This window comes from Pongo pygmaeus, chromosome 23 (genome assembly GCF_028885625.2).
Source record: "Pongo pygmaeus isolate AG05252 chromosome 23, NHGRI_mPonPyg2-v2.0_pri, whole genome shotgun sequence".
Lineage (NCBI taxonomy): Eukaryota > Metazoa > Chordata > Mammalia > Primates > Hominidae > Pongo > Pongo pygmaeus.
The window spans coordinates 42,032,867-42,270,146 of NC_085931.1; the positions used below are offsets into that span (position 1 = coordinate 42,032,867).

The following is a 237,280-nucleotide window of genomic DNA, read 5'->3' on the forward strand; positions in this document are numbered from 1 at the left end:
CAACCCCTACCCCAGCAAGGGCCTCAGAGTAACTGAAGCCAGAGGCCCCACGGAGTCGTTGTTCTTTCTGCTGACAGAGCCAAACCCCAGTACCCCATGGGCCCTGGTTGTTTGCTGGACAGATGCCACCAAACCACTCTCATTGCATTAGCCTGGATGCTGTGGCCCCTAAAGGACACAGCTTGGGCTGCTGAGGGTTGACCAACCAGCCAGTGGAACCAGTAGTGGAGACTGTGACCATAATAGTACCAGGAAGGAACACTGTGGCATCAGCAGCATGAGAAGCCCAAGATCTCCCAAGACAGATCTCTGCCCGTAATCCATGCCTCTTATGTGGCAGCATGTAATTTAGGCCAGCAGTCTTCCTCAGGTGGGGCTGAGGTTGGGGATTAGTCTGTGACGGGGTCAGGCTCAGACAGGGTCTAGGTCAGCCCTTAGTTGAGTAGTCTGTAGCCTAGGGCTAGATTCAGGGCTCAGTCCGTGATTGGGCTTAGTCTTTAGTCTGTGACCAGGAGCCAGGCTCAGTCTGTGACCAGGGTCATGTCTCTGTCGATGACTAAGTTCAGGGCTCAGTCTGTGACCAGATTCAGGACACAGTCTTCCATTTAGGGCTCAGTGTGTGACCAGAATTGCTTGATCCAGGGTCAGAATTCAGTCTGTGGTCAGAGTTCAGTCAATGATTAGGCTCAGGACTCAGTCTTTGACCAAGATTAGGGCTCAGTCTTCTGCCAGAGTCAGGGTTAAAAGGTTAGTCTGACTCTTCTGCCAGAGTCAGTCTAAAAGGTTAGTCTGGGCTGGGGCTAGAATTCAGTCTGTGACTAAGGCTCAGTCTTAGAGAAGGATCTTGAGTCTTAGAGAAGGGCTTGATCTGGGCCCAGAACTAAGGTCTCAAGTTGGGATCAGCCTAATTCAGGCTTAGATCAGTATGTGACTAGAGTCAGGGTTCATTCTAAGGTGATGTCAGATCTCAGTCAAGCTGGAGTAGAGGCTTAGTCAACACCAAGAGTAGGGTTCAAGTTGGAGGATCAGGACCATGACCAGGGCTTAATCTGGCTCTATGCTCTGTTCTGAGCTCCAATAAAGAAGCTTCCGGAGGCATGGGAGCCCAGAGCAGGTCAATCTGCAAGAAATGAGAGCCCCCAGGCAAGCTTAGCAGGGTCTGGTGGCTGCAGGAAGTTTCCCCTGGACTGCTGAGGCCGGGTGTCCTAGAGCCTCTAACCTACATGGCTCTGCTGCTTGAGATCCCCTCGCACCAGAATAAAAATAGCCACTCACTTCAGAGCAGCTGACAGCGGGTGCTGGGCTGCCTGGGAGGAGGGGGAGCCGAAGAGAAGGAGGAGGGAGGCCTGAGCTCAGCCCCAGCTGTGTGACCTTGGGAAAGTCACTCCTCCTCCCCCAGCCCATTTCCTGAGTGGCAGAATGGGGAGTGAAGATGACATCTGCCTCAGAGGGTGAGAATGAAGTGCTGGAGACATAACATGTGAAGCTTGTTACCAACAAGAAACCCTGGAGTGAAGCCTTGGGAGAAGAAATGCTCTTTTGTGCCCTGTATACTTCCTTCTCAGGGAAGCCCTCCCGGATAACCCCCTCTTTCACATTCCCACAATATCCTGTATCACCCTCTACACCTTCGTAGATGGTAGCCACAGCATGACCTCCCTCATGGTGGGCCTGGGTCAGGGTGACCAGGGAGAGAAAGGAAGGAGGACAGACCCTCGGTACCGTTGCCATCCTCAGGTGCCCCTGGAAAGTGAACTGAGGAAGAGGAGGAGGAAAAAGACAGGAAAGACTTCTCTCCCTTCCCTGCTCATGGTGTGTTTACTCCGAACCAAACGGCCGGAGGGCATATGTTCAAATTTCTCATCCTTTCACAGCCAGAACCTTCCTTCCCCATCCATGCTTTGTACCTGCTGTTCTCTCTGCTTTCCAGCCAGGGCGTTTCTCTTCTTCGATTTGGCAACACGGACTCTCCTTCAAAGAAGGGGTTCAACAGGCAGCTCCTCTGTCGGGGAGAATTATCCACTGCCTCTCCAGGAGCTCCATGCTCTGTCCTCTCTCTACTGGCTGTGTAATCCGTGGGCCTCGGTTTCTTCCTCTGTCCAATGGGGGCCTCATTACGAACCTCACAGGGTTACTATGGAGAGTAACTGGGATACCCCGTCTATCGCTAGCATCCTGCCTTCCTATCCCTGACCCACACAGCCTGAAGGACAGCAATGAGTTTCCAGGAGTGGGCTGGATGAGCCCTCGACCCTGCCTCAGTACGCCCACCCCCCTCCCCCACCAAGAGTGAGGGCAAGGAGGGAGCCAGAAAGGGCCTCCGGAGACAGCCGTCTCCAGGGGGGCGGTTCTCCCTGACAGCTGCCCCCAGCCTGCCGCCCTGAGCCCCAGAGCCTGTTATCAACCTCCTTAGTCATCACACCAGGGGCTCAAATATAGCTCCAACTCACTCCCTTTTCAACTGGGGTCCGCCCCCTACCCCCTTCTCCTGACAAGACCAGGCTTGGGTCTCAGAGTCCCTTCCTTGTCCTCCCAGGAGAGTAACCACTCTCAGCCTCAGTTTCAGCATCCACCACATGGGCAGGCTGAAGTCGATGGTGGTGATGATGATGATGATAAATACAGAGCAGCCACCTTTATGGAGAGCTTGCTGTGCCAGGCTCTATGCTAAACATTTCATATATATTATCCTGTTGAATCTTCACCAGCAAACTTAGGAGATGTCTGCTGTTTTAATCTCCCTTACACAAATTGGGAATCAGAGTGACCTCCTCAAGTAAGTCAGCGGCAGGGCCAGAAACAAAGTCCCCTGCAGGGTCTGAGCTCAGGGAGCGGGTGGTGGGAAATCCTGGGTTGCCCTCCTGAGGCAGAGGAGCCCTCTGCAGACACATTTGCATGACATTTGCCTGGCTTCCAAAGGGCACTGATGCCCCTGTCCCAGCCCTAGATGGCTGAGCCTTAGGACTGGTCCCAGAGGCATGGATCTGCCCATCTTTCCCTCCAGGATTGCATCAAAAGCTGGGTAGTCTTGGGGGCTCCCATTTTCTTTGTCTTTTCTTTGAGACAGGGCCTCACTCTGTCACCCAGGCTGGAGTGCAGTGGTGCGATCTTGGCTCATTGCAACCTCCACCTCCACCTCCCAGGTTTAAACAATTCTCCTGTCTCAGCCTCCCAAGTCGCTGGGACTACAGGCATGTACCACCACACACACCTGGCTCATTTTTATATTTTTAGTGGAGATGGGGTTTCGCCATGTTGACCAGGCTGGTCTCGAACTCCTGACCTCAGGTGATCTGCCCACCTCAGCCTCCCAAAGTGCTGGGATTACCGGCACTTTGCCGGTACTCCCCCAGCCCGGGGGCTCCCATTTTCTTATTTGTAAAACAGGAGACAGAGGATAAGACAGGATGAGTTCGAATCTTCCTTTTTCTGGTAACCTGAGCATCACCACCAGGTCTACTCTCACATCCTCCCTGACTGCCACCTCCAACTCCAACACTACCTCTTTCATTAACACAACACCATCATCAGTATTGGTACCATCATCACCTCTACCTTTGCCATCACCATCACCTCCACCACCTTCACCACAACCACTGCTAGCCCCTACTTCCATCATCACAATTACATACATCATCACATCCATCACTACAATCGCCTTCCCCGTCACCACTGTCACCATCTCCACTATCACTGTCCAAAGACCTTTCTACCCCAACACCCTAATATGGCCTGAGTCTCTGCCCCTGCAAATTCCAGCAGAGATGCTGGCCTGAAAATACAGACTAGACCTACAGACAGTCAAGCAAAGGTAGGAAGTGCCTTCAGGAGAGAAAAGTGAGGCATCTGCCTTCATGTAGGAAACTGCACAGGCCCATGCAGATGCTCCATGTTGGTTAACAGGGAGCTCTGCCCACAGAACTCTGAACATTTTCTGCCTCTCTAAGCCATGAGAAACAGAGATCCCACAGCCATCCCAGCCCAATCTGACCCTCATCACCCATTCACTCTTCTAATTCATTTATTCATTCAACTAAACACTCCCATAGGCCTGTTGGGGACCATGCCCTGGGCTGGGTCCTGGCTGTAGCAGTTCTCAGGCCTGTTTTTAACTCTCTTGTCAGTCTGTTACCCCACTGCTGGGCCCTTCTCCACCCAAGTTCCCTTCCCCCAGATAGCCCGAAGGGCTTGTGCTAGTCTTGGGTCACTAAGTTTTCTCACTGAAACACAGGAGATCTTCTCAGTTCACCAGGTGACCCTGAGCAAGTTCCCCTCCCAAACCACACCCAGTGAATACTGGAGAGAGGAAAGCTGACAGACAGAAGCCGGGCTGGGTTAGGCCTGGCTGTGGGAACATCTGAGGGCAGCTGGGTGTCTGCAGAAGAGGAGGGGCTGGTGCTGAGGCCTGAGATGGGAAAAGACTGCAGTGGCTGGAGCCTGAGTGTCTGGTTCTGGGTTGGGAAGGATAGAGCCTGGGACTGGCAGTAGGAGTGGGGAGGGTGGCACCAAGACCTGAAAATGGGGCAAGGGTGGGGGCCCGGGCAAGCTCTGAGCTGGCAGGGAGTCAGGAAGTTCACAGGGTCAGGGCAAGAACTCAGTTGTCTCTGAGGCCCTGGAGAGGGTGCAGACCTCTGAACCACCTGTCCTACCTTAAGGCAGGTGTGTTAATGCCCCTCCCTGGAGCAAAGGGCTGACCAGGCCTACGGCAGAAAGGTGAAGGTAGACAGACAGCCTCCTTCCTGCTGCCAGTTGGGACCTGGGCCAGGCAGATGGGTACACTCTCCCCTCCCCACTCCATGGCTGTTCCAGCCTCAGCAGCCAGTTTGAAGGATTCCCAGGGGGTAGCCACCTTGCTCCGGCCTCTTCCAGGCTGGGAAGTGGGAGCCTGTGCCTTTAAATTCTCAGCAGGTTGAAATGGCTGATGACATCACTGGTTCCCGGGAGCGGTAGAGCTGGAGCCGGAGCCGAGGGAGTCCAGGCTGCCGGGGGCTGCAGATATGGAGGGCCGGAGCAGCAGGGGCAGCAGGAGGCCAGGGACCCGGGCTGGCCTGGGTTCCCTGCCTATGCCCCAGGGTGTTGCCCAAACTGGGGCACCCTCCAAGGTAAGACCCCTGAGACCCAGTGCCCCCCCCTTTCCTGATCCCTGGTTCCACACCCCCCCCCCCCACATACACTGCAGGCACCCTGGTGCTCCTGACTGAGGGGCTGGTACTTTCCTCTGCTCAGCGAGCAGGGGCTAGGTGAAGAGAGCACCCTGGGGGCTCAGGGACAATGACAGGATGCCCGGAGACAGATGAAGTTAGCCATCTCCAGGAGCCCTTGGGAGAGTCCTGGACGGGGTATCAGAGGACCCAGCTGTGCTCCACCTTTGCTGTGTGACCTTGGGCAAGTTGCTTTTCCTCTCTGAGCCAACGCAAAATGAGGGGGCTTGTCGCTGAAGACTAAAACTGTGACATCTGGGATGGCTAAGTTGTTAGTACTGGAGGCGGTGTGATAGTTGGGGGGAAGCCGGCACACAGTGTGACACTTGGAGCCAAGGAGGGTGCCTAAAATGCCACCTCAAAGAACTGAGTTTGAGAAGGGAGGTGGAGATGGAGTTTTAGGTACTCTGAACCGAGAAGGATACGGGACAGAGACAGAACAGTGTCTCCGGAGGCAGGGCCTCCCTGGGCCCTGTTACCCTACCTACGGCCATCCTGGGGCAAGTATAGACCTTCTTCTGCCCTCCTTGGCAAAGGACACTTTATCCTGTCTTCTGGAGACAGGGGACATCAGAGAGAATAGATGGGGAAGGATAAGTCCCTACAGGACTCCGTGACTCCCCGCCCCTCCCACCTGCCGGACATAAAAGGGATACCTGCTTGCCTGTCCTTTCAGGTTGGGGAGAAAGTGGAGGATGTAAGAGGGCACAACCTGGGCACAGAGAGATGTGACACCAGGATCAACTTAGAATCTTGGACTTGCTCTGAATACTAGATTCACACTTGGTGAGGATGGACTATTCCACAGGGCTAGATGGAATTCTAGCAAATGTTGGGCTCATAAATGCAGACAACGTGAGACGAAGATTCCCCGGAATGTAATGTGGCCAGGGACCCTAGACCCCACCCCTTCATTTTACAGACAGAGAAACTGAGGCCCTGGGCAGAGAGGTACTTGCCTAAGGTCACACAGAGCTGGGCTTTGAATCTACACAGCCAGTCTCAGCTCCCAGCTCTTGCTCCTGAGTGGAGCTCTGGGAATGGGTAAGAGAACAGAGACGGCTGTAACCAAGGGATTTGGATGTTTACGGGGTGGTGGAGAACTGAGGGTTTCTGGGCATTATGAAGGAAGGGAGAGGTATTTAACAGGCTGCACCCATAGGTCTGTATCTTGACAACAGAAAAAGAAAAGAAACAGGCTGCCCCCAGTGTGCCCAGACCTGGGATATCAGGTCAGTAGCCGTGGCTGGGGGAGCTTCAGGGACTGCAGTGGGAGGGTTGCCCAGGGAACCTGCCCAGAATGGGCAGGGTGTGGGTGCCAGCCAGGACAGCAAGGCAAGTCCTCAGGTTCAGGTTCACACTCTGCCTCATTTGAGTCAGGGTCTTAGTTTCCCCATCTGTGAAAGAGGTTTCAGACTTAAAGGAGGGGTTAGGGTTTTGTGTCCTATCTCCTCCAAGACAGAAGTTGACCTGCAGCAGAATAGGTTGAAGTGAGGTAGTAGGAAGAACTTCCTTGGACAGATGTGCCTTTCTTAGCTAGATGAACTCTGCTAGGGTCTATATGGAAGTTGCGGCCCAACGCCCTGGTTAGGATCACTCTGAATCTTTGACTTGTCCTCCACAAGGTGGACTCAAGTTTTCAGCTCCCAGCAAAGAAGAACGCGGCCCTAGGACCCTCGGAACCAAGGTTGGCTCTGGCACCTGTAGGGCCACGGGCAGCTATGTCAGCTTCCTCGGAAGGACCGAGGCTGGCTCTGGCATCTCCCCGACCAATCCTGGCTCCACTGTGTACCCCTGAAGGGCAGAAAACAGCTTCTGCCCACCGCAGCTCCAGCCTGGCCCCAACATCTGTGGGCCAGCTGGTAATGTCTGCCTCAGCTGGACCAAAGCCTCCCCCAGCGACCACAGGCTCAGTTCTGGCTCCGACGTCCCTGGGGCAGCTGGCGATGCCTGCCTCAGCAGGGCCAAGATCTCCCCCAGCCACCCTGGGGCCCAATCTGGCCCTAACTTCCAGAGACCAGAAGCAGGAGCCACCTGCCTCCGTGGGACCCAAGCCAACACTGGCAGCCTCTGGCCTGAGCCTGGCCCTGGCTTCTGAGGAGCAGCCCCCAGAACTCCCCTCCACCCCTTCCCCAGTGCCCAGTCCAGTTCTGTCTCCATCTCAGGAACAGGCCCTGGCTCCAGCATCCACGGCATCAGGCCCAGCCTCTGTGGGACAGACACCAGCTAGAAAGAGGGATGCCCCAGCCCCTAGACTTCTCCCTGCTTCTGAGGGGCATCTCCAGCCTCCAGCTCAGACATCTGGTCCTACAGGCTCCCCACCCTCCATCCAAACCTCCCCAGACCCTCGGCTCTCCCCCTCCTTCCGAGCCCGGCCTGAGGCCCTCCACAGCAGCCCTGAGGATCCTGTTTTGCCACGGCCACCCCAGACCTTGCCCTTGGATGTGGGCCAGGGTCCTTCAGAGCCTGGCACCCACTCCCCTGGACTTCTGTCCCCCACCTTCCGGCCTGGGGCCCCCTCAGGCCAGACTGTGCCCCCACCTCTGCCCAAGCCACCGCGATCACCCAGCCGTTCCCCAAGCCGCTCCCCCAATCGCTCTCCCTGTGTTCCCCCAGCCCCTGACATGGGCCTCCCAAGGCTTGGCACCCAGAGTACAGGGCCTGGCAGGTGCCTGAGCCCCACCCTTCAGGCCCAAGAAGCCCCAGCCCCAGTCACCACCTCCTCTTCTACATCCACCCTGTCATCCTCCCCTTGGTCAGCTCAGCCTACCTGCAAGAGCGACCCCGGCTTCCGGTGAGGGGGCCCTCTCCCAAGAAAGGTGGCTGGGGCTTAGCTCTGAGGTTAGCCATTCTTCCAGGGTGGATGGCATGCTCTACCTCAGCTTCTCTCTCTGAGGAAGAGTCTTTGGGGAGGGGGTTGCTGGGCCCACTCTGTGACGCTCAAAAGATAGCATCCCCTCCTAAGGAACTTGCCGCCTCTCAGTTGATCTCCCCAGGGAGGGTGTGGCAGGGGGACAAGATGCGGGGCCTCCTGTGGGTCCTTCTTAGGGCTGTGGCCCACACCTGCCTCCATTTAGTTCCCCAGGGAGTCCTGTGAAAGGAAGCTTGAGGGTGAGGGAGTGGTGCCAGGACTACACCCTCATATGCCCCTGCCCGCAGGATCACTGTGGTCACATGGAACGTGGGCACTGCCATGCCCCCAGACGATGTCACATCCCTCCTCCACCTGGGCGGTGGCGACGACAACGACGGCGCAGACATGATCGCCATAGGGTGAGGTGGCAGGGCATGTGGACCCCCTCCTGAGCCCCTCGGGCCTTCCAGGCCCTCCACCCATGGCAGGGTCTTCCAGGGCGCCTCTCCAATCCCATGGCCACCCCGCCCCCACCCCTCCAGGTTGCAGGAAGTGAACTCCATGCTCAACAAGCGACTCAAGGACGCCCTCTTCACGGACCAGTGGAGTGAGCTGTTCATGGATGCGCTGGGGCCCTTCAACTTCGTGCTGGTAACGCACCCCTCACGCCCTGGAGGGCCAGAGACCCTGCTGAATTCCTGGCTCCAGCTGTACCCTGGCTCACTGTGGGGCCCGCTGGGCCTCTGTGGCTGGGTCCGTGACATGGGTGGGTGGAGGAGCAGACCTGAAGGTGGGCGCGAGGGCGGGGGAGTTGTGTTCTGTCCCCCAGCCGCGTGGCCTCCGCCGCAGGTGAGTTCGGTGAGGATGCAGGGTGTCATCCTGCTGCTGTTCGCCAAGTACTACCACCTGCCCTTCCTGCGAGACGTGCAGACCGACTGCACGCGCACTGGCCTGGGCGGCTACTGGGTGAGCCTGTGAGCGGGCCCAGAAGGGGATGGGACATGAAGGGGGCCTTAGATAGTCCCTCCGCCCCATGCACAGCAAGGTCCCCTTCCCATCCTCCACCCTTTGCCCTGCGGCCCACCCCTCCCCATGCACCGCCCAATACCCCATCCTATTCCTCTATACCCCCGCCCTTTTCTCTCCCCACTGCGTCCCAGCGTTGTTCCTCATTCCGTAGGACCCATCCACCTTCCACCCACGTCTCCTCTCTAACCCCCGCTCCCAGTGCCTTACCTCCTGGCCTAAGCCCCGCCCATGAGCCAGCCGACCCTGCCTCCCTAGGGTAACAAGGGTGGCGTGAGCGTGCGCCTGGCGGCCTTTGGGCACATGCTCTGCTTCCTGAACTGCCACTTGCCTGCGCATATGGACAAGGCGGAGCAGCGCAAGGACAACTTCCAGACCATCCTCAGCCTCCAGCAGTTCCAAGGGCCGGGCGCACAGGGCATCTTGGATCATGAGTATGGGCTGGGGTGGGGCCAAATAGAGCTTGGGTGGGGCTAGTGATGGGGGTTTTTGTACCAGCTTGGGTGGGGCTTATGGAGAGAGGCAGGGCCTATGGGGGTTAGTGCCCACCCAAACTAGTTGTAGGAACACGAAAGCAGAGAACAGTTGGATGGGGAGGGGCAGAGCCTGTAGGGTGGAGCTTTGCTGAGGGGCCCGGCCTCGCTGAAGGTCAGAACCTAATTTCCTGTAGACCAGTCCCCCTGCTCTTCCTCTGCCCTTTGGTGGGCTGGAGGCTCTGGCACCACTCACCCACTCACTACATCCCCTCGGGTTGGATGGGGCCTGGGAGGATCTGGGCTGAGCCCTTATCCCCCATGGACCTGTTGACACCCCCCACTGCCCCCCACATCTCTCCCATCCCCCACCCCAAACAGCCTCGTGTTCTGGTTCGGGGACCTGAACTTCCGCATTGAGAGCTATGACCTGCACTTTGTCAAGTTTGCCATCGACAGTGACCAGCTCCATCAGCTCTGGGAGAAGGACCAGGTGGGGTCCTTGTCCCCAGAAGCACACAGAGCATGTCCCAGGACACGCCTGTACCTTAGGCTATGGTCCCTGTCCTCACCTGCCCCACCCCTTCCCTGGGCACAGCAGAGCCCAAGCTGTTGTCCAATCTGCTCTCCTGGACCCCCCACAGCTCAACATGGCCAAGAACACCTGGCCCATTCTGAAGGGCTTTCAGGAGGGGCCCCTCAACTTCGCTCCCACCTTCAAGTTTGATGTGGGTACCAACAAATACGATACCAGGTGAGCTCAGTCCGAGGAGGGATGGGGAAGTGGGCTGAGGTCTTCTTGAACAGGGAGACTCTGGGAAGAGGGGCAGGAGGCAAGGTGGAGGGTTGCACCTTGATCCCCAGCCCCTGAAACTTGGGGTACCCCTGCTCACTGCAGTGCCAAGAAACGGAAGCCAGCTTGGACAGACCGTATCCTATGGAAGGTGAAGGCTCCTAGTGGGGGTCCCAGCCCCTCAGGACGGAAGAGCCACCGACTCCAGGTGACGCAGCACAGCTACCGCAGCCACATGGAATACACAGTCAGCGACCACAAGCCTGTGGCTGCCCAGTTCCTCCTGCAGGTGAGTTCTGGCCTCATCCTCCCCATGCAAAATCCCCAGGCCCAACTTGGCATACTGCTGCCCCTCACCATTACCCTTTGTATAACCCCTTGTACCTGCCCTCAGCAGCATCCATTTGTTGTAACAGTGGAAATGGGATTGCGATCTACATTTTCAGATGAGGAAGCTGAGGCTCAGACACATGGCATCACCTGCCCAGGGTCACACAGCTAGTAAGAGGAACAGTTAGGATTTGAACCCAAGTCAGTCTGGTTTCAGAGCCCATGCCTTTTCTTTTCTTTTTTTTTTTTTGAGACAGAGTCTCGCTCTGTCGCCCAGGCTAGAGTGCAGTGGCGCGATCTTAGCTCACTGCAAACTCTACCTCCCGGGTTCAAGTGATTCTCCTGCCTCAGCCTCCTGAGTAGCTGGGATTACATCACCCGCCACCATGCCAGGCTAATTTTTGTATTTTTAGTGGAGACAGGGTTTCACCATGTTGGCCAGGCTGGTCTTGAACTCCTGACCTCCTGATCCACCCACCTCGGCCTCCCAAAGTGCTGGGATTACAGGCGTGAGCTACCGTGCCCGGCCAACCTTTTTTTTCTTTTTTCTTTTTTTTTTCTTTGAGATGGAGTCTTGCTCAGCCGCCCCAGGCTGGAGTGCAGTGGCACGATCTCGGCTCACTGCAACCACCATCTCCTGGGTCCAAGCGATTCTCCCGTCTCATCCTCCCAAGTAGCTGGGATTACAGGCACCCGCCGTCATGCCCAGCTAATTTTTGTATTTTAGTAGAGACAGGGTTTCACCATGTTGGCCAGGCTGGTCTTGAACTCCTGACCTCAGGTGATCCACCCACCTCAGCCTCCCAAAGTGCTAAGATTACAGGCATGAGCCACTGCCCCCGGCACCCAATTTTTTTTTTTTTTTTTTAACGTAGTCTCACTCTGTCGCCCAGGCTGGAGTGCAGTGGCGTGGTCTCGGCTCACTGCAACTTCTACCTCCTGAGTTCAAGTGATTCTCCTGCCTCAGCCTCCCGAGTAACTGGGATTACAGGTGCCTGCCACCACGCCTGGCTAATTTTTGTATTTAGTAGAGATGGGGCTTTGCCATGTTGGCCAGGCTGGTCTCGAACTCCTGACCTCAGGTGATCCGCCCACCTCGGCCTCCCAAAGTGCTGGGATTACAAGGTGTGAGCCACCACACCCAGCCTTAGAGCCCGTGCCTTTTCTGCTAATCTCTAACTCCAGTCTTCTGAGAAAGGTTTAGAGCAATTTATCTTAAAATTCACTTATAGGCTGGTGCAGTGGCTCACACCTGTAATCTCAACACTTGGAGAGGCTGAGGTGGAAGGATCGCTTGAGCTCAGGAGTTTAAGACCAGCCTGGGCAACACAGTGAGATATCATCTCTAAAAAAAATCAAAAAAAAGGCCGGGCACGGTGGCTCATGCCTGTAATCCCGCACTTTGGGAGGCTGATGTGGGTGGATCACATGAGGCCAGGAGTTTGAGACCAGCCTGGCCAACATGGCGAAACCCATCTCTACTAAAAATACAAAAATTAGTCTGGCGCAGTGGTGCATGCCTGTAATCCCAGTTGCTTGGGAGGCTGAGGCACAAGAATCACTTGAACCTGGGAGGCAGAGGTTGCAGTGGGCCAGTATCGTGCCACTGCACTCCAGCCTGGGTGACATGAGCAAGACTGTGTCTCAGGGAAAAAATAAAAATAAAAATAAAATTTAGCTAGGTGGTACACACCTGTATTCCCAGCTATTTATGAGGCTGAGGTGGGAAGATCACTGGAGCTTGGAAGATCTAGGCTGCTGTGAGCTGTGATCGTACCACTGCACTCCAGCCTAGGCAACAGAGCAAGACCTTGTCTCAAAAAAAAAAAAAATTCACATATACAGCATTGTTTTCACTACTAGTGTCTTAAAAATAACAAAGAAAAGATATAAAAATTCACATATATAATAAGACCAGCAAAATCAAACTCCATGTGACATTCATTCATATTCATTCATTCATTATTTACTGAGTACTTACTGCCTTACCATATGCCAAGCATTATGAGAGTGTGTAGTGATGGGGAGGGAGAGCAAAGATATAAAAAATACAAAGCTGAACTCTTAAGTAGTTACTATAATTTAGTATCGTATTTAGGATTGAGGTTCCTGGTTGCTGACATCAAAACGGGAAATCCTAGAATCTCAGAACCAGACCTGTGAGACCATGTAGTCCAACTTCCTTTTTTTCTCTGGCGGGATCTGAGGCTCCTTATGGGGTAGGCACATGCCCCAAACCATACACAGGCTCTGCAGTGGCAGAGCAGGGTAGATCCCATCTTTTCAGCCCTGAAACCCAACTCTGGGCTCTTCAAGTCTCTTGATCTGATAAGAGGGAGGCCAGCAGGCCAGAAAATGTTCTTCCTGGTAACTTTGTCACGTGGCCAGTCAGTGGGACATTGGCCGATATCTTTAGCTGGGAATGGAAATATCCCCACGCTTGGCCTGCCATGACCTCTAGCAAAAGTGTTGGGCATGAAGATTTAACCCACAATCAGGGACCTCACCTGAAAAATCACTTCTTTTGATACCCCATCCTGTCCTTTGCGCCTCCTCCAGGACTCTGTCCCTTTAAAAACATTTCCCAGCTGGGTGCAGTGGCTCACGCCTGTAATCCCAGCACTTTGGGAGGCTGAGGCAGACGGATCACTAGATCAGGAGTTCGAGACCAGCCTGGCCAACATAGTGAAACCCTGTCTCTACTAAAAGTACAAAAATTACCTGGGTGTGGTGGCGCGCACCTGTAGTCCTAGCTACTCGGGAGGCTGAGGTAGGGGAGTTGCTTGAACCCGGGAGGCGGAGGTTGCAGTGAGCCGAGATGGCACCACTGCACTCCAGCCTGGGCTACAGAGCAAGACTCTGTCTCAAAAAAAAAAAAAAAATCCCATTGAGTACCTACTACATGCCAGGCCCGTGTAGTGCACTTTACATATGTCATCCTTTTGAATGCCTCAGTAGGCCCTGAGATGTCCCAGTTTTCCTCCCTGTTTTACTGGTGAGGGAAACTGAGGCTCAGAGAACTTAAGTCTCTTACCCAAGGCAATGCAGTCAGAATAGGGCTCAGTAGGGGTTTTGACGCTGCAAGGCCTTGGAGGGCATTTTCAAAGGTCTACCCTTGCCTGCCCCTGCTGTTAGGAACACAGGAACAGGGAAAGAATGTGCCAGTTACTTCTGGAACAGATTGGCTTGGAAGCTGAGGGAGGGAAACCTGAAACTAGGTAAACAGGGGATCAGACAAAGATCTGGTATTGGCAACAACTCAGCCCTTCCCTGAGGGACAGAGGTGGTGTCAATATCCTGGCAGCCTGCCACCTCAGCAGCTCCACCCATTCAGGTGGCGCCCCTGGTGGGTCTGGGTTGACCTTGGGGAAAGGATACTCGTGATTATAACTTTCCTTCATGGACTGATGACAAGGTAATAGTTAGTAACCACTTAGTACTTACACTCAGTTGGAGAAACTGAACCTTGGGATGGTTAGAGCCTGCCCTGAGGTAACATAGCGAGTTAGTGGTAGAGCCTGGAAGTGGACTGAGGTCTCCATCCTCCCACCCAGAGCTGTTCTTGCCTACTCAGGAATATTCAGCTTACCCCAAATACCCAGTGCATCATAGGATTTTATTGGTCTTCCTTGCTAGCATAGAGACAAATCATTTATTGAGCACTTACTGGTATACTGGGAAATTTATGGGATGCTTTGCAAATGGTGTCTCACTGAATCTGCTGAACAACTCCAAGAGTAAAATAAGAGTCTCTGAGTTTGGCCGGGCGCGGTGGCTCATGCCTATAATCCTAGCACTTTGGGAGGCTGAGGTGGGTGGATCATTTGAGGTCAGGGGTTCAAGAACAGCCTGGCCAACATGGTGAAACCCTGTCTGTACTAAAAATACAAAAATTAGCCAGGCGTGGTGGCGGTACCTGTGGTCTCAGCTACTAGGGAGGCTGAGACAGGAGAATCACTTGAACGCGAGAGGCGGAGGTTGCAGTGAGCCGAGATTGCACCACTACACTCCAGCCGGGGTGACAGAGCAAGACTCCATCTCAGAAAAAGAAAGAAAAAAAAAGAGTCTCTGAGTTTACAGATGAGGGCCCTGGCATTCAGAGAGGCTGAGGAACTCACCCAGCCTGTCAACAGCAGAACCAGAGCCAAATTCAGGATCTGCTAGCTTCAAAGCTATGTTCTCACTCACTCCCTAAGGAGGCTGTGGGCAGAAGGAGCCCTGGGCTGCGAGGCAGCACAGGGCTTGGTATTTATACTAGACCTGTTCTGCCTCAGTTTCCCAGTCTGTAAAGTGGCCCTTTGTCTCAGGCAATTTGTGCTAAGACCCAAGAGCCTTAAGTGTGTGGGATACTAGAGGGTCTCCCCTGATGTGGCCCCCTGCCCCTGCCTTGCCTGGACAGTTTGCCTTCAGGGACGACATGCCACTGGTGCGGCTGGAGGTGGCAGATGAGTGGGTGCGGCCCGAGCAGGCGGTGGTGAGGTACCGCATGGAAACAGTGTTCGCCCGCAGCTCCTGGGACTGGATCGGCTTGTACCGGGTGAGGGGGCAGTGGCGGTCAGCGACTCAGGGAAGAAAGGGGCCTGGAGGAGCAGCTGAACAGCATGGTGGGGTCACTGGCTTGTCCAGATCTTGATGCCACACTGGGAGACTGCTGGGATCAGACATTATAGGGTCACAACACTGATTCCACAACACTGATCCCCCAGGTGGGTTTCCGCCATTGCAAGGACTATGTGGCTTATGTCTGGGCCAAACATGAAGATGTGGACGGGAATACCTACCAGGTACTTAAAAGGAGTGGGAGAGTCAGGGCAAGTCCCTGTTGCCTTTGGGACCTCAGAACTCACCTTGGGGGCTCTCAGGTGGCCTCCCTGACCCCCAACTTAGGCTTATATCCCTGGGCCCACCAGGTAACATTCAGTGAGGAATCACTGCCCAAGGGCCATGGAGACTTCATCCTGGGCTACTACAGCCACAACCACAGCATCCTCATCGGCGTCACTGAACCCTTCCAGGTAAGTAGGCCAGACTGCTGGGCTGGGGGTGCCTAAAGACTTTTGTTGAATGCCACAGCCCCTACATTCTGCTCCTTGAGCTCAGACAAATAACCTGACCTCCCAAGATCTGCCAACCAGAGAGGAAGACCTCAGGAGGTCAGGCCTCAGTGGCTGGGTTGGGGAGCAGGGCACCCCAGTGACCAGCATTTCCCCTAGATCTCGCTGCCTTCCTCGGAGTTGGCCAGCAGCAGCACAGACAGCTCAGGCACCAGCTCAGAGGGAGAGGATGACAGCACGCTGGAGCTCCTGGCACCCAAGTCCCGCAGCCCCAGTCCTGGCAAGTCCAAGCGACACCGCAGCCGCAGCCCGGGACTGGCCAGGTTCCCTGGTCTTGCCCTACGGCCCTCATCCCGTGAACGCCGTGGTGCCAGCCGTAGCCCCTCACCCCAGAGCCGCCGCCTGTCCCGGGTGGCTCCTGACAGGAGCAGTAATGGCAGCAGCCGGGGCAGTAGTGAAGAGGGGCCCTCTGGGTTGCCTGGCCCCTGGGCCTTCCCACCAGCTGTGCCTCGAAGCCTGGGCCTGTTGCCCGCCTTGCGCCTAGAGACTGTAGACCCTGGTGGTGGTGGCTCCTGGGGACCTGATCGGGAGGCCCTGGCCCCCAACAGCCTGTCTCCCAGTCCCCAGGTCCATCGGGGGCTGGAGGAAGGGGGCCTGGGGCCCTGAGGGTGGGGTAGGCAGATGGGCCAAGGTGACCACCATTCTGCCTCAATCTTTTGCAAGCCCACCTGCCTCTCTCCTGCTGCTCCTCCAGCTGTATCTGCACCTGCCTCTCTGTCCTGGCCAGGGATGGACAACTGGGGTCCCCCAAAACTCAGTCCTGGCACCTCAACTGTGACAATCAGCAAAGCCCCGCCCAGGCCCCCATCTGGGATGATGGGGGAGCTCTGGCAGATGTCCCAATCCTGGAGATCATCCGTTAGGAATTAAATTCTCCAGCCTCACTCTCGGCTCCTTCCTACTTGTTAGTAGTCTTGGGATGGGGGTAGTCAGAGGCAGGGACTAAAGAGGTGAGGGAATGACAGAAACGACATTTACCAGGCACCAGCTGTATACATTACACATGCCATCTCCTTTAGTCTGCACCGCAACCCTGTGAGATCAGTGCTATTCTTAGACCCATTTCACAGGTGAGCAAACTGAGGCCTTTAAAAGGTTATATCAACCTCTCAAGATCAGACACCAAACCATAGTTCAGCTAGGTGTCGCGGGGGGGAATACTTATTAAGTGCTAAGCACTGTATATGTATTGGTTCACTTAATCCTCAACAACCCTATGAGGTAGCTCCTGTTTAGAGACCCCCTTTTTTCAGAGGAGGAAACTAAGGCTTAGAGTGCAAGAGGGAGGTCCTTTGCACAAGGGCATGGAGGAGATTTGAATTTAGGGTTAGGGCTGGGCCAGGAAGGGCACAGCAGCTGTTAAAAGAAGGGGCCCCCCTGGGAGGAGGGGAGCTGAAAGCCCTCTCCAACACCCACCCCAATCCTGGATTCAGACACAGACATTTCTGTGACATCCCTAACTTCCCACCTGCTACCCCAGGCCACAGCACCCAGGCACTGGGGCTCCCCTAGGCAGGTTTTTGAGGCATGTATTATTTTTGCAACACGGACATAACATGTACCTCCTCTGGTACTGCCTGGGGCTGCTGCAATGAGTTACCCTTTCCCCATTCCCATCTGTATGTGAAGTTCCCTGGCAAGGCCAAAGCCCAGGGCATCAGAATGAGCTTCCTGAACACCACATCCAGGCATAGAAGAGTTGTGTCATACATAGCTCAAGGTCACCCAGAACAGCAGGAGACGTGGTCCAGCATTTGGGCCTTGAGATCCCCCCATTCAGCCTCTTGATTGTCCACAAAAGCCTCTGTCATGCTTCAGTGTAACTTATGGAGGGGAGGCTGAGATTCCCAAGGCCTGGCAAAGCCACGGGCAAGGTCCAGGCTGGTGCCCAGGAAAGCTGAAACTGAGGTCACTGGCTCCAGGACTTCTGCTGCCCATCGGGTCTCCTGGCTGCCTGGGTTAGCTGCAGGCACTGGTTGTAGAATGACACGGGGCCTCTCAGGGGCTCTGAAGGCCATGGCTGCCTCTCGTCTGTGCCTTTATCCTGGAGCTGGCGTCGCCTCTGCTGAAGCTTCCGCAAGTGCCGGGCTGACACCTTGATGGCCCTAGGGTCTCTGGAACAGCTGTAAGGAGAGAAGAGTGGGGCAGATGATCAGGGCTGACAAGGATCCCACCCTACTCTGCAGACAGTGGGCTGAGGCCCAGAGAGAGAGGGGGATGGGGCCAGAGTCACCAGCAAGGCAGAGAGGGGTGGGTTTCACGGAGAAAGGGTGTAATAAACCGGGCTGGTACCTGGAGGCCTGGGTTCTGCCACTAGCTGGCTGTGGAAACCCGAGCCAGAAGCCTCAGCCTCATCTATGAAATGGGAAAGTTAAGAAGGAGCTGGCTTTGAGAATCAGAATCCAAATGAAAGCAGAGCACAGTGGCTCATGCCTGTAATCCCAGCACTTCAGGAGGCCGAGGTGGGAGGATCACTTGAGTCCAGAAGTTCAAGACCAAATGAGATTGTGGATTAGGAGTGAGTTAAGTACACATTTTGCTGTGTGCCAGGCAGGGCATGACCTATGTGCATCCTGCCATTTCCTTGGTTCCTACGACCATTTTACAGACAAAGACATGGAAACTTGGAAAGGTGAACCAGTTACCAAAGTCATGTGGGAATCAAATGACAAAGCAAAGATGCGACCCATAGAGGCCAACTGCAGAGCTGGACCTGGGGCAGCCGGGGGTAGAGGGATGAGGCTATGGATGGGAGCTCAGAGGTCTCCCGATCCCTTCCCCTACCCCCTTGTCCCAAGCATCCAAAGTGGGTATAAGCAACCCACCCCTTGAGAAAACCCCCAGTCCCTCCTGGCTCTGACATCACTTACTCTTTGCCTTCCACACAGTCCAGTGGAGGGGCCAGCTTGAAGCAGGTTGTGCCCAGCAGCTCCCAAAGCATGTTGGTAACCTCGGGTGGGCTGTGGAGCCTCAGGAAGCGTGCCAGACTGAGAACAGAGGCAGGCTCAGGCCGGGGCAGGGCCTTGCCAGCCAGGGGCCCCTTCCCATGCCTGGCAGCAGGCAGCCCACCCCGCAAGGGTTCAAAGGGGCCTCACCGGCACGTGCAGTTGCAGTGGAAGAGGGGCTCTTGGGCGCTGTTGAGCAGCTGGAACTTGATTTCCTGGGGCCCAATCTGGTGCTCACACTGGTCCAGGTGGCGGCGGAAGCTGCGGCAGACCCGGCGGGCACCTGAGGGGTGGATGTGGTGTTGATGGGAGCCCAGTCCACCAGGGAGGCCCCACCAATGCCTGCGCCATCCAGGAGAAACACTAGCACATGTGCTCAGTCACACACACAGATTCCCTCCATTTCATGCCTTCTGAGAGTCTTTGTGCCCTCAGTGTGCCGCCCTTGTGGGAGTGCCTCCCTACCCCCAAGCCGCCAAACACAGTAGTACTGCCATGGGGGACACCCAGAGTACTGATGGTAGTCAAGAAAGGCTTCCAGGAGGCAGAGGCTGCTAAACTGAGGGTGGGAGAGAAGAGGAGGAGAGGAGGAACAGCATGTGCAAAGGCCTCGTGGTAGGAGAGAGCCTGATGCTTTTGAGGAACCAAATGAAGTTTGTGAAACTAGAGTTTTGACTGGGGTTAGGGTCTGCAGGGCCAAGGCTTGAGGGCCTCTGGGTGTTGGGACATCATTGGCTGAGATAAAGAGGAGTGGTGGTGGGTGCACAGTGGGGCCTGATGTGGTCAAATTCGTGGATTATGAAAATCCTGTGCTGCAGTGTGATTTGATGGGAGAGGTTGGGAGATCCCAGGAGGAAACTGGGGCAGGAAAAGAGGCAACACATGACCACCCCTAAACAGAGGCAGGGACACCCCCTCATGTCAGGAACCCCCAAGGTTAGGTTCTGAGCTCACCCTGAGGTTTTAGGCCACGCTGTGGGCCCTGGAGGCCTGTGGGGGCCACATCAAGCCTGGGAGAGACCATAGGGTCCTGGAGGGCTGTGGTGTTGGTTTTGCTGGGGCGCTTGGACCCTTTCTGCTGTGGTGGCCACTTCCGAAGGTGCTGCTTCTGTCGAGGCTTGGGAGGGGCTGGGCTCTGGGAGCTGGGAGTTGGGGAGGTGGCCCGGGAGCTCCAGGAGGCATTGTAGAAGGTCCTGGGCTGAAGGCGAGCGAGGGGCACTGTGCCATACGTCCTACACCTGGGTGGTGGCAGTTGGTGGAAATTGGTGACTAGGAATCCCCCTTCCAGAAGCCCCCAGGGTCGTCTCCACGGAGATCAATGCTCTGCCAGTCCCATCCCCCATCCCACTGGGTTGTGAGGGACACCCAAGGAGGGTCTGCATCCCGGGCCCTCAGGAGAGGACATGTAGGATGGGACATCATTCCCTGGAAGACAGACAGACAGATAGCTCTCCCTCACCAGGCTTGGAGCCTGGGCTCCCTCTCTGTCTGGAAAGGGACACAAGGGGGTGGCCACGTACCCGCCCCACCAGTACCACGCCACACACGCCTCCTGCTCCTCCAGCACAAAGCAGGGGATCTCCAGCACGTTGAAGAAGGCCACGCCCACGATGTCCGAGATGGAGTCGTGCTGATTCTGCAGGCATTGCTGAAACCTGCCCCAGAGCAGATACTCAGGACCCTGGGGCATGGAGGGCTGTCTGGCTCCTCCTACAGCCCACTGTGCCACTACCAGCTGGATGGTTTGGGGTCCAAGTGTCCCTTCTTTCTGGCCTCAGCTTTCCTACCTGCACCGTGGGGTCCAAGCTGGCTGAGCTTTAAGATCCTCTGCAATCCCAATGTCTAGTTACCCAGGAGCTGGGTAACTCCGCCCTGTCCCTGAGCTCTGGGCCCTCGCTGCCTGCCACCAACCTGATGTCACAGTCACAGTGGGAGATGGTGTGGAATCGGTAGTTTCGGATGCCATAGTTGTACTGCAAGGGTGAGATGTTCTGTGGGCAGCGGTCATGTTCCCGGCAACAGAGATCAGGTCCCTGGAAGACCCCTGCAGGGAGGGGAGGGGGCACTAACTCAACAGGGTCCTAGGCATCACGCACCAGCTATGCCCCCCGGTAGCAGGAGGGCAGAGACCTGGTTCTCACCCCAGCCCTGACACAAATGCCATGAGGGTCCTCAGACCAGTCACTCTCCCTTCTGTGGGACTCTCAGAGTTTCAAAGCTGGAAAAGAGAAGCCAAGCTGCAGCCCCTGTTGGGCAACTCTAAATGCCAGGCAGCCCACCCATAAATACATGGAAAGGTCTTCCTCGGGGGAATTGGAGTCTGCCTCCAGAGTTCCCAAGCCCACGCCCCAAATAAAACTCCAAAATTATGAATGTGTGTATGACGGAATGGCAAACAGGCAGGGTGCAACATTTCTCACTGGCACAAGGAGGTGTTGCCAGGATGCCAACCTGCTCTGACTCAGGTGCCAAGTCCTCCCCCAACCCTGCACACAAACGCACAGACATCTGTACTGATAGTGCAAGAAATTCATCTATGTTTATTACCATCTAAAAAATAGCACTCTTTACTAAGCATTTCCCACATGCCTGGCACTTCCCACATCCAGGCTCACAGCCAGCCCTGAAAGGGAGGTATCACCTTCATTTTACAGGTGAGGAAATAGGTCCAGAGAGGGGAAGTGACTTGCTCAGCTTGTATGTGCTGAGTTGGGATTTGAACCCAGGCCTTTCATCTCAGCATCCATTCCACTGGGCACCCCGTGCCCACAAAACCTCCTCCTGGGTAATGGCTTTTTGGCTCAGTTGACCCTGGATCCTCCCCCAGCCTGCCCAGTCCCTCGGATGGCATTTAATGAGGACTCCCCGGTTTGAATAAGACCTTCCCCAACCATGACCTCATTTAAGCACCCCATGATGAGATTCATGATTACCCCCACTTTACAGATAAGGACATTGAGGTTCACCATGGTCAAGTCACTCCTTCAGGGACACACAGCCTAGGAGAGTAAGGGCTAGGGCTGAAGAAACCTTGCTTCCCTGATCGGACCCCCCAGCCCACACACCGCTTATGGCTCACCCAGCTCTGAGGAGTTCCTAGCAGAATCTCCAACTCCACACCACAGCGTGCCAGGCATGGTCCATCCTCTCTTCTCTCGCTGGGGCCCTCCATCAGGGACTCCACTCTGCCCTGCTGCTCGCTTCTTCCTGGCCCCTGCTGGACTCTCCTCAGGCGCTTGGCATGCCTCCCACTGACTCTGAAGAGTGGCCAGTGCTCTCTGCAGCTCGGGTCCGGGGGTGTGGATGAAAGAGCCCCGGGCAGTCTCATGAGCACAGAGGGCACCGTAGGCTGCGGTGAGCTCCGGCTCATCCTCCCAGCTACATGCCTGCAGCCTCCTATGCGCATCCCAGCGGGCATGGATCAGGGCCAGTCCCTGAGCATCCTTGGCCAGGAAGCTCAGGTATCCCAGTGGGTTGCCAGGGACGGGCTTGGTCAAGTGGCAGGAAGTCCTGTACCAGCAGAGGGCAGGGGAGCCCCCCAGGAAGCCCAGCATCCCAAACAGCCCTGCCAGAACCCCCATTCTGCACTGACCCAGTCCAGTCAGACAAAGCCCCTGGGATGCCTGCCCTTGGTGGCCCCACGAGGCGGCAGCTGAGCAGTGGAACGGAAGCGGGTCCCAGCAGGCCCGGTGTGGCGGGACCAATGAACGGAGCTGCGGGAGGAGGAGGAAAGAGGCTGGAGTATGGGGTGATCTTGGGCTTGTAACCGAATCCACCGGCCAGGCAGGACGCTGATTGGCTGAGGAGTGCACTTGCCGGGGCCCACGCCCCCATTCTGCCTGCCCTTCTCAGCGCCATCCAGTCACCTGCTGCCAGCCCTGCCTGGAGTGAGACTATGGGAGCCAAAGCCCTAGGCTGTGGGATGGGGACCAGGCTGGGGCTTTCACATCTCCTTGAAGGGAAGGAAAAGGGTTCAGGAGCTTGGGGGAGTCCCCTAGAACCCACCCTTGTCACCCTTACCACAGTGGTGGCTGCCACACCCACCTCCATCAGGCTGGCAGGGGGCCATGGGCCTCTGCCAGGGCTGGGTGAAGGAGGTGAGGGCAGGGCTGGGGCTCTGAAGCTACCACCCTGGGAGCTCCCAAGGCTTCTGGGAAAGGGAGTGCCACCTGGGGTGCTCCCCTTCCAAGTCCTGGTTCTTAGAAAGGCTCTCGGCATACTCAGGGGACAGGGCCCCAGGGATCCCCACTTCCTAGGACTCCAAGCATGGGCCTGGCCTTGCAGCAACCCTCCTGGTCTGATGACTGGGGGAGACGCAGCGGGAACAGGCCTTGAGAGCCACATAGGGCAGGGCTGATGCTCTGGATTTGAAGGAACTATGGTCCCCAGAGTGGCAGAGAGTGGCCCAGGGTGTATGTCTGTGGCCACCTCCATCCCTGGCCACCTGGGGGGACACAGCAAGCATCATGTGTGCCTTATGAGACAGGAATCTCTCCATCAGGAAGGGGCTATACCCAGGTATTGCTCCTGGGTCCCAAAGCCCAGCTTCCAACCATCTTGTGAGGCCAGGGTGCTTACACCCATAGTGCAGATGAAGAAACTGAGGCTCAGTGAGGATGGGAAAACCTCAGGTGACAGGCTTCAGCTGGGGAGGGCTTAGAGGATGGGAGTGCAGCTCTTGGGGGTCTGGCTGGGAGTCAGGGCTGGCCAAGACAGTGACTTGTCTGTCTTCCATCTGCCCATTAGCCTGCTGCTTCTCCAGCCTCCCTCTGCCCCAGGCTCCATCTGAGTCTCTTCCAGGGGATGAGTCCCAGTGAGGTAAAGCCAGGGGCAGAGCTGGGGAAGGGGAGCTCACTGTGGGGCAGAGCTAGGGAAGGGGGCTGCAGGGTGGGCAGGTCCATCTCTGTAGCTTCAGAACCAGCCTGGGCCTGTGGCTCAAAGGGTCATAGCTGGGAACAATGAAGAGAAGGGAAAGAGGGTGGGGTAGTCCAGGGACCAAGCGCCTTCTCCCCAGAGGTTGAGAAAGGGGGTGTGGAATACAGCGAGTGGTGGCAGAGGAGGTAGACCTGGGGTTCCCAAGGGCAAGGATGTAGCTGAACAAAGGTGAGTCCCTCTGTGAAGAGTTCTGATGTTTGAGAAATCATCGTGCTGAGACTTCCTCCCATCATAGGAACTGCCACCCACCTCTGCCCCCTTTTCCACATTGCTGAGCCCTTCCCTGCCCATCACCTGGGGAGGCTGGGAGGTACGATACGAGGAGCCAAGCTTTCAAGGTCAGACAGCTCCAGCTTGGGTTTCCACACAGATCCTAGGCTTAGAAATCTTAACTTCTCTGAGTCTTAGTTTCCTCATCTGTATCATGGGCATAATCACAGTAGTCACTCCACAGGATGTTGGGTAAGATTCCCAGCACAGTTCTTGGCACCCAAAACACCATCACTAAAGCCTCAGGATATCCCTGGCCAGGAAGCAGTTTACTCAGGAGAAAGCAAGTCCCAAGATTTTGGGGCCACAGCATCTGTGATATCTGAGAGCTCGGGCTAGATGGCGACTGTGGGAACAGTGGCCAGGACACTACCTGCCTGGGTCACTCCAGGCTTGTCCCTGTCCCTTTCTGGGACTCTGTTTCCCCCTCTGTACAGTGAGAAGTACAGTGGAGTTGACCTTTGAGGTCTTTTCCAGTCTGGGTCCCAAACAGCAGCAGGCTGGGGCTTGCCCAGGCCTCGAGGGAGGGTGTCACTGAGCTTTCTGTCCAGACTCCACCCAAAGACAAGTCAGTCAGCCACAGGATAGGCTCAGAGTCCTGCCTCCCACCAGGGTGTCCCTCAGAGGCCCCGGAGCAGAGGGGCCAAACCAGCAAGACAGGAAGGCCTGGGTCCTGCAGACGGAAGAGGGTCTGAGGCTTTTCTCTGGCCCTCCACCTGTCTGGGTGACGCAGGGTGCATAGTGGGTGCCAGTGGGGAGTAGGGGTGGGGGTTCATGAGAGAAGGAGGGGCAGGGCCCCTCCTTCCTCCCTGTGTGATCGTCTATTCCTGTCTCTCACCATCCTTCCCCAGCACACATTGTCTCCTTTTTGGCTTTTCTCCCCCATCCCTCTGTCTCTTGGTCTCTTTCTCTCTCTGGGTTTGATTCTCATAATTTCTTTCTGCCTCCTCCAGCCTGTTCTCTCCATCTTTCTGTCTCCCTCTCTAACTCTCCGTCTGATTTTCTCTCTCCATTTTTTTCTGTCTCTCTTTCCTCTGTCTCTCTTTACAGTTTTTCATTGTCCCATTCTGCTTCATTCTCCGCCCTCTCTCTCTCTGTACCTTCTTACCTCCCTATTTCTCTTTCTCATATTTCTGCCCTTCCATCTCTATGAGTATCTCTCTGTGCTTCTCTCTCTCCCTCTTTTTCCCATTGCTTTTTTAAAATTTTTCTTCTGAGACAGAGTCATGCTCTGTCACCCAGGCTGGGGTGCAAGGGCACAATCTTGGCTCACTGCAACCTCCACCTCCCGGATTCAAGTGATTCTCCTGCCTCAGCCTCCCAAGTAGCTGGGATTACAGGCACTTGCCACCACGCCTGGATAATTTTTGTATTTTTAGTAGAGACGTGGTTTCACCATGTTGACCAGGCTGGTCTTGAACTCCTGACCTTGTGATCTGCCCGCCTCAGCCTCCCAAAGTGCTGGGATTACAGGCGTGAGTCTGTAACCGCGCCCGGCCTTTCACATTGCTTTCTTAATTTCTTTCTTTCCCTCCCTCATTTCCTCCCCTGTCTCTCAGTTTCCCTCTTTCTGTTTCACTGTGTCTTTTGGTTTTTCTCCTTTTTTCCCCTCACCACCTCCTCTAGCTCTCATTTCCTTCCTCTCTGTCTCTCATTTTTTCCTCTGTCCTTTGTTTTCCTCTCTGTGTGTCCGTGCGTCTGTGTCTGGGTCTCTCTCCCTCTCTCTGTGTTTCCACCTCTCCCTCTCTCCTAATTCTTCTCTCTTCTTCCTTTCTCTGCTCTGTCCCCTCCACACCGTGACTCCAGGCCCAGGAACACAGAGGGCAAACCCCCTAACCCCGTGTGCCCTGCCCTTTCCCATTCATGTTTTCACGGACATGACTTCCCCTGAAGCTCACTACCCCTGCCCCTCCCTGGGGAGACAAGCAGGGTGGGGCTTCTCATCCCATATCCCATAGAGGTATGGAGTAAGGCCCAAGAAGAGGAGTGACTTGCTCACCCAGCAGATCCAGAGAGAAGCCAGCTTTGACTTCCCCTGGCATGTGAGGAAGGCCACCCTGTGACCTGGGAGTCTCTTGGCTCTTCCACAGCCTCCTAGCCTCAGGCCTTCCTTCCCCAGTGGCCTGAAGGGTGCCTTCCTTCTGGCCCATGGAGCTGGCACTCCCAGCCTTACCCAGGGGCCTCTCTGTGGCTCTCTATGCCAGGAGAATGGGGCGGGCAGTGCCTAGCTCCAGAGTATTCTGTGTCCATTCAAAAACAAGTAGTTACTGAATCTATTATGTGCCAGGCACAGGTTGAGACTCTGGACACAGCCTGCGAAAGAGAGGAAGGGAGAGGGAATAGAGCAGTCAGGAGGGGTGGAGAGGGAACTCATGCCCCAGGGAAATGGGATCTGGCAGCCACAGAGAGGGGCCAGGGCAGGGGTGTCAGCTGGGTCCTCTAGGAAACTGCTGCCAAGCTAGAGTTAGAAGTCCAAGAGATTTATCAGAGGAAATGCCTATGAAAGATAAAGGGGGAAGAAGCAGGACTGGGCAGGGAAAGCCTTCCGACTGTGTTTCAGATCTGACATCTATGGGAAGAGAGGGGAAGGAGGGTTGGTTGAGAAGAGCCTCATGTTGAAGTGCCACTCTGAAAAAGTCTCAGCCAGCCAACAGGGAGCTCTGGTGCAAAGACTGCCTGTAGAAGAGTCCCAGTTGGGCAGAAATGGCCAAGCCCTAGTGTCCCAGCTGTGCCCAGACATTGGCTGGGGGGCTTCCCAGGAAGACAGTGGCCTCTGCTCTGCAGATCCTGATGGTGCTGTGGCTGGAGGTTGTTAGAAGACTGCTGCCACATCTGGAAACGTACCCACCCATTTGGCTGGGGCAGCCCCCACTGCAGACCAGGAGAGGAAACCCAGTGAGACAGACAGAGTCTGGCATGTGGGGAGGAAGCCCAGAAGGCAGTCTTCTTCCAGGAGATCCTAGGGTTATGGAGTACAAATCTATGGCTATAGAACCATGCCTGTAAGATTTCCAGGTAGTTCAGCCCCTAGCATACCTGCCATCAATGAAACCAAGCCCTAAGTATGAGGGAAGAAAGAATGAGATACAACTTGTGTCTAAAACTAAACATCTCAGTAGATGGGAAGAAACATATTATTCAATTCAATAGCTTATTAAACTAGAATAAAAGAGAGAGACAGAGAGAGATGGGGAGTCAGGGACCCTACAGAAATCATTCTAGGTCACAGAACAACATTAGAAGCTGTGGTGGTTTAAAAAGATGTGGAGAAATTCTTTGATACTCCTCCTTTCAAATGGTGGAGCCTAATTCCCCTACCTTGAGTATGAGCTACACTTAGTTACTTGCTTCTAACAAATCAAATGCGATGGAAGTGAGGTAACCTCTGAGACTAAGTCATAAAAGGCGTTGTGCCTGACTTCTTGCTCTTCTTCCTGGATGACTCACTCTGTGGAAGCCAGCTCACATGTCACAAAGACATTCAAGCAGGACCAGGTGTGGTAGCTCACCCATGTAATCCCAACACTTTGGGAGGCTGAGGCAGGAGGATTGCTTGAGGCCAGGAGTTTGAAACCAGGCTGACCAACACGGCAAGACCCTGTCTCAAAAAAAAAAAAAAAAACAATTAACTGGGTACAGTGGCACACACCTGTGGTCTAGCTATTTGGGAGGCTCAGGTGAGAGGATCGCTTGTGCTCTGGAGGTGAAAGCTGCAGTGAACCATGATTGTACCACTGCACTCCAACTGCAACAGAGTTGCAGGATCTCACTGCCTCAAAAACAAGACAAAAGAAAAACAAAACAAAACAAAAAACAAAAAGGACATTCAAGCAGCCCTATGAAGATGCCCATGTGGTGAGGGAGGAACTGAGGCTTTCTGTTAACATCCTTGTGAGTGAGCCACTTGGAAGCAGACCCTTAAGCCCCAGTCAAGCCTTCAGATAAGTACAGCCCCATCTGACTTTTTTTTGGTAACAGAACTTTTAAGATACAATTCACATACCATACAATGCATCCATTTAAAGTATACAGTTCAATGTTTTTTAGTATATCCATAGTTGTGCAACCATCACCACTATCTAATTCCAGAACATTTTCATCATCCCAAAAAGAAATTCTGTAAGTCATTAAGCCTTCCTCTCTCCCCTATCCCCTATAAACCACTAATCTACTTTATGTCTCCATAGAGTTGCATATTCTTTTGCTTGGTTTTTTTTTTTTTTTTTTTGAGATGAAGTCTTGCTCTGTTGCCCAGGCTGGAGTGCAGTGGCACAGTCTTGGCTCACTGCAAGCTCCACCTCCCGGGTTCACGCCATTCTCCTGCCTCAGCCTCCTGCGTAGCTGGGACTACAGGCGCCTGCCACCACGCCCGGCTACAGAGTTGCATATTCTATACATTTCATATCTAGAGAATTGTACAATGTGTGGTCTTTTGTGATTGGCACTTTTCATTTAACATAATGTTTCCAAGGTTGATCTGTGTTGTAGCATCTATTTGTACTTCATTTCTTTTTATGACTGGATAAGATTCCATTGTATGGATACACCACATTTTGTTTATCCATTCATCAGCTGGTGGACGTTTGGGTTGTTTCCACTTTTTGGCTATTATGAATTATGCTACTATGAACATTCATGTACAAGTTTTTGGACATACTATTTTAATTTTTTTTTTCGAGATGCAGTCTTGCTCTGTCACCCAGGCTGGAGTGCAGTGGCATGATCTCGGCTCACTGCAACCTCCACCTCCCAAGTTCAAGCAATTCTCCTGCTTCATCCTCCTGAGTAGCTGGGATTACAGGCGTGCACCACCACACCTGACTAATTTTTGTATTTTTAGTAGAGATGGGGTTTCATCACATTGGCCAGGCTGGTCTTGAATTCCTGACCTCATGATTCGCCTGCCTCAGCCTCCCAAAGTGCTGGGATTACAGGCGTGAGCTGCCACACCTGGCCATGGATGTATGATTTTATTTCTCTTGGGTATATACCTAGGAGTGAAATTGCTGGGTCATATGCTAACACTATATTTAACATTTTGAGGAACTGCCAGGCTGATTTTCAAAGTGACTGCACTATTTTACATTCTCAACTGCAGTGTATGAAAGTTCTGATTTCACCACATCCTTGCCAACATTAGTTATTGTCTGTCTTTATAGCTGTCCTATTGTGAAGTGGTATCTCATTGTGATTTTGATTTGCATTTCCCTGATGACTAATGATATTGAGCACCTTTTCATGTGCTTATTGGCCATTTATATACATGTCGAGTATCCCTTATCTGAAATGTTTGGGACCAGAAGTGTTCAGATTTGGGGTTTTTTTCAGATTTTGGAATATTTGCATTATACTTAACCAGCTGTACACCTCTAATCAGAAAACTCCAAATCTGAAATGCTCCAACAAGCATTTCTTTTGAGCATCATGTTAGCACTCAAAAACTTTTGGATTTTGGAGCATTTTGTATTTTGTATTTTTGGACTAGGGATGCTCAACTTGTATTTTCTTTGGAGAAATATGGCTGATGTCATTACTGTAACCTCATGCATTCTGAGCCAGAACTATTCAACTGAGCTACTCTTGAATTCCTAACCTTCAGAAACTGTGTGAGTTAATAAATGTTTGTTTGAGATGCTAAATTTTTTTTTTAACACAGCAATAGGTAACTAACATAGAAACATTCTATTAAAATCAGGAACACATCATGGGTACCTACTATTAATGCTACTAAAAGTCCCAGCCAATGCAATAAGACAAGAAAAAAATACAAATTGTCAAGTTTGGAAAGGAAGAAACAAAACTGTTATTGTTTACAGATTAATCTTCCACCTAAAAACTCCAGGTGTGTCTAACACCTTTGGTGTAGGTAAGGCAGTATGGTAGGATGGAATAAGCCCAGGTCAGACCCAAATTTGAGACCTAGATTTTTTCTCACTTTCTGTGTGATCTCAGCCAAGTCCTTTTGCCTCTTTGGGCCTCATTGGTGAAGTGGAGATAATAACACTTATGCCATGAGGATTAATATGAGTGTAAGTAAAGTGCCTCAGTGACCGACACACAGTAGCCTTTGACAAATGAGATCTTCATTTAAGGAGGGCACTTGAGGGCAGAAGCCAGGCAAGATGGCAGTGTGACTGACCTGATATTCAGTTCACCAGGCTGTAGAATGTGGGCTCCTTCCATGTCCTCAGATGACTCCAGCCTGCTAGTGGGGTTCTAAGAAGCCCAGGAGATCCTTCCCTATACCCTGGGTTCAACCCCTAGCTCCACTTCCCCTCCTGGGCAGCCTTGGGCAAGTCAGTTACTTTGGCTGAATCCCCGTTATACACTCTACTGATTGGGATGCTTATGCCTACTTTTCTTTCTTCCCTGGAGTGCAGTGAAGATCAGAGTTGGGGAAGGAGCTCACTGACGGGAATGCCTCACAGTAAGCCAGAAACTATAGGGAAATCCAGTAGAAACAAGGGGCAGAATGGTCTGTGAGAGCTCTACCTAACTGGACAATGAAGCCCCAAAGGACCTTGGGGTATGGGATAGAATGATGCTGAGTGCAAGATTCACTCCCCTTCTGTTCCAACACCACTTGACATCCTACCATGTCCCAGTAGTAGAGTTGTCAGATAAAAAAAAAAAATGCCTAGTTAAATTTGAATTTCAGAAAACAAGAAATAATTTTTATGTAAGTATATGCCCAAACATTGCAATTATTATTATTTATTTTTATTTTTATTTTTTAGATGGAGTTTGCTCTGTCACCCAGGCTGGAGTGCCGTGGCAGAATCTCGGCTCACTGCAATCTCCACCTCCTGGGCTTAAGTGATTCTCTTGCCTCAGCCTCCTGAGTAGCTTGGATTACAGGCTCCCGCCACCACACCCAGCTAATTTTTGTATTTTTCGTAGAGATAGGGTTTCACCGTGTTGGCCAGGCTGGTCTTGAACTCCTGACCTCAAGTGATCTGCCTGCCTTGGCCTCCCAAAGTGCTGGGATTACAGGCATGAGCCACCGTGCCTGGCTGCAATTATTTTTTTAGTTATCTGAAATTCTAATTTAACTGCATATGCTGTGTTTTTGTTTACTATATCTGGTAACCCTGCCCAGCAGGAGTGAAGTGAAGACACCCAGGGACTCTTCACCTCACTTCACAATGGAGGCCCTAGGAGGAGATCAGATTTGCCCAAAGCTCTGTGACATATCCATTATTTTGTTCTACACAAGGCCCCTTGGCTGAGGTTTAAACCTGGGCTGTTTGTGTTGGCTCTAACTCAGAGAACTTAGCTCACATCCCTTCCTTCCCTCTTGGGGCTGGCCTGGGCCTTGGGGCCATTCACAGTCTCTGGGAGTCTAACTCACAAGATAGAATGAAGAGGGTGGGTGGACAGGGAGCATTAAAGGAGGATCAAGAGGCTCAGCAGGAGATCTAACTACAGAATGTGGCTCCTGGTAGACTAATAATGCCACTTCTATTTCTACAGCCAAAGACTCAAGTTCTCAAGCAGTTTTTAATCTGTGAATTTGCCCTATGTGAATGGCAGAGGAGAAATGGAGCTAGGGCTAGTCTCCGAGCCTCCTGACACTCAGGCCTCTCCTTGCTGCTCTGGGGTCTGGAGAAGAGGGTTAGGAGAGAGGCCCTCTGATGCCCAGACCAGGGAATTGGAAAGAGGAAGTCTTGTGGAAAAGCAGGGTGGGTCCTGCCTGAAGCCCCTGGAGTTTGGTCCAGCCTCTGCTGTCACCTAGTGGACACCCCATGCCAGTGCCTCCTTGAGACTCCTGAACAAGGCTGTCTGCTCCTTTCCTGGTCGGTCGTGCCTGCTAGCCTAGTCCTTCTTGGCTCTGATTCGCTATATGACCCTGAACAAGCCCTTTTCTTCTCTGATTCTCAATTTTATCTCTTGGAACAGTGGTTCTCTAAACGGTAGCAGGCCCAATCTTTCTAAAACACAAACATAGCCAGGTCTCTCCACTGTCTATATCTGTCTTCTGACCTCTCTGGCCCTCATGCTGAAGCCTGGTGGGCGCTGCAGGATCTGAGCCCAGCTGACTTCACCTACTCCCCACATCTCTGTTCTAACCACATGGAACTACATTCATATTCTCAATTAACACGCTTTCTAAGAGCCTTTGCACATGCTGTTCCCTTTGCCTAAAACACTTTTCCCCCTTCTTTACCTGGCTTGTTCTTACTCATCCTTCAGATGTTGGCTTAGCCATCCTGCAACCACCTTTGCAAAAATTATAACTGAGGAAATCATGACACTGAAAGAAATCAGACCTCACCGATTCCATCTTGCTTCTAACCTTTAAGCTGTCCTTGTTCATTCCTGGGCGTAGGCCAAACTAACTTTGGGAAGGAATTCAGTTAATCATTTGACTCTGAAACAAAATTGGTAATAGCCCTTTTCCAAAAAGACCCCTTTCTTGCCTGGTGGGGACCAGTCTGTTTTTGCAAGACTAACAGATTAGCTACAAGATTAGAAATTACAGTTTAGGGTCATGCAGCCTCCAGCTCCAAGAGTCTGAACCTCCCCAAATTGCTTCTGGGGATAACATCAGTATTATAAAATCTAAGATCAGTGCTTGAGGTATTTTGCAGACCCTGCACTGGATGGATCAGCTGACACTACCCAGACCGGTAATGTGGCTCAACCAGCTCTGCCATCCCACCCAGGAACAGAAGACAGCAAGAAAAACTCCCTTCGACCCCCTATAATTCCATCTCCAACCTGACCAATCAGCACTCCCCACTTCCCAAGCCCCTACAAATTATCTTTAAAAACTCTGATCTCCAAATGCTCTGGAAGACTGATTCGAGTAACAATAAAACTCGGGTCTCCCCCACAGCCGGCTCTACGTGAATTACTCTTTCCCCATTCCAATTCCCCTGTCTTGATAAATCAGCTCTGTCTAGGCAGCAGGCAAGGTGAATTTGTTGGGGGGGTTACAATCCTATCCAGGAAGCCCCCGCCACCACCCTCACCCCCATGTCCCCACACCAGGATGGGCGAGCATACCTTAGGTCTCCACTGAGAACTGGTTGTGGTTTCAAGAGGGCATATGATTCTGGAAGAGGTCAAATGTCAGCCCAGGGGGCTGACGGGTAGCCATGGGCTCAGGGTTCAAAATAACCTGATTTCCCATCCCACTATGCCAAGGTTGGACGCTGCATATGATTACCAGCCAATGACTCCACCTCTCCAAACCTATTTAACAGATGAACAAATCAGACCATGTCTGCACCCACACTGGTCAACAGAATTCCAATGCTAGCCACAAATGTAATCTGAAATTTTCTAGCCATCGAGAACATAAAAGAAAGAGGTGAAAGTAATTTTAATAAGACATTTTGTGAGCTGGACCTGGTGGCGCACCCCTGGTGGCTGAGGCGGGAGGATCACTTTGAGCCCAGGACTTCAGGCTGCAGTGAACTTTGATCAATCCTGCCACTGCACTCCAGTCTGGATGATAGAGTGAGACCCGGTCTCAAAAAAAAAGATTAATAATACACTTTATGTGATCCGATGTGTAAAATATTATTTCAATGTGTAATCACTATTTTTAAATTATTAACAAGCCATTTTACACCCTTTTTTGGTACCAAGTTTTTGATATCCTGTGTGTATTTTATTTACACTTATTGTGCATTTCAATTTGGATTCCATCTCAAGCACTCAGCCACATGAGGCTAAAGACCACTGTTTTGGATAGCACAGCTCTACATGTAGCATTGGGGAAACAAGAATGATTCCCAGGTTTTTGGTCTGAACATGGATGGACAAAGGATAGGGTAATTTCTTGGTATGGAGGAGGGTGAACAAATGTGGTACAGGGTTGGGGAGAGTCTGAGGGCCATTGTCCTTTTAAGTGTTCATTGCCCTACATCTTCGGAAAGTTTCTAGATACCTGTCTGGGAGCTGTGTAGACCCTGGTTTGTGTAGATCCTGGTAGCTTGGTGCTAGTGCCTGGGCCTCCTCCTCGAGGCCTGAGAAGGGGTCATGAAGTCACTCTCACTTCTCTCCCAGACCCCACAGTCCTAGGCTCTGCCCTTTTATGCTGTCAAGGTGTAGGCATTCCCTCTACCAAAGATTTAGCAAAAAAGAAAACTCAAGTTAATTTTGAATTTCAGATAAACAACATGTAATTTTTTTTTTTTTTTTTTTTTTTTGAGACAAGATCTTGCTTTGTTGCCCAGACTGGAGTGCAGTGGCACAATGATGGCTCACTGCAGCCTTGAATTCCTGGGCTCAAGTGATCCTCCCACTTCTGCCTCTTGAGTAACTGGGACTACAGGCGTGCACCACCACGCCTGGCTAATTTTTAAAACTTTTAGTAGAGATGGGGTCTATGTGGCCCAAGCTGGTCTCAAACTCCTGGCTTCAAGCGATCCTCCTGCCTTGGCTTCCCAAACTGTTGGGATTACAGGCATGAGCCACCGCACCCAGCATAATAATTTTTAAATGTAAGTATGTCCCAGGTGATATTTGGGACATATTTATATTTTAACAATTTGATGTTTATGTGAACTTCAAATTTAATTGGGCATATCCTGCATTTTATCTGGCAACCCTACTTCTAGTTCATCCTTCTGGACTTGGAAGCACTGAATCTGGCTCTATTTCCTTGTTGTGTGACTTGGTCACATTTCCTCACCTCTCTGAACTTCAGCTTCCTCCTCTGTAAAGTGGCCACAAATACTTCTTTCCTCAATGAACTGTTAAAAGGACTCACTGAGAAAAGTATGAGAAAATGACCTCCAGGAGTTTGAGACCAGCCTGACCAACATGGTGAAACCCCGTTTCCACTAAAAATACAAAATAATTAGCTGGGCGTGGTGGTGCGCACCTGTAATCCCAGCTACTCAGGAGGCTGAGACAGGAGAATCGCTTGAACTCGGGAGGCAGAGGTTGTAGTGAGCAGAGATTGCACCACTGCACTCCAGCCTGGGTGACAGAGTGAGATTCCATCTCAAAAAAAAAAGAAAAAAAGAAAAGGACCTCCCGGCCAGGCACAGTGGCTCACATCTATAACCTCAGCAATCTGGGAGGCCAAGGCAGGCAGGTTGCTTGAGCCCAGAAGTTCCAGACCAGCCTGGACAACATGGCAAAATCCTGTCTTTACAAAAAATACAAAAATTAGCTGGGCATCGTGGCACATGCCTGTAGTTCCAGCTACTCAGGAGGCTGAGGTTGGAGGAGCACCTGAGCCTGAGGAGGTTGAGACTGCAGTGAGCCAAAATCGCACCACTGCCCTCCTCCAGCCTGGGTGACAGAGTGAGACCCTGTCTCAAAAAAAAAAAAAGAAAAAAAAAAAAAAAAGGAAGGACCTCCCCATGATGCCTGGCACATAGTAGGCCCAGAGCAAACATCTGCCCTTCCTTCAGTCTCCCAGATGTGCAAGGCAGCTCCACTGTCCAATGAGTGCCCCACCTCCCTCCCTCTCCACACTACCCAGGATCCCATAATTCCATAATTTCTCAGTGCCTTTTTGTATTGTCCTTCTCTTCACTAGTATTTCTTTCCCTGGTTTCCAGACTTTTTTTTTTTTTTTTTTTTTTTTTTTTTTTTAGAGAAAAGGTCTCACTCTGTCACCCAGGCTGAAGTGAAATGCAGTGGCGTGATCATAGCTCACTGCATCCTGAAGCTCCTGGGCTCAAGCCATCTTCCCACCTCAGCCTTCTCAGTAGCTGGGACTACAGATGAATGCCACCATGCCCAGCTAAATTTTTTTTTGTAGAGACAGGGTCTTGCTACATTGCCCAGGCTGGTTTTGAACTCTTAGCCTTAAGTAATCCTCCCTTGTCGGCCTCCCAAAATGTTGATATTACAGACGTGAACCGCTGTGCCTGGCCAGCTTCCTGAACTTTTGGCCATGACTCATCTTTGCTAGGAATATCCTAGAATCCTCTGGAAAGGGCCTAATTCCCAAGAATAGAGTCCTGCTGACCTAGCTCTCAGAAGATTCCAGAATATGGCTCAGATACTACCTGGTGGCTATGTATCTAAACAAAAAATACTATCACTACCAGACATGAATCTGAAAGGTCAGGCTGGTTCACTCTGCCCCTGACCAGCAGGGCCACCGTGAGGGCAGAGCCCTGGGCCAGGCCCCAGTAGGAGACTGAATAAATGGACCCTGAGCTGTCCTGGGGCAGGGAACTTGATGGCAGGGGAGCAGCGGGCTTCAACGTGACCCTAGTACCCATACACAGAGAATGAGAGGAGCCTGAGGCCCAGGGATGGGTGGCCTGTCTGAGGGCACACAGCAAAGATTTGCCTATTTGCCCCAGATCAGGGGACTAATAAGGCCGTGCTCCTAACCCGCCCACTCCTCTGTGGAAGAACTGGGATTTAGGAGAATCAGGCAGTACTTTCTCTGGCTTATTCTCACTTCTGTCTGCAGACACGGTCTTCCTCTCTCAGCCTCCTGTACCCATGAGGAGAGACTAATGTGGGGTAGGGGTAGGGAAATGGCTAGGTCCAGGGAACCTTCTCCCCCATGTCAGGTGAGGAGACTGGAGGAGAAAGTGATGCTACCTCCTTACCACCTACCAGAGATGGTGCTCCCTGGGATGCTGGAATGCTCTCTCTCTGCTTGCATTGAACAGATCATAAAATTGAGTCCCAGAGAAGAGCAGGGACCTGTGAGTCCTAGAAGATCAAATAGGGCTGGCTGATGCCTATAATTCTAGCACTTTGGGAGGCCAAGGCAGGCGGATTGCCTAAGCTCAGGAGTTTGAGACCACCTGGGCAACATGGTGAAAACCCATCTCTACAAAAAATACAAAAAATTAGCCGGGTGTAGTGGTGAGTGCCTGCCTACTTCCAGCTACTCGGGAGGCCGAGGCATGAAAATCGCTTGAACCCAGGAGGCAGAGGTTGCAATGAGCCAAGATCGTGCCACCGCACTCCAGCCTGGGTGACAGAGGGAGACTCTGTTAAAAAAAAAAAAAAAAATCAAGTGGGCCAGAAGGTCCCCCAGACTTCTTGCCTCTCCTCACTTGGCAGGTAAACACCTGTGGCCGAAGTCCTTAATCATGCCCTCTCCCACCTTATAATTTACCCACTCTTTGGTTGTTGGTTTTTGTTTTTGTTTTGGTTTTGGTTTGGTTTTTTTGAGACAGAATTTCACTCTTGTCGCCCAGGCTGGAGTGCAATGGTGTGATCTCGGCTCACTGCAACCTCCGCCTCCCCAGTTCAAATGATTCTCCTACCTCAGACTCCCAAGTAGCTGGGATTGCAGGCACCCACCACCATGCCCAGCTAATTTTTGTATTTTTAGTAGAGACGGGGTTTCACCATGTTAGCCAGGCTGGTCTTGAACTCCTGACCTCAGGTGATCCGCCCGCCTCAGCCTCCCAAAGTGCTGGGATTACAGGCATGATGAGCCACCGCACCTGGCCTAATTTACCCACTCTTCAACCTTCCTGGTCCCCCAAACTCGTGGCTCCCCCTGAGGTTCTACAGGGGCCTCCTATTTGTGTTGTGTTCCTAATCTCCATCCCTTCCCTCTGCCCTCTGGAGAGGGTCTAAATGCCTCTGCATGGTCTTCCACTCCCACCCACCCCACCCCACCCACTACCCCAAGCCCTTCCTTCCTTGCCAGCCTATCACTCCTTCCATCCCTTCACAGACCCTGCTCTCTGTGCCAGGGTGGTGAAGCAACATTTCAACAGGAGCATGTTTTGAGGGCGGATTCCAGTTTTGGGCCTGATTCTTACCAGCTGTGTAGTCTTGGGCACGTTGCTTAACTTCTCTGGTCCTCTAGCTTCTCATCTGTAGTAAGACTTCCTTCACAATCCTGGGGTGAGGGTTAAATTGCATAAAGCCCTTAGCACAGTATGCAGCACATTATAAACATTCAATAAATATTAGCTGCTGCTATTATTATTATTAGAGGAGTAATGGCAAAGAAGGGGAGGGGGCAGGGGGACTTGGGAGCAAGCAGAGGAAGAAATCAGAAAATTTATATTTTTAAAATTATTTCCCACCAGAATGAATATTTTTTATTCGGCACAATGTTGTAGGTGTCAAATAATATTAAATCTATGCTGGGTTCTGGCAGGATAAATGCCAACATCACCAACAGGGCTTCCAGGGACTATAAGTGCCTTAGTGTGCTAAAGCAGAGAAGATATTACTTGATACATTTTTGAAGCTGAAGTGCTTCCAAGTTTGGTAGTTCCAATTCTGTTACTTCTTGGGAACGTTTTTAATAACAAGAACATGAAGAAATAAACAGTGCTGGTTCCCTAATGTTAAGGTTTCAGGAACATGGTTATTGCTTTCCAGAAAATACCATGAGAATGACCTCATTTCCGACTAAGGAAAAGTTGAACTCTCTCCATTTTTTCCACCTTATGAACCCAACAAAAAGAGCAAAGAGGAATATAATCAGTGAGTTTATCTTAATGAAAGCTGATGGCTTCAATATCTTTTTTCCCGGTTTAATTGCTTTAGGCATTTATTATTAGCTATGATTAACGCAGAAAGAAGGGACAAAAAGCTCACAAACACTATACAATTTCACAAGATGCATTGCAGGGGGAAAAGTGACTGAGATGGATCAGCAATATCCTAGGGTCTTGGTGGATGCATTCCTGGTGGAGGGGGTCTCATTCCCGGAGGGGGCATGCCTACTGGCGTCCCTCTAGCAAGGGGAAGCCCAATTGGTGGGCCCATGGATGGTTTCATACCAGGTGGAGGAAACATAATGCCTAGAGGTGGGGCTGCTCTGCCAACAGGTGGGGGTGGAGTTCCCGGTCCTGGTGGGTACTGTGTTGGGGCTCCAGTAATACTTTTCTCTGTGGAGTCATTACTTGCTGGGATGGTCCCCCAACTCCTGGGACAGGGCCTGCTAATCCAGCAGGAGCCTGGGGAATTGGTACACCAGCTGATACCCCTCTACCAGCTGCCCTAACAACGCCAGGGCCTCCTGCAGCTCCAGCAAGTGGTACCCAAGCAATGCCAGTATATTTTGGGGGTAGCCCCTCCACAGTCATGGATACCAAGTTCTCCCCATGCAGCAACACCAGACCCCAAAAGTGCTTTTCTTTGAGCTCTGGTTGCTTCACGTTCTTTGGCTTGATCTTTCTGAACTCATCACAATCGCAGAGGATCAAATTCACATGCTTGTCAAACGCTTTAAAGGTGCCAAAGAAGATTGTGCCTTCCTGTAGGATGCATTTCATTCTATAGTCAATGTGCTGCTGCAGCCTTGCTACTCGTGCCCACAGTCGTGATTGCTGCTTCACTAAATCCCGTGTCCACAGTTAAAACTTCGTGCTTCTTAAGACCTGGGAGAAGGCTATAGATAACGGTATGGTGCAGGTTCTCCTAGAAACAATGCAAGCTGAGGGGGCAACGTGGTGGCTCACGCCTGTAATCCCAACACTTTGGGAGGCTGAGGAGGGCAGATCACCTGAAGTCAGGAGTTCGAGACCAGCCTGGCCAACATGGTGAAATCCCGTCTCTACTAAAAATACAAAAATTAGCTGGGTGGTAGTGGCATGCACCTGTAATTCCAGCTACTCAGGAGGCTGAGGCAGGAGAATTGCTTGAGCTAGGGAGGCGGAGATTGAGGTGAGTCGAGATGGCATCACTGTACTCCAGTCTGAGTGACAGAGTGAGGTGCTGTCTCAAAAATATATATATAATTTTTTAAAAGTATATTGAAAGCATTGGGTGAGGTGGCTCATGCCTGTAATCCCAACACTTTGGGAGACCAAACTGGGAGGATCCCTTGAGGCCAGGAGTTTGAGACCAGCCTGGGCAACAGCAGGACCCTGTCTCTACAGAAAAATAAAAAAATATTAGCTGGGTGTGGTGCGTGCCTGTAGTCACAGTTATTCAGGAGACTGAGGTGGGAGGATCACTTGAGCCTAGGAGTTGAAGGCTGCAGTGAGTTAGGATGGTGTGCCACTGCACTCCAGTCTGGGCCACAGGCTGAGAACATGTTTTTTTAAAAATAAAAAATAGATAATGGATCAATTGATGGAGAAAGCTCACGCTGTGCTGAACCTGTTCCAAGTATCCTCATAACAACTTTTTGAGGTAGGAAGAAATTGGAACACACCTGCGGTTAAACAAGTTGAGTTTATCACTTGTTATGGGGTAAGGGTGAGAGGTCATGAATCGTGAGAAACAATAGGGCAGCTGGGCTTGGTGGCTTACATGTAATCCCGGTACTGCAGAATCCCAAGGTGGGAGGATCATCTTAGATCAGGAGTTCGAGAACAGCCTGGCCAACATGGTGAAACCCCGTCCCTACTAAAAATACAAAAATTAGCCGGGAGTGATGGTGGGCGCCTGTAATCCTAGCTACTTGGGAGGCTGAGGCAGAAGAATCACTTGAATCCAGGAGGCAGAGGCTGCAGTGAGCCGAGATTGCACCACTGCACTCCAGCCTGAGTGATAGAGTGATACTCTGTCTCAAAAACAAACAAACAAACAAACAAAGGGGCATCTCAGTAACAAAGTGTTACAAAGGACACATAGGATTTGGGCTTGCATTAGGTGATTTGGAGGAGGGTTTAAGAAAACGGAGTTTTCTGGATTGGATGCTGCCTATGAGTGAGTACCTTGATAAACATTATTTAGAAGGAGGGAAGAGTAGACCAAGGCTAAATCTATAATGTCTATATGAGCCACAATAGGGAAATGTTTGGCCATTTTTGTAGTTTGAACAATGCTCATGTTTTGTCTGGGTTCAGACATGATTCGAGTGGTTTTATTATTGTCTTGATCCATCATGGTCACACAGTGGCCTTATTTGATGTTGATGTTCTGTGAAGTTTTTACGTCCAATAAGAGAACACGCCAAGGTCTATTTGTGAGTGCCAGACCATCTCCTGGATATCAGGGGCTGTTTTTCTCTTAGAGCTTGGTTTCAAATCCAGGTTTGTGTGACTGGAAACATCCCCCGTATTACTTCTTGATCACAGGAACTTGCGAAGGTGGCTGGCAGACTAGGAATTTCATCTATGAGCTTATTTCATCTACTATTTTTTATTTTTTTTTCTGAGACGGAGTTTCACTGTTGTCGCCCAGGCTGGAGTGCAATGGCACAATCTTGGCTCACTATAACCTCTGTCTCCTGGGTTCAAGCAATTCTCCAGCCTCAGCCTCCCAAGTAGCTGGGATTACAGGTGCCCGCCACCACGCCTGGCTAATTTTTGTATTTTTAGTAGAGATGAGTTTCACCATGTTGGCCAGGCTGGTCTCAAACTCCTGACCTCAGGTGATCCGCCCGCCTCGACCTCCCAAAGTGCTGGTATTACAGGCGTGAGCCACCACGCCAGCCTTTATCTACTATGTTCACCTCCTACTCAGGTCCAATCCCTAACAGTTCCTGGGATAACTGTAGGCACTTAATAAATGCTTGTTGAATGAATGAAGATGGCTGTCAAGAACTCCAATGACTGCTTGAGTGCAAATCACAAGCTCCATCACCTATCAGTATGTGATTTGATACAATATGTATTAACAGCTAATCCACACTCCATACTCAAATTTCATTACTTGTCCCAATATTTTCCATTACAACTATTCCACCACCACCACCACCCCAGTCCAGGGTCCTATTTAGAATCACACACCACATTTTGTTGTCATGCTTCTTTAGTCTCCTTTAAAATGGAACAGTTCCTCAGCTTTTCTCTGTTTTTCATGACAATGAGTTATTTTGTAGAGTGTCCTTCATTTGGGATTCTCTAGCACTTCCTCATAAGATGTGTACGGTGCACTTTTGACAGAAATACCACTGATGTGTTCTCAGTGCATTTTATTAGGAGGCCCTTGATCTGCCCCGTTAACTAGTGGTGTTAACTTTGATCACTTTGATCTGTTTGTTCTGCTAGGTTACACCTCTGTAAATCACCATTTTCCCTTTGTAATCAATAGGTAATTTATGGGAGACACTTTTACTGTTGTAAACATCCCGTTTCTCTAGTTTTACCACACATTATTGATTTCCTAATTCCACCATGTTTATTAGTTGGCATTCTACTAAAAGGAAGACTTTCCCTTCACCCATTAATATGCTCATTTCTTTATGTTTGTAAAGACTCATGGATTACTATTTTATTCAATTAGTTATACTCTATTACTATCACTCCATATTTTGATTCTGAAATTGCCCTGACTTGGCCAGTAGGATCTCCTTAAAGACAGCTCCTGTGTTCTTTGACACATTCCCATGATTCTTATTACCATCATCCTTATATTCTGGTGTAACAAGATGTTCCAGGTTTATCTGGTACTTTCCGGAATGAGTTAGTTCTTTCTCTTTCTCTCTCTTTTTTGTTTTTTTTTTTTTTTGACGGAGTCTCACTCTGTCGCCCAGGCTAGAGTGCAGTGGTGCGATCTCAGCTCACTGCAACCTCCGCCTCCCAGGTTCAAGCGATTCTCCTGCCTCAGCCTCCTGAGTAGCTGGGATTACAGGTGTGCGCCACCACGACCGGCTACTTTTTGTATTTTTAGTACAGAGGGGTTTCACCATTTTGGCCAGGCTGGTCTCGAACTCCTGACCTCAAGTGATCCATCCGCCGCGGCCTCCCAAAGTGCTGGAATTACAGCTGGGAGCCGCCGCGCCCGGCCGGAATCAGTTTTTTTCTTTTAGGAGCCCCGAACCCAAGCTCTTTGAAAAGCTGCCAAAGAGCTCCAACTTTCCTTCGCTTCCTGCCCGCAGGCGGAACCTTAGAGCTTCGGACATGGAGATTAACCTCTTCCGGTTGGGGCCGGAAGTCCCTCCGAGAGGGGCGGCTCCGCGTCATGTGACTGGAGTCCGTGTAGGAGGGGTCGGAGGTCCTACCCAACAGATTGACGCGGCATTAGTATTGGCCGTGTAGCCGAAAAACTGATTGACTGGGCTGACGTTAACTGCGCGGAGGCAGGTATGTGAGGGGCTGGGGTTGGGGCGGGGGCCGCCAAAGTTTAGGGACAGGGGCGGGATACCCGGGTCCGCCTTCCCAGGACACACGGGCTTCAACATCTGAGCCCAGGGGCCCAGAGACAGCAAGACCGGTCGTGTCTGTCCCCGAAAAGAGGACGAGCTGGCGTTGTGGTTCTGCGTCCCATGATTACAGATTGGGGAAACTGAGGCCTTGAGAAAGAGAAGGGCTCCCACAAGCTCTCCTTTCGAGGCATGGGCACTGATTCCCATTCTGGGCCCCGTGCGAGACCGCCTCTATCATCTGGGAGTGCATTTCACGAGTTTGCCCTGAGTGGAGAAGCAGAGGCCGGGGAGCGCGGTGAACAGAGTTGGGCCGAAAGTAAGAGACCTGGATTCGAGACTTCGCCACCGACAGACAATTGTGCGTTCTGGGCCAAGTCTCTTCCCTGTGCTGGGCCTCAGCTTCCTCGTGTCTAAAACGGGGCAGTGTTTTTCAAAATATGGTTCTTACACCATCTGCTTTGAAATTCTCTGAGATGCCGGCTTTACAGCGCGGGACTCAGTTCAGACTTCTGGTTTAGAATCTGAACTTATGCCTAGGGTGGTCCTGTGTATACTGATGTTTGAAGCTCATTGATTTTAAGTGCTTTCCTGCTGTAAGCACTAGATATCCATTCTTCGCTTTGAGGCAGCTGGTGCCAGTTCAGGAACTTTGAAAGAACTGGAATGGTTAGCTCAGTAAAGAGAGCACTGGAAGGGAATTAACTTTTTAAAAATTGAAAATACTGTTACGGCAAAGAGGGCTTCCACTTCATCTTTAGGCTAAAAGAGGCAGAACTAGGACTAACAGGTGAATTCTACAGGAAGACAAGATTTTTGCTTAATAGAAGACCTTAAATGGAAGAATCGTCAGAGGTGACCACCGATGGAGTGAATGGATTGCCTCCGTGCCTCCTTTCGAGGGAGGTATATAGGTATTAGATGAAGGTCCTTTCCAACTTGAAAGTCTGTGATTCTAAGGAGTTGTTCTGCATCTTTCTGGTGCTGACTCTGCTCTCAAGGCAAATGTGACTTTTTTCTTCTCTTTTCTTTACATTTCCATCACTTTAGCCTACATCTCCTGTAAATAAGGCCAATGCATCTGACCTTACGTAATCTCTTCCTGGTTGTCCTGTGCACCATCCTTCTTTTCAAGGACTTTGGAATGACCCAATATCTGATAGAGGCACCTTAAATGTTTGTTGAATGAATAAGTAAACTGGGTCTCACCCCATGGGTTAGTAGCTTTTTCCTAAGAACAACTTGGAAATGCCTCTGAAGATTTTATGTTTGACCAGGAGAAGCCAGTGAACTCTGAATCACAAAATTGAGGACTCTCAGTTGAAAGGACCCCTTGAGGTTGTTCAGACCAGCCTTCTCTTCCCTGGAACATAATCCCTGCTTGAATCCTCTCTTCAGCAATATGTGTATAGATGTGAGAGAATTTTTGCAGTCTGTTGGCTAGCTTTCCATGCATCATATAAAAACAGTCCTCTTATAGACTTGACTTGCCAGTTCGCACACATGACAAGTTCCAGCTTTTTTTTTTTCTTTTTTTTTTTTTTTTGAGTATTTAGTAGAGATGGGGTTTCACCATGTTGGCCAGGCTGGTCTCGAACTCCTGACCTCAAGTGATCCGCCTGTCTCAGCCTCCCAAAGTGCTGGGATTTCAGGTGTAAGCCACTGTGCCTGGCCTTAGCATATCTTTAGTTTTCTAATCAAACATTATTATGTCCTTATTTTGTGCATTACGAAGCTCTGCCTAAATCACTTTTTCAACACCTGCTAGAATGCTTAGGAATGTTTATGTTGTCTTAGGGAGCAGAGGCTCCATATTATGACCCAGTTCTGCTGACTTGCTCCCCCGCCGCCACAAAAAAAAGGTTAGGGTTGAGCCAAAACTTCCTGCCAGTTATCGACTTGTGTTTCCCAAGATTAAAAAATAAAAAAGTTGTGAAATGCTTATTCAGATGTTATCCAGGTACTGGGTAAAATGATCTTAATTTGTTGGAGTTTTTAGAACTTCTCGATCTAAAAGTTTCCTTTTAAAGAAGTGTCTGAATTGACATTCTCATAAGTATGTTCTTCAGGCCACTGTTCTGAAGAAATGGCTCTGAAAAAAGGATTTGGTGCTAATAATTAGTTTGAGAAAGCCACATACCATTATTCTTTCTTGGAGCTTCTCAATATGTAATACCACATTAAAAGCACTGAGAAGTCCTGCAATAAGGAAATGTGCTTTATAAGCCAAGATAGTAACTTGTTTCATTTGTTTAATCTACTTGATGTAAAATCTTTTTTTTTTTTTTAATTGAAGCACACATTAGCAAATTCTGACCTAGAGTGGGGATCTGCATACTATATATAGGCTGTGAACCAGACCTGGACCTACTGCTTGTTTATATGGTCTGTGAGCTAAGAGTGCTTTTTACATTTTTCTTTTTTCTTTTTTTTTTTTTTTTTAGACGGAGTCTCGCTCTGTCGCCCAGGCTGGAATGCAGTGGCTCCATCTCAGTTCACTGCAAGCTCCGCCTCCTGGGTTCATGCCATTCTCCTGCCTCAGCCTCCCGAATAGCTGGGACTACAGGCGCCCACCCCGCTGCCTGGCTAATTTTTTGTATTTTTAGTAGAGATAGGGTTTCACTGTGTTAGCCAGGATGGTCTTGATCTCCTGACCTCGTTATCTACCCACCTCGGCCTCCCAAGGTGCTGGGATTACAGGCGTGAGCCACCACATCTGGCCTGCTTTTTACATTTTTAAATGATGGGAAATAAAAGAAGAATAATATTACATAGGTGACAATTACAGGAAAATAAAATTTCAGTGTTCATTTCAGTCACACCCACTTATTTATATTCATATATATTTACATTATATTTACATATTGTCTTTGGGTGCTTTAATGCTACTCGGTAGAGTTGATTACTTGCCATAAAACCCATATGGTCCACAGAGTCTAAAGTATTTACTCTATGGCCCTTTATGGAAAAAAATTGCCAATTCCTGACCTGCATCGTGTACTTTTTTTTTTTTTTTTTTTGAGACTGACTCGCTGTTTCCCAGGCTGGAGTGCAGTGGCACAAACGTAGCCTACTACAGCGTTGACCTCCAGGGCTGAAGCCATCTTCCCACCTCGGCCGCCCAAGTAGTTGGGACTACAGGCACACACCACCACACCCAGCTAACTTTTACATTTTTTGTAGAGATGAGGTCTCACTATGTTGCCCAGGCTGGTCTCAAATCCCTGAGCTCAAACGATTCTCCTGCCTCACCCTCTCAAAGTGCTAGGATTACAGGTATGAGCCACCACTCCCAGCCATGTATTGTTTTTTAACTTTTTTTTTTTTTTATTCATTTATTTATTTATTTATTTATTTGAAACGGAGTCTCGCTCTGTCGTCCATGCTGGAGTGCAGTGGCGCAATCCCGGCTCACTGTAACCTCCACCTCCCAAGTTCAAGCGATTCTCCTGCCTCAGCCTTCTGAGTAGCTGGGACTACAGGTGCACGCCACCTCGCCTGGCTAATTTTTGTATTTTTAGTGGAGACGGGGTTTCACCATGTTGGCCAGGATGTCTCAATCTCCTGACCTCGAGTGATCTACCCACCTCAGCTTCCCAAAGTGCTGGGATTACAGGCTTGAGCCACCGTGGCTGGCCCCTTATTATTATTATTATTATTTTAGATGGAGTTTCACTCTTGTTGTCCAGGCTGGAGTGCAGTGGGACAATCTCGGCTCACTGCAACCTCTGCCTCCCAGGTTCAAGCGATTCTTCTGCCCCAGCCTCCGAAGTAGCTGGGATTACAGGCATGCGCCACCACACCTGGCCAATTTTTGTATTTTTAGTAGAGATGGGTTTCACCGTGTTGGCCAGGCTGGTCCTGAACTCCTGACCTCAGGTGATCCACCCGCCTTAGCGTCCCAAAGTGCTGGGATTATAGCCGTGAGCCACTGCGCCTGGCCTTTTTATTTTGAAATAATTTTAACCTTACACTAAACTTGCAAAAATAATCCACAAACTTTCTGTATATCTGTCATCTAACTTCACCTGATGTCAAAACTGTACATAATTATATCAAAATTATCCAAACAAGAAATTTAACATTAATACAATATTACTAGCTAATCTAGAGACTTTATTAAAATTTTGCCGTTTGTCCCACTATGTCCTTTTTCTGTTCCAGGACCCAATCCTGGATCCTACATCACATTTAGTTGTCAAGTCTCCCTGGTCTCATCATCTCATCAGATATCTGGGACAGTTCCTCATTGTCTTTTTTTTTGAGACGGAGTCTCACCCTGCCACCCAGGCTGGAATACAGTGGCACGATCTCAGCTAACTGTGAACCCCCTCCCGGATTCAAGTGATTCTCCTGCCTCAGCCTCCTGAATAGCTGCAATTACAGGCGTGTGCCACCGTGCCCAGCTGTTTTTTGTATTTTTAGTAGAGATGGGGTTTCACCATGTTGGGCAGTCTGGTCTTGAACTCCCAACCTCAGGTGATCCACCTGCCTCGGCCTCCCAAAGTTCTGGGATTACAGGTGTGCCACCACACACGGCCTGCATTTGCACTAAAATTTCTTTTTTAAAAATTGTTTGTTTGTTTTTGAGATGGAATTTCACTCTTATTGCCCAGGCTGGAGTGCAGTGGCGCAGTCTTGGCTCACCGCAACATCTGCTCCCGGCTTCAAGCGACTCTCCTACCTCAGCCTCCCAAGTAGCTAGGATTACAGGCAAGCACCACCACGCCCGGCTAATTTTGTATTTTTTTTTTTTTTTAGTAGAAACAGGGTTGCTGTATGTTGGTCAAGCTGGTCTGGAACTCCCGGCCTCAGGTGATCTATCCGTCTCAGCCTCCCAAAGTGCTGGGATTACAGGTGTGAGCCACTGTGCCTGGCCATTTGCACTAAAATTTATGAGGGTTCCGGTTTCTCCGCATCCACAACACTTGTTATTGCCCACTAAAAAAATTATGTCTCTCCTAGTGGGTGTGAAGTGATATCTCATTGTGGTTTTGATTTGCATTTCCTTAATGGCTGATGATGATGATGATGATGATGATGGTGTTCATGTTCTTATTGGCCATCTGCATATCTTATTTGGAGAAATGTCTGTTTAGATCTTTTGCTCATTCTGTAATTGGGTTATTTGTTATCATGTACAATTTTGAATGTAGGTATTCAAAGAGTTTGCAGATCCCTTGAAATAACTCAGTGATTTGACCTGCAAATTCTGAGGCAATGCCAGTATCTCCCTGATCTGAATGTAGTTGGATTTGGACATACTAAAGCACAAAGTAAATTTCCGTTTGAGGCTACTGACCATGCAGAGCTTGACTCAAACCCAGCCACTTCTGGCCATGTGGAGTTGGAGTGGCCATGGTCAAGTGAAAGGAAGGGTGCTATTTGTGTCCAGAAATGAAGTTGTCATCCAAGATATGATAAGACTAATCGGGGCGCCTTCATTTTGGGTGCCACTCTGGTGTATGTCTGGTTATAGGCAGGGAGTAGAGGAGTCAGTGGTGGTTTGAATGCTCGGGACTAGCTGCTCATAGCTACATAACTACAGTGCTCCTAGGCCTATCTTGACCCTACAGCATTTGGCCATAACCAAACCATCTTGGACACGTACCTTGAAACAAACAAAAACTTCAGTAATGTAAATTGTGAAAGTAGTATGTGCTTATTTTATTATTATTTTTTAGAGATGGAGTCTTGCTCTGTTGCCCAGGCTGGAGTGTAGTGGCAGTGTCGACTCACTGCAGCCTCCATCTCCCAGATTCAAGCGATTCTCGTGCCTCAGTTCCTGAGTAGCTAGAATTACAGGGAAGTGCCACCATGCCCGACTAATTTTTGTATTTTTAGTAGAGATGGGGTTTCATGATCTTGGCCAGGCTGGTCTCGAACTCCTGACCTCAAGTGATCCGCCCACCTCAGCCTCCCAAAGTACTGGGATTACAGGCATGAGCCACCATGCCCTGCCAATGTGCTCATTTTCGACATTTTGGGAAATACAGAAAAATCTCCCTCTCCCCACGCTAGTCATCCCTAGCTGTAGTATCTAGAGAACCTTTGTTGCAGTTGCTATATTTCCTTCTTGTTTCCTGCTACAGGGCACGTTTTTAATAGTTAGAATCACTCACTGTACACAGTTCCATATCTTGCTTTTTCTTATTAACATCTAAAACTGAAGAAAAAACACATTTTAATTTTAATGTCTCCATGTTTTTGCCAGCCTCTTCTATAAGCATTACTTCTTCTTCTTCTTCTTCTTCTTCTTCTTCTTTTTTTTGAGACAGAGTCTGGCTCTGTTGCCCAGGCTGGAGTGCAACGGTGTGATCTTGGCTCACTGCAACCTCCGCCTCCCGGGTTCAAATGATTCTCCTGCCTCAGCCTCCCGAGTAGCTGGGATTATAGGTGCCTGCCACCATGCCCAGCTAATTTTTGTATTTTTAGTAGAAGCGGGATTTCACCATGGTGGCCCGGCTGGTCTCGAACTCCTCACCTCAGGCGATCCACCCACCTCAGCCTCCCAAAGTGTTGGGATTACAGGCGTGAGCCCCCGTGCCCGGCCTATAAGCGTTACTTCTGATGGCCTACATAGATTTCCATTTCCTTAACTGTTCATTTATTTAATAAGTCTTACTATGTAGACGTAATGTGTATAGTAAGCACTTGGTATGTTCTTAGTGGGATAGAAATGTAGTTTTGATTTTTTTAAATAAGGAGCATAGATTTTCTTAAAATTTTTTTTATTGTGGTAAGATGTACATAACATAATATTTACTGTTTTAACTAATTTTATCTATTTAAATATTTTTTGAGATAGGGTCTCACTCTGTGGCCTAGGCTGAAGTGTAGTGGCAGCTCACTGCAGCTTCAACTTCTGGGGCTCAGGCAATCCTCTTGCCTCAGCCTCCTAAAGTGCTGGAATTACAGCAGTGAGCCATTGTGCCTGGCCCATTTTAATTATTTTTCAATGTACAATTCAGTGGCATTAAGTAAATTCACAATGTTGTATAACCATCACCACTATTTCCAAAACTTTTTCAGCATACCAAACAGAAACTCTACCCATGAAGCAATAACTCCTCGTTCTTTCCTCCCCCCAGCTCCTGGTAACCTCTGATCCACTTTCTATCTGTATGAATTTGCCTAGTCTAGATATTTCTAATAAGATTCTAATAAGAAAATCACACAATGTATGACCTTTTATGGAAACGTAGGGTTTTTTTTTCCTTTTTTTTTTTTTTTTTTTTGAGACAGTCTCACTCCGTTGTCACCTAGGCTGAGTGTCATCTCAGCTGGGTTCAAGCATCCTGGGTTCAAGCAGTTATTGTGCCTCAGCCTCCCAAATAGCTGGAATTACAGGTGCTCACCACCACACCTGGCTCATTTTTGTATTTTTAGTAGAGATGGGGTTTTGCCATTTGCCCAGGCTGGTCTCGAACGCCTGACCTCAAGTGATCCGCCTGCCTTGGCCTCCCAAAGTGCTGGGATTACAGGCATGAGCCACCGTACCTGGGCCCAGTTTTTTTAATTGTAGTGAAATTCATATAAAATTTACCATCTTAACCATTTTTTAAGTGTACAGCTCAGTGGTATTAAGTACATTCATATTCTAGAAACATCACCACCATCTACCTCCAGAACTGTTTTCATCTTGTAAAAGTGAAACTCTGTATCTATTAAACAATAACTCCCTATTTCTTCTTCCCCCTGGCCACTGCCAACCACTATTCCACTTTCTGTCTCTATGATTTTGTTTACTCTAAGTACATCATATAAGTAGAATCATACAGTATTTGTCCTTTTTATTTTTGAAAATGAGGTCTAACCGTGTGGCTGGTGTCAGACTCTTGGGTTTAAGTGATCTTTCTGCCTCAGCCTCCCAAGTAGTTGGGGTTACATGTGGGCACCACTTCACCCAGCTTAGTGTTTGTCTTCCTTTGACTGACTTATTTCACCTAACTTGATGTTCTTGAGGTTCATTTATGTTGTAGCATATGTGAGAATTTTTCTTCCTTTTTAAGATAAAATGATTTTCCATTGTATGTATTTTGCTTATCCATTCATCTGTTGATGCACACTTGGATTGCTTCCATGTTTCAGCTATTGTGAATACTGCTACTGTGAACATTGATGTATAGCTATTTCTTTGTGACCTTGCTTTCAATTATTTGGGTACATACCTAGAGGTAGAATTGCTGGATCATATGGTAGTTCAGTTTTTAATTTTTTTGAGGAGCCTCCGTGCTGTTTTCCACAGCAGCTGTACCATTTTACATTCCCACCAACAGAGCACAAGGGTTCCATTTCTCTACATCCTTGCCAAAACTTATTATTTTCTGGTGTTATAAAAATAGTAGTCATTCTGATGGTATCTCATTGTGCTTTTGATTTGCATTTCCCTGATGATTAGTGATGTTGAACACCCTTCTGTGTGCTTTTGGGACATTTGTATTTCTTCTTTGAAGAAATGTCTCTATTCAAGTCCTTTGCCACCCCCCGCACCCTTTTAAAATTTTTTTTGAGACAGAGTCTCTCTCTCTCTTGCCCAGGCTGGAGTGCAGTGGTGGAATCTGGGCTCTGCAACCTCCGCCTCCTGGGTTCAAGCAATTCTCTTGCCTCAGCCTCCCACGTAGCTGGAAGTACAGGCGTGTGCCACCACACCTGGCTAGTTTTTTTGTATTTTTAGTAGAGACAAGGTTTCGCCATGTTGCCCAAGTTGGTCTCGAACTTCTGACCTCAAGTGATCTGCCTGCCTCAGCCTCCCAAAGTGCTGGAATTACAGGCCTGAGCCACCATACCTGGCCCCACTTTTGAATTAGGTTGTTTTGTTGTTAAGTTTTAGGAGTTGTCTGTGTATTCAGGATATTAATTCCTCTTCAGATATATGATTTGCAAATATTTTCTCCCATTCTATGAATTGCCATTTTACTCTATTGGTAGTGTCTTTTTATGCACAAAATTTTTAAATTTTTATGAAATCCAATTTGTCTACTTTTTCTTTTGTTACCTGTACTTTTGGTGTCATTCCAAGAAATCAATGCCAGAAATATAGTTTTTAAAGTCATGACCAGGTGGCTCCTGGTTTAAAATTCTCAGAGGCGGCCCTAATTGTTGCCTGGTTATCATATCCTACTTCTCTTTTTTTAATTTTTAGTTTTTTAGAGACAGGGTCTCTCTGTCGCCGAGGCAGGAGTGCAGTGGCGTGATCTCAGCTCACTGCATCCTCTGCCTCCCGGACTTAAGCAGTCCTCCCACCTTTGCCTCTTGAGTAGTTGGGACCACAGGCATGCGCCACTGCTCTTGGCTAATTTTTGTGTTTTTTTGTAGAGATGGGGTTTTGCCATGTTACCCAGGCTGGTCTCAAACTTCTGGGCTCAAGTGATTTGCCTGCCTCCACCTTCCAAAGTGCTGGGATTACTGGCTGAGCCACCACACCCGGCCTTCAAACCCTACTTCCCTACTCTGCATCTGCTGTAGATGACAGGAGTCCATCTCTTCATTTCATTGGTCGTTGGGAACAAAGCTCCCGAGTGTTGGATCCTTGTCTTCCAGCTGGCCTAAGGACATGCAAAGATTAGAAGCAGCACTTCTATGTTCATTGAGCCAGATTGTGTCTGCTTCTGTGGAAATGGCCTAGGGGACTCACTGGCCATTCTGTCCTGGGTCCAGTTGCCAGATTAATTCCTATGATAGTTTCTATAGCACCTGACTCTGATATTTGCTCTCTTAATTGCTCCTCAGAAGTGCCTGGTGATGTAACAGTGATGTGTTTTGGTTTTTTTTTTTGGTTTTTTTTTTTTTTTTTTGAGACAGAGTCTTGCTCAGTCGCCCAGGCTGGAGTGCAGTGGTGCAATCTCTGCTCACTGCAAGCTCCGCCTCCCGGGTTCATGCCATTCTCCTGCCTCAGCCTCCCGAGTTGCTGGGACTACAATTGCCTGCCACCAGGCCCGGCTAATTTTTTTTGTATTTTTAGTAGAGACAAGGTTTCACCATGTTAGCCAGGATGGTCTCGATCTCCTGACCTCGTGATCCACCCGCCTCGGCCTCCCAAAGTGCTGGGATTACAGGCATGAGCCACCACGTCTGGCCAGATGTGGTTTTTATTTTTTATTTATTTTATTTATTTATTGAGACAGAGTCTCACTCTGTCACCCAGGGTAGAGTATGGTAGCACAATCTCAGCTCACTGCAACCTCCACCTCCAGGGTTCAAGCGATTCCCATGTCTCAGCCTTCCAAGTAGCTGGGATTACAGACATGTGCCACCACGCCCAGCTAATTTGTATTTTTTAGTAGAGATAGGGTTTCACCATGTTGGCTAAGGTGGTCTCGAACTCCTGACCTCAGATGATCCACCCATTTTGTACTCCCAAAGTGCTGGGATTATAGGTGTGAGCCACCACGCCTGGCCAGGTTTTTATTTTTTAATATTTATTTATTTTTGAGACAAGGTCTTTGTATGCTGCCCAGGCTTGTCTCAAACTCTTGGCCTCAAGCAATCCTCCTGCCTCAGCCTCCTGAGTAGCTGGCATGTTCCACTGTGCCTGGCATGTGGGGGTTTTTAAAGATGGACAGGTCTCTGAATACAGGAGTAGATCCTGGGCAAAGCCCAAGGAAGTTTCTTGTTTTTTCTTAACACTATCATCTCTGCCAAGGCACTTCTTAGTGTGAGAAGCTTTTTGTTTTTTAATAGTTACATTCTGACTATAAATTCCTTGAGCAGAGGAACCAGGACCTTCTCTGATTTACTCACTTATTTATTTATTTATTTATTTATTTATTTATTCATTTATTTATTTATTTTTGAGACGGAGTTTTGCTCTTGTTGCCCAGGCTGGAGTGCAGTGGCGCCATATGGGCTCACTGCAACCTCCGCCTCCTTGGGTCAAGCGATTCTCCCACCTCAGCCTCCCTAGTAGCTGGGATTACAGGCACCCACCACCACGACCAGCTAATTTTTTTTTTTTTTTGGTATTTTTAGTAGAGACAGGGTTTCACTATGTTGGCCAGGCTGGTCTTGAACTCCTGACCTCAGGCGATCCACCCGCCTCGGCCTCCCAAAGTGCTGGGATTACAGGCGTGAGCTACTGCACCTGGCCCTCTGATTTATTTTTATCATGGGCCTGGTAGTTGTCATTCTCTAAGTGTTTGCCAAACAGCACTGGTAACAAATACAATGGGGGTGGCTCAAGGCACAAGACCAATTTGTAAAAGTCAATATTATAGACTTTCCAAAATGGTATCATTTTGGTTTTATCTTTAATCACAGTTGGTCCTAGTCAGGACTTCCTGTTGAAAGAAGTGAGAGGCTGGGCGTGGTGGTTTGTGCCTGTAATCCCAGCACTTTGGGAGGCCGAGGCAGGCAGATCACCTGAGGTCGGGAGTTTGAGACCAGCCTGACCAACATGGAGAAAACCCATCTCTACTAAAAATACAAAATTAGCTGGGTGTGGTGGTGCATGCCTGTAGTCCCAGCTACTCAGGAGGCTGAGGCAGGAGAATGTCTCGCACCTAGGAGGCGGAGGTTGCGGTGAGCCAAGATTGCGCCATTGCACTTCAGCCTGGGCAACAAGAACGAAATTCCATCTCAAAAAAAAGAAAGGAGAAGTGAGATCATTGTTTTGTCAAGTATATACCGGGTATTAAAATCTAAAAAGTTTTCTACTTAATTGGTTAGATCTTGTCAACCTTATTGTTTTTATACTCTACCTTCAGAATATTTTAGAGGTCTTTAGCTCAACCTCAGGTAAAATATGAATTAATGACATTTTATAGAATCTGAATTAATGAGATTGCACTGACTGTGTGAAAATAAAAGTGAAACCTGGCCAGGTGTGGTGGCTAATGCCTGTAATCCCAGCATTTTGGGAGGCTGAGGCGGGCAGATCACTTGAGGTCAGGAGTTTGAGACCAGCCTGGCCAACATGGCGAAACCCTGTCTCTACTAAAAATACAAATAAATTAACCAGGCATTGTGTTGCACACCTGCAATCATGAATTCAGAATATTAATCTTACTGCTTCCTCATTAATTTCTTTGTCTAATAGGGGCTAGGCACTGTTTCATACTTATTTAAAATAACAACAAGGCTGGGCGCGCTGGTTCATGCCTGTAATCCCAGCACTTTGGGAGGCTGAGGCAGGCAGATCACCTGAGGTCAGGAGTTCAAGACCAGCCTGGCCAACAAGGTGAAACTCCGTCTCTACTAAAAATACAAAAATTGGCTGGTCATGATGGTGCACACCTGTGGTCCCCGCTACTCAGGAGGCTGAGGCAGGAGAATCGCTTGAACCCAGGAAGCAGAGGTTGCAGTGAGCCAAGATCGTGCCACTACACTCCAGCCTGAGCAACAGAGTGAGACCCCCGTCTCAAAAAAAAAAAAAAAAAAGCAAAACCCTTATTTTTTAAACTTTTCTCATGACAAAGGAATGGCCGGAACAATTATTTCCCATTTGCAGGTAAGGACATTGGCATAGTGAGTGACAGACCTGAGCCTTAGGCTAAGTCCTCTGTCTCTAGATTATTTCTTTCACGGTGTTATACTAGAAATTCACAGCCCTTAACTGGTGTCTGTCCAGTCTGAAGAGCTTTTCTTTAAAACACTATTTTCCTCAGCTGTATTGGTTTGATTGAAATTAAATCCCCTTCATTCATTCACATACCTTAATCAAACATCTACTTCCTGTCAGGCACTGTGCTGTTGGCCCTAGGAGGTATCTCACTAGAGTGTGTAATAGTTCAGTGGATAACCAAACCTCTGTGTGAGTATGTTATCTTTAATAGGGAGAAATTTGAGAAAACTTGAAACTACTTCCGGTTGCAGATCTCTCAATTTTTTTTTCATTTGTGTAAGAGTTTTGGGTAATACTTAAAAAAAAAAAAATTGACTCTAAGTTATGTAACATTTCCAGTTCTGAACAGCATGTTTTGCTCTTATAGGATACTGATTTTCCACAACTCTAGTTGGCTATATTGAGTTGTACAGTTCTAATTGCTCCTGGGCATCAGATCTGTCAACTCATTCACACACACACACACACACACACGTATATATCAGGTGCTCCTGAGGCACCTAGCCCTGTGTTGAGTAAGGAACCTGGAAGTTGGGTCTCCGCTTGATGAGATGCACAAGAACAGATCACTGAGTTACCATTTGTTAAGGACGTTGGCTTGGGTTGGGAAGCTTTGCCTCTGACTAGGTCTGTGACCATGGGCAAGTTACCTAACTACTCTGAGCCTTTATTTAACATCCCAAGGGATGCTAATGGTGACAGTAGTGTTTACCTAAAGGCAGGCCATAAAGATTAAATGAGATAATTCATGTAGAGGGCTGAGCAGAGTGTTAGCTGATGTTACTTATAGTGATAAGAAATAGAGCAAGTGTCCCCTAATTTTAACACTTGGGGAAAATCTGATTTTCTCTGGGTCAAATTGTGTCTAATTTTAGATTTCCTCTCAATTCATAAACATACACAGTTCTGATGTCTCATCTACTCCACATTCAAGGAATGATGCTCATTGAGAAAGGAAAGTTGTGACTCATTTACTCAGCAAATTAACGAAGTACCTGCTGGTTGCATATCTCTATGAGGAATATACAATAACAGTTTACCTTCAGTGAACTCAGAGACCTTAAAAGGGAGGGGGATTAACATTTCATGAGTACTTAACTATGTGCCAGGCACTATGCTAGTCCCGTACTGTTTTATCTCTATTTCTTAGAACTGTCTTGTGAGGAAGGTATTAGCCTCATTTTAGCAAATGAGAAAAACAAACGCTCAGAGAGAAAATAACTTGTCTGAAGTCACAGAATAAGTTGCAGAGCTGAGATTTGAACTCAGCCATCACATTCCTCTGTGCCGTGCTAGTTTTCAAGGAAAAAAGTTAAGGAACATTTTATGACAAAAGGCAACTTCTTAGATGACACTTAAAAGTTTGTGCCAGTGGTAGTACAAATCCCATTTCACTCTTTAAAAAAAATTTTTTTTTTTTTAATTTAAGAAACAGAGTTTCCTTCTGTCTCCAAGGTTGGAGTGCAGTGGCGTCATCATCGCTCACTGCAGCCTTGAGCTCCTGGGCTCAAGTGATCATCCTGCCTCAGCCTCCCAAGGAGCTAGAACTATGGGCACACGCCACCATGCCTGGCTAATTTTAAATTTTTTTGGTGATGGGGTCTCACTATATTGTTCAGGCTAGTTTTGAACTCTTGGCCTTAACTGATCCTCCTGCCTCGGCCTCCCAAAGTGCTAGGATTACAGGAGTGAGCCACCATTCTTGTCCTCCATTTTGTACTTTTTAAAAAATGAAACCTGGTAATTTTTCAAAAATAATTGAAGCTTAAAACCCAACAAATGAACAAAACATTCTTTGTATTTAAAAATAATGGAAGAGGCTGGGTGTGGTGGCTCATGCCTGTAATCCCAGCACTTTGGGAGGCCGAGGTGGGCGGATCACCTGAGGTCAGGAGTTCGAGACCAGCCTGACCAACATGGTGAAACTGCCTCTACGAAAAATACCAAAAAAATTAGTTGGGTGTGGTGGCGGGTGCCTGTAATCCTAGCTACTTGGGAGGCTGAGGCGGGAGGATCGCATGAACCCAGGAGGCAGAGGTTGTGGTGAGCTGAGATTGTGCCATTGCACTTCAGTTCGGCAACAGAGCGAGACTCCGTCTCAAATTAAAAAAAAAAAAAAAGTAGTGGACGAAAATGTGAAAAAATAGGAACAGCTGACTCTAGAATCCCCACTCAAATATGTGTTATCTCTGGGCATGGTGGCTGATTGCCTGTAATCTCAGCAATTTAGGAGGTCAAGGCTGAGGCAGGTGGATTGCTTGAGCCCAGGAGTTCGAGACCAGCCTGGGCAGCATGGCGAAACCCCATCTCTACAAACAAACAAAAAAAAGCTAGCTGGATGTGGTGGCACACAGCTGTAATCCCAGCTACTCGGGAGGCTAAGGTGGGAGGATCATTTGAGCTTGGGAGGTGGAGGCTGCAGTGAGCTAAGATTACACCATTGCACTCCAGCCTGGGTGCCTGAGCGAGATTCTGTCTCAAAATATATTTATGTATGTGTTTGTGTGTGTGTATGTTTGGAAATTGTCCTATCTCTAAGGCCTAGCACAGTGTGTGGAATGTAATGAATCTTACTAGCAAATTAGTGAATTTAAACTATCTTTCCAGACTGCCAAAATTATATTTCTCATTTCACTTAACATATATTCTCCAGGCCAGGCGCAGTGGCTCACGCCTGTAATCCCAGCACTTTGGGAGGCTGAGCTGGGTGGATCACCTGAGGTCAGAAGTTTGAGACCAGTGTGACCAACATGGTGAAACCCCGTCTCTACTAAAAATACAAAAATTAGCCAGGCGTGGTGGTGGGTCCAGCTACTCAGGAGGCTGAGGCAGGAGAATTGCTTCAACCCGGGAGGTGGAGGTTGCAGTGAGCCGAGATCACGCCATTGCACTCCATCCTGGGCAACAAGAGTGAAACTCTGTCTCAAAAAAAAAAAAGCCATATATTATCTTTTGGAAAACATACATGTCATTGTCAAGGACTTAGGGAAACAAATGTCTTATGTATTTCTCATAGGAATATAAATTGGCACATCTTCCCTGGGGGTATTCGGCACTATCTCAAAGTTACAAATATAAATACTTTGACCTTGCAGTTCTACTTCTAGGATTTATACTAGTGATATAGTCAAGCAGTCTTGAAGGTAGAAAACAGGGCTATTGGGTTCCAGGGATAGGGAGAGACTTTTCAGCCTATATCCTTTTGTTGTACCTATTGAATTTTGAGCCATGTAAACGTGTTACTTATTTAAAAAATAAATTCATAAAATTAAAATTGTTAAAATTTCTGAGATGATTATTATTCTAAGGACCATTCACACCTCAGTTGTGAATGTACTTAATTCAGATTGCTTTCCTTTTTTGTCCTCTACTGAGATCTGAAGGTATTGGACCTTTCACATCTTTTATTTTGTAATTTGAGATGAGAGCTCTCTGTGTTGACCAGGCTGGTCTCGAACTCCTGGCCTCAACCAATCCTCCCATCTTGGCCTCCCAAAGTGCTAGGATTACAGGCGTGAGCCACCATGCTTGGCCTATATTTTCCTGAGTATTAACAGAATACTCACTATGGAAAAGGTGGCAAGTACATGTAAGTATTTTTTAAAGCTTAAGAAATTTGTCCATAAGTCCACTGTCCGGAGACTATTACAGTTAATATTTTTGACCTCTTTTTTTGGTATCTTTTTAACCTGCTGATAACAAATAAATTCAATTTTTTTTTTTTTTTGAGGCAGAATCTCGCTCTGTCGCCCAGGCTGGAGTGCAGTGGGCTCTCTGCAACCTTTCCCTCCCTCCCTCCCAGGTTCAAGCAATTCTCCTGTGTCAGACTCCCAGCTGCTCCAAATCCTGGGCTCAAGCAATCTTCCTGCCTCAGCCTCCCAAAGTGCTGGGAATGCAGGTATGACCCACTGCACGTGGCCACATATATATTCAATTTTGTATACAATTTTACATCCTGCTTTTTTCTTTCTTTTTTTTTTTTTTTTTTTTTTAGATGGAGTCTTGCTCTGTCACCCAGGCTGGAGTGTAGTGGTGCGATCTCAGCTCACTCTAAGCTCCGCCTCCCGGGTTCACACCATTCTCCTGCCTCAGCCTCCCGAGTTGCTGGGACTACAGGTGCCTGCCACCACACCCGGCTAATTTTTTGTATTTTTAGTAGAGATGGGGTTTCACCGTGTTAGCCAGGATGGTCTCGATCTCCTGACCTCGTGATCCACCTGCCTCAGCCTCCCAAACTGCTGGGATTACAGGCGTGAGCCACCACATCCAGCCCATCCTGTTTTTTTCACTTAATATTATGTCATGTAATTGAAATTCCTATGTAAGCAAAATCTCTGTGGAAGCATTATTTTTAGTGGCTATGTAATCTATTATGTGGACGTACCAGTTTATTTAACCAGGTAATGGGAGCTAGTTGGGGAGAAAAAGAGATGTTAAAATCATGGAGCCCTTTGGAAGGTTAGGCAGATCTGGGTTAGGTACCCTATAGGGTATGTGAGCCAGGCAGGCCAAGGCTGAAGGGCACTAAGAGTCAAGGGCTTTTCTTCTTCCCTTAGTCCCAGCCCTTGCTGCCTTACCATGAATTATGCACTTGTTCCTTGTGCCGTGTCTACATCCTCCCCAGCATTCTCTGTCTTCAGGTACTATGTACACACTTCTGTCAGTTCCCAGTACACTGGGTTGCCTTGTTGGTTCACTTGTCTGTGTCTCCCTTTAGACTGAAAAAAATGTTTTATTTCTGTATCTTGAATGCCTGGCAAATAATAGGATCTTTAATGAATCTTTGAAGATTCATTCCTATCTACTAAGTAGATAGGAAGATTAGAGGGAACCAGAGAAAAGGACCAGTGCAGCCCCAATGAAAAGAAGCCAGTCCTTTCAGCCTTCTCTGTTCTTCTGATCCTATATTTGAGGGCCAAATCTCCATGGGCTAGCCTAGGGACCTAAACACCACTTAGACTTTAAAATTTCAAAGCTGGTTTCTGTGTGTTCCAAGTTCCAATAAACTTATTCAGAGTTCTTCCCATTCCATCCTTCTATGAGTATGATGTAGACATTCTTGGAATGCAGGTCCCATTTCTGCCTACGTGTGGTGCAGCAGCAATCTAATGAGCAGCGTAGACAGGCTCAGGCATGCCAGGGTTCCTGACAGAAGGCTTCCGTGTGAATAAGCATGTGCTCACAGAAATGAGACCTCTGCTGGGATCGTGCCTGTTATTTATCACCCAAATTCATAATCTTCATATCTAAGATTAACATTTCTAGGTGTCTCACTACACCCTGGTCTAGAAATTCTTGGAGTTAAAGGGACAGAAAAGGCAGATTATGAATTCCTACAGTTCTCTAGAACTTGATAATTGAATTTAAGAATGCTACAGAGAGATTTCCTCATGAGATCAAGTTCCCTGGTGGTTCCTGCAGGGATATTCAACTCTCGTGTTCTCTTTCTTGCTCAATTCCTATGAGGTGGGCCAGACCAAGTGGACCAAAGGCCAGCTCTGGGAAGGTAATATATTGAAGATACTGGGTCAGTCAATTCAGCCGCCAGGCTTTGTGTCCCTACAGGATCATTAAGTATTGCAAATCTGCGTTAGTCCCAGCACCACATGTGTTGCCCTGCACATCTCAAAGTTAGGACTGTTTTTCAAAACTAGGTGTGAACTTATTTCTTAAAATGATCAGCTGTGTTCCAGTGGACCAAATGCTGATTGATCTGAATTCAGCAGATTTGTCCGTTACCCCCCAAGTTTATCTGACCGCTCTGTAGTCCCTGTGGATTGTAGCTGGATAGGCCCTGAGGTTTCTGTCCTTCTAGAATACTGTATTTTGTTGGTATTGCTTTGTGCTATTGATAGAGCTGTACCCTCTTCTAGAGCTGGGTTTCCAAAACTCTGTTAATTAGAGAATCATCTAGGGTAGAAAGTGAGAGCTACATTAAAAGCATACAGATTCTTAGGCCTGATCTAGGTCCAGATCCTATTTAAATCTCTGAAGGGATCTGGGAACCAGATCTTTCGTGGGGTGAGAGGATGCTTTGTTTAAGAAAAACAAGCAAAAACAACAACGAAAGGAAAAACAGGTGAGTTTGATGGAGCCCCTTGTTTAGAATTCTTAAAATTAATCTATGTGCCTTCAGCTCCTGTACTAGACTCCAAGACCTCAACTTGGTCTTGTTCCTCTTTGTAACTCCTCCACAGTTGGTAGCACCAGACCTCAAATGTAGTTGGCATTGGAAAACTGTTGGTTGGTTGAATGAATAAATGGATGAGTGATTAATTTACTCTGTACTCATTTCAAACAGCACAAAAGTTACAACATTGCACAAAAAATGTGAGGGAAGACAAAGACCAGGTATTTAATTTTGTAAAGCAGCATGTTAATAGAAAAACATAAGTATGAAGAGAGTGCTGATACTGTGTTAGGATGTCTGAATTTGGCATTGCATGGTGTCCTGGCCTTAGGCAGTCCTCTAATGTCCCTGGCCCAGTGTCCTCATCTGTAAAATGGCATGAGGATAAAACGCAGCGATAGATGTGAAATGCTTTGAAAACTAGAGAGTGGATTCTGGTCAGGAGAAAAGAATATTCAGGGTAGGGACAGGGGCACAGAACTAGCCACCACCAGGTTGCTCTGTGGTCAGGTCAAAGTCTGTAGCTTCTACAGGGACCATGAGAAATTTTAGCAGGATGGCCATATAGGTATGCTCAGGACCTGATTCTCTTTCTGCCTAGTTCCTGAGCCAATCAGGAACCTCTATGTTTTGGGCCACTGTCCCAGTCCTGGTAGGCCCATATGGTTCTGTAGGTGCTCAGTAGACAATCTGCAGGGGAAGCTGCTCATTTCTGCCATGCCACCTTGGTGTGCTGAGATTCCTGTGCATAGGGGTAGGAGAAAGTGAGGAGAGGTGGCTCCAGGGATGAGTATGCAGCTGTGGGGCCCAGAATATATTACAAAGAAAAGTTGGTGACCAGCCAGCTGGGAGTTGACCAAAGTCAGTCATGCGTGCCCATCCTCACTCAGCAAATATTTGAGTGCCTGCTAGGATGAGGCTCTAGATCCTGGGTGGGGACCACGTGGTGTCTACTAAGAATTACAAGGAGAGTGATATGGCCTGCCTACAGTTGGGACATGCAGGCCTGTCTCAGTGCCTGGCCTGGCACAAGGCTGCCACTCCCTGTAAACTCTGAGCTGACCTGTTACTGTCCCTTAACCATTCCTACTTCAACACCTACCTTGATCCTTGTTGTCCCCTTATGCCTGTGTGTATGAGTATGGGCCATGCACAGCTTTGTTGGGTCCAGGAATTGGGGTAGCAGTGGACCAGGTTACATGGTATGAAATGTGTGCGTCCCCAACAGCAACAGCCCTGTCCTGCCTTGGTGGGCCCTCCAGGTCACTGTGTTATTTCATAGGGCCACCTCAGTAGCCATGTAGGAGGCATGATACTCTCGCTTTTCAGGTGAGAAAAGAGATTCAAATCATCAAGGGATCTACCGTGGCCATATGGACAGTCAGTGATGGAACCAGGACTTGAACTCAGAACTTTCAGGATTGGGGAAAACCAGAACATGGGGTAGAAACCAGAACATGGGGGGGTGGAAAATTTTATGTATTATTATTCTTTTGACTGATTTCAAAAGTAATACATGTAAAGGCCGGGTGCAGTGGCTCACACGTGTAATCCCAGCACTTTGGAAGGCTGAGGTAGGGGGATCACCTGAGGTCAAGAGTTCAAGACCAGCCTGGCCAACATGGCGAAACCCTGTCTCTACTAAAAATACAAAAATTAGCTGGGCATGGTGGTGGGCACCTATAAGCCCAGCTACTCAGGAAGCTGAGGCAGGGAGAATTGCTTGAACCCGGGAGGTGGAGGTTGCAGTGAGCCGAGATCACGCCACTGCACTCCAGCTTGGGTGACAGAATGAGACTCGTCTCAAAAAAAAAGAAGAAAAAAAGTAATACAGTTGAGTATGTTCTTCCACATTGTTAAAGACTTTTTTTTTTTTTTAATACAATCAGGGTCTCGCTCTAATTGCCCAGGCTGGAGTGCAGTGGTACATTCATAGCTCTCTGCAGCCTCAAACTCCTGAGCGTAAGTGATCCTCCTACCTTGGCCTCCCAAAGTACTAGGGTTACAGGCATGAGCCACCATGCCTGGCCTAAAGCCATTTTCTAATACCTATATTCATTATTGTAACATATATAATATACTTCACATTTTATGATTTCCTTTTTAAAAATGTTCTGGTGAAAGTAATACTTGTTTGTTATAAAACATTGAAACAGGGTAATGTCTCCTAGCCCTTATAATCCCAGAAATAACTGTTGGTGGTTTAATGTGTATTTTCTAGGCATTTTCTCTGTGTGTGTGTGTGTGTGTGTGTGTCTGTCTGCCTGTCTGTCTGTGTATGGATCCACACACAAACATACTCATATACATACTTAGTTTTTACCCAAATAAGTTTATATACATACTCTTCTACAACTTAATCTTTTTAAAAAATACCTTTTATTGGGGCTAGGCATGGTGGCTCATTGGGAGGCTGAGGCAGGAGAATTGCTTGAGCCCAGGAGTTTGAGACTACCCTGGGCAACATAGACCTTGTTTCTACAAAATAATTTAAAAATTAGCTGAGCATGGTGGTATGCACCTGTAGTCCTAGCTACTTGGGAGGCTGAGGCAGGGGATTGCTTGAGCCCAGGAGGTTGAGGCTGCAGTGAGCTGTGATTGCACCACTGCACTCCAGCCTGGGCAACAGAGCAAGACCATCTCAAAAAAAGAAAAGAAAATACCTTTTGTTGTAATTTTCAAACACACACACAGACAATTATTACAGTGAACCTCTATTCATCACCCAGCTTCAGCAACCAACTTCCTTGTTCTTGTTTCATCTTTTCTCTCCATTTTTATTTTTCCCCCTGGAGTATTTTAAAGCAAATCCCAAACATTGTATTCCTTCAAAAATATGTGTCTCTACATGCACACGTATGTTTATTGCGGCACTACTCACAATAGCAAAGACTTGGAACCAACCCAAATGTCCAACAATGGTAGACTGGATTAAGAAAATGTGGCACATACACACCATGGAATACTATGCAGCCATAAAAAATGATGAGTTCATGTCCTTTGTAGGGACATGGATGAAGCTGGAAACCATCATTCTCAGCAAACTATCGCAAGGACAAAAAACCAAACACCGCATGTTCTCACTCATAGGTGGGAATTGAACAGTGAGAACACTTGGACACAGGAAGGGGAACATCACACACCTGGGCCTGTTGTGGGGTGGGGGGAGGGGGGAGGGATAGCATTAGGAGGTATACCTAATGTAAATGATGAATTAATGGGTGCAGCACACCAACATAGCACATGTATACATATGTAACAAACCTGCACGTTGTGCACATGTACCCTAGAACTTAAAGTATAATAAAAAAATATATATATTAAAAAAAATGTGTCTCTAGCAGATCAGGTTTTGTTTAAAAAAAAAAACGCAATATCATTATCATACCCAACAAAATTAACAGTAATTCCTTTTTTTTTTTTTTTTTTTTTTTTGAGACAGGGTTTCACTCTGTCACCCAGGCTGGAGTGCAGCAGCACAATCACGGCTCACTGCAGCCTCTACCTCCCAGGCCCAAGTGATGATCCCCTCACCTCAGCCTCCTGACTATCTGGGGCTACAGGTGTGCACCACCGCACCCAGCTAATTTTTTATTTTTATTTATTTATTTTTTTTGAGACAGAATCACTATGTCACTCAGGCTGGAATGCAGTGGTATAATGTTGGCTCACTGCAACTTAACGCCTCGCAAGCTTAAGCGATTCTCCTGCCTCAGCCTCTGGAGTAGCTGGGACCATAGACATGCACCACCACAACCAGCTAATTTTTGTTTTTTTGTTTTTTTGTTTTTTTTTGGTAGAGATAGGGTTTCACCATGTTGCCCAGGCTGGTCTCCAACTCCTGAGCTCAAGCGATCCACCCACCTTGGCCTCCCAAAGTGCTGGAATTATAGACATGAGCCACCATGCCCAGCCAACAATAATTCCTTCATATCGAGTAATACCTAGGCTAAACAGTTTTTGTCAGTCATGTCACAAGTGTCTTTGTACAGTTGGTTTGTTTGAATCTTGTTCCAGTAAGACCCACATACTACAAGTGGTTGGAATATCTCGTGTCTCAATCTATAACCCCAATCCTGTCCATGCTATTTATTTTTTGTAGAACTTTATTGTTTGTCCTGTAGAAAGTCCCACATTCTGGATTTGGCTGATTACATCTTCATGGAGTCGTTTAATACTTGCACCTATCCTCCATATTTTCTGTAAATGGGTAATTTATTTTATTTATTATCATTATTATTATTATTATTATTACTATTATTTTTGAGATGGAGTCTCTCTCTGTCACCCAAGTTGGAGTGGGATGACACAATCTCAGTTCACTGCAGCCTCCGCCTCCCGGGTTCAAGTGATTCTCATGCCTTAGCTTCTCAAGTAGCTGGGATTACAGACGTGCGCCACCATGCCCAGCTAATTTTTGTGTTTTTAGTAGAGACAGGGTTTCACCATGTTGGCCAGGCTTGTCTTGAACTCCTGACCTCAGGTATCCACCTGCCTCGGCCTCCCAAAGTGCTGGGATTACAGGCGTGAGCCACCATGCCCAGCTAGTAATTCATTTTAGATGCTTGATTAGTGTCTGAGTTTTAACATAAACATGCTTCATTGGTGGTGCTGTGTACTTCTGTTGCATCACATCAGGAGGCTGATGTGACTGATCTGACTTTATGGTTGTCTTTCCAAAATCTATATGCATAATTTTTAATTTTTTAAGATTTTTTTTTTTTTTTAAAGAAACACACATAGGTTGGGTACTTAGGATTGTTGAGCTGGAATAATGAGGAAAGACAGTAATGTGGCCCTCAAAAGTGGGTTGTATCCTAAGATGAAGAGAGCACGTGTAATATGGAGAGGAGGAAGGTCAGAGAGAAGGTCTTGGAGCCGAGGCCAGCGCACGGCACTGGTGCCGCCAGCATCCAGCTACCCTTCTGGGACATTATGTAAAATGATGTAACTGAGTGAAAAAGTGGTGAGCTGGCCTCCTCTCTCTGCTCAAGTCACTGAGCTGGTATCGTGGTGAGGGATGCTCATGAGGCCGGAGCTCTGAGTCCACCGTGTGAAGGCAGGAAGCTTTCTGGGTCTGAGAAGGCTGTAACTTTTTGGTCCTTGTCTTCTCATACTCTGGAAGCTGACAACAGGGCGACCTTCTGGTGTTCCAGTGGTAAGTCCTAAACTTGTGAAGGAAGGGGCCGCTTGTTTTGGAGGTAACAATAGGTTAAGATGACCTGGAGAGGCACAGTCTTAAGAGTTGGAGGGGGCCACCCAGGACACCAGGGAGTCCAGTGCCTCATTTTACAGATGAGAAAACTATGATCAGTAGAGGGAAAGGGAGGTTCCCAGAACCACCTAGCAAGCTAGAGGCTGAGTCCAGCATCCAGGCCTCCACTTCTCTGACTGTGGTAGCCAGCCAACATTTCCTACTTGGAATTTCTGAGGTGATGAGGCCAGATAAGGCTCCTGACAGATTCTTAATGCGCATCCAGAATTCCTGAGTATCCCTTGGTGTTGGTTTTATCCTCTTTCTTGTTCAACTCCTGGCTGGGTTCTTTGACTTGGAGGTGGTAGTCAACAGTGGTCTGTTTATACTAGCATTTAGTGGCCAGTTTAGTATGTAGTGGCACGGTGCAGACAGGGTGTCCATGAGTCCCAGTCTCAGCCCCACATTAGTCAGCTAGCTGAGGTAACTGCAGTTTCCTAAAGAAATGGGACCAGATCAAGATTGTCCAAAACATAGTATGAGTGTGCCAGGTGATGTCAGGTGGTATGAGGGTAAACTTTTCATTTGTTACTTTTATATTAACCTTTTTACTTATGGTAAGTATTACTGGTTTTCCATTTATTACAGTGACATAAACCTCTTTAAATGTACTGAAGCTAAAAAGTTGATATATTTAGATAAAATAAGGTGAATAGTATTCCAATGTGGCAGAAGGAGGATTGAAAAAGATTGCAATATGGAAGACCTTGGACCAGATGATCTTTCTGGTCCTTGTTAGCTTCCTAACCTTTCATAATTACAGGAATTTCTTAATATTCTGGCATATGGGCTGGGCATAGTGGCTCACACCTGCAATCCCAGCACTTTGGGAAACTGAGGCAGGTGGATCACCCGAGGTCAGGAGTTCAAGACCAGGCTGGCCAACATGGTGAAACCCCATCTCTACTAAAAATACAAAAATTAGCCAGGTGTGGTGGCAGGCACCTGTAATCCCAGCTACTCAGGAGGCTGAGGCAGGAGAATCACTTGAACCCGGGAGGCAGAGGTTGCAGTGAGCCAAGATTGTGCCACTGCACTCCAGCCTGGGCGACAGAGTGAAACTCCGTCTCTTAAAAAAAAAAAAAAAAATTCTGGCATATGACAATCACAACCTTCCTGCCTCAGCAGATTCACCTGCCAATATAGAGGCTGGACAGCCTGAACATTCCATTTAATTTAGCATGTATTTGTCACCTGGGTTGATTATCATGGGGGAATCTAAATACGAGTGAGACAAGGTCCTGGTTCCTGTGGAGAACCATCTGGAGGCTGCTCTGTATTTGGTGGAGTTTGTGTATCTGTGTGATATATTCTGGACCATGTTCATGAGAAGTTTCTGGGTCACTGCTCTCTGGGTAGTGCCCTACAACTCTTGTCTTCTGTAGCGCTTTGGGAAGTCTGCTCAGAGATTCAGTCATAATCAGCTCTGTAGCTGAGAGAAGACAGGAATGTTGGCATGGAAGCTGGGGGGAGAGGGCGGCAGAAATGGGCAATCAAGAGTTCTCTGCCTTTTAGGATTTCCCTGGGGAGAGTCTTCACTCAGAGCTTCGCTGACAGCCAAGGATGGCGAGCAAGGGGCCCTCGGCCTCTTCATCTCCTGAGAACTCCAGTGCAGGGGGGCCCAGTGGGAGCAGCAATGGCGCTGGTGAGAGCGGAGGGCAGGACAGCACTTTCGAGTGCAACATCTGCTTGGACACAGCCAAGGATGCCGTCATCAGCCTGTGTGGCCACCTCTTCTGGTCAGTACCCCTGCTCCCACCCCAGAGAGCACATTGCCAAGTTTGGAAAGCCTGTGGCCCTGGGCAGTTTGGAGCAGAATGCTTCCTGCTCACTTTGGGAATACACTCAGGCTCAAGGGACAAGAGACCTGAGTTCCCATCCCAACTCTGCTACCAATGAGCTGGATGACCTTGGGCAAATCCTGTCTCCACTCTGAGCTCCTTCTCCCCATCTCTAAAGTAATAATACTTACCATTTAGTGAGCACTTACTACCTGCTACTTGCTTTGCTGAGCCTAGAGGCAGTATAGCATAATGGTTATAAGCAAGGACTGTGGAACTGAGCTTCCTCCTTCTGAAGCTTGACTCTGCCACCTTCCTGTTTGACCTTGGACAAGGTGCTTACACACATTCTGCCTCATTTTACAGGGTCGTTTGCAAGCATTAAATGACTCAAAATGTGTAAAAGTCTTAGAAGAGCACATAGCTTGCAGTAAATACTATGTGTCAGCTATGACTATAATTGTTACTATATTTTATGTTTATATATAGATAGATACACTCATCAAAATGAAGTGTCAAGGTTGGTGTCTGTTCCAGCCTTGATGGTTACAGGAGCCCTTTCTGGCTCTGAGAACCTAGGTGCTAGGTGAAGGTTGGATTTTGTTTGTGTGTGTGTGTGTGTGTGTGTGTGTGTGTGTGTTTTGTCTTGAGATTTTGAGCTGAACCTTGAAAGGTCGATCAAAAAATGCTAGGTAAAGGCGAAGGGTGTGTGTGTCACCCCAAGGCAGGGAGTTTCTAGGGACAGGCACATGCACTGTTGGACTCATCTGAGACCATTGAGGCTACTGTATACATCTCACAGCACTGTGGATGAGGGTCTGGGAGTGTTAGGAAAAATAATGGTTACAGGAGTGTTGAGCCAGATTATCAAACCCAGATTCGACTAAAGGGACATAGAGGTAATGAATATTTTTGAGCAGAGAAATCGTGTGAAGAAAAGGCCGTTTAAACAATATTTAAGGGATTTTAAGTTGGCAACAGCGTAAAACATCAATTTATTGGTGAATAAATAGAATGGAGCAGAGATTTTTGTTCTTGAGGCTCTTGCCCTAATTACCATTTTGTGTAAAAGCTGTTGTGATCCACATTCTCCTAGAAATTCAGATACTTCAGGGTATCGTAAAACTAGGACTTGAAATGATTGACAAAATTAAGAATTAAAAGACAGGATACCCCTGATTTGATTATGTGAATGTATCAAATTATCACATATAACATAAAAAATATGTACAGCTATTATGGCTGGGCTCAGTGGCTCACACCTGTAATCCTAACACTTTGAGAGGCCATGGTGGGAGGATCACTTGAGCCCAGGAGTGCAAGATGAGTCTGGGCAACATAGTGAGGCCCCACTATGTTTAAAACTAGTCAGGCATGGTGGCGGTGCCTGTAGTCCTAGCTACTCAGGAGACTGAGGTGGGAGGAAGGCTTGAGCCCAGGAATTCGAGGCTACAGTGAGCTATGATTGTATCACTGCACTCCAGTCTAGGCGACAGAGAGAGACCCTGTTTCTTAAAAATATATATATATTCTGGGCCGGGCGCAGTGGCTCACACCTGTAATCCCAGCACTTTGGGAGGCCAAGGTGGGCGGATCACAAGGTCAGGAGATCGAGACCATCCTGGCTAACTCGGTGAAACCTGTGTCTACTAAAAAACAAACAAAAAAATTAGCCGGGTGTGGCGGCATGCACCTGTAGTCCCAGCTGCTGGGGAGGCTGAGGCAGGAGAATGGCGTGAACGCGGGAGGCGGAGCTTGCAGTGAGCTGAGATCGCGCCACTGCACTCCAGCCTGGGTGACAGAGCAAGACTCCATCTCAAAAAAAAAAAAAATTATATATATATATGTGTGTGTGTGTATATATATATGTGTATATATATATATGTGTGTGTGTGTGTGTGTGTGTATATATATGTATATATATATTCTGGCTGGGCGCAGTGGCTCATGCTTGTAATCCCAGCACTTTGGGAGGCTGAGGCGGGCAGATCACTTGAGGCCAAGAGTTCAAGACCAACCTGGCCAACATGGTGAAACCCCATCTCTACTAAAAATACAAAAATTAGCTGGGTGTGGTGGCATGCACCTATAATCCCAGCTATTCGGGAGGCTGAGGCAGGAGAATATCTTGAACCTAGGAAGCGGTGATTGCAGTGAGCTGAGATCGTGCCACTGCACTCCAGCCTGGGCAACAGTGCAAGACTCCATCTCAAAAAAAATATATATGTGTGTGTGTGTGTGTGTGTGTATTTATTAAATTTTATAATTATAAATTTTAAGATTATAAATTAAAATTCTAATTATGTATTTTATATATATATTAACTATATATATATTTAAATGTACAGCTATTGTATATCTTTTGTGTGTGTGTGTGTGTGTGTGTGTGTGTGTGTGTGTGTGTGTGTGTGTGTGTGGAGACAGCCTTGCTCTGTTGCCCAGGCTGGAGTGCAGTGGTGCAGTCTTGACTCACTTGCAACCTCTGTCTCCTGGGCTCAAGTGGTTCTCCTGTCTCAGCCTCCCAAGTAGCTGGGACTACAGGAACGCACCACCACGCCCGGCTAATTTTCTTTTTGTATTTTTAGTAGAGATGGGGCTTCGCCATGCTGGCCAGGCTGGTTTCAAACTCCTCACCTCAAGTGATCTGCCCACCCCGACCTCCCAAAGTGCTAGGATTACAGGCGTGAGCCACCATGCCCGGCCCTGTGTCAATTTTTTTTTTTTTTTTTTGAGACGAAGTCTTGCTCTGTCACCAGGTTGGAGTGCAGTGGCACAATCTCAGCTCACTGCAATCTCTGCCTCCCAAGTTCAAGCAATTCTCCTGCCTCAGCCTCCCGGGTAGCTGGGATTACAGGCGCACACCACCACACCCAGCTAATTTTTGTATTTTTTATAGAGAGAGGTTTTCACCATGTTGGCCAGGATGGTCTCGATCATCTGACCTCGTTATCTGCCTGCCTCGGCCTCCCAAAGTGCTGGGATTACTGGTGTGAGCCACCACGCCTGCTATCAATTTTTTTTTTTTTTAAGGCAGAATGCCATTGGAAAGAACACAGACTCTAAAATGAAACAGATGCTTCCAGTCTGGGTGGTGCATCCCTGAGCAAATCTGCTAGCTTTGCTGTACTTTGGTTTCCTCATCTGTAAGATGGAGATAATGGTACTGCCTCATAGGTTAATGTGACCATCCAGTGACATTAAGAAATGAAAAGATATTCAGCCACAGCATGGCACACAGTACAGTCAGGCAGTACATAATGACATTTTGGTCAACAATGGACTATATATCCAACAGCGGTCCCATAAGATGATGATGGACGTGAAAAGTTCCTATAATCTAGTGATTTTATAATGTCATAGAGCAGTGCGTTACCTTTTCTATGTTAGGTATGTTGGATTTTTTGTTTGTTTGTTTGTTTGTTGTTTTTTTGAGAAGGAGTCTCACTGTGTTGCCCAGGCTGGAGTACAGTGGCGTGATCTTGGCTCACTGCAACCTCTGCCTCCTAGGTTCAAACGATTCTCCTGCTTCAGCCTCCCGAGAAGCTGGGATTACACATATGTGCCACCACACCTGACTAATTTTTGTATTTTTATTAGAGACAGGGTTTTACCGTGTTGGCCAGGCTGGTCTCGAACTCCTGATCTCAGGTGATCCACCCGCCTCAGCCTCCCAAAGTGCTGGGATTACAGGCATGAGCCACCACGCCCAGCCTGGTTTTTGTCTGTTTTTTGAGATGGAATCTCACCGGGTCACCCATGCTGGAATGCAATGGCACTCCAGATTGAGTAGCACGATCTCAGCTCACTGCAACCTCCACCTCCCGGGTTCAAGTGATTCTCGTGCTTCAGCCTCCCATGTAGCTGGGATTTACAGGCATGTGCCACCACACATGGCTAGTTTTTGTATTTTTAATAGAGATGGGGTTTCACCATGTTGGCCAGGCTGGTCTCGAACTCCTGACCTCAAATAATCTGCCCACCTCAGCGCCCAAAGTGCTGGGATTACAGGCGTGAGCCACCACACCTTGGCTCTATGTTAGGTATGTTTAAATACACAAATATTTACCACTCTGTTACAGTTACCTACGATATTCACATGCTATTCAGGTTTGTAGCTTAGGAACAATAGGCTATACTATGTAGCCTAGGTGTGTAGTAAGCTATTTCAGCTAGGTTTGTGTAAGTACACTCTATGATGCTCACACAATGATGAAATTGCCTAATGACACATTTCTCAAAACTATCCCTGTCGTTCAGTGATACATGACTATCATTGCTTAATAAATGGGAGGAATGGTCATTGTTATAAAGCCTGACTTTCCCCTGAGGGTCATTCGTTCACCTCCACTTCTCCCCTAGAGCCTTTAAGGGAACTTGCCGGTGGAGATCTGCCATGATTTGGGGTGTTCTCCACTCATTTTAGAATGACATTGCAAGATTAATGTTGGAGTCAGGTGTTATGGCCAGGAAGATTATGTATTTGGTTTGTGAAGCTAAACTGTGGTTCAGGAATTGGAAAAGGAACTATCCTTTGAGTTCAAAGTGTACTCAGCTAAAGATACTTGGTATGTGAGGTACAGAAGCCATGCCTGCATTTTCCACTGTCCTGGCCTGCATAGTAGGTACACAGTAGATATGTGTTGACTAAATAAACGAGAGAACGAAATTAAAAATGTGGGCCAGACATGGTGGCTCACACCTTTAATCCCAGCACTTTGGGAGACCGAGGCGGGCAGATCATCTGAGGTCAGGAGTTCGAGACCAGCCTGACTAACATGGTGAAACCCCGTTTCTACTAAAAATACAAAAAATTAGCTGGGCGTGGTGGCGCACACCTGTAATCCCAGCTACTCAGGAGGCTGAGGCAGGAGAATCGCTTGAACCTGGGAGGCGGAGGTTGCAGTGAGCTGAGTGAGCTGCACTCCAGCTTGGGCAACAAGTGCAAAACTCTGTCTCAAAAAAAAAAAAAAAAAAAAAAAGTGGAGTTGAATACTTTTCTTTCAATTCTGTAAATGTCATTTTTTTTGTATGTGGTGTTAGATTATAGAAAGGGCAATGAACTAGAAGTCCGGAGACTTTTTTTTTTTAATCCTGATGCAGTTCATTTTTATGTTTCTGAGCTTTGGTTTCCTCATTTGAAAATGGAGAGATTGGACAGCAGCTCTCTAAGCTGAAGGTAACCCTTTCTGTCAAGTAGCATCCCCATCCTTTCTATTACTTAAAGATGCTTTTAGAGTAGACCTGAACTTTTAAGCTGCCTCCTGCTAGGAGAGTTCTCAAGGATGAGGACAGCCTGAAGATTTTGTTAAACTGGATCTGGACTACCTGAGAGTCCACACATCCCTTGTGAGCCCGAGGAGGCTATGAACCCCCTGAAATTGAGTGTAAAATAGTGTGTAGTACATGTGTATGTGAATGCCCCCGTCAATTTTTTGCACAGGGCATCCTTAGCTTTTATTGGATTCCTTCAGATGTTATAACCTCTCACAGGGTGATTTGTAGAGAAGCTGGGTCTGTGTGGTCTGAGCCCTGGGGATTTCACATATACTGAGATCTCAGGGGCAGAGGCTGGGGTCTTATCTCCATTGCGTTGTTTTTTTTCTATGATTTTTATCCCAGTTTTTTCTGATTTCCGATACCAGTAATCCCTACAGAACCTCAGTGGGCATGCAGTGCTCCATAGTTTACTCCTGTTTTCTCATTTTGTTACTACCACTCCACCCATCAAGTGTTTCTGCTAATGAAAGCATTTTTCTTCCTTTCCCCTTTTCTCCTTCTCCTTGATGACTGGTTGCCCTGGGGACTCTGACAGTTGGCCATGTTTACATCAGGTAAGATGTATTTCATTTTACTTTGTCTTTCATCAGCTATGGTTGCACAAGACAGCCCTAGTCTCAGGAGACTGCTGTCAGAAGCTGCAATCTGCCCTGGATGTGGGCTCATTTGCTTACTTACCGCGCCCCCAAGCCTTCTTTACATACCTGCCCACTGACAGGCACTTGATGAAATCGGGATAGTCCTAATTCTGCCACAGTTGGCCTTTGTGGGTCTCAGTTACTCATTCATAAATTGGATTGGATTGATAATATGTTAGGTCCTTTTTATTTTTGAGATTCTGCTTCTGTTGAAACAGTACCTCCTATCATATCAACAGTCCCCCAGCCCTTAAAGGTTATGAAAATATTAGGAAGGGGAAAACTTTTTTGGTGTCAACAAAGAGCTTTTGTGAGGAGAGAAAAGTCTATTTTCCCAGCTTTAGCACCTGCTTGCTGAGACAGAGCTGGGCCTGGCATTCACAAGTGGCTGTGAATAATCACAGCCAGCTGAATGTCTCCCTGGTCGTCAGCAGTAGAGTACCACACTCGTAGGTGGCCTGGGAATGTGGGGGAGGACAGAAATTCCAGACTGCTAAAGCTTCAGAATCTGGATGGGAGAAAGAAGGTGGGAACAGGGCTGCACATTCTGTCCCCAGTGGGACCTGGTAGTACATATTGACTGTGAGTTTATGAAGAACACGTAACACATAAGTTTTGGAGCTATGAACAGTAAGAGTAGGAAATAAAATCGTTCAATGCTGCCATCTCCTCAGCCCTGAAGTCCTAGATTCATGTTTATAGAATGTCTGTAAAAACACGTTTTGGCCAGGTGTGGTGGCTCACGCCTGTAATTCCAGCACTTAGGGAGGCCGAGGCAGGTGGATCACTTGAGGCAAGGAGTTTGAGAACAGCCTGGCCAACATGGCAAAACCCTGTCTCTACAAAAAATATAAAAATTAGCTGGGCGTGGTGGTGCACGCCTATAGTCCCAGCTACTAGGGAGGCTGAGGCACGAGAATCGCTTGAATCTGGGAGGCAGAGGTTGCAGTGAGCTGAGATTGCACCACTGTACTCCAGCCTGGGTGACATAGTGAGACTCTGTTTCGAGAAAAAAAGAAACCAAAAAACCAAAAAAAAAAAAAAAAAACAAACAAACAAAAAAAACCAAAAACATTTTTATCACTTGTTTTTTTAAGAAAATTAATTTATTTTTTTTTATTTATTTATTTATTTTTTTTTTTTTAGACAGAGTCTCACTCTGTCGCCCAGGCTAGAGTGCAATGGTGAGATCTTGGCTCACTGGAACCTCCACCTCCCGGATTCAAGTGATTCTTGAGCCTCAGCCTCCTGGGTAGCTGGGATTACAGGTGCACACCACCACAACCGGCTAGTTTTTTTGTCTTTTTAGTAGAGACAACGGCGTTTCACCATGTTCCCCAGGCTGGTTTTGAACTCCTGACCTCAGGTGATCCACCCACCTCAGCCTCCCAAAGTGCTGGGATTACAGACGTGAGCCACCACGCCTGGCCTAAACAAAAAATTTTAATGTAACCAGTGAAAGGGCCTGATAAACCCAAAACGGGATTTTTTTATATTGAAAGAAATAGGTGAATGCAAAAAATCAATGAAAGTACGTAAAAAGCATTAAGCAAATTTAGATAATGAGCAAAATCTATCCTTTAGCATGTGGTAAGTCGCCAGAAAATGATCAGCTTGTCTCCTGATTCTGATGCCTGGGATACACAGTTGTTGGGGAAATGCTATAAAAATGAGAAATTGGCCTGGCGCGGTGGCTCATGCCTGTGATCCCAGCACTTTGGCAGACCAAGGCAGGCAGATCACAAGGTCAGGAGTTTGAGACCAGCCTGGCCAACATGGTGAAACTCTGTCTCTACTAAAAATACAAAAATTAGCTGGGCGCGGTGGCAGGTGCCTGTAATCCCAGCTACTTGGAAGGCTGCGACAGGAGAACTGCTTGAACCCAGGAGGCAGAGGTTGCAGTGAGCTGAGATCGTGCCATTACACTCCAGCCTGGGTGACAGAGCAAGACTCTGTCTGGGGAAAAAAAATTGAGAAATCACAGAAAGAAGAATATGACTGACAGGAAAATACAGTTGCTCCTACTGGGAAGATGGGGATTTAAAGTTTGCTGTACTTATACCAGCAGCCTAAATTGAGGCTGGGTATGTCAGACTTGACAGCCCCAGGCTTGCAGTTTCCCTCCCCCTGTGTTGCTAGGAGGCCCTAGAGATAAACAAAGCATGAAGAAGCCTGTTTAATTGTGATGATTTTTTTTTTTTTTTTTTTTTTGAGACAGAGTCTTGCTCTGTTGCCCAGGCTGGAATGCAGTGGTGCATTCTTGGCTCACTGCAACCTCCGCCTCCCAGGTTAAAGCGATTCTTCTGCCTCAGCCTCCAGAGTAGCTGGAACTACAGGCATGCGCCACCATGTCTGGCTAATTTTTGTATTTTTAGTAGAGACGGGGTTTCACCTTGTTGGCCAGGCTGCTCTTGAACTCCTCACCTCAGGTGATCCACCCACCTCCGCCTCCCAAAGTGCTGGGATTACAGGCATGAGCCACCGCATCCGGCCAGTTATGATGATATTTAAAGGCAATTTTGATTTTACCACTGGTAAGTATTTGTTGAATGGTAGGAGAAGGAATAGGAGTCGGGTTCCTTGAGGTGTTCCCTGCTCATGCTGGTGTTTCCCAGTTTGAGGCCTCTGGCCTGTGTTGTTCTGGTGGCTCTGGCTAATCACTCTGGTGGGTCTTGGGCCATCCATGCATTTTTCTCTCCTGTTTGCAGTGGTTGGAGACCAGACCTAACAGACAGGTGTGTCCTGTTTGCAAAGCTGGCATCAGCCGAGACAAGGTCATCCCCCTCTATGGAAGGGGCAGCACTGGGCAACAGGACCCCAGGTGAGGACTTAGGATGCCTCTCCCACCCACTTCTCCCCTTGGACGTGAATTCACTCCCATTCAGCATCCCCTAACCCCACCATTTACTTAGTACTGGATGATCCCTTGGTTTCGAAGCAGTCTCATCCAGATGAGAGTCAGCTAGGAGGGGAGGGAAGAGAGGGGATCTAAGTTGCCACTTGCTGGGACCCAGCAGTGAACAGACATCCCAATCACAAGTGTGCAGAGCCCTGTGAAAGAGCATTTCTGCAGCCTGGGAAGCAGGATATGTAGCAGGAGAGGCTCCAGGGAGTAGGGTTGCTGCATCAGTGATGTATGAAGCATGGGGGGAGAGGAAACAGGATCTGGGTGACTTTGTGGAGTTTGGGATTTCTAGAAATGGAGATGTGCATGGGTCCAGCATTCAACAAACACAAGTATTGGGAGCCCTTCATGGTCTGGCATCCCCAAGCTCTCCAGAAGAATCTCTTACCTTTATCCATCTACCCTAGCATATGCTGTGTACCTGACATATTAGACTTCTCTTAAAGGGACTTGCTCTTTCACATTTATCAGCCTGTGTATTTGCTCTCTCTTCTGCCTTCTTCCCTCCCCAGTCCTGCTCAAGCTACCCCTCTATTCCCACCTGCTCCTCTAACTTCTACTCATCTCTTATGAGCAGCCCTAAAGTCCCCTCTTCCTTGAAGTGGTCTGTCTTCTTCACATTAGTTGCTCTCACCCAGTTCCCACCACACTGTCATGTGACTGGCTCTATCCCCCTTGAAACCATGAACACCTCAAGGGTTGGGTCTGTCATCAGTCTTAGTATTATAGCATCCTGCATAATGCTTATTGTATAACTAAGCCCTCAATTGAGTATTCATGGGTTGAGTGATTAGAGGGGGTGAGACTCAAAAATAATAGCATCGGGTATTTGGCCAAGAATAGTGGGAGATAGAGCTGAAGTTAATAGGGGAAGGTCAGAGAAACCATGAACCTCAGCCCTTACTGCTGACAACCCACCCGCTGTTCCAGTATGGATTTGGGATTTCTGGTATCTGTAACAGGCCCAGGGAAGGCATCTGGCCATGATTCCTAACCGATCTGAGTCAGGATCTCTGTAAGAGGAGTAGGCTGTAGTGCAATCTGGTGAGTATCTCATAACAAGCTGATTTTCTCCCTGGTTCTCTATACACGTGGGAAGAACAGTTGCAGGTAGAATGAAGAGTTAGTATTTGGAGAATTAATCTGGCATAAGTTCATGTCCTGGGCAAGAAAGAGGCTATGGCCCTGACCCTGTTGGTAAAGAGCTCCAGGTCCTCACAGGGAGCAACTCAAAGCAATTTGTAATAGACTTATTTTACACCATTTCTATTTCAGAGAGAAGACCCCTCCTCGTCCTCAAGGACAGAGACCAGAGCCGGAGAATAGAGGGGTGAGGAACATTCTAGGAGAAGCTTCTACAAATGAGCTGATGGCTTTAGAAGTTTCCTTCTTAGCCTTACAATTTTTCTTCTTGATTATAAAAGTAAAGGAAAACTTGTAAAATACAGAAAGGAAAAGAGGGGGAAAAATCACTTATAACCACACCAATCCAGAAGTAACCACTGGAAACGTTTTGGTTCTATTTTCTTTTCCATTTTTCTATAATTATATATACACACAAATTTTACAAATCTATGCGTGTATTTTACAGATGTGTGTATACTTTTTACAATTTTTGGTTTTTTGTTTTTTACAATATGTGGCTCCTGTTTTGTAACCCTCTCTTAAAATTTCATTTGTTCTACAGATATTTAGTGCCTTCTTTGTGTGAGTGGGAGTCTTTTAGTATTATCTTGAGATTTTACATTGCTAGCAATATTTTACTAACTGGCTGTTTAGCATTTAGTTGTGTGGATTTAACATAATTCAATCCTTTGTTAGACATTTAGTGGCTTTCTTTTTCCAAGTTAAAAAAATCCTGATGAATTTATAGATAAATTTGTGAGCATGTTCATTATTATTTTATTAGGATAAGACAGGGTCTCACTCTGTAGCCCAGGCTGGAGTGCAGTGGCGTGATCACAGTTCACTGTAGCCTCGACTTCCTGGGCTCAGTCTACCTCAGCCTCCCATGTAGCTGCGACCACAGGTGCACGGCACCATGCCCAGCTAGTTTTTTGGGGGTTTTTTTGTCTTTTTTTGTTTGTTTTTTTTTGGTAGAAACAAGGTCTCACTATGTTGCCCAGGCTGGTCTCTAACTCCTGGGCTCAAGCAATCCTCCCACCTCGGCCTCCCAAAGTGTTAGGATTACAGGCATGAACCACTGTGCCTGGCTTAGGATAAATTCTTAGAAGTAAGATTACTGGCTAAAAAAAATTGCACATTTATCTCTGGTGGTCTAGTGGCTAGGAACAAAAACATTTAAATTTTTTGCATATTTACATCAAATGTTACTCTTAAAAAAATTATGTTAAAATGTTAAAGAAATTTTAAAAGCAAAATATTTACCCACCATTGCCAAGAGCCCAGAACAAGTATATTCTCATTTCCTCATGTTCTCTTCATCTGTATGCTGTGCATATGTATTTTTATGTAGCCATCACCATTCTGTTTGCTTTAAAATTTAATTTTGGCAGGTTTTCCATGATGCTCTGAAGTGTCCTCTTTATTATTTAGGCTGCCATTTATCCCAGTGAGTTTTTTATTATTTTTTATTTTTCCATGCTGTTACTGGGAACCCATTGAGTTTTGGTTCATTATAATTTGGGTTTTCCTCATCGAAGGACCTTTTAGTTGTTAACCCATTTTGCTGTTTAAATAATGCTACAATAACCATCTTTCACACTTTTTTTTTGAGACGAAGTTTCACTCTTGTTGCCCAGGCTGGAGTGCAGTGGTGCAATCTCGGCTCACCACAACCTCTGCCTCCTGGGTTCAAACAATTCTTCTGCCTCAGCCTCCAGAGTAGCTGGGATTACAGGCATGGGCCACCACGCCCAGCTAATTTTTGTATTTTTAATAGAGATGAGGTTTCTCCATGTTGGTCAGGCTGGTCTCAAACTCCCAAGCTCAGATGATCCGCCCTCCTCGGCCTCCCAAAGTGCTGGGATTACAGGCGTGAGCCACCGCACACTGCCACTTTTTTTTTTTTTTTTTTTGAGTTTGAATAATGGCATTTTATTAGGATTTCCAGGAGTAGGATTATTGAGTCAGGGATCTTGATAGAAATTAAGGTTCTTGGCTGGGCGCGGTGGCTCACGCCTGTAATCTCAGCACTTTGGGAGGCCAAAGCGGGTGGATCATCTGAGGTCAGGAGTTCAAGACCAGCCTGACCAATATGGTGAAACTGTCTCTGCTTTTTTAAAAACATAAAAATTAGTCGGGCGTGGTGGCATGTGCCTGTAGTCCCAGCTACTCGGGAGGCTGAGACAAGAGAATCTCTTGAACTTGGGAGGCAGAGGCTGCAGTGAACTGAGATCGCACCACTGCATTCCAGCCTTGGCGACAGAGTGAGACTCTGTCTCAAAAAAAAAAAAAAAAGAAATTAAGGTTGTCTTCTCCGGATTACTCTTAAGAATAATACTAGCAGTGAACACTTGTTTAATGGTTACTATATGGAAATAACTATATGTTAAGAACTTTATATGCATGATCTCATTTAAGCCTCACATCAACTCATTTAACGGAGGAGGAAACTGAGGCCCAGATAGGTAAAGTGATCTGTCCAGGGCCACACATACAGTGCTGAAACCCAGATCTGGCTGGTATTGAAGTCTCTGCTCTTGACCACCAGGTGACATCACTTTAACATTCCTAGGTTTTGGTTTCCTACAGAGCATTAGCAACTAATGGAGGAATCAGAGGCCCCCGGAAGCCAGAGGCCAGGGCCTTGATGACCAAAGTGCATACCTCTAGCATTTATAAGCACCTGCAGCTACTAGCAATGTTTTTTTGCATACTCTGGCCCAGGAACATAATCCCACCAAATGTATGGACTGGTGAGATCATATAGATGTTGCTAGAAGGGAAGCAGAATGGTTAGTCCTCAGGATTGCACTGACTGAATCTGTGGTTCCTGATGAAACAATTGCACCTTCCCAGGTAAGGCAGCCTCAGTCCCAGGAGCAGTTAGATTCAACCATGAACTGAGTAGGAGACATTTTGTATTGAGGAGATGGAAACTCTTTGTTTTCCTTCCCTTTAGGTTTGCCCTCTCATTAAGTCAGCTGTTAGGCTTTATAGGTGATGCCATCTGGCAAGAAGTTTGGAACTAGATGCCAGGCTGCTCAGTGTGTGATGGAGAGCAGCTACTTTTGTGACTTGCAAAAGACTCATAAATGAAGGCCATTGAGCTCTTTGTGAAGAGCATTTGGCCCAATAGTCTGTCTTCTTTTTATTATTTTTAAAATCATTTGTTCTAAACCTCTCATCAGGGATGCAGGGGAAGAGAAAAAAATATTTGAAAGATGCGCATGGTAATTAAGAGCATGAAGGCCGGGCACAGTGGCTCTGGCCTCTAATCCCAGCACTTTGGGAGGCCGAGGTGGGAGGATCACTTGAGTCCAGGAGTTTGAGACCAGCCTGAGCAACAAAGTGAGACCCTATCTGTACAAAAAATTTAAAAATTAGCGAGGCATGGAGAGGTACACCTGTGGTCCCAGCTACTCAAGAGGCTAAGATGGGAGTATTGCTTGAGCCTGGAAGGTTGAGTCTATAGTGAGCCATGATTGCACCATTGCACTCCAGGCTGGGTGACAGAGCGAGACCCTGTCTCAAAAAAAAAAAAAAGAAAAGAAAAAGAAAAGCATGTGTTTTCAGATCAAATTGACCTAGTTTTAGATCTAAACTGTACTCCTTGGTCAAGTTATTTCACCACTCCAAGCCTCAGTTTGGTCATCTGTGAAATGCAGATGAAGCCAATGTAAAAATTAAACATGATTTATGTGTCCTAGTGCTTAACATGGTGCCTAGCATAGAGCTCACGCTTTAAAAAAGGGAGTTATTTATTCACAGTATTGTTCCTACTGAATCTTTTCATGTGAAAGATGATGCAGTGTAGAACATGCACAAGGAAAGAAAACTGGGAGTGATACACCAAACTGCTGACAGTGGTTATTTCAGAGGTAAAGTGGAGTGGCTGTGAAGTAGGAAGGTGAATAGAAGATCTCTGACTCTCTTTGTCAATTATTTCTGTAATGTGTGAGTTTCTTATAGCAAGCATATATTACTTTTATAATCAGAAAACATTAAGGTGTTTTAAAATGTAAAAATTATATGTAACAATCTTAAAAAAAATTTTAATCTGTATCTTGTCCATATACCTACATATTGTCATGTACTTGTGACCACAGTGTTCAAACAATTTTGTCTGATAACTTGGTCACAAGAGTTTTTCAGTGTTACCGCTTAAGTCAGGATAATGGTTCTTTGAATGCATGTATCAAGATTTTGATCATGACTTCCATTGTTGGCTAATTAGAGTTTCAACATTTTTGCTATTAAAGATAATGTGTAGCTTATTTGATGTTCCCTTGGGCACAGGGGTGACTGTCAATATTGCTCCTATAAAGCATGTAGAAGATGTTACTAGCTAATGTGGGACTCTGGAAAATATCCTCAAGCCCTGTGAGTGCTGACTTATGTCAGCAGAGTGTTTCACACTGGGTCAGAGCCAGTCCTTTTTGGCCCATTCGTAGATTCTTAGCTGGAAGCTAAGGCTAAAAGGGCAGAGGGCTTGCCAGAGTTCCTCTACTTCAGGGTATATATGGGAGGAAAAGCTGTCCCCCACCTTCGAAACATGTAGCACAAGGTAGGGAGAAGAGGTAGGTGCCACATGCAAGACAACGTGAGGTATGTTGAGTTTTGACAGGCACAGGAGAAACCTGCCTGATTCTCCTGCCCTTAATTGCCTTTCTTCCACACAGGGATTTCAAGGATTTGGATTTGGAGATGGTGGCTTCCAGATGTCTTTTGGAATTGGGGCATTTCCCTTTGGGATATTTGCCACAGCATTTAATATAAACGATGGGCGGCCTCCTCCAGGTAAGACCCTATTTCCTTGAGAAATTAGGAAGATATCTTAGTAATATTGTTTGAAAGCTCCTTGGAATTCAGCAGTATATAAGTTACAGATAATTGTCACTACATGGATAATCAGCCTTTCCAAATATCTTAAGCTGTTTTTAGATCACTTACAGACATGGTAACAATGTTGAGCACTTACCAACTATTAGGCATGCATATATACAGCACTTTCCATTCCAAGCTCAGGGGATCATCACAACCACCCTATGGAACAGGTGTGTGATTAGCTCCGTTTAACAGATCAGAAAATGCTCAGTAATGTTACCAAGACATACCCCATGTCTATAAAATGGAAAACTGTAAGTGATACTCAGCTGAGGAAAAGCCTAGTTCTGCACATTTACTCCCCACTTTGACCATTTGGGGGCCTGGAAATGCGAGATGACCCATAAGGAGTGAGGGCATCTCCATTCTCTGGCATCTCTGTCCAGCTTCCTTCAGGACACAACATGAGGCTGGTCACAAGCAGCCTCAGCCCTGTGGGAACCATGCCTAGGTCTACCAACTGCTGCTGCATTTCTCCCTCCTACTGCTTGAAAGTGCCATCTGCATTTGGTATAGAGCAAGGCAATGAGGTGGGTGCCCTGAACTCTATCGCAGTCTGACACCCAAGCCAAGATCCTTACTGTGGAGCCTGCAGAGATGCCATGATCGGTTGAGCTCTGCCTGCACTTGGAGCTTCATGTGCACTGGACTCAGCATATGGTACAGAAGTGACCATTGTGTGGTTCACGCCAAGAGCTCATGCCCTAAAGATGGTAACTGGGTCATCCCAGTTATTCTCATCCCCACCCTGGTCCTTGGTACACAGCAGGCAATCTATAAGTCTTTCTTGACTGCCTACCTGCCTGCCTGCCTGCCTGTCTTCGTGAATCCATCAGAGCATCCAACTGAGGAATCTCAGCACCAAGATATCTTGGGAATGCTTTTTTTTTTTTTGAGATGGAGTCTCGCTCTGTCCCCCAGGCTGGAGTGCAGTGGCACAGTCTCGGCTCACTGCAAGTTCTGCCTCCCAGGTTCACGCCATTCTCTTGCCTCAGCCTCCCGAGTAGCTGGAACTACAGGCGCCCGCCACCACGCCTGGCTAATTTTTTGTATTTTTTTGTAGAGACGGGGTTTCACTGTGTTAGCCAGGATGGTCTCAATCTCCTGACCTCGTGATCCGCCTGCCTGAGCCTCCCAGTGTGCTGGGATTACAGGCGTGAGCCACCGCACCCGGCCCTGGGGATGCCCTTTCTTACCTTATCTGCCTTGAAGGTTTATCCTCTGTTCACATTTGTTTTTCAGAGGAAGGATACCCCAAAAGATAGGGTGTACTCTGCCCTGAAGAAAGGGCAAATCCCTGTGAAGCCAGCAAGAACCTGCCTGATAGCTTGCATCCTTCTAACCTGGTCCAAGGCTAACCTTGGATTCCCCAGCTAAGCAGAGTTCCACAGCCAGGCTAGACTCTGGATCACTTTATCCCCCTGCCACAGTCACAGTTTTCCCTTGTCATGCTTGGTACAATTTGCCCATCCTGGATACAGATTCTTTTATCCTCCTTCCCCCAAAGTCAGGACAGGGAGCTCTAAATGGTAGCTTTTCTCAAAGCAGAGAGGAGTGGAGACTTAGGTTCTCACCCCAGTTCTTCTGCCTCTACCGTGAAAAACAAGTCATTTTGCCTGTCTGGATCCTATTTCTCTTCTGGAAAAGGAAGGCAATCCCTGTGGGGCCCTTGAGAGGCAGTGTGTGGAGAGGCTGCAGAGCTCTGCCACTAACTTCTGAGCCTTTCAATCTTGAACAGGTCACCTCAAACCTATGTTTCAGCTGCTTCCTACTCAAAATGGAAATAATAATATCCACCAAATAATAACACGTACAAAACACTTAGCAGATAGAAGACACTTAACAAACAGTAGGCTTGCTTTCATTATTTCCTGCAAGAGTTTCCTGTTAATGACCTGGTTTATTTGCATGTGCAGGCCAAACCTTTTATGATAAATTGGACCATGTCTTGTCCTTATTGTTCCACATAGTTTCATTTTGCCTGATATTATTTGGGGTTTAGAAATTTTTTTTGGCTGGGCGCGATGGCTCATGCCTGTAATGCCAACGCTTTGGGAGGCTGAGGTGGGCGGATCACCTGAGGTCAGGAGTTTGAGACCAGCCTGGCTAACATGGTGAAACCTGTTTCTACTAAAAATACAAAAAAAAAGTTAGCCGGGTGTGGTGGTGCGTGCCTGTAATCCCAGCTACTCAGGAGGCTGAGGCAGGAGAATCGCTTGAACCCAGGAGGCGGAGGTTGCAGTGAGCTGAGATCGCGCCATTGTACTCCAGCCTGGGCAACAAGGGCAAAACTCCATCTCAAAAAGAAAAAAAAAAAAAAGGCCGGGCATGGTGGCTCACGCCTGTAATCCCAGCACTTTTGGAAGCTGAGGCAGGCGGATCACAAGGTCAGGAGTTCAAGACCAGCCTGACCAACATGGTGAAACCCCGTCTCTACTAAAAATACAAAAATTAGCCAGGTGTGGTGGCGCACGCCTGTAATCCCAGCTATTTAGGAGGCTGAGGTAGGAGAATCGCTTGAACCTGGGAAGCGGAGGTTGCGATGAGCTGAGATTGTGCCACTGCACTCCAGCCTGGGCAACAGAGCGAGACTACGTTTCAAAAAAAAAAGAAATCTTTTTGTGTGTAGGATTCTGATGTTGTAAAGAGAGAGATAAAGATTGATGCTGTCAACTTCTGGCCTGAGTGGGCAGTGTGCATAGCTGCAGTGTTCTAATAGCCTGTTTTCTCCCTTCTGTCTCTCCAGCTGTCCCTGGGACACCCCAGTATGTGGACGAGCAGTTCCTGTCACGCCTCTTCCTATTTGTGGCCCTGGTGATCATGTTCTGGCTCCTGATTGCCTAATGCTGGGCTCCTGCCTACATCCGTGGCAGGGCTCTGGACTGGTGACGTGCCACCCCAACTCCTGGTGTTTGGCTTCCTGGCTAATCTTGACTCCTGGAATCAGTGGGATCAGTAACACATCAAGGAGTCTTGTTTCTTCATCAGGGCTTTGGAACTCGAGACCAGTTGGCGATGACCCCTGAGTATCGCCACTGCTGTAAACAGCCTATAACCTCAGGCCTTGGCATTGAGTCCTCTCTCATGGGTGACACCATGAAATCTTGTTTCAGCCAGTTCTGCAGGTCCTGACTCTGCAGAGGGAAGAGGCAGAAAGAGAGAAACTGTCAGAGTATAATTTCACCTGAGTTTAATATTACAGAAACAAAAGGATGCACCAAATGGTATTTCTGGAAATTTTCATCTCTTTAAATACCCCTTGGTAAGTTGCGTCTGAAGCCAGTGGGGGCTCCTCAGATAGAGAGGTTCCCCTTTCAAATCCCAGTGCCGCTCTGTTCTCTTTCCTCCCCCTCCCACTCCCCCTCTTCTTCCTCTGTAGAGATGTAAGAAATTGCTGTCCCATAAAAATCATCATTGCAGCAGCTAAAGCTGGGGTCACTTCATGAATTCACCAGAGACTCAAAGATCTTTTATCGGCTCTGGGCTGTGCTCAGTGTCTTTGGCCTCAGAGAACAACTTGAATGACTTCCTGGTTTCCTGGCATAAATTATTCCTGGTGAGACATGTGGTTTCACTCACAGATTTCCCATCAGCTTTCTCCCTAAAACTGTGCATCTGCCTCTCTCTGCCAGAGAACATACAGCTGAGAATACTGCTGAAGCTGAGACTGACTACTGTGCATTAGGAAAGACCTGGAGTCAGGACTTTGGTGGGATTTGGAGCTCCGAAGCAGGAATAACTGAACAAGCAGCCCTGTCCCCTAGGCTGCAGAAGCTTGAATCCATCCTCTCCCAGAACCTGCCACAGGAAACTGGGGGCTTTGTCAGGTCAGCCCAACTGCATGCAGAAGACCACCATCCTCAGAAGCCAAATTGTCCTTTATGAAGAGGCAAGGAAAGGGGAAACCCACATGTGACCCTGATTTTGGTATGGCTTGATAGAGTTGCCTGAAAACTCCTTTTATGTGTGCTAAAACCAGAGAAGCATGTGACTCACAAGCAGGCAACTCCTGATGATTTGTAAAGCCAGGTGGCAGGGCCTGGGGAGCCCCAGCACAATGATATTGTGTGGTCTTCCTTCCTGTGGAATCGAAGGGAAATTATTCTTCCCAATACCTTGATTTGATTTTCAGTTTCACAAGCTTCTTCCTCTGAATCTTATTGAGGGAGTATGGTACCAAGCAGGTAGGACCATTCACCTGGTGGAACAGTTCTTGCTCTGCCTTCTAGGCTTCATCCCAGAAATCCAGCCTCTTTCTGGAGACCCCAAAGCTGGGGGGAGATGGGCTTCCTCTGGGCCTCTCTCTTACTTTGCCATCCACACTGCTCCTGGCTAACCCCAGCAATAACCAACAAATGGTAGGAAGCCCCACCTAGTGCTTTTTCTCAATTATGACTGCATAGTTTGTGGAAACAAAGATCTTGAGGAAAATGAGGGAAGCCCTCCCGTCTTCATAGTCCCCATCTCTTCTTTGTACCTGTCAACACCAGAGTCAGTGTTTAAACAGACAAAATATAAAGTATTGAGTAGGTGGTTCATTTGCCAAATCCACTTGGTAGGAAGAAGCCACCAGCTTTATAGTGTGCCTGATAGATTTTAAACATTCCTGGGCACCCACTCAAGAGTGCTCTTTTTATCACCTTCTGGAAATCCCCAAAGTTGGAAGGGCCTCTGGAGTGTCTCTGCTCTAGAGAGAATTGGTAGGACCCCCCCTCAGTGCAGTGGCCCCAACTAGTGGAGGGAGAGAGGACTTCAGTCATATGGACTCAACATAAATGGGTTTCCAGAAGGATAATGAAAAGTTGTGGGTAGGAAAATGAATCATTTGGACTCTTCAATGAAATGGAGTGAGCCCAGGAGAGCTCAACCAACAGAGGCACTCTGGGAACCTGTTAGTAAAGCCAGGCTGGCCAAATGCCATTTGATTTTGAACCTCGTAGGTCCCCACTCACCCTCTGCCAGGAGCTAAGTAAGGCAGGAGAGCTGACTTGGGACTGCTGGCTCGGCCCCAACAGGGAGCCCCCTTCCCACCACCCCTCAGCAAGCTCACCACCTCATCCTTCTGCCAAGGCAGCTTTCCTTTCTTTTGTGTGTTTTCTGTGTTCTTAGCCTCCACCCTCCTCCTGCCACCCTTGTGGACTAGGACCAGGTCCTGACCCCAGTCAGAAAATGATGATATGTACAGTGGCACACCTTAACCAGTCACTAATTTTCACTGTTGTGAAAGTGATTTGATTTAGAATTAAACAAATGGTTTTACATTACTATGAGCTTGGACTTCTTGTCTGTGTCATGGAGGGTGAATGGGTGGGGAGTAGTCACACTGGTATGCCCTCATGGAGGCTCCTGTGCGTCCTCCGTAATGTCACACTGAGGACGAAAGTCTTCAAAGAAGCTGGGCATGACTTATGCCTGTAGTCCTAGTTACTCTGGAGGCTGAGGCAAAAGGATTGCTTGAGTCCTGAGTTTCAAGGCTGCATTGAGCTATGATCATGCCACTGAACTCCAGCCTGGGTGACAAAGCGAGACTGTCTCTTAAAAAAAAAACAAAAAAGGAAAGAAAGTCTTTAAACAACTATTGATAATTAGAGATGATAAATGTAGGCTGGAGGCCTGGCTTCATACACAGCCTTGCCCAAGATAAAACCTGTCTGACAGGCAGCCCCAGTCCTGACAAGTACGTGGCATTCCTGAGCTTGGTAAGTGACAAGCTGCCACAATGGAGCTTAGCTTGTTGCTTATCAGAGCCTTTAGAACAATCATAGGTTACTCACTGTCAGCGTCTCTCCATCTGTTTAGTAACAGGGCAGGTGGGCTCTCAGCCAAGTCCTCTCTCTGGAGCAGAAGGTGTGTCCCTCCCTAAGGTTCCTTAGTAGCAGGGTGTAGTGTGAGATGGAAGATGTTGCTGAGGTTGCAAATCTGGCCCAGCCTCAGCCTCCCCAACATGCCAGAGCTACAGGTAATTCCTCTGAAAAGAGCCTTTTTTCTTCCTCTTCGATTTTGATCTAACAGTTATCAAATTGAATAGTACCAAGATACAGTGGGGAATGCAAAGGTGAGGGAACTTCAGGAGCTCATAAGCCCAATGAGAAAAGACCAGGTTTTTTTTTCTTTTTTGAAAGATTTTAATTTTAGGCCAGGCATGGTGGCTTACACCTACAAACCCCAGCACTTTGTGAGGCTGAGGTGGGAGGATCACTTGAGGCCAAGAGTTTGAGACCAGCCTGGGCAACACAAGGAGACTCCATCTCTATAAAAGTAAAAAATATTAGCCAGGCACAGTGGTGCATGCTTGTGGTCCCAGCTACCTGGGAGGGAGGCTGAGGTGGGAAGATCACCTGAGCCTGGGAGGTCAAGGCTGCAGTGAGTTGTGATCATGCTAGTGCATTCCAGCCAGGGCAACAGACCCTTTTAGAAACAGGGTCTTACTCGGGTGCCCTGGCTAGAGTGCAGTGGTGTGATCACAGCTTACTGCAGCCTGGAACTCCCGGTCTCAATAGGTTCTCCCACCTCAGCCTCCCAAAGTGTTGGAATTACAGGTGTAAGCCACCATGCCCAGCCTTAGGTTTTTGTTTTCGATGGGGAAAAAAAAACAGTAGTAGAACAGGACAATAAAGCCTCCGTGTAGCCATCACCCAGCTCCAGTAACTATCAACTCAGATCAGTCTTGTTGCATCTATACCTCCCGCACACTGTTCCTCTCCCACTGTCTGAACTATTTGGAAACAAACCCCAGTCATATGTCATTTATTAAGTATTTCGATATGCGTCTCAAGTATTTTAAAAACAAGCAAAATGTGCTGGGCACGATGGCACATACCTGTGATCCTAGCACTTTGGGAGGGTGAGGCGGGCGGATTGCCGGAGCTCAGGAGTTTGAGACCAACCTGGGCAACATAGTGAAACCCCGTCTCTACTAAAATACAAAAAATTAGCCAGGCGTAGCAGTATGCGCCTGTAGTCTCAGCAACTCGAGAGACTGAGGCAGGAGAATCGCTTGAACCCAGGAGGCAGAGGTTGCAGTGAGCCGAGATCGCACCAGTACACTCCAGTCTGGGCGACAGAGCAAGACTCCATCTCAAAAAAAAAAAAAAAAAGCAAAATACCTTTAAAAATTTTCTTAAAATCATCATATCCAATCACATTGTTCAGATTTCCCTAGTTGTCTCATAACTTGTGTAGCTTCAATTGAGATCCAAATCAGTTTCATACATTGCTATTATTTGTCTCTGAATTTTTTTTTTTTTTTGAGACGGAGTTTCACTTGCTGCCCAGACTGGAGTGCAGTGATGCGATCCCAGCTCACTACAGCCCCCGTCTCCCGGTTTCAAGCGATTCTCATGCCTCAGCCTCCTGAGTAGCTGGGACTACAGGCGCCTGCCATCATGCCTGGCTAATTTTTTGTGTTTTTTGTGTGTATTTGTGTGACGGAGTCTCACTCTGTCGCCCAGGCTGAAGTGCAGTGGCAGGATCTTGGCTCACTGCAAGCTCTGCCTCCTGGGTTCACGCCATTCTCCTGCCTCAGCCTCCCAAGTAGCTGAGACTACAGGCGCCCGCCACCACGCCCGGCTAATTTTTTTTTGTATTTTTAGTACAGACGGGGTTTCACCGTGTTAGCCAGGATGGTCTCAAGCTCCTGACCTCATGATCCACCCGCCTTGGCCTCCCAAAGTGCTAGGATTACAGGGGTGAGCCACCTTGCCTGGCCTGTCCATGAAATTTTTTCTACTCTGCAGTTTATCTGTTAAAGAAACTAGGTTATTTGTCCTGTTGCATTTCCCACAGCGTCATTTTTGCTATTTGCGTCATGGAAATGTTATTAAGCTCCTCTTCTCCATGTATTTCCTGTAATTTGGTTGTTAGATCTAGAAGTTTCACCAGATCCAAGCTTATTATTTTTGTTTTGTAAGACTACATCATGAGTGATAGTATATACTTGGTGCGTCTTATCTGGAGGCACTTAATGTCTGGTAGTCCTACTTTGTGATGTTATAGATGCCACTATATCATTTAGAGTTGAGAAACAAGACTGCACTCTGGGCAGAGTGGGGCACAAAATTACAGAGAACATGGAGAGCTGGTTGTTGTAGGAATGGCAGGTGGCGCAAGGCAGGATGTGCTCAGGAAAAAGCACAGTCCTGGAGTGAAGGGAATAGGGAGACAAGTCCGCAGGGTGAGATGTAGTCAGCTCATGAGGGCTGGTTTGGCTTTTATTTTGTTGGTAGTGGGGTGCTGTTGAAGGGTTTTTAACAGAGAGATGACAGGTCCAGAAACATACTTTCGGAAGATTAACCAGTCAGTTTTGGGTAGGATGATTCAGGGAGGGCAGAGACTGGCTCAGTTTGAAGCAAGTGGAAGTGACACTGGGCAAGTCTGGTTGGGTACCAGTGGACCAGTACCTTCAAGAGGGCAGAACCTTGAGTTGTTTTTCAAGGTCCAGGTTTCAGGATCCTAGGCTCAGAGAGTTGACTGTGAGGCAGCTGGCAGGATCTGGCCCTAGGGACTGACCAAGCTATGGCCAGTGAAACAAACTGTGGACAGGTAACTTGGGTGCTATTGAAACTCAGTTGGTCTACTCCCTGCCCAGGCTTTCTCTACCCTCCAGAAGTTTCCCTTGAGTTCACAAGTGATTTCTGGAATGTTCTTTGGGTCCATATTAAAAATATATCTCTTGGCTATAGCATTTCTACAGAAAGCTATTCCCTCCCATTACATTTTCAACTTGCGTTTCTCAGAGTCGCCTGAGCTTCCCTGGGAGGAACTTGGGGGACTTGGCTATTCCCCAACTCCCTGCTGGTGAAGACCATGAGGCTGGAGGTAGAAGGAAGTAGAATGTGAGAGAGAATGAGGAGGGAGAAGAGATAGACCTGGGTGCCTTGGTGTGGAACGGAAGGAGAGGGAAGACACCCAGGAGGTTTTGGTTCCCAGGATGCCAGTGCTTTGTTGCCTGGGAAAATACAGTGTTACATCTTTCTGTAGGAAGGATGGGGAAAGTCCCTGTCCCCTGTTTGCTAGCCATGAGGCAGCTTGTCAGGAGAGTCCCTGGATTCCTGTCACTTTAATTCAATACACAATCTTGTGTTTACTATAATGATTTCCTCAGAAACTACAAAACTGAGTACTGAAAAGAGTTCCCAGGAATTAACGGAAATGGGACAGAGCCCTCCTCCCCAGCACTTTGTGCACACTCAGGACATCGTGAGCCACCTGCCACACCCAGAAGAGAAAAATCTGACCGGCATCCGGTTTGAATTAGAGCAGGAAGAAAGAGAATTGTACCCGCCTTTGCCTTTGCCTTTGCTTACCCAACTGCTGGGACCAGAGGCACCTGGGTTGAACTTTGTCTTTGGTCAGGGGTGGGGGTGGGGGGGACAGAATCCATTTCCCTGGGCCCCATCCTCTTTCTGGTCATTTGGACACGTTTCCTGTGATCTAAATCTGATGTAAGGAAATGACAATTGTGAAAGACCCAGCGTGAGAGAATCTGATGGGAGGGTGGGTCATCAGGGACCAGCTGACCTGGCTGATGATGTATTAATATCTTAATCACACAGAGGACCCCAAATCTCCTTCCAAACCTAATGAGCGGAAGTGGTTCTCAAAGCTACTCAGCCAGCTAGCAGCTGCCATAACCCAGTCAGCTGTCCTAACTCTTAGTCCTGTAATCTCTCCTCCTCATAGAAGATTGTAAACTGGTAGCCCACAGGGCAAATCTAGTGGCCAGGTGTGTTTCATTTGGTCTACCTGGCATTTTAAGAACTTTTTGATGCTATCAACATTTTTTAAAAGTGGCAAATTTCACCTAAATATCTGTATTTTTGGCATGTTTTGAAAGGTTGGAAGACCTGGGTAGGCCCATGTTCCTGCAGGGGAGTGCTCGTCTTCCAATGGGGCGCATAAGCTCCAGCGTCCTGCGCTAAACCTAATTGGCCTGGCTGAGGATCTGCTCCTGGAATGCTGGTTGGTCGCCTCCAACTATCTTTGACTTAGAGATTATTTACTGTCAGCTTACTCATAGTGGCGCAGAGAAGTGGTTTCTCTGAGCTAGAAGCTTCTAAGAAAAGTCCATCCTCAAAGCTGTTTGTGGGATAGACCTGGCTCCTCCATTGTAATATTCCTGATTCCAAACACTACTGGAAAGAGCTCTGAACTGGCAGTCAGCAGGGCTGGACTCCCATCCCGGCTCTCCTCCTAATGAGCGAAGCCATTTCGAGGTAGTCGAACTTAGCCTCTGATCCTTAACTTTCCCTATCTGTAAATGAGGGCGACTAGATGGGTGCGGACTGTCATCCGTGTTGAGATTTCCGGCCCCCGCAGAATCAACCTTACCGGCGGGAGCACCTCGAGGGGACGCCTCTCGCACTAGGGGGCGCCAGGGCCGCTGCAGAGCCAGAGCCAGAGTCAAGGGGCGGGGCCGCGTCTCGGGAGCGAGGCCCGAGAGCGGCGGGGCGGGGCATCGGCGGGCAGTCCCCTGTGCCAGGTGTGGTTTGGTCCTCCCAGGGCGCCGTAGGCGGTGCATCCCGTTCGCGCCTGGGGCTGTGGTCCTCCGGTGCCTGAGGCGGTGGCGGCAGGAGCTGAGGGGAGTTGTAGGGAGCTGAGGGGAGCTGCTGTGTCCCCCGCCTCCTCCTCCTCCCCATTTCCGCGCTCCCGGGACCATGTCCGCGCTGGCGGGTAAGGAAGGGCTGCTCCGCCCTGTCCCGCCGTTATCTCCGAAGTCGGGCTCCATGGCGCCTGAGGGAAACTGGCGGTCTCTCGGGGCTTTCGGGCTGGTTGGGTCCTCGTGGGTCCGAGCTCCTCAGAGAAGCTGGGAGGCGGGGTGGGCACAGCGCTCCCCAGGCATTTGGAGGGTGGGACTCCGGGAATGGGGAGGCAGGGCATCCTGGAGACAGAGGGCTCCGAGGGGCAGGCGAGTTGGGCGGCTTCCCGCGAGTTGAGGTCCCGGGGAGGAAGAGATTCTGGCTCTGCCAGGAATCCAGCTTTTTGGAGGGACCTGGCGGCCGCAGACCCCCCAAATTAAACTCTTTTTAAGGAAGTTGAAAAGCATGGGGTTCTCTTATAGTGGAAGCTCTGTGGAATTTGAGGAATACAGGATCCTCTAGGGTTCAGGACAATTAGGAGAGTTACCCCGGGTTCTGGGTTTTCTGAGGGAAATGGAGGATGTGACTTCCCTGCCAGGACCCAAGGCTTCTCGCGGGCATCTTGGTGTCTGGGAGTCCCCCGGGGCTGGGAGCTCTTTGCAGAAAATAAGGAGCCCCTTGAGGTTTAGGACAGGACTAAGGGTAAGGAGAGATCGGACCATTCTTTTGGGGGCTCAAAGATCTCTGCTACAGGTGGCGAAAGTAGGCCACCTGGGGTTCTGAGTTCTCCCGTGGAAGCTCCCTTGGCCTCTCTAGACTAAAGACTAGAGAGATGCGGCCAAACACCTCCTGGAAGAGTTGTCTAAGGGTGAAGGGTAGCTTCAGAGTTGGGTTAGCTGCACCTGCAGTCACCTCCCCGCCACCTCACACACCACCCTGCAGCTTCCTGCCTTCCCCATCTTTTCCCCCAGCAACAGGAACCTTCTGTCTCCTATGTTTCCCAGCCACCTGTGTGGGTGGCCCACCCTCTGGGTCCACCAGGGTCAGCGTCCAGAAGCTTTGGAGAGGCGGCAAAAGGGTATTGAGGTGGAGGGGGGCTGGCTATCTGCCCCCTGCTTCCTGGCTTTCCGTCTGTGGACAGTCATTTCCTTCATCTTGAATGCAAGGACTGGGCTACCAGTGGGTCACTTCCTCAGCAAGGGAGCATGGGATTTTCTCTTCATTGATGATAACAGACTTCTGGAGAGAGCTAGGGGTGGAAATGCCTAAAACAAATTTTTTTAGGCTGGGCGTGGTGGCTCATGCCTGTAATCCCAGCACTTTGGGAGGGCAAGGCAGGAGGATCGCTTGAGTCCAGGAGTTCAAGACCAGCTTGGGCAATATAGACTTCATCTCTTAGAAACAAAACCTTGTCTCTTAAAAAAGTTTTTTTTTTAAGCTTACAGAGTCCTTCCACTCACATGATTTCCAGTAACTATTTTTTTTTTTTTTTTTTTTTTGAGACGGAGTCTTGCTCTGTCGCCCAGGCTGGGGTGCAGTGGCACAATCTCGGCTCACTGCAACCTCTGCCTCCCGGGTTCAAGCCATTCTCCTACCTCAGCCTCCCGAGTAGCTGGGACAACAGGGGCCTGCTACCACGCCCGGCTAATTTTTTTGGTATATTTAGTAGAGATGGGGTTTCACCATATTGGCCAGGCTGGTCTTGAACTCCTGACCTTGTGATCCGCCCGCTTCGGCCTCCCAAAGTGCTGGGATTACAGGCGTGAGCCACCGCGCCCGGCCAATTTCCAGTAACTTTTTCTAACAGCTGTGTAATATACGTTGCCTGTCTTGAACCCTCTTTCTTAGAAAATTGTGAAAGGTTTCACAGTACAATAGTCTAGAGGCATAAAGCCTCTAGATGCATTAGTTTATGCATTCTTTCTTTCATTCAAAGAATATTTGTTGGATTCTTCTGTGTCATATACTTAGCCAAATGCTGAGTACAGTGGTGACATAGTTCTTGGTTTTGTGGTGCTTATAATCCTAGAGATGGACAATAAAAAATTGTAACAATTGCAATAAATGCTATAATAGTTAAGGTAAACAATTGAGATAAGTGCTATAAGAGTGCACCAGGGGTGAGGGTTTTCTCTACTTTTTCTTCTGTTTTGGTAGAGACAGCGTCTCACTGTGTTGCCCACGGTGGTCTTCAACTCCTAGTTTCAAGCCATCCTCCTGTCTCAGCCTCCCAAAGTGCTGGGATTACAGGCATGAACCACCATGCCCATCCTCTCCTTTTTTTTTTTTTGAAGGGAATACTTTTCTTAAAAATGCAAGTTTATGCTGACGCCTGGAGATAAGTAAAAGTTAGCCTGGCAAAAAAAGCTCACAGAACATTCCAGGCAGAGGAAACAGCATAAAAAGGCCCTAGGGTAGGAAGGCATGTAGTGCCTTTGAGCCTTTGAGCTGGGAGATCAATATGGTTTTTTGATTTTTTTGTGGGGGGGTGGGGAGGCAGAATCTCGCTCTGTTGCCCATGCTGGAGTACAGTGGCGCGATCCAGACTCACTGTACCCTCCACCTCCCGGGTTCAAGTGATTCTTCTGCCTCAGCCTCCTGAGTAGCTGGGACTACAGGCAAGTGCTACCATGCCCGGCTAATTTTTTGTATTTTTATTAGAGACGGGGTCTCACCGTGTTGCCCAGGCTGGTCTCAAACTGCTGAGCTCAGGCAGTCCACCCGCCTTGGCCTCCCAAAGTGCTAGGATTATAGGCGTGAGCCACTGCGCCCAGCCAAGTGTGGCTTTTTTATAGAGGAGGAGAGTAAGGCCCAGAAATGACAAGGTTCCATAGCTAAATAAGTGGTGGTGGTCAGAGTTCATATTTTCCAACTTCAAGTTTAGTGCTTCCTCCTCTCTGTAGCACAAACAGCAGAATGAAGTTGACTATGGAGTCTGAGAAGGAAGTGGGACTTAAACTTTCACTTGTTATTCCATCCAAACCATGTTCTGAGACACCTCAGATTCCTCGTGTAACCGGAGAATCAACAACAAAGAAATCAAATATTTACTGAGTGACTGTGATGTCTGTGGCACTGGGCAGGACCAAGTTTTACCTCTTATAAATTTTAACAGATGTTAGAGCCAGGAGAGAGTTTTGAGATAATGTATAGTCTCCTTGTTTTACATATGAAGAAACTGAGGCTCAGGGAAGAAAATGGAGTTGTCCAGGGTCACTCAACTAGTGGTAGAGCCAGAACCAAGGTAGGACTTCTCCAGTGTTCTTTCCAGTATTCCAGGCTGCTTAAGACATACGGGGTCTGGCACATGGTAAGCCTTTAATAAGTATTTGTGGAAATGAGTTATATATAGTTTGTGCCTCTGAGAAACTTACTGTCTAGTTAAGGTAATTAAGGCAAAAAACAAAACTCCCATGCTGATCAGTAGTGGGACTGCGCCTGTGAAAAGCCACCGCACTCCAGCCTGGGCTACATAGCAGGATCCCCATCTCTTAAAAAAAAGAAAAAAATTGATAAGACAAGCTGTTATAAGGCTTGCATATGATAACATTATAGAATTTCAAAGATGAGGGAGAATTCTCTTCATACATTTATTCCACAAATATATATTGAGTTCCTGCTATGTGCCAAACACTTTTGGCCCCTGGGGTTACAGCAAGGAACAAGATAGACCAAATCCCTTCTGTCATGTAGTGTGTGTTCTGGTAGGGAGAGATAGACAGCAAGTAAATGTATGAACATCATATTAAGGGATAAATCCATTGAAGAGAAGTGAAGTAGGATAAGGGGATAGAAGAAGTGAGTTGTCAGGGAATGTGTTTGGCATTTTTAAAGAATAGCAGGGTATCCAGGGTGGCCATCAGTTTTGGTTAGGGAATACTTCTTGAAGTGGGTAAGATTTGAGAAATCTTAAATAGGCTTGAAGAAGGTGGGGAAGATGATATCTTAGTAGGGAAGAAACTTTGGGAGTAGGAGACAAAAGTAGGCAAGTTTCAGGTCTTCATAAAGGGTAGCAAATACATGTGGTAGAGGCAAGGATTGGGAGGTGAAAGATTCATAGGAAGTGGAAGGTACAGCTGAGAATGTGGGTGCAACCAGACTAGAGGGTTTAATGCCAGGCTGAGGATTTTGGAAGTTTCTAGTCTACAGTAGACACCGTAGGTTTAGAGAAAGGAAGAGTCATGATGTGGGCACAGGGCCACCAATCTGGAGGTGGGTACAGTGGGCCCTGAGATGAGGTCTTAGTGGTAGCATTGAAGAAGGCACCAACCAATAAAAGATGCCTCCTGACATAGGCAGGCCAGGGTGACTTGGATGGCCCTGGATATGTGATGGAGCAGGGTAGGGTCCAAAATGACCACAAGATTTCAAAACTAAATAAAAATCCATCATGATCAAGGGGCTGTATTAGGCTTTCCACATTCATGGTGGATTTTCTGCATCTTCTGGAGGCTGAGCTGATTGCCAGAACAGGGCTGCCTTCTTGTTAGTGTAAACCTTGAGCGGGGCTAATGGGGCCCACCGTCACACATCTCATTTCAATGAGAGGACCTAAAACTGTAGCAGTCTCTTACAAGTCTACCTTCTTTCTCATTCTTGATGTATTTTTATATAGTAGAAAGAATTAGACTATTTTACCTATTAATTTACATTGAATAGTAACTAGAACATGAAACCAATGCCTGGTTTCATTAAAGTGTTCCTTGAACGTTCTTTCTGGTATTCTTTTTTATCATGTCTTTCTGCCTGTAATTTGTCCAGGAAAGAAAGACTAAAATGTAGTTAAAGATAGGCTTTGAGACAGGTGCAGTGGCTCACGCCTGTAATCCCAGCACTTTGGGAGGTTGAGGTGGGTGGATCATGAGGTCAGGAGTTCAAACCAGGCTGGCCAACATGGTGAAACCCCGTCTCTAATAAAAATACAAAAATTAGCCGGGCATGGGGGCAGGTGCCTGTAATCCCAGCTACTCGGGAGGCTGAGGCAGAGAATTGCTTGAACCTAGGAGGCAGAGGTTGCAGTGAGCTGAGATCGCGCCACTGCATTCCAGCCTGGGTGACAGAGCGAGACTCCGTCTCAAAAAAAAAAAAAAAGACAGGCTTTGGAGACTAGACCTGTGGTCTAATCCCAGCTCAAACATTTATTAGCTGAGTATTTCAGTTTCCTCTTCCGTAAGATGAGAACAATAATAGTTCCTCAAGACTAGTCCTGATCTCGTGGGATCTTTGTATTCAGTTAGTTCATACTTGCGTAGTGCTTAGGACATTGCCTGGCATAAAGCAGTTTTTTTCCTCTATCATTGACAACTGGCAGAGAACTGCTGTATGTGAATATATCAATTGGTTAACCGGTTCTCTGGTAAAGATATTTTTATGGGCCCTCCATAGATAAGAAAATGCCTACTCATTCACAATTAAGTGAACTTCTGGTTGGAAGTTACAGTCTGGGTGGCCTGAAAGACATAAGAACCATCTGTCTCATTTGTCACTGCGGTGTATTTTGTTACTGTACTGAGCTTGCCTTGCCTGTAGCACCTGGGTTGTCCCTCTCTGACATGTTATTTCTGTGTATATCCATGTCCTTTACACACCATGAGTACACACCAAGGGCCCCAGTAATTCCTGGCCTACTCTGTGCCTTGCACATGGGCACATAGAAAAAAGTTTGCTGAGTTTGTTTTGAAAACCTTCCCTTCAGATTTTAGAAGTTTCTGTATTCAGCTTAACCTTTTCCCCAGCCAACTTCCTAGATACACACACAGGAAGGAAGAGAAGTTAGTCACAAATCGGTCCAACTAAGTGCCTGGCACCATGGGAGATATTTTCACATCTATTACATTATTTCTATTAATCCACTTGGTAATCCTGTAAAGTAGGTGGTATTATCCTCTTTTTAAAGATTAGGAGACAAGCTCAGAGAGGTCAAATAATTTGCCCAAGGACACAGAGGCAAACAGTGACAGACTCAGGTTTCAAACACATACATTTACCCCTCACAAATTTTTCCAAATAAACTAAAGAAGGGAAGAAGAGAACAACAGCAAGAAGGAAACTTTCTGAGATACCTCTGTCTGTGCCTTAACCTGAAAAAGGAGAGGCCCTTGGTTTGGTGTCAGTCTCTCAGAGCTGGAAGAAATCACTTGATCCCTCCTTTTACAAAAGAACAATCTAAGGTTTAGAGAAGCTCGCAAGCTCTTTTAAAAATCATCTAATCTTTTTTTTTCCTGAGACACTCGTTTTGGTAAAATTTGGTAAGCTAGTGAGGAAGAAAACCCTTTGGGTTACAGGGAGAGTATCTAGAGGAATGTTAATCATTACTGTTAGTCTTTTTGATAGTCACTTCATTAAAATGTGATCTTTTTCTCTTGGCTGTTCCCCAGCAGCTGCTGCCCTGCCCTTCTGCTTTCTGCTTTGTCCCAGAACAAGTGGGATTTATACACCTGACCCGCCAGTTCCCAAGGGGCCCAGGGGTTACCATACTTGTTTTATGCTGCACTAAATTGGCTGAGTTTTGTTCCTGGTTCTCATTGTCTGGTGGAACGTGAGAAGCTTCAAAGATTTTTTTAAATGAAAGGATAGGATGTTGATTTAAGCTAGGCATTAGAGTCTCATGAGCTCTCAGTGCTTGAGGATTTCTCACCATTTTGAAGCCTAAAAAGGACTCATTTGCAGAAACCAAGCTCTTAGACCAAGTTTAAGGTGAACATTGTGGGGACTGCATTGGCTCTGAGGTGGGATACCAGGCCAAGCCCTTCCACTGAATAGCTGTGTGTTCTTGAGCAAGTCTCAACTTGTCTGAGGCTGCATAGGGTGTTAAAAATGACTGGCATGGTAGTCTCTGAGCATGGGTTTGAGTCCCTGCTGGATCATCTTTCAGTAGCTTTGTGATGGTTAGGCAAGTCTATTTTCCTTTTTTTTTTTGGTGCCTGCCCCAGTGGATTCACATTTGTTTGAGGGCCACATTGCTAATTAAGTTGGGAGAGAAAAGCATACATAAAGTGAATGTATTTTATACCAAGATTGAAAAGGTCTTAAAGGTGAGAACCCCTATAATGAGCCATTTGTTGCAGTGCTAACCTTACGTTGCACAGTTACACTTATTAAAAGCAACAAATTCCAATAATAACTGAAAACACAGTTTTCTGTTTATTAAACACCTAATAAGGGTCCTTTATTGTTTGAGGGTACTGTGAACATTTACTTAATCAAGCTCCTTTTCTGGACTCTTTTTTTTTTATTTTTATTTTTATTTTTTATTTTTTATTTTTTGAGACAGAGTCTGGCTCTGTCGCCCAGGCTGGAGTGCAGTGGCACGATCTCGGCTCACTGCAAGCTCCGCCTCCCGGGTTCATGCCATTATCCTGCTTCAGCCTCCCGAGTAGCTGGGACTACAGGTGCCCGCCACCATGCCCGGCTAATTTTTTGTATTTTTTGGTAGAGACGGGGTTTCACCGTGTTAGCCAGGATGGCCTCCATCTCCTGACCTCATGATCCACCCGCCTCGGCCTCCCGAAGTGCTAGGATTACAGGCGTGAGCCACCGTGCCCGGCCCTTTTCTGGACTCTTAACAATCAGTAGCCACTGTTGATAAGTCTGCAAATATGAGAGGTAAACACTATAGAGGGAGAGAATGAACAGCCTGGTACAATCAGATATTTTCTTAAGGAAGAACTTCCCAGACTGACTGGACTTTGGATTGATCCTCCACTAGGCTTCACAGAAATCCCTAAGACTTTGCATTACAGTATTACATTTCTTTTACATTGCCTAGAATAAAGGTGTTAAGAGAATAGATCAATGAATTTTTAAGACTGTAAGAGAGCTAAAGAGGCCAAGAGTGTTCTCTTGAAGAGGGTCTGGGCTTAGGAGGCTGTGTGCTTTGGGTGAATATCTTTGCTCAGGTACTTCCTAACAGAAAAGCAGTGTGAATGCATAACAGGTAAACTGGGGCCAGGTTTATCCACATGAAACTACTCATAGGTAATCGGGGAGCCGGAACAGTTATTCCAGTGGAATCATCTGTGCTGACCTTTGGAACTTATCTTTGGAAATTGGTTTTATAGCTGGCAGTTGGATCCAAATTTTCAGTTGGGTTCACCACACAAAGGAATGTCTGTTTTGCACCAGGCCCAAGGTTAGGCCCTGGAGATAAGAACATAATAAAGATACAATTCTTACACCTTAGTTCTCTGAATGGGGTATGGGAGAGGAGAGTGGAGAGAGAGGGACTGAAGGAGACAGAGACATATGCAGTGAACTGTAATTAAATAACAACTTATGTAAAATAGGTATAGACAAAATGAAACAAACACTGCCTGATTTTAGGGAACTTTAAAGAAAGGATAGAAATTTGATTAAGGGGCCGGGAGCAGTGGCTCACGCCTGTAATCCCAGCACTTTGGGAGGCCGAGGTGGGCAGACCACCTGAGGTTGGGAGTTTGAGACCAGCCTGACCAACATGGAGAAACTCCATCTCTACTAAAAATACAAAATTAGCCGGGTGTGGTGGCACATGCCTGTAATCCCAGCTATACTTGGGAGGCTGAGGCAGGAGAATCACTTGAACCCAGGAGGCGGAGGTTGTGGTGAGCCAAGATCGCGCCATTGCACTCCAGCCTGGGCAACAAGAGCAAAACTCCGTTTCAAAAAAAAAAAAATTGATTAAGGGAAAAGATAGAGAAGCTTATACATAGAGAATAACTTGAGGTGTGAATGTCAGGATGCAAGTACATGAATAAAAGTGGCAGGAATAGAAAATAGGTCAAAATGTAACTAGAGCATTTTTTTGTAAGGAATGATGAGAGAGAAGGGTCCTTTGGGACCACATTGTAAGGACCATTTGCTCTTTCATTAATTGTTTATTGAAGGATTGTAGCAGACCAGGGGCCAGACATGGTTTGCTAGCCCTTTGGAGGTAGCAAAAGCCAACTTTAATGATGTGTGAGAAGTTTTTGTTCCTGCCCCAGGGCCTTCGCACATGTCCCCCCTCTCCAGTGTTATCCTTCCTTCCCCCCTTTTTTGCCCAGTTAATTTGTATTCATCCTTTAGAGCTCAGCTTGGAAACTACTTCCTCGAGGAATACTTTGCCCGCCCTTGTTTTCCTAGTTATGAACTTGATATCTTCGTACCACTTGCCCCAATTATAAATAAATAATAATAATAATTATTATTTTTTGAGACAGAGTCTCGCTCTGTCGCCCAAGCTGGAATGCAGTGGCATGATCTTGGCTCACTGCAACCTCCGCCTCCCGGGTTCAAGCAATTCTCTTGCCTCAGCTTCCCGAGTAGCTGGGACTACAGGCGCCCACCACCATGCCTGGCTAATTTTTGTATTTGTAGTAGAGACGAGGTTTCACCATATTGGCCAGGCTGGTCTTGAACTCCTGACCTTGTGATCCACCTGCCTCAGCCTCCCAAAGTGATGGGATTACAGGCGTGAGCCACCGCGCCCGGCCCTCAATAAATAATTATATTATTGTTTAATATTTGCTTTGTGTTTAATCTCTCTCTTGTTTGCTCCTCTTTCCCCAACACAGTGTCAGATGCATAGTTGGCATGCAATAAATATTTGCTGAAAGAATGACTGAAGTGGGTCCATTGAATTTAGCAATAAGCAGTTACTGTTACTGTTGACCTTGGTGAGACAGTTTCAGAGAAATGGTGGGGGTGGAAGCCAGATTGCAGTGCATTATGCAGAAAGTGGGAAGTGAGGAAATGAGGGCAGTGATGTGTAGACTTTTTTTCTTTTTTCTTTTTTCTTGAGTCGGAGTTTCACTCTTGTTGCCCAGGCTGGAGTGCAATGGTGAGATCGCGGCTCACTGCAACCTCTGCCTCCCGGGTTCAAGCCATTCTCCTGCCTCAGCCTCCCGAGTAGCTGGGATTACAGGCACGTACCACCATGCCCGGCTAATTTTGTATTTTTAGTAGAGACGTGGTTTCTCCATGTTGGTCATGGCTGGTCTCAAACTCCTGACCTCAGGTGATCCACCTGCCTCGGCCTCCCAAAGTACTGGGATTACAGGCATGAGCCACCACGCCCAGCCTCTTTTTTTTTTTTTTTTTTTTTTTGAGACAGAGTCTCGCTCTGTCACCCAGGCTGGAATGCAGTGGCGAGATTACTGCAACCTCCACCTCCTGGGTTCAAGCGATTCTCCTGCCTCAGCTTCCTGAGTAGCTGGGACTACAGGCGTGCACCACCATGCCCAGCCAATTTTTGTAGTTTTAGTAGAGGTGGGGTTTTACCATGTTGGCCAGGCCGGTCTCAAACTCCTGACTTCAAATGATCCACCCACCTCGGCCTCCCAAGACAACTTTTTCATACGTGTGGCTGTGAATGGGAGAAACAAGGGTGGTAGCTAGAGGAGAAAATGGGATCCAGAGGTTTGGTTTTTTTAAAAATTAGATTTAAAAACTAAATTAGATTTTAAAACTTCACGAGTTTGCATGTCATCCTTGCGCAGGGGCCATGCTAACCTTCCCTGTCTCAGTCCAATTTTAATGTATGTGCTGCTGAAGCGAGAGTACCAGACGTTTTTTTGATGGCAGTGATTTGAACTTATTTAAATGATAATGAGGAGCCAGTGAGGGAGAGGAGTGCTGTAAAGATAACTACAAGTGCACTTCTTCTAAGAAGTAAGATGGAATGGGATCCACAACAGGGGTGTCATACTGAGTAGCCCAGCCTTTGTTCCATGGACACTGGGAAGTCTAACCTAGAGCTGAGATAGCTTGCAGTGTGGATGAGCCAGCTAAGAGTACAGTAGATAGGGAAAAGAAGCCAAAGATCTGAAGTAGGGCTGGGGTGAAGGACAGGGAAAGACTAGAGAGACATTTGGAAAGTGAAACCAGGTGGATATGAGAGGAGGGAGTAGAGGGTCTTGATTTCGGGTCTTTCATGCTTAACCCAGAGCAGGTACTAAAGTAAGTGTTGATTGAATGTCTTTGAGTTTCTCAAGACTAGAGAAAGCAGGGCAAGCTCTGGAGGGTATGGCAATAACAAGTTATCTTGAATATCCTCATGGTGGAAAGTCCTGATCCTGTTTGAATTTTGGAAATAGAAGTCATTCAGAGCCAAGAGATTGAATTGTTGAGTAAGTGGGTGGTCAGGTTAGAGACTATTACTTTTGGGTTAAAAAGTAAAAACAAGAAACAAAGTGTGGCTCTAAAATAATGAGATTTGCTGGGGGTGGGGCATGGCAGCTCATAAACTGACCCTGAAAGCTCTTACATGTAAGAGTTCCAAAAATATTTCCAAAACTTGGAAGATTCATTTGGATGTTTGTGTTCATTAAAATCTCTCACTAATTCATTGTCTTGTCCACTGTCCGTAACCCAACCTGGAATTGGTTTGAGTGAGTCTCTCAGACTTTCTACGTTGGAGTTTGTGAGGGTGATGGCATACACTCTGACCACTGTCACCCTAAAACCAAAAAGGCCCCTCTTGACAAGGAGTCTGAGGATTTTAGACCCAGGAAGAATGAGTGATGGGCATATATATATCCTATTACTGAGGCATGAGAAGAGTGGAATGGGTGGGTTGAGGTGGTGTTTTAAGGCCTCTTGCCAGCTTGTTTAACTCTTCTCTGGGGAACGAGGAGGACAACTGTGTACATTGGCTGCTCCAGAATGATGTTAAGCAATCTTGAAGTGCCAGGAGCTGTGCTTTGTCTATTCATGGCCCCTGTGCCTGTGAAACAGGGTTCGGTGACTGTCACTGTGCCTGTGGCAGTCTGTAGTTACCCAGAGAGAACAAAGCTGCATACACAGAGCGCACAAAGGAGTCTTGTAACAACCTTGTCCTGCTTTCTAGGGCTGAGTCAGGTACCACAGCTTGATCTCAGCTGTCCTCTTTATTTCAAGAAGTTGTCATCTGAGCCATACCAGGAGTATTGTATTTTGTTTGGGGCCTCTCTTTTTTGGAGGAACATGGACCAACTCTGTGCTTTTGTCTATGCTGGTCTCAGCTCGCACAACCCTTCACCCTCCTTTCTCAGCCAGTGGTAAGTAAGTCTTCCCTATCTTGCAAGGCTCAGCTCAAGTGTCAGCTTCCTCTACAAAGACTTTCCTGGTTCCCCTCATTGGAGTGAACAAGAGTTGACATGGTAGAATGGAAAGAGCAGAAGACCTGAGTTTGAATGCTAGATCCACCACTTAGCCAGTCAATCCTGCCCCCTGCCCCAAGTTTTAATTTTCCTATCCATTAAGTGAATATAATAATACCTGTGTCACAGGATTGTTTTGAGAATTAAATGAGATTAGGTCTATGAAAGCACCTAGCAGAGTTCTTGACATATAGGAGGCATTCATTAAATATTTGTTCTTTCCCTTTTATACCCATTACTTTTCTTTTTCTGAACTAAAATAGTACTTGGTTCTATCTCTGAAATAATATCCAAGTGAAAGATGAACAATATGAAAGAGTAGTTCTTTTCCAGTGGATTTGCTTCTTAAGGAGCAGAGATTATGTAATCTAACAGCCCCCAACATACAAAGAGCTTTGTGTCTAGAACAGGGGTCCCCAGCCCCTGGACCACCAACTGGTACGGGTCTGTGGCCTGTTAGGAACCAGGCTGCACAGCAGCGATGAGCGATGGGCCAGTGAGCGTTGCTGCCTGAGCTCCGCCTGCTGTCAGATCAGTGGTGGCATTAGATTCTCATAGCAGTGTGAACCCTATTGTGAACTGCACATGCAAGGGATTTGGGTTGCATGCTCCTTATGAGAATCTCACTAATGGCTGATGATCTGAGTTGGAACAGTTTGATACCAAAACCATCCCCCCTGCCCCCCAACCCCCAGCCTAGGGTCTGTGGAAAAATTGGCCCCTGGTGCCAAAAAGGTTGAGGACTGCTGATGTAGAGGACCAATGATGTTGGTTGAATAAATGAGCTCTTGGATTAGGTGATGGAAAAATCTGAAAAAACAGGGCTTTTGAGGAATAGGAAAAGGCAGTAACATGTTTAACCCAGAGAGAAGTTTCTGGCTGTTGGCTGGGAATAGTCATAGGAAGGGCTGACACTGAAAAGGAGATTGTGTTCGTTTCTTCTTCTCAGAGCTATAAGCAAAGGCTGAAAGTTCTAGAAAAAGACAAGTTTTGTTTCAGTAGAAAAAAGGATAATCAGAACCATTTTTAGAAAATGGAATGAGACTACTTTTGAGGCCATGAGTTCCTTGTCCCTGGAGAGATGAGCAGAGGTTGGACAAGTGCTTACCAGAGATCTTGTGGAGGCAGAAACTGTGCATCTAGCAGAGCATTGGCCTAACCCTTTCAAATGAGATGCTGTTAACTCAGTTTTATTCTGTGTGGTAGGAACCCTGTCCCTTTGCCTCCTGCCACTTTGGGCCTCTCAGCCTCTTGGTTTTGTGTGCAGGTGAAGATGTCTGGAGGTGTCCAGGTTGTGGGGACCACATTGCTCCAAGCCAGATATGGTACAGGACTGTCAACGAAACCTGGCACGGCTCTTGCTTCCGGTAGGTGGGCCTATCCTCCTGTCTTTACCAGTGTACTATGGGCCAAGCACTATTTCATGTTCTGGTGGAAAACACAGAAACAAGCTTCTGAGTTGAGAATTTCAGTCTTAGGGTGGGGAAAGGAATGTACCAAGGAAGAGCTCATGACCAAACCTCAAGTGTGGCCCCCCTGAACCCAGGTTAAACTGGAAGAGCCACAAATGGGCCAGCTGGAGGCAGGGTGGGGGGGATGAAAGGAGCCCTTTCCAGGGTTGTCCCATATTTCTCACTTTATGGGTGAGGAAACTGAGGCCCAGGAAGAGTGACTTTCCTGTGGCTGTGCTACAGATTATGCAGGTACTTCAAGAGTTGTTTTTATTCTTATTTTATTTTATTTTATTTTATGAGAGGGAGTCTCGCTGTTGCCCAGGCTAGAGTACAGTGGTGCGATCTCGGCTCACTGCAACCTCTGCCTCCTGGGTTCAAGTGATTTTTCTGCCTTAGCTTCCTGAGTAGCTGAGATTACAGGCGCCTGCCATCATGCCCAGCTAATTTCTGTATTTTAGTAGAGACGGGGTTTCAACATTTGGTCAGGCTGGTCTTGAACTCCTGACCTCAAATGATCCACCCACCTCGGCCTCCCAAAGTGCTGGAATTACAGGCGTGAACCACTGCACCCAGCCAAGAGTTGTTTTTAGTGTGGTTGGCAGAGCCAGCTCTTCCTCACCACAGGATGCCTCCCTAGGTTCCTACTTTTTGTTACTAGCTTTATTATAGCTACATTATTATTATTATTATTATTTTTTTTTTTTTTTTTTTTTTTTTTTTTTGAGACAGAGCCTCGCTCTGTTGCCCAGGCTGGCGTACAGTGATGCGATCTCGGCTCACTGCAACCTCTGCCTCCCGAGTTCAAGCAGTTCTCCTGCCTCAGCCCCCCGAGTAGGTGGGACTACAGGCGTCTGCCACCACACCTGGCTAATTTTTGTATTTTTAGTAGAGATGGGGTTTCACCTTGTTGGCCAGGCTGGTCTCGAACTCCTGACCTCAGGTAAGTGCTAGAATTACAGGCGTGAACCGCTGCGTCCAGCCAAGAGTTGTTTTTAGTGTGGTTGGCAGAGCCAGTTCTTTCTCACCACAGGATGCCTCCCTAGGTTCCTACTTTTTGTTACTAGCTTTATTATAGCTACATTATCATTATAATTATTATTATTATTATTATTATTGAGACAGAGTCTCGCTCTGTTGCCCAGGTTCTTGTACAGTGGTGCGATCTCAGCTCACTGCAACCTCTGCCCCCCGAGTTCAAGCAATTCTCCTGCTTCAGCCCCCCGAGTAGGTGGGACTACAGGCGTCTGCCACCACGCCCAGCTAATTTTTGTATTTTTGGTAAAGGCGGGGTTTCACCTTGTTGGCCAGGCTGGTCTCGAACTCCTGACCTCAGGTGATCCGCCCTCCTCGGCCTCCCAAAGTGCTGGGATTACAGGCATGAGCCACGGCACCCTGCCTATAGCTACATTATTTTTGTAGGTAGCTCAGTTTCTTAAAAATTATACAGACTTCAAATCAGATTTGTTCCTGCTGTCTGAGGCTCAGTTTCTTCATCTGGAAAATGGATGGTAATAATCTTGTTGAGATTGAATGAAATAATATATGCAGTGTACCCAGTACATGGTAGACACCCAGTGAATGGTTATTCCTTCCTCCCATCAAATTGGAATTCTCAAGGGTGGGAACTTGTCTTTGTATTCTTCACAATGTAAAATAGTTGAAATTTGTTGGTGGAAAGAAGAGCGGTCCACTCCAGAGGCTGGATGGGCATGCCTGGCCCCCAAGGTCTGAAGTGGTGGGGCTGTGCTTATATCCTGAGAATGAGATAGACTAGACAGGCACCTTGTGCTGTAGATTCCAGCTCCCGCACATAGCTCTTGTTGTAAAGCATCCCTGTGCTTATACCAAATAATTGAGTTGACCTTTAAACAGTTGCCTTTTACCTGGGAACCATGTAGGGGATTGGCCTGGAGACGTCTGGCCTCTGGAAGAGTTGGAGAGGAACCATCATTATTATCCTTTCCTTTCAGCTATAACTCAGAGTTCTCAAGTCTTTTCTGTGGATCTTACTGCCTTGGTTCCTGCCCCTTTTACTCCCAGGGAAGTTGATTCTGTCTTTTCTGTTCCATTTAGTATGATAGCAGCAGAGAGTGTCAGAGCTGTAAGGGACCTTATAGTTAAGCCTTTGGCTGGCCCTTTCATTTTATAGCTGGGACTAATAAGTAACATCAAAACCCAATGAGTTCACAGATTGGGTCTCGCCTTGGCATGTAACCTATATGTTCATATTTGTTCTTGCTGTTTTCCTATGTGTATGAATATTTTCTATCCAAAATAAGCAGGACAGGGTAGAGCAAGTTAATCTTTGGAATTTCTGGATTCTCCTAGAGCTAAAAAACTTCAGAACTAGAAGAAACCACCCACTATATGGTATAACCCATTCATATCACAGATGAGAGGCCTGAAACCAAAAAGACTTGCTGAGGGTTACTTAGGCCATGGATGACAAGAGCTGGCCCTAGAACTAAAGTCTTGGGTCATTTGTAGGTCTAGTCAGATGCTAGCTTGTTAGCTCTGTGTGCGTGTGTGTGTGTGTGTGTGTGTGTGATAGAGACAGAAAGATAACATATGTACACAAATACATAAAGAGGAAGTAAGACACGTTAGCATGGTAGATAAGAGTACATGCAGGCCAGGCGTGGTGGCTCAAGCCTTTAATCCCAGCACTTTGGGAGGCCAAGGCAGGTGGATCACCTGAGGTCAGGAATTCGAGACCAGCCTGACCAACATGGTGAAACCCCATCTCTACTAAATACAGAAAAAAATTAGCTTGGCATGGTGGCACATGCCTGTAATCCTAGCTACTTGGGAAGCTGAAGCAGGAGAATTGCTTGAATCTGGGAAGCGGAAGTTGCAGTGAGCCGAGATTGTGCCATTACACTCTAGCCTGGGCAACAAGAGGGAAACTCCATCTCAAAAAAACAACAACAATACCAACCAAGAGTACAGGCTATGGAATGAGACTATGGTTTTAAATCCTGGCTTTGCAATTTATTAACTAGCCTTAAGTGACTTCCCTGAGCTTTCGGCACCAATCTGTAAAATGAGGATAAGAATATTACTCATGCCACATGGTTGTTAGGGAGGATTAAATGTGATAACCTATATAAAGTGGCTAGCATAGCATCTGACATATAGAAAACCCTCAACAGGGCCGGACGTGGTGGCTTATGCCTGTAATCCTAGCACTTTGGGAGGCCGAGGCGGAAGGATCGCTTGAGCCCAGGAGTTTAAGACAAGCCTGGCCAACATGGCAAAACTCCACCTCTACAAAAAATACAAAAATATTAGCCAGGTGTTATGGCACACACCTGTAGTCCCAGCTACTTGGGAGGCTGAGGAGCATTGATTACCTGAGCCCAGAGATATCAAGGCTGTAGTGAGCCGTGATCATGCCACTGTACTCCAGCCTGGGGGACAGAGTGAAACCCCTGTCTCAAAACAAAACAAATGAAAAAAAAAAACCCTTAATAATCAGTAACTGTCACTTTATATTATGTTGTGTGTGTGTGTCTATATACACCTACATGTATACATTTCTCTTATTACACATTCATTGGTGATCTGATGTGGAGCCCCAGGGATTAAGGGCAACTTTGAACTACCCTGACACAATCAAGCCAAATATCATTCCCGTGGAAGAAGTAGAGTATCTAGGTTCTGTCTCCTAGTTGCAGCTTTACCTTGAGGACAGAGACTCTAATCCAGCTGTACTGAAGGAGCACATCTCCTGACTTCTGAGCTTTCCCCTGGTAAATTCAAACTGGATGTCACGGTGCCCTCAGATAGAGCCTGGTAATTTGCCCTGGGGAGAGTGACTGTCTTTTGGATCTGATTTGACTTTTGCCCCAGTTGGAGGAAAATCTTCAGGGCTAGGAAGGATTGTATTTGTCTGACCTGAGAGATAACTTGGGTTTTGAGGAACGTGGGGCATCAACCTGAATGGTCTTGTAAGATCTCTCCCACGCCAGCTTGCCAGTGTTTCTCTGATGAATTTAGAGTACCTGAGTAGTGCAGGCCTGCTGGGAGGAGGACTCCCTCTGTGCTACTCAGAGAAATTCATTCTTCATGGCCCCCTTCCAACCTTGCTCTTACCCAGCTGGGCTACAGTTACAATAAAGGAAATGACTTTTCTTCTGCCCTTCCCCCAATACCTTTGTTTTCCTAGTCACGGGGTAGGGCTGGATATTGAATGGAGAAATTGCTGAGGTCCATCCTAAACTCCTCCCCTCATCTCCCCCTTACATTACCCCATTCTCCGGTCTGCGGCCACATCCATAATCCTCCCTCTGTTAGCCTTCCGACAGACCCTCAGGTGCCCAGGACAACAGGAAGCTACTTAAAGCTGGAACCTGGGACTGTGCAATGGAGGCCAGCGACAAAACTGAAAGTAGCTCTGTCAGTAATTATGCTGGTGTGATTAGGCGGCTGGCCAGAATCTTTTGGATCTCCTGGACATATGGCTAACTATTCTTCCCAAGCCTTCCCAACAGGCCCCTTTTTTTTCCTTTTTTTCTTTTCTTTTCTTTCTTTCTTTTTTATTTTATTTTATTTTTTTTTTTTTTTAGGCTAGTGAAGTGAAATTGTGGGAGTGGAAAAGGAACAAAGAAATCGGTAACTGGTAGTGATCAATTACTTGTAAACACCATTGTACTTGGACCAGCCCAACAGGCCTTTTTTAAAACTCTGAGTACCTCTCTTTCCTTTCCTTGAGCAGTGCCTTAATTCTGTGTCTCGGGCAATCCTTTCTGATGTTCTCTGGACCTGGCTGTCTCTCCTTAGGAGAGGCCAGGAGAGTAGCCAGAGAGCATGTCATTTGTAGCTGAGGTTAAAGTGTGGAGCTATGAATGGTGACCTGGCCTCTTGGCATGTTAGCAAGCCAAAGGACCTTGACAACTTTTTTGATGATTGTCCCTTCACCCTGATCAAAGGTGTTTGGCTTAGGAGGAGGGAAGAAAAGCTACCCCTATTAGTCTTGATGGCCCCAGCGTGGGTCTCTATTGCTTGACCTGGTTCCTAACAGCATTATCAGAAGGAAAATCCAGCACTCTTAAGGCTCCTGGGAACTTTCAGGACCTCCTTTCTCAGGATTGCAAACACAAGACTATTTGAGCTTTCACTTTTGAGAAGCGGTTACTAATACCTATACTCTGGGAAAGGGCTAATGCAGATAGAAGACTGTGGTCACTGCATCAGGCAACAGACCATTTCCGCTAAATTTAGTGACTCCAGGAAGGCCAGTGAAGAAATAACACACGTAGCAACCAGAGACTGTGTTGTAATATGTTGGCTGACAGCTGGGTACTTTCTGTGATGCTGAAAGCCACATTCATTTTCTCTCCCTCATCCCCATCTAAGCAAGCCTGGTAGAATCATAATTACAGTAATAGGTACCACTTATTGAGTACTCTGTGCCAGACACCCTCCTAAGCATATGACATGCATAGCACATTTAATCCTTACAATGACTTAATAAAATGTAGTACTGGTCTTACCTACTTCAAGAATAGGGAAATGGAGGTTACTTGTTTAAAGTCACAGAGCTAATAGGTAGCATAGCTGGGATTTGAACTCAGGCATTCTTACTCCTTTCCTGCAAGAGTCTCTTGGCATTCTTGAATGCAAGCATATTTCTTAACCTCACTAAGGCTCAGTTTCCTCTTCTATAATATGGGGTAAAAAGCCCTCACCCTGCCTGCCACACACTGGTAGGGTCAGATAACATTGAAGGGTATTAGTTTAAAGGCTTCATGGACTCTAAAATGTCAACAAAAGTGCTGTTAACTTTCTTCTGGGTCTCAGGCTCCTGATGCAGAGTCAGTGGAGCAACGCTGCCATCTGCTGTTGTGCTGTTGATGTTGCTGCCACACTTACTAACCTAAACCTTTGATTCTGGCTGTGGCCTTCTCCGGAAGGTGTTTACTCATTTGTCCAGTTTATCTTTTAGGAAACGGCCAGCCAGTAGATCATTAAGGCTGGCTATTGGACGGGAGCTGGGGCCTGCCTGACAGAAGAAGGAAGGGCAGACATCTGGTTCTTCCTCTGCCCCTACAGGAGACTCCAGCCTGACCACAGAGTGGTCCTCCTAGGATGTAGCAGCAGCATATGACCTTGAATGTGCCTTAATCCTGCTCTTTACTTTGGGAAGAGAGCTAAGGACCCACAGACTTTTCACAGCTTCTGTAGGAGGCAGAGGTAGAAAAATGGAGAGAGATGAGGCCAGAGATAGAGAACTGATATTAATTAAACGTTGTATTAAGAACCTCACTTAGATTATCTGATTCAATCCTCATAATAACCCTGCAACCCCCACCTTTTTTTGAGACAGGGTCTTGCTCTGTTGTCCAGGCTACAGTGCACTGGTACAATCATAGTTCACTGCAGCGTCAACCTCCTGAGCTCAAGCAATCCTCCCACCTCAGCCTTGCAAGCAGCTTGGACTACAGGCGTGCCACCACACCTTGCCAATTTTTTTTATTTTAAGTAGAGACAAGGTCTTATTAATACTATGTTGCCCAGGCTGGTCTTGAACTCCTGAGCTCAAGCGATCCTCCTGCCCCAGCCTCCCAAAGTGCTTGGGATTACGGGAGTAAGCCACTGTGCCTGGCCAGTGCAACCCCCATTTTATACTAAAACAGGAAGGCCCAGAAAGATTTGGAGTAACTTGTCCAGGGTCACAGGGTCACACAGCTGATATTTGAACTCAGGTCTCCCTGGCTCCCAAGAGAGTCTGCTTTCCACTAGGACTCCCAGGAAAAAAAAAAACAGTAGACTTGGAGACAGAAAATCTGATTTGAGTCTTAGTTGAGCTAGGCTAACTGTGTAACTGTGGGCAAGTTCCTTAGCCCCTGTGAGCCTCGGTTTCTTATCTGTAAAATGTCATAAAAGTAATCCATCTCATGGAGTAGTTGTGATGATCAAGGACTCTGAAAACATTAGAATGGTTTAATGTGAAGGATTAGCAGCAGCACATGGCAGCATTGTGCATCTTATATTAACTATCCAAATATATCAAGCATCATTTGCTATATATAAATGGCATCAAATTAGGCACTGTGGGGGATACGGAGTTGGCATACTAGCCTGGCCTCTTAATTAATTCATTAATTAGCTTACTTATTTTTGAGACAGGTGTTGCTCTATTGCCCAGGCTGGAGTGCAGTGGCATGATGATAGCTTACTATAGCCTCAATCTCCCAGGCTTAAACAATCCTCCTGAGTAGCTGGGACTACAGGCACACGCTACCATGCCCAGCTAAATTTTTTTTTATTTTTTTGTAGAGACAGGGTCTTGCTCTGTTGCCCAGGCTGGTCTCAAACTCCTGGGCTCGAGATCCTCCCACCTGGGCCTCACAAAGTGTTGGGATTACAGGTATGAGCCACGGCACCTGGCCTGGTCTCTTAACTGGTTCCCTAAGACAGCTGGAAATAGAGAATGTCATGGAGCATTCCTAACCATGGGCTCCAGCCTGGCTTTCATTCTGTTTCTCCCCTGAAACAACATTCCTTTAGTAATATTCCAAATAACAGCTTCATCAGTCCGTCTACCTACCACTCTTCATGCTTCATCTTATATGACCTCCCAAACTGCACTAAGGGTTGTATTAGAGAAAAGTGGATAAAGTTCGGAGTCAGGCTGCTTGAGCTTAAATGCCAGCTTCACTTACCAGCCACCTGACCATGAGTCAGCTGCTTAACCACTCTTTGCCACAGTTTCCTTGTCTATGAAAAGGGAAATGGCTCCCACCTCAAAAAGTTGTTAACATTAAATTCAATCATGTATTCAAAGTCCTGAGCATAATGCCTGGCCATGACTGGGACTTAACAGATGTTAGCATTTATTATTAGTATCTGCCAATCTTGAAATGTTCTCTTCCCTTGGGTTTCATGACGTTCCATACTCTTCTGGTTTTCTCTTACCTCTCTGGTAATACCTGTTTGCTTATCCTTCTTTGTCCAGCTCTGAGATGTTACCATTCCTTCAGGCATGCTATCTGTTTTCTCGTTAGGCAGTCTTACACACACTCATGGCTTCCTTCCATTGTCCTCCACACACTGATGACCCTAAAATCAGTATCTCCAGCCTAAACCTTTCCACTGAGTTCTAGACCCATATGTTGTACTATCAACCTGGCTTGTCCATTTGAATGTCTTCCAGGCACTTCAGACTCTCTTCTCTAGACTTTGCTGGACTTTCACCCTTCCCCCTAAAATTGGCTCCTCTTCCATTGAAACATGTATGTCATTGAGAGGCACCACCATCCACCCAGTGCCTAAGCCAGAAACCTAGGAGTCCTTGATACCTCTTCTCTCTCATCCTGCATATCCAAGCCTATCAGTTTTATCTCTAAATTATATTTTGGTAGGTTTACTTCTTTCCTTTTCTCCCACCACCACCCTACTCCAAGCTACCATCATCTCACCTGGATGTCTGCAATAGCCTCATCTCCCACAACCACTCTGCACCCCCCAATCTATTCTCTATAGAGCAGTTGGAAGGAGTGATTTTTGTTGTTTGTTTTGTTTTGTTTTAGACAAGAGTCTCACTCTGTTCCCCAGGCTGGAGTGCAGTGGCACAATTTCGGCTCACTGCAACTTCTGCCTCCCGGGTTTAAGCAATTCTCCTGCCTCAGCCTCCCAAGTAGCTGGGATTAAGGCACCTGCCACCGTACCCAGCTAATTTTTATATTTTTAGTAGAGACGGGGTTTCACCATGTTGGCCAAGCTAGCCTCGAACTCCTGACCTCAAGTGATCCACCTGCCTCAGCCTCCCAAAGTGCTGGGATTACAGGTGTGAACCACTGCACCTGGCTGGAAGGAGTGATCTTAAAAAAAAAAAAACAAACTTGACTACGTCACTCTGTGTTGTCTCTCCTACCTTGTATACTTCCACAACTTCTCAGTGTTCTTGGATAAAGACCAAAGTCCTTAACTTGGCCGGGCGCGGTGGCTCACACCTATCATCTCAGCACTTTGGGAGGCCGAGGCAGGCAGATCATGAAGTCAAGAGATCGAGACCATCCTGGCCAACATGGTGAAACCCCGTCTCTACTAAAAATACAAAAATTAGCTGGGCATGGTGGCGTGTGCCTGTAGTCCCAGCTACTTGGGAGGCTGAGGCAGGAGAATCACTTGAACCTGGGAGGCAGAGGTTGCAGTGAGCCGAGATCACGCCACTGCACTGCAGCCTGGTGACAGAGTAAGACTCCATCTCAAAAAAAAAAAAGAAATCCTTAATTTGGCCTACGGTAGAGCCCTCCGTAATCTGGCCTCTCTCCACATCTCCACAACCTCCTGCTCCCTGCACTTCAGCCTCACCTCTCTTCTGCACAGGCCCTCCTTCTGACAAGGGGTTTGTTCATTCTGCTCCCTCTGCCTGGAATGCCCCCTTACTCTTTTCGCTTAACTCCTGCTTGTCATTTAGATCTTTACCTGGATGGCTCAGAGAAATATAGAAGTAATTCTTCACCCTGAAAAATAGGTTAGGTCCCTGTTTTATGTTTTCATAGACCTTTCCTTTGAGGCTTTTTTTAAAAAAGTAGTTTTAGTCTCACATTTATTCATGTGATCATCTCCTTAATGATATCTTAAGACCTCTAATAGAACAATTTGGTCATGAACTGTGGGGTTTTTGCCCCTCATTGTGTCATCACTGAGCATATTGTTGGCATAGGAGGGATATTTGTTGAATGAATTGCTAGAGGTGGCCAAGAGATATGATGTAAGTCAGGCTTTTCCCTGCCCTTCCCCTTCCCCTTCCCCACATCCTTCCTATAGCAGCCACCGTGGCTGCAGTTACTGTAAATGGCAAGAAGGAATCAGTTCCGGACATTGGTTGTTGTAGAAAATTGCCTGCAAGTGTCAGGGTGATAAGTTAAAGCTTTGTCTTTTGCCCTCAGAGGAGCTATCCCATAGTGAGTAGAAGCCAGAGAAGCTGACCCCAGGAGTCCTTCTTTCCAGCAGCAGGTCTTGAGCTGCACTTTTCTGTAGCTACAGTCCAGGCAGGAACAAGCCCTAGGTACCTCCAGAGAGGGGGGCAAGAGAGGAAGAATGAGTTCAGCTACTCTAGCTACCAAACTGATTATGAATTGCCCTGAAATCTGAAAAATTTCAATTCCAATCTTAAGTTTGTTTTGTTTCATTTTGTTTTCTTAAATTTTATATTTGAAAGATGGCATTAACTAAAGATATACATTCAGTATAGAGTGAAAAAAATGGAATACTTGCATAGTATCTTTTACTTATAGGTGATTTATGATGGGGAGTGGGGTGGATAGGTTGGCAGTTCCCCCAAGAACTTGGAAACGAAGTTTGTCCTCTGTGAGTTGAACTAATTAGATCCAGAAGTAATGAGAGCAGTATTGTGTTGTAGTTAAGAGCACACTCTAGAACCAGATTGCTTGGTTTCAAATCCTGGTTCTGCCATTTATTATCTGTGTACTTTGGGCAAGTTACTTGCCCTTTGTGTGCTTCATTTTTCTCATCTAGAAAATGGAGAGGCCAGGCGTAGTGGCTCATGCCTATAATCCCAGCACTTTGGGAGGCCGAGGCGGGCAGATCACCTGAGGTTAGAAGTTCAAGACCAGCCTGGCCAACATGGTGTAACCCTGTCTCTACAAAAATATAAAAATTAGCCAGGCATGATGGCGGGTGTCTGTAATCGCAGCTACCCAGGAGCCTGAGGCGAGAGAAACAGTTGAACCTGGAAGGCGGAGGTTGTAGTGAGCCAGGATTGCACCACTGCACTCCAGCCTGGGTGACAAGAGCTAGACTTGGTCTAAAAAAAACAAAAGAAACTGGAGATACAGGCCGGGTGCAGGGCTTACACCTATAATATCAGCACTTTGGGAGGCCTAGGCGGGAGGATTGCTTGAACTCAGGAGTTTCAAGATCAGTCTGGGTAACAGAGCAAGACCTCATCCCCACAAAAAATAAAAAATTTAGCCAGGCATGGTGGCTTATGCCTGTGGTCCCAGCTACTCAGGAGGCTGAGGCGAGAGGATTGCTTGAGCCCAGGAGGTTGAGGCTGCAGTGAACCATGACTGCACCACTACATGCCAGCCTGGATGACAGAGCAAGACCCTATCTCAAAAAAAAGAAAAAGAAAAGAAAGAAACGAGCCAGTCGCATTTGCTCACGCCAGTAATCCCAGCACTTTGGGAGGCCAAGGCAGGCGGATCAGTTGAGGTCAGGAGATCGAGACTAGCCTGGCCAACATGGTGAAACCCCATCTCAACTGAAAATACAAAAATTAGCCAGGCATGGTGGCATGCTCCTGTAGTCCCAGCTACTCACTTGGAGGCTGAGGCACGAGAATCGCTTGAACCCAGGAGGCGGAGGTTGCAGTGGGCCAACATCATGTCACTGCACTCCAGCCTGGGAGACAGAGTGAGACTCTGTCTCAATAAATAAATAAACATAAAATAAAATTTAAAAATATGGAGGCTGGCAGGCGTGGTGGCTCACGCATGTAATCCCAGCACTTTGGGAGGCCGAGGCGGGCGGATCACAAGGTCAGGAGATCGAGACCATCCTGGCTAACACAGTGAAACCCCGTCTCTACTAAAAATACAAAAAACTAGCCAGGCATGGTGGCGGGCGCCTGTAGTCCCTGCTACTCGGGAGGCTGAGGCAGGAGAATGGCGTGAACCTGGGAGGCGGAGCTTGCAGTGAGCTGAGATCGTGCCACTGCACTCCAGCCTGGGCGACAGAGCAAGACTCCGTCTCAAAAAAAAAAAAAAATGGAGGTTGGGCGCAGTGGCTCACACCCGTAATCCCAGCACTTTAGGAGGCCAAGGCGGGCGGATCACCTGAGGTCAGGAGTTCCAGACCAGCCTGGCCAACATGGTGAAACCTTGTCTCTACTAAAATTACAAAAATTAACCAGGCATGGTGGCAGGTACCTGTAATCCCAGCTACTTAGGAGACTAAGGCAGGAGAATAGCTTGAACCTGGGAGGTGGAGGTTGCAGTGTGCTGAGATCGCGCCACTGCACTCCAGTAGAGTGAGATTCCGTCTCAAAAAAAAAAAAAAGAAGAAATGGAGATATGCACTTACTACCTACCTCCTTAAAACCTACCCTCACAGTATTACTGTGAATAAAAGTGTGTGTAGCACTGGGAACACTATTCACAGAGCACTCATGAATGTTTGCTCTTTGTTATTAGTTACTAGAGAGGCAAATGTCTGCCAGGGCTGAATAATATATGTGAATTGATGATTGTCGCACATATCTAAAGAAGTAGTTTTTTCAATTAAAACTTAGTTTAAAAACCAATATAAGGCCGAGCGCAGTGGCTCACACCTGTAATCCCAGCACTTTAGGAGGCCGAGGTGGGCAGATCATTTGAGGTGAGGAGTTCGAGACTAGCTTGGCCAACATGGTGAAACCCTGTCTCTACTAAAAAAAAAAAAAAAGTACAAAAATTAGCCAGGCGTGGTGGCAGGTCCCTGTAATCCCAGCTACTTGGGAGGCTGAGGCAGGAGAATTGCTTGAACCCAGGAGGTGGAGGTTGTAATGAGCCGAGTTTGTGCCACTGCACTTCAGCCTGGGCGACAGAGGGAGACACTGTCTCAAAAAAAAAAAAAAAAAAAAAAAAAAACCAATATAATAAATAAGTGGCCAGCAATGAAACAGAAAGTGAAAAGTTAGTGAAGCAAAACTAGTACTGTATTCAGATAAAGATGCTGAATCTAGAATAGGGTCCTTTGTGGCAAGCAGGGCTAGTTTGGCTGACTCACCACTTCCAGGATGAAATTTCTTTCAGTGGCTACTCATTTCCCTTTATTTTAAGTCCATGCTCACAGAGCAACCTTCTGATGCCTAATTCAGCTTCCTGGGATTCTTAATAACAGGAAGGGTCTGGAAATAGTACCTGTATAGGGGATATGGGTGTTCTGATTTTAATAGTCAATTCATAAGTGTATAGAGGGTTTGATAAATGGTTAGATCAGAACCATCACAGAATGTCTACACCTCTTTGGACATTAGGAAGGTCAAAAACCTGAAAGGCCAAAAGCTAGGCCTAGATTAGGGTCATTCACCAAGAAAACATCAGCCTTGAAGAGTTCTCTGGGTGGTCCACCAGTCAACCTTCCTTTGATCACACCTCCTTCCTCGTTGCTTCTTTAAGCACTGACCTGTAATGGGTATGGAATTTTTTGCTCACCTAACTTCTTCCTTTTACAGAGGAAGAAATTGAAGCCCAGAGAGATTTAATGGCTTGCCTAAGATCACATAGCAGATTTTCTGTTAACCAGGGTGATTTTTCAGGTGTTCCCTGCCAGACGACGGCTTTTTTGCTTGAATTGCCTAGAGATTTCTTGAGATATCCAAAGCATTTTTCCCAGTGCAGCCTGGAGAAGGATGTCCATGTCAACACAGCATTTGTTACTCAATGTTAGACATTCAATTTTCTAATTAGTATCATGGAGCAACAGTGGATGATTATCTATAAGGGGTTGCAATTCCATGCTTATGTGCTTACAGCCCATATAGACAAATACCAGCTGTTAAAATGACAAGGCAGTAGAGATGTGGCCCCAGGACAAAGGCATACTCTGCTGTTAGTGAACACTAGTTGGCCAGCAAATTTCACATGGGCATATACATGGCCAACCGTAGACTTTAGGCATTTATACCCATTCAAAGAGCCAAACTGGCAACTAAAGATCAGCATTCTCTGGCGTTTCAGCTTTGCGTTCTGTTAGGAATCACTGCTTGCTTAAATACTTCTGATAGCTCTTCACTGCCTGTAGGCAACTCTTTTGCCTAGCAGACTTGGTCTTTAGTGCTCTGCCCCTACTCTCTTCCACCATCCTGGCCTCCTGTGTAATTGCTGCCCATATGTGCCGTGCACTAGAGCTTACAGACCTGCTCAGCGTTATGTGAGCATACCATACTCTTTATGCCTCAGTGCATTTGCACATGTTGTTCCTTCAGGCCAGAATGCCTCTTACTGCCTGGCAATCAGCCTATTAGAGTCTGCCACTACCATCCCGTCTTCTGTGGAGGAGCCCCCCGCCAAATCCACCCATACCTCTCCCCACCAATCGGAGACTTTTTCTCTCTTTGTTATTCTCTTCGTTATTCTCTTCATACCTCAGTTATATCCATTTCAGTATTTGTTTACACATCTAGCATGACTCTTAGAGTATGAAATTCTCCAAGTGTGGAGCCGTATCTAGTTTGTCTTTGCATCCCAGAGCTTAGCAAAGTGCCTAGAACGTAGTGGGTGCTCAGAGTGTTTGCTGGGTGAATGATGTATTTGTTGAATGACTCTTTGGACACTTGAATAAAGTCCATCCAGTATGTACCATTACCATCTCTTTGCTCTACAATATTCTTTTAGGCAAGAGCTTATCTTTTGAGGTGATAAGATAAGCTCAAACTTATATAGACAAAGACCTCAGTCTGTAAATGTCATCCTTAAGTCTTAAACCATCAAAACCAGAGCCTCAAGGAATGGCATGCCTTCTGCAACTGTAGCAACCTGCTGTGCTTATTTTGCCTTGTTTTTCATTTTTCCCCCGAAGGCTAGAGTCCCTTCTCCCATGGGCAGTGCTGGAATTGTGCTAACAAATTCTTTCTCCATCCTTACGATTACAAAAAAACCCCTCAGCACCTCATGCCAGACTTGAGTTAAGTTTGTTTTCTTTTGTGTGTCAGCTGTATTCTGGTCATGACTTCCTGATGATGCCCTATAGAGATTTTGCTGAGATCAGAGGGTGCTCCACTCCCATCAGTAGCACTGACTCTTGCAGAAGCACCGTTTCTGAAGTTGGCTAATGTCATCCCTCCTGTTTGTTTGTTTGAAATTTGTTTTAGTTCCAGAGATAGCACTTTCATGGAATGACGCTATCTTCTAGAATCACTTTTTTTTTTTTTTTTTGAGTTGGAGTCTCGCTGTGTCGCCAGGCTGGAGTGCAGTGGTGCAATCTCAGCTCACTGCAATCTCCACCTCCTGGGTTCAAGTGATTCCCCTGCCTCAGCCTCCTGAGGAGCTGTGACTACAGGCGCACACCCCCACTCCTGGCTAATTTTATGTGTTTTAGTAGAGACGGGGTTTCACCATGTTGGCCAGGATGGTCTCGATCTCCTGACCTTGTGATCTGCCTGCCTCAGCCTCCCAAAGTGCTGGGATTACAGGTGTGAGTCACCGCGCCTAGCCTAGAATCACCTTTTTATACCATAACGTGAGCACCACTGCCGTGTCACCGAGGAAAGAGAGAGGCAGCTACTGTGGGGTTACAAATGGGTAAGAGTGGCACCAGGAAGGTGAAAGTCTCTACTTAGCCAAGGCTTAACAAAATGTCAATCACCAAACATTTATTTATTAAGCTACGTTCAGGATAAGAAGATGAACAAGCTATCTGTACATTCATTTTCTCGTTTGTAACAAGGTAATGATAGTGATCTATCGTGCCTGCCTCTGAGGGTTATTGTGAGAATAAAATGAAATCAAGTGGAAAAGCACTTAGGAAAAAGAAAAGCATTGGTTTTCAATTGTTAGTGTGGATCAGAAACACTGGGGCTTGTTTAAAATGCTGATTCTTAGCCCCAATCTCAGCGATTCTGATTCTGTATACCTGAAGTAGGGCTGAGGAATCTTGATTTTCAACAAGCTGACCAGAGGGTCCAATGCTGCTATTCCTTTAGTTACACTTTCAGAAATATTACTGTAAATCAAATGGCAAGAATAAAATAGTTATTTGAGGCAGTTTTAGTATGTTGGACTTGGAGTTCAAACACTTGGGTCAAACTCCAGCTTTGTCAGTTCCTAGACCTGTGACCTTAAACAGAAACCTTCTCTGTGAACCTTAGTTCCCTCAGGAATGGCTCTGGTCACCTCCTGCCGTACTCCATTGATGACTCACCACATAAGGCTCCCTGGGAGTCCCCCAAACCTTTGCTCTCTTAACTCCTTCTATAGCCTCCTACATCTCCTGCAGGTGCTGTCTTCTCCTCCTTTTTCCAGGCCCTGCTCTGCCACAGCATTCATTCTCCTCTGGGAAGGGTTCCTTCAATGTGTCTCCAAGCACATCACACCCAGGAAGGACCCTGTGGCCATATCTGTCTATCACCAGATCAAACTACGTGAAGGCAGGCACTAGGTACTCTCAGTGCCCAGCATAGGCCTGGCCCCATACCAGGTGTCCACAGATGCCTAGTAAAGAAACCTTTGATTCAGGACCCCCATGATGAGCAACTACAGCACTAGAACAGTGATAATAACTAATGTTTATAATGCATCTTCAGTTTACAGAGGCCTTTTGTACTCATCATCTAGTTTAGTTCCTGCAACAACCTCTTGAGGAATATAGCACAAGCAGGGCAGGGGAAGCCCAGAGATGTTAAATAATTTATCCAAGTTTATGCTGCTGGGAAGGGCAGCACTGAAATTAAAAGAAAAGTTTTCCAAGCTCAAATCCCTGCCCTTTCCTCAATGTGAGCTTTAGCAAGGTATTCAGGAATCCTGCCTCTACAGTTCAGAGCCTCAAATTGCTGGGTATGTTGAGTTCTTGTATCTGATTTTTCTAGATTTCCTGCCCACATTCTTACTGTCTGGATATCAGGAAAGAGTTTATCAAATGCCTGTGGAAATCCAAGATAAGGTCTCATGATGAGTAACCCAGTGAAAACATGAAGTCAAGTCTAACTAGTCACTACTATTTCACTACTGCTGACTCCTAATGATCAGCTCCTTTTCTAAGTTCTTACTGTCCACTTATTCCATCATCTGCCTAGAATTTATGTGAAGGAATCAAAGCAAAAGGATCATAAGGCTTACTTTTTCCAGTATCTTTTTCCTCCTTTTTGAAAACTGGGCCAGTTAGCTGTCTCCATTTTTATTTCATGAATACATCCCCAGCACCTGGTATGTAGTAGATATGGAACATTATACTTTGGAAATATTGCACCCATTCTCCAGTTTCTCCAAAGTTACTAACAATGGTTCCATCACTGTGCCAACATATTTTCTTTTTTCAATATATTGGGAAATAATTTTGCCAGTCTGAAAATCTGAACACATTTCATGTGACTTGGTATCCTCATATGTCTTGGGCTTCCAATTCTCCATTCCTAGTTTCAAGTTCATGAACTATAAAACAAAGGATTAGACTAAATCTCTGAAGTTCTATCCAGATGCCAAATTCTTTTCTCTTTGCGTGATACCTAAGATAGATGCCAAATATTGTCTTTTACCTGGTGTTTGTGAACCTGACATCACATTACAGGAGTAGCAGATACTAAGCTCTCACTCTATAAAACACTGAGTTCCATGAGCCAGGTACTGAAGTGGGCTTGCTCACGTATGTTCTCATTTAATGCTCATAACCCTGTGAAGCTGGGAATTGCTGGGACATTTTATTTATTTATTTATTGAGACAGAGTCTGGCTCTGTCACCTAGGCTGGAGTGCAATGGCACGATCTTGGCTCACCGCAACCTCCGCCTCCCAGGTTCAAGCGATTCTCTTGCCTCAGCCTCCCCCGTGGCTGGGATTACGGGCACACACCACCACACCCAGCTAATTTTGTATTTTTAGCAGAGATGGGGTTTCTCCATGTTGGCCAGGTTGGTCATGAACACTTGACCTCAAGTGATCTGCCTGCCTCAGCCTCCCAAAGTGCTGGGATTACAGGCATGAGCCACCATGCCCGCCCGGGACCCTTGTTTTAGAAGGATGACTGACGCTATAATGTAGAAAGTGATTTGGAAGAGGGGAGGAGTGGGGCACGAAAGATGGTTAGTAGATGGGGGTGGTAATGCTTACCTTTCAGGATTTGGAGGTTTCAGAGTCCTCAAAAATTCTCTTCTTTGATTGGAGTCCTCCCAGCCAATAGAGGGCTTCACACAAACAGTTCCTTGGGTTTTGAATTGTTTGACCAGAGCTTTCTTCCGACAAAAGGTTGGGGTGATTCATTCACTTACCACACCTTGCCTGAACATTCACTAGGGGCTGCTGGTTATGAAGGCTATTGTTCTCCAGCCTGTCACAGACGCTTTGAAGACCTGTGCCTCAGCTGGTTCTAAGGAGTCAGTTTGTTCAGCTCTGTGCCAGGTTTCCAACTTATGAAATGTGCTGGAGATAACACCTCTCCTGCCATTTTATCCCTACTGTAACTGCCAGTCGAAGGATTCCTGCAGTTGCCTCTGGCAGCCGTAACTGCTAAATCTTCTGCCAGCTGCTCTGAGGACCTAGAAGAGTAGTTTTCTATCCAGGACCAGTTTCCAAGGGTGGGAGGGTGAAATATATCCTCCAGTGTGACATTTCATCTCCCAATGCTGGGTGGCTTGGGCCCTTTGAAGTTGGCTCTGAGGAACTACACACTTGGGTCTGAGCAGCCAGCAGCTTATCACATCTGGTGATCAATCCTTCAAAGGTTCCTCCTGAAGTCTGGATTTTTGGAGGTCAAATGGATTCCACCTGGGAGGGGCTTCTGCTTCAACTCAGGACATGGGGAGAAGGCTGTTCCTCTTCCGGGGGAGGCAGTTTTCATGGCATTGAGATGTCCTCTCATTTATTCCCCACCCACCCACCAAGTCCTTTGTAAGAGGAGTAGGGGGAGAGGAGAACGCCTGCAGCCTCCTGCTCACATTCCTAGACACCGACTCACTGAGCCCGCCGCTGCTGGAACAGCAGAGCTGTGTGAAATGTCAAGAGGAGTTATGCTCATGGGCTCCCTGGCCTCAGTCTCTTTGTGGCTTGCATATTCTTCCATTAGTACTGTGTTCATCACATGGAAATCAGAGGGTACAATTAAAAGATAATTTGCTAGTTCCAGACTTAATTTGGGGCCTCCTTCTTGCCTGATTGAATTACAGGGGAACATAATAGATTTTTGGTGAGAAATAGTTGGCTGTGTGGCTGGGAGAAAGATTGCTCCCAGCTCTCCAGCTGGGCAGCCCTTTCAGTATCCCGTATGTTATTTCCCCACTTCCAGCCCACCTCACCTCCTCTGTGGCCCTTGTGTGTCCCCTAGGCCAGGATCGTGACCTCCTGCTGAAGAGTTTAAACTAACTTGAGACCCAAGGAAAATAGAGAGCCCTCTGCAACCTCATAGGGGTGAAAAATGTTGATGCTGGGAGCTATTTAGAGACCTAACCAAGGCCCAGACAGAGACAGTGACTTGCTAAAGGCCACATAGCTAGCCCACAGTAGTTGTAACAATAGTCTTAATGATATTAACAGCTAACATTTATCAACCTTTAATGTGTCCCAGACTTTGTGCCAAGGGCTTACATGCAGTGCATTGTCACAGTCAAACCCAGACAGTCTGGCTCTGGGCCCAGGCTGAGCTTTGGTATAGCATGGTAGAACGTAGTCTATAATGTCTAGTCTGGGTTCAAATCCTGGCTTCACTTCTCACATTTTACAGCTGAGTGACCTCAGGCAAGTGATTTAACCTCCCTGTACCTCAGATGCTTTATCTGTAAAGAGAGAAATCACAGCACTGTGGAATAGTGTGAGTTAAAATTCATTCATACAAGTAGTGCTGCAAGCAGTGCCTAATGCAGGGTGAGCACCTGTTCAGTGCTTACTTCTTCTGGCTGCCTCTGGGGCTAGAGTGTGGTGTCTTCGTGGTATAGATAGATAGATATGGCTGAGCTCTGCACAAACGCCAAGAGCTGTTCTTCACTATTAGAGGTAGTAAACAGAGTGGTTGAGCTCTGTGGTTCTAGAACAGAGGCCGGCAAGCTATGGCCCATTGCCTATTTTAATAAGGCCTGTGATTGATTGATTTTTTTTTTTTTCTTTTCGAGACGGAGTTTCACTCTTGTTGCCCAGGCTTGAATGCAATGGCACGAACTCAGCTCACCGCAACCTCTGCCTCCTGGGTTCAAGCGATTCTCCTGTCTCAGCCTCTCAAGTAGCTGGGATTACAGGCATGTGCCACCACGTCTGGCTAATTTTTGTATTTTTAGTAGAGACAGAGTTTCTCCATGTTAGTCAGGCTGGTCTCGAACTTCCAACCTCAGGTGATCTGCCCGCCTCGGCCTTCCAAAGTGCTGGGATTACAGGTGTGAGCCACCATGCCCGGCCTGATTGATTGATTTTTTTAGTAGAGATAGGGTCTTGGTTTGTTACCCAGGCTGGTCTCAAACTTCTGGCTTCAAGCAGTCCTCCCTCCTTGGCCTCTCGAATGCTGGGATTATAGGCATGAGCCACTATGCCTGGCCTATATGACCTGTGATTTTTAATGGTTAGGGTAAAAAAAGCAAAAGAATGCTTTGTGACATGTGGAAATTACATGAAACTCAAATATCAGTGTCCCAGCCTGGGCAACAAAGTGAGACCCTGTCTCTACAAAAAATTAAAAAAATTAGCCAGGGCCGGGCGCAGTGGCTCACGCCTATAATCCCAGCACTTTGGGAGGCCGAGGCAAGTGGATCACCTGAGGTCAGGAGTTCAAGACCAGCCTGACCAATATGGTGAAACCCTGTCTCTACTAAAAACACAAAAATTAGCCGAGCATGGTGGCATGCGCCTGTAGTCCCAGCTACTTGGGAGGCTGAGACAAGAGAATTGCTTGAACCTGGGAGGCAGAGGTTGCAGTGAGCCAAGATCACAACACTACACTCCAGCCTGGGCAACAGAGCGAGACTCTGTCACACACACACACACACACACACACACACACACAGACACACACAGAGCGAGACTCCGTCTCACACAAACACACAGAGCGAGACTCTGTCACACACACACACACACACACACACACACACACACACACACACAGACACACACAGAGCGAGACTCTGTCTCACACAAACACACAGAGCGAGACTCTGTCACACACACACACACACACACACACACACACACAGAGCGAGACTCCGTCTCACACAAACACACAGAGCGAGACTCTGTCACACACACACACACACACACACACGCACGCACGCACGCACGCACACACACACACTCTAGCCGGGTATGGTGGCCTGCACCTGTGGTCCCAGATGCGCTGGAGGCTTAGGTAGGAGTTTCACTTGAGCCTAGGTGGTCGAGGCTACAGTGAACCATGTTTATACCGCTGCACTTTAGCCAGGGCAACAGTGTGAGACTGAATCTCAAGAGAAAAAAAAAAAAAGAAAAAAATCTTTCCATAAGTAAATATCTATTGGAACACAGCCATGTCCCTTAGTTTATGTTTTATATATGGCTGCTTTTGCCCTATAATGACACAATTGAGTGGCCACGACAGTCTGTATGGCCTGCAGAGCCTAAGATATTTGCTGTCTGGCCCTTTACAGAAAAAGTGCCTTGACCTGTGCTCTAGAGCCATATGTACCAGGTTTGAAACTCAGCCTCACAGCTGGGCGTGATGGCACGCATCTGTAGTCCCAGCTACTCTGGAGGCTGAGGTGAGAGGATCACTTGAGTCCAGAAGGTCGAGGTCGAGATTGTAGTGAGCCATGATGGCACCACTGCACTCCAGCCTGAGTGACAGAGACCCTGACTCAAAAACAAAAAACAAAAAACAAAAAAAAACCACCCTCACCACTTACCAGCTATTTGTCTTGAGAATAGTGACATAACCCCTCAGAACCTATTTCCTAATCTGTTAAATGAGGCTGATGATGTTTCCTCCTTTTACTGGCAATTTAAATATGATGGATAATAAATGCTTAGCACTTAACACAGGGCCTAGAACATATTAACTGCTCAATAAATGGTAGCTTCTTAACAGTATTCAAACCCATGTGCTCTTATCACAGGCATTGTTGTCCCTGTGTCCAGTTGGTGGAATGGGAAAAGGCTCCCTTGTAACCCCATCTACCATCTTTATCAGACTTTCCTGCCATGGTTCACAGTAAGAGATAGAAGCTGCAGGGTGACTTCTGGCTCTTTACAATGGTGAGAGGTTTGTGCCTGGTGAGGGAGAGCTGATGTCACTGCCCCAAATCCAGTAGTGAGATCTGAGTGTTCTGGTTTCCTCCAGCAGCCTTGCTTTTTCCTTTACAATCCTGCAGGCAGGGAGACAAGGGCTTTCTACATGGTAGGCTCTGGTTTGGTCATCGTCACAACTGGGGGCTGTTCAGGTGGGCTCTCATTCCAGATACCTAGGCTTATCAATCCCTTTTGGCACCCCAGGCCTTCTTCTCCCTCATGCCCCATTTTTCAGTTTGAAAAGCATGGTTATCACTGGACAAGTAGAAGAAGCTCCACTGTCCACTGAGGCCAGTGGATGGCGTTCTGCATGTGAACACTCAGTGAATAGTGAGTGAATGAGAGTAACCTGGGCTCCATCGTATTTGCAGAGGGCTTTGGAAAAGATTTTTCTCCTTGAAGAGCCAGAATGAAGCCTGGTAGTGGGAGAGCTCCAGCTCTAGAGTCACATGAGCCTACATTTAAATCCCAGCCCTGCCACTGACTCCCTTTTTTACCTTGAGTGAGTTACCAAATCTCTCTGTACCTCACTTTTCTTGTCTGTAGAGTGAGAATAAGTCCTGTCTCAGAGAAATAAAAGAGTGCATATAGTGTTTGCCACATGGAGACACATCAGGTGTAGGTTAATACTCTGGGCCTTGTTTCCTTATTTGCAACACAGCCCTGCCCTGGAGTGGAAGTGGCACCTCCCATTGGTCAGCTCTTGAGGCTGTCCCCAGGCCAGGCAGAGGGAGGGAATGAATGGGAGCCCTAGTGCCAGGACAGAACAGATGTCAGCTCAGAGCTAGGATGGCTCTCTGGACCTGTCTCTCCTACCAGAGGTCCCCCCGTCTGGTGTGGCTCTTCCTGGACCTGGCATCCTCTGCTTTTTTTTTTTTTTTTTCACCTCCAAGCAGAATTACTGTCCTGTAGGCAGCTCCTCTGCTTGAGGACATCTGGGGCCAGATATGTTCACCCTCTATCCTGCCTTGCCCTTCCCTGAGCTCAGGATGGACGCTCAATCGGTCCCAGTTATTGTCTGCAGCGCCTGCCTGCAGCCTCGATCCAGCCCAGCTCCACCCCTTGCCTGCAAGGTCTGTTTCCTAACAGCTGCTCCAACCACACACCTCGGTTCTGCGGGAGCCCCTCCTCTTCCTCCCTCCCTCCCTCCCTCATTCAGGGGTGGGACTGAAGAAGAAGGCTAACTTGACAGCAGCGCTTCTTTCGTAGCTAGTCACCGGCCCCTGCTCAAGAATGCCAGTGTGTGTGTAGCCTCCGCAGAGAGGTCGTTTTCTCGGAGTCCAGAGGGGCCGCCTGAGCTTCTGAGAACTAGGGAGGAGCCATCCCAGCCATGAGCCCCTGTGGGAATCTGCTGGGGGCCAAGTGGCCTGGAGTCCTCAGGCTCCCCCAGCTGCTCCGGAGGGAGAGGTGAGCTCAGGGCAGCCTGCCTGCAGCCAGAGGTGCCGGGAGCCCCAGGCCTGTCATGGTGGCCATCTACAGCCGGCCTGAGGCAGTCACAGACGGATTTGCAGCTGAGCCTGTCCATCTGGTGTGGGAAGAAGATGGGGAGTTACTTGTCAGTCCCAGCTTACTTCACCTCCAGAGACCCATTTCGGTGAGTTGGTCTCCGAGTTCCCCTCTCCATCTCTCCTGGCCCCTGGTCCTGAGAGGAGGGTGGTCTCCCTAAATGTCCTTCTCACTTAGTCCTTTACCATCAGTTCTGCCGGGCAGAAGCCAGTAGAGGTTATACCCAAGGAGAATCGGCCTTGTGAGATACCCCCATTATGTCCTGGAAGTGGTGAGGGGTGGGATATACCCAGAAGGAACTTCTTAGGGAGCTCCAGCTCCCCTTCCATCCCAGACAAACCTGAATGAGCCTCCAAAAGATGCCACTGACCTGTCCATTCTAGGTGTTACTGCTTCCGGGCGGAATAGCACAAATAGAGTGCTGTTTCTAGCTCTCACATGTCTTACCTGCGGGCCATGCTGCCTGCCCAGGAATTTGTCCCAACAAGCAGGATGGGCAGGTTTTACCAAACCGTGGAAACTGGCAAGTCCTGGGTGTGGGTAGCCTGGTACACAGTAGGCACCTTATAAACGTTTGTTCTCTTAATGGCAGGCACATTTACCTCTGGCCTTGAAGGGCTTCTGAGCTCCCAGGTGAATGTAGTTGCTGGGGAAAGACCTGGGCGAGTGCTTCTAAGACTGGAGCCGTGGGCTTTAGAGTGTTCCTGAGCTGCTGGGCCAGCCCCCACACCTTCTCAGTCCCTAGGCCTAAGTACCTCCATGAGCCTCTCTCTGTGGGGCTTCTCAGAGGGAGATGTGGAAACTCTACCTCTAACCTGGCTTTCTTTGCTCATTGCCCCACTCCACCTCCCATAGAAACTCCCCAGGGGGTTTCTGGCCCTCTGGGTCCCTTCTGAATGGAGCCATTCCAGGCTAGGGTGGGGTTTGTTTTCATTCTTTGGGAGCAGCCTGTTGTTCCAAAAAGGCTGCCTCCCCCTCACCAGTGGTCCTGGTCGACTTTTCCCTTCTGGCTTCTCTAAGCTAGGTCCAGTGCCCAGATCTTGCTGCCGGGATACTAGTCAGGTGGCCAGGCCCTGGGCAGAAAAGCAGTGTACCATGTGGTTTTGTGGAATGGCTGGACCCTGGTAGAGTGCTGGGAAGTGTCTGGACTGGGGGAAGGGGGAAGGGAACTGGTCCTCAATGCTGACTCTACCAAGCGCCCTGCTAGACACTTTATCCTTTAATCTCAACAGCCTAAAGAGATTATATATCCCCATTTTACAGATGAGGCAACCAGTTTCAACAAAGTTAACAGATGGAGCCTCACTGGGCAGCTTTTTCTGTCTTCCTGACTTTCTCTCATCCTTCAGGGGGCTGCAGGTTTGTTTTCTTCTAGTGGAGAGGAAATTCTCAGGTTTGTTTTCCTCTCCTAGCAGAGCGTAAAAAAAGGGATAGTTTGCCTGACTTGTTGTTGAAGGTATGGCTGAGATTGTTTTCTAAAGAGCCAATGGAAATTTATCTTGAGTTTAGGAGAAAGCTTTTACCATGTGGAATTAAGATGCCAAGTGTTGAAGTAGCCACATTTCAGGTCCTCATTAATTTCTCTTAATCCTGGGAAGGCAGCTTAGGGGAAGGGTTGTTCCTTTAGGAGCCGGGAACCATACCCCTTTTACCCTTGGAGAGGCAGGGAAGCCAGGGAGGACACAACTTCTCAGGAAGAGGAGGAGCTAGAGCAGATAGTGAACTCTCAACCTGAACCTTTAAGGGCCAGACCACTAATGCCACCCAAGTCCACCTGCCGTTTGTCTTGTTCTGTCCCAGGCTTTCTGGAGAACCTGGTCTTCTTGCTGCCACCCCCCAAGCTCCGTTTGCCCAGCTAGAGTCTGGGGGGTACTGACTGACTTTCTGTAGACACTCTTCCCTCCCCCAAATAAGAGGCCACATTCCTGAAGTCACTTCTGAAGAGATAGCTGCCACACAGGGCTCTTTCCCCCCAGGGAGGGACCACCCATACCCTCTGCTCTCCCAGGTATCCGTTACCACATCACTACCTGGTCAGAAAGCTGTTTCTGCCATTAGCCCCTCCCTCTTTTATTATAGGCTATCCTTAAGGGCTCCTCTTTGGGCCTCAGTTTCATCCTTGGCAGAAAGTAGAAGCTAGACTTCTTGGGCTCCTGAACAGGGTCCTTGCTGGATTCTGTGAAACAAATTAAGTTCTTGACCCTAGGCCTCTGGGGGAGTACAAAGTCTATAGGAGTTCTGGGGCTGTGGTTGCAAGGAAAGTGACGCAATCAGATTCCATGGGGACATGATCAGGCGTGACATGTGAGGGAGGAAGAGGGAGCAAGGGAATGAAGAATACAACTTCTTTGTCCCATACACCCCTGCCTGACAGGCCGTACATACTCAGCAGAGAATGCACGGTCTTTCCTACCACACTAGCGTGAGGAGTGAGCTGCAATTACCACTGTGCTTCCAAGTAAGAAAATACCTCAAATTGGAATTTACAAAAGAGGTAAATTAGGGAGTGGCTTTTGTCGGACATCTTTAAAGCATTTTTCTTTTTATAGAATTTCACTTAATGTCCAATACTGATTTAATGAGCTTGGGTTTACACGTTATCTCTTGAAGAAAACAAATGAACCTTTGTGTTCCAAAGCAATCCATGTTTAAAGGGAAAAAATTATGCATAACTCTGCCCAGCTTCACAGTAACCTTTGGCAGGTGCCTTAGGTCCTCTGGGACTCTTTTTTTCCTTATCTGAAAAATGAAGGACTTGGATCAGGTGAATGGTTCCCAGCTCTGCAACTTATGTGGCTCCTCAGAGGCACACAAGCTGTTTTCCATTATTTGCCAGATAATGGAGGCCCTGTCTTTAACTGCAGTACAACTACACAAATTACTTGAAACTACAGTCTTCCTGGTTTTTGGTTGGAACTGAATCAGTGCACTCTAGCAACACTTATTTCTTGCTGTTCGTAGGCTTCATTATGTGTTTGGTTAATTTTTTAAAACAATAATAACATATTCCATAATAATTACAGCTTAATTGGTAGACTGTTTCAGTCTATAGGATCTGCAGGAAGGAGGAGTAATAAAGGGATTTTTGACTGAGCTCCTATGGAACAGAGTTTCTCTAGGCCCCTGTCATATCTGCCCTTCTGGGCCCTGGGGAAAAGTTTGCATCCCCAGTTGTGGTGCTCTTTAGGTGCCCTCAGGCTATGGTGGAGGGAGCTTCCCATTCTCTCCTTCAGCCCAGTCAATTCAGAGGCTAGGGGCTGAAAGAAGCTTCTCTACAACTGGCTGTTCACTGGGAGGTTAAGGGATGACCATCCAGCCAGGCCTTCCTCAGGACATGGGAGGGCTTATGCTTTAACATGTGTAAATCCACTGCAATAATGACTGGTTCTCTTACCCCATAAGGTTGAGAATTTTACCTGTAAACATTTTTGTCTGAAGAATTTGGATGTAAGTGAGGGCTGGGCCTCTATCTTATCTCACTTGGCTTCTCTCAGCACAGCACCTTGCCTGCTTGTTCTTACACATCCTAGATGCACAGTAACTGTTTCCTAATTATTAGGAATCTATTAGAATCAATTGATTTCAGCTGGGCGTGGTGGCTCCTTCCTGTAATCCCAGCACTTTGGGAGGCCAAGGCTGGAGGATCACTTGAGTCCAGGAGTTTAAGACCAGCCTGGGCAACATAGGGAGACCCTGTCTCTACAAAAAATAAAAAATTAGCCAGGCATGGTGGTGTGCACCTGTAGTCCCAGCTATTCGGGAGGCTGAGGCAGTAGGATCTCTTGAGCCTGGGAGGTCAGACTACAGTGAGCAATGATTGTGCCACTGCACTCCAGCCTGGGTGACAGAGTAAGACTCTGTCTCTTAAAAAAAAAAAAAAAAAGTTGATTTCTATTTGGATAGATAAATAATTCATTTTAGGACCTTTCTTCTTTACTTACAGAAATCTGTTTCATTCTGGGTTGAGAAGCAGGTCCATATTGCTAGGCATAGGAGAAAAAGGGGTCTGTCTGCATTTGCCCTTGGTGTTCTCAAATTGGGGAGGGAAAGAAATGAACACTTACTGGCTACCTTCTGTGAGCCAGGCATCATGCAAGACATCTGTACATAATTTAATTCTCATAACCCCATAAGATATTATCAGCAATGTACAAGTGAGGAAACTGAGGCTCAGAGTCATGAAGTAACTGGCCTTGGGTGACACAGATGGTAAATGGCAGAGAAGGAATATGGATCCAGGTCTTGAAAGAGAAAATCTCAACGGATTATCTTTTTTAAAAAACTCCTATGTTCTCTGCTGACTCAAAAGGTCTCTGTGTGGATCTGGGTTGACCCACTGAACTGACCTTCAGGGTTCCATGCACTTTGTATCTGCCCAAGCCCTCGGAACCCCTCAGTAATGTTTTGGAAGATGAGTTTTGGAGGTTGTCCTTAGGCGTAGCCTCAGCATATGTAGGCTTCTAGGTGATCTCCCCTGACCTGAGGATTTCAGCTCAATTCACTCTGGCTCCTCAGGACAGTGGGATGACTGGTTCAGACCTCAGCTTTACCACCTCCCAGCTGGGTACTCTTCTACCTACATCCAGGGCAGATTTTGACTTTCACTTGAAACTTTCAAAAATTGAGAGGTAGAAAAACAGCCTTGGCTTTGGGAAGAACATATGGTGTCCATGGCCTCTAAGAATCTGAGGTGAGACATGTTCGAGTAGCACCTTACAGTTCCAAAGTGTGTTCTGGGTTCTTTGTTTAAAAGAACAGAGACTGCTGGGGAATTGAACACTGTGAAGTATATGAAGGAGGAGAATTGTGCTATTTAACATTCAGTACTTGGGCTAAAGGAGAAGCATCACGAAGTGTTAACACTCAAAGGGTCTTGAGCTGTCAGGGCTCCAGCTTCCTTATTTTCACAGGTGAGAATCCTGAGGCTCAGCTGTTGAGATGTGCTGTCTCACTCCAGTGACATAGTACAGCGGATGTGGCTTTGTAGCCAAGCACACATAGCTTCACATTCCAGCTCCATCAATTATGTATTGGGCACCTTTGCAGAATGATTTGACTTTAACTCTGCTTTTCAGTCTTCTATAAAAGAGGGATAATCCTGCTACCTTGTAGGGTTGTCAGGATTAGAGATAATATAAATAAGGTACCTCATATAGGACCTGGATTATGGTTGGCATTCAATAAATAGTAGCTGTTAATCGATAGCTAAGCTAGAACTCTGAAATCTACCATGGCAACTTCTTAAGTGGTCTGAGAATGCAGTTGTGTTCTGTGGCAAAACATAGCTTAGGGACCCATACCCAGCCCTCCTGTCAGCTGTTCACCTTCCAGTTCTTCAGAGACATGTGTGGCAGTGACTTTGGCCACATAGCTGGCTGTGCCCTTTAAAGGCATTCCTTGACACAGATATGTGGACTGGTGATGTTGCTCTCCAGCCAGGTGTTCTTCCCAGCAGGCTGGCCTGGCTGTCTCCTGCATGCCTGCACTTGTTTGTCTCCCTGCTCCCTCTCCTGGCCTGGCCAGACCTACTTGCAGCAAACAAAAGCAGGATATTGGCAATGGAAAGGAGGGTGTGTTCTGTTGCTCCCATGCCCTGCGGCGCACATACCATTGCAAGGGCGTAACAGAGCCCAGGCCTGCATTTGGGTGCAAATAAGTCTGCACACTGAAGAAAAGAAGGACCTGGTGAACAGGAGCCATGGATCCCTTGTGCTCCCCTACCTGGGCTACTGGTTCTTGCCACTCCTACCATTTTCAGTTTGGCAATATTTGTTAAGGCTTTGCTCTTCCAGGTCCTTTGCTTGGTGCTGAGTCTACCAAGAGTAAGTGGGATGCTGTTTTTGTCCTCAGGGAGCTAACAGTCTAGTGAAGAAGAAAGATGGTTGCCCAGGAACTTCTAAGTCAGAAGGCGGGAGGCAATAAGGAAGCCCCTGCTCCTACTGCCAGCCCTCTGTTGGGCACCCCATAGTTCTTCAGAACCACATTTAATCCTCACTGCAGGTCAGGCACAGTGGCTCCGCCTGTAATCGCAGCACTTCAGGAGGCCAAGGCGGGCAGATCACTTGAGGTCGGGAGTTCGAGACCAGCCTCACCAACATGGGGAAACCCCGTCTCTACTAAAAATAGAAAAATTAGCCAGGTGTGGTGGCATGCGCCAGTAATCCCAGCTACTCAGGAGGCTGAGGTGGGAAAATCACTTGAACTCGGGAAGCAGAGGTTGCAGTGAGCCGAGATTGTGCCACTGCACTCCAGCCTGGGCGATAAGAGCAAAATTCCATCTCAAAAAAAAAAAAAAGAAAAAATCCTCACTGCTACCTTGAAAGTAGGTGATGACGTTGCCATTTCACAAATGAGAAGTGAAGGGGCTAGCCCAAGATCACTTAGGTGGTAAATGGTGGTGCTAAGATTAGAACCTGAGATCATCTAGGGAAAAACACAGATATGCACAGAGTTAAGGGGACCCAGGGTATTGTTTGTGCTCTTGTTTCACAGGTGGGGAAACAACCCAGAGAGGGAAAGGGGCTTGTCCAAGGCAATGTTAGCACTCAAGAACTTGAACCCATATCTCTCTCCTCCTCATTTAGAGCTCATCCCACATGTATCTTACATTGAGAGGAGTGTGAGCCACATACCAAGAACAGTCTTCCCCTCTGCTTCCATCCTCACTGCACAGTTTTGAGACACTTCACAGCCATACTCTTCATGCCATACTCAGCCCTTAAGACCCTGAAGTTCCCCTTGCATAAGACAAGTAGGAAAAGCTATAGGGTAAAAATAGCCATCAGTGTTTGTTGAGCACCCAGGGGGAACTGGGCATCCAGAAAGATAAAGGGATTCTCAGGGACTTGCTTCTCTAGACTTCCCTAGCTCAGCTGCTTCAACTCATTCCTGCCCCTCTTCTCTACCTCCCGCAGTGCTCAGAAGTAGTAGAACTCACTGTGGCCTCTCACCTTGCATTGTTGAGTTTTATTTAGACTTTCTCTTCCTCAACTCTTCATAAGCTCATGAAAGGTGAAGTAGGGTGCCCTGTCTATTTATCTTTTATATCTGCAGTGCTTAGCAAGTTATAATAATGCACTTGCCTGGCAAAAGGCTTTCTCTCATACATTAGCTTATTTCCTCTTCACATTGGCTCTTTGTAGTAATAGGATGCTATTAGTTATTTTCAATGAGAGAAAACTACTAAGAGAAGTTGTCCAGCTAGTGACAGTAAGTGGCTGATAAAGTGAGCTGCCATTACATTGTCATCATCTTTAATAAAAGTTAACACATACTGAGTTTCTACTATATTGGGTCTTTTTTTTTTTTTTTTTTTGAGACAGATCTTGCTCTGTTGTCCAGGCTGGAGTGCAGTGGTGCAATTTTGGCTCACCACAACCTCCGCCTCCCAGGTTCAAGCAATTCTCCTGCCTCAGCCTCCTGAGTAGCTGGGACTACAGGTGCACGCCACCACACCCGGCTAATTTTTGTATTTTTAGTAGAGACAGGGTTTCACTATGTTGGCCAGGCTGGTCTCGAACTCCTAACCTTGTGATCTGCCCGCCTCAGCCTCCCAAAGTGCTGGGATTACAGGTGTGAGCCACTGCGCCCTGCCTATAGTAGGACTTTTATATAAGCTATCTCTATCTATCTATCTATCTATAATTTTTTTTGAGACAGAGTCTGACTCTGTCACCTAGGCTGGAGTGCAGTGGCGCGATCTCGGCTCACTGCAACCTCCACCTCCTGGGTTCCAGCGATTCTCCTGCCTCAGCCTCCCGAGTAGCTGGGATTATAGGTGCGTGCCACCACGCCTGGCTAATTTTTTGTATTTTTAGTAGACCAGGTTTCACCATGTTGGCCAGGCTGGTCTCAAACTCCTGACTTCAAGTGATCCACTCGCCTTGGCCTCCCAAAGTGCTGAGATTATAAGCATGAGCCACTGTGCCCAGCTGCTCTCTATATTTTTAATACATATTATTTCCATTAATTTTCACAGCAGTTCATTTTATAGATGAGGAAACTAGGGTAGAGAAGTAAAATATCTTGCCCAAGATGATGTAACTAGTAAGTGGCAGGATCAAGATTCAAACCAAGCAATGTTCAAACCTCTTGGAAGCAAGGATGTGGCCACTGTGGAAGGTGCAAGGCCTTGACAACAAGAATAGGGAAAAGAAGGAACTAGAAGGAAAGAGATGGCATGGGCTCAGCAGGCCAGGGAGCTCTTAGCTGTGTGTGTTGGGAAGCTCAGAAGGGAGGAGGAGGTTGTCTGTGCAGGTAAGTCCTGAGAACACACCAGACTTTTGAGAGGTGGAGCTTCATAGCCAGGTGATTAGGGGAGAAGGGAGCTATAGATTTTTTTTTTTTTTTTTTAAGAGACAGGGTCTTACTATGTTGCCCAGGCTGGTCTCGAACTCCTGGGCTCAAGTGATCCTCCCACCTCAGCCTCCCAAAGTGCTGGGATTACAGGCATCAGCCATCCCGCCCAGCGAGCTATGGATCTAACATGTACATCTTACACAGTGCTAATAGAATGCTGGGTTTCTTCCCCAATATTTTATTTTGAAAAAAATTTCAAATATATAGAAAAGTTGAAAATGTAGTTCAAAGAACACCTACCTACCTTTCACAAAGATTCATGATTTGTTAATGTTATGCCACTTTGTATATCTCTCTCTCCCTCTATCTGTATACTTTTATTTATTTATTTTTGCTGAACTATTTCAGAGTAACTTAAAGGCATCTTGATTTTACCCTTAAATAGTTCAATATGTTTCTGCTAAGAATTCTCCTATATAATAAGTCAAATATCATCACATCTAAGAAAATGCACGGTAATTTTACAATATAATATTGTAGTCCAAATCCACATTTCCTCAGTTGTTCCAAAAAATGTTCATGGCTGTTTCCTTTTTTAATCTAAATTTGAATCCAAGGTTGAGGCATTGTATTTGGTTGCTGTGTCTCTAGGCTTTTTAAAATCTGTGCCTTTTCTTCTCCCCATGACTTTTTAGAAGAGTCAAGACCAGTTATCTTACAGAATAACCCACATTCTAGATTTGCCTGATTAGTTTTTTTATACTTAACATATTTTTGGCAAGAACATTACATTGGTAACGATGTTAGTGATGGGTCAGTTTTGAAGAGTGGAGATGATTAAACTGCTTTTGTTCATTGAAGTATCTGTCAAGACCAGAGATCCTTAACTGGTGCCATAAATAGGTTTCAGAGAATCCTTTATATGTACACCCCGCCCCCCACCTAAATTATATACACATCATCTTTATATGTACATTTTTCTAGGGGAGGCTTCTTGGCTTTTATCAAATTCTCAGAGGGCCCCAAGACCCAAAGAGGTTATGAAACACTAGTCTGTCCACTGAGGCAGACAACACAGAGCTGGTTTCTGGGGCCTTGTTCACTCTGAACCAGCTTCCCTTGGGGAGATAGCACAAGGCTGTAACTTTGCCCCATCTTGGCTTTGGATCAAAGAGGACTGTCCATTTTGTTGTCATACCTAGGAGCCAGGGACAGCCTATGTGGCCTGGTTCCAGGGATCCAGGAGAATTTTAGTTCTTGTCTTGCCTTTCAGGTGTTCGGAATGCCAGGATTCCCTCACCAACTGGTACTATGAGAAGGATGGGAAGCTCTACTGCCCCAAGGACTACTGGGGGAAGTTTGGAGAGTTCTGTCATGGGTGCTCCCTGCTGATGACAGGGCCTTTTATGGTGAGTGAATCCCTTCATATCTGCCCCTCTTGGTCTTCAGAGTCCATTGACAGTGCTTCCAGTTCCCTGTTAATCTTTTAGTCTTTCCATCAGCCAGGGCATCTCCCTTTATTTATTCATTCATTCAACTAGCAGGTATCAATTGAGCACCTACTAAGTGAAAGGTAAGATCCTTCCCTCAAAGACTTAATAGTTTAACATTGGGAGTGGGAGGAGAGGCAGGCAGAGAGGAGACACAATATAGTTGGATAAGGACCTCCAAGGAGAGTGTTACAGGCTGAGAGGAGGATATACCTAGGTTGTCTTCAGGGAATCAGAAAAGGAGACTCTGGAATAGGCTAGCAGAGAGAGGTGCTACCTCCTATACCTGCTCTGGACAAAGGACTTTAAGCATAGTGACAGACTTGCCAACCCTGTATTGGAAGAACTGTGATCTTTTTTAGTGGGGATGATTACTTCTGGGGACTTGTTCTCATAACTGAGACCAAAACAGTTTTGTGCAGTCTCAGAAATGACAGGAGGTACCAATCTGACACTTCCTTTGGAAGCTCTAGGGCAGAGAGTGAAAGAGTGGATTTTGACTGGGGCCTTAATTGGAAGTCATTCACCCACCCCTGTCCTCACTCCAGCAACAGTGATAACTCACTTCCTTCCTCCCTTTTGTACACACTTCTCCCCACCTGCTCACAGGTGGCTGGGGAGTTCAAGTACCACCCAGAGTGCTTTGCCTGTATGAGCTGCAAGGTGATCATTGAGGATGGGGATGCATATGCACTGGTGCAGCATGCCACCCTCTACTGGTAAGATAGTGGTCCTTTGTCTATCCTCTCCCATATAAGAGTGGCCGGCGGGCGGGACGGTGGCAGGGTGAATTGGGCAGAAAGAGTGTTAGGGTAGTCAGAGCATTGGATTCTTATCACAGCAGTGCTCTTAACCAGCTCTTTAACTTGTAAGCAGAATGATTTACACATGTCTCTACCCTTTTTCCTTACCTACCTTGAAAATGTTTTCACTCTGCCCTGCAATCCTCCCAGTGGGAGGCACTCTTCAAGGACGATCCCAGAACATTAAAGTCAAAGACCCCTTAGAGCTCACCCTGTCCAACCACCTTGGTTGATAAAAGAAGTCAGCCTGGGGCCCATGGAATAGAATAGTACAAGGGCAAGGTTCTCATTGTGAGTCAAAGGCAGAGTGAAGAGAACCCAGACCATCTCACCTCAACCCAGGCCAGTGTTTTTCCAAATATACCACTTGCTGCAGATCTAGCTCAGCACCCCCAGTCCCAGCCCACCCTGAGAACCCAGGCTCCTCATTCTGAGCAGCCAGCTAGAATCATGACAAAGAGGGTGGTAGTGAGACTATGGGTACTGTTGCTTAAAGCCACATGGTGCAGTGGTTGCTGGGGGGCTTCTGCGTGGGACTCTAGCATCTTACTCCCCCCTGTGCCCTCTCCCCAGTGGGAAGTGCCACAATGAGGTGGTGCTGGCACCCATGTTTGAGAGACTCTCCACAGAGTCTGTTCAGGAGCAGCTGCCCTACTCTGTCATGCTCATCTCCATGCCGGCCACCAGTGAAGGCAGGCGGGGCTTCTCCGTGTCCGTGGAGAGTGCCTGCTCCAACTACGCCACCACTGTGCAAGTGAAAGAGTAAGTATTTTGAGAACCCTTCAGCAGGGGTTCTTGAGCAGAGTCTGTAAATGGGCCTCAGAGGGCTTAGACCTCCAAAGTCTCATGCAGAACTCCCTTTATTCTCATCTCATATCTTTCTCCTGGACCCCACTATGCTGTAACCACACCTGGGCCTTGGCACTTACTGTTCTCTCTGCCCAGGCTACTTCCTACCAGCTACTTAAGGCGAGAATCACTCACCTTTCAGGTGTCAGGTTTCAGATCATGTTTGCTCTTTGAAATCATCTGGCTTGATTATGTGTATTAGTTGTTTGTCTTCTATCCCCTCCACTAGAATGTAAATTCCAGAAGGAACTTGCTGTCTTATTCAGTGCTGCATGCCCAGGGCTTGGAACAGTACCTGGCAATATAGTAGGAGTTGATTGATTATTATTTTGTCAGTTTAGAGAATGAATGGAGAAAATGTGGTCCATGGCCCAAAAGAAGTGAAGACCCTATCCTAGATTCAGGCCAGAGACCAGATGGAGAAAGAGTCTGTGTCTATCTAATACCAGTAATGTTGTACCTCTGGCCGCCTACCATGTAAATATTGATTGTGCATCTACCATGTGTTGGACACTAGGCTAGTGCTTGCACAGTAGGTGAAAGATACTAGAGTTTGGGAAGTCAGGAGGAGCTAAGGTCTGTTCTACAACCTTATTAGATGAAGAGGAGAGGGAATTGTGTTCAGGGCAGAGGGAGAAGCATTTCTCCAAAAGTGGGAGTCTTAATCATGTCTGATGTAGGTTGAGTGTGGCCAGAAAAGGGGCTGTTAAGTATAGAGGGCCTGGATTATGAAAATCCAGCAGATCCATTGAGAGTTTAAGCAGCAAGGTGTTGTGACCAAGTTAACGTTTTAGAAGGATCACTGGTATGGAGGTTGGATTGGAGAGGGGAAAGCCTAGAAGTATAGAGACCAGTTAGGAAGCTGTTGTAGGCTAGGCATGGTGGTTCATGCCTGTAATCTCAGCACTTTGGGAGGCTGAGGTGGGAGGATTGCTTGAGGCCAGGAGTTCAAGACCAACCTGGCCAACATAGCAAGACCCCGTCTCTATTTTTCTTAATTAAAAGAAAAGTCCAGACATAGTGGCTCACGCCTGTAATGCCAGCACTTTGGGAGGCCAAGGTAGGAAGATTGCTTGAGGTCAAGAGTTTGGGATTAGGCCGGGCGTGGTGGCTCACGCCTGTAATCCCAGCACTTTGGGAGGCCGAGACAGGCGGATCACAAGGTCGGGAGATCAAGACTATCCTGGCTAACACGATGAAACCCCGTCTCTACTAAAAATACAAAAATTAGCCAGGCGTGGTGGCGGACGCCTGTAGTCCCAGCTACTCGGGAGGCTGAGGCAGGAGAATGGCGCGAACCCGGGAGGCGGAGCTTGCTGTGAGCAGAGATCACGCCACTGCACTCCAGCGTGGGCGATAGAGCAAGACTCCATCTCAAAAAAAAAAAAAAAAGAGTTTGGGATTAGCCTGGCCAACGTGGCGAAACCCCATCTCTACAAAAAGTACAAAAAAATTAGCTGGGCATGGTGGTGCGCGCCTGTAATCCCAGTTACTCAGGAGACTGAGGCATGAGAATTGCTTGAGCCTGGGAGGTGGAGGTTGCAGTGAGCCCAGATCGTGCCACTGCACTCCAGCCTGGATGACAGAGTAAAATGCCATCTCAAAAAAAAATTAAAAACAAAGTTTAAAAAAAAAATAGAAGCTATTACCATGATCCAGGTAAGAGATGTGAATAACTACAATGATGGAAAGAAGGCAGAGTTCTTAGAGATGGGAGTAGGAGAGATGAGGGAACTCCAGATTGGGAAGATGATGTCCAAGTTTCTGGCTTAGGCCACAGGGTGAGTGGCAATTCCCTTCACTGAGATGGGGCATCCTGGAAAAGGTGTTGCCTTTCTGTGTGGGTATCCTGGGCCCCTTAGGGGCCACTGGTGGCCTGGGACCTGGTAAACCTTCCCTGCACAAGCAGAATTGGTCAAGCAGGTTTTTAGGACATCTTTACCCTGCCTCAACTCTTGTCTGACCCAGGGTCAACCGGATGCACATCAGTCCCAACAATCGCAATGCCATCCACCCTGGGGACCGCATCCTGGAGATCAATGGGACCCCCGTCCGCACACTTCGAGTGGAGGAGGTAGAGTGTATGTCTAATCTGTCTTGTGAGGGTGGGACATTGAACAGATCCTCTGGGAAATCAGGCTATAGCCTTTACCTTTTCCTACCCCCAGCCCATCTCTTTGTCTTAGCATTGAGCCTGTGACCACTGGTGACTTATTTCAGCTTAACAGGTTCCCAGGGTAGCAGGGATGGTTGACAGACGGAAGAGCTGACAGGATGCCAGGCAGAGGGCACTGTGAGGCCACTGGCAGCTAGAGGCCACCATTAGCCAAGTTGAGCACTGGCCACACTGTGCCTAAGTCATCTGGGTTGGCCATGGGTGGCCTGGGATGGGGCAGCCTGTGGGAGCTTTATACTGCTCTTGGCCATAGGTGGAGGATGCAATTAGCCAGACGAGCCAGACACTTCAGCTGTTGATTGAACATGACCCCGTCTCCCAACGCCTGGACCAGCTGCGGCTGGAGGCCCGGCTCGCTCCTCACATACAGAATGCTGGACACCCCCACGCCCTCAGCACCCTGGACACCAAGGAGAATCTGGAGGGGACACTGAAGAGACGTTCCCTGAGGTGCCACCTCCCACCCTGGCTCTGTTCTGTCCCATGTCTGTCTCTCAGGTGAAGCTGAGCTGGCTTTCAGAAGCCTGCAGAGTTAGGAAAGGAACCAGCTGGCCAGGGACAGACTATGAGGATTGTGCTGACCCAGCTGCCCCTGTGGGGATCACAGTTTATAGCCAGAGCCTGTGCGGAACCAGCTGTCTGCCAGGTTTCCTTAGAAACCTGAGGGTCAGGCTCTGTCCACTGAACTCCTAAGCTAGACAGGAGGCAGTGATGCTAAACCCTGAAGGGCAGCATGGCCTATGGAGAAAGCATGGAGCTCAGAGCCTGGAGTAGGGGCACAGATAGGATTGAATAAATTGTGTAGAAGGACTTTGAAAACAATAAAGCAAAAGATGAATGAAAGTTTTTTTTAGACTTGAGGGACCAACAACCCACAAATCCCAGATTCTGCCAGGTCCATGGGGAAGGAGAAGTTGCCTTGAGTGGAAGCCCCAAGTAGGGAGACTTACAGAAAAGAAGTCAAGAGCACTGTCTCCCAGGCAGAAATACTGATACCCTACTGGGGCTTCAGGCTGAGCTCCTCTCTTCACAAATCACTTCATCTCTCTGAGCCTGTTTCTGCATCTGTGACATAAGATGGTAAGATAAAGGTGGCTGTCTCACCAATTATGTAAGAATTAAATGTGGAAAAGGACATAAAGTTGTATAGTGCTGCCATAGGGACAGCGTTCAGTAAACGTGACACATTCTTAGTATCACTAAGAATCAGGTTCTTGGCCAGGCACGGTGGCTCATGCCTGTAATCCCAACACTCTGGGAGTCCTAGGTAGGAGGATGGCTTGAGCACAGGAGTTTGAAACCAGCCTGAGCAACATAGTGAGACACTGTCTCTACAAAAAAAAATAATAATTGTTTTTAATTAGATGGGCATGGCACTGTGGCTCACACCTGTAATCCCAGCACTTTGGGAGGCCAAGGCCGGAGGATTGCTTGAGGCCAGGAGTTCAGGAGCAGCCTGGGCAACATTCCTGTCTCTACAAAGAATAAAAAAGTTAACTGGGCATGGTGGCGCATGCCTGTAATCCCAGCTACTCAAGAGGCTGAGGAGGAGGATTGCCTGAGCCCAGGAGTTCAAGGCTGCTGTGAGCCTTGATCACACCACTGTACTACAGTTTGGGCAACAGAGTGAGACCTTGTCTCCAAAAAAAAAAAAAAAAAAAAATTTTTTTTTTTTTTTTTTTATCCACTCTCCTCACCAAACAAACTGAGTAAGTTAGAGCCCTCTCAGCTGGCATGTGTTGGAAACAGTGCCCTCCCATTAAATTGCTGCCCTCACTCCTGCTGCCTCTTGGCCTTGGTCAGTATGATGAAATTAGTGGGAGGCAGGGCAACAGAGGGCAGAGAAGAGCTAGAAATCCATGGCCTGGAAAAGGGAAGATTTGGAAGTGGCCAGGTATCTGTAGAGCCACCATGCAAAGGAGCACAGGCAGCTAACCTTGTGTGCTCTGGTGGGCATGGTCAGCAGAAGGCAGAACAAAAGAACAAGGGTAAGTAAACCTGTAGGTCAGGACAAGCCAAGAGCCATCCAGCGTCAGTCCTCTCTGGGTAGCCCAAGTAAAGCAGGAGCATACCCCAGAGAGAAAGTTCGCAGGGCTGTTCACCTGCAGTGCTGTGGACTTCAACCTTCTTGTTCCTTCTTCAGTAAGTGAAAATAACAGTCATTGACCATGACTGTTATCGACCGCTTTTGAAAATGTAAACATAGTGACTTTATTGCTATAAAAATCATACATGTTTATCATCTTAAAATTCAGGAAACATGGACAGGTACAAAGATGTGCAAAATATCATCCAAAATCCCATTTGCTGGCCAGGCATGGTGGCTCACGCCTGTAATCCCAGCACTTTGGGAGGCCGAGGCAGGCAAATCACTTGAGGTCAGGAGTTTGAGACCAGCCTGGCCAACATGGTGAAACCCTATCTCTACTAAAAATACAATAATTAGGCTGGGTGCAGTGGCTCACGCCTATAATCCCAGCACTTTGGGAGGCCGAGGTGGGCGAACCACAAGGTCAGGAGTTTGAGACTAGCCTGGCCAATATGGTGAAACCCCATCTCTACTAAAAATACAAAAATTAGGGCCGGGTGTGGTGGCTCACGCCTGTAATCCCAGCACTTAGGGAGGCCGAGACAGATGGATCACGAGATCAGGAGTTCGAGACCAACCTGGCCAACATGGTGAAACCCCATCTCTACTAAAAAAATAAAAAAATTATTTGGTTGTGGTGGCACACGCCTATAATCCCAGCTACTTGGGAGGCTGAGGCAGGAGAATCTCTTGAACCCGGGAGGCAGAGGTTGCAGTGAGTGGAGATCCCGCCGTTGCACTCCAGCCTGGGCGACAGAGCGAGACTCCATCAAAAAAAAAAAAAAAAATTAGCCAGGCGTGGTGGCGTGTACCTATATTCCCAGCTACTTGGGAGGCTGAGGCAGGAGAATCGCTTGAACCTGGGAGGCGGAGGTTGCAGTGAGCCGAGATCATGCCATTGCACTCCAGCCTGGGCGACAGAGCGAGACTCTGTCTCAAAAATAATAATAATAACGATAACTAGCCGGGCCTGGTGGCATAGGCCTGTAGTCCCAGTTACTCAGGAGGCAGAGGCATGAGACTCAGGTGAACTAGGGAGACAGAGGTTGCAGTGGGCCAAGATCACACCACTGCACTCCAGCCTGGTTGACAGAGCGAGACTCTGTCTCAAAAAAAAAAATCCCATTTGTTCATTTTTTGGATACTAGTATAACTATCACTCTAAACCACTTAGTACCTTAAATCAAGCAGATATGGGAGATGGTGAATTACCATCTACAGTGTTGTCATATGTGTCATATACTGAGCATTATCAGCTAGTAGAATCTAGTTAATTGTTCTATGTGTGATGTATGCAGAGTTCCCATTTTGAATGTGTTTTTACTATGCTTAAATGACTGGTGTCAGCAACTCCAAAATCATGCATCTGATGTAAGAGCCCCGTTCCCCAATAATAACATCTAAACTATAGACATTGGAATGAACAGGTGCCCCTAAGTTTCCTTCCTCCAGGGTTTCTTGGCCGGTCTCTGAGGACTACGCATCCCTACCCCCGTCTTTCCTCATCTTCAGGCGCAGTAACAGTATCTCCAAGTCCCCTGGCCCCAGCTCCCCAAAGGAGCCCCTGCTGTTCAGCCGTGACATCAGCCGCTCAGAATCCCTTCGTTGTTCCAGCAGCTATTCACAGCAGATCTTCCGGCCCTGTGACCTAATCCATGGGGAGGTCCTGGGGAAGGGCTTCTTTGGGCAGGCTATCAAGGTAAGCGCAGGCAACAATTGCTTTGCTCTTCTGCCCCCAGTCCCTCTGTCACTGTCTTTCGGGGATTTCTCATCACTTGTCCCCTCCCCCCACCCTGCAGGATGCCAGGCCTCCTTCCTGGCTTTGGGTGTTGGTGTGAGAGGTATCCTTCACCCCAACCCAGGCCACCTAAGGTCAATGTTGCTGTTACGGTGAGCTTGTGGACCTGGAGATCCAGGTTGGGTTGAGCTGTGCCTGTGACCCTCCTGCCTCCAGTCAGTGGGTGTTTGTTAGGTGCCCACAGACCTCAGTATCGGGCATGCTACAAGGAGCACACAGGGGAATGGCTCCTGCCTCCCTGGTGAACAGTCTCAGGGACTAACCTCTCTCTTTCTCTCCTCCTCCTCCTCCTCTGCTGAGAACTGGGAGGGGGGGTCAGGTAAGACGTGTGTCTCAGCTTGCAGGGGCAGCAGGGCTGGAGAGCTCACCCCCGACCCACCCAGCTCCCTGGTGCATGTCTTTGGCACTGACCTTCCTGCCCCCAGACTTCTGTTCACTCAAGAGACTCACTTCTATGCCAAATGACCAGAGCCTCTGCTTGGCTTGGCAGCGTCCCCTCCTGCCTCCTTCCCCACTTCCCTTTTCTGGGTTCTTGCCTGTCCTCTGCATGCCCAGCTCTCCAGGAAAGAGGGTATGCTTCTGTCTGAGTCCCATGTTGCTCCACGCTGCATCTTCCACACATGAACTCTGTCAGTCTGACCCGGCTCAGTGTGCCCTCCAAGGGATGGGATGGCCAGCTGCATAGATTTTCTCAAACAGTTCTCCAGAATTTCCTCTGGTCTCAGCACCATTAACAGTCACCCTCCCTGTAGGTGACACACAAAGCCACGGGCAAAGTGATGGTCATGAAAGAGTTAATTCGATGTGATGAGGAGACCCAGAAAACTTTTCTGACTGAGGTAAGAAGATGGAGGGGGCCTGGGAGGTTGGTGTCACCATTGGAAGAGAGAAGACCTTACAAATAATGGCTTCAAGAGAAAATACAGTTTGGAATCACTGTCTTAAAGACTGAGCAGAAAAGAGCTCTAGAGGAATATCCCACTCCGTCTAAATTACAGCATAATTATTTGTTCAATGAACACTTACTAAAAGCAACACAAACAGGGTACAAGGGATGCAGTAACAAAAGATACAGGGTTCGGAGGAGCTCTCAGGTTATGAGGATGATGGACATGAAAACACTCCAATTTAGTACAACTCAAATGTTATAATCCTCACCTGAACGTCCTGCTAAGGGAACGTGGAGGGGAGCTCCCTGAGCACTCACATTCCTTGGGCATTTACAGTTTTCACTACCCCTCCCAAGTTCATGGAGTAACTTCAGTTGGGGACAACTGTGGTCTGGGTACTGCCCTCCAAGCCACTTGGCCACTCCCACCCCAGTTCCCCCAATGCAGTTCCTAGAAAGGCAGGATCCCAAGGGTAAGGCCTATGAAGCCATCTCCATCTATATGGTGGTGGTCTTCCCTCATCCTGATCTTAGTGCCCTGTCATATCACAAGATAGGAGGTAGGAGATACAGGTGGTAACACTTGTCAAGCTGATTCCTTGGAGGGAAGGGGTAAGGAAGACAGTGAGAAGTTAACCACCAGCTTTCCTTGGCGTCCCCCACCCCCAGGTGAAAGTGATGCGCAGCCTAGACCACCCCAATGTGCTCAAGTTCATTGGTGTGCTGTACAAGGATAAGAAGCTGAACCTGCTGACAGAGTACATTGAGGGGGGCACACTGAAGGACTTTCTGCGCAGTATGGTGAGCACACCACCCCATAGTCTCCAGGAGCCTTGGTGGGTTGTCAGACACCTATGCTATCACTACCCTAGGAGCTTAAAGGGCAGAGGGGCCCTGCTTTGCCTCCAAAGGACCATGCTGGGTGGGACTGAGCATACACAGGGAGGCTTCACTGGGAGACCACATTGACCCATGGGGCCTGGACCACGAGTGGGACAGGGCTCAACAGCCTCTGACAATCATTCCCCCCATTCTGCAGGATCCGTTCCCCTGGCAGCAGAAGGTCAGGTTTGCCAAAGGAATAGCCTCCGGAATGGTGAGTCCCACCAACAAACCTGCCAGCAGGGCGAGAGTAGAGAGAGGTGTGAGAATTGTGGGCTTCACTGGAAGGTAGAGACCCCTTCCTATGCAACTTGTGTGGGCTGGGTCAGCAGCCATTCATTGAGTTTGTCTGTGTCACTGAAACTGACCCCAGCCCATTGTTCTCAGCTCACAGCCCTATTCTCAAAGAATTACACATCTCTGAAGGCAAATAGGGCACGGACAAGGCAAACTAGAGAGGCAAACTGTAGCCTGAGATGGCCTGGGCTTGCCATCACAGGTGTTCAGGTGCTGAGGGCCCTTAGACCAACTAGAGCACCTCATTGCCTAGGAAATCAATGAAGGGGAAATGAGTTCTAGCGGAGCCCTGAAGGATCAGAATTGGATAAAGTTCTTATTGGCAGAGAGGCTCCAAGATTGAAGTGACAGGAGCAAAGACCTGGGAGGAAAGAGGAGAAAATCATCTGTTTTACCTGGAAACAAATGATTCCAAGCATAGAAATAATAACAGCTGACAAGTACTGAGTGCCCTCTATATGCTAGGCACTGGGCTGAGGGATTAACATGCATGCACATGTTTATTCCTCATGACAACCTTGGTTTCCAGATAAGCTGGACTGGAAAGGGACAGAGCTGGGATCCTGGGCTAATCAGTCTGGTCGCCAAGCCTGAGACTTTAGCCACTGCCCTTCACATGGGGGTCCATGAAAATAGTAGTAGTCTGGAACAGTTTGGGGGTACATTAGGGTCACTGTGTTTTAAGCTAAGGAGTCTGGACTATATTTAGGAGACAGATGTAAAAGAGTTTTTTGGTTGACTGGCTTTTTGGGTTTTTTTTTTTTGGTGGTTGTTTTTTTTTTTTCCTGTTTCTGGGGCTTGAATCAGGAAGGAGGTTTTTTTGTTGTTGTTTTGAGACAGGATATTGCTCTGTTGCCCAGACTGGAGTGCAGTAGCACGATCATGGCTCACTACAGCTTCGACCTCCTGGGCTCAAGCAATCCTCCTGCCTTAGCCTCCCAAGTAGCTGGACTACAGGTGTGTACCACCACACCTAATTTTTTGAATTTTTTTTTTCTTTTTTTTCTTTTTTTTTTTTTGGTAGAGACAGGTTCTCACTTTGTTGCCCAGGCTGATCTCAAACTCCTGGGCTCAAGCATTCCTCCTGCCTCACCCTCCCAAAGTGTTGGGATTACAGTTGTGAGCCACCGTGCCCGGCAGGAAAAGATTTTTAAGCAAGAAAGCTTAAGAGCTGTGGTTTTTCCAAAATGAGTCTGGGCTGGCACAGTGGCTCATGCCTGTAATCCCAGCACTTTTTTGGGAGGCCGAGGTGAGTGGATCACTTGAGGTCAGGAGTTTGAGACCAGCCTGGCCAACATGATGAAACCCTGTTTCTACTAAAGAAAAAAATGCAAAAATTAGCTGGGCGTGGCGGTGCACACCTGTAGTCTCAGCTACTCAGGAGGCCGAGGCAGGAGAATAGCTTGAACCTGGGAGGTGGAAGTTGCAGTGAGCCAAGATCACACCACTGCATTCCAGCCTGGTGACAGAGTGAGACTTCATCTCAAAAAAAAAAAAAAAAAAAAAAAAATTAGACTGATATGGTTAGTACATTGGGGTGGAATGTGGAGGGTCCAGGGAATGGAGACCTGCATAGGGGGCTAATGAAACATTTCAGATTTCTGAATTAAGGTAGTGGCTGTGGGGACAGGAGCCTGGGAGGCAGGGTGGAGTCAGAATGGAGAGACTGGCTGGCAGTGAGGGAACAGGAGGAGGAGGAGGAGTTATGAGTGGCTTGAGGTGTCACTTACCAGACGTTTGGGGGATGGGGGATAGCAGTGATGGTTGAGGAACTGGTTTGGGAAGAGCTAACATTGATGCCTGCTGTTCTGTGCTAGCAGAACCTATCAGCATCTTCTGGGCAGGGAACTGGCTTCATGAGACTAGAGCTTAGGGAGAGGCTGCTAGTCACCTAATCTGCAGAGAAGGTGCAGCTGGAGCTGTGGGACAGAAGAGGCATCCATGTGGCTGGTGGGAGTGTCTCAGCTTGTGAACAGGAGATGGCTTTGAGCAGGGCTGACACTGAAAAGGCTAGAAGAAAAAAACAGACACACAAGAGTCTCAGGATCAGGTAGCATAGGAAAGTTGTGGACAGTCTTTGAGGAGCACTTCCTCAGGCAGGCAGGCAGGCAGGCAGGTCATGAGCTATAGTGATTCAGGAAGAGCTCCCTGGGTGTGTGAGCAGCTCCAGGAGCCTAAGGGATGAAAGCAGTATTGCAGGGGGCTGGAGAGCAGGGAGTGGCTCCTTCTACATTTGCAAGGGAAGGGAAGGAGAAAGGAAGTTGCTCCTGAGAGTGATAAGAGTCAGTGGTGGAGGCCTGGAGAGGGGACATAACAAACAAATTTGTTGACAAACATTTTGGTAGGAAGGGGGAGAGCTTAAAGTTTAGACAATGGGGAAGGTGGAGTCTTAGAGGAGGTGAATGTCTGAAAGACAGAGCTAGCTGGAGCAAGAAGTCACTTCTCTGTTGTAGGCAGGAAGGATCCAAAGTGGCTCAAGCCAGAGATTGGGAGAGTCGGGAGGAGGGAGCAGCCTGGATCTAAGTAAAATGGGTAGAGGTGGAGGGAGTGCTGCAAGGGCCAGGGTTTTCTGAAGTTGGGGACATTAGGAGAGAGCAGTGAGGGCTTTGGCCAGCCACTGTGCTAGTGATTGGTGAACCAAAGGATGGGCAGGAGATGGCAGCAGGGAAGCAGAGGAAGTCCAGGTTTCCTGTTGGTATTGGGACAAGGGAGTGGCCACAGGAGGCCCTGGCCCTGTTGTCCAGGTTGGGTTCTGAAGCTGGGTGGGCATGGCCTGGTAGGAGAGCATCTGTGGCCCCCAATTCCAGATTCGGGGTCTAGTTGATTTGCTGGCCCTGTAGCCTCAGCTCATGCTTCTGTTCCAGGCTTATTTGCACTCTATGTGCATCATCCACCGGGATCTGAACTCGCACAACTGCCTCATCAAGTTGGTATGTCCCACTGCTCTGGGTCTGGCCTCCAGGGTCCTATCCTTCCTGGCTTCCTTGTCACAAAGGAGGCTGACTTGTCCCCTCTGGCTAGAAGGCAGAGGTGTTGCCTAGGAGCTCCTATCTTTCCCTTCCTGCTTCTTCCAATGCCCTTCTCTGTCTTCTGGGAGCTCCGAGACACACACAGACATAATTTCACTTTCTCTCATTAGCAACCTTTGAAATAATTTGATTAGAAGGGACTTCAGAAGTTTGTTGACTATATGTAGAACTCTGTCGTTTTACCTGCTTTTGCCCCATAATAGTCTTGTAAAGCAGCTCATTGCTGACCCCATTTTACAGTGGTGGCACCTGAAGCCTCAGCCTGAGGCCACCGAGCTAGTAAATTTATAGGGACCAGTTTGAGACCAGCATTCTTCCCACTGCCCCTCAGCTGTGGCGGTTACAATGTTGTTTGTCTTACTGACTTGCTATCTGGCTTCCTGGGTGTCTACCGGCTGGCCCTGGCTCTGCCCTCTAGACCCACACCACGCAATCTTCATTCCTTTCCCACATGACTGCCCTGTAGCTATTCAAAGAGCTTGTCTCCCCCAAGTCTCCCCATCTACTGCCTCCACCTTGCCTTTTTCTGTCTTATCCTGGTTCTAGCCACTGCCTGAAATCATTTTAGGAATAAGACAGGACAGGGAAAAACAAAAGCAACCCCCTGTCCCACCTCTGAGTTCCACTTTCCAAGTCCCTGAGCCTCACCTCCAGGGCTCCAGTGGCTCTGCCATGAACCCACTGTGGGCTGGGAATCTGTTGTGCACAGATACCAAACCTTCAGAAACACAAATGCCAAGTGTGTCTGTTTTTTTGTTTTGTTTTGTTTTTTAGATGGAGTCTCATTCTGTTTCCCAGGCTGGAGTGCAGTGGCGCAATCTTGGCTTACTGCAGCCCCTACCTCCCGGGTTCTAGTGATTCTTCTGCTTCAGCCTCCCAAGTAGCTAGGACTACAGGCGTGTGCCACCACACCCAGCTAATTTTTTTTTTTTTTTTTTTTTGTATTTTTAGTAGAGACGGGGTTTCGCCATGTTGGCCAGGCTGGTCTTGAACTCCTGACCTCAGGTGATTCACCCGCCTCAGCCTCCCAAAGTTCTGGGATTACAGGCGTAAGCTACCGTGCCTGGCCTGAGTGTGTCTATTTGATAGAGCTTTCTGCTCTGATTTTCCCTTGCTATACACCTTTTCTCCCCTTCTCAGTGGCTTCTCTTGCCTATGCCTCCTCCCCAGGGCCAGGTTTGAGAACATCCCCATGAAGTTCTGACCTGTCTTTTATCCTACCAGGACAAGACTGTGGTGGTGGCAGACTTTGGGCTGTCACGGCTCATAGTGGAAGAGAGGAAAAGGCCCCCCATGGAGAAGGCCACCACCAAGAAACGCACCTTGCGCAAGAACGACCGCAAGAAGCGCTACACGGTGGTGGGAAACCCCTACTGGATGGCCCCTGAGATGCTGAACGGTGAGTCCTGAAGCCCTGGAGGGGGACACCCACAGAGGGAAGACAGATGTTGCCCTTGCATCAGAGCCCTGGGAACTCCAGGGGAGGCCTGTGAAGCATAGGACCAGATACCCAGAGCTGAGGATATTTTTCCCTTGCCAGGAGGGGCCTCACGATTTAGCTACTGAGCTCAGGGGGCTGGGAACTGATCAGTGTCCCATCATGGGGGATAAGGTGAGTTCTGACTGTGGCATTTGTGCCTCAGGGATTGCTAAGAGCTCAGGCTATTGTCCCAGCTTTAGCCTTCTCTCTCCATGGTGAGAACTGAAGTGTGGTGCCCTCTGGTGGATAATGTTCAAACCAACCAGAGATGCTGGTTGGGATTCTTGAAATCAGGGTTGTGAGGCCTCAGAAATGGTCTGAATACAATCCATTTTGGAGTCTGAGGCCCAGAGAAGTTCAGTGAATTGCCTAGGAGCATACAGCTGGCTAATGGCAGAGCCTGGATGAACTCTAGTCTGGTTCTTTTCCACTTTAACATGCAGTTTCATCCTAGGCAGTGTTATGTTATAAGGGCTCTCCAAGGCAGGTCACCTAGGGCTGAGGAAGGACTATTTTCAGGTGGTGTCTGCACAGGACAGCCTGTGGGGTGTCCCTACAGAACCTGTTCTAGCCCTGGTTCTTAGCTGTGGCTTAGATTGACCCTAGACCCAGTGCAGAGCAGGTAAGGGATGTAAACTTAACAGCGTGCTCTCTTGTGTTCCCCAAGGAAAGAGCTATGATGAGACGGTGGATATCTTCTCCTTTGGGATTGTTCTCTGTGAGGTGAGCTCTGGCACCAAGGCCATGCCCGAGGCAGCAGGCCTAGCAGCTCTGCCTTCCCTCGGAACTGGGGCGTCTCCTCCTAGGGATGACTAGCTTGACTAAAATCAACATGGGTGTAGGGTTTTATGGTTTATAATGCATCTGCACATCTTTGCCACGTTCGTGTTTCATTGGTCCTAAGAGAAGGACTGGCAGGGTTTTTTTGTTTTAGATGGAGTTTCACTTCGTTGCCCAGGCTGGAGTACAGTGGCACAATCTGGGCTCCCTGCAACATCCGCCTTCTGGGTTCAAGTGATTCTCCTGCCTCAGCCTCCCAAGTAGCTGGGACTACCGGCACACACTACCATGCCCAGCTAATTTTTGTATTTTTAGTAGAGACAGGTTTTCACCATGTTGGCCAGGCTGGTCTTGAAATCCGGACCTCAGGTGATCCGCCCGCCTGGGCCTCTAAAAGTGCTGGAATTATAGGCGTGAGCTACCGTGCCCGGCCAGGTTTTTTTTTTTTTTTTAGTTGAGGAAACTGAGGCTCAGAAGAGGGCAGTGGCTTGCACATGGTCAATAAGGGGCAGATGAGACTCAGAATTCCAGAAGGAAGGGCAAGAGACTGTTCATGTGGCTGTCTAGCTAGCTCTTGGGCCAAATGTAGCCCTTCTCAGTTCCCTTCAAGTAGAAGTAGCCACTCTAGGAAGTGCCAGCCCTGTGCCAGGTACCACGTGGACAGAGTGAGGAATCTTGGAAAGATTCCTACCTTTAGGAGTTTAGTCAGGTGACAGCATATCTCAGCATATCTCAAAGACTCAAACACATACACATTCAAAGCCTTCTGTAATTCCTACAAAGTTGTGAGGGGTAGAGGAGAGGAGAGACAAGGAATGGTTAGGATAATGAAGGAAGGTTTTGTTTTTGTTTTTGTTTTTGTTTTTGAGATGGAGTTTCACTCTGTCGCCCAGGCTGGAGTGCAGAGGTGCGATCTTGGCTCACTGCAGCCTCCGCCTCCCAGGTTCAAGCAATCCTCCTGCCTCAGCCTCCCAAGTAGCTGGGACTACAGGTGTGCGCCACCACGCCCGGCTAATTTTTGTATTTTCAGTAGAGACAGGGTTTCGCCATGTTGGCCAGGCTGGTCTCAAATGCCTGACCTCAGGTGATCCACCCACCTCAGCCTCCCAAAGTGCTGAGATTACAGGCGTGAGCTACCACGCCCGGCCATGAAGGAAGATTTGTTTTAAAAAATTGTTTTCTTTAATATTAATTGAACACCTCTGTTCAGAGCACTGGGCTGGTGCCAAAGGGTTTCAGACATGAATCAGATCCAGCACCTCATAGAGCTTTAACTCTGGCACACACACACACACAGCCACAAGGAGACACAGACAAGGCAGGGTGGGATGAGTGGAAGCTGCTAGCTTCCAGATGCTGATTTGGAACACTTGGCTTCTGCAGTGAAGCCCCTTCTCAGTCCTCTTTAGTAACCCAACTCTCAGTGGATACAGGTCTGGATTAGTAAGATTTGGAGAGATGATTGGGGATTGGGGAGAGCTCTCTAACCTATTTTACCACCTCCTCTCCTGCCATCCTTCCTGTCCACATCCCAGCATCCCTTTCCCTTGCCAAGTATCTGTGGCCTCTGTAGTCCTTTGTAAACAGCTGTCTTCTTACCCTACAGATCATTGGGCAGGTGTATGCAGATCCTGACTGCCTTCCCCGAACACTGGACTTTGGCCTCAACGTGAAGCTTTTCTGGGAGAAGTTTGTTCCCACAGATTGTCCCCCAGCCTTCTTCCCGCTGGCCGCCATCTGCTGCAGACTGGAGCCTGAGAGCAGGTTGGTATCCTGCCTTTTTCTCCCAGCTCGCAGGGTCCTGGGACATTTGCCTCAGTCTAAGGCCACCCCTGAGCCCTTCGCAAGCGCAGGGGTGAGAGAAGCCTTGAGGTCAAGAATGTGGCTGTCAACCCCTGAGCCATCTGACAACACGTATGTACAGGTTGGAGAAGAGAGAGGTAAAGACAAAGCAGCAAGTAATCTGGATAGGACACAGAGACACAGCCATTAAAAGAAAGTTTAAAAGAAGGAAATTCACCCAAACCATTTGAATACAATAAGTGTATTCATCTTTCGATATTCCCCTGTCCATATCTACACATATACTTTTTTTTATAGTAAATAGTTCTGTATTTTGCCCTGCATTTCCCTTGTTACTATCCAGTCTTCCTGTTGATCATTTTTGTCGACAACATGAAATTCTATTGAGAGACTGTCTGAACATATTGTAATGTAGATGTTCAGGTTTTTCCTTTACAATAGGTATTAACTACAGTGAGCAGTTTTATGCATGTAGCTAATTTCTCCTTTGAAGAAGTATTTTCAAAATTACCTTTATTCTTCTCAGGTGATAATTTCATTATTACCAAAGTTACCCTAGGTCTTTTCAAGTGTGTGGTTAAAAAACTAGAATCTGGCTGGGCGCGGTGGCTCACACTTGTAATCCCAGCACTTTGGGAGGCCGAGGCTGGTGGATCACCTGAGGTCTGGAGTGATCATGAGACCAGCCTGGCCAACATGGTGAAACCCCATCTCTACTAAACCCCATCTCTACTAAAAACACAAAACTTAGCCAGGCATGGTGGCAGGTGCCTGTAACCCCAGCTACTTGGGAGGCTGAGGCAGGAGAATTGCTTGAACCCAGGGGCGGAGGTTGCAGTGAGCCGACATCACGCCATTGCACTCCAGCCTAGGCAACAAGAGTGAAACTCTGTCTCAAAAATGGGGTTCTTTTCCTGCCATCAAAAATCATGTTTCTTTTAAAAACAAATTCAAACATTACCAAAGTTTATAGCATAGGAAATATGTCTTCTGTAATCTCCCTTAACCAATATACCCTTCAACATTCTCCTCACCCCTAACTCCACCCTCCCAGGATAACCAGTTGGGACATAATCTTTATTTAAAAATGATTTCCGGTTAGAGAAAGCAGGGGACAAAGGGCGGGCGGATCGGCGGGGAGGGGGCGGGGCGCGGCCAGGCCAGGCCCCGGGGGTTCCGCATGCTGCAGCTGCCCCCGGGCGCCCCCGCCGCCGCCCTTGTCGCGGAGCCGCGTGGAGCGGAGCCGGCGAGCTAACCCGAGCCAGCCGGCGGGCGTCCCGGAGGCGGCGGCGCAAGGAGGGGCCCCACGCGCGCACGTGGCCCCGGAGGCCGCCATGGCGGACAGCGGCGCCGCGGGGGGCGCGGCGTTGGCAGCCCAGGACCACACATCTGCTTTCAGAGCGCCCCCGGGGCCGCAGGAGAGGGCCCAGGCGGCGCGGATGATGAGGGCCCAGTGAGGCGCCAAGGGAAGGTCACCATCAAGTATGACCACAAGGAGCTACGGAAACGCCTCAACCTGGAGGAGTGGATCCTGGAGCAGCTCACGCGCCTCTACGACTGCCAGGAAGAGGAGATCTCAGAACTGGAGATTGACGTGGATGAGCTCCTGGACATGGAGAGTGACGATGCCCGGGCTGCCAGTGTCAAGGAGCTGCTGATTGACTGTTACAAACCCACAGAAGCCTTCATCTCTGGCCTGCTGGACAAGATCCGGGCCATGCAGAAGCTGAGCACACCCCAGAAGAAGTGAGGGTCCCCGACCCAGGCGAACAGTGCCTCCCATATGACAATCGCCGCCCCCCGACCTCGTAGCAACAGCAATACCGGGGGACCCTGCGGCCAGGCCTGGTTCCATGAGCAGGGCTCCTCGTGCCCCTGGCCCAGGGGTCTCTTCCCCTGCCCCCTCAGTTTTCCACTTTTGGGATTTTTTATTGTTATTAAACTGATGGGACTTTGTGTTTTTATATTGACTCTGCGGCACGGGCCCTTTAATAAAGCTAGGATATGCCTTTGGTGCAGCTCAAAAAAAAAAAAAAATGATTTCCAGCGGTCCACATTAGAGTTGAAATTTTCTGGTGGGAGAATCTATACCTTGTTCCTTTATAGGCCAAGGACCGCAATCCTTCAGTAACACCAGTGTAAGAGCTTGAGGAGAAATAGTGAAGCTACACAGTATTTGTTTTCTAATACCTCTTGTCAGTCATTCTAAATATCTTTAATTTATTAAAAAATATATATATACAGTATTGAATGCCTACTGTGTGCTAGGTACAGTTCTAAGTGCTTGGGTTACAGCAGTGAACAAAATAAAGGTGCTTACCCTCATAGAACATAGATTGTAGCATGGTATCTACTGTATCATACAGTAGATACAATAAGTAAACTATATTGAATATTAGAATGTGGCAGATGCTATGGAAAAAGAGTCAAGCCAAGTAAAGACGATTGTTCAGGGTACCAGTTGCAATTTTAAATACGGTCGTCAGAGCAGGCCTCACTGAGGTGACACGACATTTAAGCATAAACGTGGAGGAGGAGTAAGCCTGAGCTGTCTTAGGCTTCGGGGGCAGCCAAGCCATTTCCGTGGCACTAGGAGCCTGGTGTTTCCGATTCCACCTTTGATAACTGCATTTTCTCTATGACATGGGAGGGAAGTTTTTCTCCTATTGTTTTTAAGTACTAACTCCAGCTAGGCCAGCCTTGTCATAGGGTTACCTAATCTTTATAGCAAATATATGAGGTAGCAGTAACATTATGCCCATTTCTCACAGAGGCACTACTAGGTGAAGGAGTTTGCCTGAGGTTATAATACAACCTGGAAGTAGCTGAGCCTAGATTCCTTCCACCCACCCCATGGCCCTGCTCATATTCCACCTGCCTCTAATTTACCTCTTTTCCTTCTAGACCAGCATTCTCGAAACTGGAGGACTCCTTTGAGGCCCTCTCCCTATACCTGGGGGAACTGGGTATCCCGCTGCCTGCAGAGCTGGAGGAGTTGGACCACACTGTGAGCATGCAGTACGGCCTGACCCGGGACTCACCTCCCTAGCCCTGGCCCAGCCCCCTGCAGGGGGGTGTTCTACAGTCAGCATTGCCCCTCTGCGCCCCATCCTTGCTGTGAGCAGGGCCGTCCGGGCTTCCTGTGGATTGGCGGCCTGTTTAGAAGCAGAACAAGCCATTCCTACTACCTCCCCAGGAGGCAAGTGGGCGCAGCACCAGGGAAATGTATCTCCACAGGTTCTGGGGCCTAGTTACTGTCTGTAAATCCAATACTTGCCTGAAAGCTGTGAAGAAGAAAAAAACCCCTGGCCTTTGGGCCGGGAGGAATCTGTTACTCGAATCCACCCAGGAACTCCCTGGCAGTGGATTGTGGGAGGCTCTTGCTTACACTAATCAGTGTGACCTGGACCTGCTGGGCAGGATCCCAGGGTGAACCTGCCTGTGATCTCTGAAGTCACTAGTCCAGCTGGGTGCAGGAGGACTTCAAGTGTGTGGACGAAAGAAAGACTGATGGCCAGGAGGCACTCAAAGGGTGTGAAAAAGTCAGTGATGCTCCCCCTTTCTACTCCAGATCCTGTCCTTCCTGGAGCAAGGTTGAGGGAGTAGGTTTTGAAGAGTCCCTTAATATGTGGTGGAACAGGCCAGGAGTTAGAGAAAGGGCTGGCTTCTGTTTACCTGCTCACTGGCTCTAGCCAGCCCAGGGACCACATCAATGTGAGGGGAAGCCTCCACCTCATGTTTTCAAACTTAATACTGGAGACTGGCTGAGAACTTACGGACAACATCCTTTCTGTCTGCAACAAACGGTCACAAGCACAGGAAGAGGCGGGGGACTACAAAGAGGCCCTGTCCTCTAGAAAGCTCAGATCTTGGCTTCTGTTACTCATACTCTGGTGGGCTCCTTAGTCAGATGCCTAAAATATTTTGCCTAAAGCTAGATGGGTTCTGGAGGACAGTGTGGCTTGTCACAGGCCTAGAGTCTGAGGGAGGGGAGTGGGAATCTCAGCAATCTCTTGGTCTTGGCTTCGTGGCAACCATTGCTCACCCTTCAACATGCCTGGTTTAGGCAGCAGCTTGGGCTGGGAAGAGATGGTGGCAGAGTCTCAAAGCTGAGATGCTGAGAGAGACAGCTCCCTGAGCTGGGCCATCTGACTTCTACCTCCCATGTTTGCTCTCCCAACTCATTAGCTCCTGGGCAGCATCCTCCTGAGCCACATCTGCAGGTACTGGAAAACCTCCATTTTGGCTCCCAGAGCTCTAGGAACTCTTCATCACAACTAGATTTGCCTCGTTTAAGTGTCTATGAGCTTGCACCATATTTAATAAATTGGGAATGGGTTTGGGGTATTAATGCAATGTGTGGTGGTTGTATTGGAGCAGGGGGAATTGATAAAGGAGAGTGGTTGCTGTTAATATTATCTTGTTGTTATATGTGTTGGGTGGTATGTGAAATATTGTACATAGACCTGATGAGTTGTGGGATCAGATGTCATCTCTGGTCAGAGTTTACTTGCTATATAGACTGTACTTATGTGTGAAGTTTGCAAGCTTGCTTTAGGGCTGAGCCCTGGACTCCCAGCAACAGCACAGTTCAGCATTGTGTGGCTGGTTGTTTCCTGGCTGTCCCCAGTAAGTGTAGGAGTGGTGGGCCTGAACTGGGCCATTGATCAGACTAAATAAATTAAGCAGTTAACATAACTGGCAATATGGAGAGTGAAAACATGACTGGCTCAGGAACATAAATGTAGAGGGTCTGCTAGCCACCTTCTGGCCTAGCCCATACAAACTCCCCATAGCAGAGAGTTTTCATGCACCCAAGTCTAAAACCCTCAAGCAGACACCCATCTGCTCTAGAGAATATATACATCCCACCTGAGGCAGCCCCTTCCTTGCAGCAGGTGTGACTGACTATGACCTTTTCCTGGCCTGGCTCTCACATGCCAGCTGAGTCATTCCTTAGGAGCCCTACCCTTTCATCCTCTCTATATGAATACTTCTATAGCCTGGGTATCCTGGCTTGCTTTCCTCAGTGCTAGGTGCCACCTTTGCAATGGGAAGAAATGAATGCAAGTCACCCCACCCCTTGTGTTTCCTTACAAGTGCTTCAGAGGAGAAGACCAGTTTCTTCTTGCTTCTGCATATGTGGGATGTTGTGGAAGAGTGACCACTGGGAAGGACAATGCTATCTGGTTAGTGGGGACTTGGGCACAATATAAATCTGTAAACCCAAAGGTGTTTTCTCCCAAGCACTCTCAAAGCTTGAAGAATCCAACTTAAGGACAGAATCTGGTTCCCAAAAAAAACTGATGATCTGGAGTACGCATTGCTGGCAGAACCACAGAGCAATGGCTGGGCATGGGCAGAGGTCATCTGGGTGTTCCTGAGGCTGATAACCTGTGGCTGAAATCCCTTGCTAAAAGTCCAGGAGACACTCCTGTTGGTATCTTTCCTTCTGGAGTCATAGTAGTCACCTTGCAGGGAACTTCCTCAGCCCAGGGCTGCTGCAGGCAGCCCAGTGACCCTTCCTTCTCTGCAGTTATTCTCCCTTTGGCTGCTGCAGCACCACCCCCGTCACCCACCACCCAACCCCTGCTGCACTCCAGCCTTTGACAAGGGCTGTCTAGATACTCATTTTAACTACCTCCACCTTGGAAACAATGCTGAAGGGGAGAGGATTTGCAATGACCAACCACCTTATTGGGACACCTGCACACCTGTCTTTCCTGCAGCTTCAACCTGAAAGATTCCTGATGATGATAATCTGGACACAGAAGCCGGGCGCGGTGGCTCAAGCCTGTAATCTCAGCACTTTGGGAGGCCTCAGCGGGTGGATCACGTGAGATCAAGAGTTTGAGAACAGCCTGACCAACATGGTGAAACCCCGTCTCTACTAAAAATACAAAAATTAGCCAGGTGTGGTGGCACATACCTGTAATCCCAGCTACTCCAGAGGCTGAGGCAGGAGAATCGCTTGAACCCACAAGGCAGAGGTTGCAATGAGGCGAGATCACGCCATTGCACTCCGGCCTGCGCAACAAGCCAAACTCCATCTCAAAAAAAAAAATCTGGACACAGGCTGCAGTTGTCACCTTCCAGTAACAGGGCCAGGATGAATAAAGAAAAGGCCCAGAGCTTGCCACACAGGTGTTGACAAGGTAACCCAAAGCTTCTCAACTTACACGGAGGGTTCCTGTTACCCCTCAAAAACTTGGCAATGTGGAGTCTTTTTTTTTTAATTAAGTCAAATGCAGAGCAATTTCCCACACTATATGCAGGTGTCAGAATGAGGTATATAAAACATGTATATAGAGAAATGCCTTTATAGAAAAGTAGAAACCAGTAATATTCTCTTCTCCAGCATCACTAACACCAAGAGACCCCCTGTGGTCTAGGTCTCCAAAGCAGATGGCTCCATAGAAAGCCCCACTAACCCCCGTCTCCACATTGGGCAGTGGAAGGGTTCTGGAAAGGAAGCTCTATGGCTAGGGGCTGCCAAGGCCTCTTGAGTGTGACATCACGGGTTAGAAGCCCTGCTGAGCTGCTAGCACAGTGCAGTGGAGAAATGTTGCACTCAGGAAGCTGGGCTCTTGTCATGCCAGTAGCTTGCTTACGACCTTGGGCAAGTCACTTTTTCCTCTCTGGGGCCCTGTGTCCAAAAGGCTTAATGAGCCCTTTCTAATGGTTCTTTGATTGCTTTATAAGTTAGGGGCTGTGACCCTAGCCCCATTGCCCTACAGGAAGGTGCTGACCTGGACGCCCGCAGGACCACCTGCTAAATCAGGCCCACTTCAGGAGCAAGCCCTGAAGTGCTTTATTACCTTGCCTCTGAGCTTAGTTTCCAGGTTAGCCTCTTAGAAGCAGCTCACAAGGCCCCACAGTATAATTCCCATAGGTTAGCTAACTACTCTCTTACCTGTGCAAAATGAAGACAGGTCACTATCCATCCCTGAAGAGAAACTGGGGCATCTCAGGTCTGCCTCTGCTCCTGTGGCCAAAGGCGGAGCAGATCCTTCTCTATCCTCTTCCTAAGTGGAATGCTCAGTGCAATTCTTCCTTTCCTTATGAAACAGGAAGAGTCCCTGGGCCCAGGCCTGGCCCACGGTTGTCAAGGCACATCATTGCCAGCAAGCTGAAGCATATCAGCAGCCACAACCTAGATCTCATTCCCAACCCAAAGTTCTGACTTCTGTACAAACTCATTTCCGGTTCTCAGAGGTCAGTAGGGAGTTCCATCCCAAATATATTAAAAACTAAATATATTTTTTCAGTGCCATCCCTTGACCTGCTTTACCTTAACCATGAATAACAGTGTATGCCACTCAAGCCCATGGTGGAGACTGAGGCCATCTTAGTAAAGCACAGAGGAGCCTGGGGGAGCTCCCTCTCTATCCCTGGTTCAGTTCCAGGGGTGCAGGCAATGTTTGGAAGCCCTTAGCAGCAGCATCACTGTGGGAGCTGCCACTGTCTCCATCCACAGACAAAATCTGCTCCAAGGGATGGAGAAGGAACACTGTTAGGACCCTACCCAGCCTTACCCTCAGCCCACAGTGCCACCTGCTTCTGTAACTTACTAGGATTCACCAAAAAAGGGGGGGAATGGTAGGGTTTTAACCAGAACACAAAGTGATAGATCCTCCCAGCTGTAGGAGGGTGGGCTGTCCTGCACCAGTGTCTGCATGGGCTCCTGCCCACTGAGGGGGCTCAGGCCCCAGGAGTCCCGGCCTGGCCCATAAGGGGGGTGCTGCCCTCCTGAGGGTCAACTGGAGTCTGGCTGGTGTGGACCACGACAGTCTTCTCATCCACAATCTCGCAGGTGGGGTTGGTGAAGGCAGACAAGGGCAGAGTGATTCGCTGCATCTCCCTCTCACACACTTTCTGATCATGCTGTTCTTTCAAATCCTTCCCCCTGGCAGGAAAAAAAAAAACAAACATTCAGGCTATGCCTCCTGCATAGCTTTGCTCATTAGATAGCATCCCTGAGGCTCAGCAAGAGCAGCAGCTTGCCATTGTCACAACAAATCAGTGGCTAAGCCAGGACTCAAACTCAGGTCCAGGATTCTAGGATATCCATTCTGCAAGACTGCGTTAAACTCAACAAGAAGCTCCTGCACCTCTAGTCTTAGGTTCTCCATCTGTAAAATAGAGTGACAGCAGTATGGACTTCATACAGCTTCACCGGGGCTCAATGAAAATAAAGTAGAGGACAGAAACTTTTTTTTTTTTTTGGTTGAGACAGGGTCTCAACATGTTGCCTAGGCTGGTCTCAAACTACTGGGCTCAAGCGATCCTCCCGCCTCCCAAAGTACTGGGATTACAGGCGTGAGCCACTGCACCTGGCCAGATAGAGACTCTAAAGCAAGACACAGTTTTGTTCTTTCAGCCCCAGAGATGCAGAGAACTATCTGAACTTCGGACCTAACCCATAAAGTTGTCCAGAAAACTGACCTGATCATCCTGCTGTGAGACAGCGTCCCAGAGATGCTTATTACTTTTAATAAGCATCTACTAAATGTCAGCTACAGGCTTTTTTTTTTTTTTTTGGAGATGGAGTTTTGTGCTTTTTGCCCAGGCTGGAGTACAATGGCACAATCTCGGCTCACTGCAACCTCTGCCTCTCGGGTTCAAGCGATTCTCCTGCCTCAGCCTCCCAAGTAGCTGGGATTACAGGCATGCGCCACCACACCTGGCTTATTTTGTATTTTTAGTAGAGATGGGGTTTCTCCATGTTGGTCAGGCTGGTCTCGAACTCCCGATCTCAGGTGATCCACCCGCCTCAGCCTCCCAAAGTGCTGGGATTACAGGCGTTAGCCACCACACCCAGCCTAATCCCCCTTTTATAGATGAAGAAACTGAGGCTTTTGAGTTTAACTTTGGCGCCTTGCTTTCCTCAGCAACCTTTCACCTGTGGCCAGCTGAGCTGCTGCTAATGGCCAGGCTGCATCATATACAAGTCTTTAGGGAAAAAAAATCAATTTGTATTAATGGAGCAGAGCAGGGCTGGAAGAGCAGTCAAGGGTAAAGAAAGCAGATGCTGGCACTAGTCCGGATTAGTCTCATCCATTTAGAAGCCTGGAAGCACACTCAATCCCATGTGCCTGCTGTTAATGGTGCCTGTGAGTCCTAGAGATGCAGTGGCTGCTCCCAGCTCCCTTGGGTTACCTTTGAAAGGCCACTAGGCCTGCTACACTGACCATCAGGCAGCCTAACCCCTTCTCACTGCTTGGGGGTAGGGGGTGGTTAGCCTGGGTGTTGTGTGGCAGCCAAAAAAGAACAAAAGGCTTATTCACTGACTTAGTTCCTCTCCTAAGGGAGTGGAGTGGTGTTGACTTACAGTTTTTCCCTCCCCTTTTTATCAGAAAATAAGACCTCCCTCTGAAGCTAGTGCAGACACTACACTTAGCTCCTCAGTCACAGACTGGCCGTTTGAACCTCGTGGCCTAGACTACCAGGACAAAGACCCAGCCAGGCTGAGCTCCCACCTGCCCCCATTTACAGCCCTCCCTCCCCTAAGAGGAAGCCTGGTGCCTGCCCACCCTTCCCAGCCAGGGAAAAGCTCCATCCCATTAGGCAAGCCTCATGGCCTTTGGCAGAGCTCAAGGCTTACAGTACCTACCCTGACTGCTTGCTCCAAGGCCAGGGTGAGACTGGGAGCTGAGCTGGCCAGAGAGAGCAGGTGTAGATGAAGCTGCTGCCTGCCTCCACCTTCCTCTCCCAGAGTATGGAAGCACCACAGACCTTGTTCAGACGACACGGGTCGTCTTCAATTATTACTCTGAGCCGCTGCTATTTTCCCAGTCAGAGACAGTGCTGTGCCACACTGCTGCTCAGGAAGTTCCCAAGGCAGCTACAGGTAATAATCACAAGAGCAGCCAACACTTATTTCCTGCTTTCTTAATAAGTAAGGCCCTACTGTATGCTGCCTCCAATTTCCTCTCTCAGGCTATGGAGCACCAATTGTATGCCTGAACTATACTGTCCAATTTCATCCTCACAACCTATGTGGTATCTATTTTGATCTGTTTCATAGATAGGAAGGCAGATGCAGAGAAGTTACACTATTTGTTCAAGCAAATGGCAGAGCTGGTATTTGAACCCAGTCTTACCACCGGCAATATTGTCTTTTTAAGAAATGGAGTTGGGAGGATCACCATATCTAACCCCTTACAGTACAGATGAAGAAACTGAGGTCCAGAGAAGGTAAATAACTTGTCCAGTGTCACATCCAGAATAGGTGAAAGTTCCAGAACTAGATCTTGTTTCTTCTGACTTTAAACCCAGACTTTTTTTAAGTTTCTATTTTTCCTATTTTCCTTTGCAATTCAAAGCAAATTTACATGAGGCTACTTGGCCTCATTGGACTTGCTGGAGATACTGATACTCTTCAGACATACGTTACTAGCTGCGTAGCCTGGCCATTGTACTTAACTCTGCTAGGTCTCAGCTCCTCACTGTAAAATCTAACAGTGCTCCTAGTGTGGTTGTGAGGCTTAGTCAAGATAATCAGGAGGCTGGGTACAGTGGCTCATGTCTATAATCCCAACACTTTGGGAGACCGAGGCAGGTGGATTGCCTGAGGTTAGAAGTTCGAGACCAGCCTGGCCAACATGGTGAAACCCCATCTCTACTAAAAATACAAAAATTAGCAGGACATGGTGGCGGGTGCCTCTAATCCCAGCTACTCGGGAGGCTGAGGCAGGAGAATCACTTGAACCCAGGAGGCGGAGGTTGCAGTGAGCCGACAGAGCAAGACTCTGTCTCCAAAAAAAAAAAAAAAAAAATTAAGAAAAAAAGATAATCAGGGAAGAGCATACAGTAGGGCCTTATTAAGAAAGCATGAAATAAATGTTGGCTGCTATTGTGATTATTACCTGATTGGTGTGCTATTGTTTCTGTTTACATTTAATACTTATAATAATCTTAGATGGGTAGATGTGGAGGGACGATGTATCCCCATTTAACAGACAAGATACCAAGGCTCAGAGGACACCTGAACCCACACTCAACCTACAGCTCTTTTCAGGACACTCTGCTCTCTGACTTTAGGAAGAGATGAAGGCTGCAAGCTTGTTTTTAAGCCCACATGTGGTTTCCTGTTGTACAGTCTGTTCTCAGAGCAGTTCTTCTGAGGAAAGGGGTGATCTGCTTGTTAGTGACGGAGAGTCTGGTGACTGGGTGCCTTGCTCTGAGTTTACAGGAAAATAAATTTTAGGTCTCAGGGCAGTCTCGTGACAGCCTAGAGGAACAAATCTAGAAGAAAAAGACTTCCACTGGACACCAGAACTGAGCTCAGAATTAAGAATGTTTAGTCAGTTCAAGCACCTGGAAGGCCTGGAAACTGTCACAGGATTGCAGGACAGCCAAATGCTGTTGAGTGGCTGAGGAAAAAGGAGATAGTTCAAGGACTAAACTCAGCCAATGTGGCTTAGGTCTGCTTATGAATTGTAAGGCCAGGGCCACTACATCATTAACTCTGAAATGAACAAGCAGGTGTCCCTGGACCTGCATGTCAACCATCTCATTGTGGGAAACAACCTCAGACTGGGCGTCAAGATGTCCTCTCAAGTCAATACTTTCCCTCTCTGGACCTCTGCTTCCTGCATCATAAGAAATCAGAGAGTACTAATCCATTACCCACTTTTTTTTTTTTTCTTTGAGACAGGATCTCACTCTGTCACCCAGGCTGGAGTGCAGTGGCACAATCATGGCTCACCATAGCGACTTCCCAGGCTCAGGTGATCCTCCCATCTCAGCCTCCTTAGTAACTAGGACTACAGGCGCCCACCACCATGCCTGGCTAATTTTTGTATTTTTTTGTAGAGACAAGGTTTTGCCATGTTGCCCATGCCGGTCTCGAACTCTTGGGCTCAAGCGATCCACCCACCTCTGCCTCCCAAAGTGCTAGGATTACAGGTGTGAGCCACTACGCCTGGCCCATTACCTACATTTTTTTTTTTTTTTTTTGAGACGGAGTCTGGCTCTGTCGCCCAGGCTGGAGTGCAGTGGCACTATCTCGGCTCACTGCAACCTCAGCCTCCCAGGTTCAAGCGATTCTCCTGCGTCAGCCTCTCAAGTAGCCGGGATTACAAGTGCCTGCCACCATGCCTGGCTAATTTTTTGTATTTTTAGTAGAGACAGGATTTCACTATGTTGGCCAGGCTGGTCTCAAACTCCTGACCTCATGATCTGCCCACCTTGGCCTCCCAAAGTGCTGGGATTACAGGCGTGAGCCACCATGCCCAGCCACACATTTTATAGAAAAGCAAAACAGCCATCATTTATTGACCACCTACTATGTGCCACACCCTGAGCTAAGTAGTCACAAGCCTTAGCTCCACACAATGATGTGGAGTAGGAAATTGAAGCAATTTGCCCAGGGTCACAGAGATAGCTAGTTAGAGGACTTCTCTCCACCAAATGCTAGGTGTGTAACCTCAGGTAAGGTATATAATCCCCTCTTGCCTCAGTTTCCTCATCTATAAATTGGAGATAATAACAGCATTTACCTCATAAGGGTGATTGTGAGTTAAAGCATGTGCTTCAAGCAGCGTCTGGCATACGGTACATGTTTGCTACTGCTGTTATTATTATACCCAAACTTCCCCTTTTTCATCTGTAATGAGGAGGTTGACTACAAAGCCTCTAAAGATGCTCTGCTGGGTGATCCACTGAGGCTGTGGGCTCAGACATGGCCCTCATCACTGGAAAATGCAGGCTGCATGCCAGGCATGGTGGTTCATGCCTATACACTTTGGGAGGCTGAGGTAGGAGGATTGCTTGAGCCCAGGAGTTTGAGACTAGCCTGGGCAACACAGTGAGACCCTGTCTCTATAAAAAATTTAAAAATCAGCCAGGCATGATGGGACATGCCTGTAGTCCCAGCTACTTGGTGGGGGTGGGTGAGGGTAATCACTTGCGCCCTGGGAGGCTGAGGCTGCAGTGAGCCGTGATCGCACCACTGCACTCAAGCCTCGGCAATAGAGCGAGACCCTGAAAAAAAAAAATCAAAGAAAGGAAGGAAAGGGGAAGGGAGGGAGGGAAGGAAAGGGGAAGGGAGGGAGGGAAGGAAAGGGGAAGGGAGGGAGGGAAGGAGGGAGGGAAGGAAGGAAAAATGCAGGCTACTGTGTCACTTTCCTCACAGGAAGTTTTCTCAGACCATACAGGAGAATATTACAGACACCCAGGGCTAGAAGTTAAATCCCCTGATTTTGCCCAAGAATGACAAATAATTTTCCAGAATCAGCCAGTGCTGTAAAGATGAATGCCAGTCTGGCTTACCATCATGCACCAGTCACTGATGGACATCTCGTGGGACCTTTCAAAATAAGCATTCTTCTCCTGCTGTCCCAGCCACAGGTCATGTCCTTGAGTTTCACAAGTAGCCTCTTTGGCTTTCTCACATGTGGTGAAGAGTGGCAAACAGACTTTCTATTCTCCAACTCACTTTTTTTTTCCCTAGCAGAGGAGATCCCACTGCTTATAGCTCAGGAAATTTAAGCCTCAACTCCAACAGTGGCTGAAAACCTTTTCTAGTAGCAGAATTTTATAACTCACAGAAAGAATTTGGTCTTAAGGTCCCTGCAATCAGTGTCGAGCCTGATTTCTGCAGTGCCACTCACTTCAATGCCAGGCATGTTGGATCAGACAGCAGGGAATTTGCTATCAAAAGAGCTGGGTCTGAATCCAGGTTCTGCCACTCCTAGGCTGTGTGACTTTGAGCAAGTCTCTGACAGAGGCTTCTTCATTTGTAGAATGGGGAACAAGAACATCCCTCACAAGGCTTTTAAGTGATGTGTAAAGGCACCAAAGGAAAGGGTTTGTCCAAGGTCAGCAGGTAAAGAAAGACTAGGACCAAGTCTCTACATCTTGAGCTGATTTTCAACATCTTGCTTCCTTTTGGGTAAGAAAGCCACAAAGTTTGACTTTGTGTACCTTCCTCCCCTCCTCCTAAGAGGGCCCAGAAGAGAAGCTACTGACCTTTTGTAGGAGTAGCCCAAGATGATGCCAGCTCCGATGGCAATGATGATCACCATCATGGTAATGCCCAGCACGTAGCCTGCCAAGGATAGGACACAAGGTCCCATTAGCCACACTCCAATCAGCAAATGACATCTCTTGATGAATCCCAACAAGAGCAGGGGTGGGGGACTGTCATACCCAGAGTTCCCAGGTCCTTTTTCTCCTTGGAGTTCATCCGCACCCGCTGGCTGATCCCAATCACTGGCTGCACAGCTGCCGCCTCACTCCGGGCGGGCAGGGCGTTGGCAGGAGCGAACACCTGCACCTCATCTGCACCTGGCCCTTCAGACGCTTCCTCGATTTCTGTCGTGGAGGCTGGCAGGGCCTGGGAGGTGGTCTCTGGAGATGAGGTGGGAAACAGCTCTCATCAGGGACTGCCCTGAGTGAATTCCACAGCTGAACCTGGTCCGAGTGTTAGGGGAGATGGAGGTGGGTCACCTAAGAATGTCCCCCCACACACAATCCAAAGTCAAACTCTGCCCCAGAGGCAAGATCAGGCCTGAGAGGGCTGAACCATCTCAGGGACAAGGCAAATGAGAGGGGAAGGCCGTAGGGAAGGGCTTCTCTCCTACCTCCCACGTCTTTATCTGTCCAAATCCTTGCTATTTCCCAAGGCCCCTCTCGGTTGCGGTCTTCTGCAGGGGATTCCCCCCACCTCTACTCCAGGAAACAACCCATGCTTCCTTTGAGCAGCTCACATCTAAGCGTACGCTCTGTGCCAGTCCTTAAGTGAAATGTTTTACTCTGTGCCAGGAGCAGTGGCTCACGCCTGTAATCCTAGCACTTTGGGAGGCCAGGCGGGCGGATCACCTGAGGTCAGGAGTTCGAGAGCAGCCTGGCCAACATGGTGAAACCCCGTCTCTACTAAAAATACAAAAATTAGCTGTGCGTGGTGGTGCACGCCTGCTATCCCAGCTACTCAGGAGGCTGAAGCAGGAGAATCACTGTAACGCGGAAGGCAGAAGTTGCAGTGAGCCGAAATTGCGCCACTGCACTCCAGCCTGGGTGACAGAACGAGACTCCGTCTCAAAAAATAAAAAATAAAGAAATGCTTTATTTTGATTATCCCATTTAATCCTAGAAAACTGTCTTGCTGCTTTGGGAGCAAAAAGCCTGCGCTCTGGAATCTAAGAAACGTGAATTCAAATCTGTCCCCTGCCATTGCCTTTGGTAAATCGCTTAACTTCTCTGAAGCTCAGATGCCCCAAACGACTTCTTCCCAAACGGCTTCTTCCCGCGGTGTGTGTCGGGGGAGGTAGGGGAGCGGGGTTGTGGACAGTGTGGGTCTAGCGCACTGCAGACGCTCCGCAAACGGTCAACAATCGCTGAGGGACCAAAAGCCACTCCTCAGGACGCGCGGCGGAGAGACCTAGCCTCGCCCCAGCCTCGCCCGGCGCAGTTGTTTACAAGCGCTCGCGGCGGATGAGCTCATACGAGTGGCGGCGGCGGCCAATGGACTTTGAGCCCTGCGGCCTGGAGACAGCCCTGGCCAATCAGACGGCGCGGAGGCGGAGCGGGGCCGGCCGGCATCGCGCGGCCGCACGTGCGCGGCGGGTGTCTCAGCCGCTTCCTGTCAGCGCCAGGAGTGGGGATTCCCGGGGTCCCCGGCAGGTACCTGGACAGCTCAGGTTCTCGCAAGGCCGTTTCTCAGGGACGCCGGCCTCGCCACTGACGTAGCACCAGGGCCCGCGCGGGTCCTCGTCCGGGTTTCGGCAGTAACTGTGATTGCCGGCCCCTGAGAGGAGAGAAGGAAATGTGTGCCGGGTCTGGGACCTGGACCGCGGCCGCCGCCCGCCAGCCCCGGCGCCGTCCCCCGGAGGACACCTACCTGACACGGGGGCCGAGGCCAGCCCGCTCTGCGCGTCCAGCCAGTTGAGGCAGCGGAGGCCAGGCGCGGGGGAGGTCTGGTCCTCCCGGTACAGGTGGCCGTTGTCCCAGAAACAGCCTGTGAGGAAGAGAAGCCCCCGGACACAGAGTAGCCGGCAGCGAACGGAAGACGCCCAGCGTGGCGGGCAGGGGAGCCGGGACCACCCGGATCGAGCCTCAGCTTGGTTAGGGGACCCCGGGCCCTACTGGGCCTCCCTCTCCTCTCGTGGCAACACCCTCATGCCCCACGCCCCCCCCCGCCCAACTCCACACACACCTCAGGGTGTGAAGCCCCTAGCCTGTGCCTGGCCCCCAGTCAACGCTCAGAGACTGTTAGGTTTTATTTATTTTTGAAATCTGGAAAGCGCTGCAGAAGTGCAAAGGATTGTTACTCTTGAACTTGTGACCACTTTGGAGGAGGAGATGGAGAGGAGGAGGCCTGGCTTAGGGTCCCTTTGAGGAGATGGGAGTTTTGGGACGGTGGGCGCCCAGACGTGACATTTATCCCCGTGTTGTAATGGCCACGTTACATAAACTCCGGTGTTTTCTCCTCCACGGATACGGCCACCTTCTGCCCGTTTAACAGGCAATACTCCCTCCCAGGAGAATTCTCCAGGAGCCTTGACTCCGTCAGGCAAAAGATTCAAGACAACCTCAAACGGAGGAAACTGCCTCATCGCTGACTGGATGAGACTCCAAGCTCCTACTCCCCTCTGCAGGAGAACCACAGAAGGAGGCTGGGGAAGGAGGACCACACCATGCAAAGGGCTTAGAAAGAACAGGACTTGGGGAGTAGGGGAGATGAACCCCCAAGCTCCATCCACTCATGAGCAAGGAAAGGCAAAGAGAAAGTGGCTTCTTGCCTTTGTTCTTAATGGCAAAGATGGAGCTGCAAGCCCCTGACTAGGAAAGGAGGGGTGGAAAAGCTTTCACAGGACAACAGAAACCGGCTAAACGCTCCGTTTCCTGTCATCCTGGCCCTGTTCGGGAAATAGGGGGCTTTACCCCTTCTGTGTCATGAAGTTGCTCCGGAAAGGAAAGATTGTAGTCTCACCTCCAGATCCATAGGCTTCTGCTAGGAGCATGTTGCTAACGAGGAATGCTTGTACCCAGGCCAACAGCATCCTTGCCTCCTTCGTCTTGCAGGTGATTGAACGACCAGTGTTTAACCGAGGCCCCCTTGGCGGCGGCGGCTCTGCCTCCCAGTCCCAGGCTTGCAGTCAGACCTGCCCTTGTTATGCTGTTCTGGTAAACAGCCTCTCTTTAGAACTGGGAGCTTCCCAGCTAGCTTGCTGCAGCGCGAGCTGTTTTTCAGCTGAAAGGCGCCCCCTGGGTCCTAAGCCTCCTAGGTCATGCAAAATCTAACTCTGAGCCAAGAAAGGAACTCAGCCAAGAGATATGCAGGTTGTGCTTAACAGCCGATCAGTTTGAGACCTGCGAGGCCGCATCCCCAGGGTTTTTCATCTCTTCTGTTTCCATTTGTGTGAGTACAGAAAAAAATTCTATCAAGGGGCATCATGGGATGTGGGAAATTATAAGCACTAAAACACAGAACAACTTAGGGAGCTGTGCACCCAGGAGGCATTCATGACCACATAGGGGTCAAAAATAAGAGTATCTGGTGGGGAGTGGAGTAACAGTTTTTTTTTTTGTTTTTTGTTTTTTTTTTTGAGACAGAGTCTCACACTGTCGCCTGGGCTGGAGTGCAAGGGCACAATCTCGGCTCACTGCAACCTCCACCTGCCGGGTTCTCGCAATTCTGCCTCAGTCGCTGGAGTAGCTGGGATTACAGGGGCACACCACCACACCCAGCTAATTTCTTGTATTTTTAGTAGAGACGGGGTTTCACTATGTTGGCCAGACTGGTCTTGAACTCCTGACCTCGTGATCCACCCGCCTCGGCCTCCCAAAGTGTTGGAATTACAGGTGTGAGCCACCGCGCCCGGCCGAGTAACACTTTATACCCATCCTTGAAAAAGAAAAAGGGCCTTTATGAACACTGACACTAAAAAAAAAAAAAAAAAACAGTGTAACTTGGTCAGGGTCAAACCTGTCACATTGCTTTTTCTTACATTTGAGGTTTTTTGCGGTGTTGTGTATAGTAGGAATATACAAGGAGTATCTTTAGTTGAAAACACATGTTATGCAAACATGGAAAAATTTGCTCAGCTACATTGTAATAGTCTACCCTTTCTGCCAGCCCTGAATTGTATAGAGGAAGTTAAGTAAAATGTTTGCTTTTTTTTTCCCTCACCCTATAGGAAATCCATTTGCTGTAATTTAGCTCCATCATTAAATCTCACCATATCCATTTGACTTAGGCCTTTTGGAGTTAGGCAGAAGGGCCCTTCTTCCTGTTTGGCTGACAGCTCAAGTTCCCAGGCAGCCTCAGTAAACTGAGAGATAGAGCAGAGTGATTCGTCAAGACTACCTTGTGACTCAGTCAGATCCCAAAATAGAAATGGGAAACTCTGTTTCAGTCTTGCAGGCAGTAATTTAAGGAGGAAAACAACTTTACTAATTTTTTTTTGTTGTTTGAGACGGAGTCTCTGTCTCCCAGGCTGGAGTGCAGTGGCACCATCTCGGCTTACTGCACCCTCCACCTCCCAGGTTCAAGCAATTCTCCGGCCTCAGCCTCCCAAGTAGCTGGGATTAAAGGTGTGCGCCACCACGCCTGGCTAATTTTTTTTTTTTTTTTTGGTATTTTTTTTAGTAGAGATGGGGTTTCACCATGTTGGCCAGGCTGGTCTCAAATTCCTGACTTCAGGTGATCCACCCACCTCGGCCTCCCAAAGTGCTGGGATTACAGGTGTGAGCCACCATGCTTGGCCACTTTACTAAATAAATTTTAAAAGCTTTATCAGGGAAGAAAGCTAGTGTCAATTCAACTAATCTGAGGTGAATCTGAATTCACTACACTCATAGAAAGAGTAGAGAGATACATTTAATTCACTCTTTAAAATAGTTTACTGATAATGTTTGATCCCTTTCCTCCATTTAATAAGATACATTGCTTTGTTTTTGCAATCACTTTCCTGTCTCCCCACCCAAGCTTCTGATCCTCTGACTCTTGACTTGGTCTACACTGTGAATTACACCCTAGAGTCTGTAAATTTATTCACACATATACGTACACAGATATGGCAAAATTTTAAAATTTGGCAGGTATAGTGGCTCACACTTGTAAATCCCAGCACCTGGGAGGCCAAGGTGGGAGGATGAGCCCAGGAGTTTGAGACCAGCCTGGGCAACATAATGAGACCCTCATCTCTACAAAAAAAAAAAAAAAAAAATAGCTAGGTGTGGTGGCACTCATCTGTAGTCCCACCTACTGAGGTGGGAGGATCATTTTAGTTCAGGAGTTGGAGGCTGCAGTGACCTGTGATCATGCCACTGCACTCCAGCTTGGGCAACAAAGAGAGACCCTGTCTTAAAATTTTTTTTTTTTTTTTTTTTTTTGGGACGGAGTCTCGCTCTGTTGCCCAGGCTGGAATGCAGTGGCACCATCTCGGCTCACTGCAAGCTCCGCCTCCTGGGTTCACACCATTCTCCTGCCTCAGCCTCCCCAGTAGCTAGGACCACAGGCACCCACCACCACGCCCAGCTAATTTTTTGTATTTTGTTTAGTAGAGACAGGGTTTCACTGTGTTAGCCAGGATGTTCTCGATCTCCTGACCTCGTGATCCGCCTGCCTCGGCCTCCTAAAGTGCTGGGATTATAGGCGTGAGCCCCTGCGCCAGGCCAAAATTTTTTTTAACAATTCCAATATAATAGGGATTTTTAAATTTTATTAATTTTACAAATATTTTTGAGAATCTGCTACATGCTAAATATAGTTCTAGATACTGGGAATACATCTGTGAACAAAATATTTGAAATCTCTGCCCTCATGAAGCTTATATTCTAATTGGGAGAGACATGATAAACATGTAAAATATCAGGTAATCTTAAGCGTTATACAAAAAAAAGGGAAGCAGAGTAAGGGAGAGAGTAACAGGGTGATATTCCACTTGCCAAAGAAAGCATATACTATTTTCAGGGAAGCAGTAGGATATTTCTATAGCAAAAGGCGGAAGGGGAAGGGCTCTGTGCACAATTTTTGGTGGGAGGGGTCCTATGTTTACTCTTACACTGCAGCAAGAGATATATGATGTGCGTTTTGTTTCATTACATAAAATACAGGCTTGAAGAAATGAGAGTAGTTTTAAATTTCAGAATAGCAGGAGGGTCTTTGAAGTTGGTCACTCAGCACCTGATGTATTGCCTTTGTATGCAGCAAGGGCTCATTTATTGATATCTGATGAAATGCTCCTCCTTAGATTTTGAAGGGCTACTTTTGCTGGATTGTAATACTTTTCTCTCTGATTACGGTAGAGACAGGCTATAACAGGCCAGCACTTGTACTGTTTTCAGATTATCTACCATGCCTACGTAGGGATGCTAGTATTTCTACCTCGGAAGCCCAAGGCTTCTTTACCTGTTGCTGCTGTCATCTAATTTTCCTATTTAAAAAATACCATTTTCCGTAACTTACCTTGATACTCAGCAAAACCATATTTTGTGTCATGTGTCTTATCAGGAACAGCACTGCCTAGAAAAGATACAAAGCCAGAAGGAGATTTTTTTCAGCTTAGTCATGTCTATTTTTTCTCCCCTGTAACTAAGACATTTATCAGCATGATTGATTGGATTTTTTTAGGGGACAGGGGAATGAAGGACTTGATTCTCAGTCCTTCAGAGATGTACTCTAACAGGTTCAGTACCTTCCTTCCTCAAGGCAATCAGATTTGGTTTAGAAATGTGCCTGTTGTCTTTTTCAGATGATCCAGATTTGAACTTTGCTCCATTTATTGGGGCAAGATGGCCATATTTTATGGCCTGTAGTCACTGCAGACTTCAGATTTCTTCTGAAAATATCACAGCAATAATAATATGATACAGTACTACTCAAATACTTAAATTTTGAATCGTTTATATCCTTGAAGACAACATTGTGAAACATAATACTCATATTTTACAAAATATTCCAGGGATGTCTGATTCTCAGTTTCGTATTAGATGATTACTAATCCAGAGACAAAGCTGTGCAATGAAATCAGGAAATATTCTCCCGAGTGTTTCCCAAGAAGGATGGGCAGTTCATTTTGTTAACAGGATATGTTAGTGGGTGAGCTCTAATAAGGAAGTCATAAAGCTGTTAAAAGGCTTAAGAATCCTTTTTGTCAGCAAAAGAGGGCCAAAGTGTTGGTAAAAATCTTTGGAGTAAGACCTAATGAGTTGGCTCCAGCAATTCACTTTATATGATGTGCTGTAGAAGTAGCTACTGAGATTGTGCTCAATATTTTGGTGTATAATTACAAACTGAGCAGGAATGGTTTTATGCAGCTTGTTAGGGAAATAATATTCTAGTCAAAATATGTAAACACCAAGGCTGTTTCTTTGAAAGTGTAGCCTTCAATGAGTTAGGTTATATCCATTTTGTGTATGTTTGGTACATAGCTTAGTTTTAATAAATGCTTGAAATAAAGGGGAAAAGCAGAGTACCATGTAAGGAAAAGCAGTCTAATGAGCCGACAGAGAGAACAGATTTTTTTTTAGGGTAAACTACAGAATAGCCAAGAAGGCTTGTCAATCACAGGTTACTTTCAGAAATAAGACATTCCACACTGGGAACTAGGGAGCTACAAAGGCAGAGAACTTGGGAACATGTCACTGGTGTTGAGAAATAAAAGGAAGAATAAATTCTGAACGAGAGTGGATTTTGATTTAGCTTAGATAACATGGTTTTCACATTGATGAAAACACAGTCTTCAGTGTCACAGGAAGAATGCAGAAACTACAAACTTAATTGGTTCATAAGACTAGACTGTCAATATAAAAGGTGAATTCACCCAGTGAGCTACAATTATGCCTCTCTTGGAAGGGAATCTGATATTCTCCAATTTCAGTAAACTGGATTTGCAGTTTTAAGATGTATTAACACCCAGTATGAGCTTAGTAGTGACTTTTAAAGTAAGAGAAGCAGTATACCAAATAATTTATGAGCATAGGCTTTGGGGTTTGTTTTTGTTTTTGTTTTTTTGTTTTTGCTTTTGTTTTTGAGACAGTCTCGCTCTGTCGCCCAGACTGTAGTGCAATGGTGCGATCTCGGCTCACTGCAACCTCCGCCTCCCTGGTTCAAGTGATATTCTCTTGCCTCAGCCTCCCGAGTAGCCGGGATTACAGGCACCAGGCACCCGCCACCACGCCCAGCTATTTTTTGTATTTTTAGTAGAGATGGGGTTTCACCATGTTGGCCAGGCTGATCTCGAACTCCTGACCTCGTGATCCGCCCTCCTCGGCCTCCCAAAGTGCTGGTATTACAGGCATGACCCACCATGCCCAGCTGAGCGTAGCCTTTGGAAATACTTGGGTTCTAGTCTTAGCACTGCACCATGATCTTAGTTCCTTGCCTACTAACAAAGGAAAAAAAACTTTTTAAATGTTTAAAAAGATCTTAGGTAAGTTACTTCGCATGTATAATTTTAAGTTTTCTTAGCCTGTTATCATAGTGGTTAAGAATACAGGCACCAACATGAGGATTCAAATCCCAGCTCTGTTGCTTCCTAGCTACGTCATCTTAGGCAAGCTACTAAACTGTGGCTCAGTTTCCTCATATGAAGGGAGGCAGAGAGAGAGAGAAAAATTACCAAAATCATTGGATTGTTGACATTCATTGATCCCTGAATAAATGTTAGCTGTTATCAGGAATTTTTGTGAGTACCTCCTAACTTGTAAGTACTAGGTATAGGCCAGGCATGGTGGGTCTTACCTATAATTCCAACATTTTGGGAGGCTGAGGCAGGAGTATTGCTTGAGGTCAGAAGTTCAAGACCAGCCTGGGCAACATAGTGAGACCCCCATCTCTGCAAATAAAAGAATTAGCTGGGCATGGTAGCACAGACCCGTAGCCCCAGCTACTTGGGAGGCTGAGGTGGGAGGATCTCTTGAGCCCAAGAGTTCGAGGCTGCAGTGAGCTATGATCATGACACTGCACTCCATCCTGGGTGACAGAGTGAGACCCCATCTCTAAAGATAATTTTTTTGTTCTTTTATGAGACAGGGTCTTGCTCTGTCACCAAGGCTGGAGTGGCATGATCATGGCTTACTGTAGCCTCAGGCTCTGGAGCTCAAGCAATCGTCCCACCTCAGCTCTCCTGAATAGCTGGGACCACAGGTGCATGCCACCATGCCCGGCTAATTTTGCTTATTTTTTATAGAGATGAGGTCTCACTATATCCAGGCTGACCTCAAACTCCTAGACTCAAGTGATCCTCCTGCCTCAGCCTCCCAAAATGTGGGGATTATAGGCGTGAGCCACTGCACCCAGCCTAAGGGTAAATAAATATATAAAAGAAGTACTGGGTATATTTGCTATCTTTCAAGAAACTGACATTCTGGTTATAAAGATCAGGCTAACACATATGAAAATAAAATCAATATAGGACATTATATAAGTAGGTGTTAAAGAGTGTGATATAGACAATAAAGTTTTATTCATTAAATGAATATTGCCTACCGTACACCAGGTAGGCAGCAGTGAGTACTGAGGATACAACAGTGAATCCTACACAGTTCCCATTCTCAGGAAGCTCACAATCTTGTGATAAAGCAGATATTAATATTAGTAAATGGGTAGTAGAATCATATAACACAGTGAAATAAATGCTACAGTGAGAATTAGAACTGGGAGCTGTGGGAGCTCACAGGAGAGGCATATACCCTAGTCTTAGGAAATCAGAAAAGGCTTATCAGAAGTCAAATGTGAAGGTGGGAAAGAGTGTTCTTGTCACATCAAACAATGCAGAAACCTGGAAGTGTAGGCTATCGTTGTGCTAGTGGAGCTTTTAGGGTCATGGTTAAAATGGGGCCAAAATCCAAAAACATGAAGCCAAAGAAGTATACACTTTCTGGCTAGGTTATGGAGGTCCCTGAATGTCATATTGAGTGTAGACTTTATTCTGAAGGCAATAAAGAGCCAGTAAAGATTTTCATGCAAAAGAGTAGCAAGAGTCAGACTTCTGTTTTAACAAAGATGACTGTGGCTACAGGGAAGCCATGATGGAAGGCTGGAAACCAAGGAGGCTGTTGCAGAGATTTCAGTGAGATAGAATAGTGACCTGGACCCAGAATTGAGTCAGGCCACCTGGGTTTGAATCCTGCTCTGCCACTTAGTAGTTATGTGACTTTATGTAAGTTATTTAACCACTCTTTGCCTCTCTTACCTAATCTGAAAATTGGAGATGATAAAATTTACCTTATGGGCTTATTTTGAGGATTAGATCACTTAGAACATACCTGCCTAGCACATAGTTAAGTGCTTTAAAAATGTAGGCAGTGAAGGCCGGGCGCGGTGGCTCACGTCTGTAATCCCAGCACTTTGGGAGGCCGAGGCGGGCGGGATCATGAGGTCAGGAGTTTGAGACCAGCCTGGCCAATATGGTGAAACCCTGTCTACTAAAAATACAAAAATTAGCCGGGCCTGGTGGCACGCGCCTATAGTCCCAGCTACTCAGGAGGCTGAGACAGATGAATCACTTGAACCAGGGAGGCGGAGGTTGCCGTGAGCTGAGATCACGCCACTGCACTCCAGCCTGGGCAACAGAGTGAGACTCCGTCTCAAAAAAAAAAAGAAAAAAGAAAAATGTAGGCAGTGAAGAGAAGCAAACTAAGAATAAGTAGGATTCCATAACTGAAGGAAGTTTAGGAGCAAATAAGAAGAATAAGAATAAGGAATTTGGTTTCTTGTTTAGGAGCTTAGGGGATGGTGGTAACATTCACTGAGATAAGAAACCTGAGGAAAAGCAGGTTTGGGGAAGGCTGAGAAGGCACCACCAGAGGTGACTGGATTGCAACCAGAATAATATAATGTCAGAGAAGCTAAGGAGAGTGTTTCAGGGAGGAGGGAATGGTCAGCATTGTTAAATGTTACCAAGGATGATCAAGTGAAATAAAAGCTAAAAAGAATTAATTGGTTTTAGCAACAAGAAGGCCATTGGTGACCTTGTCAGGAGGAATTTTGATGGTAAGGAAGGAGGGCTAAAAATGTATGGATTATGGAAGGAATAAGAGATGAAGAAGGGAGACTGTGAGAATAGACAATTCCTCCAAGTTTAGCTGGGTAGAAGGATTATGGACAGGGCTGACATTGGACCCAGTACACTGATTTGGCCTATTGCCTGTGGCATTCTGAGTGGTTGGACATTCATTCTAATTGGTCAGTAACCATACCAGGGAGGTGAGGAAGGGGAGCTGATTTGGGAACACACATTGGATTTGCTCTTGGTGGTTTTGAATTTGACGTAAGGACAAGCAAGTTATGTATATAGAAATGTCCAGCAAGCAATTTGATAGGGGACTAGTGGTGGGATGACTGGACAGAAAATTAGAGTAAAAACTCAAGTGAGTGAGGATAGGCTAGAAGGTACTAAAACAAAGGCAGGCTGGCAGGAAGGCGCAAAGAAGCTTTAGGTCTAGCCATAAAATTCATGAACATTTTGAGATTGTGTGAACTCAGGGTGGGAAATGAGTTGCAGAGTTGAAGTAAGAAACCAGACCTCAAATCCAGATTTCATAGCTTATAAAGAACATTTGCAGTAAACAGAGGAGTTCAAGGATGGAGTCCAGTAGCTCTAAGCTGTTAGGGAGAGGAAATAGGAAAGGAAAGTCCCAGGTTTGGAGCCGGAGCAATGAACTTTGGCATGGCATGATAGGCTCTCTGGGTTAACTTTAGCCGCAGTTGTTGGTTGCTGTGTCTTCAGCATGTAAAAACACTCATTTGTGTATTTCAAGTGCACCAAACCCTGATTGCAATGTTTGGCATTAATTACTTCACTTTTTTTTGTTTTCTTTGTTTAGAGACAGGGTCTTGCTATGTTGCCCAAGCTGACTTGAACTCCTATGCTTAAGCAGTCTTCCCACCTCAGCCTCCTGAATAGCTGGGACTATAGGTATGCACCACTGTGCCTAGCGTATTACTTTAAATGTATCATATATGGTTGTAGTTTGTATTTGTATGTATGTAAACAATACATAAATTAGATGTTAATCTATTAACTATTCAAAACCCGCAATTACTTTTGCACCAACCTAAATATATCCTAGGTGGGGTAACAACAAAGTAGATGGGAAAATATCTTTGTTCCCTCTTTGTAATCCTGGTATTTTGTTCTCTTATTAGTGTTTATTCTTTCAGTCAGCAAATAGCTGTTGAGTACTTTCGGTGTCAGGGACTGCTTTTCCTTTTATTATCTCACTTTTCTCCTGGCCATCTTTCCCATTCTGCTCTGTGGAGTCTTCTCCTTGAAACTTTCTTCACCCATTTTTTTTCTCACAGTTAGCTCCATCTCATCTCTTCTTAAGAGGTGTCCTTTAGATAATTCATCTATTAGGAAACACAGTGAATGTTATACATTCTTCATATATATGCCTCATACAGATTGAGAGCTTCTGCTATTATTCCATTACAGTCAGCAAAATGGAGAAAGAAAGGAAAAAGAATCTCAGACAAGATCATAGAGTGATTGTGGCTGGAAGAAGTCCAAGGACAACAGAAATCAACATTTTATTACAATGAGGCCCAATTATATGATCTGATTGCTGCCCTTCTCACCCTCTGTGAAGCCCAGTTAACAGAAATGAGCAGTGTTGTGGGAGGTGTCATAAGTGGACTCAAATTGGCCCCAGAATGGCAAACTCTGAGTTCAATAATAGATTAAGTACCAACTTCAAACACTCAGTGTGTTCTCTGAGTTCCCAAAGATATTTCTACCTGGAGCTTTCTTCTACATTTGCCTTAATGGCTCAGTTGGAAGTCAGCCATCACTGCTAAGTGTTCTTAGTTCTATGCAGCATTGGCAGGAGCTTCCCTATTATCCTGATGTTAGAAATAGAAAGTCTGCCCAGTTGTAGCCAGGCTGTTGCCCCTAAAGCAATAGTGGAGCATTTCCACTTTCTAGGATCTTGTCCTTTCCAACACTGAATGGACTAACCTCTTGTCACTTTCACCAGTCATTAGATTTATGAGAAAATCTCCCCATTCCTAGAGTGGCTCTGCTATCAGGCGGCAATCTGCTTTCTGCTCCGAATTTCTGATCTCTTGGATACAGTAGGAGAATCTGCTCCGATGAACATTAAATTAATGTATGTAAAGCATTTAGAAGAATGCCTCACACATATTAAGAGTTTCTGCTTTTATCATTAATACTATCGTTGTTATTGCCACCATCTAGGATCAGAAGCTAGAGCTTAGCTGAACATCTAATTCTTGCTCTTGTTATTCTGGGTGGTTTAGCAAATCCAATTTATCTGGAAATGGGGCTGAAAATACTTGGTTTCCGCTCAATTTTGTGGCCATTGCCACCTCAAAGAGTCTTCAAAAGGTCAAAATGTTATCATTTTAGTGTTTCTACTTCTCAGGGCTTCAACATCCCCTCTCTGGATTCTTAAGAGACTCTGATCCTGAATCAGTGAAATGGATAATCCAGCAATCTCTGCATGAAAGATGTACATTTTATCCAGTCATACATTGTTTAACAAACACCAGCTCAATGTGGGACAGTAATAAATGTCATAGCTAACATTTATTGAGCACCTAGTATGTGCCAGATACTGTTCTAAGTGCTTTATATATACTTTCTCATTTATTCTTCATAAAAACCCTATATATAGGCACTGTTACTATCTTCCTTTTACAAATGAAGAAACAATCATAAAGAGGTTAAGTAATTTGCATAAAGCCACAAAGATAAGTGAAAGAGCTGGGATATGTACCCAGGCAGTCATATCTCATAGCTTATGCTAGTCACCACCTCACTGTACTGACAGGGAGAACCCTGGATTTAAGAGGCAGAAGTCCGGCTGGGCGAGGTGGCTCACGCCTGTAATCCCAGCACTTTGGGAGGCCGAGGCGGGCAGATCACGAGGTCAGGAGATTGAGACCATCCTAGCTAACACGGTGAAACCCCGTCTCTACTAAAAATAGAAAAAATTAGCCAGGCGTGGTGGCGGGCGCCTGCAGTCCCAGCTACTCGGGAGGCTGAGGCAGGAGAATGGCGTGAACCTGGGAGGCGGAGCTTGCAGTGAGCCGAGATCGCACCACTGCACTCCAGCCTGTCTCAAAAAAAAAAAAAAAAAAAAAAAGAGGCAGAAGTCCAATCTGGTCTCAACTCCTGCATTCCATCATTTAACAAGTTGAATGACCTTAGGAAAGTCACTATACCTTTCTTGAAACTCAAGTTTCTTTATCTGTAAAATGGATAAGGTAATACATACTTCAAAGGATGGTTGTGAAGATTGTTATGTGCCCTGAACTTCTTAGGCATTCAGTAAATGTTAGCTTCTCTCACTACCCTATTCTAAGCACTACACTGGTGCTCAAGATTGACTAAGAAAGTTGTACCTCCGGCTGGGCGTGGTGGCTTATGCCTGTAATCCCAACACTTTGGGAGGCTGAGGTGGGCGGATCACGAGGTCAAGAGATCAAGACCATCCCGGTCAACATGGTGGTGAAATCCCGTCTCTACTAAAAATACAAAAATTAGCTGGGCATGGTGGTGTGCGCCTGTAATCCCAGCTACTGGGGAGGCTGAGGTAGGAGAATCACTTGAACCCGGGAGGCAGAGGTTGCAGTGAGCCGAGATCGCGCCATTGCACTCCAGCCTGGCGAAAGAGCGAGACCCTGTCTCAAAAAAAAACACAGAAAAAGTTGTACCTCCTTGTGGTCCCAGTCTGGGATGAAGAGGGAAGAAGAGGACAAACATGGGACCAGATCATTATGGTATAGTATAAGAAATACCACTGTAGAGGAATATACAGAGAGAAGAATACAGAAAGTTACATTTTCTGAGATGGGGCAAGGAGGAGTTGAAGTTTCAGGGTACCAGTGACATTTGTGTTGGGCATTGAAAAACAGGCTTGGATGGGATGGACAGAAGGCACAAAAGTTTCTGAGCAGAAGGAACAGCATGTGTGCAGGCGCTAAAGTATGGCAGAGCTCGGAGTATGTGTTCTAGTAATGGCTAGAGGTTTGGTATGCAGTTGGGTATTGGAGGTGAGATGGTAACTGAGTAGTAACAAATGAGTTTGCAAAGAGAGGCATTCAAGGCTTCAGACGTCAGTTATGTCCCAGCACCACGAAGACAGTAAGACATAGACATCTTTTAAAAGAAAATTTGCTGAAAGTAAATAAATTCAGCAATAAAAACTTTATAAATGCTCTTTTCTATTGAGATATAATTCATATACCATGAAATTCATCATTTTACAGCATACAGTTCAGCAGTTGTTAGTACCTGTGTGTCACTTAACAACAAGGATAGGTTCTGAGAAATGCGTCATGCAAACATCATAGAGTATAATTACACAAACCTAGACGGGACAGCCTACTACATATCTAGGCTATATGGTATAACCTATTGCTCTCAGGCTACAAACCTGTACAGCATCTAACTGTACTGAATACATAGGCAACTTTAACACAATGATAAGTATTAGTGTATCTAAACATAGAAAAGGTACAGTAAAAATATAGTATTATAATCTTATAGCGGGGGTCCCCAAACCCCAGGGCTGTGGCCTGTTAGGAACCCAGTAGCACAGCAGGAGGTGAGCAGCAGGTGAGCAAACATCACCATCTGAGCTCTGCCTCTTGTCAGATCAGTGGTGGCATTAGATTCTAATAGGAGTGTGAACCCTATTGTGAACTGCACATGCTAGGGATCTAGGTTGCGCACTCCTTCCGAGAATCTTAACTAATGCCTGATGATCTGAGGTGGAACAGTTTCATCCTGAAACCATCCCCCCATGCCCCCCAGTCCATGGAAAAATTATCTTCCATGAAACCAGTCCCTGGTGCCAAAAAGGTTGGGGACCACTGTATTATAGGACCACTGTCATATATGCGGTCTGTTGTTGACTGAAACATCATTATGTGACTCATGTCTGTATATTCACAAGGTTGTGTAACCATCACCGCTATCTAATTCCAGAACACTACATCACCCCAAAAAGAAACCCTGGTACCTGTCTACAGCCATACCACCCTGAACACGTCCAATCTTATCTGATCTCAGAAGCTAAGCAGGGTTGAGTCTGGTTAGTACTCGGATGGGAGAAACCTAGTACCTGTTGGCAGCCACTCTTCATTTTCCTTTCTCCTCACCCTCTGGCAACTTCTGATCTCCTTCTTTTTTAAATTATTATTATTATTATTATTATTATTATTATTATTATTATTATTTTGAGACGGAGTCTCGCTCTGTCGCCCAGGCTGGAGTGCAGTGGCGCGATCTCGGCTCACTGCATGCTCCGCCTCCCGGGTTCACGCCATTCTCCTGGCTCAGCCTCCCGAGTAGCTGGGACTACAGGCGCCCGCCAGCGTCCCCAGCTAATTTTTTGTATTTTTAGTAGAGACGGGGTTTCACCACGGTCTCGATCTCCTGACCTCGTGATCCACCTGCCTTGGCCTCCCAAAGTGCTGGGATTACAGGCGTGAGCCACTGCGCCTGGACTCTTTTTAAAAATTTTTATTATTTTATTTGTTATTGTCCCAAGTGTTCCAAGTAAATACTGATCTCTTTCTATTTCTATGGATATGCCTATTCCAGACATTTTATGTAAATGGAATCATACTATATGCAACCTTTTGTGTCTGGCTTCTTCTACTAAGCATGATGTTTTCAAGGTTCATCTAAGTTGTAGCAAGTATCAGCATTTCTTTTTATGGCTGAATAATATTCCTGTGTATGGATGTACCATATTTTGTTTATCCAGTCATCAGTTGGTGGACATTTGAGTTGTTTCCACCTTTTGGCTATCATGAATAATGCTACTATGAATATTCATGTACAGGTTTTTGTTTGATACCTATTTTCATTTATTTTGAGTATATACCTATGAGTGGCATTGCTGGTTATTCTATGTTTAACTTTTCGAGGAACCATCAAACTATTTTCTTTTCTTTTTCTTTTTTTTTTTTTTTTTGAGATGGAGTCTTGCTCTGTCACCCAGGCTGGAGTGCAGTGATGTGATCTTGGTTCACTGCAATCTCCGCCTCCTAGGTTCAAATGACTCTCCTGCCTCAGCCTCCCGAGCAGCTGCGATTACAGGTGTGAGCCACCACACCCGGCTCTACTAAAAATACAAAAATTTGCATTTTTAATAGAGACAGGTTTCGCCATGTTGGCCAGGCTGGTCTTCATCTCCCAACCTCAGGTGATCCACCCCCTCAGCTCCCCAAAGTTCTGGGATTGCAGACATGAGCCACTGTGCCCGGCTGATCAAACTATTTTCCTTATCAGTTTTTCCACATCAAAGTTTAGACAAGATTGGACATGTTCGGGATGGTGTGGCTGTAGTCAGGTACTGGTGGCTGTACCAGTTTACATCCCACCAGCAATGTATAAGGATTCTAATTTTTCCACATCCTTGCCAACAAGGATGTTGTTGATTTTTTTTCCTTTTTTATTATTACCATATTTGTGAGTGTGAAGTAGGATCTCATTGTGGTTTTGATTTGCATTTTCCTAATGACTAATGTGCTTGTTGGCTGTTTGTTTATGTTCTTTGAAGAAATGTTTATTGAAGTCCTTTCCCCCATTTTAAAAATCGGGTTGTCTTTTTGTTGTTGAGTTGTAAGAGTTGTTTTTCATTTTTGGTTTTTTTTTTTTTTTGACAAGGTTTCACTCTGTTGCCCAGGCTGGAGTGCAGTGGCACAATCTTGGCTCACTGCGGCACAATCTCGGCTCACTGCAATCTCCACCTCCCAAGCTGAAGTGATTCTCCTGTCTCAGCCTCCCAAGTAGCTGGGACTACAGGTGCGTGCTACAGTGCCCGGCTTATTTTTTGTATTTTTAATAGAGACGGGGTTTCACCATGCTGCCCAGGCTGGTCTGGAACTCCTGAGCTCAGGTAATCCACCTGCCTCAGCCTCCCAAAGTGCTGGGATTACAGGCGTAAGCCACTGCACCCAGCCAAGAGTTTTTAATATACTCTGGATACTAAACCCCTATCAGATATATGACTTGGAAATATTTTCTCCCAATCTGTGGGTTGTCTTCTCACTTTCTTGATAGTCCTTTGATGCACAGAGTTTTAAATTTTGATCAACTCAATTGTATCTGTTTTTTCCTTTAGTATTTTATGCTTCTGATATCCTATTTTGCATGTGGATATCCAGCACTATTTGCTGATAGATTAACCTTTTTCCATTGAGTAGTCTTTTTTTTTGAGACAGAGTCTCGCTCTGTCACCCAGGCTGGATGGAGTGCAGTGGCGTGATCTCTGCTCACTGCAAGCTTCGCCTCCCAGGTTCACGCCATTCTCCTGCCTCAGCCTCCCCAGTAGCTGGGACTACAGGTGCCTGCCACCACGCCTGGCTAATTTTTTGTGTTTTTAGTAGAGATGGGGTTTCACCGTTTTAGCCAGGATGGTCTCGATCTCCTGACCTCGTGATCCACCCGCCTTGGCCTCCCAAAGTGCTGGGATTACAGGCGTGAGCCACCGCGCCCGGCCAAATAGTCTTAATACTCTTGTGGAAAGTCAATTGACCACAGATGTGTAAGTTTATTTCTGGACTCTCAATTCTGTTCCGTACATATATATGTCTATTCTCTACCAGTATCATATATTGTTTTGATTATTTAGCTTTTTGAATGCTCTACTTTTATTACTCCAAATGTGCTTCTGACTTTTAGTACATTTTAGTATATCATGATCATTATTTCATATTCTCCTTTTTTTGATGCAAGTACTTCTGCGTGGATCATTTGCATAATTAGCACACTTGTCATTTAAGGTAATTAAGAAGTGTTTGTTTTATTGCCTTACTGTGCTGTGGTTAGATTTTCCAGGCTCTTATTTTCTGAGTTGTTTTTTACTGTTTTAGCAAGCCTTGTTTGCACTATTTCTTCTGGACCCAGACTCATTCACTACTGAGGCCCACTCCTTTGATGTCAAAGAATACTGGCTGCTGTTTTTAGTTCATCCTCACAGAAACTCAGGCTACACCCATCTGCTTCAGCTCAGTGCTGATACTTCCTGCCAGTTGTGGACTGAACTTCTGATGCAGAAAGCCTGCTAAGAAAACCTCTTCCTTGAACCAGGGCTTTCCAGAAGTCAAGAGTGGCACTGGTCTTATGATCTATGATATGTTTTGTTGTAAATTACAATCCCTGAGATGTCATACTGATGAGGAGACACATGGGAAAGAAACTGTCTTTTAAACCTCTTTCATGGTGCCAGAACAAGCATTTATAAGCACTGTTTCCATATGTACCGTACCCTTGTCTTTAGAAAGGAAGAGCCATCAGAAATTATGGGCCTTTGTTCAGGGTCATCCAGTGATGTCACAGTGCTGCTAGGAACAGAATTCATCCCCTACTCCCATGGATTCCTTTGTTGTTATCATTACCAAACGCTCCTTCCCTATTGGTCAACAGAAAATATATCTCAGTATTTTCTCCAAGGGAGGTTTTGAGTTTCTTATTCCCTTTTGGGAAATCAAGATGATTTTCCTCTTCCCCAGTTGGATTCTGTACCCATTTCATTAAAGTCCTTGGTAGATTTAATTTTTTTTTTTTTTTTTTTTTTTTTGAGATGGAGTCTCGCTCTGTCACTAAGGCTGGAGTGCGGTGGCTCGATCTCAGCTCAATGCAACCTCCGCCTCCTGGGTTCAAGCAATTCTTGTGCCTCAGCCTCCCAAGTAGCTGAGATAACAGGCATGCAGCACACACCTGGCTAATTTTTGTATTTTTGGTAGAGACGAGGTTTTGCCATGTTGGCCAGGCTGGTCTTGAACTCCTGACCTCAGGCGATCCACCCACCTCGGCCTACCTAAGTGCCGGGATTACAGGTGTGAGCCAGTGCACCGGGCCTGATTTAATGTTTTATAACAAAACTCTCTAGTCTTTGTGCCTACTGAAAATTGTTATGAACTAAATGAGTTTAAATTTGCACAAGGTAGAATTTTGTTTCAGTGATGAAAGTAGATGGTTTCAGGTTGATTTCATTAACCCACTTTTTTCTGGTTTTTTTGTTTGTTTGTTTTTTGTTTTTTGTTTTTTTTTTTTGGAGACAGTCTCACTCCTCTGTCACCCAGGCTGGAGTGCAGTGGCACACTCACGCCTCACTGCCGCCTCAACCTCTTGTGCTCAAGCGATCCTCCCAAGTAGCTTGGACTACAGGTGAGTGCCACCATGCTCGGGTAATTTTTTTGTATTTTTTGTAGAGACAGGGTTTTGCCATGTTGTCCATACTGGTCTCTTTAAACTCCAGGCTCAAGCAATCCACTGGCCTTGGCCTCCCAAAGTGCTGGGATTAAAGGCATGAGTGACCACACCTGGCCATTAACCCACATTTAAGATCCCAATTTCCAACGCTCCATTCCCCATTTCCCCAGTCCCTGGAAACCACCATTCTACTCTCTGACTCTATAGTATGAATTTAACTACTCGAGGTATGGCATATAAGTGGGATCATACAGTATTTGTTTTTGTGACTGGCTAATTTTACTTAGCATAATGTCCTCAAGGTTTACCTGTGTTGTAGCACATGTCAGAATATCCTCCCTTTTTATTTGTATTTTTTTTATTCAAGACATGGTCTCGCTCTGTCACCCAGGCTGGAGTGCAGTGGCACAATCTTAGCTCATTGCAACCTCTGCCTCAGCTGTCCTCCTGCCTCAGCCTCCCAAGGAGCTAGGACCACAGGTGTGCACCACCGTGTCTGGCTTTTTTTTTTTTTTTTTTTTTTGAGATGGAGTCTCCCTCTGTCACCCAGGCTGGAGTGCAATGGCGTGATTTTGGCTCACTGCAACCTCTGCCTCCCGGATTCAAGCAATTCTTCTGCCTCAGCCTCCCAAGTAGCTGGGATTACAGGGGTGTGCCACCACACCTGGCTAATTTTTTATATTTTTGGTAGAGACGGGGTTTCATCATGTTGGCCAGGCTGGTCTCAAACTCCTCACCTAGTTATCCGCCTGCCTCAGCCCCCCAAAGTGCTGGGATTACAGGAGTGAGCCACTGGGCCCAGCCCACGTCTGGCTATTTTTTTGTATTTTTAGTAGAGATGGGGTCTCACCATGTTGCCCAGGCTGGTCTCGAACTCCTGAGCTCAAGCAGTCTGGTCACCTCTGCATCCCAAAGTGCTGGGATTACAGGCTTGAGCCACTGCACTCAGCCTTTCCGTCCTTTTTTTTCTTTTTTTTTTTTTTTTGAGATGGAGTCTCACTCTGTCGCCCAGGATGGAGTGAAGTGACGCAATCTCACCTCACTGCAAGCTCCGCCTCCCAGGGGGGTTCAAGCGATTCTCATACCTCAGCCTCCCGAGTAGCAGGGACTACAGGTGCCCGCCACCACGCCTGGCTAATTTTTTTTGTATTTTTAGTAGAGACGGGGTTTCACCGTGTTAGCCAGGATGATCTCCATCTCCTGACCTCGTGATCCATCTGTCTCGGCCTCTCAAAGTGCTGGGATTACAGGCATGAGCCACTGTGCCCAGCCTTTTCCTTCCTTTTAAAGCTAATAATATTTCATTGTATACCACCTTTTGTTTATCCATTCACCCACTGATGGACACTTGGGTTGTTTCTACCTTTTGGCTATTGTGAATAATGTTGCCGTGAATATGGGTAGACAAATACCTCTTTGAGACCCTGTTTTCAATTCCTTTGGGTATATACCAGAAGTAGAATGGCTGGATCATATGGTAATTTTAATTTTAATTTTTTTAGAAACCACCATACCATTTTCCAGTGGTGGTACTGTTTTACATTGCTACCAACAGTGCATAAAGTTTCCAATTTCTCCACATCCTCACCAACTCTTATGTTTTGATAATAGCCATCCTAATGGGTGTATAGAAGTACAGTGAATATATATTTTAAAGAACTTTGAGTCATAACCCAATTCATATTTTGTGTACAGATCTTCTAAATAATTATAACATATTTGATGTGCATTCAATAAATTTTTATTGAATACTGGCTACATTCCAGGATTCAAATATGAAATAGGCACAGTCCCTGCCCTCATGAATAACATAGATAAGGAGCCCCTGTGAAATAACTTATAGCCATTGTACCCCTATCTACAGGATCAGGACCATAAGCTCTAGCAACATATCTGAAAGAAGGGGATGGGAGAGAAAACATCCACAGCTTTGGTGTGTTCTGAACTCTTTAGGAATTTTGCATGGGCAAATCTGCTCAGTTCTCTCCCATAACAAATAGGGTGTCCTGTATGAAACTTGGCTACAGTGGTTATTGACTAAATTGTTGAGAAAGAGATATATATTAGCTTCCCCCGTGGAAATTTAAAAACATGCACAAAAGTAAAGAAAGTAATATAATGAATCACCAAATACCTGTCACCCAGTTTGTGGAATCATCAACACATACCCAGTCTTCTTTCATACCCACCCCCACTCACTCCCTCTTACCACTAGATTATTTTGAAACAAAGTCAGTATATTACTCAAGTTTTCATTTTCTACTTGTTCTTGATGCTGTTTCCCTTAGATACTGGGGTGTGTGCTCTAATTTTGACTTCTTTTAGCAGTCTTATTGTGTACAGTATTCTTTCTCTGAGAGAGAGTTTTGTTTTGTTTTGTTTTGTTTTGTATTGATAGAATCACAGTGTTTTCCGGCCTCAAACTCTCTTGTTTTGTCTCTCCCATTTCAGAGTCCCATGAACCTGCCACACATTTTCTCTTTACCCAAGTCAAAGTGACTTGAACCTCCACTCACCAGCTCTCTTAGTTCATTTCTATAATGTATGAAGTTAGGGACTTTAGTAGTCTTCTTAATTATTCTACATACAGTGTCTAGCCTGGTGCATAGTAGGTACTTAATAAATAGTTGTTGATGCCAAGGCGGATGGATCACGAGGTTAGGAGTTCAAGACTAGCCTGGCCAAGATGGTGAGACCCCATCTCTACTAAAAATACAAAAATTAGGCCGGGCGCGGTGGCTCATGCCTGTAATCCCAGCACTTTGGGAGGTCGAGGCAGGTGGATCACAAGGTCAGGAGATCGAGACCATCCTGGCTAACACAGTGAAACCCCGTCTCTACTAAAAAATACAAAAAATTAGCTGGGCGTGGTGGCGGGCGCCTGTGGTCCCAGCTGCTTGGGAGGCTGAGGCAGGAGAATGGCGTGAACCCGGGGGGCAGAGCTTGCAGTGAGCCGAGATTGCGCCACTGCACTCCAGCCTGGGCGACAGAGCGATACTCTATCTCAAAAAAAAAATTAGCCAGGCGTGGTGGTAGGCCCCTGTAAATCCCAGCTCCTCGGGAGGCTGAGGCAGAGAATTGCTTGAACCTGGGAGGCGGAGGTTGCAGTGAGCCGAGATCGCACCACTACACTCCAGCCTGGGTGAGAGAGCGAGACTCTGTCTCAAAAAAAAAAAAAAAAAAAAAGTTGTTGATGACTGAATGGATGAACTCCATTTGGCTTTCCACTCATCTGAACCTAGAATCAGCAGTTGTTTTAACAATACACTTGGTTCTCTCTAGATAGGTAGGTAGGTAGGTAGGTAGATAGATAGATAGATACAGATACAGATGCAGATATAGAGATAGATATTTTTTTGAGACAAGGTCTTGCTCTGTCACCCAGGCTGGAGTGCAGTGGTGTGACTTCGGCTCACTGCAACCTCCACCTCCAGGGTACAAGCAGTTTTTGTGCCTCAGCCTCTGGAGTAGCTGGGTCTACAGGCACATACCACCATGCTCGGCTAATTTTTGTATTTTTTGTAGAGACAGGGTTTCACTGTGTTGCCCAGGCTGGTCTCAAACTCCTGGCCTCAAGTGATCTGCCCAACTTGGCCTCCCAAAGTGCTGAGATTACAAGTGTGAGCCACCACACCCAGCCGGTTCTCTGTAACTTAAATGAAGAGAAAATTACCTGGGCCTTGAGAAACAGCTTTTATCCTGGACCTCTTTTGTCTAGCTGAAAAATCTGAATTTTTCTGGCTCCCCCTGCTGGTCGCTCCTGGGCAGTTGCGTACAAGTGCCCTGATAGGATTGGATCCAGAGCCAAGTTTGGGAAGGGAAAACAAAGCATTGTTGGTAGAGTGCCCTGACCAGTCCAGGCAGGTTTGAGGAGGAGGAAAGCAGCTTGTTGAAAACAGTTCTGGGAAGTGCAGCTTTCTGCGTAAAGGGCAAGGAAGGTGGCCCACTGCCAGCCAAAATCAGGAGAGCAGGGATCGGGGCTACAGCTTCCTGGTCTGCAGCACTGTAGACCATGAGAATCGTGACCACACGAGCCCATAAGTGAGCTGGTCATTATGTAAGGATCAGACCCTATCTTGAGAATGGAGATGGGCTCCTTTTCTAAGACAAAGCAGCCTGGGGTCAGACATAGTCACCATGCAGGCATAGTACCTACAGTGTTTGTTTTATTTTGGTAAGAATGGTGGTGAATGTAGATGGGAGCATCCCCAGAGTTCACAGTCCTGCGTTGGCTACATGACCCTACTGTCTCCCAGTTCTTAAGACCATTAACAACTCTGTGGAGCTCTGGGCGGAGCTTCTGCCAGGGCCTTCTTCCTCCACCCTCTGTAAAAACAATAAATTTCCCACACCTCTCATACCAGTCATAATGGCTATTATTAAGAAGTCAAAAAATAACAGATGCTGGTGAGGTTGTAGAGAAAAAAGAACACTTTTACACTGTTGGTGGGAGTGTAAATTAGTTCAACCATTGTGGAAGACAGTGTGGCGATTCCTCAAAGGCCTAGAAGCAGAAATACCATTTGACCCAGCAATGCCATTACTGAGTATATACCCAAAAGAATAGAAATCATTCTATTATAAAGATACATGCATGCATGTATCTTTCATTTCATTGCAGCACTATTCACAGTAGCAAAGACATGGAACCAACCTAAATTCCCATCAATGACAGACTTGATAAAGAAAATGTGGTACATATACATCATGGAATACTATGCAGTCATAAAAAGGAATGAGATCACATCCTTTTCAGGGACAATTGATGGAGCTGGAAGCCATTATCCTCAGCAAATTAATGCAAGAACAGAAAAACAAACACTACATGTTCTCACTTATAAGTGGCAACTGAATGATGAGAACACATGGACACACGGAGGGGAACAACACACACTGGGGCCTGTTGGACGGTGTGGCAGGGGAGGAAGGAGAGCATCAGGAAGAACAGCTAATGGATGCTGGGCTTAATACCTATGTGATGGGATAATCTGTGCAGCAAACCACCGTGGCATACGTTTTTCTATGTAATCCTGCATATGTACCCCTGAACTTAAAAGTTGGAAAAAAAAAAAGAAAAAATAATTCCTCACACCTACCTACCCTCTAGATCACATTTCTCAGTTGTTTATATTTACTTGTCTTTTCCACAAAACTTCCCAGAAAGTGGACTGTGGCCAAATGAATCTCTCCAGACTCCAGCCAGCTGAGGGCGTCAGGAAGAGGGTTAATGATGTCAAGACACTAAGGGCAGATGCCCTCCTCTTCTCTCCAATCCCAAGCCCCAACCACCAGCATAATTCCGCTTAAAGTTGAACGTGGAAAATGGGCATTTGTTTTACTTCAGGACAAAGGGGTAAGCACGTGACTCTCCCCAATACACAAGGAAGGGAAATGAATCCAGAAGAACCCCAGGGCATGAATATTACCATTAGACTTAGGTAAGTATAGCTGTGAAATGGTCATGATAAAGAAATGTTTGGGGTAGGCACAGTGGCTCATGCCTGTAATCCCAGCATTATGGGAGGCCAAGGCAGGAGGATTGCTTGAGCCCAGGAGTTCAAGACCAGCCTAGGCAACATAATGAGACCTCATCTCTACAAAAGTTTTCTTTTTAATTAGTCAAGTATGGTGGCACATGCCTGTAGTCCCAGCTACTTGGGAGGCTGAGGTGGGAAGATCACTTGAGCCCAGGAGGTGGAGATGGCAGTGAGCCATGATCACACCACTACACTCCAGCCTGGGCAACAGGACAAGACCCTGTCGCCAAAAAAAAAAAAAAAGTCTAATGCCCACTCATGATAAAACTCTCAGTAAACTTCGTCAGCTTGATAAAGAATACCTACAAAACCTACAGCTAACGTACTTAATAGTGAGAAACCAGAAGCTTTCTTACTAAGATCAGGAACAAGGCAACAGTGTGCCCTCTCATCACCTCTTTTCAACATCGTACTGGAAGTCCTAGCTAACGTAATAAGACAAAAAAAGGAAATAGAAGGTATACAGACTGGGGAGGAAGAAATCAAGCTGTTTTTGTTCACAGACGACATGACCATCTCTGTAGAAAATCTGAAAGATGAATGATGAAGCCTTGGGAGATGTTAAAAAAGAAAAAGGAAAGGAGGACAGGACAGGAAAGGAAAAAGGAAAGGGAAGTGGTGAGGGGAAGGGGAAGGAAGGGAAAGGAAAGATCTGAAAGAATTGACAGAAAAACTCCTGGAACTAATAAGTGATTACATCAACGTTGCAGGTTATAAGGTCAATATACAAAACTCAATTGTTTTCCTATATACCAGCAATGAATTAGTGGAATTTGAAATAAAAAACACATTTATATTACCACCCCCCAAAATTTGTATAAACCTAACAAAATATGTACAAGATCTGTATGAAAAAAACTACAAAACTCTGATGAACAAAATAAAAAAAGAACTAAATGGAGATATATTCCATGGTACATGGATAGGAAGACTCATTATTGTCAAAATGTCCGTTCTTCCCAACTTGATCTATAGATCAAAGCAATCCCAATCAAAATCCCAGAAGTTATTTTGTGGATATCAACAAATTGATTCTAAAGTTTATACAGAGAGGCAAAAGTCCCAGAATAGCTAACATAATATTGAAGGAGAAGAATAAAGTTAGAAGACTGACACTACCTGACTTTGAGACTTATAAACCTACAGGAATGAAGGCAGTGTGATATTTGTGAAAGGATAGACAAACAGATCAATTGAACAGAATGGAGAGGCCAGAAATAGACCCACATAAATATAGTGGAAGGAATAAATATAGTGGAAGGAAGCAAAGGCAATACAATGGAACAAAGATAATTTTTTCAACAAATGGTGCTGGAACAACTGGACATCCACGTGCAAAAAATTAATCTAGACACACACCTTATACTCTTCACAAAAATTAACTCAAAATGGATCATAGACCTAAATGTAAAACACAAGCTAAATATAAACTCTGAGAGGATAACAGAAGAAAACCTTGGATATGGTTATTACTTTTTCGGTACAACACTCAAAGGCATGAACCATGAAATAAATAACTGACAATCTAGACTTCATTAAAATTAAAAATTTCTCTTCTGTGAAAGACCATGTCACAAGAATGAGAAGATGATGGCTGGGCACAGTGGCTCATGCCTGTAATCCCAGCACTTTGGGAGGCCGAGGTGGGCGGATCATGAGGTCAGGAGATCGAGACCATCCTGGCTAACACGGTGAAACCCCGTCTCTACTAAAAAAAAAATACAAAAATTAGCCGGCCGTGGTGGCGGGCGCCTGTAGTCCCAGCTACTTGGGAGGCTGAGGCAGGAGAATGGCATGAACCCAGGAGGCGGAGCTTGCAGTGAGCCAAGATCACGCCACTGCACTCCAGCCTAGGTGACAGAGCAAGACTCCGTCTCAAAAAAAAAAAAAAAAGAATGAGAAGATGAGCATGAGCATAGACTGGAGAAAATATTTGCAAAAGACACATCTGATAAAGGACTGTTATCCAAAATATGCATAAGAACTCTTAAAACTCAACAATAGGCCGGGCATAGTGGCTCACGCCTGTAATCCCAGCACTTTGGCAGGCCAAGGTGGGCGGATCACGAGGTCAAGACATAGAGACCATCCTGGCCAACATGGTGAAACCCCATCTCTACTAAAAATACAAAAATTAGCTGGGCATGGTGGTGCATGCCTGTAGTCCCAGCTACTTGGGAGGCTGAGGCGGGAGAATCACTTGAACCCAGGAGGCAGAGGTTGCAGTGAGCCGAGATCACGCCACCGCACTCCAGCCTGGCAACAGAGTGAGACTCCATCTCTAAATAAATAAATAAATAATAAAATAAAACAATGCATTTTAAAAATGGACCAAAGACCTTAACAGACACCTCACCAAAGAAGATATACAGATGGCATATAAGCGTATGAAAAGATGCTGCACATCATATGTTATCAGAGAAATGCAAATTTAAACAACGATTAGATACTACTACACATCTATCAGAATGGCCAAAATCAAGACAACAGATGATGACAAGGATGTAGAGCAACAGGAACTTTCATTCATTGCTGGTAGGAATGCAAAATTGATGGTACAGACACTTTGGAGAACAGTTTGGCGTTTTCTTACAAAACTAAACATACTCTTACCATGTGATTCAGTAATCACAGTCCTTGGTATTTTCACAAACAAATTGAAAACTTAAGTCCACACAACAGCCTCCACACACAGGTTTACAGCAGCTTTATTCATAATTGCCAAAACTTGGAAACAATCAAGATGTCCTTCAGTAGGTAAATAAATGAATATACTATGGTACATCCAAACAATGAAATATTACTGACTGCCAAAAGGAAATGAGCTATCAGGCTGCATGTGGTGGCCCATGCCTATAATCCTAATACTTTGAGAAGCTGAGGTGGGAGGATTGCTTGAGCCCTCAGGAGTTTGAGAACAGCCTGGGCAACATAGTGAGACCTCATCTCTACCCAAAGAAAAAAAAAGCCAGGCGCAGTGGCTCACGCCTGTAATCCCAGCACTTTGGGAGGCCAAGGCGGGCGGATCACGAGGTCAGGAGATTGAGACAATCCTGGCTAACACGGTGAAACCCCGTCTCTACTAAAAATAATAATAATAAAAAAAATTAGCTGGGCATGGTGGCAGGCACCTGTAGTCCCCAGCTACTCGGGAGGCTGAGGCAGGAGAATGGTGTGAACCCAGGAGGCAGAGCTTTCAGTGAGCTGAGATCGCGCCACTGCACTCCAGCCTGGGCAACAGAGCGAGACTCTGTCTCAAAAAAAAAAAAAAAAAAATTTAGCCCGGCATGGTTGTGTGCCTGTGGTTCCAGCTGCTTAGGAGGTGGAGACGGGAGGATCAGTTGAGCCTGGGAGGTTAAAGCTGCAGTGAGGCAGTGAGCTTTGAAGGGAACCTTGAAGTGGATTTTTTTTTGAGACAGAGTCTTGCTCTGCTGCCCAGGCTGGAGTCCAGTTGTGTGATCTTGGCTAAGTGCAACCTCCACCTCCTGGGTTCAAGCAATTCTCTTGCCTCAGCCTACTGAGTAGCTGGGATTACAGGTGCATGCTATCATGCCCAGCTAGTTGTTTTTTTTGTTTTTGTTTTTTTTTTGTATTTTTAGTAGAGACGGGGTTTCACCATGTTGGTCAGGCTGGTCTCGACTCCTGACCTCAAGTGATCCACCCACCTCAGCCTCCTAAAGTGCTGGGATTACAGGCATGAGCCACTGTACCCAGCCAAGATGGACATTTTTAAATGAATATTTTTATGTAAACATTTTAAATGAATCTTAAATACCAGTTGGAGACTGTTCTAATTCCTGAAAGCAGCTGAGTCTATGGCAGCCATCATTAAGCTACCCACTGGAAAAGAGGAACTTGACATAGTGTTACTGAGGATGGCTAGTGAAAATCACTAAAAATGCTTATATTTATGTAGGATGAGACACCCCAATAAACCTGTTGCAACTGCATTTCCTTCCAGTCTTTTTTCTATGTATCTTTTTATTTGATTGATTGATTGATTGAGACGGGGTCTCCCTCTGTTACCCAGGCTGGAATGCAGTGGCACAATCTCGGCTCGCTGTAACCTCCACCTCCCAGGCTCCTGAGTAGCTGGGACTACAGGTGCACACCCACCATGCCAGGCTAATTTTTGTATTTTTGTAGAGATGGGGTTTTGCCATGTTGCCCAGGCTGGTCTCGAACTCCTGGGCTCAAGTGATCCACCCACCTTGGCCTCCCAAAGTGCTGGGATTACAGGTGTGAGCCACCGCACCTGGCCTTTCATCCATCTTTTTAAACATTGTTCAGGTCTTACCACCTAGGCAATTTTGTTCTTTTAAAACCTGCTGTTTTCTCATAACCACTTTTTATTTATTTATTGAGGCAAGATCTCACTCTGTCACCCAGGCTGTAGTGTAGTGGCATGATCACAGCTCACTGCAGCTTTAACCTCCTGGGCTTAAGCAATCCTCCCACCTCAGCCTTCCAAGTAGCTGGAACTACAGGTGCATGCCACCACATCTGGCTAATTTTTTGTTTATTTTTTGTAGAGATGAGGTCTCACTATGTTGCCCAGACTGAGCCTCATTTCTTACCTGTGAAGTGGAGATGACTCTGCCATTCATGGTCATGAGGATTAGAAGTGTGCTCACTAAATGGTAGTTGTTAATATTATAATGAGAAGATAAAGATTGCTATCTAAAAAGCTGGCTGCAGTATTCCTCTTAGGAAATTGTCTTTTTTCAGGAAATACATTGATAATCTGTTTGGACATGAAAGGTGAATCCCTGTTCCTCCTTATCCCCACTCAACATAATTCATAATTAGAAAAAGAAAGATCTCGACTGGGCACAGTGGCCCACACCTGTAATCCCAGCACTTTGGGAGGCCAAGGTGAGCAGATCACTTGAGCTCAGGAGTTCAAGACCAGCCTAGGCAACATGGCGAAACCCTGTCTCTACCAAAAATGAAAGAAATTAGAAATTAGCCAGGTGTGACAGTGCACACCTGTGGTCATCCCAGCTATTTGCGGGGCTGAGGCAGGAGAATCACTTGAGCCCAGGACGTTGAGGCTGCAGGGACGAGATCACACCACGCAACTCCAGCCTGGGTAACAGAGACCCTGTCTCAAAAAAAAAAAGGAAAAAGAAAAAATCTAAGTACCCTGCAAAATACAGTGAGAATTGTGTGTCTCTGGGGAGGGGATGGGGATAAGCCCAGGATGAAGGAATTGAGGGGGCCAAGGAAGTAGGGCAGGTGGCTGGAGAGATTGAGAATGAGCAGCCACCTGAGGGCAGCTGAGGGTACTGAGGAACAGCCTCACCAGGGAGATGTTCCCTGTGGCAGGTATGAAGGGACTGGACTGTCAGTGCGTTTTATATGCTGTCTATGACTTAGTCTCTGTTGTCCCCAAATCAGGGTGAACATCAGAGCACCTACTGATTTTGAAAAAAAAATGAAGGAAAAGCCCTAGGTTCCAGTGGAGAGAGGGACCATTTAAACATTTTTTTTTTTTTTTTAGAAACAGGGAGTTGGTATGTTGCCCAGGCTGTACTGGGCTTAAGCCATCCTCCTGCCTTAGCCTCCTGAGTAGCTGGGACTACAGTCATGTGCCACTGCACCTGGCTTGAGAAGGGACCTTTTTTTTTTTTTTTTTTTTGAGACAGAGTCTCACTCTGTCGCCCAGGATGGAGTGCAATGGCACAATCCTGGCTCACTGTAACCTCCACCTCCCAGGTTCAAGTGATTCCCCTGCCTCAGCCTCCCAAGTAGCTGGGATTACAGGCGTGTGCTACCACACCTGGCTAATTTTGTATTTTTAGTACAGACAGGGTTTCACCATGTTTGGAGATGTTGGAAGAGATGCCTCCCACCATTTATGGAATGGGGCCAAAGCCATTCTAACTTCAGTATTAATGAGAAGGATGATCCCATACAGCAGGAGGTGTGGAGGGCAAATGCCCAGGCTGACATTAAACAACAGTCTGAGGAAATGTGAAACGGGCAGGGAATATGGCTTCCATAGGCATGGCCTATTTGGGGTTCTCAGGTGCCTCTTGTTTGTTTATACAGTTGAAAGCATTTTAAAATATTATGAGGAGCTGGAGTGGGGTGAGCCCTGGGAAGGGGCCCCATGTAATGAGGATGTCCACCTCTCCTGGGTTCCCACCCAATGCTCTGGCTTGGCCTTTCCTCCTGAGCTCTGGCCCTGGGCTTGCAAGAGGGTTGTGAGGTATGGGGCTGTGTTATTGGGAAAGGCAGCCTCGAGTGAGGGCAGGTAACATCATTTTATCCTGTGTTCATCCTGGTGTCCAGCCTCAGTATGCTTCCCACCAAACTGGCCTCCACATTAGAACATGGTCTATCCTGCCCCTGGGGCTCTTCACAGTCCGATGGCTGGCCAGCATTTTCCAGCAGCTTCTACACAGTCTGAAAGGGCCCTTTCTCTCCCTTGGTGACATGAAGAGGTTTGTCAGCTGTTATTTGGACTTGAAGGGCAAGTTTGCCCATGTCTGCCTGTGAGCACCCTGCCCCCCTCCCTACATGTCCCAGTCCTAGTATGCTCCAGGGTCCTACTCTAATGCCACCTGGCCAGCATCTTAGACCAGGACGGCATCTCATCTTTCTCCACAGCACCAGAGCATGTATTTTCCATCCCTTCCCATGCCTCATTCTCTCTTGTGTTATAGACACTTATTTATGTGTATGTCCCATGTCCTGTGCTACTTTACTGTATGCTAAAGCTCCTTGAGGACAGGAATTAAGTCTCTCTTAGCACACTCAGAATATCTGTTGAATGAATTAGTGGCTGCCAAGTGCCAGGAACTATTACTCTAGGCAATGGGAATACAGAGATGAATTATCTTTGCCTGATCCCCATTAACAAAGAAATCTGGTCTCATATGGGGAGATAGATCCCTAAAAAGATGATGCAAAAGTGGAAATATGTGCAGAACAGGGAGGTGGCACAAAGTATCACATCCATCATGATGGAGTCCTGGGCTCCCTGGTCAGACAGTTCCGAATTCAAGTCCTGGCTCTGCCGCTTCACAGCTATGTGACATTGGCAGTTGCTTCTCTGGGACTCCGTGAGAACAAAATAGTACCTACCGCATAGGGTTGTTGATGTATGTAAGACCCCTGTCGTGGTGCTTGGCACATGGTAGTGATGTAATACGCATAAGCTGTCTTGTGGAGGGGGCAGGAAAAGCTTTGTAGGCAAGGGGCAATCTGAACTGAGCTTCTGAAAAAGAGTTCCTTAGATAGACAAGAGATAAGTATTTTAGAGGCAGAGGAAACTTCACAAATAAACAATAGTTTATCATCATCCAAAGAAAAGCTTTGAAAAATGAAACACAAGCCCCACAGCTCATGGAGTTTGTGCTGCTTAACGTGGACTCCAAAACATTCAGCAGCTTCAGGGCACAGATTTTGACTTGGAAGGAGGGAGGGAGATGTTAATAATCTCGAAGTCCCTCTTCATTGCTGCCACAGACTCTGACCTCTGCCTGGTATGGACTGGCCATGGGGTAGGGTGCCAGATTTTGGAGGGCAGAAGACTTCCCTGAAGGAAAAATAAGTTATTTTTTTGGTATGCCCATTCACAGTGATACAAAGTAGTTTTATTTCAGAGGCTCCTACCTCTGCACTGCCCTGTCCTTAAAGGAAACTTGTTTTGTTAGGATGGATTAGTCTCTTAGATAAATATTTGGTATTTCCTTTCACAGCAGTTTAGCAAGAGATGCAAATCCAGACATTAATCATTCTGCCCTCCTCCTACCTTCCCACAGTGAAAATCATTTCACACCATCTACCAGTCGTCCTCCACTCTTGGAGAGGTGCAGAGTAGGGTAGGCAGCCTTGGGAGAGAGACTGAGAGGTAGAGTTTGTAAGGAGTAGAATACTGAAGACACTGCTGCCAGGTGCTCAGCAGCCAGGCACAATTATGTAAACTGGAGGGAATCCTGCCAACCTTGCTCCTCCAATGGACAGGAGGGATTTGTGAGATGCTAATGATACTTCTGGGTAAGTTTTAGGTACCTTTAGAGTGAGTGCTGACCATTGTCACTCAAGGTAGGAGGGGGCATGGCTGTGGAATTTCCTCCTTCAAGAGGCACTGGTGAGCCAGGCACCATGGCTCACGCCTGTAATCCCAGCACTTTGGGAGGCCAAGGTGGGCGGATCACTTGAGGCCAGGAGTTTGAGACCGGCCTGACCAATATGGTGAAACCCTGTCTCTACAAAAAATACAAAAAAATAATTAGCCAGGTGTGGTGGCGTGTGCCTGTAATCCCAGCTACTTGGGAGGCTGAGGCAGGAGAATCGCTTGAACCCGGGAGGTGGAGGTGAGCCGAGATAGCACCACTGCAGCCTAGGTGACAGAGTGAGACTCTTGTCTAAAAAAAAAAACAAAAAACAAAAAACCAGAAACTGTCACTGAGAGCTTAGGAGTAAAGTCTGAGGACAAGGCAGACCTGAGTTTGAATCCTGACTCTTCCACTTACTATGTGACCCAGGGGAGTTCCTCCATCCCTCTGAGCCTGTTTCCTGCAAGAGGGGGATGATAATAGAATAATGAAACCAACCTTATAGGTTGTGCAGGGGATTAGCTCATGATGATGGTTTCTTTTGGTCTTCACAAAAGACCTGATCAGGAAACAGGCTCAGAGATTTAGGATTTCCCCAAGGTTGGCAGAGAGCAGATGATGGAGCTGAATAGCCAAAGCTCAGGTGGTTCTTCCCTTTTTTTTTTTTTTTTTTTTTTTTAAGAGTTAGGGCCTCACTCTATTACCCAGGCTTGAATGCAGTGGCGTGATCATAGCTCACTGTGACCTTGAACACCTGGGCTCAAGCGATCCTCTTGCCTCAGCCTCCAGAGTAGCTAGGACTACAAGTGGGCACCACCATGTGCAGCTGTTCTTCAATTTTGTAGAGATGGAGTCTTACTATGTGGCCCAGGCTGGTCTCAAACCCCTGGCCTCAAGTGATCCTCCTGCCTTGGCCTCCCAAAGCTCAGGCTGCCAAGGGAGCAGTGCTTTGGAAGATGCAACAGCCTGCTTGCTCTGTTGTTCCCCTCCTGCCATGTGACAGATACTCCTTTCTAATACCTGTGGTCCCTACCTGTCCATGGACATGATCACAGGTCTCCAGGGAGCAGAACTAAAATGAGTTCAGGAACTCGGGCTGGCCCAGTCAAGTCCTTGGTTCAAGGCCAGGTTCTCTAACACTCGGGTGGGTGTGACCAGATTCTGTACACAAAGCTACGTGTCCACAGGGCCTCCACATTCTAGGGTCACCCTTTCCTTTGATACTAACATCTAATGGCCTAAGCCTCTATTCCACACAGTCTACAAAGCCCAGCAGCTTACCAAGGATTTTGTGTAAATGGCTTAGAATTGTTTTTTAAAAAATTCAGCTGAGAGTCTTTACCTTTACACCAGAACAATGTAATTCTAGGCAGGGTGCGGTGGCTCACGCCTGTAATCCCAGCACTTTGGGAGGCCGAGGCAGGCAGATCACCTGAGGTCAGGAGTTCGAGACCAGCCTGGCCAATGTGGTGAAACCCCGTCTCTACTAAAAATACAAAAATTAGCCAGGCATTGTGGCGCATGCCTTTAATCCCAGTTACTCCAGTTACTTAGGAGGCTGAGGCAGGAGAATTGCTTGGACCTGGGAAGCAGAGGTTGCAGTGAGCCGAGATCAGACCACTGCACTCCAGCCTGGGCAACAAGAGCAAAACTCTGTCTCAAAAAAACAAAGTAATTCTGATACCAATGTGGGTATAAAAATTTTTGTGCTGTTTGTTCCCCTAGGTCTGTTTTTCTCTCCTTTACCATTGTTTGTTTTCTTCTTGCTTGGAGGTTACATGCTGTCTCTATCCTTTTAGGGGTTTCCCGCTTCCCTGAGATTTCTCAAGATGCCCAGGGTGCCTTAAGTCTGGCTGTCCCCTCTTGTTCCTCATTCTTATTCCTGTTAATTCTCCATCATGCTTGCTTCTTGCCTCCTGTTTGTTGTTCTTTCCCTCTTTTCTTCATACATTCACCATTAACGGTGCACCAACCTTTTACTTAACATCAGGTAGATAACATGGTGGGGGAGACAAGTTGCTGAGCTTCTTAGAGCCCCTTGGCCATGAGGAGTCCCTGCCCACATCCCTCCTCAGGTGCTAGCTGGGTAGGCCATGTCAGATCCCCTCTATAAGTCTTCCCTCCCAGAGCCCCAACCCCGCTTCACACCTCCCTGGTCCACCCTACTCACCCTTCTGCTGTCACTGTCCCCTCACCTTGCCCAGTTTTTCTCCTTGTATTTCTCATTATCTGAACTCATATTTAAGTTGACTTTCTCTCCCATTAAGCCTCACAGTGGTGTCTTGTTCACCACCATATCCCAAGAGCATGAAACCATGCCTGGCACACAAGCAGTGAAGACAAGCAGTGGATATTTGTTGAACACATGGGTGAATTCTGGCATTCTAAGTCTTCAGTGGGACCACCTACCTGTCAATCCCAGTGGAACTGGTGCAATGAAGCGGAAAAGGGGTCTCCTGGGATCCCACTCCCACCCCAGGTGCTGGGGTATGGACTGCCCACCTCTGGGTCCCAAAGACCCCCACAGCTGAAAAACTGGACTCAAGGGAGCAGATAGAGTAATGTACTAACATTTTTAATACAGTCTGATCAGATCAATTCACATCACAAGGTCAACCTGGGCTTGCTCACATGTGACACAACTGAGGTACACAATGTCCCTACCTGCTGGCTGTCCCACCTTCCTGGTTCCCAACAGTATTGAAACCCCCTACTTCCCTGACCAGACTGGCATTTTTTAAAATTTTGCATAAAACTATTTCTTCCATAGACTTCAAACAATCAACTAGCCAAGTTAATTATGGTACATCTAAACAAAGTTTAATACTAACCCTAATGTGTGACTGCGGTTTACAAAGAGCTCTGTATCACCTGGGATAGCTTTCAGTAGCAATTCACTACAACTGGTCCTAAAAAATAATGACAATAATAATAATAATTAGAGAATTAAAACCCAACAGCATGTTGAATGGTTAAAATCACGTAAGAACTGAAATTTGGGGTGGGGGTGTCCTCAATAGCTGAGCTTGTCCTAGCAGTGAAAATGCTCACCTCCAAGCAGGGCTCAGGAAGGTCTGGAGCCCTCTAGGAAGAGGGCTGAGCTCAGGGGGCTCTTGGAGGACACTCACCCCATGGTCCATGGGATGCTTCTGGCTTCCTTAAAAACAGTTGGGCATCCGCATTGTATAAGTGGGTGGAGACCCTAGTGTGGTTCTTTTGAAGGATATGGGAAGGGAGGATGACGAACTAGAGAAGTGGGAGGGGACCAAAATCACTGAGGTCCCAGAATATCATAGATTTGGGTATAGGATTGGGGTCACTAAGAATTGAGCACCAGGAATTCCAGCTTCTTCCCATTAGAGAAACTGGGACTGGTTTTGCCTTGGAGGCCTATGTAGTGTTTTCTGCCCCTGTCCCATACCAAGTCTCATTGATATTTCTGCAGAATATCAGATGAAAATCTATTTCTAAAGACCATTGGGAGAATGGGTGGTGGAGAAGGAGTTGGAGTGGGGTTGGGGGGCAGTTAAAAATGAATAAAAATCTCTCAGCTACAGAACCCAAACATCACTTCCCTCCGCATTCACAGCATTTCCCAGCAGTCCCCAAATGGCTGTTTCCATGGGGACGCAGCAGCTGCCTCATTTCCCTTCAGGCCCCATGGGCTGCTGGTCAACCTCAGGATCTACTAAAGATGACGCAAATGCCGACTGAACAATCTGAAACCCAAAGGACTCGAGGAGAGACATGTTCTGCTGAGGAGAGAAAGGTGAGCCAAGGGTAGGGCCCAGGTCCCCCAGGGGGCCCCCGAGAGCCCGGACATGCACCTTCTGGATGTGTTTGTTCAAGTAGGACTTAGAGCGGAAGAAGCTCCCACATTCAGGGCATGGGTACTTCTTCTCCCCATCAGACTCCATTTTGTTTTTGGGGACTGCCATGTCGCAGGAGAAAGAGCCATTGGCACTCTGCTTCTCCGGCGTCTTCAGGTCGCTGGCATCTGAGAGGTCACCATAAGAGTCAGAGCTCTCAATCGGATCCTGATGTGAGCATTTCTGGCCTTCTACGAAAAAACAAAATATAGGAGAGCGATGAGGCCAGGCTCTGGAGATGTCCCCTCCTGGAGGGGTCATGAGGGGCCAGCTCACAGACCTGTGGAGGGCAGCCGTTGGCCAGCCACTGCCCTGGCAGAACCCACGGAGGGTCAGCTGGTCAGTCTGGGAGCCTGGAGTGCCTATAGGGGTGAAACGGCAGGGCCCTAGGGCTGCCAGCCTCCCTTGCTGTGGACTCTTCATGCAGCTGCACATGTACTGCTCACCGTCATCTCAGCCTGCTTCAAGGAAGGGATACAGAGAGGGCAACTCTGCTACAGCTGCCCAGAACAACTCAAAGACCCCCAACTCCTAGGCGCTCTTCTGGGTGCCTCTGGGGGTTAAATTGGTATTCTGATGATGCCGAGCCAGTGTAATAGTAGCCTCACCTCTTGCACCAGACTAGCTGCACCCTAGCAAGACAGGCAGAACCAGAGCCATTAGGTCCTCAACCTGGGTAGACCCCATCAATGGCTCAGACAGAAGCCAATCCTTTTCCTAATGCTGCAAACATGAGCCCTGTCCTTACCGCCTTCCTTCTGCCAAAACCTTTCCAGGGCCAAGCAGCCAAAGCACAGAGATTGAAAGCAACTCTGTACTACTCAGTCGGCTGGCTGTCCCCACCCTAGGCCCCAGACAAGTGGGCCAAGAGACAACCCTGGCTGCTCTGCCTTGCCTGGCCCACACTGGAGTCCTCCACCAATCAGCAGCTTCCTGCCTGGGTCCAGAGAGCCATGCCGGGAAGGGAGGTCTGTGATGGGAGCATGGAGCATGCCATCTCTGCTGTTTCTACCATCTGCCAAGCCCCTGGCCTCATCCCCAAGGCAACGACAACGTGACATACCACAAAACAACCTGAATCAACAAGTGAAGGTGGGCCTGGGGAGCTTTCTGCAAACCAACTCCCAAGTCAGAGGAGTCAGATAGCTCATTATTGCCATGCATCTCACAACCTTAGCCAGAGGCTCTCCAGAAAGGGCCACTCACAGTAACCAACCACCCCTATTGTGAGAGAAGCCAGACATTGGCTCCCACCGGCCCACTGGGTCAAAAGAGGAGAAAGCATTCAGCCGCAGCTCCACACCATCCTAAAGGGCAGCAGGCAGTGACAGGCCCATAGTGACTCATCATGCAGGGCTCTTCTTCTGCCCAGGGCCCGGGGCATCCCTGCAGGGCTCCAGACAGTGGGGGCTGGCCAGGAGGAAGGGAGGAGGGCTGGGGAAGAGGAGGCGGAGGCTGGATCTCGGCAGTGCCCTAAAGCCTCACTCACTGCCCTGGAGTGAGATACCCACTGTGACTTTTGTCCTGGAGGCCACTGCCACTCAGATCTCTGAGTCTCCTCAAGGCAGCCAGAAAGCCGGCAGCCTTCCCGCCTCCCCACGCCCAGCCCAGCGCCCCCACAACACAGTCTGCGCAGAGAAGCAAAGTGCAGAGCAAGGGGTCGCTTGCCTTTGTTGCCATAGGTCCTGGCGCAGTGGAACGCTGCTCCCCCATTCAGGATGGGCTCCTGGTGCCTGGAGACCTGGGGAAGGGGAACACCGTGGTGGGTTTTAACATGGACCTTTAAGTAGGAGGCAGAGGAGAAACCTAAACAAGACAAAAGGAGATGAGATCCCGCGGCCAGCAAGAGATACCTCTCTCCTTCCCCCACTCCTCTCCTCTGGCCGCTCTGGCTAGCATTCCCAGGTCAGCTGCACCTAGAAGGGGCCCCCTCCTGGCTCAAAAATGGCTGCAACCACATGAGCCATGTGACTCAGGATGGAGGGTGGCACTGTCCACAAATCGGCTTCTCTGCAGAGCCCACTCTGCAAGGCTGCGGTGAGGGGCCGAGGCTGGCTGCCTGGTGGGATGGCCTGAGATCCTGCTCCTGCTAGGGCCAGAGGCCAACTGCCTCTAGGGTTGCTTGGTGCCTCAGTAACAGGTGATTTGAGTGGATGTCTCCTGCAGGAACCATGACTAGAAATGTGGTTAGACAAGAATTTGGGGCTCCAGGGAAGCCACAGGATTCTAGCCAGCAGGATGCCTGCTTAATCCTTGTAAAAGGAAACTGGACAACAAATGAGATGGAGGTAAAATGAAATCCCAAAGGAACGCCTCCAAGGATCCCGTCTTCTACCTGTCAGGAGATGTTCTATTTTTCTAACTTCCCCACCTTCAGTATAACAGGATTTAGTAATTGTTTAGACCTTTTGAAGAACAAAGACAAAAATAGGAAGTTGTGTCAGAGGAGTGCAGTCATCTCTTATTCATGGTAGTGTTTTGGTTCGATTTTGGAGCATCCACCAGGTTCGCGTACAGGAGAAGAAACAGGGATGATCTCTGTCTTTATTTTGGGGGAGGACAATCCGGCCTTCTTGGGACTATTCCGGCCCACCTCCCAGATGCTTTTGTCAGTCTGATCCACGAGATATCTCAGGCTGGGAAGAACACATCTTGGGCCAACTTCCACAGCAGCCATGCATCCAAGGATACAGAATCAGGCAGGCTGATAAAAGGATTTTGACTTGGGTTTCACAGGAAGGAGGTATGCCATCAAACCCCACTGTAGTCAAGGATCAGAAGGTGCTTTTAGCAGGAACTGAAGCTTTTTAGTATAAGGCCCACTTAGGGTGCCAGCACCCTGACAGTGTCCCTTTAATCCACTTCAGATCTGGTTGACTCATTATCAGGTGTTTCCATTCACTTTCAAAATTACACAGTCACAGGATAACAGTGAGATCCACTGCTAAAGGGTAAAGGGTCAGAGGCGAAGAGTACTGTGTAATGTCTGCACGAGATTTGTTTTAAAAAGTCTGAATTGGCATGGCATTTTGAATGCTGCTGGAACTGTAATAAAGGTTCACCTTTAGCAAGTGCTGATGGCATACCAGGGCCCAGCACACCGCATGCACTATTCTATAGAATTTGCCCAACACCCTTTTTGCTACAGATTACTATTATACCCATTTTACAGATAAAGAAATAAGAGGCTTTGTGAGGTTAGGGAGGCTGAGGTGGGCAGATCACGAGGTCAGGAGATCGAGACCATCCTGGCTAACACGGTGAAACCCCATCTCTACTAAAAATATAAAAAATTAGCTGGGCGTGGTGGCAGGCACCTGTAAGCCGAGATCACGCCACTGCGCTCCAGCCTGAGCAACAGAGCGAGACTCTGTCTCAAAAAAAAAAAAAGAGGCTTGGTGAGGTTAAGTAACCTGGTCACACGTACAGCTACTGAGTGGCAGAACCTGGACTCCAACCCCAGGATCATGTGCCACCAGAACTTGGCCCTTAGCTACTGGGCAGATGCTTTAACCCACTTATGCCTCATGTTCCATTATTGGGACGCTAACCTTGTAGGAATTATTTATATCCTACTGCTCAAGATCATCGCTAAAGTCTGATTTTTCACAAAAAAGTTTGTAACCTCCAGCATAAATGGGTTAATTGGTTCCAGTGTCTTAGCCCTGAGCCCTAGAAATATCCAGTGGACTTTTACAATAGGTTTCATTATTACCATTTACACTTATGTTATTTTTCTACCATAATGGTATGTTACAATGGAAGCTGCTGGAAAAACAGGGTTGGCCTGTGGGAACTTTATTTAACAAGTTCTCCTCTGACAGCAGCAGTTAGTGGTTCTGAAGGAAAATGTGGGATTGGGCCAATTTTCCCTCCTTTCCCAATACAGCTACTTCAAAGATCTGTCTAAACCAGGTGCTGGTGTCCTGCCCTGCCTGGTAGAGCAAGTTGTCCTGTGCTATGACCGCAGTGGTCTGCCTGAGGCTAATCATGGGTATAGACTGGTGTAAGAGGGTCCCATGTAGACATCCCTAAGAGGGAGGCTGTAGTCAGGAGTGAGGAGACAAGGCTAATGGGAAAGAGGCTGTTAGCCCTGCCCCTTGGGGTGGTACTGTAGAGTCCCCTAAAACAAAGCAGAACCAGGAGACATTGGCTCCCACCAATCAGTATAAGATATCAGAACTTTCTGATAATATGATGATACCACTTGAAAAGGTAATTTTTTCCTTTGGTTTTTTTTTTTTTTTTTTTTTTTTTGAGACAGAGTCTCGCTCTCGCTCAGGCTGGAGTGCAGTGGCACCATCTTGGCTTACTGCAAGCTCCGCCTCCAGGGTTCATGCCATTCTCCTGCCTCAGCCTCCCTGGTAGCTGGGACTACAGGCGCCCACCACCATACCCGGCTACTTTTTTTTGTATTTTTAGTAGAGATGGGGTTTCACCATGTTAGCCAGGATGGTCTCGGATCTCCTGACTTCGTGATCCGCCCGCCTCGGCCTCCCAAAGTGCTGGGATTACAGGCGTGAGCCACTGTGCCCGGCCTTTCCTTAGTTTTTTAATCCCTTGGGGGGTCTCTAAAATAGCATGAAGCTTTTTCCCTATGATGAACCAGAGCAGGTCCGCTGCAATCAAAAAGGGACAGAAAGGAGCGGGAGAGCACCAGGAATTATTATGTTTACTCCTTACTGGGAGAGCTATACCAAGAGAACACAGCAGATGCTCAATAAAAACTTGCTGAGTTTGGCTGGGCACGGTGGCTCACGCCTGTAATCCCAGCACTTTGGGAGGCCGAGGCGGGCAGATCACCTGAGGTCGGGAGTTCCAGACCAGCCTGACCAACATGGAGAAACCCTGTCTCTACTAAAAATACAAAATTAGCCGGGTGTGGTGGTGCATGCCTTTAATCCCAGCTACTAGGGAGGCTGAGGAAGGAGAATCGCTTGAACCCAGGAGGTGGAGGTTGTGGTGAGCCGAGATCGTGCCATTGCACTCCAGTCTGGGCAACAAGAGCGAAACTGTCTTGCTGAGTTTTCCTGAAAAACAGTCTGAGAAACACGTGGCTGAGTTCTCTTGACTTTACCCAGCTGCAGACTGTACTATCTATAGCAAAACCACATGGCGGGGTGGTAGGAGTGGATCCACAGCTGCCACTTAAAGCCTAGAATTTAAACACAGAGCAACTCAGCAGCCAAGTGTTAGGATGAAACAGAAGCTGAGCTTCTGAGCAGAATACGTCTTTGAAGCCAGACATATTTAGCCGGAATTCTAAACTTACTCACCCATTCACCAGTGATTAACCAAGAGCCAAAGAGGCAGCTTGATCCAGCCATCCACGCAATGGAGATGCTGAGCACACATATGACTGCCACTACAACCAACAAGCCACCGGCCCTTTCACTCCAGAGACGATGGTCTTATTAGCAAAAGGCCACTGCTCCTCAGTTGCATTTTCTTGTCTGGTGTGCCTGCACTTGGCACTCCAGAAGCAAATCATCCTTTGGCAGTTTCCACATCCATGCAGGGGTTAGGGACTGCTTTCTCCTTGTCCAAACCCTGAAGGGGCCATTCCCAACTGCACTGTGTTGGAGTGGGCCTACATAGCTTGATGTGAGTCCAGGGGAACAGCAGGTTCCCTGCATCCATCCACTTGTGTGCTTACCTCTGACTGGGGAGAAGGCTTCCTCTACCTTTTAAGCAATGATGTTTGCATTCAAATGTCTCTGTCAAAGGCAGATTCCTGATAATCTATTCCTTTTCACCATACCAGCACATGGGCATATATACAAAGATCTTGCTACAGAAACTTTAAAGGAAGAAAATCATGGTGCTCAGCCAGGGCCTCCCTTTTCCACTGTTCAACTCAACTGATTTCCTCAATTCAAAAATGTGGGAACAAGCTTTTCTAGCCATAATACTCCCTCCACTGCAAATGATCATCCTCTACAAATAGTATCATACACATCCTGATATGTCTGTATGACAAAGCCAGAGTCATCTGTCTCATCAACTTGCATCTGACTCACGTGTGAGGCTGCAGGAGTCAGGCTGCCTTTCCTCTGTGCCATTCTTCGCAGCCAGGAGTCATTTTTGTGGCAACAACTGAAAAAGACAGATCTATAGGTAGATACTTAAGTCAACTGTTTAAGAATTGTTGGGATTGAAGGATCTGAGGGCACCTGGAAGTTCACCTTATTCAATCTTAACTGTTCTGACATTCAGCCTTTGTTTGAACACGTGCAGAGATAAGAACATTTGTTTATTCGTGCAACCCCTCCTGTAGGTATAGGCTTGGTGGCAGCATGGCAAAGGAGGACACAGAGCTCTCTGCATTTTGATTCCAATGTCTCAATGTTTTTGGTGCTCTTCCTTTTTTTTTTTTTTTGTCTCTTCCTATTTCTGCCCAAGGAATGAGTCCAGGAGTAGAATCCTGCTCCTTCTCTTCTGATAAAAACTGCAATTGTTTTCTCTTCCTTCTGAGTACCCAGCATGGGTTGGACCAGCACCTTCTTTAGTCTTCTTGCAGGAAAGGGACTTCCCGCTCTGGCTGTGGGACCCAGAGATGTTTGGCCTGTGATCCAGACCCAGTCTTGGCTTTTCTGAGAAAAAGTAGACTCTGGTTTACTCTTCTGGATTCTCCATTCCGGTCATGTAGCTTATGGCTGTTGCCCAAGTTCTCTTTACCAGCCCTTGGAAAATAAATCCTAATGTACAATAGTTGTTGGCTTTGCCACATCAGCTGCTTCCTAACTGGGCCAACTTTCCTGTCCTTGCTGCTCTCAGTTTTTCTTTCCTCCTGAGCTGGGCTTCAAGGGCTGTAGCCCTGGGTCTCCTGTCCAGTTCCTGCCCTACTCCACCATCTGGTCTGGGCTTTCTGAGTTTTATCATGAGCACCCTTCTCCACTCAGCAGTTTTCAGCCTCTGGTCTCTGACCCCAGTTCTCGGACTAGGAACTTCCATATTGAAAACTTGACAAAATGCCTGCTAACAGCATATTACAGCAGGTTTTGAGTTATCTGGGGGAGCTGTCAGGAAGCCAGGTTAGGATGAAGCAAGACAAGAAACGATATTATTTCTAGGGCTGGGGCAGCCCCAGTCAAGACGGTCAGCCACAGCCTGATAACTCTCCCTGCATGCGCAAGCCCACCGCTTGCAACCTGGAGGAAGCTCCTGTCAGAAATGGGCTCTAATGACATGTCAGAAGACAGAACAGACAGCTTAAGAGACCTTCACTACTACTTCCCTGCTTTCATAGCAGGTGTCCTGGTGGTACAAACCCCAGGTGTGAAGCTGCAAGGAGGGACCCAGTTCCAGGACACCAAGAACACCCAGCTACTCAGCAATCTCCTTCCACCATGGACCTCAGGGCACATGAACACAGCACAGGCACCCAACGATTCCGCCAAGGCCTGCAGGAGTGTTGTGCCTGGTCCAACCCAGAGTGTCAACAAGCATGTCTTTCCCAACATTGTTACAAAGTGCAAGGATAGAGTCTCCCAAGTGTGCGGCTCCTTTCACCTACCTTGTCTCCTGGGATCCTCGTAACAGCCCTGTGAGGTAGGAAAGGGGGCTATTCTTAACCCCATTTGAGAGATGAAGAAACTCAAGCTTAGAGAGGGAATGGGAGAACTCGAGGCCACCTAGTGAGAGGCTGGGACTAAACCCTGGGTCTCTAACTCCTGGTTCAGTGCTGCACCCACTAAGCAGGCTTTCAGAAGCATTGGGACAAGCAAGAATGCCCCAGGAGATAAGGACATCCCAGTGCTCCCCACTGGCCAAAGCAAAGCACACCATGCAGAAGCATCCTCACGTTCACAGATAGCTGCTCCAACCTCCTTTAGCACACAGTGCAAGCCTCCACTGATGCTGTGCTTGCAAAACACAAACATCTAGCACTTCCAACAGCCAACTAGACCCGGCAGAACCTTGGGGACAGGCTTGACTTCACCCAACACAACACCACTGCCACAGAGTTAGACACTACTTAGGCCCACCTTGTCCTCAAGCATGCTGCCCTGCTCAGAGCACCTTCCACTTTCCTCTCTCAAGGCCACAATCTACCTGAGTTTGGGCTCTCTTCTGACCACTTGTGCTAGAAAGTGCCTGCTCCTTGTTTATCTCCAGACTCAACCTCCTTCCCTGGCTGCTGAATTTCATATGCCAGTGAATCAACCAGCAAAAGCTCTCAAGCCAGACCAACCTCTTTTTCTCCCACTTTGGGACCTACTAACTCCCCCACCAACCTCAGTGGTTCAGTGGTGTCTGCAAAATGCATCCATCCTGCCATCTGAGTAGCAGGTGAGAGTTATGGGCCCAAGCTTGGGAAGAACCTCTCCTTCTGTTTTGACCTGCTGGTCTCCTGGGACTTTCCATTCTAAGCACCCCAAGCTTCTTGGGAAGGAAGAGGTAGCAAATAGCTAGTTGGGTGATGAAGGTGTTTACCATTCAGTGGGAAGTGGGGGGCGGCTGTGCAAAGAGTGGAGTCTGAGGCAGGGTGATTGAGACACCCCTAGGCCTCCCATACACGCTCAGGCCCATCCTCTGGAAGTGAGGAAACAGTGGGCAGATTACCTCGGTTACAGATACTGCAGAAGTTGCTGGGCCCCTCGCTGTGCTTCTTCAGGTGGTCTGCCATGTACGCTGCCCGCAAGTACTTCCCACACACCTGGCAGGGCACCTTGTCTTCATGACAGGCCAAGTGGGAGCGCAGACGGTCTCGGGTGGCAAAAGAAGCATTGCAGGTCTGAAGGCAGAAAAGAAAATGGGATGATGTGAAACCCAGCACCCCACACCTGACTCCCCACCAAGTGCACCATGAAGCAAAGGCAATTTCTGGCCATCACATGACCTCCTTTTATAAAGACAGCTTTAGAGTTTGGCTCAGGCTCCCTACCCAGAATGCCAAGAGGCTGCTCTTATTTCCCATGGTGCCTCCTTATGGGACACTTGAGTGGGAATCACTGGTACTAACTAAATGACTACTGGAAATGTGCCCAGGACATGGCAAGCTAAGCTCTATACCCCTCTACACAATGAAGAGTTACACATTTGCTCATCCTTAGACATTGAGAATTGACTTTAGGTGCATTAGCTATAATGCACAGAATTACATTTACATGAATTTACAGATGAGTTATTGGCATATAAACCAGCCTTCCTGTTCTGTATCCCTGGGTTTCCCCTAGTTTTATACAAAGAATTATATTTATTCATTTTATTCAAAAGTGACATTAGTCTTGGCCAGGGAAATGGAAAGGAAAGGCAGGACAAAGTGCAGAGATAATTCTTCGTAATATTTTCGTGAGTTTGAATTGAAAAAGCAGCCCATTAAATGACAGTGGCAATTCTGACGACGTGAGAATTAGCAGACAGAACAAGGGCCGGAGGCTTCAAAAGTGTCTGTGGGCCAGGTGCAGTGGCTCATGCTTGTAATCCCAGCACTTTGGGAGGCCGAGATGGGTGGATCACCTGAGGTCAGGAGTTCAAGACCATCCTGGCCACATGGTGAAACCCCGTCTCTATTAAAAATACAAAAAATTAGCCGGGCGTGGTGGCAGACTCCCGTAATCCCAGCTACCCGGGAGGCTGAGGCAGGAGAATCACTTGAACCTGGGAGGCAGAGGTTGCAGTGAGCCAAGATTGTGCCACTGCACTCCAGCTGGGCACGGTGGCTCACGCCTGTAATCCCAGCACTTTGGGAGGCTGAGGCGGGCAGATCATGAAGTCAGGAGATCAAGACCATCCTGGCTAACATGGTGAAACTCGGTCTCTACTAAAAACAAAAAAATTAACCAGGCATGGTGGCGGGCACCTGTAGTCCCAGCTACTCGGGAGGCTGAGGTGGGAGAATGGCATAAACCCGGGAGGCAGAGCTTGCAGTGAGCCGAGATTGCACCACTGCACTCCAGCCTGGGCAACAGAGCGACTCTGTCTCCAAAAAAAAAAAAAAAAAAAAAAAAAAAAAAAAAAAAGAGCATTTGTGAAACGTTAAGCTGGGGAAGTGCTGGTGACGGCAAGGATGATGATACTACCCTGTATTGATTAAGCATTCATTGTGTGCCAGGCAGGCATGGTGCTCAGCCTTTTAGAGGCACTTATCTCATGCAACCCATCCTGACAGCAGCCCTCCGAGGCAAGCTGTGTGATCACCCTCCAAGACAGCGTGGCTTTGGAAAGCTGTGGTGTGAGCTGAGCACCAACTCACAGCCAGGCCCCCGGGTCGGATGAGTCAGGAGCTGAAGGTCAGAACCAGCACCCTGGAAGGAGGACCCAGGTTGGCAGGCATTTCCTGTACCTGAGGACCTGACTTAGTACCAGTGATCAGTCTCCTCACAACATCCCTTCCTCAGCTGGAGCTTGCAAAGGCATTCCAGCCGTGGGGGTCACAGAATATTGGGAACGCCCTGAGAAGAGCTGAATCCATTGGCTTTCAAGCTATTTTGGTTCCAGGGAGGTGTTTCATGGGTTCTAGTCAATTTTGACTCATTTCTTTTGTGTGTGTGTGTGTTTACTGTTTTAGAACTGTAAGAGAAAGCAACATTCACCTTTGTGTCACAGATCAAATGGTAACCCACTGAAGACCACCCCATTACCTTGTGCTAGAACAGAACTGCCTCTGCCATCTCTCTTTAACAGAAGCACATCCTGAGAATCTGAGAGCTCAAGGTAAGTGGCTGAACACTGTCAACACATACAGACATCTAACTGTCTCCTTACTGTACAGCCATAGCAAGAAACAAACGCATGCAGTGCTGTCAAGGTAGAAGACACCACTGTTTACTACCCCAGTCCCAAATATCTGTGTACGTTAGCACAGCCTACCTAGCTCTTCTGTCATTGTCTTTTTAAGTAAACATTATACATTTGAACTGAATTTGTAGCAATGACATACTGCTTTTATCTGTTTTATATATTCAGTGTATTCATATCATAAATGAGGAAACCTTTAGAAGGTGAACTTGCTTAAAACACAAGACTCAGCTACTAAAGAAAGTCTAGCACACCCACCCCACCACACCCAGGCCAGTACTTTACCAATCCTCCTGGCCACCCTGGGGGATTCTGATCTCTCCCAGTTTACAGCTGGGCCAGTGGAGGCCCTGAGAGGATATGAGACAGCTGGACTAAGAACCAGTCCCAGAGCCTGTGCTCTTACCATCTCCAGATTCAGGAGAGGGAGCTTCTGCTGAGTGAAAGGTGCTCATACTTTATAACACAGTGTACAGTACTTGGCAGCCAGGACTCCCAAAAGGGAAAGGTGAACAGATTTGTGCAAGGAAATTCCAGCACGTAGGTAAGTCAGAAAGCACCCTGGATGATGCTTGCTCTCATGGCCACAGGTGGGCCCCACGTCAGCCAGGGACCTCATGACCCAGTGACAGGCCACAGTAGGAGAAAAAAACTCCGAACCTCTACACAGCCCAGCAGTCTCTAAACCAGGGCAGGGGCTGCATAAACACCCCCAGGAAAGAGAGGTGCACCTGTTTATTTGGGGACAAGAGCTAGCTTTGCCAGGCAGCGACCCAAAGACCACCCCTCCAATGGTGAGAGAGGGTGTGTTCTAAGCCTCAGAACTCAAAGGAACCAACATGGATCAGGTGTAAGAAAACAGGGCTGAGGCCGGGCGCGGTGGCTCACACCTGTAATCCCAACACTTTGGGAGGCCGAGGCAGGTGGATCACAATGTCAGAAGTTTGAGACCAGCCTGGCCAATATGGTGAAACCCCGTCTCTACTAAAAATACAAAAAAATTAGCCGGGCATGGTGGTGGGCAACTGTAGTCCCAGCTACTCGGGGGCTGAAAGCACATTCAGGATTTTGTCTTCCAGAGTCTCTGGGAGAGGGAACCACAAGAGGAACAGGAAAGAGATGCCTTGTTTCTCTTGCCAACCTTCTTTTGGGATCTGTCCTCTAAAGGCTTTGCCTCTGTCATGCTTTGCTACCTAAAGATGATGGACAGCCAAACTTCAATTATCCACAAGTGGCTTATCCATTTGGGGATTAGCTAAGAAAAATTAAAATCCCAGACTGGGCTGGCTTCCCCCACCCTGTCCTCCATTGATTATCTCTCAAGGAATGAAAGCTAACTTTCGCCTGAGCAAACAGAATTAGGAATGTAAATCTGCTGCTGGGGGAAAAAACACAAACATGACAAACGCTTTCCCTGTGTTCAAAGCCAAGCTGAAGTGATTATTGGCTTCTCTGTGCCGGGATTGACCCTCTGTTGCTGCAGTCCCCAGGTTTTCTGGGGAGCCTGTAAAAGTCCAAAGTCTAGGCACAGCAGAAGTTCAGACAACACAGAACATTAAAGAGCCTGGTCACACAACCCAGGAAAGAAGGGGCAGAGGGAGACAGATCTCAAAGGGAACATCCAGAACTTCCATGCTGGGGTGTCAGGAGAAGAGCATTCTTCGTCCTAGAGACAGGGAGAAGACAGAGGGATGCTGATAGGAAGAGAGTGAGCCAGAGGCAGAATGCTTTGACTGCCTGTGGCACTCAGAAGAGCTGCCCGGCCCACAGCCCTGTGCTTAGACAACCTGCTGTAGTTAAGGGCCATGCCTGCCAGGTCCTGGCCCAGGCACCCTGAGTGCGGGTCATCACCACTCAACACTGAGCCCCAGTCCTGCTCCCTTCCCAGACTTCCTAAAGCTTTTCTTCCTAAGGATTGAGCAGCTTGGGAATGGGGCCCAAGTGGTACCAAGGGCACTAGTGCACACCCCCACCCTTAGTAGCCCTTGAACTCAGGCAGCCTCAGAGGTAGTCTTGAGCAGCTTTCTCCCACAGCCCTGTAAAACTCTAAGGGCAATGCATGAAGGTTCAGCTCCCTGGGCTCTTTGGCCCCCTTCTTCTCGAGCATATGCCCATCTCAATGCATTCCTTCTCTAACCAGCCCCCAAGAAGTGGAGCCCATGGAAGGTAGGGAGGTCTGAGCTGCTCCAGCCTCTCAGCTTCAGGTTGAACTCCATGTGGGGGAAATGTCCCAGCCCACTAAGCTCATAAATCCAGCAGTACCCAGGACATCTGGGCCAGTTAAGGACACTCAGGCCAAGCCCCAAAGAGACATGCCACTGTCAAGCCTGAGGCTTCCTGCCCCTACATTCAGATGGCCTTTCTACTTAAGCTATGGCACTAGTCTCTGTAACTGTCCTCTTTCATTCTCTCTGGCATCAGGAGGGAATGAGCAATATGGACTGTGCCTAGCCAGTGGGGAACTCAAGGAATGAACTCCCAGAGAGCCGTCTCTTCACCTCTTATGTTTTCAGCATCCCCACACCATGCCAACAGATACCCCTGCTGTTTAACCAAGCCCAGGCACACCTGGCTGGCCAGCCCAGAGCAAGAGAGCCAGCATGTCTTCACCTGCTGGGTCCCTGTTAGGGGAGTTGTGGCTATAGGGCTGGAGGAGGGGCCAGCAGGTCTGTGAGAGTGTATGTTGGGAGGGGCAGGGCAGGAGCGCATTTGTACACCAAGGGACAGTGATGTCAGTGTTATGACACAGACCAAGGACAAAACACACAAAGCCTCAAATGTTAGAATGAAAAATTTTATCATCACTCCTGTTCACCCCGCAGAGTCTGCGGAGTGCTAAAGGGCACACCAATAGGATCCGAGGGAGGGGGTCTACATCTGCTTTTTCAGCCCCCAAAGCCATATATTGGGGTGTCCCAATATAAAGCTACTCATTAGTTTGGTTCCTGAGCAGACCTGCTAATAAACCTCAAAAACACAAAAGTCTACTTCACTAGCCAGAAATGAAAGCAGGATCTAAATCTGAGTGGGAAGGGCAGAGGGCAGCATGGGTTGACTCTAGTTGGAACTGTGCCAGTCTTCTCTGGAGGCCGACTCACTCCTGGAGTGGGGAAAGGGGTGGCCAGGCCCCAGTCTATAGAAACCCCAGGCCTGTGGGAAGTGATGCCAGGGGAAGGGAAGCAGATAAGCTGGTGGTTAGTTCCCAGGAAGGCACCAACCTCCAAAATCACCTAGGCAAGGACAGATGCCCAGGGGTGCCATCTGTGAAAGGGGGGAAAAGGCAAGAGAGCCCAGAAAGAAACTTGGATGCTATAGGGGGGTTCCAGAAAGGTGCTCCTTGCTACCCCCATTTGGGGGCTCTGAGATGGGAAAGACTCCAAGTCACCCAGGGAGGAGCTGGGCATGCTGGGCAGGAACCACCCTGTTAGCCTCTCCCAAAAGCAGGGATCTCAGGCCAAATGCCACTCCTGTTCCCTTCCACTGTCAACCCTCTCCAGTGAGGCCCGGGCTAGCCAACAGGCCACTGGGTAAAGGCCCTGCTGCCCTCTGGGGTGGTCCAGCCCTGCCTCAGATATCCCGGCGGGGCTGGGCAGAAGAGAGCGTTGCTGGAGTGTGCTGGGCCCAGGTTTTCAAGGGCTGGGAATGATTTTTTTAGAGAAAGGGAAAAGGCGGTGTCAGGAACCGAATGGGACGACCTCCACAAAGCAGGCTGGGCAAAGTCCCATGATGGCAGGTCGCTAGGAAGAGGTTCCAGGGGCGGCAGGCCGCTGCTGCTCCCAACCCACACCTGGAAAAAGGGCAGAGAGTGCAGGTTACCCCCCCAGGCCACCGGGCTTGCCCCCACTGCCCTCTGGGCTCCTCCTATTCTGCCCGGGCTACTCAGCACACTACCTGAGTCAGAATGTGCTCTGTGATGAGAGAATCAGAGACAGAGAGAGAGAAGGCAGCAAGGCAAAGACAGATCCCAGCAGGCCCACCCTGGGTCATCCTCCAGGGAGACTGCCTAGCCCAGCACCTGTGAACACCATCCACGCCTGACCCCCAGGGGCTCTGCCTACTTACGGCACATTCATCCCTCCCTGCTGGTCTCCCTGAACCCTCTCCCCTTGCCACCAACAGGATAAGGAGAAGCAGGTTATCCTATCAGAGACTGCAGTGCACACCCCACAATCATGGCTCGCCCTCACTTGGTGGGAACTTGGCATGGGAGAGGGGAGATAACCAAGGAGAAGACAGAGGTGTGTTCGCTATCCACACAGGAAGGCTCAGTGGCCAGGAGAGGAAACTCAATCTTCTGGGTACCAGCAGGGCCCCCAGATATTGTTCAAGCAGGTAAACCAAGGGTGAGAATCTATCTGGTCCAGCCTTCCCTACCTGCTACTTTGCAAAGAGCTCAAAGAAGAGGAGCCCACTTTGCTCTCCAGTCCTCCAGAAACCCCGGCTCAGGATGGGTTAAACAGGTGCCAGTGTGGGAGAGGGGACCACCCACTCCCTACCTCCTACCTCCCCGACTGCCTTGTGCCCTAAGCTGAGGGGACCCGGGAGGAGCTCTAATTGAGGTCAGAAAAGGGGAAGAGTGGTTGGCTGGACCACCAGGAGCCCTTTTTTAAAAACCTGCAGTCCCTACAAACTGCTGGAAACCAACAGCCAGGCCCAGCGCAGTGCTGGGTCTCCCAACACAACATCTGTGCCGTACAGCTCACCATCCAAGGAGCCGGCAAACACCAGGAGAGAAAAGCCAAGCAACAGAGTGAAGGCAAAGACAGGGTGGGAACCAGGACCAAGCAACCAGGAAGGAGGAACGTCAGCTGTGGGGGAAGGGGGCCTGGGGTAGGAACAAAGGAGGAGAGCAGAGGGAGGGTGGAGGAACAGAGGGGAGGTGTGCAAAGCGGTGGGCAGTCAGCCGGGCCCTCGGCACACACAGCAGCTGGCTCATGGCTGCGACCGTGAGAACAGCAACATCTCCTTCAGCCCATCTCTGCCCTGGCCCAGCCCCTACCTGACACTTGTGAGGCCGCTCAGAAGTGTGCACCTGCTTGATATGTCCGTTCAAATGATCAGGCCTGGAAAAGAGAGAACCAAGAGGGACTTTAGAAACTTGGCCAGACCTCACCACACAGGCACATATACATACGTGTGTACACATACACACACACACTCACTGCTGGAGAGGACTCCCTCTCCCCCACCCCAGCATGACAAAGACAAAGTCACCACCCAGTTCTGGCTCCACAGGCCCAGGCCTCTCTGCCCTGGTTTTCTCTGGAGGGGGAAGAGAAGTGGGCATTTGTCTCTGATCTTGCCTCCCCACCCCCTCAATTCCCCCTACCAGAAACTCAGTGTTTTCTAGGACCAGAGGCAGTAGCAGTAGAATGAAACAGAGCTGCCTCACTGCAGCCTTTCCAGGAGGGGGTATGTGTGATTCATTGTCCAGACTAAAGCCCCTTAGAAACTCAGCAATCCCCTCCCCCAGCCTCTCCCGCCACAGGCAGCCAATGAATGCCACCCGGATGGAATTCAGTCCCCAGAGGCCAAGCAGTGGAGCCTTAAGTCCCCAGCTGGGCTGGTAAGCCAGATGCCCGCCTGAGCAGGTGGGCAGGGGCTGCCTGACCGGTAAGACTGGTTCCCGGTTGGGGCCCTCTGAGGGAGTTCTCCATCCCCGTGTTCACATGCACAAGGTCCTACAATCCAGGTTAAAACCGGCCTTTTAGGAGAAAAAACCACCCTCTGCTCCCACACAACCTCAGTTCCCCAACAGGCTAACTAGAAAGTGAACCTACATAGAGATCCTGCCCCCATTCCTTTCTGTGCTGAGAACATAAAGGGGCTCTGTGGGTCCCATTAGGCTCTAGAGCTACCAGGTCAGAGCAGATCAAAGCTTTTGGTGTTAAGCAGCAGCTCTGGGTGACCAGCTCTGTGTCCCATGATCCCAGGGTGGTGTGAGAGGCACAGCTGGAGTCTACTGATCAGGATGGCCAGTGTTCTGTGTTGGGGAATCTGGTGCCTCAGGAGTGTAGGGAGTCCCAGATGCACTTGTTCCAGTCCCTCCCTCGGCAGCCATTCAAGCGGGGAAGTCGCTGGAGGAGCCCAGTCTCCCGCCCCCAGAGGGGGCCCCACGCCTGGTGCCGGAAACACAAAGGGAGCCCTGGGAGAAGAATGGTGAGGTCCGGTGGCTCTGGCCTGAGGAATCCGGCCCCAGGAGGAGACAGTAGGGTACACTTAGCGTCAAAAAAACTTCCCTGAGGGAATGGAAAGCAGGTCTCAGGCATACCATCTCAAAATAAGGGCCCTTAAAACACTCTACCCAAACCTGGCATGGCTCTATAAGGTCAAGTGACCCCCACAAATCCCGCACTCCCAGATCTTGGCAGGAGACTTTTCTGGATTAAGATACGTGTGGCAGGGGAGGAAGAAGGGGCCTTTCCTCACCTGGAGAAGCCTTTCCCACAGCTCTGGCAGATGTAAGGCTTGCCCACGGACCCATCATGGGACCGCACATGGTAGGACATGCGGTCTTTTCTCTTGAACCGCAGCCCACACACAGGGCAGGAGTAGGGCTTCTCCCCAGAGTGGGACAGCTTGTGCCGGTTGAGATGATACACATCACGGAAGATCTTGCCGCAGATCTCACAAGCCACCTGCTTCCTGGTCCGGCTCCTCTTTCGGGGGCCGTCGGGGTCTTCAGAGATGGGTAGCCCATTCTCACCCAGCCTTGGAGGAGGAAGGTCGATGTAGCCCAGCTGGAGGCTGGTGACACCGTGCTGGGCCTCGTGCTGCCGGAGCCGGTTGGCATCAGTGAACACCTTACCACACAGACCACATGGAAGGATGCCTGCCTCCCTCAGGCCCCCTGGGGACCCAAACATTGAGTCCAGCAGGTTGGCCTTCCTTGGGCGGCCCCGGCCTCGCTTGCCAGTCAGGGGAGGGGCACTGGATGCCACATTGGGGAATGGGGAAGTCAGCAGTTGGGGGGATAGGGGTCCAGCCACCATGGGCAAGCGGTCCACCCCAGGTAACACAGGCAAGGAGGCTTGGCCTGCAATGGCTGCACCAGCCGCCCGAGCTGCCTCCTCCTCTGGCTGCATGCTGCCTGCGATGCCATTGCTGTTGGCTGCCAAGGCTGCCCCGTTGGTCATGTCCAAAGGGAAGCCCAAGTCCGAGGTCCCAGGGGGGCGAAAGAGCATTATATCGGCGCGGGCAGGGGGTACCAGGATCTGTACGTTCGACTGTTTGATGACTTCCTGGCAGATCTCGATAACCGACCTCATCAGCAGGAACTTGGCGGCCGTCATGAGTTCGGGAAAGCTCTCCAAGCGCACCACGATGCGGGAAGTGTAGGCGAAGTCCAGAATGTCCCCAAATACCTTGGAGCTGATAGTGTGCATCTCCAGCTCCCGGCTGCCCCCGGCCCCGCCGCCTGGTGCTGCCGTCGCGCCCCCTACATCAGCCGGACCCCCGTCCGCAGCTCCGCCGTCGCCCAACTGGGCGCTGAACACCGACTCAAAGTACTCGCTGCAGGCGGCCAGCACGGCGCGGTGCGCTGGGAAGCTCTCGTCGCCTACCCGCAGGAGCACGTCGCAGAAGCGCCCGCCGTTTTTGCGCTGCTGGTTCAGGTTGTGCAGCATCTCCGTGCTGTGTCTGCTCACCTGGTATGTGTAGCAGCCAGACGGGCCGCAGGAAGCGTCGTTTACCCGCTCCATGGCCGCCGCCCCCTCCCACTAGCCCGGCCGCTGCACCTGCCCGCCCCCTCCCTTCCCCTAAGCAGCGAGAAGCGGGGCGCAGCAGACGTGTCCACACTCCCCACACGTGCCGGCCCGGGGCTCTGTAGTCTCGCAGGTGCGCCGAGCGTACACGCCCCCAGCCCGGATCAGACTGTCTAGACTGCGGGGTGCACCACCCCCCACATAGCCAACCCCCGCCCTCGCTGGACTGCGCGCCGCTCTCTCCTCTCCGCCCGCCCGCCTCCCCTTCCCGGTCTACCTTCCGGGGGGGTGCGCGAGCGAAGAGGTGCGCCCCTCCTGCAAACGCGCCTGCCACCTCCCCTCCCGCCCGCCAGGCGGCGCCGGCGCGCAGCCAAGAGGGGCACGCGCACGCGGGGAGAAGGAGGGGTCCGCCGCGCAGGCGCGCGCGCGCGCCGCGGCTTTTCCCGGGCCCGCTGGGGGCGCGCGCTGCGTCCCCTGCAAAGCGCGAGCCGGGGCGGGGGCGCCGGAGCGGAGGAAACAAAAGGCGAAGGCGGCGGCGGCGGGGCGCGCACGGGGGCGGTGGCGCGGGCCGGGTCCCGGAGCCTGGAGGGCGGTGGCGACGGCGGCGGCGGCGGCTGGAGCGGGCGGGCAGCGGCGGCGGCAGAGTAGGCCCTTCCCCAGGCCGGGAGAAGGCGACGGCGGAGCGGCGGCTCTGCGGCCCCGGGCTCCGTGTGTTCGGAGCGGAGGAAAGATGGCAGCGGCTGCACTTCCTCTTGCACTTTCACCCCTGGGGGGAGGAGAAGGAGGGGGCGATACCAACAACACCCCCCCTCTCGCTTGCAGAAAAAAAAGAAACGGCGAGCTCAAGAGTGGGGGCCCCCGGCGCCCCCGGCCTTGCACGTGCGCGCCTGGGTGCCTAGCCCGGGCCGCCTGGCGCTGCAAACTTTCGACTTTCTTTGTGCCGAGCGCCCCCCCCTCACCAAGCAGAGGATGCACGTCCCCCCTTCCCTATTTATACACCCCCCCCGCAGCTCCGTTCCCCCCGCTTCCTGCCCCCCCTCCCCATTCCCCAGATCCGCCAATGCTAGAGCAGCCTGAGCCCCCGTCCGGCCCCCGCCTCCCCACCCCGCCCGCGGGGCCGGGGGCTGCAGTCTCAGCCCCCCCGGACCAATGCAAACGAAGCGCCGAGCCAGCAAACCAGCTCCCACTGCCCCTCCCCTGCCCGCTGAGAGTGGCGGCTAGCAGGGTGGGGGGGCAGGAACTGAGGGGTGCGGATCCGGGCCCCCCAGCCTGCGAAGCGCACTCGCAGGTCGAGCGGGCGTTGTCCACCCTTCGGAGCCCCGCTTTCATGCGTGAAATCCCCAGAAGTCGCCTGCGACCGCCTCCCTGCTTCAAACACCAGAGAGGGCCCGGGGTCCTGGCCGGCGACAGGCCGAACCTCCGGAGCTGCTTCTGCACCCGGTACATTGACCGATCTGATGGGCTGCGCGCCCGGAAGAGCTGGAGAGATGAAGCCAGCGTCCAGCTTCTCCCCCAAACCACAGCACGCCGAGCTTTGTCCCCGGGGAGCGTGAAGTCACCAGCTCCGGGAGGCGACAATATGAAGGCGATGGACGGGGCAGGGACCCCCGGAAGCCCCAGCAATCCTCAGGGAAGTGGGGGTGCCGGAGGAGTCGGGGACACCCTCGGGCCTCCCCAAGCCCGGAGCATCCCCAGCGTCCGCAGCCCTGTGAGACGCCGGGTGCTGTGGTCATGGGCCCTGCCGCCAGGCCTCGGCGCTTTGTCCCCGGCCCGCCCGGGGATGCTACCACGCTAGAGTTGTACACCAAGGTTTGTCTTCCCAGGAAGCGCTGGCGGCCGCCTTTGGGCCGCCTGGCGCAGAGCCCCAGGCTGCAGGCGCCGCGTGTGCGGGCGGGAAGTTCCCACAGTTGCAAAGAGGCAGCGAAGTATGTGTTCCAAACTTTTCCAAACTGAGCGCTTCCATTAAGAGAAGTGGTGTGCGGGGGAAAAGCATTCTGGGTATTAGCATGCAAATGAACGGGCCCGGCTTCCAACTCCGCTCGGGATTCCCACCGCTGCGCGCCCAGCCACGCGCGCCTTGAGGCTTCCGGGCGTTGCCCTGGCGGATGATCCGAGTTCAAAATCGAGACCTCTGTCTGGTTTCGTGTCCTGGTGCTTAGTCACTTGGCCTCTTTGAGATTCACTGTATCTTAACCTGTACACCGGGACAGCAGCGCCTGTCCTGCACACCTCAGCTCTAGGGCATAGTACATGCCAAACTCCTGTTGGGGAGAATGAATGAGACTTAGAGGCTTGAAGAATGTTCCCTGGACACGAAGCCAGGAGATCTGTGTTCTAAGCCCAGACTCACTGTCACCTTGGGCTAGTGCCTCCCTCTCTGAGCCACAGCTTTCTTGGGCGGATTTGGGGAACTGGCACGTTTTATTTTTGAGAAAGCTGCTGGGAACATCCACAAAGAAAGAGAAAGGGGCCGGGCGCTGTGGCTCACGACTGTTATCCCAGCACTTTGGGAGGCTGAGGCGGGCGGATCACCTGAGGTCGAGAGTTCGAGACCAGTCTGAGCAACACGGAGAAACCCCATCTCTACTAAAAATACAAAACTAGGCCGGGCGCAGTGGCTCATGCCTGTAATCCCAGCACTTTGGGAGGCCGAGGCAGGCGGATCACCTGAGGTCGGGAGTTAGAGACCAGCCTGACCAACATGGAGAAACCCCGTCTCTACTAAAAATACACAATTAGCTGGGCGTGGTGGCACATGCCTGTAATCCCAGCTACTAGGGAGGCTGAGGCAGGAGAATCGCTTGAACCTGGGAGGCGAAGGTTGCGGTGAGCCGAGATCGCGCCATTGCACTCCAGCCTGGGCAACAAGAGCGAAACTCCGTCTCAAAAAAAAAAATACAAAATTAGCCGGGCGTCGTGGCACATGCCTATAATCCGAGCTACTCCGGAGGCTGAGGCAGGAGAATCACTTGAACCCGGGAGGCGGAGTTGCGGTGAGCCGAGATCGCGCCATTGCACTCCAGCCTGGGCAACAAGAGCGAAACTGCTTCCAAAAAAGAAAGAAAGAAAGAAAAGAAAAAGAGGTTTGCTCTGAGTGTCCAGTGTATACACACATCGTTTCTCCATAGTAGGTATAGATATTCCCATTCTACCATTGGAACTGAGGAAGGTGAGTGACCTGCCCAAGGCCACACAGATAGTGATGGAGCCAGGATTCAAACTGGTTAACTGCCCCTTCCTCACCAGTGGCTTCTGAAACCTGTCACCCGTCCATGGCTCCACTTGAACCAGGAACTGACTCTCTGTCTGTTATGCTTAGAAAACAGGGTGCCATGACTGGCCCCATTCCAGCGGATTCACCCGGTGAAGGTGGGTTCAGAAGGTGGCGCTCTGAGGAAAACAGGGAACGTGCATCAGCCCTGTTTTGCAGATAGGGAGCCTGAGGTTCAAGGAGCCAGGGTCGTCCAGGATCCCTCCTTGGGGAAGTGGCCAGAGACAGTCCAGATGCCGTTCTGATCCCACCAGGGAGCTTTTTTCCAAATGTCGCCTTGGCAGTGTGATTGTGGGGGGTGGGAGTAACCTCTCCACTTCATCCGTTACTCTCAGTCTTGCCCATCTCTCAGGCTCCTAGGAATCCATTATGTAATTTCAGGCATGCTTGCAGAACATGTCTTTTTTTTTTTTTTAGGTAACATTCAATTGACATAAAATTAGCGATTTTAAAGTGTATAATTCACTGGCACCTAGTACATTCACAATGTTGTGCAACCAGCACCTCTGTCCAGTTGCAAAACATTTTTATCACCCCAAAAGAAAACTTCGTACATGTTAAGAAGTCACTTTCCATTCCCTTCTCCCTTCATCCCCTGGCAACCACCAATCTGCATTCTGTCTCTGTGGATTTACCTGTTTTGGATATTTTATTTATTTATTTATTTTTTTGAGACGAAGTCTCTGTCCCTCAGGCTGGAGTGCAGTGGCGCAATTTTGGCTCACTGTAATCTCTATCTCCTGGGTTCAAGCTATTCTCTTGCCTCAGTCTTCCAAGTAGCTGGGATTACAGGTGCACGCCAGACGCCAGCATGCCCGGCTAATTGTTGTATTTTTAGTAGAGATGGGGTTTCGCCATGTTGGCCAGACTGGTCTCGAACTCCTGACCTCAGGTGATTTGCCCACCTCAGCCTCCCAAGGTGCTGGGATTACAGACGTAAGCCACCATGCCCAGCCTGGATATTTTATTTAGATGGAATTATACAATACTGTATGTGACCTTTTGAGTCTGGCTTGTTTCACTTAACGTAATGTTTTCAAGATTAATTCATGTTGTAGCATGTATAAATACTTTGTTCCTTTTTATGACTGGCTGAATGTACACCATTGTGTGGCTATACTACCTTTATCCATTTATCCATTGGTGGCCTTTTGGCTATTATGGATAGTGCAACTATGAATATTTGTGCACAAGTGTGTATTTGAATGCCTATCTTCAGTTCTCTTGGGTGTATACCTAAGAGTGGAATTGCTGGGTCATATGATGGTTTTATGTATAACTTACTGAGGAACCACCAAACTCTTCCACAGTGACTGCACCATTTTGCATTCCTACCAGACATGTGTTTTTATAAATAATTTTAGTGCTGGTCAAACCTCTGATTTTATGAATGAGCATGCTGAGGCCCAGAGAGGTTAAGTAACTTGCCCAAGGTCACACCCTTAGTCAGGATCCAGACTAAAACCAAACTTTCTTGAGTTCCTAGACTTCAAACACTAAGAGCCTCCCATGTCACCTTTAAAGACCTCGACTACTTGCCCGAGTTTTCATTGATTGACTTAGAAACCTGCCTGGTGAACAACTGAGTTAGCCGTATTTATGAAGCTTTTTTTCTCTCAACATCTATTGAAAGAACCCACTGCCATGTTCTGGATTTCTAGGCCACACCTTGAAAACATGCAGAGCTCACAATCCCTGCATCTGCCTCCTGCTGCTGGCCTGTCGGGCCCTCTTCTGTTGCCATAGAAACCGTGCACCTCAGTTTTGGCAGCAGACCAGCTGGACAGCGAACTGAGAACATCCTTGTCTCCTAGGCTAAGCAGAGCTGTCAAGGTCATGTATTCATTCACTAGATTTGTATTTATTGATCACCTACTAAGCACCAGGCTTTTGTTCTGTAACATGCTAGGGATACAGCAGTGAACAAGCCAGACCACAGATCCTGCCCTCAAGGAACCTGTAGTCTAGAGGAGACAGACAAAAACCAAGGAACAAAAAAGGCTTCACCTGGCTCCTCTCCCTAGTTCACATTCTCCCAACCTTCCAGGCTGTGCTAAAATCCACTTCCTCTGGACCATCCCCCGAAGAGCCCAAATGTAGATGATAGCTCCTCTCAGGATTTACATTGCATTTTTTGTTGTCCCTGATTGTAAAAGTGCTATGTGCATTGTGGAAAATGTAGGAGATACACAAAAGCACAAAGAAGAAAAATTAAATAAAGATCTGTAATTTCACCACCAAGAGTCGAGCGCTGCCAACATTTCCTTCTGGTCTTTTTCTACATATGTGTATTTCTCTTTAAAAAAAAAAAAAAAATTATCGACTGGGCACGGTGGCTTATGCCTGTAATCCCAGCACTTTGGGAGGCTGAGGCGGGCGGATCATGAGGTCAGGAGATCGAGACCGTCCTAACACAGTGAAACCTTGTCTCTACTAAAAAAAAAAAAAAAAAAAAAAAAAAAAAAAAAAATTAGCCGGGCGTGGTGGTGGGCGTCTGTAGTCCCAGCTACTCAGGAGGCTGAGGCAGGAGAGTGGCTTGAACCCTGGAGGCAGACGTTGTAGTGACCTGAGATCACACTACTGCACTCCAGCCTGGGCAACAAGAGTCTCAAAAACAACAACAACAACAAAAATAATAATAACAATGACACGGCACAGTGGCTTACGCCTGTAATCCCAGCACTTTGGGAGGCTGAGGTGGGTCGATTACAAGGTCAGGAGTTGGAGGCCAGCCTGACCAACATGGTGAAACCTTGTCTCTACTAAAAATACAAAAATTAGCTGGGCGTGGTGGCATGCACCTGTAATCCCAGCTACTCAGAAGACTGAGGCAGGAGAATCACTTGAACCTGGGAGGTGGAGGTTGCAGTGAGAGGAGATTGTGCCACTGCACTCCAGCCTGGGCAACAGAGTGAGACAACGTCTCAAAATAATAATAATAATAACAAATTTGTTAAGCACTAACTGTGCCAGCCATGGTGCTGAGAGCACTCCTTGGTTTACCCTCTGGAATCCTCACAACAACCCTATGAGGCACTTACTCTGATGATTCCCATTTTACTGGTGTGGAAACTGAGGAATGAGCAGATAGAGAAGGGAGAGGAAGGCCCAAAGCATGCTGAATAGCAGGGCTGTGTGGGTACCTCTGCCTGCTCCAGGGGCTTTCAGCACAAATCCAGGCTGCCAGGCTTTATTGAGGACCTGATGGGAGGAGGAGATGGAGGGAAACACAGGAATGAGGCACCCTAGTTTCTGCCCCACTCGCCTTTAGCCTTTATCAGTCTTTCTTAGAAGGCATGTGAAGCCAACCCACTTCCTTTGCTCTCTTCAACGCTGGGCTGTTCGGCTTCTTAATAACAATAGCAACAAGACCATTCCTTGAACAATCATGGCACTTCAAGCATGAACGGAGTTGCTTTGGAGCCAGACAGACACAAGTTCAAGTTCAAGGTCTGCCCTTGCTGATAGTTTGGCTTTGGGTGAACAGTGCCAGAGGTTCATTTAACCCCCATAGCCTTTCTCTGAGGGTAGGATCATTGTCCCTGCCTTGTTTTTTCAGAGACAGGGTCTCTTGTCACCCAGGTTGGCATGTACTGTCACCATCATAGCTCACTGCAGTCTGGAATGCCTTGGACTCAAGTGATCCTCCCGCCTCCACCTCCAGAGTAGCTGGGACTCTGGGGTATGCCACCATGCCCGGATCATTTCTACAAATGTTTGTAGAGATGGAGTCTCACTATGTTGCCCAGGCTGGTTTCAAACTCCTGGCCTCAAGCAGTCCTCATGCCTCACCCTCCCATAGGGCTGGAACTACAGATGTGAGCCACTACACCCAGCCATTGCCCCCTGTTTATAGGTGAGCCAACTGGAAAGTTAGGTGGTTCATCCAAGCCTGCCCTAGTGAAGGTTGTGCGATCCAAACTGAGTGCAGGTCTCCCTGATTCCAACAGCCAGGTTCTTTCTCCAGCACCTTGGACCTCTTTTCTTTCTCAACAATTGGGTTTCCTTCATGACTGGGAGGAGCGGGCAAATCTTCCACCTGACACGGAGGCCTAGCTCCTTCAGCTACACAAGGATCTTGCAGGAGGCAGAAGCTCAGCAGTTCCTGCCTCCCCACCTCCGTCCGAGTTATCTCAGCCCCTCTGTGCTGTGGTCTTCAGGGCCCGACAGGGACCCAGTAGGCCACGGTTTATCATCGGCCATGTTTCCTGCCTCTGCATCACTGGCAGAGACTTTAACACTCTTTCTTTTCATTAATCAGGCACAAAAAGGAAAAAAAAAAAAAGTGCTCATATGTAATTGTTTGTATTTCTATACTTTAACCTGGGAGGATTTTTTTGTTTTTTTGTTTTTTTGAGACGGAATTTCGCTCTCGTTGCCCAGGCTGGAGTGCAGTGGCATGATCTCAGCTCACTGCAACCCCTGCCTCCCATGTTCAAGCAATTCTCCTACCTCAGCCTCCAGAGTAGCTGGGATTACAGGCACCCGCCACCATGCCCGGCTCATTTTTGTATTTTTAGTAGAGAGGGGGTTTCGCCATGTTGGCCAGGCTGGTCTCGAACTCCTGACCTCAAGTGATCCGCCCGCCTCGGCCTCCCAAAGTGCTAGGATTGCAGGCGTGAACCACCGTGCCCACCCCAGGATTTTCTTTTTTGTGCCTGATTACCTGAAGGAGAGAGAGTCAAGGTATCACTGGTGACACAGGGGCAGGAAACATGGCCACACACTACATACACGTGAAAGGCAACTGTCTAACTGAAGAAAATCAGCTACACATTACAGAGAAAGAGTTAATGTCCAGAAGTGCCTGAAGGTCTTCCTGGAGGTTGCCTGTGAGCCAAGATCACACCACTGCACTCCAGCCTGGGTGACAGAGTGAGACTCGGTCTCAAAAAAAAAAAGGTCATAGTGCTTGCATGAGTTAAGCTTTTAGGTGAGATTCCTGAGTGACATTTGATTCAACAGCAGTGTATAAAAACACTAGGTCCTCCCCGTGTTGGGTTAGCTCTAATGGTGGTTAGTGAAATGTCTGACAATTTGAGAGCCAAAATGATGTTTTCATTTATTCATTCAAGAAGTATTTATGCATGTCTTCTTTGTGCCACGCACCGTGCTGGGCAATGGAGATGCTGTGGGGACAAGATATTTGGGGTCACATCTGTAATCCCAGCACTTTGGGAGGCTGAGGCCAGCGGATCACCTGAGGTCAGGAGTTCAAGACCAGCCTGGCCAACATGGTGAAACCCCGTCTCTACTAAAATTACAAAAATTAGCCAGGTGAGGTGGTGTGTGCCTGGAATACCAGCTACTCGGGAGGCTGAGGCAGGAAAATCGCTTGAACCCAGGAGTCAGAGGTTACAGTGAGCCAAAATCACACCATTGTACTCCAGCCTGGGTGACAAAAGCGAAACTCTGTCTCAAAAAAAGAAAAAAAGAGGCCAGGCACGGTGGCTCAAGCCTGTAATCCCAGCACTTTGGGAGGCTGAAGTGGGTGGATCACCTGAGGTCAGGAGTTCAAGACCAGCCTGGCCAACATGGTGAAACCCCGTTTCTACTAAAAATATAAAAAATTAACTGGGCGTGGTGGCAGGCACCTGTAGTCCTAGCTACTCGGGAGACTGAGGCAGGAGAATCACTTGAACCTGGGAGGCGGAGGTTGCAGTGAGCCAAGATTGCATCGCCGCACTCCAGGCTGGGTGACAGACTGAGACTCCATCTCAAAAAAAAGAAAGAAAAAAAAAGAAAAGAGGTTTAATTGACTCATGGTTATGCAGGCTCTATAGAAGCATGGTGCTGGCATCTGCCCAGTTTCTGGTGAAGACTAAGGGAGCTTTCAATCATGGCAGAAGGCAAAGGGGGATCAGGCAAGTCACATGGTGAAAACAGGAGCAAGTGAGAGAGAGTGAGAGTAGGTGCCACACACTTTTTTATTTTATTTTATTTTATTTTTAAAATTTTTTGTATTTTTTATATTTTGAGACAGAGTCTCGCTCTTTCACCCAGGCTGGAGTGCAGTGGCATGATCTCAGCTCCCTGCAACCTCCGCTTCCCAGGTTCAAGCAATTCTCCTGGCTCAGCCTCCTGAGTAGCTGGGATTACAGGCATCCGCCACCACCCCCAGCTAATTTTTGTATTTTTAGTAGAGATGGGATTTCACTGGTTGGACAGGCTGGTCTTGAACTCCTGACCTCAGGTGATCCACCCACCTCAGCCTCTCAAAGTGCTGGGATTACAGGCATGAGTCACTGCACCTGGCTATTTTTATTTTTATTATTTTTTGAGACAGGGTCTTGCTGTGCCA

General features: G+C 47.9%; 6 protein-coding genes, 2 long non-coding RNA genes, 1 other non-coding gene and 1 pseudogene across 28 annotated transcripts; 5 read left to right on the forward strand and 5 right to left on the reverse strand.

Annotated features, from left to right (window-relative positions):
* The first annotated feature begins 4,905 nt into the window (after positions 1-4,905).
* INPP5J (inositol polyphosphate-5-phosphatase J) lies at positions 4,906-16,675 on the forward strand. 9 transcript variants are annotated; one of them, XM_054470365.2, is made up of 13 exons: positions 4,906-5,102; positions 6,827-7,995; positions 8,361-8,474; positions 8,598-8,706; positions 8,905-9,021; positions 9,340-9,515; positions 9,936-10,047; positions 10,199-10,308; positions 10,453-10,636; positions 15,077-15,214; positions 15,384-15,461; positions 15,588-15,692; positions 15,891-16,675. In XM_054470365.2, exons 1-13 carry the CDS (start codon positions 4,998-5,000, stop codon positions 16,395-16,397), a joined length of 3,024 nt encoding a protein of 1,007 aa, XP_054326340.2. In that variant the 5' UTR covers positions 4,906-4,997; the 3' UTR covers positions 16,398-16,675. The 9 variants fall into 9 exon arrangements, with proteins under 9 accessions (XP_054326340.2, XP_063519478.1, XP_054326339.2 ...); XM_063663408.1 differs by having other exon boundaries at positions 4,930-5,102; positions 7,818-7,995; XM_054470369.2 differs by having other exon boundaries at positions 4,949-5,102; positions 6,827-6,888.
* Positions 16,634-27,316, reverse strand: PLA2G3 (phospholipase A2 group III). 2 transcript variants are annotated; one of them, XM_054470373.2, is made up of 10 exons: positions 27,260-27,316; positions 25,941-26,254; positions 23,966-24,088; positions 21,816-22,449; positions 20,648-20,780; positions 20,257-20,391; positions 19,691-19,974; positions 18,887-19,019; positions 18,662-18,778; positions 16,634-17,914 (listed from the first exon to the last, which is right to left on the reverse strand). In XM_054470373.2, exons 4-10 carry the CDS (start codon positions 22,315-22,317, stop codon positions 17,701-17,703), a joined length of 1,518 nt encoding a protein of 505 aa, XP_054326348.2. In that variant the 5' UTR covers positions 22,318-22,449; positions 23,966-24,088; positions 25,941-26,254; positions 27,260-27,316; the 3' UTR covers positions 16,634-17,700. The 2 variants fall into 2 exon arrangements, with proteins under 2 accessions (XP_054326348.2, XP_054326347.2); XM_054470372.2 differs by lacking the exons at positions 23,966-24,088; positions 27,260-27,316 and having other exon boundaries at positions 25,941-26,157.
* An 11,193-nt stretch (positions 27,317-38,509) lies between these two features.
* Positions 38,510-43,094, reverse strand: LOC129023158 (small nuclear ribonucleoprotein-associated protein N-like; annotated as a pseudogene).
* RNF185 (ring finger protein 185) lies at positions 42,695-88,705 on the forward strand. Of its 3 annotated transcripts, none has more exons than XM_063663160.1 (8): positions 42,710-42,825; positions 43,646-43,798; positions 68,346-68,569; positions 74,424-74,442; positions 77,235-77,347; positions 78,707-78,761; positions 83,236-83,353; positions 86,187-88,705. In XM_063663160.1, the coding sequence occupies exons 3-8, from the start codon at positions 68,394-68,396 to the stop codon at positions 86,282-86,284; spliced, it is 579 nt and encodes a 192-aa protein (XP_063519230.1). In that variant the 5' UTR covers positions 42,710-42,825; positions 43,646-43,798; positions 68,346-68,393; the 3' UTR covers positions 86,285-88,705. The 3 variants fall into 3 exon arrangements, with proteins under 3 accessions (XP_054326351.1, XP_063519230.1, XP_054326349.1); XM_054470374.2 differs by lacking the exon at positions 43,646-43,798 and adding an exon at positions 59,249-59,344; XM_054470376.2 differs by lacking the exon at positions 43,646-43,798 and having other exon boundaries at positions 42,695-42,825.
* Positions 88,706-93,858: 5,153 nt separating this feature from the next.
* On the forward strand, positions 93,859-162,344 carry LIMK2 (LIM domain kinase 2). Of its 6 annotated transcripts, none has more exons than XM_054470381.2 (16): positions 93,859-94,111; positions 107,383-107,482; positions 140,548-140,683; positions 141,374-141,483; positions 142,141-142,329; positions 144,385-144,490; positions 144,846-145,042; positions 148,194-148,380; positions 149,232-149,318; positions 150,038-150,169; positions 150,408-150,464; positions 153,412-153,477; positions 154,801-154,975; positions 155,724-155,779; positions 157,443-157,600; positions 160,544-162,344. In XM_054470381.2, the coding sequence occupies exons 1-16, from the start codon at positions 94,096-94,098 to the stop codon at positions 160,686-160,688; spliced, it is 1,917 nt and encodes a 638-aa protein (XP_054326356.1). In that variant the 5' UTR covers positions 93,859-94,095; the 3' UTR covers positions 160,689-162,344. The 6 variants fall into 6 exon arrangements, with proteins under 6 accessions (XP_054326356.1, XP_054326358.1, XP_054326357.1 ...); XM_054470383.2 differs by lacking the exon at positions 160,544-162,344 and adding an exon at positions 159,039-159,609 and having other exon boundaries at positions 93,897-94,111; XM_054470382.2 differs by lacking the exon at positions 93,859-94,111 and adding an exon at positions 130,680-131,064.
* Positions 104,430-104,538, reverse strand: LOC129023747 (U6 spliceosomal RNA). The gene has a single exon (XR_008496895.1). It is a non-coding gene; the product is annotated as a U6 spliceosomal RNA (small nuclear RNA).
* A 1,512-nt stretch (positions 162,345-163,856) lies between the features above and the next one.
* Positions 163,857-174,792, reverse strand: PIK3IP1 (phosphoinositide-3-kinase interacting protein 1). Its single transcript, XM_054470387.2, has 6 exons — positions 174,576-174,792; positions 173,484-173,600; positions 173,271-173,390; positions 171,794-171,994; positions 171,614-171,692; positions 163,857-165,545 (listed from the first exon to the last, which is right to left on the reverse strand). Exons 1-6 carry the CDS (start codon positions 174,643-174,645, stop codon positions 165,341-165,343), a joined length of 792 nt encoding a protein of 263 aa, XP_054326362.1. The 5' UTR covers positions 174,646-174,792; the 3' UTR covers positions 163,857-165,340.
* LOC129023554 (uncharacterized) lies at positions 173,199-200,165 on the forward strand. Its single transcript, XR_008496840.2, has 4 exons — positions 173,199-175,004; positions 189,238-189,375; positions 191,637-191,742; positions 196,948-200,165. It is a non-coding gene; the product is annotated as an uncharacterized LOC129023554 (long non-coding RNA).
* Positions 200,166-207,952: 7,787 nt separating this feature from the next.
* On the reverse strand, positions 207,953-227,705 carry PATZ1 (POZ/BTB and AT hook containing zinc finger 1). 4 transcript variants are annotated; one of them, XM_054470380.2, is made up of 5 exons: positions 226,435-227,705; positions 225,005-225,068; positions 217,828-217,999; positions 210,931-211,003; positions 207,953-209,453 (listed from the first exon to the last, which is right to left on the reverse strand). In XM_054470380.2, the coding sequence occupies exons 1-5, from the start codon at positions 227,703-227,705 to the stop codon at positions 209,420-209,422; spliced, it is 1,614 nt and encodes a 537-aa protein (XP_054326355.1). In that variant the 3' UTR covers positions 207,953-209,419. The 4 variants fall into 4 exon arrangements, with proteins under 4 accessions (XP_054326355.1, XP_054326352.1, XP_054326353.1 ...); XM_054470377.2 differs by having other exon boundaries at positions 210,931-211,068; XM_054470378.2 differs by lacking the exon at positions 210,931-211,003.
* Positions 208,983-220,126, forward strand: LOC134739334 (uncharacterized). The gene is made up of 3 exons (XR_010125949.1): positions 208,983-209,162; positions 210,039-210,354; positions 219,776-220,126. It is a non-coding gene; the product is annotated as an uncharacterized LOC134739334 (long non-coding RNA).
* Positions 227,706-237,280: the final 9,575 nt, after the last annotated feature.

What these genes read in the sequence shown, in the direction of transcription:
- PATZ1 (XM_054470377.2), bottom strand. Translation starts at nt 227,705, where the DNA reads ATGGAGCGGGTAAACGACGCTTCCTGCGGCCCGTCTGGCTGCTACACA. An exon ending in TGTGGGAAAGGCTTCTCCAG is followed by an intron (nt 225,069 to 226,434) that starts GTGAGGAAAGGC and finishes TCTCTTTTCCAG; the next exon opens with GCCTGATCATTTGAACGGAC. An exon ending in CTGCAGTATCTGTAACCGAG is followed by an intron (nt 211,069 to 217,827) that starts GTAATCTGCCCA and finishes TGTCTTGTTTAG; the next exon opens with GTTTCTCCTCTGCCTCCTAC.
- INPP5J (XM_054470364.2), top strand. Translation starts at nt 4,998, where the DNA reads ATGGAGGGCCGGAGCAGCAGGGGCAGCAGGAGGCCAGGGACCCGGGCT. An exon ending in CAGGGCATCTTGGATCATGA is followed by an intron (nt 9,516 to 9,935) that starts GTATGGGCTGGG and finishes CACCCCAAACAG; the next exon opens with CCTCGTGTTCTGGTTCGGGG. An exon ending in GCGTCACTGAACCCTTCCAG is followed by an intron (nt 15,693 to 15,890) that starts GTAAGTAGGCCA and finishes CATTTCCCCTAG; the next exon opens with ATCTCGCTGCCTTCCTCGGA.
- RNF185 (XM_054470376.2), top strand. Translation starts at nt 68,394, where the DNA reads ATGGCGAGCAAGGGGCCCTCGGCCTCTTCATCTCCTGAGAACTCCAGT. An exon ending in CAGAGCCGGAGAATAGAGGG is followed by an intron (nt 78,762 to 83,235) that starts GTGAGGAACATT and finishes TCTTCCACACAG; the next exon opens with GGATTTCAAGGATTTGGATT. An exon ending in CGATGGGCGGCCTCCTCCAG is followed by an intron (nt 83,354 to 86,186) that starts GTAAGACCCTAT and finishes CTGTCTCTCCAG; the next exon opens with CTGTCCCTGGGACACCCCAG.
- LIMK2 (XM_054470386.2), top strand. Translation starts at nt 131,012, where the DNA reads ATGGGGAGTTACTTGTCAGTCCCAGCTTACTTCACCTCCAGAGACCCA. An exon ending in CAGCATGCCACCCTCTACTG is followed by an intron (nt 141,484 to 142,140) that starts GTAAGATAGTGG and finishes CCCTCTCCCCAG; the next exon opens with TGGGAAGTGCCACAATGAGG. An exon ending in TTGGGATTGTTCTCTGTGAG is followed by an intron (nt 155,780 to 157,442) that starts GTGAGCTCTGGC and finishes CTTACCCTACAG; the next exon opens with ATCATTGGGCAGGTGTATGC.
- PIK3IP1 (XM_054470387.2), bottom strand. Translation starts at nt 174,645, where the DNA reads ATGCTGTTGGCCTGGGTACAAGCATTCCTCGTTAGCAACATGCTCCTA. An exon ending in AGAAGCCTATGGATCTGGAG is followed by an intron (nt 173,601 to 174,575) that starts GTGAGACTACAA and finishes TCTTCCTCACAG; the next exon opens with GCTGTTTCTGGGACAACGGC. An exon ending in AAAGGACCTGGGAACTCTGG is followed by an intron (nt 171,693 to 171,793) that starts GTATGACAGTCC and finishes TATCCTTGGCAG; the next exon opens with GCTACGTGCTGGGCATTACC.
- PLA2G3 (XM_054470373.2), bottom strand. Translation starts at nt 22,317, where the DNA reads ATGGGGGTTCTGGCAGGGCTGTTTGGGATGCTGGGCTTCCTGGGGGGC. An exon ending in TAGGAACTCCTCAGAGCTGG is followed by an intron (nt 20,781 to 21,815) that starts GTGAGCCATAAG and finishes CCCTCCCTGCAG; the next exon opens with GGGTCTTCCAGGGACCTGAT. An exon ending in GCGTGGTACTGGTGGGGCGG is followed by an intron (nt 19,975 to 20,256) that starts GTACGTGGCCAC and finishes GCCACCACCCAG; the next exon opens with GTGTAGGACGTATGGCACAG.